Source organism: Pipistrellus kuhlii, unplaced genomic scaffold (assembly GCF_014108245.1).
Source record: "Pipistrellus kuhlii isolate mPipKuh1 unplaced genomic scaffold, mPipKuh1.p scaffold_m20_p_15, whole genome shotgun sequence".
NCBI lineage: Eukaryota > Metazoa > Chordata > Mammalia > Chiroptera > Vespertilionidae > Pipistrellus > Pipistrellus kuhlii.
The window spans coordinates 23,747,995-24,015,185 of NW_023425460.1; the positions used below are offsets into that span (position 1 = coordinate 23,747,995).

At 38.4% G+C, this 267,191-nt stretch overlaps 3 protein-coding genes across 10 annotated transcripts; 2 read left to right on the forward strand and 1 right to left on the reverse strand.

The window, feature by feature from the left end:
• Positions 1–28,462: 28,462 nt before the first annotated feature.
• PAPSS2 (3'-phosphoadenosine 5'-phosphosulfate synthase 2) lies at positions 28,463–90,932 on the forward strand. The gene is made up of 12 exons (XM_036438468.2): positions 28,463–28,868; positions 63,892–64,009; positions 70,126–70,361; positions 71,072–71,210; positions 72,039–72,157; positions 72,294–72,407; positions 74,255–74,366; positions 82,453–82,658; positions 85,787–85,922; positions 87,179–87,447; positions 88,698–88,927; positions 89,313–90,932. The coding sequence occupies exons 1-12, from the start codon at positions 28,842–28,844 to the stop codon at positions 89,452–89,454; spliced, it is 1,848 nt and encodes a 615-aa protein (XP_036294361.1). The 5' UTR covers positions 28,463–28,841; the 3' UTR covers positions 89,455–90,932.
• Positions 90,933–90,950: 18 nt separating this feature from the next.
• ATAD1 (ATPase family AAA domain containing 1) lies at positions 90,951–126,294 on the reverse strand. 6 transcript variants are annotated; one of them, XM_036438476.2, is made up of 11 exons: positions 126,129–126,293; positions 122,502–122,677; positions 117,503–117,601; positions 116,231–116,351; positions 112,493–112,693; positions 109,109–109,215; positions 105,637–105,726; positions 101,486–101,536; positions 97,656–97,789; positions 95,431–95,572; positions 90,951–92,097 (listed from the first exon to the last, which is right to left on the reverse strand). In XM_036438476.2, exons 2-10 carry the CDS (start codon positions 122,661–122,663, stop codon positions 95,452–95,454), a joined length of 1,086 nt encoding a protein of 361 aa, XP_036294369.1. In that variant the 5' UTR covers positions 122,664–122,677; positions 126,129–126,293; the 3' UTR covers positions 90,951–92,097; positions 95,431–95,451. The 6 variants fall into 6 exon arrangements, with proteins under 6 accessions (XP_036294369.1, XP_036294365.1, XP_036294367.1 ...); XM_036438472.2 differs by lacking the exon at positions 90,951–92,097 and having other exon boundaries at positions 93,889–95,572; positions 126,129–126,292; XM_036438474.2 differs by lacking the exons at positions 90,951–92,097; positions 126,129–126,293 and adding an exon at positions 122,793–122,861 and having other exon boundaries at positions 93,889–95,572.
• Positions 126,295–151,364: 25,070 nt separating this feature from the next.
• PTEN (phosphatase and tensin homolog) lies at positions 151,365–233,292 on the forward strand. Of its 3 annotated transcripts, XM_045581880.1 has the most exons (10): positions 151,365–151,383; positions 151,829–152,408; positions 176,868–176,952; positions 199,957–200,001; positions 207,290–207,333; positions 208,050–208,288; positions 218,536–218,677; positions 223,191–223,354; positions 225,918–226,142; positions 229,807–233,292. In XM_045581880.1, exons 2-10 carry the CDS (start codon positions 152,330–152,332, stop codon positions 229,990–229,992), a joined length of 1,209 nt encoding a protein of 402 aa, XP_045437836.1. In that variant the 5' UTR covers positions 151,365–151,383; positions 151,829–152,329; the 3' UTR covers positions 229,993–233,292. The 3 variants fall into 3 exon arrangements, with proteins under 3 accessions (XP_045437836.1, XP_036294364.1, XP_036294362.1); XM_036438471.2 differs by lacking the exons at positions 151,365–151,383; positions 225,918–226,142 and having other exon boundaries at positions 151,541–152,408; XM_036438469.2 differs by lacking the exons at positions 151,365–151,383; positions 199,957–200,001 and having other exon boundaries at positions 151,541–152,408.
• The last annotated feature ends 33,899 nt before the right edge of the window (positions 233,293–267,191 follow it).

Genomic DNA, 267,191 nt, shown 5'->3' on the forward strand with positions numbered 1-267,191 from the left:
GTCACCGGGCTGAGAGGAAGGATGTTTGATTCGTAGGCTAGCTGGCTGGCACTGGCGGATGCAGCCTTTGGGTTTTGTGACAACTTGTAAAGTATTAAGCACTTCCTGAACAACAGCTGGGGTGCAGGGATGCCAGCCCAGGGGCTGGGGGTTGACTTTCCTCCCAGGTTTTGGTTCTTCTATAAAAGTGTTCATGGTAGGGTTTCAGGAACAGAGGGCCGTGGCCAGCGCATTTTTGTTAAACCCAATAGCAACCTGGCATGTGTATAGTCCAAGCCTGGCCAGACATATTATTCAGTTTTACTTTGTCACTTCCAAGGGAGTATCCTGCTCCTTCACAGACTCACTGCTGTGCAGGAGTATTTATAGAGTGTTCTGGATAAGGAGGTCAGGCAAACATTTGAAGAGACAGATCACAGACTACAGGGACACCACTGTCTTTTTCCAGGGCAAGCTGGGAAAAGAAATTGGATGCCGAACCAGACAACGTCTGCGGTACCAGCTAAATTGGTACAGCATGCCTGTGTCAGGCTAGCAGTCAGGGGCAAGACTGAAGAAAGAACTGTAAAGTTATTATTCTCAAAGAATGTATTTTTAGTACACTGTGTATAAGGTGTGACCCTCTTCTGGGGAGCAACACAGAATGGAAATTTGCCAGTTGCCACCACACAATGAAGAATTTAGGTAGTTAAAATCAACAAATCCTGTATATAACTTCAGAGAATTTTCCTACAGAGACCCTCAGATGTGTTTTTATTTTATTTATAGAGACAAATTACCTCAGTATTCCTAATATAAACTAAAAGTTCATATGTCAGTACCTCTTGCTGATTTTCTTATATAAATTTCTCTGAGTTTTTTCCCCCTTGTTATCTAACAAGACATCAAAGCAGTGGTCTCTAACCTTTGGTAATTGTGTCCCATCAATAAAAATCCTTGATCCCTAGCTGGTTTGCCTCAGTGGATAGATCATTGACCCATAGACTGAAGGGTCTGGGTTTGATTCCGGCCCAGGGCATGTTCCATTGTTGCAGGCTCCATCCCTCGTCCTGGTTGAGCCACATGCAGGAAGTGACCAATTGATGTGTCTCTCTCACATTGATGTTTCTGTGCCTCTCCTCCTCCCTTCCACTCTCTTTAAAAATCAATGGAAAAATATCCTCGGGTGAGAATAAATAAATAAATATCAATAAAACAAAACCATTACAATAAAAAAAACAATGGTTTAAAAAATTAAACAAAAGCTGAAACCGGTTTGGCTCAATGGATAGAGCGTCGGCTTGGGGACTGAAGGGTCCCAGGTTCAATTCCGGTCAAGAGCATGTACCTTGGTTGTGGGCATATTCCCAGTAGGGGGTGTGCAAGAGTCAGCTGATCGATGACTATCTCTCATTGATATTTCTAACTATCTCTCTCCCTTCCTCTCTGTACAAAATCAATAAAATATATTTTTTTAAATGAAACAAAAATCTTTCTGTATTAATCCAATATAATAAAGAGGTAATATGCAAATTGACCATCATGCCCTCACAAGATGGTTGCCTATGACCAGAAGGGCAAGGGGGTTAGTGAGAGATGACCAAATGACTGCATGGGGTGACCAGGCTGGCAGAGGGGGCAGTTGGGGCAACCAGGCTGATGGGAGGGGCGGGAAGTTAGGGGCAACAATCACTCAGATAGTTATAAGGAAAAAAAAAGAAGGAAAATAACAAGTGTTGGTGAGATTTTAAAATGGCATAGTCACTTTAGAAAACAACCTGGCATAAGTAAAATTGAGGTTTCTTACAAACCATAAAATTCTGTCACCTGCAGACAGGCAGGTGAGCAATTAGGAGCCAGTAGTCCAGGATTGTGAGAGGGATGTCTGACTGCTGGTTTAGGCTCAACATCCTCCAAGGGGTCCCAGATTGGAGAGGGTGTAGGTTGGGCTTAGGGGATCCCTACCCATGCATGAATCTCGTGCATTGGGCCTCTAGTCTCCAATATATGTATGTTTATGCATTTATAAATCATATCCCTGTATTGCTGCATTAGTAGTTATGTATGATAAAAATAGGCCAGGATTAAATTTTAAAGGAGAAAATAAAGATTAAGTTGTTTGCAAAGTACTTTTAAATTATGTTTGATTTAGTTACTGTGCAACAACCACTGCTTTCACTAATTAAAACAATATGATTAAACATACTTCTTTAAAAAAAAAACACAAAAAAACATGATTTATGACCTAGTGACACTGCAATACAAAACTTAGGGCTAGTTCAGGTTATTACAATATTTATCTTGTTTTAATCTTTTTAAAATTGAGATTTCTTACAAACCATAGAATTCACCCCTTTGAAGTATACAATTCAGGATTTTTTTTAGTAGATACAGAAAGTTATGCAACCATTACCACTATTCTAACTTAGTATTTTCATTACCTTCCTCCCTAGCTCTTGGCAACCACTAATCTATTTTCTGTCTTTACGGATTTGCCTCTTCTGGACATTTCACATAAATAGAATTTGAGCCTGGTTTCTCTCACTTAGCAAAATGTTTTCAAGATTCATCCATGTTGTAGCATGTATCTGTACATCTATCAGTTGACCGACATTTGGGTTATTTCTACTTTTTGCATATCATGAGTAATGCTGCTATGAATGGACATTTGTGTACAAGCTTTCACAGGGATATGTTTTCATTTCTCTTGGGTATATACCTGACTGGAATTGCCAGGTCTAACTTTACATTTAACTACTTGAGGAAATGCCAGGTTGTTTTCTAAAGTGACTATGCCATTTTAAAATCCCACCAACACTTGTTATTTTCCTCCTTTTTTTCATATAACTATCTGAGTGAGTGTGGGTGGTATCTCATTACAGTTTTGATTTACAGTTCCCTGTTCACTAATGTTGCTGAGCATATTTTCATGAGCTTATTGGTGATTTACATGCATATCTTTTTATTAGAGAAATATCTATGTAAGTGCTTTGCCCATTTTTAAATTGAGTTATTTATCTTTTATTGTAAAGTAATGACAATAAATATATTTATTATATATTTTTAAATATATATTTTGGACATTGGACCCTTATTAGATGTATGTGATTTACATTTTTTTTTTTCAATTTGTGGAGTATCGTTCCATTTTCTGTTTGTGGCCATTACAAGATAAGTGATTTTATTTTGTAAAAGTCTATTTATCTATTATTATTTTTTGGTTGCTTATGCTTTTGGAGTCCTATCCAAAGAACTATTGCCTACTCCAAGGTCATGAGGCTTTACAACTATTTTCTTTTAAGAGTTTCATTGTTTTAGCTCTTTCATTTAGGTCTTTGATTAATTTTTAGTTCATTTTTTATATGATATGTGGTAAAGGTCGACTTTATTCTTTGAATGTGAATAGCCATTTGTCCCACCATATTTGTTAAAAATACTTTTCTTACCCCTGTTGAATTAGCATGGCATTCTTTGTCAAAAATTAACTGACCAGCTGAAACCTGTTTGGCTCAGTGGATAGAGCGTCGGCCTGTGGACTGAAAGGTCCGAGGGTTCAATTCCGGTCAAGGGCACGTACCTTGGTTGCAGGCACAGCCCTGGTAGGGGTTGTGCAGGAGGCAGTTGGTCAATGTTTCTTTTTCATCAATGTTTCTAATTCTCTATCCCTTTATCTTCCTCACTGTAAAAAAAAAATCAATAAACTATTTAAAAAATAAAATAAAATAAACTGACCATAAAGGTATGAATTGAATTTATTTTTGGACTCTCAGTTCTATTCTAGTTACCTACATGTCTCAATACTGAAAAGATAACTCACTAAGATTCTTGGATCAAATGGGAAAAAAATACATCTTTGGCTCCTTTTACTAATCATCTTTTTGTCATATCTACTAGGTGTGCAAATGTTTGGCTGAAGATCTAGCTAGTGAGTTTCATCTTTTTTGATGTCTGACTTGATCTAGCAAACCAATAAATGGTAAGGCCTTGCATTTCCCCCCCTTTTTAACACGCAGATACAAAACTCACTGAAATTCTTCATTTAGAAGATTTTAAAAACAAGCAAATTCTTTTTCCATGATTTCAAAAAATGCAACCATAAGAATTTTTAGAAGGTGTCATTATGCTTTTTTAATTTTAGCAACAAAAACTGTGGGAGGATGAAAACATTTTCAGGGATTGGTTTACAATATAATCTTCTCATAGCTCAAGTTTGTTAGCTGTTGTCTAAAGAGGACTAAATCTAGTTGGAAGTGTGAGAAGTATCAGCTCTTCAATTTTATTATTATTTGCTTGTGTTTACATTAGTATCTTCTTTAATCCATAGCCTTTTTGCAGAAAATAATTTTATATGTCCATTTAGAAAGATTATTTTAGTTAAGCACAGCTAATGTGGCTCAATGGGTTATTGTGACCCAAGAACCAGAGAACATGGTTAGAGTCCTAGTCAGGGCACATGCCAGGGTTACAGGCTGGATCCCCAGTAGGGAGCGTGCAGGAGGCAGCCATTCCATGATTCTCTCTCATCATTGATGTTTATATCCCTCTCTCCCTCTTCCTTCCTCTCTCTGAAACCAATTAATATATATATATATATATATATATATATATATATATATATATATGTATATATTAAATGTTTTTATATAAAAAAGTATATATTAATAGTTAAAATTACATAATATAATCTGTTGGGGGTTTTTATTTCATTGTCTTTTGCTTGCTTTTATTATTTCCTTATTTCTATATTCTGAGGGATAATTCTGTTCTTTTTAAACTTCCTAAGTCAGGTGTTACTAATTTTTAGCCTCACCCCATGTGTTTAAATTTTCCTCTAGGAGCTGCTTTAGTTTCATCTACAAGATGAGAGAGTATTTTTATTATCATTGACTTTTCTGAATTTTCTAAGTTCCATAGCATTTCTATGTTGATACATAAGTATAAGTATTTCTCTCTCTTGGACCTCGACCAGTATGGTTAGAGAGCAGACATGAGTTCTGAGTAGGGGCAACAGGGGGTTGAGAAAAATGAAAGAGACAGATACAGAGATAGTAGGGAAAGCTGGGACCCAGTGGGACAGCTGGCCCTTTGATGGAGAGTCAGTGACCCAGAGCTGATATAGCACGTTAATTATATGTAGCATGATTCCAGAAAGTTTTACTAGAGTTTTAAACAAAGGAAATTATGTGAAATCTCAGTTAAAGATCAAGCTGTAAATCTTCATTCTTTTGACTTCTTTGTAATTGTCACTCCTGGCTGAGCCTGGATAATTGCATCCGTTCCTTGCACCTGGCTGAACTTAGATAATGAAACCCACCCCCTGGTACCTGAGCTAAAGGTCAAGCTGACAATATATCTGCCTCTGGCACGATATGTTTCCAGGGTGTGGTTCTGATAATGCCACTGGACTCAGCTGACAATAATCAAAGAAATGCTCATGTGCCTTCCCAGGCGCTCTCTACACATAAGCTATATGTGATTCAAAAATCCCCAGTATATGGGGGTCTCTATTTTTTGTTGTTGTTGATGTTTAGGTCATGCATTGTTACCAGAAAAAGTAATGTGCATAATACTGATTCTTAAACTTTGTTGACATGTTCTATAGCTAATACCTGGTGCGTTTTGGAAATGTTTGCCAGAGTTAATCAAACTACAGAATTTGAGGACAGAATCCACACTTCAAAACAAGCTATATAGTCAAGATGCATTATTGTCCTGGCATCAGCGTGTGACAATGCCCATGGATTGTCATCAACCAGAGATGTTCATCTCAGCCTCAGAGTTCAGAGATTTTTTAAATTAATCTTTTATGTTTCAGGTGTACTACATGTTAATGTAGTACGTGTGCACAGTTTTTATTGTGGCTCCATTGTGTAGACATCACCGAGTGAGTGATGGACCACAGGTTTGAACACGCCTCCAGCTTGATCTATATACTGTGTGACCCAAAGCCCTCATTCTACAGGTTCTGTGTTAACAATTGAAGTGAAGCTTAGGAGTTAAGTCTCGGAATTTTCTCATTTCTGGAAGCCTCTCTTGAGCCAACTGGATCCAGCCCAAGTTTTCCTGGCTCAGGTTTCATTCTCCCCAGAGGGTAAAAAGTCTCTTGAATTCTTAACTACCTCTGGGTTTGAAGGCAGAGCTCTCTTTTGTGGGCCTGATCAATAAGAAAACCAGATTTTTTTCAGGAAAGCCAGTCCCTGCCAAAGTCTTCTTAGCTTCTTAGGAAAGCTTAACAGTCGCTTTCTCCTGGACCCCTTTCCCTGACTCTCCATTTGAGTCATTCCCTCCTCCCTTTATGCTTCATAATATTTCATTGCTGGATTAGAACATTTATCAAAAGCTTGTCTTCCTTCCGGTTATTTGCTCTTCACTAAACTGGGACTCCTACTTTAGTCATCTTTGTATCTCCACTACGGCCTGATCCAGAGCAATAACTACTATAGAGATTGAACTGGGACTTTGAAATTCAGACAACTGGCAGGAATAAGAAAAAGATACAGTTGGTATGAATTTCATTTCATATAGGCCCAGACATTGGTGTTTCCATAAAACTTTGGACTAAAATAACACAGTGGGAAAAGATCGTTAAATGTGTGGCACGATTTAAAGAAATATTTGGAAGAGGTGGAAGATTGTCCAAATTCTTGAAGCTCAACTCATAAATTCTGCACTCTACATCTTTAAAAAAAAAAAAAGTGTGTGTGTGTGTGTGTGTGTGTGTGTGTGTGTGTGTTGCACAGCTAGAAAAAACTATAGACTCATTTAAACTATATAAGGGGACCATATGTTCTATTATGTTTGTTAAAAGCATACTTGCCATATATTGTGATCACTTCTTATATATTAAAGGGTAATTATTTTTCAGTTCTTTAGACATTTAGAAGATACTGATCAAACTGTCAATGCCTGACTACGTGTTCAGTTTGAAATGTTATTGCTAACACATTTGATTTTTAAATTTGCACAGAAAAACAATGACGTGGGATTTCACCCTCATGCAGTGCTCTTTAAAGGAAGTTAGGTGCATCTGCAATAGTGGATAGAAAAACTCCACAAGATCACTTCTGTAATGTGCCTGACATTAAGCTGTTCATTGCCAAGGCATTCATTTCAAAGTCATCCATCTTGAATGTAAGTACTGCCAGCATTATAACAAGGTTACCAGTAAAACTAGTTAAGAAGATAAACAATCCAATCAACAAATAGGCAAAGGACCTAAGTAGACACTTTTTGAAAGAGGACACACAGAAGGCAAAGAGACATATGAAAGCACACTCAGTCACTAATCATCCAAGAGATGCAAATCGAAACAGCAATGAAGTACCATCTCAAACCTGTCATAGCGGTTCTCAACCGCTGCTGTAGAGCCTAAGACCATCGGAAAACACAGATATTTATATTACGATTCATTAACAGTAGCAAAATTACAGTAATGAAGTAGCAACAAAAAATAATTTTATGGTTGGGGGTCACCACAACATGAGGAACTGTATTAAAGGGTCGAGGCATTAAAAAGGTTGAGAACCACTGATTTAGAAGCCGATAATTAGAATTCTATATAGAATTATAACTATTCTAATTTAATTTAATAGTTTGTTCAGTTTTTTCATAGAAAGTAGACACCCAAAGTTCCCCTGGGAGGATCCCATAGATGCTAGTCCCAGTGCTCCTAGGGGCATCTGGTTGGCCCCAAAGGCATGAGGCAGGAGGTGAGAGAACATTCTACAGAGGAGAAAATAGATACAGGGCCAAGTGGGTCCCATTCCAGTTTCTAGACCAAAAGAGACAGACATTTTCAAAGAAGATAATTTAAAATGTGGGAGACTTGGGGGGCAGGGCCGAAGTAGAGGCTTCTTTTGTCCCAGCATAAGATCAAGTACCACTACCAAGAAAATCTTTCTTTCAAAAACACTCACCTTTGGTGCTGTTCGAGCACCTTGGCATTTCAGTGCTACAAAATCCCCATGTTCTCTCAGCCTTTGGGTTGTTAACCTGCACACATCTCTCAGACTCTCAGTTGCATGCAAAATCTCTTTCTAGATTCTTCTACACGTTAAACAGGTCAAATTTCCCTGGAAGGTATTCTTTATTGCCTGTATTATTTCCATTTCCAGGACGTATGTTCACATCTGTGTTGTAAAACAGCATCACGCCTCCTTTTATATCAGCCCAGGGTAAATGCTACTTTCTTGACAAGGAGTTTGGTTGCCTTCCAACCCCCAAGGCTCTGCGCATCAGTCTCCGTGGAAATATTTTTGTGCTTCCAGACAAGCTTGTCTTCTTCAGCACAAAGATGGATTTTGCACTCATTTGTGCTAACTTGAGCCGCCTTCCCCCTCCACTCCCTAGAGGTCCGGTTCTTCTAGCAAGGAGGTTGGGTAAATTCCTTTCTGACCTGCCACTCTCCTCTTCTCCAACACCCGTGCTGGATTAATATTTCCCCCGTCTTCCAGCTTCCATGCCTTTGATCATGTTCTTGCCTGTACCTGGAATTTCCTCTTTATCACACCCCTTCTCCTCATGTCACCTCAAAGAGAGAGGGGCATCAGCTTAATCACAAGGCGGAGTCAAAATACCACCTTTTTGAAAGTGTGATGGTAGTCATTTGCCTTTCAGAAGGGGCTCAGAAAAGAATTGCATGTTACTCCCCAAGTCACCAAAGATTTCCAGCTTTAATCAGTACCTGAGCCTCAGGCTGGCAGGCAGGCAGAAGGTGAATGGGACACAGCTTTTGTAACCAGCCACCAGCCGAACGTGGGGGCAAACTACTTTTATTTTTATTTTTATTTTTTAAAATCAATCTTTATTGTTCATATTATTACAAAAGTTCCTCATTCCCCCCCCCCATCAGGTTCCCACCCCACCTTCTGCCCTTTCCCCACCCTCCATTGTCCTCATCCAGAGGTGCACAGTTTATGTTCAGTCTCTTCCCGCATCCACCACTCCCCTTTTCCCCGAGAATTGTCAGTCCACTCCCCTCCCGTATATTAATTAAAAAACAAACAAACAAACAAACAAACAAACAAAACCCAAGGAAATTAAAAAACCTGATGAACAATATTAACTGTTGATTATAATAGAATCAGAGATACGGGAAGGGCAAACTACTTTTAAAAAGGCAGATATTATACATGGAAAAATGTGGGAAAAGGGAAGGGAAAAGGAAAATACAACCTTTTTCAAAAACTGTGTTTTAAAAATTCCTGTAGGTCGAACTGATAGGGCCACATTTGGCTGCCTCCCACCAAAATGGATTTTTCATTAGCCCTAAATTTGTCTTTTTTTTGGAAAAAAGAGAAATATTTCTTAAATCCTGCATTCATTTTTTATTCTGCTGATTTTAAAGGAAATTAAAAGTTGGGTGGACCTCTAGTAGTACCTGGGGTCCTAGGAATTGTGCCTAATGGGCAGTCAGCTCTGAGACTGAATCTTGTAATGTAGCATACAGAGGAAGTTGGCATAGAGTAAGAGAAGCATCCTGGAGCCAGGCTGTCTGGCTTTGGCTCCTGGCTTTGTCTTTCTCTAGCTGTGTGATCTGAGAGCAGTTACTTAATGTCTTTGTGACTCAGTTTCCTCATCTGAAAAATAGGGATAATACCTTCATACAGTTACAGAGTTGTGACTAAGGTTAAATGAGCTAATACCAATGTGCTAAGACCAATGATTGACACCATAGCTCTATATGCGTTAGTTATTATCATGATTAATTATTGTCAATTACAGTGCATGACTAATACATTGACTGAAACTATGGAAATTCTTCTTATGCCAACATGTTATTTTTAGCACCACCGAACCCCTTAAAAAAGGATGTTAAATGTGGACATAATTATTTCTATTTTCGAGAAAGAGGAAACAAAAGCTAAACCTTCTGGGAGATGAGGCAAACTCTTGATAACATATGGATGCATCTTTGTCTACATGTTATCAAAATCTCGGATCCTTTTCAGCTGGAGGCATGTCACAGGCCATCTAGCCCAACCTTCCACACAGCGAAAAGGATCCTTTCTATGTCACAGCTCCCTGAGCACCTTCAGGAACACGGAGTTGAATCTCTCACCAAGCCTCTAATTCCACCACTAATTAGATCAGAGTCTGAGAACGTTCTTCCATCTATACTGGCTAAAATATTGCCTCACTTCTGCTTCCATCCATTGGTGCTGCTTCTGCCTCTTTGAAGCTACTTAGAATAACGGCATTTCTCTTTCAGACAACAAGCTTTCAAGTATTTTTATTTTCAATTTTTAAATATATTTTTATTTATTTCAGAGAGGAAGAGAGAGGGAGAGAGAAATAGAAAAACCAATGCTGAGAGAGAATCATTGATCAGCTGCCTCCTGCACGTCCTCACTGGAGAGCCCACAACTGGGGCATGTGCCATGACTGGGAAATTGAACTAGGACCTCCTGGTTCATAGGTCAACACTCAAGCACTGAGCCAAGAGGAGGTCAAATATTCTTTTTGTCTTCTGCAATTCAAAGCAGTGTCCATTTTTTCATCTAGTTCTAGGAGCTGTTACTTACAAACTCTTTGCCAACCTGATCTTTCTTCACAATCTAATGCCACTCTTACTATTTGACTCACCCAGCTGAACATGGCACACCCAGCTCTGCTCTGTCCAGGCAGAGAACCATGAGGCTATCACTTTTCTTGTTATGGATACCTTTCTATATCAATAGAAATATGGCTTTAAGCTGAAGCCAGTTTGGCTCAGTGGAAGAGCGTCGGCCTGGGGACTGAAGAGTCCCAGGTTCGATTCCGGTCAAGGCCATGTACATTGGTTTCAGGCACATCCCCAGTGGGGGGGGGTGCAGGAGGCAGCTGGTCAATGTTTCTCTCTCATCAACGTTTCTAACTCTCTATCCCTCTCAATTCCTCTCTATGTAAAATCAATAAAATATATTTTTAAAAATAAATAAATAAATAAAAGAAATATGGCTTTAAATGGCTTGAAGTGTTTTGGTTGTTGGTTTATATTAAATTAGTGATTAACTAAACTCTCTAGGTTATTTTTTTTTAAATATATTTTATTGATTTTTTTACAGAGAGGAGGAGAGAGGGATAGAGAGCTAGAAACGTCGATGAGAGAGAAACATCGACCAGCTGCCTCTTGCACACCCCCTACCAGGGATGTGCCCGCAACGAAGGTACATGCCCTCGACCGGAATCGAACCTGGGACCTTTCAGTCCGCAGACTGACGCTCTACCACTGAGCCAAACCGATTTCGGCATCTCTCGGTTATTTTTATTAAAAAAAAAAAAAATCAACCCAGGTTTTCTCTAACCTTTACTTCTACAATCCATTTTATAAATCTGATTGTAGGACTTAACCTTATGTTCTTAGTTCAGTATCTTAGCCTATGAAATCTTGATTTGCTTTTAGCAGCCACATTAGTTTTCCCACCCAGACTTTTACCATCTAAAAACTGATGGGTATACCTTTCTGATTTTAGGTAGGTCACTTACATATATCTCACCTAGGGGGAAGGTCAGATTGTCTCTGGGTTGATATATATTTTGGATATAGTTACTCAACCATTTTTCAATGTCCTAATTACCATCTTTTAACTCAGATGTCTGATCTTAGCTACAGGGTGATCAGGAATTGTAACAGGGCAATTCAGATAAACATTTCGTTTGTCTAGACCAGTAATTTGCAAATCAGGGTGCCCTTCAGTAAGATACAGATTCCAAGGCCCCACTCTAGAGACTCTGAGTTGATAGGTTCTAAGTGAATACTGAGAATTAGTAGCTTTAAAAAGCACCACAGCTCATTCTGCCATGGCTCTTGCTAATCAATGCATGGACTGCCGATCATCATATCATCATCAGCAGAAGCACCTGGGGGCTTCTGGGAAGGGCAGCCTCTCCTATCTCACTCAGTGGATCCAGAATCTACCCTTGACCAAGATCAGCCATGGATTCATATCTGTCTTCTTTAAGAACTGTTTAAGTTTGTGCTCTTCAAGTTGTGATATATTTATTCTTCATTTAATTAATACTTATTGAGTATCTACTTTGATGTAGCAGGCACATAAATCACTGGATGATTCACACCCTGTAGGGCTTACCATCCACTGATGATTTGTATCTAATTGGCTCATGCATACTGTTTTCTTTGTGGGGTTTTTTTGTGTGGTTTGTTTGTTTTTAAGATTATGATCATGAAGATGACACAAATCACTGTCAGAATGCTGACAGCAAAGAAATACAATAATGAAGTGGTGTCACTGAGAAGAGTCTAATGAAGGGACTAATTACGAAGTTCTGGGCAGATTAAGAGCAGTCAAGGGCTGGCAATGGCAGGATACTGTTAGATCTCAATAGGAAAAAGAGATTGAGGTCTCCTGAGGAGGAAGGAATTCTGCCTCCAGACTGACGGCCTTTGGACTCAAGATTGCAACAACTGTTTCTGGTCTCCAGACCACTGGGCTTGTCAGTCTACAATTGAATGAGGCTATTCCTTAAAATCTCATATAATTATGTACCTACATACATATACTAGTATGTGTAAATATAATTACATACACTCATACATATATGTGTATATAACTACATGAACATACTACCTTATTGGTTCTGTCTCTCTGATGAACCCTGAATAATACAGTACCTAACTGCTCCTCCTACCCTTTGGTTTCCTACCAGTGCCTGCCACATGCGAGCAAGCTGGGGGAATGAGGGCCCATGGATGCTGTCTGCATAGGTCAGCCTTCTGGGCACAGAGTAGGGAACAGAGGGGGGATGTGGAAGGTCAATTCAAAACTATCCAACAGCAACAATTACTTTCCCATAGAGAGGCACGTTAAAGCACAGATCTGGCCGTGCTGCTAATGGCTGAAGACCTTCCACTGCCTCCCCATCATTGCTGGAGCAATGCTGAAGCTTCTGGCCCACTTGGCTGGCCGCATCCTTTCTAAGCTCAGCCCTCCCTCTCTTAACCAGCTTCACCTCTTGCGTCTCCCCTGCCATCCACTTTAGGTTTCCGTGGTAATTCCCTGCAGCACCTGTAATTCCCTGCACCACGCAGGTGTTTTCATGCTGCTGTGCCTCTCTGTACACACCTCTCCATCTGCCTGGGCTGCCCTTTGTCCCTCGCTCACATTCAAGGTCTTGCTTATCCTGCCAAATCCATGAAGTGTGTGAAGTCTCTTCTATTTGCTCAGCCCCAGAGCCCCCCCAGAATTCACTGGTTACACAGAATTAAGGTGTTTGCTATAGAGGCTTGTCTTGTCAGCGCCATGTGGACAGCGATGGGTGTGATTCTTCTCCACATCCCGCATCCATTCGGCTGGAGGCCTGTGGCCTCAGTGCTGGGCCCAGTGACCATTAAGGAGGCTCCTGGGCTTCTCATTGAGATGCAGACGGGCTCTCTCCTTTGGACAGTTTCAAATGTCAGCCCCCCGATTTCCCAAAACACATTCCGAATGTTCCTGCATTTGTGTACATTGGACATCCTGGGCCAGGCTTGGAAAAGCCGTGCAGACTTATTTATGGGCCAGCCTCTGAGGTCAGTCTCCTACCAGCGCTCCGAGCTGTGGGATGCAACACACAGAGCGACATTCTTCGCCCGCGCCTGGCAGACTGAAGTGCGTGAAAAGCAATTGAACCGCTGGACAAGGCCCTCTTGGTTCATCTCGTCTTGAGGTCCCAGCACCACGTCAAGCTGCTCTAAAGCCCTTTTCAAGATGGTTTTGTCAGCCACACACTAGAGATTCATTTCACGGAGGTCTGTGTGGGGCAGGACTGCGCCTGTGCGCTGGGGCGGCGTGAGGGGAAACCATAAACACGTTTGTGCGGTCCAGTTTCTTTAGTGCAGTCCTTATTCGTGTTTCCTTGAAATAAACTATCATGTTTAGTTTCAAATCAGTATCCAGAATTTCCCTGGGCACAGCATGGAATTGTTTACTGTCAGTCAATGCGGAAAGGCCGTGTTTCACACCCAAGTTCACTGCAGGCGCCATCCCACCCACCAAGAGCCCCTTTCTGATGGCTTGGGAAGGCTGGGAACAAGAAGTGAATGGCTAAGGCAGTATCCCCCCTTTCCATGGGGGCTGCATTCCGAGACCCCCAGGGGGTCTGAAATCTGGGATAGTACCAGGCCCTATCTCTGCTATGTTTTTCCCTATACCTATATACCTATGAGAAAGGCACAGTAAGAGGTTAACAACAACTAATACTAAAAAAGGACTATTATAACCGTCTGCTGTAATAATAGTTATGGGAAGGGGTCTCTCAAAATAATTTACCGTGCAGCACTCACTCTTCTTCGTGCGGTGAGGTGAAGATGATACACTGTGTGTGTGAAGAGATGAAGTGGGGTGAATGAGACATTATTAAGTAAAATGAAAGTTACTTGAACACAAGCACTGCAGCACCATGATAGTCAGTCTGATAACAGGGGCAGCAAGTAGAGAACTAACAGGCAGGAATCGGCTGCAGCGTGGATACACTGACAAAGGGATGATTCCCATTCCCGGTAAGTCGGAGCAGGATGGCTCAAGATTTCAAATCTTTGCAACAGTATGCAATTCAACACGTAGGCATTGTTTATTTCTGGAGTTCCCATTTAATATTGTTTCTCTGTAGTTGACAATGGGTAACTGAAACTTCAGAACGTGAAATCTCAGAAAGGGGAGGAGAGGGTTACTATATAATAACATAATTAATGAATTAAACATGGTCCTGCTAGATTAAACATGGTCCTGCTAGATTAGTAAACTTCGTGCCATTTCACATAAATGTAATGTACGAAAAACACTATTCCACAAAGATTGACTTGGTGATATACATATGCAAGGGGCAGGGCTGGCTGATGAGAGGAAGCTCGGTGAGACATGTTCCTGCTTCAGGAATTTGCATGTCATCCCTGCACAGGGCCATGCTAATCTCTGTGTCATCCAATGTTGGTATTTGTGCTGCCCATGCAAGCACTAGATGTGTTTCTGTCCTCGGGAAGCTCACAGGGGCATCTGGCACCTCACTGTCAACTGTATCATAGAGAGCTTTGCTGGGGTAAGCTTGGAAAGCTTTGCAGAGGGAGTGGCATTTGAGCCTTGAGAAATGGTAGGGTTTCAACAAGGAGAATGTCATTCTTGAAAATGGAACAGTGTGGGTGAAGGCATAGAATGTACCATGTGCAAGGTTCCCTCAGGGAATGGTGGCCACGTCTACAGCATTAGACGCTTTGAGACCAGTGACTGGTGGGGGATAAGGTTTGATATATGGCTTGAGAACCATATCTTAAAGGAGTTGGATACCTCGTAAAGAATTGTAGTCAGGCCCAACCAGTGTGGCTAAGTGGTTGAGGGTCAACCTTATGAATCAGAAGGTTACAGTATGATTCCCAGTCAGGGCACATGTCCGGGTTGCATGCTCCATCCCCACTGGAGGGGGGGGGGGGTAATGCAGGAAGCACCCGATCAATGATTCTCCCTCATCATTGATTTTTCTATCTTTCTGTCACTCTCTCCTTTTCTTTCTGAAATTAATAAAAAAATATATATTTTTAAAAACTTATAATCAGTCAGGAGCTATGAGAAGGTTTGGGCAAGGATTTGGCATGATCTGATTTGATGCACATAGTGTAATGGGTGGGTTTAAAGAAGGAAAGGTTGAAGAACTCACTTCATGTTTATAGCTTTTTTTTCTTCTTAATACCATAGAGCTTAGGTTTATGGCATGAGGCATATTAACATGCCTGTCTCCTCTCAGAAGGCAGACTTCCTGTCTCAGTGCAATTATTCCCTTCCCCTCTCATTACAAAGAGAATCCCTACAATTATATACATATATCGCTTATTGCATTCAAGTGACTTGAGATTTTTGCCCCTTCTAGTAAAGGTTAAGAGTGTCCTGTAAAATATTTACCTATTTTGGTTAAAATTTAAATGTGGGCTTTTTAAAAACTGGAGGCCCAGTGCACAAAATCGTGCACAGGTAGGGTCCCTAGGCTTGGTCAATGATCAGAGCTGATCTGTGGGGCCCAGTGCATGAAATTCTTGCATTGGGGGAGGGGGGAGGGAGGTTGTCCCTCAGCCTGGCCTGCTCCCTCTTCAATCTGGGACCCCTCCAGTTTTAAAATAAAAGCCCACATTTCAATTTTAACCCACAGGGATCCGGCCTAAACCAGCAGTCAGGCATCCCTGAGATAACCGGTATAGCTGACTCCTAACCGCTTACCTGCCTGCCTGCCTGATCACCTCTAACCACTCTGCCTGCCGGCCTGCTTGCCCCCAACTGCCCTCCCCCCTCCCGCCCCTCCCCCCTCTCCTCCCTCCCCCCGCCAGCTTGATCATTTCCAACTGCCCTCTCCTCCTGGTCTGATCCCCCCTAACTGCCTCTGCCTCAGCCCCACCACTAACACTTTGTCTGGAAGGTCTCCCAGACTAATTAACATATTACCCTTTTATTAATATAGATACCCAAGAGAAATGGATACATATGTCTACACAAAAACTCGCACATAAATGTTCATAGCAACACTATTTGCAACAGCTAAAATGTAAAAGCAGCCCAAATGTCCACCAAAATGGATAGAGAAAGTGGTATTTCCATACAATAGAATATCATTGGCCATAAATAGAAATGAAGTACTGATGTGTGCTATAACATGGATGAACCTTGAAATATGCTAACTGAAAGAAGCCAGACACAAAAGGCCACACATATTGTGTGATTCCATTCATATGAAATATCCAAACAGGCAAATCTATAGAGACAGAAAGTAGATTAGTGCTTGCCAGGGGCTGAAGGATAGGGGAATTGTGGGGTGGTGGCCAAAAAGAGGTAATAAAAATATTCTAAATTTAATTTGGGGGAAAGATGTACAGCACAACTCAGTGAATATACTAAAACCCACCAAACAGTACATTTGAATTGGGGAATTTTATGGTGTGTAAATTATATTTCAATAAAGCCTCTTCTTAAAAAAGAAAGAAAGAAAGAAAGAAAGAAAGAAAGAAAGAAAGAAAGAAAGAAAGAAAGAAAGAAAAGAGAAAGAGGAAATTGTTCTAAGCCTTACTGCTGTCTCATGGAACAGACAAAACCACATTGCAAACCTCCTGACTCCAGGAAGTTGCATGAGACTCAAGCTTAGCAAATCCCCATCTCGTCGGCCCCTCCCTCCATGTCAGCTAGGGAGGGCACAGGATTTGACACTCGCTTTTCTGTGGAGTAAAAGTAAGTGACAGAATCCCCCATTCTCCTATCAGAGGCAATGGCAAGGCTAAAAAGGACTTGTGTTGCTGAGCATTTACCATTTTTCAAACATTAGATTGGAACTTTCGGAATTTATCTAAAGAACTCTATCCCATTCAATAATAAGAAGAGTTTATTTATAATTTTTAAATAATGTTTAGTCTATTCTTTTGCCTTAGAAACTAGCAAGGAAAGAAGTCTGGTCAATAAAACACTCTGATGTCTGCTTTTTTTAAAATATAGGATTCAAGCTCCTTTCTTTGGACTCAAGTGATATGAAATTTCTGATTATTCAACCTGGGCAGGGCTCAAGATATAACTGCAAAAACATTATCTCAATAAAGGGTTTGCTAAGCAACTTGACATGGTGAATACATTTTCATGGACTCATTAACCCTACTTAAGAGAACAATCTGTATTAAAGTTCACCAGATGAACATGCATGAACAAAACTAGTCAATACAACTACTCCTTCCCTAGCAAGGTCTTGACTGGAAACATAGTTCAGGAGTTGGGAGTTAGTTCTTGGAAGAAGTTTTTTTAAAAAATTATAAAACAATTTACTTTAAAGCATTATAATAAAAGTTGATATTGTCTCTAAAACCATTTAAGCTCCTCTTTTCACTTATGCAGAATGACTTTTCTACTAAAAACTGCAGGTTAATGAACATTTTTCTGTTCAGACCGTCTGTTGTTGTTGTTGTTGTGTGTGAGTTTTTAATATATTACATTCACAGGCACAGGATGGGTTACATGCATAGTTGTTATAAGCATGGGCTGTGGAACCAGCCTCCCAGCTTTGCCATTTACTTAGGTACTTAGCCTATTTGTGCCTCATTTCCTCTTCTATGTAGTGAGCATGCAATATCAGCTGCTTTGTAGGTGGCTGTGAAGGTTATGTAAGTTGCTATAAGTAAGGCACTTAGAATAATATCAAGTGCTATGTGCATTATCTTTATTGTCATGACTTAGCCAACTAGGCATTGGGCCTAAAACAACCAATTAATCTTAACTCACCATCACTTCGTTGCGCTCCCTTGGGAATTTGTATTTGTAAAAGAACCCGATCATTAGGCCACCGATGGGTTAAGCTAATGCTTTCTCAGCCAAATTCTAATATGAAGAAAGGTGTCCATGGCCAAATGGATTAAGGAATGGAATGGATAATCAGGACTAAACTTGAGAACAGTTTTACAGAATTTCCAGAGATGATTTTTTTCCTCCCAAACTTACTTAAAAAAGAGCACTGTGCATTAGTTTGAGGAACCCTCATACCGCCATCATTTTTGAGAAAGTTTGTATCTTGTGTGAATCTACTACTTACGTCAACGTTGGCAAGCTATGCTTCCTGTTAGAATAGCTTCTTAAGGTTTTACATACTGTATTCTTCCATAGCTCCTATTAGACACAAGTGCTTTTGTATGGTGCAAGTTCATACATGTTCAACATATTAGCATTTTATTTTAAATCTGCTGAGAAAACATTCCCAACGTGGCTGACTCATTTTAATGGAAGTAGGTATTTCACATACCAACGTGAAAGAGGAGTGAGTAATGGGTATGGACAGAAAGCACTTGATAATTGATTTAGGTAGGAATCCCAGGATCTCATTTTGTTAAAAGCCCTCTTTGCACTTCACAATGCAGTCATATTTCAGGATGGAAGGAAAATTGTCAATATCACAACTCCCACCATGCTCTTACTTCCCTGTTTATTCTGTAAGGTTTGCTCTGACTGAATATGGGGTGAGCCAGTTGTTTATGCTGCCAGTTTGACATGTTACCATTTAAAAATACGGAAATATCTTTGGTTCATAATTTAGAATAGATGATACATTTCTCTTTAAAAAAATTCAATGTTTTAATCCTCACCTTTGAAAAAATGGTTATTCTTCTGAAAGGACCATGCCCATAACATTGGAAAGCATGCAGGTGTGTAGATAAAACTGAATTAACAGCTAATCCAAGAGACAAAGAGGAGTGACTTGTGTCTGAGTTCATGGATCTGACACCTGAGAACTGATACATTGCTAGTCATTTCTAAAATGGTCTAAGGGGAGGAGAAGGGGGCCAATTGGAACTGTCATATGTTACAGGAATGTGTTAGAACTGTAATGTGTTACCGTTTCAGGCCACTCTGGAATGATAGGTGGAATGAAAATGGAAGCACAAACCCAAACTGGAATCCCAGCTGAAACTGGTGGGTGTATTTTCACTATAGAAACAGGCAAATACTACAAAGCAAGGCTTGCTTTATTTTTCTGCTGATTGTCCAGAGCAGAAGTCAGGAGCCTTTTTCTGTAATATTTCAGTCGTTGTAGGACATGCAGTCAGTCTCTTTTCCAACTATGCCAGACCCTGCTATGGCACACAAGTGGCCCTGCATGCGTGAAGCCATGACCCGGCAGGGCCCATCACGACTTTATGCGTACCAAAAGTTGACTCTCATATAATTCCCACATGTCATCAAATATTCTTCTTTTGAATATTTTCAGCCATTTAAAATGTTAAAACCATTTCTATCTTAGCCATATTTTTTTTTACTGATCTCTGGTCTAGATTTAAAATAGTAAACATTAATAATGAAGATTAAACTTAAAATGAGTCATGTTTGTAGGTGTTATATTGTGAATAGTACAAAAATAGAAAGAAAGGATGTATTTTTCTTCAAAAGCTGTGATACAGCACAGAAGCTGCTCTGTCATTTGGTGAACAAGTGAAGTCCGGCATGGTAGTGCTGACTTATATGTCCAATTTGAATAATTTCACAGTAGATCACATATCAGATCTAAGGACAATAAATTTATTAGGATGCAATCCCATTGACAAATCACCCTTGAATTATACCCATAGATTGGCTACAAATTTAAGAATTTGGCGAAAATTAAGAACACATTCTGCAAAAATCTATCAGCTCTATGGAACTTACTGTAGAGAGTATGGATATTTGTCATTACTTGTGAATTGTGACCTCCTGCTTGAAGGCATAGGTCTCAGTTGACCCCCACTCATTTCCAAGTCTGCACAGGACACGGTAAGAAGCTAAAGGTAACAGTAATCGGTGAAAACTCTGGAACACTACACTAGAGAGGGAAGTTCTGAAGTTTTAATGGTGCTGAAAGATGTGAGCAGAGAGGTCCCAGGACGTTCAGTCCTTCAGCAAGCACCAGCCCCCAGAGAGATGAACTACTGCAAAAACTCCCCCACGTGTCTCCAAATGAAATTTGGTGAGGTCCGAAGCCAAAGGCTTGTTTCCGAAGCAGCCCTAGCCCAGAGCCTCAGGCAGAGCCTGAACCCAGCCAAGTCTCCTGGTGCAGGGCCACAGAAATGGCAGAGACTCAGGGGCAGGCAGCTTCCCAAGGCGCTGTTGTGTTTGGTGGGACTGAAGAGAAAGGACATCTACAGTCAACCCAGCGTTTCTGACCTGAGGAGCCTTCCCTGTGATGGAAGGTCTGCTTGGGTTACTGTGAGAGGCACATGGGCAGGACGTAGGACCCCTGCAGCTCTCCTGGCCCAGCACCAGGCGTCCTTTGCTCCCACTGCAGGGAGTCCTCCCTTCTCTGACACGGCCTTTCCAGGCCTCTGCTTCTGTGGTGTCTGTGCTTCTTCTCTGTACCTCAAAGCTCTGCTTGCTCACGGATTTCATTGCCTCCTGACATCTGACAAATGGCTTTTCTGGATTCGTCATGTTTTAGCTTCTGCTGCCAATATAGAGTTCCTCTCTGTCTCACATTTAAATGCCTGCCTTCTCCAAATTTGGAGTCGTTGCCTGGTCCTCTTCATAGCAATCTGTCCTGGGCTGGTGAAAGCATTAGTTCTGAACGTACAGACACATCACATTTAAAACTTCCATGTTGTCCTTTCCAATGCACTCAGGGTGAGCATGGACAAAGCTAAGGGCAGCCCTTAACATCTCACCACTCACAGCACAGCTAATTCCAACTCATATCTTCTTCATAAGAAAAAAAAATGAACATACTTTTTAATCATTTCTTTTTCCTCTTATTTTGTCTCTCTCTGCCTCTTCTTTTCCTTTAAATAAAATAAAATATGAACCTTACTAAGATTGTGATAGCACAGAATATTGCTGGTGATGCATTTTATTAACTTTTCTATTTTGAAATAAATTTAGAGTTACTGAAAAAATTGCAGAAGTAGTACAGATAGTTCTGTATACTCCTCACCCAGCTTCTCATAATGTTACTATCTAACTATCAAAACAAAATTAATCAAATATTGTCCTTAGTATTCTTCCAAAACAGCAATGATATAAAGGGGGGTGAGGTAGGAATTTCATTTATAATTCCATAGGAATTACTTTACTGCATGTATGAGACTCAGGAAATCTAAATAAAGATACCATTTGCAAGAGAATAAACTTAACTATTTTATCAATTCTCAAATTAGTATGTAATTTCTTTATTAATAATTTAATACAGGCCCTATACAATTTTAGGGAGCTTACTAAAATAATTCAGTAATTAGTCTAGAAAAGAAAATGGGCAAAAAAGTTCCAAGTTATCTGTAATTGAGTCGCTTTTCATAGGGGCTCATAGTCATAAGGATTTATTATATTAACAATTGCTGGGGGATTTATTATATTAACAAACCGCTGCCAGCTAAGGTTATGCATCTTGGAGGAAGCACCACAAACCGATAGAAAAGTGGATAAATTATTCGCTAAGTAATATTCGGAAAAAAATAGTACTGTGGGACAATATTTTCAAAGTATTAGCTGATTTTTATGCTTCGTATTTCCCCATCCTGGTCCTCTACCATTCAAGCAAGACCATTCTGGGCTCAGGCTACAAAGTAGAAAATGTAACTAGAGACTTCTGGATCCAAAGCCTACAGCCCTATAGGAAAAGAAAGAACTCTGCCTAAGCAAAGCATCTGGGAGCCAAAATACCAGGGCCTCATTAGAAACTCTCCGCCAGAATTAGAGCGAAGTGATCTCAGCAAGGAATTTCGAGTGGGATTCAGGAATGTGTGTTTTTACAAGCGCCCCCGAGGGTTTGTGCCCGGTGAAGTGGGAGAACCGGTGGGCGAGAGCGGGTTCCCCGCGGGCTGCAAAGTGGAATCACACCCAGAGGCGTTTAGATGGAGACGTTGGGAGGGAAGCCCAGGCAGATGCATTTTTTTCCCCCCCAAACTGCCAGAGTGATTTTAATGGTTAGTCCGAGTTGGGAACTCCTGATAACGTCTTACTTCCTTCTCCACTAACCCTGTAAGACATCATTTTCATCACGCGGGTGATTCTTAAAGACTATCCAGGGTTGGTTGTCTCTGCAAACATCTAGTTTCCTTATTTTCTAAATTTCCTATAAAAAATCGAAAGGTGTGGGTGAGTTGGAAGACCTGTATCTAAGGCAGAGATCCACAGAACATGGGCCCTGGAACAGCAGCAGCAGCACCTGGGAACTTGTTAGAAATGCAAATTGTGTCCTATCCTAGACCTCCTCCAAAGGAGCTCTGCGTGTGGAGGAGGGATAGCGATCTGTCATTTAACAGGTCCTCTTGATGATTCTTCACTTTTGAGAAGCAAAACTACTGATACAAGACTACTGATACCCGGGGCCCACCCCCAGATTTAGATCTAATGAGCCAGGTGATTCTTCACATGGTTATAATAAGCAGCGAAATTTGAGACCTTTTGAAGCTTTAGTAGAACTGCCCCCTGCCCAGAGCAGAACTGTCTTTCTAAACAAAAAGTGAGGAAAAGAGCCCTGGCCAGTGTGCTTGGTTGATTGGGCATTGTCCCATGCACCAAGAGTCGAGGATTTGACCCCGGGTCAGGGCGCATGCCCAGGTTGTGGGCTCAATCTGGGTAAGGGGCATGCCGGATATTTACATTGATGTTTTCTCTATCCCTTCCCCTCTCTCTAAAAATCAATTTAAAAAATTTTTTAATTGAAGGAAAGTAAAACAAGTGTGTGTGTTTGGGGATGGAGTAAATAGAAAATGGATAATGTTTTAAAAATAGGTGGATTTCAAGGTTTAAATATGTTTGTTTTGGATTACCATGTAATTTTGGCCAAAATTATTATTTTTATTGCCCCATTTATCTTTAGGAGACCAAGAAAACCCCTATGATTATAGTTGTATTTCTAGTTTTTAATGATTGAAAATATTATATGAAGAATTAGAAAATGAATTTGACTAATATTTTAAATGAGTATGCATTTGATTCATTACTGCTTCCACTGAATACATTTGGAAAATAGTAATATGGATCTAGAGCTATTACTTTTTAGAAAATGCTTAGTACCCATGAAAACACTCCAACAATACTTTCAAGTTGCATGAGGATTTTTTTACTTTTATATAAAAGAGTGGGGAGAGAGAGAAGAGGAGGGAGAATAATTATATTGATTTTTTTTACTGCTTATCATTCCATGAAGTGACTGTCCAAATTTATACAATCCTTCCAGAAGGTTTGGGTCCCACTAATAAATTAAATTATGTCCAACATATTTTAATATATATGTATTACATAAAATATATATGTATTTTTTGCAAATTTACCATCCTTTTATAGTTCTATGATATTCTCTAATAATTCTAATAGTAATATATATCACCACATATCTCAGATATGTTGGGAAAGAGAGTACTTACCATGTAAGTCATTCCTAGATGGAATATTTCTGTCCTACCATTAGAGATAAATTTCTCTAATTATAACTCTAATTTCTCTGAAAATATTGTGTTTAGTGATATTTTAGGCTAGATATCACAATGACCATTTCTTTCTTTCCTTTTTTTTCTTCCTTTTGTCCTTTCTTCTTTTCTTCCTATAAAATGTTTAAAATCTAAGTAAGTTTATAGTTTGGTCTTTTCCTAATAATTTAAAACCTCAAAGAGATATGGATTAAGTTATCTTCCACTTCGCTAAACATCTGTTAAAAGAACCTGTCGAAGGCTGAAAACTCAGGCAATTAATTGACTGAAGTATACAATTTGCCTGACTTGTTTTCACTGAGGTTTGTTGAGTTTTGGAGTGAATTTCCCTAAATGTCCTGTTTCTACTTTGAGTAACGTGTGGTTATACTAATGCTTGCACTTCTTTTTGGACTGGATTCCACCCAAGAAGTGGGAAAAGAGCAGCACTCCTCTGGCCTGGGTGTGTGGGCTGTGCCTCTGGCTGCCTAAGCTCGGTGGCAGCCTTTTGGTGAGAGGGCCAGCGATGCTGTGCAGTGTGTGTGTGTGTGGGGGGGGTGGGGGGAGGTAAGCAGCTTCTCTGTGCTCCACCTGGGTCATTAGTGACAGGCTGGGGCAACTCCAGGGTGGCACAGGGAATGGCAGGGGAGGAAGTGAATGATTCAAACAGCCAAGAACAACAGCCCGGACAGCCTGGGCCGTTAGTACGCTGACAGATCACCCTCCTATCCATTGCTCACCGGGATCCATTGCATTTGTTCCCAACACCATTAGTGCCAGTTGTGCTTGTGACTGTAAATAAGCCATTTAGTAGATGTGACTTAACTAAATAGTATACGAGTGGAAAAAAAAAAGAGAGAGAGAGAGAACTGTGTTTTCTATGAATGGGTCCTTTGGAAAGATAAGCTGCTAAAAAATAGTACTGGTGAATTGGGTGTAGGCGAGAGAACAGACAAAGACGAGGAAGGGGTATAGAAAAATCTTCGCATCTCCTCTCAGATTATTTAAGTGCTCTTGACTTTTAACTCCACCTTATAAAATCCCAAACTGGAAATTGTTGAAGACACCTTATGAGCGATTTTTGGAACTCCCACAGCATACCCATACCACAATAGAAGCCCTTAGCCCTACATTAAAGATCAGTGACGTGTGTGTGTTTTGTGTCAAAATAAAATGTCATTTTTTCCTGTGCAAGTCATGTACTGAGTTGAAATGATTGGGGTCAGGGTGGAAGAACACAGTCTGTCTCCTTCACTCGATAGTGAGTTCCTTGAAGACAGAGACCCTATCTTGCTGGTCTCGGTAGCTCCTGTGCTTGGGAAGAGTGGATCCTCGCCCACGTCTCTAAGGGCTACTTGACCCAAGGGAACAGATGAACTTACAATACTTTTGCACAGCGGGTTTCAATCATTAGGTCTCCGAGGATCACAGCCACTAGGGGGCAATGTAGTTGCATTTCTTTGGAATGATTATGGAGGGGCAGTACCTCAAAGCCTGTCCCCCTAAAATGAGATGAGTCCCCCCCATTCTCACCCCCAAATGTGTTGGATAACCTATGGCATAAACATCTCATCAACACTGGCATTCTTTGTATACGGTATGTGTTTCCCTTGCTTATTTGGGTGAGATGACTTATACCATCTTTTCTACACAAAAAGGACAAAGTCACCACCTCATTAAGTTAATTATTAAAGCCCATGTAGTTCCTGGAAGAAGAAGAAAAAAAAAAAACAAAACACACCCACAACCTCATGCAAATGTTGTGACTAAGTCTCAAGGATCTAGTTAAATGTTGTGAGTAGTCTCAAGGATTATGAGTTGGCACAATCAGGATAGGCTGCAGAGTTTCACAGTGGAATCTGGAGGGAACATCCCTGAGAAAGATAAGCAGAGTGTGTCCATAGGAAAGGATGAGCCCAAGCCTTCCTCCTCTTCCCTGAATGAGGCTTCTCCCACTTCTAAAGTTCTGAAACCATAGACTCCAAAAATGAAGCTGCTCGCTGCTCATATGGTTTCAGAAGGAATGACCTCTCCTAAGGTAGTGAGATGAAAAAGATTTCAAGACGATCCCTTTAAGAGAAAAACCTTGGAAGAGTAAAAAAAAGAGAGAGAGAGAGAGAGAGAGAGAGAGAGAGAGAGAGAGAGAGAGAGAGAGAGAGAGAGAGAATATTTTGCTTCTCACTGAGTTGCCATGTTGCATTGCAGCTACACTGATGATGTTAAACAGCGTGCAGCTCGGGCCCAAGGGAGCTCAGGCCTGCTATTTCACACGTCTTTGGAAGCAGTAAAATAATATCTGTTCTGAAAGCACTACTTGAGAATTAATCAAATCTAAAGCAAGGTAATTTACAATGATCATGGGTCTTGAAGTAGTTGACCCAGGGGCTGTGAGTGCCATGCACAGAGCATTTGGGGTTTGAGTCTCAACTCTGTCCAACTAGACGCTAAGTTCAGATTCCCCCTTATCTCAGCACCCAGGTTATTGCCCTCCTATAAATTACAGGGGAGCAGTCCTAGGAATTTGCCTTTAACTTCCTTCTTTTCAAGAACCTGGGGTTTTTTAAAGACAAAGTTAAAAAAAAAACCAAAAACCAATTATGCAAATTACAATACTATTTCTCCATTGGTACTTAATTTACCTTTTCTCCTAGGGCAGGATCTGGCACAGTCCAAGATGTGGTTGGAACTGATACAAATGTTTTTGTTTTTTTTTCTCCAAAGAAATTATTATAGAATGGGGTATTACTGTTTAAATCGAATGAATTCAAAACGTGCTCCTTTGCATCCAGTACAGAAACTCAAACCTGGTTTTTCCCCTCTAGCAGTTGAAGGGAGTGGTGGCAGCTTATTCCAAATGAGTAAGAAAATAAATATACAGACTGACATTTGGACACTGTGAAAACATGTAGGCTGCCTTCTAAGTTTTTGACTCCCGATTTATTTTCCTTCCCCATCTTTCCATGGAGAAGAAGGACAGTCAATGAACACTCAGATCTTCAGGTGTTTGGCCTTCCAGCCAGACGATTAGGTATGAAAGAAAAGTTCCATCCCCACCCCTATAGAGTAAGCTTCTCCAGTCCTCTCAATGTTGGAGCGAGCAGTGTGGCTCTTGTATATCTTCACTGTTCTTTCCCGGAACGTCCTATTCTGTTTGTGGCGTTATGCAATGCCAGGAGCCCGGATACAAAGGGGTAGTATGAGGCCCAGTTATTGTCCTCAAGGTGCCTGTCACTAATCCCAGTTCCTCTCCTCCTACCTCAGCTTGTCCCAGACAAGCTCTTGAATAGAGTGGCCTCTAGCTGTCCTCTGATAAGACCTTGGAGCCCTGGGGTCTAGCCTTAAGCCTTCTCACCTTGGACATGCTTCTGCTCTTTCCAAACACATAGAAACACTATAGGAATATTTGGGGAAGTCCCTGCTCTACCACTGGCCATCTTCTGGGGCCACTGGCCTCGCTTGCTTGACTTTGTGAGAAGGAGCAGAGCCTCAACCGGCCAGTCTGTAACACAGGAAAGTGTGAGCTCCAAAGGAGGGCATGCATATAACCCCCTTCGCACCACACCTGGCTCTTAACACATGGGCCAGCATCCCGACTGAGTGAGTTATCCTCATTGTGTATGATGACACGGGCATAGAAAACCCGGGCTGCCCAGGCTGGCAGCTCGGCTTGGAATCCCCTCACCGGGAATGTCATCTCAAGAACGTCCAAAAGCCTCAGCTGCTTCCCTTGTAAAATGAGGAGGATGTAGGGCGCAATGCGTGGTGCGGGGGGCGCGTGAGACTGCAGGCAGAGCTCAGCAGAGTGAGGATGGGTCAAAGCTGGCCGCCGCTGTTAGAACTATGGGTGATCGAACTACGGGTGATCTCTCGAGCTGGGCGTCCGTGCCCCACACCTCCAATCCCCTAATCCCCCCAGGACCATGCCAAGGAGTCTGGAGATTTCAAGCATCCTTGTCCTTAACCAAATAAGCTCTGGGTCCCAGAGGCAGGAAGAGGCTAGGGGATGGGATGGGGGTGGGGATAGGGGTGGGGGTGGGAATGGGAATGGGGATGGGGATGGGGGTGGGGATGGGGGGATGGGGGTAGGGATTGGGGGGAGATGGGGATAGGGATGAGGGTGGGAATGGGGATGGGGGTGGGGATGGGGGGATGGGGATAGGGATTCGGGGGAGATGGGGATAGGGATGGGGGTGGGGATGGGGGATAGGGGATCCGGGCTCGGGATAGGCTGGGATGGGATGGGGTGGGATGGGATGGGTAGGATTGGGGGGAGATGGGGATAGGGATGAGGGTGGGAATGGGGATGGGGGTGGGGATGGGGAGATGGGGATAGGGATTGGGGGGAGATGGGGATAGGGATGGGGGTGGGGATGGGGGGATAGGGATAGGGATAGGGATAGGGATAAGGGAGGATGGGGATAGGGATCAGGGTGGGAATGGGGATGGGGATGGGAGGATGGGGATGGGGGAATGGGGATTGGGGTGAGGATGGGGTGGGGATGGGATGGGAATGGGAGAATGGGGATGGGGATGGGGGAATGGGGATTGGGGTAGAGATGGGGTGGGGATGGGGATGGGATGGGATGGGGATGGGGACAGGGACAGGGGTGGGGATGAGGATGGGGGTGGCGATGCTCTGGGACCAGCTGGGAGTGGGAAAGGAGAGGCTGAACTTGACCCCGGGCTCCGCGCACGGCCTGGGGGTCTGCCCCTCGGGCTGCCAGGTCCTGCTTCGGACCCGAGCCGGCCCAGCCGCTCCCGCGGGTGGGGAGCGCGGTCGGACCCCGCCCAGGCGGCGGCCGGTCCCCTGGGCTGGGCGCTGCCGGCGGAGGGAGCCGACGGGGCGGAGAGGCGCGCGGCGGGAGGAGGAGTAGGAGGAGGGGGCTGGTCAAGGGAAGTGCGACGTGTCTGCGGAGCCTTTTTATTCCTCCTTCCCGGGAGGCCGGCAGCAGTGCGCCCTCCGTCTCCGCACCCACTCCGGCTCCGAGGCCAGCGCGCCGCCGGCATGTCGGGGGTCAAGAAGCCGAGGACGGTAGGCTTCGAGTCGCCCGCCTCCCTCTCCCCTCCAGCTGGGCGGCCCCGGGATCCCACCCTCCCCGGGAGGAGCAGCCCGGCGCGGAGGCTGGGGGCCGGGGGAGGAGGACGAGGGAGCGGAGGAGGGAGCGGAGGGCCGGGAGGAGGGCGGCTGGGAGCCGGGATCCCCGGGCAGCCGCGCCGCCGGCGCCCCAGCCTCCGGGAGCCCCGCGCCGCGCAGCCGTCCCGCCCCGGCTCAGCCCCGGAGCCTGCAGAGCGGGTCCCGGTCCAGAGGCAGGACCGCGGGGGGACGTGTCCTTCCTTCCCCAGGAGCCTCTCCGGACGCCTTTCCTCCCGGGCGATAGGGAGCGGGCGGAGGGCTTCTGCCGAGGCTGGCCTCGGGGCGCACCCGGGCCACGGTCATTGAAACTTTGTCCATTGACCCTTCTCGTTGGGGGCTCTGAGGACGGACTTGCCCGGAGGAAACTGCAATGATCTAGGCTTACTGGAGGAAATGGCTTGTCTGCACTGGCAGGATTGAACCCTTCGCTTAATGCAGCTCCCCGTGAGCTCTGGTGGCACCTCAGGTCCAGGCAGGGGAGACGCCTCCTTCGCCTTGGAGTCAGCTCCGTTTTATCAGGAATCACCGGGGCATCCCTTGGATGGGAAGCAGGGGGCTTGCCAAAGACAGAAGTTCCTTTTCCGCTTAGCAATAGGGGCTTCTGTCAATGTCACATCCTTACATGTGGCAACAGTAATCACAGTCTTAAGGAGCCTTGTAGATAGCGTTTGGACCACACCAGAGGGGGTCCGCGAGCCTTCTTAAGACCCCAGCTGGCAGTCTGACTGCTGGGCACTCATCTTTACCACACTGCAAACCTCAGGTGAAGGTGGGGGTAGCTCTGAAATAGTTAAACTTGTGCTTGGCACATAGTAGGTGCTCAATAAATATTCATTACTATAAGTAGTAATGTATCATTAATGTAATGTATCAGTAATGTATAATCATGCCATAACTATAAGTATTATATAATGCTTGTTACTGAGATATCCTTAAGGAGTATTCGTGGTGGGTTTGAGGAGAGATGGAAAATCCAGACTGGGGGAAGGAGAGTGTAGGGGGCATGCAGGGGCTAGGAGCATGGGCTTGAGCAGCGAGGGAAAGGGGGCTCTGTGGTTTCAGGGGGCCACACTGGGCCAGCAAAGGAGGGTCCAGGAGGGAGCTGGCATCCATGTGAAAAGGGAGAATGGTCACAATCTTTCTGCCTTTATAGGAATGATTTTTATTTTAAAGTGGGAAGACTCTCAGTATTGTAATATACATTTTTTTAAAAAATAGTGTCAAATGAAAATCACTTGCGTTTTAGGCCTATTTAATTTGATTGATTTCTATAACATTCTAAATGGCACCTCCTAAGTGACAAGTGACTGTGGCATTTAGTAGCCTTTTATGTCGTTTTAAAGCTTCCTCCCTGCTTGCGTCAAGAATTCCTTCCCAGTTCTGCTTGGGGGGGGGGGGGCTTTTTCAGGCATCAGGAGAGAAGGGGCCCTGGTCCTTCCTCTTCATGCCTCTGGTTAGCAAGAACCCGAGAAGTGGAGGGTTTGAGAACGGGGCTTTACAAGCTGATAGCGGGAACTGCAGAGTCAAGTTTTCAGAGAGAATTGGAGGGCTGGAGGGTTTGGGTTGTGTATTTACACATTTTGAACCTTCTACAATAGCTTTAGTTTGGTGGTGGTGGTGTGTGTGTGTGGGGGGAGTCTTTCTAAGGATCAAATTAACACCCGCTATAGCTCACAGGACTTGTGAACTTTGATTTTGAGAACACATTTATAATCCAGGCACCGGCACAAGGACCAGGTAGATACTCTTGGGTAGAGCAAGCCAGCTGTAAATGTATATGAATGTATATGGAAGCTACTCTGGGGATGAAATGTAATACATGGTATTTCAAAATGTATTTTGAAACCTTGCAGGCCCAATGCATATCTGTCCACCTGTGTGACCTCTCAACTAATTAATCATTTGACAGGTGAATCTTGCTGATAGAGAAGGCTATCTAAAAGTGAGGAACCATTGCATTGTTTTCTGCATTACCAGCAGAGGACACACTACAGTAACTGTAGTAACTTCACATATTTGTTGAGTCCCTACTGTGTGCCGGGTGGTATACTGGGTGAATACATCTTTCCCAGGATTTTCTGTCACACTGATGAATATAGCCTTTTAATCCAGACGGCTGTGAGAAGAGTGTAAGTATGTCGTTTTGTTTAAATAAGGGAAAGTAGGAGGATTTTCTCACAAGCTCGAGAAAAAGAAAAAGAGACATGTTCTTTCATAAGGGAAGGTGACACATTTCTTTTTTGGAAACCTAGGACACCTACGTATTACATAACCTCCTTACCCCCCCCCCCCCACTTGACTTACCTCCAACACTGGCCACCCCCACACCCCTGACACACATAAAGCTAGGAGAAGGAAGGAGGCAGACTGCCTTCAGAGGACTGGAAAGGAAGGCCGAGTCCTGGTCCTTTCTTCTTGCATCATTTCCTGGATTAGCATTTTTCAAGGCTGACAGTTACTATGTCCTGAAGTAACTGGACAATCTCAAAAAGTCAATATTAAGGTATTAAAAGATTTTCCAGAGGATCAAACAAGCCAGTGGCTGGGAAGAGGTGGAGGGGTATTGACAGCGTAACTCTTTGCAGAAATGCAAGAGGTTGTCTAGCTAGTAGCTGAAGCAGCTGCCTAAGGCAAGACATGAATTTCACAATGGAGAGTCCCCATGTCAGCTTGTAGAGGCCAGGTCCTCAGCCTCACTGTATTTCATTGCATCCCCAGAGTAGCCTTCATCCAGGAAACTGAGCCTCATCTCTCAGGGGAGGAGAAGTGACAAAAGCAGGACAGGATTTGAATTCAGGTCTGTCCAACTTTGAGCACAGAAAGGTAGTAGCAATGACTTAGCCCTTACAATTGTTCTGGGTAAATAACTCCTACGCAGTGTCTTGTACAGTTCCAGGCCAAGAGTAAGTAGCTGTTGTTGTTGTTATTGCTATTATTATTATTATTATTATGACACTGCTGTGGTCTGGCAAACAAGGAGAAGAAAGCACAAGTCATACCATTCTGAAGGCTCAGTAAGTGACAACCACCAGAATATTTATATAATATATAATAAGAACAAGCAAATGTTGAAGGGTGGAGGCTATTTAAATCCTTATTGTGAAAAGCTAGTCAGGAGACAAAGGTTGATAATTAGTGTAAAAATGCATCAGAGTAACCCCAATATTAGCAAGAGTTTGCCAACCACCTTGGCCAAGAACAGTGGTCGGCAAACTCATTAGTCAACAGAGCCAAATATCAACAGTACAATGACTGAAATTTCCTTTGAGAGCCAAATTTTTTCAACTTAAACTTCTAATGCCACTTCTTCAAAATAGACTCGCCCACTCAAGGGGCCAAAGAGCCACATGTGGCTCTTGAGCCGCAGTTTGCGGACCACGGACCAAGAAAGGCAATCTATGTACAATATAAGTAAATTATGGACTAAATCCTTTCCACCCTCCTGTGCCGTCAGCTGTTTCCAGATCTACCTTAAAGTTAATGTCTAATTCCCACCTTTTTCTTAAGATTATCTGTTTGGACTTTTACAGGTAAAGATAGATGTACTTAACTCTGATAGATATACTTAGTCTCTGAGGAAGTTTTCCTTGTCTTTCATCACTTTTCTGCTTCTGCACGTGGCCCTGTGGCCCTGCTTAGGGGATAATTAGGCTTAACTCGAACATGGAACCTTTAGGGACTGAGAGCCTAGGAAAGGAATCAACAGTGTCAATCTCAGTCCTAGGAGATTATTGTGTGTTTCAAAACCTATCACTAAATAATGGGCACTCACGGGCCCTCGCGTTTGGAAGTCTTAGGAAAACACAGAAATGAACAGTAAGTAAATATAAATATAACGGCAGTTCCTTTCATCCCTGGGTGATTGGTTAATCACAGCTGAAATGGCATGCATGCCTGGCATCCTGGCATAGAGCCTGGCACAGAGTAGGTGCTTAATACATATTGGTTGCATAAACAGCTACAGAATTCATTAGAGAATTCTTTTTTATCTTGCTTTAGGATCTAGATTTTCCTTTGATCCCCAACATCCTTCCCTCGCTCCCCCCCCACCCCCACCCCCTTATCTGTCTGTTCTTGTGGGCTTGCTTATTTTTGCCTGGGTATTTGTCATCACCACTGAAAAATTACTCAGGGATTCTTCGAGGCTTAGGATGAATGGCCTCCCGCGACCCCCTCCCCCTTACATTTGCTTTTGGGTGTGTTTTTTTGTGTGTTGTTTTAAAAATATATTTTATTGATTTTTTTACAGAGAAGAAGGGAGAGGGATAGAAAATTAGAAACATGGATGAGAGAGAAACATCGATAAGCTGCCTCTTGCACCCTCCCCCTCCCTCCTTATCCCCCCCCCCATTCCCCCCTCCCCGACTTCCCCCCTCCCCACTGGGGATGTGCCTGCAACCAAGGTACCTGCCCTTGACCGGAATCAAACCCAGGACCCTCAGTCCACAGGCTGACACTCTATCCACTAAGCCAAACCGGATTCGGCTATATTTGCTTTTGTTTCCCTGTCCGCAAGTCCTTTCTGCTTCCGCACCTCTCCTCGCTTCTTCCACGCTCTGCTCTTTGGAGATCCCGAGGTCACTGTGCTGTTCCTGTACAGTGAGGGGGGGCGTGAGGCTTGGGGGGGGGCCCTGCTGGGACTGTGCTGGGACTCTCAGGGCTCTGCGGGCTGTGGGAGTCTAACGCCTCCTCTCCCCTGGGGTCTGTTTGAACTCAGAAGCACACCCAGTGCCCTCCACTTTCAGAGCCCCTAATGCTCGCTGGTCCCTCTCTACCCAAGCCCAGCTCCAGGTCCAGGGGCAATCCCTTCCTCGGGCTCACACCGGGGTCTAAGCTCCCTTTGCTTCTCTTCTCAAGCTTTTCATGAAGGTTCATGGGTTGATCATAAATACGGGGTTTATTAAGAATTTGGTTTTTATTTTCTTCTGCCTTTTTGATGACCAAATATTTTGCTTTGATTTAGAACAAGTTGGTGCACAAGATGGAAATACTTTTTTCTCTCTGCAAAAGAGCCACTGTGTTAACACTTGAAATATAACTTACCTTTGATAACACATGGTGTGTAAAATGACTTCCATCAGTTGGTTGGTGTGACTTCCTTTAACATCTTATCAGCAACTCTTTCTGCATTTCAGACTTACTACTGAAGTTGATTTTGGTGCTGTGGAAACACGACTGTAACATAAACATGACAAGCCCAGTTGAACACCACATATTAAATTTTGACAGTAAAAGTAAGCTTTTATAAAACACATAAATATATCAAAAGCTGCATCATTAAATTTGATCATTTCTAGGGCAGGTTTATATTTGCTTTAAATATCTAGTTAACGTCCGCTTTATATGTTTTATTATTTAAAACATTCTTTTTTATCCATTAAGTTTTTTTTTTAAATTAAAGGTCTAATTGGCTTTATTGAGTGATTCATAAATCAGGCAGCATCCCATCTATTAACTAGAAAGGTATTCTCCCCCTAAGCTTCTACATCCACTCTAATTTTACTACAATTACTTTTTTTCTTTTTAATTTATGCCCCATATGTGCTTTAAAAAAATCATTTGCAGACTTTACTTAGCAAGTCCAACTGCCTATAATAAAGTCTGAGGTTTCTCCCCATTACCTCATTCATCTCCACCTTTCCCCAATCATTACTTATGGATAATTCATGCCTTCCCAACTTCTAGCAGAATCAGCAATTCAAAACGTTGGTGATGATTTTTATTTGCTTTTTTTTTTTTTTTTTTTTTTTACTGCTAAAATCCTGAATTAACTTTTTGGTCCTTTGGTGGTGGTCCCATTGTGTATTACTTTGTTTTCCTAAAGTCTCTAAAATTCTTTCCCTTTTTAGTTTCTGTAAGGTCTCATGTATGTGTTTGTTCACTTCATCTACTGGATATATATTTATTGAATAGTCCAACCAGGAACTGTGCTTGCCATAATTAACTATAGCTACTAAAGCCTTTATATTCTTTAATTATAGTTTTTTAGTTCTTTCAAACTCTGTCTTTAAATCTCTTCTAAACACAGCATTTACTTTTTCTAATTGCACCACCCTACCCAGAACCTTGATATTCTTTCAACTTTCTGCCCAGTCAGTCTTACAGTGGCCTCGGGCCCAAAGCAATAAAATTCCCAACTGATGTTGTATACATTTTTAAGCTACTAAGTTAAAATGTTAAATTATTTGCTTTTTATTTAGGCTGCTTCCTCTTTAAAATGTATTTTTATCATTGAATTTCTGGAAGGAAAACTAAGAGCTCATCCTCATGCTCTTTACACTACAGTTAATACACAGCATTTAAGAGCTTTGCTAAGCTCCTGGCCATCCTTCTGGCTAGTTAGTTGATGATGCTGCCACTAAGCCAGAGGTCCATCACCTAACTGCTCTCCCTGCACTTTTCTTTCTACCACGTGCCCCTTTTCTATACAGTTTTGTTTCCTTTTCTTTAAAAACAAACAAACAAACAAACAAACAAAACCAACTGGGAAATATTTCCCCTCCACTAAAAGCAAAAACCAAAAACTAAACAAACCCCACTTCCAGGTTGGTTATCAGTGATTTAACTTTAGCATTTTGATTTGACATTCTGGAGATGGAATATACAGACCAGAGAACAGTGCATGGAAAACGCCAACTTCACTATTTTGAAATACTTTGTGATTGGCTAGCCTATTTCTCTTTCGAAAATTAAACTCCTATCCCCAATCTTGCTTATTCTTCTTTACGCCTTCTCAAATGATTTAATCCTATTAAATAAATTAAAAAAAATTTTTTAAATCCCAGCTGGTGTGGCTTAGTCGCTGAGCATCAACCTATGAACCAGGAGTTCATGATTGGATTCCTGGTCAAGGCACATACCAGGGTTGTGGGCTCAATCCTCAGTAGGAGGTGTGCAGGAAGCAACTGATCACTGATCCTTTCTCATCATTGATGTTTCTACCTTTCTCTCCCCTACTTTCTGAAATCAATAAAAATATATTTTTTAAAAAGATGCCAGTGATTGTAGAGTGTGCAATACAGATAAAACCACTAGGCGAAAGTTAACCAAGTTTAGTTATATACTAAAGCCTCTCAGTCCCTGCTGTAGGTCTGAGAATTCCCAGCTTACCTCCAAATCCATCCATTTCCATCGTTTCCAAAGTGCATGATGTGCGATCACATCAATGACAATAACTATGTGGTCCGCCAGGTGAGTCTACACTACATTGCTGAGTCCCAATAGAGTCTTTTCCTAAATTATATGAGTAATTACTATTCTTGACTGACCGAGTCACTAATAAACGGTTTAAGTAGCTACTGAAAAATAAAAATAAAGATCTATATTCTTCCATTGTTAACTAGAATAAGAAGACATCTAGTAAACTCATACACTAAAATCCCACCTATGGAATTTGGGTATTTATCAGGAGCTTCCTTTTTAAGGTATGTTTTGTGAGAATATTCCTACTCTGTTGTGACTTGTTCATGGCCAGCACTGAGCACTTCTTATGTGGCAGGCTCTGTTCCCGGGTTTCCTGTGCTGTCACTCAGGCAGTCCTCCCCCATCTCATGAAGCAAATTTGTGACCTCAGAAGGGAACTCATTTAACAGAAATGAAGCTAAAATCTTATCAGTTCCTCTGTGGTTATAAGCGGTTGATTTCATAGAGGGAATGAGACTAAATGCCAAGTAGCAAACACAGCTGGCTTAGGTAAAAACTATAGTTAATACTGCTTCATTTGTAAAACATTTTGGCAGCTGCCTACTGCTAATATATCTCAAGATGATAATAATGAATTGTATTTAGAGACATTCCCCAGTGCTTTTTAAAAAAGAGTAAATGGTATGTACACTAGCAAATGCATGTTACCCTCACCATCACACACATTTCATTCCTTATGGTGACATAAAGTATGTAATTGGAAAATAAATTTTCTTTGTTCTCAGACGCAACAAGTACGGGTAATAGTCTTTATTGCTTAGCCTTAAAACCATGTCAGGATTCCGCAGCATAATTGGAATGATTTGTTTCCACTAAATCTGCTAATACTTGAGCCAAGTTTTAACTGTGATTTGTAGATGATAAAAGGAAACCAGGCCACCAATGTATTTTTCCCACAATAAAAACTCGACCCCAACTGGAGATCAAGGCTGAAGGATATCGGCAACCAGATAATGCCTCCCTTTCCCTGGGCATCGGTGAGGAGTGCCTATAAATTGTGAGGTTGTAGAAGGCATCTTCCATGGAGTTTGGAAAAAGCATCTAGGGAGTTGATAGAATGAGTTCTACCAATGTAGGTCCATGTTTAAAGCTGTCCTGGGCCATAGCCTCAACATTAGGCACCTCGAAGGCCTGGGTTCTGATTCTGAGGAGACCACTGTGTAAGAGACTAGAGCCCAAGCTCACTTGGAGGAGCCTTGTATTGGGTGGGTGTAATTGTCGGACATGAGGTTGAAGTCCTTTGCTGAGGAGGGGTTACATTATTTGAATGAAGAGAGGAGTGTAACCGTATATAAATTAAATCACAGAATCTTGCCCAACCTACGTGGCTAATGGCTGAGTGTTGGCCTGTGAACCAGGAGGTCATGGTTCCCATTCAGGGCATATGCCCAGGTTGTGGGCTCCATCCTCAGTATGAGGCATGCAGGAGGCGGCCCATCAATGATTCTCTCTCATCATTGATGTTTCTGTCTCTGTCTCCCTATCTCTTCCTCTCTGAAATCAATTTAAAAAGAAATTAAATCACAGAATCCATTTCCTCATAGTGCAAGACACCTTGGAAACAAAATAATGTCAAAATAATGTCAAATGTCTCAGCACAGACAACAAGAATATGTTGTCTAGCCACATTTATTGAATGGAAAAATCTGGCTCATCATAAATACCTGGTTTCTTCCATTTTCTTCTCAGTGTTGAGGCTTTTATGTACTAAGCCTTTTCTTAAAAAGATTTTTTAAATCGGTTTTGAGAGAGAAGAGAGAAACATGGATATGAAATCAAAACATCCATCAGCTGCCTCCTACCAGGGATGTGCCCGGACTGGGAATCAAACCAGCAACCTTTTGGTGCATGGGACAATGCCCAACCAACTGAGCCCCACTGGCCAGAGCTAATAAGCCTTTTAAATATCACACAGTATTAGTTCTTGGTGACATTATAAGTCTGCCGTGGCTTTCAGAAAGGTACCTTGTTGATCCTACTGGGCTCCCCAAGGGAAAGGGGCAAGCATGTATCCTAGGACTTTCCCTACAGGATCTAACCCCATCCTATGAAGTAGGATTTTCTTATCCCCGTGTTATAGTTGAGAACTGGAAGGCTTATTGAGGTTAAAGAGCACCTCAGGATGCCACTGTTAGTGGCAGAGTTGGAAATGACTGCCTCCTAAGTCTAATTCTTTTTTTCCCTTCCATGCGTGTAACAGATATCATTGTTATAAAGATGGTCAGAGTAAAGAGTATTCACTTCAATATACATATTCATTTCATTTTAGTGGTTTCAGATTAACACAGCGAAGAATCAAAAAAGTTGATGTTACTTTGAGAGGAATTTTCCTCAGCGGCTTTTCAGAATATCGTGTAATCTTTATAAGATGTGGATTTTAGCAAATGCCGTGAAAAGGCAATAAATGTTAGTTTGGATGAGGCTCTGTGGCCAGCTTAAGGAACAGTGGTGCTTGGAATCGAACCCAACGTTTCACCTTAATGATACAAAGCTTCAGTGTTCTCCTGGGTGAATGCATACACTCAAGAATAAGTGTCCTTAGAAATAATTGCAGTGACTTACATGTAACTCTAGACCTTGCCTTGTTCATTATGTGAGCGCTGCACAGTCGGGCATTCATGAGTTACAAGTTCCCAAAGCCCCACAAGCTACAGGCCTGTTCTCTGGATGGTTTCATTGGCATTTCCACAGGTCAGCACGGAATCTTAATCTTTCATGGTTCAAGAAGCCTGTGTCACAGACAGCCTCGTTTGTAGAACGAGTTGCAAATGTGTAAGAAAATACACAGGGGTAACAAAATACAGCCTTCAGTGGGCCACTTAAAGGGCCACATTGAGAAGGGTGGCTGAGACCTAAGTTGAACACTGGAATAGTGTGGTTTAGAGCATCTTCTACATGTAGTTAACACACTTCTAGGAGAATTGATTTGATACGGGTGGTGTGTCCTTGAAGGTAATGAATTATAGTGGGGTTCCTCTAGGCATGCACATTCCCTTTATCTCATCATGCTCATCAAAGCTTATTGAGAAATTCTTATCTACCCTAGCGGCTCCCCACTATGGGTAGTTATAAATGTTGCAACTCATAAACAAAGACACTAACGTAGAGAGATGAGGTAAAATTTCTAGGGCCTTCTTGTGAGCTAATATAATTGTAGAGGCAACCCCAAGTTGGCCCATTGCAGTGGCCTACTACTTCGTGTTGTCTCAGGCAGGAACTCAAGGACACCTGAAGGATGTTTGGAATGAAGGGTTTCTTTCTGGGGTTATGCCAAGTTAACTGTGTGCTGCAAAACACACGATGGCTTCCTTTTCACTGGGAGTTCTAGAACTATAAGTGCCATAACCTATGACTTAAGTGATTCCGCTAATTATACCTATTTTTCTACACTTCTAAAACTGAACACTTGAGCTTTGATATGGAAGAGGTGTATACTTTCAAATTTTTCTCTTTGTGGATATACATTTATTTTAACGAGGAGACTAGGAACTAAATTAATTCCTTTCTGCTAATTCATCCTGATTACCTTTTTATGTCCATGGAACAAAAGATTCTGAAGCCGTGTCAGTCTTCATGATCTCATCCTGATTGGCTTTGTGAATCGTTGCATAAAAAAATGTAAAAGTAGGCCCTGGCTGATGTGGCTCAGTTGGTTGAAGCCTGATCCCGTACACTGAAAGGTTGTGGGTTCTATTCCAGGTCGGGGAGAGTGTGGGAGGAAACCTATCTAAGTTTCACTCTTGCATACATCCATATTTCTCTCTCTCTCCCTCCCTTCTTTCCTCTCCCCAAAATCAATAAAAGCTGTCTTTGGGAATTTTTTTAAAGTTTCTCTCTCTTTTAAAAAAAAAAATATTTTATTGATTTTTTACAGAGAGGCAGGGAGATACAGACTAGAGAGTCATCAATCAGCTGCCTCTTGCACGCCCCTTACTGGGAATGTGCCTGTAACCAAGGCACATGCCTCCGACCAGAATCGAACCTGGGACCTTTCAGTCCGCAAGTCGACTCTCTATCCACTGAGCCAAACCAGTTTTGGCGAAAAAGTTTCTCATTTTTTAAAAATGTAGAAATAGTCATTACCTTAAAAAGTTGATATAGACAGAGCTTGATATCAACAATATCTATGCTCTTTATTACAACAAAATTAAGATACCGTAGTCATTATAACTGTCTACCTAAGTAGCTAGATCTTATTATTCAATATATGGATAAAGAAGCATATTTATTATTATGCTATAATTTTTAAAATATTTGTATTGATTTCAGAGAGGAAGGGAAAGGGAGAGAGAGATAGAAACATCAATGATGAGAGAGAGTCATTGATCTGCTGCCTCCTGCATGTCCCACACTGGGGATCGAGTCTGAAACCCCAGGCATGCGCCCTGACCGGGTATGGAGCCTCGACCTCCTTGTTCATAGGTCGGTGCTCAACCACTCAGCCATGCCATCCAGGCTGCTGTTGTTTTTATTAATCAAGAGTATTTATTGTTCATATGTAGGGACCCAAGGCTCATTTGAGAATATCATTCTCAAAGAGTTCCTTCTTAGGATTCTCTTCACACCTGTGTGGGAATTATGCTTTCTTGTTTTCCATACATCACACGTGTCCTGAATGCTTCCCTTCATTACTGAGATCTCAGTGGGACCTTAGACATTATTGAGCCTAGTTTTTGTCCCTTGCTAAGTTTCACGCGGTATTGATGCCTAGATCCCATTCCCAGATAATGCGGCTGCGTTGGTCTGTGTTGGGCTCTTTAAAAGCTGGCTCTGAGGTGCTTCACTTCCGTGTGGCTTGAGAACCATGGCCTACCCTGATTCCCTCACCACACAAAATGGAGCCCTGTGCCATGCCCCCGGGCTGCCAGGTGGTTAGTAACAGGCGGTTTTCTCTACTTCAGGATACTGTTCGCCCTTTTTCAGATTTATTTTTCTTCTCAAAAAGGTTAGGCTGTTTACCAGTTAATACAGACTTCTCTGATGGTTGCATTCCTCATGGAATATTTAAAATGAAATATTCCAGCTGGAATACTTTAAAGCTTGCCATTCTTGTGCTGTTTTACCATTACCTAATGAGCAGACAGCTTTCTGGAAAAATCTGGAGATCGTTCCTTCTTAGTCAGCTGTTCTTGGCTGTGGGGATTATTTATTCCTGGAAAATTTGTCCTGCTTCCAATCACAATCAAGAGGGTAGTATGATTTTTTTTTTTTTTTAAGTAGCTTGTGACTCTTGATAATGTAATTCTCCGGACCTCCCTACTAAACCTGGCATGTTCCAATGGGAATAAATCTAAAAGGATTCCTTTGTCACATTGGCGGCCATGGGTATGAAGAAACCCCATTGGAAGAGCCTTCCAAAAATGGGCCTTTCTTTTCCTGGTACATTGCTAGTGTAATTCTAGCATTTCTGAGGAAAGTATATTTGTACTTCCTGGGCAGAAATGCTGTCCATATATATGTATTTCATAACTATCATCTAAAATTACTTAGAATAAATCAAATTAAATAATCATGCCTCTTCTACCCAAGCTAATAGATTTCTTGCCGTGGTTTATCTGATTGTGCGTTCTGATTAACTTTGATCTCATTGGATTTTTAAAATAATATGTTGTCTTATTTTCACAGATTATTCATTATTAATGTAGTAAGTAAAAGAAAAGATAGGCATGTAGTGTAGGTATTTAAGACTACAAGGATTAGCTGACTCAAGCTAATTGCAGGTCTTAAATTAGCAGCAGGTTTTCTGATTTAACATTGATTTCTTTGGACAGCAGCTTTCTTTTATTTATTTATTTTTTTTCCGTCTGCCTTTTTTGAAGTGAATTTGGTCACAGCTATTTTGATTGTATATAATCTAAAATAAATTTTTTTTTCTTTTTCTATAATTCTATCTGGCTATTAGGGTGGAAAATAAATTTCACCTGCAGCAGGTCAGGATATTTTGGGGCCAAAAACATCAGAGAGAAAACAGCTTGGCCTCTCGTAACCAGGTGGATAAGAAAAGGGAATTCTTGGCAAGCTCTCTCACCAGCCCAGTGCAGAACCAGCAGAGAGACCTGTCAAGTAAATTGCCTTCCCAAGGAAGTGCTGTGTGCCTCTTCTGGGCTGTCTTCATTTTCTTAGGCAATATAATTGCAAAATTTTGAAGAATAAAATCCTTTTACTGGGTTACTACTGAAGAGCTCTATCCACTATCTCTTTATAGGGTAACAACATTAATTATATAAGGTTCATTATTACATATACTCAGTGGGTTGTACTTTGAACCACTCTATATCTATATCTAGGTCCACACCTGTCACAGGATGGGGATTTTTTTAAAAAGTGATTATGGAGTTTAGAAAACCATCTTTAAAAACAAACAAACAAAAACCTATGCTTAGCCTTATGAATAATGATAAGCATTTTAATGTATGTCTTAATAATTGATTTTGAAAAGAAGAGGTTGATGGAGCAAAGAGTTAAGCTGTAAAAAATACATCGTAGAACTACAAGAAGAAAACATGGATCTTTTATAATCTCAGAATCAATCAGGAAGACCACCTTTCTAAATGTCACACAAACTCAGATACCACACACAAAGAAAATACAGTTGAGTACAAAATCACTTTTTAAATTACATGCCAAATATCATACGTGTGTGTGTGTGTGTGTGTGTGTGTGTGTGTGTGTATTTATTTATTTATTTAGAGAGAGGAAGGGAGAGAGAGAGAGAGAGAGAGAGAGAGAGAGAGAGAGAGAGAGAGAGAGAGAGAGAAACATCAATATGAGAGAAACATCAATTGGCTGCCTCCTGCGCACCCCTATTGGGGATGGAGCCCACAATACAGACATATACTCTAACCAGGAATTGAACCGGCAACCTATCTGTGCCCAGGATGACACCCAGCCAATCTACCAAAGCAGCCAGGGAAAAATATCTCCTTTTAATTAAAACAAAAGATAAACAACAACCTGGGGGAAATTCTGTAACTTATAGAAGACATAGGGCTGCTTTCCCAAATATATAGAGTTTCTTGGTTGAATAGTGGTGACCATAGCTGCCTTCTAAATACATAGAGTTTCTATACAAATCAATGTAAAAAATCAGCACTCTAATAGCAAAAACATGTGGGGAAGGAATATGAAGTTCACAGAAAAGGAAATACAAATGGCCCTTAAACATATGAATAATGCTCAGTCTAAAGTAGGGGTGTTGAACTCAATCAGAGAAGGGGCCAAAATCTAAAATCCAGCCTAAATCGCGGGCCGAATGGTTTACTGAACAGTCATAAACTGTCATTGTGATGGAAACGCAGCGGAGTGCAGTGATGACAGCGCGGTGCGGGCCACATTGCAAGGCCTGGCGGGACGGATTTGGCCCGCGGGCCTTGTGTTTGACACAGGTGGTCTAAAGCATTGTAAGATATGCAAATTAAAAGTATGAGTTCAGTGTTCAATTTTTCACCTATTGATTGGCATAAGTAAAAACTTAAGCCAATATGTTGTGCTCAACATGAGAGAACAAGCACTCACACATTGCTAGTGGAGATGTATATTACTACCATCGCCACAGAGATGTTTGGAAATGTCAAAATTAAAGTGAACATATTCTTTGAGCTAATAATTCAAATTCTAGAGGTTTTTTTTTCTACGCCAATCTTGCAAATGGTAAGATGATGAATGTGCAAAGTTATTCTTGGCAGCATTTTGAAACAAAGACTTGGAAACAACCTGAATATCAATAGGAGAATTGCTTAAGTACATTATCTGTACTATTTTGTTGTTATAATATATCCATAGTAAGGGCTAACTTGCAACTGTTAAAATATACCAAGATGAAAAGAACTCCAGCATTTGTTAAGTAAAAAAAAAGACAAAGTGCAAAACAGTGTCTATAGCCTGGTAATATTTGGGAGAAAAGGAAAAAAAGATACATATATTTATTAATGCATAGACTATCTCTGGAAGTATACCTGGTAAACTAAGAGAACTGTGTGGCTGGGTAGGAGATTTACTTTTCAAAAACAGAAAACTCTTATCTATCAATCAGTCAATCAATTATATAGTCAAGAACTGTGAAGGGTCTGTGATTTTCTTCCATTTGTAATCTAATAAATTAGCTTGCCATAGTTTCATGGGTGCTGGCATGAAAGCATGAGACTCCTGAGTCAGGACAAAGGACTTTATTACCTATAGCACAACAAGCAGCAAGAGCATTAGCATGTGTGTGTTTCTCTTAATGATTAGGCCTAAGTCCCATCTTCCATGATCAATACACACACAAGCACTGAGTTACATTGCAGGACAGGAACTCTAAGCTTAGGGAACCTAAATCTTTTTAAATGGGCAGTAGGAAGGCTAGCCCTTAATCTGGAGGGAAACTATCTCTTTTGTCCAATGCTGTTCAAAAATCCTTGAAAGTGAATATGGAATAATAAATGGCAGTTAGTACCTGACTCAGGAAGGACTCATGGAAAATTGTCTCTCTCTTATTTATTTATCTGTAAACACACACACACACACACACACACACACACACACACACACGGTTTGAAGGTTAATAGTAACTCCTGATACTTGGAGGCATTCAGCTAAGTTGTTTGGAACATGAGCTCATTGGTCATTAGATGATTAGGCCTAGGTCCGAAGTCACCTAACTCTGCCTAGATCAAAGGTCTTTATGGCCACAGTCTCCACTCTGGCACCCAGTCCACTCTCTGCCAGGGCGAGTGATTAGTCAGGAGGGGCCCCAAGAGAGGGAGAACATGAACGAACCAGCACAATTCATTCTCCACTTCTGCGATGAACACTAGGAGTTGCCGCCTTGGGCACTCGTAGTGCTCTCAGATTAGGGAACTAGACCCATATTTTCTTTAGCCTTGGCATGGGCTTTACTTTTATTTGGCTTCATTTAGTTCAGTTTCACACCAAAATCAATTTTAGGCCTGGGCTTGGCAAGGGTGAGTTGAAAATGGGCTGGGGCGAGGGGTTTCTTGGCTTTGGCATCTGGATAACAAAGTTCCTCAGGAACAAGCTTCCATTCATCATAGGAACACACTGGATTCTGTCTTACGATGCAGGGTGGGCCCGGGGAGCCCCGGTGTGACTGTGGGGGGATGAATGAGCATCCTGTTAGAAAGGTGCTGAGCCGCTCCCCAATTACCTTGAATACCCTCTTTCTGCAGCAGCAGCAACCGAGCATGTTTATTAGAGTTTAATATATACATATAAAAATATATAAATCTTCAGTGGGCTGCCAATGAATTTTCGTAAAGTGAATACACTTGTGTAACTGGCACCCCATTAAGAAACAGAATCCTACCTGGACCCTAGAAGCTACTTCTAGTCATTGACATGCTCTCCCAAGGAAGATTAGTTCTGCCTGGTTCTGAATGTTATATGAAAGCCATGAATACACTCTTCTATCCGGTTTCTTTTGCCAAAGTTATATTTGTGAGAGTCATCAATATTGTCCGTAGTGTTGTGTTTGGCTACAATCTGTTCATTGTCATTACTGCGTAGCAGTGGTTGCCAGCCAAGGGTCATTTTGCTCCTCAGGGGACATTTGTTAATGTCTAGAGACTTTGCTGGTTGCCACAAGAAGGTGGTGGGGTGGGGGGGAGGTGCTGCTAACCATCCTACAATTCACAGGCTCGTCCTCCCCACCCCCCATGTAGAGGTTGAGAAATACTGCTGTATAGTAGTAGTCCATTGTGTGAATGTCCCACCATTTATTTACTCACGTCTTCCTTAGAGCCTCAACTTAAGTTGGCATTTGTTAGCATTACGCAGCTCAGCCACAGCTTTGAGATTCTTGAATCCATGCCTACCACAGTCTCATGAAAATAACAAAACTAGCGAACAAGGGGTGTTTTTACATTTAAGATAAGTGTTAGAGGTAAAATGAATTATTGTGTATAGCTGTGGTCAAAGACAAAAATTATATATTTTAGAACCACTACAAGAATTTGAAGAGATTCTGAATAAGAGAATGAAATGGGCTAACTCAAGATTTTCATTAATGAATAAATTCATGAAGGACTGTTCTTAAAAACAGCTTGATGAAAGCATAATTTGCATATTATAAAATTGGCCCAATTTGACTGTACAATTCAAAGATTCCTAGTAAAATTAGAGTTGTGCAACTATCACCAAAATCTAATTTCCACCACACCAAAAAGACTCCTTGTGCAGTCAGTCCTGTTTCTACCCCACGTCCCAAGAAACGAGCAATTTACTTCCTATCTCTAAATATTTTCTTTTCCTGGATGTTTCCTACAAATAGAATCACAAAATATGTGATCTTTTGTGACTGGCTTCTTTCAGTAACATGATGTTTTCAAGGTTCACCCATGTTGTAGTCAGTATCATTACTTCTTTTTTCTTTATAGCTGAGTACTATTCCATTGTATGGATAGCTCACATTTTTTTTCATCCATTCACAAGTTGATGGATATTTACATGGTTTGCTGTTTGGGGCTGTTATGGGGGGTGGGGGGAGAGAATGAACATGGAGAATTTGAAGCACAGCTAGGTAAATGGCAAACACAAATAGGCTTTTGAAGAAGGGCTGTGATTCTGGGGTCAGATGACCTATCTCATTTTCAAGGATAATTTGAGTCATTTAAAAAAAATAGGAAAGGGAAAAGACTAGAGAGTGATATAAGGCATATTAGACTTCCAGGGAAAGGACACGTCTGATATTTACCCATCCGGGTCCTCACACTTCTGAAGGCATTTTGTAACCAAGAAGGCTAAGCTCCAGGGTAGAAAAGCTCTGCCTTGAAAGGGAAGATAGTAGATTATTGTTTGGTTGCACTAAGAGAAGTCGCTAAACGTGCTGCACGTTAGTAATCTTATGATAAAATAATTAGTAACTCAAAAAGGACAGACCGTGCAAGAACAGACACATGTGGGACCAATACATCCATTTAGTAGAGGAAGATGTAGAGAGAGGGCATGCAGGTAGAAGTCAGGGCTCCCCCCTCATAAGATGGGGAAGATCGGATGCAGGAGTAGCAGGAAATACACCCTCTTTAAAGCATAAGGCATTCTAGGCGGATGTAAGGGCCACTGTTGTGCAAAGAAAGGTCCCGAGGCCTCTCCTATGGAAATTGGACACTGAGAGCCAAAGGAGTTAGGTACCTAGAGGCAGAATTGCCTCTGCAGGAAGTGAACCTGTGCCAAGTACTGGTGGAAGGGGATGCCCCAGAAGCAGTGAACCCCAGACTCAACCTTTTTCCCCTTTTAGTGAGGGTGTTCAGAGAGTGGAAGCCTATTCGTTAGCCACGTGGGACCATGGGGCTTCAGGGAATGAAAGTTTTCCATTTTATTAGATCAGAATCATTGTATTGTAGGTGTGGGTGAGAGGAGCTGGGGGAGAATGGAGAGGGTCAGCACACTTATACTGACTGTCCTTTCCTTCCCTTCTCACTTCCTTATTCTAAGGATAACCTTTTTATATAATTTTTAAAAAAATATTTTTTTGCAATAGAATCAGCAAGATAAAGGAATTTTCACATTACAAAAAGATATCCTTTTCAAGAGTTTCTTTGTATAGTATTACATGTATAACATATCCTCAGTAGGCAAAACGAAGTTGAACTGTTTTAAAAACTAACAAAAAATTCTTCTATTCTGATGTTTTTGGTTTTTTTGTGTGTTTTGTTTTGTTTTTTCATTTTACTGAAAAGGAAACTAAACCATACCAGAAGGTCAAGTCCACATTGTTGGCAACCCTTTTAGTGTTTCCCAAGCTTATCTAGCTGATGCCTTCCCCATTTCCCTTCTCCAGAGAAAATCATATTAAATCAAGGGATAGTCTGAAAAACAGAGCTATAAAATGTTGATACAAATTTCTTCATTTATTATTACCTCTTTATTCCCATTATGGACGGACCTCTCATAAGAGTCAGATGGATTATTCTAGATGAGTGCCACCTCATTCCTGTTCAACAAACCATCAGATTTGTGTGGTGCCTCGGTGAGGCGGGCTGTCTCTATCACTGGTCATAACTAACATGGCATCTGGCACAACTCACCAGCCCATATTGCTGCACCAGAATGAATTATTCTTCATAAAATCTTATCTTCAACATTTGAATTGCCTAATTTTAGTTGAATAGTTTTTTATGTTAGTGTTTGTGTCTTCAGACTTCATCTGGCACTCTGGCTGCCATAAAACATGAAATTCTATGTAAATAACAGCAAATATTAAAGTATAATATTGGAAAATGTCAATGACAGCCATGTTTTTAAAACCATATTTTTGTCATGTCAATTCAGAGAAATTCAAATTTATTGTACATTTCTATCCAAGTTTGACAAATGTCCTATATAAAAAAGGGAGGGAGGGCGAGAGGGAGGAAGGAAGAAAAAAAAGGGAGAGAGAGAGAGAGAGAGAGAGAGAGAGAGAGAGAGAGGAGAGAGAGAAGAGAGAGAAGAGAAAAGAGAGAAAGGAGAGAGCTGGGTGAGAGGGGAAAGGAGAGGAAACCGGATCCAGGTTTCCATTTTGATAGTCATGTCCATAAATGATCTGTTTGCTTTCCATTTACTAGGTTAGCTCTTCCTGCGGGTCTACATAGAAAAGCAAAGCATAGCCTTCCTCCTACCCCCACCCCCCAGTCTTGCTGGCACAAGTCAACAAAGCGACAGCTTGTTAGGTGGCTCCACAGGATCCAGTTGGCATGGCCTTGAGGCTTACTTTTCCAGTTGAGCCAAGAAGACTTTTCTTTCCTTGGACAGATTAAATAAATAACATTCAAACAATACGTTTTTATAATGTATACTCTGAGAGGACTTCCTAGGCCGTAAAACCACCTGAGTCAATGGGAGTTGTTCTCCGTTATTGAGTTAGAGTTTTAAGATTAAGTCCTTAAGATGGGAAGCACATGTATAATAGTCACACACAGAGTCTTTGTGGTTGAGAAAAGTTATGAAGCACAGCATTTACAAGATGTTTGAAAGAGAAAGAAAATACTAAAAACAGGCATGAAATGATAAAGAATAGTCCCACCATCAACGTCAAGCCATCTGCATCAGATGAAGCTGCTTCCAACAGTGTAGAATCAGAAGATATTACACAGAACACTAAAGTGGGGAGGCTGCAATGCCCCCCTTTAGCCTCCTCTACAGAGGTAAGGGGAAGTGGGTACTGTCAGAAAAAGGAGCACAGGGGGACTCATTGTCAGATTGAGAGGTTTGGAGGTAGAGCTGAGCCCGGTGGCAGTGCCGAGAGTCAAGGTGAGGCTTATGGTTTTGAGCCCTGAGGTACAGTTTGTACTTTCCCCATAGATCCTGGGCCCAGAACCACGTGACTTCCACAATGTGAGCCTTGTGAGTGGCTGAGGGTATGTACCTGTGTTCATCCTGTTTCCATCACCTGACAATCACCAAACAGAGCTCGGTGGTGTGCCAGGTTGCATTAGTGTGCCAGATTGCTCCAGGACCATCCTGCATACTGTGGTCAAAAATAGTTTGTCTTCATATAGAGTCGTGAAGGTTTAAACTCATGGTTCAAGAATCAGGCTCACTAATAGCTGTTCTGAGCTTCTTCCACTTAAATCAGAGGAAACGTCTTGCATATACCACATGGTATACGAAAAAGGTAGAGAATTGATATGCCACCTGCATAGCCACTTTTTAATCTATTTATAGTTGCTTTGTGTCAATACATGTTGACTACAAAATGCAGCAAGATAAAGTTGCACGGTGATTGCAGTGCATGATCAATGAAGATTGAAACCAGACTGACAGGTTAATTCTGTGTGTGTTTTTTTGTTTTTTTTTTGTTTTTTTTAAAGTCCTGCCCTGTTGGTTTGGCTCAGTGGATAGAGTGTTGGCCTGTGGACTGAAGGGTCCCAGGTTCGATTCCAGCCAAGGACACATGCCCAGGTTGATGGCTTCATCCTACCCTCACCCCCCTTGTAGGAGGCATGTGGGAGGCAGCCAATCAATGTTTCTCTCATTGATGTTTCTATCTCTCTATCCCTCTTCCTTCCTCTTTAAAATCAATAAAAAAATTTTAATAAAATTAAAGAAGACTTAAAATTTTTTAAAAATCCTAGTCTTGCCCAGCAGAACCTAGAGTTTTTCTTGACTAGATGGATAATTGTGTGAAAGCAGCCAAGGAGTATGTGACTAAATGTAGAGCTTGTCATCATTCCAGCTGTAGTTCAAAGGTAAGCCATGTGTCCCAGCTCTCCTCCCAGCCTTCTGATGCCTTGTGAAGTCCTCAGGAAAAAGGTCCTGTTCATGGTGTCATGTCAAATGCACAGTCAGCTAACTCAGGATGTTTGCCCTGTCTTTGAACACTCTTAGTTTGCTTTGCCTGATTTTGAGTTTTAATGGAATCAGACAGTATGTGCACCTTTCATATCTGGCCTCTTTCTCCATTGTGTGTGTAAGACCTATTCTTGTTGTGTCTTGCAGTAATTTGTTTATTCTCATTGCTGAGTCATATTCCTTTGTGTAGAGACATTATGATTACCAGACTACTGTTGAATGACAGTTGGGTGTCTTTAAATAATTATAACAATCCCATGAGGTAGGTGGCATTATTTTTGTCCATTTTGTGGGTGAGCAGACTGAGGCTTTGTGCAGCTTTAGAATTCCTTTACCTCAAGTCACACAGGTCATTGTGGTCTAGCCAGGCTTTGAGCCCAAGCAGCCTGACTCGAGGACTCCTGCTCTCCACCCTCACTCTATTATCACTCAGCGCCTGACTGAGCTCTTTGATCTGTTTCTGCCTTTCTTCTATCCCTTTAAAGGATTCCAGGCTGTGGGAGCTGGACCATGAGACAAGCATTTCTGTCACCAGCTGTATATGGACCCGTCCCTCCCTGTAGCTTTGTTCCTAGGTCAGGTTTATTGTGCTTGGTCCCCTTAGTTCACCTGACATGTCTGAATCCCTGGTAAATCCTGTGTAGGCTTAAGTGGGGAGGGGAGGGGGGGCCCAATTTCAAAAGCATGTTTAAAAGCTAACTTGACTCTTGAGAGTTTAACACGTGATTTTGTTAGTACAGCTTTGGCATTAACTGGGTAGGTGCTACTCTTGTCATGTGGAACATGAAAACACCTGAGGATTATTTGGAGTTTTTTACTTTTTAATTTTTCCTGTTCGGAGGAATTCTTTTCCCTATATTGGAGCCTTCCTGGGCTGTCTGTAAGAAAAGAAATACTCACATGCTGTTTTTTAGAAAATGTTCACAAATGCAGTTTTTTCTGTCTGTTGCTTCCTGAAAGCTGCTCAAGTAGAGGCTACAGATTTAACACGAAAAAGAAATCAATTTCCTAGCCATGTGTCAGCAACCCAATGCCAGCAAGTCGAGGGAGGTCAGTTCTGGCCTCTCCCGATGGAAGTGGAGGGGCATGAGGCTGTGGAAGGAGGGCCACCATCCCCAATCCCTTATCTGGGGGATGAGGTTCCGCCCCTGAATGTTTCCCTGAGCATCTTAGAACAGCCCAGAAGTCTGGGGGTCTCTGTTGTGAGGACAAGAGAGAGTATGGAGGAGGCCACGTCTCCTCTCAGAAGCAGAGACTCCCTCAGCCGCAAGGCAAGTCACACACCGTTTCCTGCTCTGGAGAAGTCTTCACATCTGAATGGAAGGCTTTTTCTTTAATTTAATGACAAAGTTGGTTGTGTACATATGGGCAGAGAGGTTAAAACTGTTTCTTCTAAAGGCATTTTAGAAAAGTTGAATGTGCAGGCCGCCCTCTGTCGAACTTCATCCCTTTTTTCCAGACACTCTTTCCACTGTGGAATCTGTGAGACTTGCCCGCCAGGAGAGTGGCAGTTTTCCAACAAAAAGGCTATTTTACTCATTGGTCGATAGAGGGGGGAGGGTGAGGCTAGCCATGTCGGAATGTCTGTGTTCAGTCTTCTTTGACTCTGAAATTGCCTTCTCCCCTCCCCCCCCCCCGACCCCCAACATCTTCATGCTTCATGTGGTCCTCCTGCCCCACCCGAACCCCTGGCCCCCCACACACCCCGATTCTGTACTCTATCTCAGCCTCTATCTCAGCCACCCCGTCGCCAGTGAACCTGCTCACCACTGGTTTCAAGGGGACGTGTGAAAGCTGCATGTTCTTAATTTAGGGTATTAGGGCTTGCTGGGAAAATTACCTAAACTTTGAAGAGTTCTTGTGTCGGAAATTTTAGAACTGGTTGTAAAACTTTTGTCTCTTGAGATGACACCTAAAGGCATTTCTTTGAAAGGAATTTCTAAAGGGAGAATTTTTGAAATGGGGTAAAAAAAAAAATGAGTTGTGGAGCTCAACATTTTCAGTGTTCCAATGGCTGATGTGTGTAATAAATGTGAGGCGAGGCCTTATATTTCTGAGTTTGGGGTCAGGAAAAAAAACAGGATCCTGTGGGGGCAGAGGAGGAAGCTAAGTCTGTCTGTGGTTGTGAAAATTAGCCAAAGCGCCACAACAATATGTAAACCACTCCTTCGTGAGTAAGGAGATAAGTAGAGAGGAGAGTCCAACCAAAGGGACTGTGGGTGAAACGGTTTGCTCTGGATGCTTCGTGGGATTTGTGTGATGGGTGCATGGAATTTAAGGCCAAAAGGGGCAGAAGGTAAAGCTGAAAAGGGACGTCATGGCCCCAAACATGATGTCTGTGGACTTTCCAAAAGCCACACAGAGTTTAAGCAGGTGGCCCTCTGGGAGGGAGACAAGGGGAGTCCAGCCTGAAGGCTGTCACAGTCATGCTCATGAGCGATTAGCTAACAAGCAATAGTGGGATGGTTTGAGAGGTATTTCTTAGCTAAAATTGACAGGACTTGGTGATAGATTGACTTTTCTTTTTAAGTGAGGAAGGGGCAGTAGGAGGACTCCTATTCTAGATAATGGAGAGAAGTATGAGCCATTGCAAGTGGCGAGGAATATTGGAAGAGGAGCAAGGGCTGATGGCAAGGTGAATTCTGTCCTGGTCATGCTGATTTTCAGGGGCTCTGGGGGACGTACATGCTAGACATTTGAATAGCTGAAGATAAAGATTTGGCAACCCATAGCATATCGATAATAGACAAAGTCTTGGGAGCAGATGAGAGTCACTAGGAACTGTGCAGGGGGAAAGCAAATGACATCCTCAAGATGTCATTTCCTGACGTTTCCTAATTGAATCACCAAAATATTGCACATAGAAGGAGGCCTTTGAACTGGGCAGGAATGCTGTGAATCTGTTTATTCCGGAGTATGATGGGTTTAGTGCCCTTTCTTGCTTTAGGAATACGCCCCAGTGTGCACGGGGTATAGGCAGCGTAGCAGATACATTTTAATTTGGTTGTGCCTGAACAGAAAATAAGCAATGTTCGCATGCGCCAGCTTTTTGATGTAAACATTTCAGACTCTTCCAAACTGAAGGACTCCTTTCGTTCACAATGCTATACAGGTTAGTTGGCTCTCTTTGGATCGTTTATGTCATATTTGTGAGAGGAAAAGCAATGGAATAATTCGTGTGAGGATGTGCTCAGAGAGTACTAGTGTGGGGCTCATTGGCTCATTCAAGCAGTGTATTTTATAAGTGTCGAGTTTAAAATAAAACCGATGACTTGAATTTCAGCACTAATGGAAATGCATTGGGTCACATCAGCTTAACTGAATCTCCAAAGAATATGGGGAACTCATGAAAAACGATAATCACAAATTGTTATGTGTAGTTCCTTGATGTGTGAGCTATTTCAGAGAATAGCTCACACATGCACTTGTGAATGGCAGCTCTGTTGATTTTAATGATAGGACTGCTTCGGCCTTGCTCTGCAGTGGCATCTGTGAGAAGACTTGGGATGCAGCAGGTCTCACTTTAAGAAGACTTCAGCATGTAACACAAAGGTGCCTATAGACGAAGTTGGGAATATGCTGTGTTACTGAGAACTGATACTCAGTAAGCATATGTGCTGATAAGGACCGGAGGTTGCTTAAGGATATCCTAAGAATCAGGACTTTATTCTGTAGTTAATAGGAAGCCACTGAAAGTTGTGAATATAAAAGTAATCTGATTGTCCATGGGAGGAAGTGATAAAACTGGAGATCATTGATGGAGTTCTGAGCCAAGGGAGAGAGAACATTTGACAGATGCTTTACAGTGTAGCGCAGATGCAGAAGGAGCAGAGTTCAGGAACTGTGCTCAGTAATCAGGCCGGGGGAAATGTAACGAGAGCCAGAAGGAGACTCCAAACCATGGGCCAGGAGACAAGCAAAGGCCAGAGCTTAGAAGCTGCTCACTAGCATCAGGAGGGTCCGAGGAGCAAAATGTAGCTGTAAGTGCTTTTGTGGTTTCAGTTACCACAGTCTGAAAATTCCCTAACTGGGCACTGAACCGTGACCTCCTGTTTCATGGGTTGACGCTCAACCACTGAGTCACACCAGCTGAGCAATTCATACTTTTTTTAATGGAACACAGTTCTGAGTGAGGGGTGTGTTGAAATCTCCCACCATCCTGCTCCACAGCACAGAACCTAGAGGACCCAATCCCGGGAAGAGAGGGGCCTCTTTCGTTTCCTTGGCAAACGTTGGAACGATGCGTGCAAACTCTCTGAATTTGCCATCCAAGGTTTTTCAGCTATTTGCATGTGTTTCAGATGCTTTGAAAAACAAGTAAACACTGTAAAAGATTTTAATAAGCAGAGCCATATGAAAATGTTAAAGATGTCTTAACTATGTCCCTCCCTTGTATTTTTTTATTGTCATTTTTTCACAGCATTCAAATTCTTGTTTATGTGACATCTGTCTGTGGTTCATTTTGTAGTGGTGACTTCCAAAAGTCAAACCAACTTAAATTATTTTCTTATTTACAGTTTTAGCCTATGTAATAAATCTTTCTGTGGTAGGAATGGGTGGGAAAATGCTCATTTTTAGTCTTAAAGAAATTTTGCATCCATCCTAAAACTTTTTTCATGCAATCACATTTAATTTATAAACTCCAGATTTGGGTTATTTCTGTATTGTCCAATAGCTGTTTTTGACAAACTATTTCATTTGCTCTTTGAAGAAATCTGCCAGCTCATTTGTCTCAATTCTCACAACTGGTATTTTGTTACAGGCTACTTGATATGGTTCTTTCCCTTATAACTCAAGAGTAGTTTAGCCAAAGTATATCCTTGAAGCTGGCCATTTTTAGGGAGGTGTGGTTAGCATAACGTTTAACCGAAGTGACACTTCTTCAGCTTTGGGAGACGGGGAAAGGAATAGCCACAGGATTGAAGCTGAACCTTAAATGTCCAGTGGGTAGTGATTGAATTAAAGTGGAGTCAGGTGCCCTTCCAGCTGTTTGGCTGTTTACAGATTTTACTAAGAACGTTAGGATACTTTCTCTAAGAGGTTCCTATGCGGTGACTCCAGCTGATTCCGACTAGCTTTCTAAATAGAATATAGGGAAGAGGGAACAGAGGTTCCCAAGTGTGATATCCACTTCCAAAAGCCACAATAGCTTCTCCACGGGCAATTTTTCTCTGCATGAAATAACTCAATGCCAAAACAACAACCACTGTGATCAAGTGACAGGGGCTGTACTTGAAAGGTTGTTCGCTAGAATTTCCTGTACTCCGTGATGTAAACAGAGTGACTAGTAGTCTCAAAGATTTATTCTCAAGATATCCGAGTTAATAGTTTTTTAATTTGTTGATATTGTCCGGTTATTGTTCTGCTGGTTATAATGTCTCTCATGACTTGCTTATGTTCACACTTCTGTTACCCTTTGAGCATCAAACCTTTTGGCCTCACTTTTCTGGCTGAGAAATTCTTTTTTTTTTTAAATATATTTTATTGATCTTTTACAAATAGGAAGAAAGAGATATAGAAAGTCAGAAACATCGATGAGAGAGAATCATCGATCAGCTGCCTCCTGCACACCCCCCACGGGGGATGTGCCTGCAACCAAGGTATATGCCCCTGACTAGAATCAAACCTGGGACCTTTCAGTCCGCAAGCCGACTCTCTATCCACTGAGCCAAACCGGTTTCAGAGAGAAATTCTTCATATTTAAAAAATATCTTTATTTCCCAGTTTATATAGAAAAATCAGAATATAGAGACAAGAAGAAAAATAATTGTTTTATACATATCTTTGTAGCCTTATAAGCACATATCTTTGTACATATAAACACATATTTAAAAAATGGAATCAACATTACTTTGTTACCTGTTTTCTCATTGGGGTCTATATCATGATATATTTTTAGGTCAATAAATCTAGATGTGCATATTTATCCTATGGGTGTGCCATAGTCTATTTATTTATAATAAATAGACACCCCCACTGGGGACCGAGCCCACAACTCAGGCATGTGCCCTTGGCTGGAATTGAACCTGGGACCTTTCAGTTTTCAGGCCAATGCTTTATTCATTGAGCCAAATCAGCTAGGGTGGCCATAGTCTTTTTAATTGATAGGCATTTTGATTGGTATAGCTTAGTAACTTGGAAAATGAACTAGAGATACATGATGAGCTCTTTTAAATAGTTTATAACTTTTAATGCTCAATTATTTCACCTAGGGCTATACACCCAAAGAAATACTCTGAAAGAAATATAAAGAAAGATTGATCATTGTAAGCTACTCGTGTTAATGAAAATGGATAATGATTTTTTTGGTTTACGTTTTTATACATTTTTTACATTTTTATTTTAGTTTGCATTTCATATACATGATTTCATTCAGTCCACAATGAGGAAGCTGTGACGAAGGTCGCCGGCCGGGGGTGGAGACCGGGAGTTGAGCCCAGGCAGGAGTAAGACCAGCACTTAAGCCAGGCAGCCTGGCTCCATGTCCTGCACCTTTCAAGGGTGGGGCTTCAGCCAGTAGCGTTCGGATCTGTAAATGGCTCACAATGCCCGGCTTCCTTAGCTCCTAGGTTTTGAGCAACAGGCAAGAGAATGCCTGTGAAAGTGGAGCTTCTACTGAGAGGCTGAGAGAGCAGTTACTGAAGTTGGCTGCTTTTAAAAAATGAATCTTTCAATGAATCTTCAGACTGCACACAGAGGCCATGGAGGTTTAGAACACTTTTAATCAGCAAGAGAGCAATAAAATAACAGTCCAACAGCAATAAGGGCCGAGTTCAAAGGGAACAGAATAGAGTTGTTAAGTAAGGAGGAGGATTTGTTTGCACTGCGTAGGAGCCAGGAGACTGTAATTTCAAATCTATTTGTTCATTTTTTTTATTGAAGGCATTATGCACATGTAAAAAAAAAAAAAAACACAATAAAAAACCTTGGAGCATTGAGAGTCTCATAGCCTGACACATGGTTTCCAGCTTCCAGTTTCCTCATTTTCATAACACTGCTCACTGTGACATATGCTCACATTTGGCATTTGGCTCTGGGGGTGCCCCGCCCCTCTGTGAAATCATATGAAGTTTTTTCTCCATGTCGATTCTTTTCTCCTAGTCATGCAAAAATCAAGTCCAGGGTGTCTACCCTGACTAGGCCTTCCCCATCCTGAGTTCCAGAAGCTCCGCCAGCTCTCCCCCTGTCTGCATCGTTCATGGGGAAGGTATGGCTGAGAGACAGGTCCTGGGCTGTGTGCTGAGGTCCCAATTCTAATAGCTCTTGAGGCTCACCTGGGAAAAAGGCCATCTGAGAACTGGTAACTAAGGGTTATTTATGATTGAGGCAGTAGGAGGGCAGTAAGTTTGGGTTAGAATGAGGAGGCTTCAAACTAGTGCATCTGAGTGCATGTACATACTGGCTGGGCTTTGGGCCACAGATGATGATAATTGGGCCGGTCCAGCAAGGCTTAGTGGTTGAGTGCCAACCTATGAACCAGGAGGTTTGATTCCCGGTCAGGGCATATGTAGGGGTCAATCGATCAACAATTCTGTCTCATCATTGATGTTTCTATCTCTCTCTCCCTCTTCCTTCCTCACTGAAATCAATAAATATATTTTGAAAGAAGATAATAATTGTAGTAGCAGCAACAATGTATGTGTGAGTGTGTGAGTGTGTGTGTGTGTGTGTGTGTGTGTATGTGTGTGTAAATTGCCACTCATACCAAATGCTATTCTATACATTGTCTGATTGATCATGAGCCCCACCTCTCCAAATTTTCCATTCGAGTGGACCAAATTTCTAGGACACTTCTAAATTTGGGCAACTTAGACTCAAACTACCATGATTCTCTTGAGTAGATCGAATGCTGCCTGAGCCTCATCAGATTCAACATCTTATTGTGTGTCTTATATTTTCTTTGATACTTTATATAGAAAATCATTTCACTTCATCCTAACAGCAACCCTGTGAGGAAACTACTCTTAAACCTATCGATGAAAGAAACATCCAAACCTGTAAAAAAAAATTTTTTATGCATTTACTTAAGCTAAATTGACAATAATTGTTCTATTGATTTCTGAGAGGAAAGGAGAGGGAGAGAGAGATAGAAACATCAATGATGAGGGAGAGCTATTGATCAGCTACCTCCTGCACACCCCACACTGGGGATGGAGCCTGCAACCTGGGTATGTGCCCTTGGCTGGAATCGAACCTGGGACCCTTCAATCCGCAGGCTGACACTCTATCAGTTGAGCCAAAGTGGCTAGGGCTAATTAATTCCCTTTTAATGTGCACAAATTTAATGCAAAAGGCCACTAGTTTATAATAATAAAAGCATAATATGCTAATTAGACTGGACAACTGAACTTCCTTCTGGAAGAAGCCGTGGAGGCGGGGGCTGAGGCAGAGGTGCTTAGGGGTGATCAGGCAGCCAGGCACAGTGGTTAGGGGTGATCAGGCAGCCAGGCACAGTGGTTAGGGGTGATCAGGCAGGCAGGTGAGTGGTTAAGAGCCAGTGGTCCCAGGTTGTGAGAGAGTGCAGGCCAGGCTGAGGAACTTTCCTGCATGAATGCCATGCACCAGGCCTCTGGTGTTAAATATTTGCCCAGGGCCACAGAGCAAGTAGGCTACAAAGCAGATTTTCAACTCAGGTTTGCTTGACTACAAAGCTCGTACTCATCCTGCTGCTGTGCATGTGAAGGGCATTTTCCTGGGCCAGTGAGCTGGAAGAAGGTAGGGATTTTTGCACAATTGTTCTTAGGGATGCGGAATGGAAGTATACCACCTACTTTTTGGTTTCTGGGCCACTTCCCACTAAGTGGCACTGTTAGACGAGGTGCCAGGGATGTCTGTGTGCTGTTTCTACACTCAGGGAGGCAAGGATTTTCTTCACCATGTGTTTTGTTTTTCGTGGAGAAATCCTTTTTCCGACAGCCACTTTCCTCCCAAAGCTTCGAACACCATATGCTCTTTAGAAGGAAGTAAAGTTGTCAGGAAAGAGAAGTTTTCAGCTGTCCGGTCCCTTTGCAGTTTAAATATCATTCAGAACATCTGCTTCTATTTTGTTTGCCTATTGAAGAAAATCAGGGGTAAATTTGAGATAAAATATCTTCCTAAACCAAAAAAGCCCCATACTTGGACATCTGAAAAAAACTTTGTTTAAACATTGTAAGAGTGACAGAAAAGGTGCACAAATACCCACGATTAAGAGTCTCCTAATGGCCCTGGCCAGTGTGGCTCGGTTGTTGGACATCATCCGGCGTACCAAAAGGTTGTGGGTTTGATTCCCGGTCAAGCACATGCCTGGGTTTGTGAGTGAAGGTTGGGGCATGTACAGGAGGCAACCAATTGATGTTTCTCTTCCTCTCTTCCCCTTCATCTGTCTCACTCTAAAAATCGATAAAAACATCTTCTCAGGTGAGGATAAAATAAAATAAAATAAAAAAGATTCAGCTAATAAAACCCAAAAGTTCAGAGATTAACTATTAAACACTTTTAGAGTAGTTCTTTCTGATGATTTCTGAACTGTTTTTTGAAAACCAAGGAGTTGGTTGGGAGGCAATTTAACAAGATCATAGCAAAGTTTCCACAGAAAACCAAGAAAGCCTGGAGTTTATTCTGGACCTCCCTCTATAGGGCGAAGAAACATCCACAGGGAGAAGAAACAGATGAGAGAGAGACAGAGAGAGAGAGGGGGGGGGGGGGGGGGAGAGAAATGTCTGTGGGAAATTAAGCTCTGATGGGCATTCATGTGCACAGGTGGGCAGTAGCCCCTTAAGTTCAATATGCTGTGACTGGGATCAGAGCCCTTTTCCATAAAGGCAGCCGTGCTGAACAATACAATTCCGCCATCTGAATCTTATTATCTGTTTTCTGGCTTGCCTCCTTTTTTAAATGGCTCTCTGTGGTTTTGTTTTTGCATGTGGCGGAATTTTCATATAATGAAAAATCCATCTTGTGTGTTCATTTCAGTGAGTTCCAGCAAGAGTGCAAACACCTGTGTACAAACCCTTGTCAAGACATACAACATTGTCACCCCCAAGCAACGGCTGTTCTGAGTTAGCACACTAGTTTTCCTTATTTGGGGACTTCGTATAGATGGAATCTCATGCAGTTCTTTTTTGTGGAAGACTTCTTCGACTCCGCATAACGTTTTCATTTATCATTCGCGTCGCATGTGTCAGTAGTCCATTCCTTTTTATTGACAAGTAGGGTTCTGTTTAAAAGTATTCTTCAGTTTGGGCTTTTTAAAGGTTTTTTTGCTTGTTTGTTTGTTTGTTTTGTTTTTGTTGTGTTTTTGTGTGTGTGTGTGTGTGTGTGTTTGGGTTTTTTTTTAGCTGTGGATTTTGTTTTTGTTACCTGTTTTTCCTATTGATGGATACTTGGTTATTTCCCATTTTTTATCCAAATAAAGTTGCTGAGTCTTTTTGTACAAGTCTTTTTCAGGATGCAGGTTTTCATTTCTCGAGCAAATATCTATGACATCGCTGTCATAGGGCTGGCAGATATTTCATTTAATAAGAAACGAAATGGTGGGCCATTTTACACCTCCACTGTCAACATCTGAGATCACTTGCTGACATTAGATGGAAGTAGTCACATTTCATTTGGGTTTGAATTTGCATTTAATTTGCATGACTAATAACACTGAGTGCTTCTTCCTATGCTATTGACCATTTGTGCATCTTCCCTTGAGAAGTGATTGTTGAGATCTTTTGCCCATTTTTAAAGATGGGCTTGTCTTTATATTATTGAGCTGTAGGTGATTCTATATCTCCATATAGTACACAGATATATGTATGAGACCCTCCCCCTCCTCCAGGGAGTGGGGTCCCAGATACTTATCTTCTTAGTTGTATTTGCCCCCAAAATGATGCCAGGGACTCTGCTTTGTTTAGTACAGTACCATATTCCCAGGGCCTGTAGTTGTAGCTTTGAGGCAGAAAGCTTTGCAGAAAGAAAGGGTTTATTGAGCCATATGCTGGTCAGAAAAAGGACCAGGTCCCGGGACATACTGTCTAACCAGCAGTCGCCAACCCGTGGTCCGAGAGGTGGAAACCAGCAGCAGCAGGGCCAGAGGAAGAAGATGCGCATGCCCTCTATCCTGGAGCTGACGGGGGCTTTCATACACTGGGCTTGGGGACGAAAGATGTAAATTGTTTTGAAAGAATTTACATTGGCCTCAGGAGGGTAGGAAAAGGTGAAGTGGGGGCAGTTCTGGGGTAGATGCTAGTCTCTAAGGAAGAAATCCTATTTCAGGATTGGTTGTGGGAAAGTTCATACATGAACAGGATATGGTGGCACCTGGCAATTGGCCTTTTTTTTTAAAAAAATTGTTTTTGTTTTTTGTTAATCTTCACCTAAGGCTATTTTTCCATTGATTTTTAGAGAGAGTAGAAGGGAGAGGCACATCGATTGGTTGCCTTCCACATGTGCCCTGACCAGGCCCGGAATCGAACTGCAGCTGAGGTACTTGAATGGATTCAAACCCGGGACTCTTCAGTCCCCCGGCTAGCACTCTATCTACTGAGCCAAACTGACTAGGGTAGTTGGCCTTTTTTTTTTTTTTTAGATAGCATCCTGGAAGTTGATTCAAAATTTCAACATATAATCAGGAATGTGAGCAGTGTTTTGCTGATTTTGGCCTGAGGCTCTTAACTGATTCATCTCTTACTTCTTCCTCCCACCCTCGGACCTGCTATAATTTAACTTGGGACATCTCGGGATTTTTTCTTGTTAGAGCTCATTTACATACAAATCTACAGAAAGGATCAGTAAATGAACAGGTGAACTGACTTTTGGGCCTGCTATCCAGACTCAATGTTCTTGAGTTTAATGGCGGTGATTAACAAGGAAACAGAGAAAAAGACATTAATGTTGTCCTTAAGCTATAAAGTTCACTTGGCACAGAAGACTCAGACACCTTCAGGGGATGTGCTCACCAGGGGAAATGCTGCTAGAATATCTCATGGACTAGACTAATTTGTCCCCATTTATACATAAAGCCACTGCTATCTGGCCTGCTGCATTCTGGACCATATCCCGCCTCTTCCACATCCTGGGTTCTCTCTCATTAGGCTTGCTTGACAGGTGATCCGAGCATCTAGCTGGGGAGGGTTTCAGACAACCCAGCTGATCCCATTTTTAAAAAAATATATTTTATTGATTTTTTACAGAGAGGAGAGGGATAGAGAGCTAGAAACATGGATGAGAGAGAAACATCGATCAGTTGCCTCCTGCACACCCTCTACTGGGGATGTGGCCGCAACCAAGGTACATGCCCTTGACCGGAATTGAACCTTGACCTTTCAGTCCACAAGCCAGCCCTCTATCCACTGAGCCAAACCGGTTTTGGCTGATCCCGGCTTTCAGCATCTTCCTCCTGGCTTCCTATGACTGTTCATTCCCTGCCTGGCTGGCCCCTTCGCTGGGGGCTCTGCCTCACCAGCAGGCCTGCCCCCCACTGGTTGCACCGCCCAAGGCCAACAGGGGGCTCCTTCCCTGTGGTCTTGAAGCTATTTTCCTGGTCCTTGTCCAGCTGGCTCCCGCCTGCCTTTCCTGTTAGGGGTCCTCCCTGAGTCGTCAGCAGCAGTATCCACCTTTATAGAGGACGCTGCCAGCAAGGGCACGTTCACATCCTTCATCTTACGTGACCTCCAAATCGTCCTACTCCTATCGCCCTTTGTTTTTCCCAAGGGAGTGGCATAAAGCGGTGATTTCATTTGCTCCAGAATTTAATAGCTGCGCTTATGTGTCCCAGAGTTTTCTAAGCTTCTCTGGGTCTTGCTCAAAGAATATTGGTGCTTTTTTTTTTTTTAAAAGCTCTGATGGGTGGTGTTTAAAAGTCTCTATAGATTTTTATAGTTAAGGAACTTGGATTACATGTCATAAGAAATTCATTTCCACACCAAAAATACATGTGGGTAGTTCCCAACCTTTTTAACTTAACCACCCCACCATCTTTGGATCCCATCATTTAAATTTTTCTTCCACCAAAAATCTGCGCATTTTATGTATTTTTTTCATCCTCACCCGAGGATATGTTTTTCATTGATTCTAGAGAAAGAGGAAGGAAAAGGAGGAGAGGGATGAGGGGTAGGGGGGACACCGATGTGAGAGAGAAACATTGATCACCCACATGCCCTGACCAGGGGTTGAACCGAAACCCTGTGGTGAACAGGATGACACTCCAACCACTGAGCAACACCGGCCACACTTTAAAATCTCATAGAACCAGAATTCTTACATTGTGTCAATATTTATCTCATTCAACTTGTACTTTCAAAGAGTCATGATGGGAATTCTAAAGGCTGTGTCTGTAGCAGATTTAATTAATGTGCTCTGTATGCCAATGATAAAGGAGGAGTTTCCTTTGGAGGACTATTAATGTAATCTGTTACTTTATTATGTTTATACATCTTATGTTTATTAGCTTATTAACTATTGTACTTGATCTTGTCTTTCTTTGTAGGAGAACCAGCACAAATCCACCAATGTCATCTATCAGGCCCACCACGTGAGCAGGAATAAGAGAGGGCAGGTAGTTGGAACAAGGGGCGGATTCCGAGGATGTACCGTGTGGCTGACAGGTATGCTGTGTTGATATACATATACATATACATATACATATACATATACATATACATATACATATACACATACACATACACATACACATGTACATATACATATACACACTTTTTAAATATATCTTTATTGATTTCAGAGAGGGAGGGAGAGGGAGAGAGAGAGACAGAAACATCAATGATGAGAGAGAATCATTGATCGGCTGCCTCCTGCACGCTGCCTACTGGAGATTGAGCCTGCAATCCAGGCATGAGCCCTTGACCAGAATTGAACCTGAGACCCTTCAGTCCGCAGGCCCAGGCTCTAACCACTGAACAAACTGCCTCGGGCCATGTTGATATATTTTAATCAAAAACTGATGTGTGACACGCAATGTTAAGGAAATCATTGTAACACAATTACGTGTTTATTTTAACATTAGAAGGAGGCTGAGACCTGCCTCCTAGCTCCACCTCAGTAAGAATGAGGACTTGGATCACATGGTATAATGTCTCCAGTTCTCAGTTTTCTCCTCTTTGTCAGGAAAAGATGGGACAAGTTGATGATCACATTCCCATTCAGCCTAAGGAATTCCATAATTCTCAATTTCCTGCCTAAGCACATTTACTGGCAGTCATGAATGTGGCTTTTCTAACATGACATCAAGCATTTGGCATCAAGCAGAAAGTTCTGGATGTTTAGAGATATTCTCTATGTTTTCTGATATTTTAGCTTTCAATGAGACTGTTTTTCATTGTGTAAAAAAATTAAACTGTGTGCAAGAAGGAAACCTTGTGATTTCTCTTTAGCTGTGGATTGTTGCCCTTACATATAGAAATAACTTACTCCCACTGAGGTAACCAGATGAATCTCCCTTCTTGTGTGTGTTTTTATAGCCACAGAATGTCAAAGCTAAGGGTTAGTAACAGAACTAGAACTTATACTCTGAGTACAATGTAGAGAAAGTTGATTCCTGGGAAAAGTCTGACAGTCTGGTCTTAAAAGGACAAACCAAGATTATTTTATTTAATAATATTTCATAGACATAATATTTCAAAAAGAAATGATCTCTTACAAACAGATATGTTAATACAGATTAGGAAATCATTTAGGTATTACTATCCATTCACAAATGCTGATGGAGTCTTACCTGGGAATGATTCTAATGAGTGTGGCAGGTAGGGACCTGCCTTGCCTCTTTTCTTGACATCCTGAGTCTTTCCCATTTTTGTCTACATCATCCTCCTTCTTATTTTTCAAGTTTTTTTTTTTTCCAGTGATTTGTGGCACTTGCTTTTGGTTTCCTGGTTTTATTCATCCCTGGTTCAACAACTTTTCCCAGCTTCCAGGGAGATGAGAGACAGTGGGCAAGGAGCCTGTTATATTCCAAAAGGCAGGATTCACCTGGCTTGGTTCCTGAAATGTTTTCTCCGACTCCCTCTGAGCTACACGAGGGCAGCAGTTGATAAAGCACAACTGGGTCCCAGTTGTTTCTTCCTTGTGTGCTTGTCTTTATGTTGTGTGTTTGCCTTTGTGGATTTGCCCAACTTTTAAATTAGGACTTCCACACAGTCCATTTTTTTCTGTTATGGAATACCCTTGAAAAATGAAAAAGAACAGTAGAAGAGGGGACAAAATTTATTTTTTATTCTGAAAAATGGCAGAGGTAGGATACTGACCATACAACCCAAAAAACCTAAATACCTCTAATCTTTGAGCCTATGTTAAACCATGTGACTTCGAACAAGTCAATTAACCTCCCTAAGGAAGAAACATAGCACCTGCCTCATAGAGTTGTAGGTAGAACTAAGTGAAATAGAGTAAATACACACTTAGCAGTGCCTGGTCCATGGTAAAGCTCTCGATAGATGTAATGAGTGTTACTCCAATGTTTTAAAACAAATATGGCAGCCATCTAGTTTAATATAGTTACCATGGTCCAACAAAACCCTTGGTGGACACGAGGAAAATCAAAGGAGAAAAATTAATTCTGCCATAAGCATAATTCATTATGCATGATAATGTTCAGAATTTAAAAGCCACGTAAAGGCAATCCTCTGGAAAAGCAGTGGCTGCGTTACAGGATTTCAGCTTCCCGTAGTTTGTAAAAACGTTTAGGAAGCACAGGAGTGTAAAAACAGAACAACTTTTCTCTACTTTCAATCTCTGAAGAAAACAAATACTTTCACATAATGTCTCATTAGCCACTCCTTGGGAAACGTCACGGTAGTATAATAGTAATAAAAATAATAATGATGGCCCTGGCTGGTGTGGCTCAGTTGGTTGGGCGTAGGCCTGTGCACTGAAAGGCTGTTGGTTAGATTTCCAGTCAGGCCAAATGCCCAGGTTGATGGCTCCATCCCCATGGGAGGGGATCATATTTGCTTTCACATTGATGTTTTTCTCCTTCCCTCCCTCTCTCTTTCTCTTTAAAAAACAGTTTTTTAAAAATGTCTTAAAAAATCATAATGATAGCTAAAAAAAAAAAAATTAATACTATTGACTTAAAACATTACTTTTTCTTGGGGACAAATAGTTATCTCAAGGTTTGAAAGAAATGCAAGTCAAATTCATGATTCAAATTGCTCAGTTCTTTTTCTGACCATCCATTTTTGAGCCCTGATTTGAAATGATGGAATGGTTCTTGAGCAGCTGATTCAGAAAGTCAAATAAAAAGTTAATCTCACTTTAGAGTAGAAATTTGGAGTAAGTCCAGTCAATTCAATAAACCTGGTGATGATATAAAAAAAATTCACTTAGTATGACCCATGGTAGTTCCACAGGAAAAAATATTGTTCTTTGAAATAGGCTACATGAGGAATCTACTCTCTGATATAAATTGTGATATGGCTCTACAATAAAAGTGGCAAAGACAAGATACTTTACTGGAATGAGTGACCTAATCTTATAAAAAATGAGAGTAATACTGCTTACTTGATGTATTAATATACAGATTATATAATAAATTCAGTTGTTAAAAAAATACTATTACTGTGATTTTAGCTCTTTGTTTCCTGAGAGCTGAAACAAAATCAAAGGGAAGTTCTATTATTTCTGTCATTTTCTGCCAGGAGAGAGCATGCCAGAGATTCAGGAGTTCAATTTCTCCTACCCTACAACCAGATAAATTCTAATAGGCAATGAATTACATAATAGACAAAGTTACATAACAGATGATGTTGTCAGCAGTGATCTGTAGAAATTGCCAACACATTCTTCAGATAGCCACTTGTCCTAATGATCCTATCTCAAGGCCAGGTGCATGATAAAAGATAACTAAAATATGGAAATTATTTGTTTACCTTTCATGTAATATCCTTTTTAAAAAAATATATTTTATTAATTTCAGGGAGGAAGGGAGAGGGAGAGAGAGATAGAAATACCAATGATGAGAATCATTGACTGCCTCCTGCATGCCCCCTACTGGGGATCAAGCCTGCAACCTGGGCATATGCCCTTGATGGGAATCAAACCCGGGACCCTTCAGTCCCGGGACCCTTCAGCCTGCAGGCCGACGCTCTATCCACTGAGCCACACTAGCTAGGGCCATGTAATATTTTTCTTATCAAGTCTCCTTTGCTTTCTGTCTTTTGTCCCTACTTTTCTTGTACTTTTTGCCTTTTCCTTCTTTCCACCCTCTGTCTTTGTAGTGACCTCTTGACCTTCTTTTCTTTGCCCTTAACTTTTCCTCTTCCACACCTGGGTGCTGACTGACAGTGGCTTTGCACAATGGAATATTCTTCAGGTTCCAAAACCTTTAGGATTATTGAATGTGTTGAGTGCTACTTTTCCAGGATTTTAAGTAATTTTCGAATCACTTATGTAATTCCCTTTCTGCTAATGTTTTCCTTCATACTGAAATTATAAAGTGTGTTCCTAGCCATTGTGCTCTGAAACCGTGGTCAGAGGTACATGGTAACTGTTCTCATGTAAAGACTCCAAACGGCCAATAGCGTATGGCAGTTCCCCACACACGCACAGCCTCACTCAGGACGCTTCCCACCCTCGATGTTTCAAGAGTCATCGTCAAAAATGTTTTGAAAATAAAGGACAGACTATGGGCTCTGTGGTCAGATGCTTGTGCAGGGGCATCGACAAGGGGGGTGAACTCCCAGCCTCAGCGGGCTGGCTGTCCCCTCTCCTCTAGCTGATTGCTGTCCCAAGAGGCTGTGAGAGCACTCTCATCAGATCTTGTTTTTGTTTTTTTGTTTGTTTGTCTGTTTTTATCAAAAGAAGCCAAAATCTGGATTTTATGTGCAACTTTCTAATCTTTAAAACACTCTGCAGGCCCTAACTGGTTTGGCTCAGTGGATGGAGCGTCGGCCTGTGGACTGAAAGGTCCCAGGTTCAATTCCGGTCAAGGGCATGTACCTTGGTTGCGGGCACATCCCCAGTAGGAGGTGTGCAGGAGGCAGCTGATGGATGTTTCTCTTTCATGGATGTTTCTAGCTCTCTATCCCTCTCCCTCCTCTCTGCAAAAAATCAATAAAACATATTTCAAAAAACAACAACAACACTCCACAGGCCACACAGAACATATTAGGTCTAGTAATAATTAATGTCGTTTTCTAATACTTTTTTAAATCGAATTTATTTAAACAATACAACAAAATTTAATCAACAATATAGTTGCCGTTGTTTTCTACTACTTGTGCCCAATGCTCAGGAAGCATTTTAATCCCTCTGTTGTAAAATTCTTGTGATTTTGATGCAAAAAATTTGGTCAATGCATTTTTGAGGCATTCTTCATTATTAAATTTTTTTCCAAGAAGAAAGTTTTGCAAAGAACGAAACAAATGGTAATTGGAAGGGGCAATATCAGGAGAATATGCAGGTTGAGGGAGAACTTCCCATTCCAACTGGTGCAGTTTTTCAGCAGTGATTCTTGCAGTATGCGGTCGTGCGTTATCGTGGTGAAGAATTACGCCCTTCCGATTAATCAGCGCGGGTTCTTTTTCTCTTAAAGCTTGGGCTAACCTTTCCAATTGGGCACTATACACTGCACTTGTAATGGTTTGGTTAGATGGTAAAAGTTCATAATGAAGAATTCCTTTAAAATTCCACCAAACACACATCACTTTTTTCGCATGCAAGTCAGGTTTTGGCGTGGGCTGCGGAGCCTCATTTTTGTCCAACCATTGAAGTCACCTTTTCAAATTAACATACAGCACCCATTCTTCATCTCCGGTAACAATTTGCTCTAAAAACGGCAAACGGTTTTGACGAGAGAGGAGCGAACTGCAAATTGTGACTCTTTGATTACGGTTGTTGTCGGTCAACTCATGAGGAACCCATTTTCCAAACTTTTGGACTTTGCCAAGTGCACGCAATTGATTGGAAATTGTTTTTTGTGAACAATTTAAAGTTGTCGCAAGCTCTTGTTGGGTAATTTGAGGATTTTGCACCAAAAGAGCTTGAAGAGCTTCTTGATCAAAATTGGACACACGGCCTCTACCACTCTTGTCATCTAACGAAAAATTCCCCTCGCGAAATTTCTCAAACCAACGCTGGCATTTTCTAGCGCTAACTGCATCTTGACCAAGAGCACTACAGATGTTTTTTGCAGCCTCACTTGCTTTTCTTCCTAATTGGAACTCGTAAAGCATGCAGTGCCGAATATGCTCTTCATCCGCCATCTTCTTAGCCCTAGTTTTGCAACAAAAACCAAACCAAACACAAACTTTTTCAAGCAAAACTTGTTAATTGCACTTCACACGTTCTGTAGATACCACGTGTTTGAAGGTTATGTCAATACAAGTCAACGCCAAGCAAGATTTTAAACGAATGTTTTAAAACGACATTAATTATTACTAGACCCGATAGCAGGAACCAAATGCAGCCCCCACGTGGTCTCCCCTGTGTGAACCTCCCTGGCTTAGAGAGGCTATTGTTCTAATAAGGAACAAATCCTTCTCCCAAGATTTGAAAGAAATGCAAATGTTGGACTTATATAGCACACTAGACTTTTTCTAGATTTTAAGGGTTTTGATTTGAGGTCAATCAAGAGATTGCAATAAGGGCATAAGTTACACTTAGAGTGGGTAAGAATTAGGATCAGGTCACGATTAGGATCAGCTTCCAATTTGTCATCTTCAACAACCAGGGACAGTGCCTGTCTGGTCTTGCCTGCTCTGAACAGGTCTCTCCGGTGCTGGGAAGACGACGATCAGCTTTGCTCTGGAGGAGTACCTGGTCTCCCACGGCATCCCCTGCTACTCCCTGGACGGGGACAACGTCCGTCACGGCCTTAACAAGAACCTGGGCTTCTCCGCGGGGGACAGGGAGGAAAACATCCGCCGGATTGCCGAGGTGGCCAAGCTGTTCGCCGACGCTGGCCTGGTCTGCATCACCAGCTTCATTTCTCCTTTCACCAAGGTAAACTGATTTGGCTCCCACACACTGCCAGACCGGGGCTCTCCCTACCAGGAGCTGGGAGTGGGGAGGGCCCGGAGGAGTGTTAGACTTCCAATTTCCCCTCCTGTCCCTTGCTCCCCTCCCTTGCTTCCTCATTTTCTCTATTTAATATGGTGAAAAGAGAGGTCCTTCATTTCCAGTTGCCAGGGCACCAGACCACAGAAACCCTTCCACACACACACACACACACACACACACACACACACACACACAGTTATAAGGCACCCTTGGCCAGAGCCGAAAGGAAGAAAACATTCACCAAGAAAAACTCCAAGGCTCTATAATTTCATTTCTCCCCAAACTCCGAGGGCTTAGCTCACTTCAAGGAAACAGCTGCTTCTCCCCAAGCCTCAAGTTCTGTGTATTTCACTCAATTCGTGGAGGGGGAGTGGCCCTCTCTCAGTTTGTCTGGGAGCTTCCAATAAGAAGCTTTGTACTTGCAATGTCCTTTGAATGAAATGCTCCCACGTTGCCAGCCCTGAACTTTAGCAGAGATTCCTTCCCGGGGTTTGCTTGGGGTTTTCTCGGAAAGTCCTCCAGAGGACTGTTTGCGGGAGTGACCTCTGAGCTTCCTCTGAAGGAGGAGGCTTCCTCCACCTTTGCTGAGCCCAGACCCCACTGCTGTCTTCACACACCTCTTCTTATGTTCCTAAGTGAAATTTTCTTTCCAGGATCGCGAGAATGCCCGCAAAATCCATGAACTAGCCGGACTGCCCTTCTTTGAAATATTTATAGATGCGCCTCTAAACATTTGTGAAAGCCGAGATGTCAAAGGCCTCTACAAGAAAGCCCGAGCCGGGGAGATCAAAGGTAGGAGAACCAGCTCAGCCACACCTTGGCCTCTTGCGTGTGTCACCCATCCTTCCTGGTCTGTCCCCGGAAACCTGTCGGAAGTGTCCGAAGCTGTTTTCTAAAACTGCATATAGTATACACAACCTCTATCCCACCCTGATGTCCGTGGGCTTATTAAAACATGGGTTCATATTTTTTTAATAGTTTATTTTATATATTTTTTATATTTTAGATTCCACATCGCAACTAATCTTTTTGTTCGGTTAGTTGGTTTTTTGTTAATTCTCACTTGAAGATGTTTTTCCATTGATTTTTTTTTTTCTTTTTCTTTTAGAGAAATTGGAAGGATGGGGGAGAGACAGAGAGAGAGAAAAACATTGATGTGAGAGACACATCTATTGGTTTCCTCCCACACCTGCCCTGACTAGGGCTGGAGGATTGACCTAGAATCAAATCCAGGACCCTTCAGTCTGTGGGCAGGCACTCTAACCACACTCTAAGGGCTGTGGGTTCATGTTTTTTAAGAACTGTCACCTCAGTGATGAGCAGGGAACTAAAAAGGATGAGTCAGTATGAGCGTGTGCTTAGGAGTGTGCCTGGGTTTTCCATCTTCCTTTTTTATTCTGATCAGCTGCAAGCGGCTTGGGCTGATTTTGTGGCTCATTTGGGACTTTCTCTATTGAAAATGCAGCTGTGTATTTTCTCTCGTATGGCTAGCGGCCCAGGATGGCTGGGTGACCTTTTCTGTTATAGTCTGAATTCTCAGCTGAATACATATATTATGTCTTATTGATTAAAAAGATGGTTCTGTTGGGGGAGATGTGATTTCCACCTTCTGCTTCGCAGGATTCACGGGCATCGATTCTGATTATGAGAAACCTGAGACGCCCGAGCTGGTGCTTAAAACTGACTCGGCCTCCGTGAGCGACTGTGTCCAGCAGGTGGTGGAGCTTCTGCAAGAGCAGGTGGGTGGCCTGCTTGTCTTTTCCTTTCTTTTTTTTTTTTTTTTAATTGAATAAGATCATGAAAGATCATCTACTTACTGAAGCATTCTCTTTATAGCTTTCATTTCAAACTGCCCCCCATTCTGCTTCATTTCAGAGCATCGTACCCCACACCGTCATCAATGGCATCCATGAGCTCTTCGTGCCGGAAAACAAACTAGACCAAGTCCGAGCTGAGGCGGAAGCTCTCCCGTCCCTGCCAATTACCAAGGTAAGAGGGTGCGGGCTGGCCAAGGGGAATAACGCTTATGTCAGTCATGATAATCCATGTACCGTTACTCTTCATAATGAGGGAAACACGGTGTTCATAAAGAAAAAACGTTTCATCTTGTCAAATGTTTTTTAACCTCTTCTCCAATCAAATCTGTTGCCAAGAATTGCCACAGGGCAGCTGAGCCCAGAGGCAGACGAGGCAGGTAACTGAATTTCCACAGGACAATGTTGCTTGGTTGCCTTCATCTCTTCAGTGATGCCAAAGTGTATGCAGTAGGCAATAATCGTTGGCAGCTGCTGGAAGATTGCTTGTCAGGGACACAAGTGCTTCTTGGGTAGTCAAGAAAGAGTTTGGGGGGGGAAACAAACAAACAAAAAACAAACCCTGAACTAAAGTGGTATGAATGCCCCCATCTTTTTCTTCTCTGCAAATTCTCCCCTTTCCTCATCAGGGAGCATCTGGTCCGAGGAGAGAGGGAGGCAGCTGTAGTTGCATTTATTCTGCTGCCTGGGAGACACAGATGCAACCCCCGCAGACTGCTCTGCACAGACTTGGCCCTTGTATGGGTCAGTGTTAGTTGGTCCATCCAAGACGACCATGTTTTCATTGGTATCTTTTTGTTGTCTATTAAAACCTTGTATATTTTTTATAAGAGACAGAATACATTTACCTTTTTGATTCCACTTTGCAACTAATCTGGCACAAGCTGGGGGCTTTTAGAGTCCTGATCCGGCCAAGGTCAGAAGCAAGTGTAATTCATTGGGAACCTGTTTCAGCTCATGAAGCCTCTGTACTATGATGACTCACGACAGATTTATACACAGAACCCCTTATTCTACAGCAGTGTTTCCCAAACTTTTGGCATATGTGTACCCCTTCTATCATTTTCGTAACGCTGAGTACCCCTCGTACTCATGAGAACATAGAATTAGGTGCAGCTAAGCACGGTGCAGTGCATATTCCCACCAAACTCCGGTGCAATGCGTATCCCCACCCAACTCTTCCTGTACCCCTGGGGGTACGCGTACCACACTTTGGGAAACATTGCTCTCCAGAATAAATTCTGAACATTCCAATGTTCCAGGCAGATCAGAAACATAAGTACAGTGTGAAACCATAGTTCCAATAACAAAATGGGCTTCAAAGTAAAAAACAAACAAACAAGCAAACAAAAAAAAACAAAAACTTCAATCTAATGATTTTTTTTTTTTTTTTTTTTTTTTTGTCCTAAGTGACAGGAAATTTTTCAGAGAAATGATCCAAGATCTGGGTTTTAAAGGATGAACAGGAATTTTCATGCGGAAAGGAGGTTAAGCCCGAAACCACATATGTGTTTAGACTATGTGTTGTTAGTGAACTGGCTCCCAAGCAGGCAATGGGAAGAAGTGAGCCCCTGGGGCTGGAGCTTAAAGGGCTTTCAGTATCATGCTAAGAATTTTGGAATTTTATTTCAGAGTCAGTGGTTTGCCCAATTCAGTCAACCTGATAGTGCATTTGGTGAAAAAAATGTAGCCAAGCCAGAATTTTTGTGGAGGGGGGGTGGGTGAGCAAAGAGAATGAATTGTGAATGTTCAATACAGTCGCACACCATAAGGATAGATACAGCCTGAAGTGTTCAAATAAATCATCTCAATTTGAAATCTTTTCACCACTCCCCTGTAGGAGAGTTCTAGATTCAAATGTATGTGGCCCCAAGATTACGGGTCAGCATAACACATGGGAACACTAAAAGCATAAAAGGTTTTGCCTTCCTCCTGTCAACCGAATATGAAAGGGCTGCCCTGGGGCCAGACAGCTGAACAGCAGAGCTGATGGAAATGTTCACCTGCTTTCGTGTTTTGCAGCTGGATCTTCAGTGGGTCCAAGTTCTGAGTGAAGGCTGGGCCACTCCCCTCAAAGGTTTTATGCGGGAGAAGGAATACTTGCAGGTTATACACTTCGGCACCCTGCTAAATGGTATGGTTTTTTTGCTTCACTATTATTATTATTATTAGTTGTTGTTGTTGTTGTTATTTGATCAATACAATGAAATTTCCCAAACCGGAACAAATTTTCTTGATCAGTGTATACTACCACAGCTGATGGACAGACATTAGGAAAGGGGACTTGCCCTGGACTCAGAAACCCTACCGTTCATGACCTACCTCTGCCACGTATTCTCGGCTTTGGAAAAGTCACTAAACTTGTGGAAACTTTAGTTTTGCATCAGCATTACCCTCCCTTATATAAATACAGATTGATTCTCTAAGTAGATTTCTAGATTCTGTACAGTTCTGAACACTGGTTTTGCTCATTTCCTCCCATTCCTGTCAACTTTCCATCTCCACGTGGTCCCCAGAGCTTTTTCAGAACACAATACCAAGCCTCTGCACTCCCTTTCTTGCCACTCTTTATTATCAAAGAGAAAATCTTTCTCTCAGGATCTTCATAGGAGCAAGAAGTGCTAATGGTTGGCTTGTAAATCTTACTGTGGACATAGATCACATATGGTGCTTCAGTTCTATCATGTAAAAGCTTCCGTTTGAAGGAGTTTTCTGTTTATCCTCAAAGGGTAATTGGTTGTTTAAAACCATGGAACTGAAGGTTTTCCTTGCACACAAAGCCAAGCGGGGGGTGGTTAAGCCTATTTCTCCTCCACCGCCCTTTGTTGGCCGGATGGTCAGAGGGCAGCAGACAGGCAGAAGCACTGTGGCTGGATGCTAGGACCCTCTGGGCAACCAGCATGAACTCAGCACCACTCATCCTCCAGGTGCTCTGTCAAGCCACCTTCCAATAGCTGCTTTTGTTGGTGTGTGCTAAAGAGTCAGTATGTATGTCTATGCATGAAATGCACCAGGATGGCTTCACCCACTAAATGTTAACAAGGGCGCTTGGAAGCTGCTTTCTGGGCACAATCTGGTGGCTTTTAGAGTACTGATCTGGCCAAGGTCAGAAGCAAGTGTAATTCAGAAAACTTCTGGACCTTTCTATGGTCATTTCCTTTTTCAAACTGCCAGAGCTTATCAAATGGAATTTATCTGTCTCAAGACTCTGGAGAATGGCTGATTAAAGTGGGACGGGTGGTGGTAGAGTCATCCTGAATTTGTAATACTGAGCAGGGCTCAGACCTTTTAGGAAGAAAACTCAAATCAGATGTTATTTCTTGGGAAAGATGTTCATGTTCCAGGCTTGTGCCTCTGCCTGTGGAATGGAGCATAAAAGCCAGAATCAGAGCCAAAAAAGACTCTGGTCAACATGGATCCTCGCCTCTCACTCCTCTTATCAGCTCTTCCATTATAAGCGGTGGCCGATAATGCCCCCAAACTTGAGACCTTCATTTGTCAGATTCAACAACATTCCAAAAGCACTTGATTTACGTGTAGCTTGCCTTAATAATAATAAAGCATATCTGTACATTTCACTACTTGCAAAGCATTTTCTCAGGCATCATTTCATGTGATCCTCTTGAAAGCCCTGGGAGACAGGCAACTATTTTCATTCTACTTTACAGATAAGGAGATGGACCTCGGGCTAAGTACTTATTGAAGTTCATATATTGGTAATGAGGGGCCCAAGACCAGAAGCCAGAATGTCCTGACTCCTGGCCCGCTGTTCTTTCTGTACCTTCTGCTCTCCAGGGGTCCTTTCCAACAGAAGCTAGGAGCTCAGAAAGTTTGTACAGCAAACATTTACAGGCTGACATTTGCCTCGATGTCTTAATTTTAACACGTGCTAAACACAGGCTTCATTGAGTAAATGCCACTGGACTCAGCCATCAGCCACGAACGAGAGGCTGACCGTGAGTGTATGAACCAGAGCTGTGGACAGAAGGAAAGTGAGGCGCCTTGGAAGTGAGGACCTTACTGCAGGCATAGTCTGTAACCTTTGACTAAGATTTGTTCTTTAAAGGAAAATACCAGGGCGATGGATGTGGTTGCAAGGCCAGTGTTAATAATGGAAATCAGGGTAACTTGGGGTCTAGGCCTTCAGGGTGTGGGGACAAAAAGAATCCTAGAGTAGGCAAAGTCGTTTGTTTTGAGAAGGAGAAGAGGGAGGAGGCATTTTTCTTGGGCTTCCTAGATTTTGATGGATTCTTAAAGGAGTCTGTAATCCAGGAAGATGAAGAACAGCTAATGCAGAAAACCCGTCTGGATAATTTCAACCAAATCTCTCTCCCTCCCTCTCACAACATTTCAGTTGCCTTTCACGATGATGCTTTTCAATCTGCAAAACAATGTTGCTTTTCTTTTTCTCATTTGGTTCTTACTGCCACAAGGTGGGTGAAGCATTGTTGCTCTGACCTCCCATGTAATACATGTGCCTATCTCTCTCCTCCCCCAAGTCCATAATCTGGGGATATAGATGAGGTCACTTTCCCATTAATACTTGACTCCCACTAGTTTTTTACTCCTGCCTGCTTCTGGAGAAGTCCATGTTCTTTCCCAGTGTCTCCCCCAGTGTTTATGGGGCTTCTCAAAGGGTGTTGCTGTGCTCCAGAGTCAGGCCCCCAGCCATACGCCAGTTGCCATGTGGGTCTGTGTCTCTCTGCACCCACAAAGGTGCAGATCTTTCCGCTTACTCCAGCCACTGCTGTCCTTGTACCAAGTGGGAAGGAGAATGTTCCCTTCCTCTGTGTTGACCTCACTTAAGGACGCTCTAGAAGGTTGCTTGAGACCCACTGTGTTAGAGAACTGAGTGAAACAACTCTTGTGATCTTGCATATCCCTTTATTCTCCTGTGGCTTCCAGCAAGGCTATATTGGGTAAGGGGATAAGATCAGGTATCATGCTGTTTCCATAATCCTTACCCAAGTCCAGCCTGTAGAGCCTATTTCTGGGACTTTCTGCAATACTCCTTTGTGCCCCATGGGAATTCTCTGCTGGCTCCACCATCTACCCCTGCAACTCGAAACCACTGGACATAACCTGGGTATAGTCAGGGTCCTAAATGCCTCATGCCCTTCAGGAGCCTGCTCAACGCCTATGGATATCAGTTAATAAAACAGATAGCAGGGATATAATATGCTGCCCACTTCTACCAGAGTAAAGATGGAATATCATAGTGGATAAGAGTGGAAACTGTGGAGCCAAACTGGGTTCATATGCCCTTGATTCACTATGAACCTGGGCAAGTCACTTCAACTCTCTGGGTCTCAGTATCTTCATCTGTAAAAGAGATATTATCGATAATATCAGTAGCGACCTCATTGGGGTGTTGAAAGTTTATTTTTATTTATTTATTTTTTTAAATATATTTTATTGATTTTTGTACAGAGAGGAAGGGAGAGAGATAGAGAGTTAGAAACATCGATGAGAGAGTCATCGATCAGCTGCCTCTTGCACACCCCCTACTGGGGATATGCCCGCAACCAAGGCACATGCCCTTGACCGGAATCGAACCCGGGACCCTTCAGTCCCCAAGCCGACGCTCTATCCATTGAGCCAAACCGATCTTGGCGGGGTGTTGAAAGTTTAAAGGAATGCCTGGTCTAATAGTAAATGTTTTTATATATTAACAAGCCTCCATGGCATGCAAGTAAAGGAACTTGAACTCTTGAAGAGACCAAGGCTTATCTCTAGGCAAATCAGTTTGAAGTAGCACACAAATAAGTTCATCAGCTCTCCAACAAATATTAAGTGTTCTCATATGCCAGGGTTTGTTCTGGCTGCTGGAGATAGAGTGTTAGTGAAGACAGGTATGAGCTAGGTGGGACAGTCAGTACAGCTCATTGTCTGAACCTGGTCCAGTAGGTTCTTTAATGTTTGACAATCACCACATGAGTGATTGTCAAACATTAAAAAGCACACACACACACACACACACACACACACACACACACACACACAAAAAAAAAAACCAACTGTTAACCAGCCCAGCTAGCATGGCTGTGGTTGAGCGTCCACCTATGAACCAGGAGGTCACGGTTTGATTCCGGGTTGTAGGCTTGATCCCTAGTGTTGGGTATGCAGGAGACAGCCGATCAATGCTTCTATCTCATCAATGATGTTTCTTTCCCTCCCCCTCTCTGAAATCAATAAAAAAAATATATTTTTAAAAACCCAAAGAACTGTATTTCAGTAAAATCTGAGGTAATCTCTACAGCAGATTCAAATAGAGCTGCTCCTGTGGGAGAGGCAGACTCAGCCATCCTTCTACCTGGACAGCCGCCCTGGAGGCATCTGAGGAAGCCAGTTGCAACCCTGCCCTGTACCACTTCATGATAGCCTCCTGGCAGAGCCTGGCGTGATGGCCTCTGGACTAAGTAGACAGAATCCAAATCCAAAAGGTGGTTAACATTTATGTGTTAGAAGGTTGGGCAAGATACCATTCATATGGATATCATTTCATTTTAACCAGTTCATGAAAATTTGAGTCACCACCATCGAAAGTAATTTCTATAGACAAAGAATTACAAATTTCTTAATTGCCTACAGTCTGTAGGCAATCATCTTTTTATTCTGACCATATCTTCTAAAAACATTTGGTCAGTTTTATTTTTCTCAAGGATTCACATGCCCCCCCACATTAAAAAGTAACTAGCTCAGTTTAATTTTTTTAGTGTTTCTAATAATTGTAGAATGAGGTACTCCCTATTGTCCTCAAAGATCTATTTTCATGTCAATGTACTATATCAATTTATTTCTCACTGGATATATAAAGTTTGTGGGTTAAGTCTAAATTTAACAATGGCATTATAAGTTTGTGTTCTTCACTGGTGACACCAGGTTGGGTCAAGTCATGGCAGCTTTGTGAGACTCTATCATTTTTAAAAGTAAGTCTTCTGAGACTCTGAGTTCCCAAGGTAGGGCTTAAGGGCTTTCCTTCTGTCAGCATTTATTCAGCACTTCATGTGGTCTGACCATGGCTTTTGACATAAGACATCATATTTAATCCAAATAACACCACTGTGAAGATGTGCATATGAGGAAATAAGTATTGGAAAGGTTAACTCACTTGTGGCTTATCCATAGAAAGCATGATTTCAGAAACCTTGAAAGTGTTATTGTTAACCTCACTCTGTTTTCTCAATTAGACTATGCAGTGGGTTTAATTATCTTTCCCCATAAACTTCTGCTGATCCAATGCTTTACAATGTGCCTCCTCCCAGCAACCCAGGGGAAAACGAATTATTTATTATCCCTATTTCCAAGTAGGAAATTGAGCACAGAAGGTGAATGGCACAGGAGTCAAGAGGAGAACTCATAACTGAGTTTAGTGTTCTCCGCACAGGGCTTGGCTGGCTCTTATTGCTATCTGAACTTTGAAACAGGGGAGTTACTTGAGTGACAAAACCCATTATTTTCTCTGCACAGTGTCTTCCTTTTGGTTTACAAGGGTTCGCAGAGCAGGTTACAGGGTTTTATGACGGGATTTCTTTATTGCTGGCAGTTGCTGTCTATATTCTCTGACATCCTTTATTCTGGAGAGAACTTAATAGGAGTAAAGTGAGATGCCTGGGGACTATGGTTTCATTGCTGCTAGGGAGAGTGTTTTGCTCCTCAAAACAGAACTCAGATCTCAGATCTTTAATTCTGTCGGAGGCATTCTAAATGTTGGCTTTTGAAGTTAGGTTTAAAAGACTTCATTCATCTATGGTACATTTCCTCAAATCCTTAAGTAACTGCATTTGTTTTCTCTGGAGTTCAAGGTTTTATTTACCTTCCTTTCCTTTCCTTCCGAGCCTTGAACTTTGGAACTCCCCACAAATCTCCCTCATGTTCTTCCCTGGCTCCGTTTTCTTACCTGTGAGTACAACAGGGAGATGGACACATGCATTGGGATGCTTAAGCACCATGACAAATGGAGAAAAACAGTTATGCAATTGCTCTTGCATTAATTGGCCGGCTCCATTAAAACAGATGTTTTCCGGGCGCCTAAGGGAATCCTTTTAAAAAGCCCCAAACTGAGAAACATCGTTGTTTTTCTCTCTCTCCCTCTAAAAAAATTAATAAAAAGTAAAAATAACAGAATGTGTTAAACATAAGGAAACTTTTAAAAATGACTCCATTGTCACTAGCTGTGCCGGCTATTGTGCTGAGTTCTAATGTGATGGTGCCCTGAGGACTGGGAGACAATTAGGACTGTTGGCCTCCCATTAAAGGAACCCCCCCTTCCCCATAACTGTATTTTTTGTTTCTGTATGTATTTGGTTTTTCAGAGGGAGGGAGGAAGGGAGGGGAGAGGAAGAGACAGAGAGAGATTTATATTTTAAGGAATCAATTATGGCAGTTGTGGAGGTCTGGCTATTCCAAAATCTGCAGGGCAGACTGGCCAGCGGTAGACCCAGGCAAGAGTTACAGTTCAAGTCCAAAGGCAGTCTGCCTGCATTATAGAACTGTATACCTGGAACCTATATAATTTTATGAACCAATGTCACTCCAGTAAATTCAATTTTTAAAAAAGGCAGTCTGTTGGCAGAATTTCCTCTTCTTCTTAGGAGGTCTAACTTTTCCTATGAAAGCCTTCAACTGATTGGATGAGGCCCATCACATTATGGAGGGTAATCTGCTTTCCTCAAAAATCTGCTGACTTAAGCCAAAACCAGTTTGGTTCAGTGGTCGAGCGTCCGTCTGCGTACTGAAGGGTCCCAAGTTCGATTCCGATCAAAGGGCATGTACATTAGTTGTAGGCACATCCCCAGTAGGGAGTGTGCAAGAGGCAGCCAGTCGGTGTTTCTCTCTCATCGACGTTTCTAGCTCTCTATCTCTCTCCCTTCCTCTCTGTAAAAAAATCAATAAAAATATATATTTTTTAAAAAATCTGTTGACTTAAAATGTCAATCTCATCTAAAAATTCCTTTAGAGAAATGGTTTTGAAATCTAGAATAATGTTTGACCAAATATCTGGATACTGTGACCTCACCAAGTGAACACATAAAATTAACGATCCTCATTTCTGTCTGTTTTTCCTAGTTTTCCTGTCTCTTCTTTAATAGTCAAGCTATCATATGACATTTCTTGCAGCTGAAAATGTAAATTTTCTGAACACCGCATTCCTCACCTTCCACCTTGCCGCGCTGTATGCTAAGAAGCCAGTACACCCAGGTTACCTGACTACCTCTTAATGTGAGAGACTCAGCATCAAGATGAGGGGTGCTCACTCTCCAAAGAAAGGACATGAGCTTTAGTAAATAAACGTGGTGTTGTTTTCCACCCCTCCCGGGTTTTTGACAGATGGTTCTCAATTGTGGTTAAGCTAGCAAGACCTGTGGTTCTCTGGCGAGTTTTTTCAAAAATATTGAAGGATGCCAAAACCGGTTTGGCTCAGTGGATAAAGCGTTGGCCTATGGACTGAAAGGTCCCGGGTTCGATTCCGGTCGAGGGCATGTACCTTGGTTTTGGGCACATCCTCAGTAGGGGGTGTGCAAGAGGCAGCTGATCGATGATGAACTCTCATCGATGTTTCTAACTCTCTATCCCTCTCTCTTCCTCTCTGCAAAAAATCAATAAAATATATTTTTAAAGAAGTATTGAAGGGTGATGCTGCCCCTGAACCTCAGTAAACAAACACCACCAAGAGGGCTGCTTATTTGGGGGTTCTGTTCATTAATATTAAATGTCTAGGGGTTGTTTTTTTTTCTTTTCCTTTTTATTTTCCAATTCAATGTGTTAGCAGTGCAATTAGAGCCTAAATACATAGCGAAACTTGCCAGGTGTCATGACAAGGTTCATTTCCAAGGAAGACCGGAGGGGTCTTTTGTGTGTGTTTTTGTTTGTTTGGTTGGGCTTTTAAGCTTTCTAGTGCATTGAGGTCAGGCCTGAGCATTCAAACGGGGACTCAGAAGGGAGACGCCCCTCCCTGGTCCCCTCAATTACTGAGACAACCTCCAGGATTTGAAACTCAGCCCACTTTTCACAAGTGCCCACCTCCTGACTTAAGAAGCCCCTCGAGGATGTCTCATCTATGGAGGAGCGGGTACAGCTAGCACAAACCACGTGGGATTTAGGTCTTAAGGCTGATTGCAGGCAACGTGTCTGGCAGGGAACTGGTGCACGTCTGAGTTATCCTTACAGGACAGCACGCTTCCATCCCATATTCACGCCCCCCATGGCTCTCCTTGCAGATGGCGTGATCAACCTGAGCATTCCCATCGTGCTGCCCGTGTCTGCGGACGACAAGACGCGGCTGGAAGGCTGCAGCAAGATTGCCCTCACACACGGCGGGCGGAGGGTGGCCGTCTTACAAGACCCCGAATTCTACGAACATAGAAAAGAGGAGCGCTGCGCCCGTGTGTGGGGGACCACATGTGCCAAACATCCCCATATCAAAGTAAGTTGCCAAACCTTAGAAGGACTGAGAAAAACTGGAGTTAGATGGGAGAATGCATTTCCAAAGGGTTTTTCAGGCTTTGCTCTAATAATCTCTTGTGCCCTTGGCTCCTGTGATGTCTGGGTCCCTCAGCTAAATGGGAAACAACTGGGCCGGGTAGATAATTTAGTCTTGCTAGCGTCACAAGCAACTGTAGCTGTGCACAAAACCAAAGTTCACAGGGGAAGTACATTTCTTCCTATAGAATGGGTCCGGCCAATCCCTGGGAAGAGACGCAGAGTTCACGCTCTGTGGCCAGGGTGGAGGTCAGAGACATCCTCTCAGTAAACAAAAATCAGTGCGGATATTGGCAGAGTTTCCAGAGGAAGATACCACATTTTCATCACCAGATATTTCTTAGATTGAAAAATGTATTCATCCGACGAGGATCATTTCAAGTTTCTCCTGCCTACAGGCAAAAACAGACGAAACCTCTTCTGATTACCCCTCACAACCTCCATTGGATGGGTGGGAGTGGAGGGTATTCTGGAATGGCTGGAGGTGGTTCATTTCCCATGAAGGAAAAATATGTGAAATTGAATACAAAAAAAGCATTCCTCATCCAATAATAAAATATTAGGGTTGACTTTTTAGAAGATTGGACCAATTCCGTAGCCGGGGTAACTGCTTCTCAGAGTTTTCACAGAATAGAGAGCAGTTTGAGGCCCAGGAGACTTCAAAAAGCACATCTTCTCTCTGGACCTCAGTTTCCTCATTTATAAAAGGAGGGACCCAGACTCAGAATAACTCCAAGATCCTTTTCAGCACCAAGACCCTGCAAAATGTTTAAATAAATCTGTTCGAATCTGTCGTGCAAACTTATGTTTTTATTTTTATTTTTTTACCTGAAATGTTGCAAGGTAGGAAGGGCTTTTTCAAGGCCGCTGGTGGCAGCCTCTGATGGACAAGGTCAGTTGGCCACAAAGCAGCTTTTCGTTTGTTGGACTCAATTCTCCACACTGAAGATAAGCATCTTTAATCATTTTTAAAAAGTTTTATTGACATTTCATCTTTTGAAAAATATGTTTTTATTGATTTGAGAGAGAAAGGGAGAGGGAGGAAAGGAGAGAAAGAGAAACATCAATGTAAGAGGGAAACATTGATGTGAGAGAAAAACATTGATTGGTTGCCTCCCACACAAACTCTGGCCAGGGATTGAACCCAAAATCTGGGCATATACCCTGACGGGGAATCGAACTGGCAACCTCGGTGCATGGGATGACACTGAGCCATGTCAGCCAGGGCAATCCTCTTCAAACTTAATGCACATCCATCTCAAAGCCACCCAAACAGCTTTTCTCCCAGAGGCTGGCAGACTGTCCTGTAAATTGCTAGACAGCTGTTTGAGGAATTCTGTCCTGGGCCTTCATTATGCCTGATAGTAACCATATAGATTTGTGATCTCATCTTCACTCAGTGACCTAAGGAATAGTTGCCTGTCGTCAGGCCAGTTCAGATAATTCAGCGCTTTGGGCCTGACATCCACATACACGTGATTAGCTTTAAAAGGAAAAACAACAACACCCAACCAGCCAACCAAACAAAACCTAAGGAATTATCTCTCTTCATCTTATCTTGCAACATGTGTTGGCAGTTGGAGCTCAGAATCTCTTAGAAGCCGGGGAGAGTGGTGATGAAACTGTGACCTTGACATTATAGTCAGTGACTCTACCATTACGTTATTAGAGGAACTCTGCAAACATTCCCAGTGAGCTAGCTAATGGTGAGAAATGGGCCATGGGTAACCAGACAGAGAGAGACACTCACCTTGTATACACTATACTTGGAGTGCTGAAGGCGTGTTTGCCAGACACACAACACATGGGTTTTATTGGGAAAGAAACTCTTCGCATTGTATTTTTTAGCACCTTGACATTCACAGCAATACTTAAACATGTGTTTTTTTAAAAAAAACAACACACCAAATGTTCCAAAAGTAATTTCATCTAAAAAAGTAATCATAGGTCTTCTTGCATGTGATTGATATTTACATGGAAAATGGTCAGAGTCACTAAGGAAATGGTCTGCCTCTATTGCATTGCTCCTCATTGAAGTCACCTTGACCTTCCATTCAAGTCATCCCCACCCTCTCTCTCAAGTCATTAACATGGAACCATGTGACATAGTCTCAAATGAAATCATGAGGAACAGGTAAAACTTATAAAAATAGTGCTGGGAGGAGCCCTGTTGCCTTTCATTCATGGCTCTCAAAGCTTCTCTAGACAGCAATTATTTCCCACAATGCTCGTGTGAAGTATTCCCCTTTTATAGATATGGGAACCAGGAGAACAGAGTATGACTTCCCTTTAGCTTTGCAGTGAAGACCAAATGGTCAATTCGGCCAACAGAATCACCTGGGGAGCTTTACAAATTACCCATGACTGGATCCCCCCTCACAGATTTTAGTTGCCTTGGGGTCAGTTCTGGGTATTGGGGGTAAAAGTTGCCTGCGATTCTACTGTACCATGAAGGGTGACAACACTGCATTAGCTAATCACCCAGAGCTCTGTCCTGTATGGCTCCTTTCATCCAACACTATCATGGCTTCCTTTTCATTACTTTCACTTCTCTCACACCTCACAGCTGTGGGTCCCACAGTAGAAATACAAAAGAAACTCACATACCACCTTTAAAAGTTACATATTCAATAAATTTATATCTTTTGTCTTTCTACCTTGACAACTATGCTTTGATAACAATCTGGAAGGCCAGATTCAATTTCAGGCACCTTGGTTCTGCTGGCCTGTGGTCGTGTGGAGAGCTGGCTCTTGGCCTAGAGCTGACCGGTCCGTCTCTTCTGTGCTTGGCCTAGTCCCATGTCATCGTGGCCCTCTGGTCTGTCTGTTTTGTTTCTATGTGAATTTCTAACATCGAAAATAATGCTGGATAAAACTCGAATAAATAGACGCCCTTTGGGGGTTCTCAGAGTAGAAAGAGATTGAGAGACCCACAAGTTCGATAAATGCCATGCTAGAATTGCTGACGCGTTCAAGGAGTCAATGGTAACCCAAGATTGGTCCACGAAGAGAAAAATTTTCAGGTAAACAGAAGTCCATATTAATGACTAATTCTAATAACCACCTTTCTAGATGGTGATGGAAAGCGGGGATTGGCTGGTTGGTGGAGACCTTCAGGTGCTGGAGAGAATAAAGTGGAACGATGGGCTGGACCAGTACCGCCTGACACCTCTGGAGCTCAAGCAGAAATGTAGAGAGATGAATGCTGGTACGTAGGCCAGCTCGGATGCATTTCTACTCCTTACCACCCTCTGATTGCCGAATTAAGGGTGTCAGCAACAGCACGTGTATAGTTTTAAAAAGCTGGAAACATCTACTGATATGTCTATTGATACAGAAACAGTTTATAAAGTTGAACTACATCCATACACTGGAACACTAACCAGCTGTTAAAAATATGCACCGACACGGAAAGATGCCCAAAGTATATTTGTTAAGCGAAAAAGCAACTTGCAAAACCACATAACAATTCTGAAAAACAGTAAGATATGATGATTGTTCTTAAAACCCGAAGCGCTTTCTGTGTCTGGAAGCAGCAGTCCCACAGGGAGCACCAGGCTGCCTGCTGACAACAGCAGCCACCTCCGGGATGGAAATGGACCAGGGGAGGGAAGGTTTTCACATCACATAGTTTGAAAAAAAGAGGGATTAAAAAACAATAAGGTTATATTTTTGACTTTTCTGTATTTCCCAACTTTTCCATAATGGTTACGTATTTTTTCATAACCAGAAAGAATAATTAAGGCTCTCAGGTATCCATCAATAAGTGGAGTAGTTTTGAAGATTCCCATAAAGAAAAGATTTGAAATTATATTGCTAGATTGTTGAGACCTTGCAGGGGCCCCAGGAAATGTCCCTTATTATTCGCCCTCTGCCCTCCCCCCCGGGGGGAGGGGGAGGGAGTGAGACTGGAGTGGGACTGATGACTGCAGGGGGCACTGCCTGAGCCTGGTTTGCTGCAAAGGTCCTGCCAACAAACGCTTTCATTTCTGCATCAGGCTCTCCCTCTCGGGCTTCCTGCCTCTGCGCCCTGTCCCTGTGTAAACAGTCTGACCTTGGTACCTTTGGAGTAGCACCCCTAGAGGTCCAGATAGATTCTCCAGCTGATTATCAAAAACAAGTAGCTCCGAAACTGGTTTGGCTCAGTGGATAGAGCGTCAGTCTGTGGACTGAAAGGTCCCAGGTTCAATTCCGGTCAAGGGCATGTACATTGGTTGCGGGCACATCCTCGGTAGGGGGTGTGCAGGAGGCAGCTGGTCGATGTTTCTCTCTCATCAACGTTTCTAGCTCTCTATCCCTCTCCCTTGCTGTGGAAAATCAATAAAATATATTTAAAAAACAAAACAAAACAAAAACAAGTAGCTATAATGAATGCACTGAACACTACATACGGCTGCATCTTTCTGTTCCTGCAAACAAGCCACACTGCATTTCTCTGACCTTGGCCTCTGTTTTCTTGCCCAGATGCGGTGTTTGCCTTCCAGTTGCGCAATCCTGTGCACAATGGTCACGCTCTGTTGATGCAGGACACCCGCCGCCGCCTCCTCCAGAGGGACTACAAGCACCCGGTCCTCCTGCTCCACCCTCTGGGCGGCTGGACCAAAGATGACGACGTGCCCCTGGACTGGCGGATGAAGCAGCACGCCGCTGTGCTCGAGGAAGGGGTCCTGGATCCCAAGTCAACCATCGTCGCCATCTTCCCATCTCCCATGCTGTATGCTGGCCCCACAGAGGTGAGCGGGACCCTGAGCTGAGCCATGGGACTCAGAAGTACAGGCTCACACTTGACTTAAAGAGCAAATGAGTCCCTGTGATATTCCTTCATCATGAGCAAATTCTAAAATCTTCTGATCTCTCTTCTTTATGCAACTGACCTGTTTCCATGCAATGCTTATAAAAATGCTAGAAACAGCCCTAGCTGGTTTGGCTCAATAAATAGAGCGTTGGCCTGTGGACTGAAGGGTCCCAGGTTCAGTTCTGGCAAAGGGCACATGCCTGGGTTTCGGGCTTGGTCCCCAGTAGGGGGTGTGCAGGAGGCAACCAATCAATGATTCTCTCTCATCATTGATGTTTCTCTCTCTCTCTCTCCCTCTCCCTTCCTCTCTAAAATCAATAAAATATATTTTCAAAATGCTAGAAACATCAAATCAAACCTGTCATACACCACCTTTGAGAATATGGAAGTTGGCGTGTAAATAAGGTAGATCGTGAACCTAACTGGGTTATAGGGCAAGTTGTGTCTAACCCAATCTTCAGTTTCTGAAGTTTTAGTGACTCTGAGTCTCCATGCGCTATGAGCTACATTAGAAGTGCCCCTCCCATCACATAGCCAGCCTATCAGAGACCTCTGTCCCACGGCACCACCGGTGTAGTGGATTTGAACAAGTTTGCAGGCAATATGATGAATTGAAAGGATCTCAACCCTTTGGAAAGTCCCAGAGTTTAACAAATTAATTCTCTTTAACCTTCAAAGTTCCAGGCCCCCTAGTTCTCCTCTCCACTCTCTATGTTTCTATCTGAGCTTTAAAGAGGACAGTTCATTTTGAAATCCCATTGCTGTGTTGAACTGGAGTCAGTGCATGTGAAAGGTAATTGGCTCATTCTTGACAGTCAGCAAAGAGACACTGGAGCTTTGGAGTAATTTCCTTTAAACTGTGGTTTATTCTGAATAGAGGACTGGAGGGTAAAATCTTCACAGTTCGGTAAAGCAGTGAGATCTGAGTGTTCCTGGTTTGCTAGCCTTGGAGAGATGAGGAAATGTTACTCAGTTTCTAAGAGGGGAATTCTTATTTTTAAAGCTCCTGTCCCACCCAACATAACCAAGCAGGTATAGAGTAGAATCGTGGACATCTCACTCACTCTCTTGCAATTATTAGTTGGCCAGCATTACTGAATTACTTTTAAAGCAGAATAAGGGTGTGTAACAGGGACCCACAGAATTAGCCAAGGATAACCAGCATCTCCCTTACGTGATGTTTCCCAGGTCCAGTGGCACTGCAGGGCCCGGATGATTGCGGGGGCCAACTTCTACATTGTGGGCCGGGACCCTGCAGGAATGCCCCACCCTGAGACCAAGAAAGACCTGTATGAACCCACTCACGGGGGCAAGGTCCTGAGCATGGCCCCTGGCCTCACCTCTGTGGAAATCATTCCGTTCCGAGTGGCTGCCTACAACAAAGCCAAAAAAGCCATGGACTTCTATGATCCCGAAAGGTAGGTCTTCAAAGGAAAATTAATTGTTTGTTTTTAATCCTTATTGTTGAGAGTATTTCAAATGTCCCCTTTTTTACTCTCCCCCCTTTTAATGAGCATTATGATGCACTAATCATACTCAGAGCACATAGAAGTAGGTAGAGCAACACTAGACACTTCCATGAACAGAGTAGACACAGTACATATTGAATGGATAGCTGCATTGTGTCCCCTTCTTCTGCAAGTTCCTTTACTGAACTGAAGAATTAAAGAATTGCCATTTTAGGAGGTGCAGCATTTTACAGAAGAAAAAAAAAATGGTCTCGGAACCCATAAGCTACTCCAGGAGTCTTTAAGGAAGATGTTATTTACCTACATGGAGTTCTTTGTTCCTACCCTGTGACAGGCACAACGAGTTCGACTTCATCTCAGGAACCCGCATGAGGAAGCTGGCCCGGGAAGGAGAGAATCCCCCAGACGGCTTCATGGCCCCCAAAGCTTGGAAAGTCCTGACAGATTATTACCGGTCCCTGGAGAAGAGCAGCTAAATGCCTTCGGCTCCAGTTTCCTTCCCAAGTGCTTTTTGATTCCCTTTTCTATTTTTGTGATTAGATGCTTTGAATCCAATTGTTTCTCAATGACTGATTTTAGGGTTTTATAATGAGGTAATAATAATTGTGTCTAAAATTTAGAGTCAACTTCAATTATATAAGAAATATGTCAAACGGAAGACCAAATCTTAGCAGGTTAACAGCAATAGTATCATCATTTTAGAATGAAATTAATTGTATTGTCTACTGCATCTGAACAGGTAGGTCCTAGATTTCTTAAAGCTCTGACCATGTGTCTAGTTTACTTGCCAAAAAGGAAGGCCTATTTTCCAGCTTAAGTTTTACCAACCTACCCTCTACCAATGTTCCACACAAGAATACATCAAATGGGCAGCCTCTTCTAGACAACTAACAAAATAATTTCTCACCCTGAGTGAGGTGTGGCTCACAGCAAGATTCTTCCTAACATTTTTCCTCATGTCGTATACAGCCTTACTGTCCAATCTCTTAGGTGCTGAAGCATAATCTGACTGGAGAATGTGTGAAAATGTGAATTTACTCTCAGAGATCTATGCAACCTACTTCTGCCATGAAAGTTCTATTAACTAATGAGAAGTCTTTACGCACTTCCGTGAATAATATAACTCCAGTGAAACAGTGTCTTGTCATTAAGAGTGCTTTGATGAGATTTCCACCCAGGAAACATTGTGGGAAGTTACTTTTTCTCCTCTATGAAGAGGCTATGCCTTCACAGCAGCAGCTGCTGTCACTGAAAACCATTGGTGCCATGAGTGAGCTACTAAAACTGGAAAAGACCACAGAGACCATCGAATGCAGCCTTGTCCCGACAGGTGACCAAACTAAGACAAAGCAGGAGCACATGCTGCTGAGCATGGCAGCAAACAGAAATTTGGCATAATTAGGAAGTACCGGTGGTTCTCAATGAGCACCAAGGCCACGTGATCCCCTATCTGAACTCAGTCTATACTGTACAACAGAGGTCTGATTCCCCTCAACTGCTTAGGAAAGCTCCGTAATTAGAGGGCACTTACAAAGCAGCCTTCTTGGATGCTGAAAGGTTGAGTTTTTAAAACTCAACTGATTTTACTGCAGTTAAAAAAAAACAAACAACTTTTTCCAAAGACTTACTGCTGGTTCTGAGACATCCAGCCTCTCTGATGGCTTTACTTCCTGGGAGGCAATCTTTTTATACTTTATGTGTAATTCCTTGTGATAAGGGATATATGAAGAAACAGTACCTTTTGTACATGGGTCTCTCTGGAAGAGACTTAAACTGGAAAGAGAAAACTGTGATTTTTAAAAAATACTATGTGTTATTTTCTTAAATGCTAATCTTAGCTAATGAAAGTTCTTTTGAGAATAATATACAATAGTCACAGCAAAGTGCAACCAATTGTCTTTAATAATAGAGTGCCTGTATTCATTTAATTAGAGGTACTCATAATTGCCTTTTTTTTAAAAAAAACAAAAACAAACACAGTGTATTTATTGAAAACATGAGACCGGATATAGTAGTGCCTTACCCAAATAGTTTGTGATTTTTAAATATATTTATAACGATTCTTCTGCTCTAATACCACACAGTGCAAATGGCTATTTGTATGTACAACTGATGCTTGTCCTCATGTTAATAAATTTCTCAAAATGAACGCCTGGGTGTCTCTGCCTGTTTAACACTCAGTGTGGGTTGACCATATGACTGTTGAGGTCTTGGTGACTTCAAGTAACTGGAAACTGCAGCAACTCTTTCAGACCGTAATTACAAGGCTGTTAGCTCTTACCCACGTCATTTCAAGAACCGATCTAGATGGGAGTGACATAAGCACTAGTGATGTTTTCAGAGGTGCCTGGGTTCCTTAGGGACCTCTCCCCAGGATTTCATTACCTGAAGATCCGAACTGAGATTTTTTTTTTAACTTGCTCCCTTTTTCTCAAAGTTATCGCAAGAAGTTTTACCAGTGGGCCTGGAAGCAGTTGTGTGTTGTCTGCAGTAACTCCCATACCTCCACTAACCTCAATAATTGCTACTTCTGTATACAAAAAGGATGCTTGCTTCCACCCGTAAGTTCAGGGGCCTCCAGGAAGGCTTGCATTTTGGTTTCCTTCCTCCTTGAGCCCCTAGCCTCCTTTCCGTCCTGAAAGCTTAAAGAAAATTACTGCTGCTGAGCTTCACTCCAATAAAACTGGTGCGATAGCCAACTCAAAGCTATCACTTGTCACCCCTTCCTTTTCCTTTCGAGATCCTTACTTGTTGGCTCCTAGTGACAATTAGTAGGAAAAAGTAGGGCAGGAAATGTGTACGTTCATGAAGATGTAAGTGGTGCCAAGGGAGTATACTGAACTGTAAAGGGCAGTGTGAAAATCCTGGAAAGGCATGGATCAATCATTCAGTCAGCAGTCAGATATTGGTGGACTTAAAAATGTTATCAACACTTGAATCAGGCCACAAGATTTCTTTCCAACCATATTCCTTGTAAGAAGAAACAACTCTTGGCTACTTGAGAACAGCAGAGTTCATTTTTCCTCATCTTCCTCCTTTTTGTCACCTGAATTTTAGGTCAAGCACAGTAGGTAATCAGGAAATGAGATGGTCACCAGATCAATCAATTGTTCTTATATCTGAAGGTTTGAAGGAACAATAATGCAGCATTAGCTAGTGAGGTGCACACACCATTGTGTTCATTTCAGTTCCAAGTTTTGCATGACAGTTATTATTTCAATATGTTTGGCTTGAGTTTTAAAACTGAGCTGCCATGATTCACAACCTGTGTCCTTGGTGCCCACACCAGAATTCACATTCATTGCAACTGTATTTCAAAGCACAAAAGCTTACAAGGAAAGTGTGCTCAAGTAAATTGATAACTAAATATTTGACAATCACAAAAACATTCCCAGTTCAGTGTTTCAGTAATGAGACCTTTATGAACTATAATAATAAAAGCATAATATGCTAATTAGACCTGACGGCTGAACAAAACAACAGTGCAGATGAAGCCTGGCACTGCAGCTGCGAGGGCCGAGCCTTTTGCACTGATTTCGTGCACTAAGCCTCTAGTTGAGTCATAATAGCACAAATTTTACAGCGGTTACTGAGGACCTTTTGTTTTACTTTCATTGTTAAATGGTTTCTAGTAGCTTAGATCTCATTTGCATCTACTTGCTCTACATCTTAATACAATTTCATGAACATGTCTTAGAATTTTCTCCCACACATGTGAGAGCTTTAACTTTTGAGGCGGGGGGAGGGAAAAAGTGAAGGGGAATAAGATGTATAAACTCCCAGTTATAAATAAGTTATGGGGATATAATGTACAGCACAAGGGAATGCAGACTATTGCAATAACTGTACAGTGACAGATGGTTACTAGATTTGTCATGGTGATGGTGATCAATTCGTAATGTGTATAAATGTTAAACAACTGCATTATACCCCTAAAATTCATAGTATTGCATCTCAACTATACTTTAATAAAAAAGAGGTCTTTCTCAATGTTTACCACTTAGGGAAAAAGCATTTTCTCAAGCCAGAAACTCTAAGCATAATCCTATCTAATAAAAGAGTAATATGCAAATTGACCATCACTACAACACACAAGATGACTGCCCCCATGTGGACATAAGATGGCCAGCAGGGGAGGGCAGTTGGGAGGGACCAGGCCTGCAAAGGAGAGTAGTTAGGAGTGGCCAGGCCTGCAGAGGAGGGCAGTTAGGGGCAAACAGGCTGGCAGGGGAGCAGTTAGACATCAATCAGGCTGGCAGGCAGAAGGGGTTAGGGGCAATCAGGAAGGCAGGCAAGCAGTTGGGAGCCAGCAGTCCTGGATTGTGAGAGGGATGTCTGACTGCCTGTTTAGGCCCGATACCACTGGGCAGTCAAACATCCCTTAAGGGGTCCTAGATTGGAGAGGGTGCAGGCTGGGCTGAGGGACTCCCACCCCCACCGTGCACAAATTTCATGCACTGGGCCTGTTGTTGTAGTAGTAGTAGTAGTAGTAGTAGTAGTAGTAGTAGTAGTAATGATAATGATAATGATAATAATAAAGTTCCCTCAATTACTTTAAGGCATTAAGATGCCTCAATGAGTCATAATTGCTGGGATTAGTGTATTTTTCTAATTCACTTGATGATTAAAACTATGATAAATTTAATAACTACTACTGGATAGTCTGAATTGAAGAGAAGATAAAAAGAAAGGACCTGAGAAGGAATATATCACACCTTATTTTTTTATCAATAAGTTATAGTATTAAAATAAATAATTACTGAAATTCTTACTAATTACTAGTATGAGTTAGTGTGTAAGCTACAGAAGTGTGAATGCTACACAGCAAGAGAAAGCCAGTCTGAGGGCATGTTTTATAAACCAAAACCACCCTAGAAAATTTTATGTAACTGAAAAAGACCAGCCATCAGTAGAGCAAAATCAATTAAGAGGGACCTCTTTATTACACATTTATAAAATAATAGTATAATTATTAAAAATGGAGACTATATATTTTTTGGTATCTGTTTTGCATTCAATTTTTTAATCATCTTCACAATTTTTCAAAACTTGATTTTTATTATCCTAGAACTTCAACCCCACCCACCAAAGCACAACTGAAGAACCAACTATTCAGCAGGTTCTAATGAGAGACTTATCAAAAAGTTACTCAAATAACGCAACAAATAAAGATTGAGTTTTCAAAGAAATACAATAAAAACAAAAACATAAACAGCATAATTTAATTTTTCTGATGATTCAGAAGGTTCCTCTGTCACAGTGTGCCACGCTCCTCATGCTGCGTGTTTAAGTGCCATAAAGAATTCTAATTAATGAAATTGTGGACAAAAAAAAATGTTCACTGACGTGTTAGCACACACAGCCTCAGTGACTGCAGGTACAATATGGGAATTTTGATGTGTATATCTGTACTAACTGGGGCACAATTTATAATATGCTAAGAAAACTTTTTAAATTTCAGTTATAAAATGAATATTTTTAGCATATTTAGCAACAGCTACTAGTTTTAAATCATTTTATTTTTGATGACCAAATTAGATTTGACCATAAATAAAGAACACATAACTTTAAAATAACATTAAAAAAACTATGGTTACAACAGAACTAGGCAACATTAGATGAAGAAAGGGAAAGTCACATACATGTATTGTATGGCACTGAGCTTTTTCTAAGCTATTCTTTTGAATGACTTTCAACCACCTTTATGTATATCAATTTATAAATGTCTCTACTCGGTGTGCTTGTGGAAAGGTGAAATTGATGTTGGTTACGCAACCGCCTGAAAACCATTCAATGCTGATCTCTGAACAAGTATTATTATACGATTATCCTGACAACTATAATAATTGAGCCACATCTAAGTATTCAGATGTGGCTGACTCCAACTGTTCAACTTCAGAGAATGCTCAACTTTAAAAAAAGCTGAAACAAGTGACAACTGAAAATGGCTGAATCGCTGTACCTTATAGACACAACCCTCAATCTTAGTTTCGCTATAAAGCATTTAGCACTTTTTGATTCAGTAGTTGGGGGTAAAAAAAAGTTTCTGTATTCAAACATATCTACAGAATGTCAATATAAAATGTGTGACTATATACATTCAATACACACACGCTCACATATCTAGAAAGCAGCACTTAACCACATCTCCATTTCTCACTAATGACTCAATGACTCACCTGTCACTTTAAAACAAGCTTAGATGTTATAAGGCTGCAATATATGGCTAATGAGGCCAAACACAAGCACCCACACGCAGGCTGGATTAAATTGTCCCTCCTCATGATTTTTGACAAGTGGTAATACCATTTATATAACAACCATGTTTCAATAACTTAGAAGTCAGAGTATAAAACCAATGTCATTCAACTCCCTCACTGTGTAAGAACACCACTCCTCCCATTCTGTTTCCACTAATGATAACAGGGCACACCAAACCAGGCTGCACTGACCTGCACAAATGACGTTTACTCTTAATCTAAACAAACATGTGTTAAAACATTCTGAAACGCTGCATCCTTTGACTTCTTCATCTTTTCAATTGCCCGATGCAGGTCCTGTTGTTGCACAGGCCGAATTTCATCTTCATCATGGCTAAAATGCAAATACAAGCCCACCAGATATTTAAAAACTTTAGAATAAACCTTTCTAAAAGATTTTACGATGATTAAAAAATAATCTCTTTCCCAACCAAGACCCCAAAGACAAACACAATTAAAAATTCGTGTGAACTTTTTCAGGAGCTATCTATGCATTACAAATCTCTTTTTTTAAAAAGCACTGACTGCTAAAAGGTAAAAGCTAAAATGGCTGGCTATAAATATTATAGCTGTGGTAACTAAAATCAAATACTTCACACTAAGAATATCAGTAGAGAATATTAGCATACAGTGAAAAAGTTCTATAAAGGTGTGCCAATTTACCTAAGTGGAAACATTCATTCCAATCAAGGAGTCAAACATACTCCATCAAAACTAAAATTAAAAAGTAGCTTTCTTACAGATATAATTCATGTATATGTTTGGCTTTTGACAAACTAAAATGCTTGCTATTGATAAAAACCAACTAATTTAAGTCCTCCTAACTTTAATAATAAGAAAAACACAGTATATAATGTCTCCTTTGTAATTTATGGACACTTAAGAAAAATCATTTGGGAAAAATCTTTAAGATAATCCAAATCTATTGGTCAGATTTTTCACATTGAAATATTAAAATTTTTCACGGCTTTGAGGACAACAGAAAAACTTTCATTATTGATGTAATGTTATTTAAGCAAAATTTACTAATGTTATTTTTCTTCTCTTAATCTTATTTACAAGAATAAAAATCTTTGGCATGTAGATTGGCTACAGGGGTCAAAAGTATTCCCAACTTTAGCACTGGAGCATCTGGAACAATAAATAAGTAAATGGGAGCTGCTCTCTGCATGACAGGGGTCGAGGGAACACTGAAGAAAAGTCCAGGACTAGTGCATACCTAGCTAGGGTTAACAGGGTAGCTTTCATGCAAATCTTTCTATACCAAGAGCAGCTCCTGCCCCCCCCTCCTCCCCCCCGCCCACATGGCAATGCACTATAATTAAACACAAGAATACAAGAGGTAAATCCAGGTCACTCAGAGAGAAGCCTCTGGAGCACGAGGAAAAAAGACAAAAACAAAGGGTAAGAGATTCAATACAAGCCCCAAAGTACACTAGCTTGCCAGAGTCGTAGAAATTCTTCGTTAAGAAGAGGTTGATACTTGGCCCTGGCCAGTTAGTCTCAGCCTGTGGACTGAAGGGTCCCAAGTTCCATTCCAGTCAAGGACATGTATCTTAATTGCAGGCTCAATCCCCAGCCCTGGTCAGAGCATCTATGGGAGGCAGTCAATTGACGTGTCTCTCTTTCACATTGATGTTTCTCTCTCTCTGTCTTTCCCTCTCCCTTCCACACTCTCTAAAAGTTAATGGAAAGATATTCTCGGCTGAGAACTGAAAAAAAACAAAAAAGTTTTGATACTTTGAACAGGGGTTTAGAATGCAGAGTTACACTGGCTCAGGGCAAGTAGCCTTTTGAAAAACTTCCCAAGGGACATAGTTCATCAGAGCTGAGCTATTCCAGTTCAGCAGTATCTTTGCTTGAATAAGGTTGGTACAAAACTAGTTTCTCAAGCTCATACTTTGAAACTGGTTTCAAGTGAAATTTGCTGCAATGTCAAATGGTTTATTTGTTTAGTAAATATATTATTATTTGGAAATCTAGTCCACAGAAAGGCCCACCCATTTACATGTAAAATTTCTGTAACACAAGGTACTCATTATCATATAAAATGAAATTTAGGAATTTAAGATGCAAAGCACTCCAGGAATACTAGAGGACCCTACTTTCCTAGTGGAGATGGGCAAACCTAAGTTTCTGTCAGCTTTCTGTGACCAGTCCATGGATTTTCAGCATAAATTTGGCTTTTTATCTCTACCTCTTCATTTTAGACTCTCCTCAAAACACCCCTTCCTCACAACCATTTTCAGAACTCACCTTTAAAAAAAAGACAAATAAAATTGGGGATATCGTTAATGCCAATTTACCTTTTATTCCATACACAAAGTTTATATTATAAAGAAAAATTAAAAAAAACTTAACCTAAAAACTCTAAAAGGATTTGATAAATATTAGAGATCAACTCTATACACACATACCTTTCCTCTGATGTAGAATTAACATATTCCCTGACACAGAGGAGGGCAGCATCTCTACACATCTCTTTTAGGTCACTTCCTGAAAACCCATCAGTTTCCTGGGCAACTTCTAGCAGGTTCACATGTCTGTCCACCTTAAACAAATATGTATAAAACGCATTTAGAAAACAAACACAAAATATACTGCAAAGGAGTAGCCAAATACTCTTCTTAGAAATAAATAATGGCAAGCATATTAGAACAGCATGGAAAGAGAATCACTAACGAGTTTTAACTATAAAAGCTTAAAATTTGAAATCTAATTTTAATTAAGTGTCATTATGACCAGTAAGTCTCAGTAGATATATCATGATGTTATAGTGAAAAAAAACATTCAAACAATGTTGGAATCACTTCAGTAGCTCTTAAAAGGTCCTAAGTTAATACTTTTCTATAATATAGTCAACATACTTAACAAACAGCCTGCATTATTTAAATCTCATGTCCATTACAAAAAAACATATTCCATTGAAATACTCTCACATCCTTTGGTATTCTATTACCTCACCATTAATTCAACACAGTCTTTGCTCTTCAACAGAAGTTTATATAGTCAAACCAATTAAGGGGCTGTATTGGCACATAATAGACTTGGATTAATATAATCATACAAACTGTTTATATAGATGAAGAGGGGGGAAAGCAAGGAAAGTTATAATTACCATCTATTAAATGATTATGTGTCATTCACTTTAAATGTATTATACTCATTTAATCCTATCAGGCTAAGTATTCTCATATTCATTTTCAGAGGTGAGACCTGGAAAGGTTAAATAAATTGCCCAAGGTCACACCATTGCCAAAGCCAGATTTGAACACAATGTAGCAGAGATCCAGCTATATTTCCCCCCACAGAGCTAACCATTTGTCTTAACATTTACTTTTCCCCATTGATTGCAGTGCTACATTGGCTAGTTACTAAATTCCCATTTGTTTTTGTGGAAGACCCAATGTTAACACATTGTGCACCAGTGGTTTGATTGCTAGCTTTACCCAGTGGCCAGATAAGTTTCTATTGAATGAGTACAAAAATTTTTTTTTACAAAGTATCATACTTTAAAAAGATATTAGCTTGTAAGAACATTTAATAAATAACTTCAAAATGCAATGGGTATTTAAAGTGTGCCTTTAACGTTTATGTAAAACCCCGTGTAATATGAAAACATGAGAATGCTTGTGATCCGCCGGCAATGTGTTAAGTAAGAAGAGCAAATTTACACAAGGCCAAGAGACTTGGAGTTGAGAGGACATGGGGTCTATTGTCTGCCCTGTAACTGTGACCTCACATGACACTGTTCTAATTCCTAAAGGTGGGGGTTAAATAAAGAGAAATCACATATTTTTTCTTTTAAAAAAAAGTGAACTCAGAAGGTAGGTGGGAGGCAAACAGTAATAATAAGCAAAATAAAAAATAGTAAGCATATAGATAAATCTATATATACTGTTTACTATATAAACAGTAATAATAATAATAACTTGTGGTAAAGAAACCATGTAAAACTAATATGCTAGACAATAAGAAAATGTATTACACAAGTGACATCTACATTAAGGCATTCTAAAATCTTAAAATTATAATATTGAAAAGAGGACACACCTATTGAAGGGTGCCACTAAAAGAGAATGTGTCACTTCTAAACCAGCAGAGAAAAGGGGAAAAGAGGAATAAAAAATATAAAGACAACACTAAAGAGCACAGGGTGGGGGTGTGTTACGTGGAAAAAAAAAAAAAAAAAAAAGCATGAATCTAAATTTTTGAGTAATACAGACTAAACCAGATTGGCAAAAGACAAGATTAGACTATACCAAAAAAAAAAAAGTGTAGCCCAGTGTGGCTCAATGGTTGAGCACTGACCCATGAACCAGGAGGTCATGGTTTAATTCCAGGGCAGGGCAAGTGCCCAGGATGCAGGTTCGATCCCCACTGGGGGGCGTGTAAGAAGCAGCTGGTCAATAATTCTCTCTCATCATTGATGTTTCTATTCCCTCTCTCCCCCTCCTCTCTCTGAAATAAAAAATAATATTTTTTAAAAATATATTACAATTCAAAAAACAAAAACCCCACATTTCTGTACAAAGATAAACATATCTTGTATACTTGAAAAACAGTGAAAAATATGAGGATTTAGCCGGGACCAGTTTGGCTCAATGTATAGAGCGTCGGCTTGGGTCTGAAGGGTCCTGGGTTCGATTCCGGTCAAGGGCATGTATCTTGGTTGCGGGCAGATCCCCAATAGGGGGTGTGCAAGAGGCAGCTGATCGATGACTCTCTCTCATCGATGTTTCTAACTATCTCTCTCCCTTCCTCTCTGTACAAAATCAAAAAAATATATTTAAAAAAAAAAGAAAAGAAAAATATGAGGATTTTAATCCGTAATTCAAGTATACCATAATATTGAGTTACATGATCAGCCAAGAGTTTATTTAATAATTTATATCAAGTTCAAAGCTACATTATTTTCAGCTTTCTTTTTCATTTCTCTCTAAAATGACTTAAGGATATACTAGGTGTACCAGTTAATAATGATAGATTCTGTAATCAAAGAAAACAAGATAATTCTAAGAGAAACATCAAAAGTGCTTTATTCAAAGTAAGGTCCATCGCTAGCTACACATTTCCCCATCTTTCAGGTAATTTGTGGATATCGTCCCAATAGACATTTTCTTGTTTTGAACCATTCACAGACCCAATTTTCCATTTCTTTGTATGTTTTAAAGTGCTGCTCAGAAAATGCGTATGCCATTGATTGGAACAAGTGGTCATCTGAAGGAGCAAGGTCTGGTGAATACAGTGGGCGGGTTAATACTTTTCTTTTTAACGTGTCTTTAACTGGTTTTGAAGTGTGTGATGGTGCGTCATCATGAAACAAAATTACTTTGCCATGTCTTCTGGCATATTCTGGTCGTTTCATGATCAAAACATGGTTCAAATTGATTATTTGTTGTCGGAAGCGATCAGTATTAATGGTTTCACCTAGTTTTAGAAGTTCATACTACACCACACCTTCCTGATCCCACCAAAGGAAAGTATTGTCTTCTTTCCGAAGCAATTTAGCCTTGCAGTCGATGGATCAACCTCTGATTCTGTGGGTTGGGATTCTCAAAATAAGTCCACTTTTCATCGCCAGTCACAATTTGATGTAAAAAAGACTTTAGTGCCATTGAAGCAACATTTTACTGATGACTTTTCGGTTTTCCATTTGTCTTTGGTTCAGTTGATGTGGCACTCATTTTCCTTCCTTTAAAATCTTTCCCATTGCTTGTAAATGATCGGAAATTGTTTGCTGAGCAATGTTTCATTTTCCTGCAAGTTGTTTTTGAGTTTGACACGATCTTCATCCAATAATACTTATAATTGTTGGTCTTCAAACTTTTTTGGTTGACCTGGACGTTCTTTGTCTTTTACATCAAAATCATCACTTTCAAACTGTTTAAACCAGCGTTCACAAGTATCTCGAGATGGAGGATGTTCACCATAAGCTCCCCGAAGTATTCAGCAGCACTTTTCTTCAAAATAATGAATTATAACTTCCTGAAAATGCTGTTTTTATTGGCATGAAAATCGACATTTTTAAGTGTAAAAATATCTATGATGTTAACACCTTTAGCAAATTTGACATATGAAGTTTTGAAGCTTGTTGTCAATACAACAAAATAGCATATGTATCAAATCGCATATATATCAACATATGTGTAACTCCATCTTTTGAAAAAAAATCCACATTATTAACCAGTACACCTAGTAAACATGCTATTTATAGGATAGGGAAAAATTGTAATTTTTTACTTACATTTTCATTTTTCAAAATGAGTTTCAGGATTGCTTCTCTTTGTTTTAGAGCCTAAAACAGGATAATTTCCAGTTAGTTTTAAAAAAAAAAGGGGGGGGGGGGATGAAGGGGAAATCAACTAGTTTTCCTAATATCTCTTCCCTATAAATTACCTGACAATCCCTATAGGAAATGACAGAAACTCTGACAGAGGTCATGGGAACTACTGATTAAAACAAGATCTAGGTTGTCCTACCCAACTATATCTTCTTATTCTGAATCCCTACTGCCTAGCACATGTCTGGCAGGAAACATGCCCTTAAATATTACTCTGTAAATCTCATTTTCATTTAGAAAACTTCTGAAAACACCACTGCCATAAATTTTTACCAGTAATTGAAGAGATGGCAAGGAAAAACCCTTCAGTTCCTCCATTTCAACATATCACTTCCATTTTTATTAATTTACATGAGTGAATTTTTATTACTGATGATAGCACATTCGTTCATATGCCTGCATGCTCTCCCCAACGATGCATCTTATTATTATATCAGAGAATAAAAGGTGGTATAAAATACCTTATATATAGAAAGTATAAATGCTTTTTTTTTTTTTAATATATTTTATTGATTTTGTACAGAGAGGAAGGAAGAGAGATAGAGAGCTAGAAACATCGATGAGAGAGAGTCATCGATCAGCTGCCTCTTGCACACCCCCTACTGGGGATATGCCCGCAACCAAGGTACATGCCCTTGACCGGAATCGAACCCGGGTCCCTTCAGTCCCCAAGCCGACCCTCTATCTATTGAGCCAAACCGGTCTCGGCAGAAAGTATAAATGCTTTTAAGAATCATTATAGCTGAACTCATCCCTATTCCCATAACCACTGAAAAAAAAAAAAACAGAACTGAGGACAATAAATATAAAAACAAATTACCTGAAAAGCAAAAACAAACCCTGCTGTTTGTGTAATTCAAGGATGTTAAGTATGAGGGTTAACTTGGTGTGTCAGGTGATGTCCAAAAACTATTTTTTTTATTTTAAAGTAAACATTTAACTTGGAGAGGAGTTTTAAGGTAAGGTTAATCATACACTTTGATGTCATAGTTATGCAATAAAAAAAAACTACCCTACCTATACTAATAGAAGGGTAATATGCTAATTAGACTGGATAGTCCAGACGTCTTCTGGACGTCCTTCCTGACAAAGCCACAGTGACTGCCAGGGCTGAGGAGGGCCAGCAGCCATGGCAGCCAGCAGTGGGGTGATGGGGGTGGCGCCTTCCCCTGATCTGCCAGGTCACCTCCTGCAGAGTGAGGCCAGACTGCAGCTTAGGCAGGGAGCAGGCCTAAGCCATCAGTAGGACATCCCCTGAGGACTCCTTTAGTGTAAGAGGGGACAGGCCAGGCTGAGGAAACCACCTCCCACAACAGTGCACGAATTCTTGTGCACCAGGCCTCCAGTTCTCTATAAACAGAATGAAAGAGGGTTATAAAATACCAGTTTCTACAATATCAGTCTTCGAATTTATAACAAATTTGTAAATCTATTACGACTCATTTTGATAACTCACAAAATCAATATATTAGACTTATAACGTTAGTCCTGGTCGGTATGGCTCAGTTGGTTGGAACAACGTCCTGTGTATCTGAAGGTCTCAGATTTGATCCCCAGTCAGGGTGCCTACAGAAGCAACCGAATGATGTTTCTTTCTCTATCTTCCTCCCCCCGCCCCCCACAACTAAGATCATATATATATATATTATATATATATATATATGTATATATATATATATATATATATATATATATATAAAAATCGTGGGGGGGGGATTTAACTTTAGTAGAGTCTACTTTCCATGTTATGTATCCTATGTTCTATTCTACTGTATTCTTTATTTTCTACTGGACTACAAGTAGATATTCTATCAATATACTCTCTGTCTTCAAACCACTGAGGTAAACTAATTTTCAAAAAAAAAAAAAAAATGTTTGGATATCTAGCTAACAAAATAAAACAGAAATTATGTGTGACATCCCAAGTTCATTAAACCTGGCAGCAGTCTCATGATCTATTTTCCTTGATGCTCTAATAGAAGTACCCCAGAAGTCACAGCTAAACATGAGCTTCCACACAGAAATTTCTTGCCTTTATTCATTTGGGCAGGAAAGCCTTCTCTTACTTCATAATTTCCTACCACCCTTCAATGCCCAGGTGGATTCTGTAAATTTTAATTCTTATTTATTTATTATTTATTTATTTTTTAGAGAGAGAGGGGAAAACATTGCTTTGTTATTCCACTTATTTTTTTTAAATATATTTTATTGATTTTTTACAGAGAGGAAGGGAGAGAGAGAGAGAGCTAGAAACATCAATGAGAGAGAAACATCGACCAGGTGCCTCTTGCACATCCCCTACCGGGGATGTGCCCGCAACCAATGTACATGCCCTTGACCGGAATCAAACCTAGGACCTTTCAGTCCACAGACCAACGCTCTATCACTGAGCCAAACCGGCTTCGGCTGTTATTCCACTTATTAATGCATGCATTGGTTACCTCTCATATGTGCCTTGATGGAGGATCAAAATCACAACCATGGAGTACCTGGACGATGAGCTAACCCAGTGGTCGCCAACCTTTCAGACCTCATGAACCACTGGTTGGCGACTGTTGCCTAACTAAATGAGTTACTGGTCAGGGCTAAGTCTGCACATTTCATCAACTCCCCAGACAGAATTATTAGTATTCTTCATCATCTCAGGTCCTCACAGTTCTTTAAACATACCTGTGTATATAGTACACTTCGCATTATTTATTTACGTGTCTAACTACACTGCAACACAGAGTTCTTTGAGGACAGCAGCTATGTTCCATTCACCAGAGTCTTGCAGGGGTCTGACACATCTTAATGCTTAATGAATACTGGTCATACAAAGTAAGTGGTAAAGTCCCCTACATCAGGTTAAAAAAATTCTCTTCACTGATTTATCAGGTAAATTTCCTAAAAGAGTGGATAAAATTATGCATACGCTCAGAGGTACCAGAGGTTGTAGCCATAGCAAAGCAGAGTAAATTTATAGAGGCTACAACCATCAATCTTTAGGAGACAGGTTTATTGCCACATACAGATCTGCTAAGTTGCAGAATGTAAAGTGGGACAAAGATTATAAGTGAATTATTATTTACTTCAAAATTTAAAAGGAATAAAAATTCCTCTGAATAGCTATACATGTAACATGCCGACTGCATAGTACATATCTTCTGTTATTAACAGTTGTTTTTTTCTTTGATCTAAATTCAGAGAAAATTCAGGTTCTGAGTATTCTGTGCAAAAATCAGAGTACCAATAAATTATTATCTACTTGAGGGTACTTCTTAACAAAAGAATGCTAGAAAGAATATAGTACTGCTCTAACTGGTTTGGCTCAGTAAATAGAGCATCGACCTGCAGATTGAAAAGTCCCAGGTTCAATTCTGGTCAAGGGCATGTACCTTGGTTGCAAACAAATCCCCAGTGGGGAGTGTGCAGGAGGCAGCTGATAGATATTTCTCTCTCATCAATATTTCTAACTATCTCTCTCCCTCTGTAAAAAAGTTAATAATATATATATATATATATATATATATATATATATATATATATATATATATATAAAAGTATATAATACTGTTTCAACATATTCCCATTAAGTTAAAGTCTAATATCTTAACTACTGGTTAGCCATTAATCTTATCAAAGGAAAGCGCTTATTACAGCTGCTAATAATTGGTCAAATAAATCCTGGTTGTTATCCTGTCAGGACTTCTGAACAGAACAGTTCTTTAACCCCAACCCCTAAACCAAAACTACAATTTAGACTTTCATATGTATCTTCCATAGATAACTTGCAATAGTCTAAAGAAAACCACTAAAGTATCTAGGCAAACTTAAGATAATTACACACATTGAGCAGAAGCAAGTCATATGGATGATAGGAAAGACAGAAAGAAAAGGAAAGCAAGACTAGAAAGAACAAAGAAACAATTATGTGGATTGTTGCCCTACTCTTCCCCTGCCTGTCAGAAATAAGTGTTATTTTTTAAAAAATCATTCCTTTCTTGAAATCACAGGTAAAGACCTTTAGAAAGTGAATATTTAACTGTTCATATCATCAATCAAAAAGCACCTACTGGCTGGTTGATATGAAATCTTGTAGGCATTCTTCTCATTATAGCTGAGTCAAGATCCTGAGGACGGTTAGTCGCTCCCATCACTATGACCTAAATATATATATAAAAAAAAAGCAAAGGTATTAAACCCACCAATAATAATGCTTTTAAGCCGGGACCGGTTTGGCTCAATGGATAGAGTGTCGGCTTGGGGACTGAAGGGCCCCGGGTTCGATTCCGGTCAAGGGCATGTACCTTGGTTGCGGGCATATCCCCAGTAGGGGGTGTGCAAGAGGCAGCTGATCGATGACTCTCTCTCATTGATGTTTCTAACTCTATCTCTCTCCCTTCCTCTCTGTACAAAAATCAATAAAATATATATTTTTTAAAATAATAATGCTTTTAAGTTGTTATTAAAGAGGCTTAGAAAATATAGGAAATTAGTGGCATTTAAATTAAATATTCTGCAAGAAACCTGACATTAATCCAGTATGTATTACTCAAATATTTATACATACAAATTGAAGTTATTCCTAAACAGATCAGGAGATAACAAAGATGATAAGATTTTTTTTAATTACTGTATTTATGAAATATGGTTACTCAATTGCTACATGTTGAATAACTAAAAGCCATTTATGTTAAAGCCATTAATATTATAGGAGTTTATAGGGGATATTAATAATAATATTAAGGAAAGAATCGTTTCCCCTAAGTCTAAGTATACTGGTAAAAGTAACATTTTCCTCTATATTTCACATCATTATCTCATGGCATATGTAAGCACTACAGGTGACAGCTTTTCAATACTAGTAATACCTCAAACAATTCAACCTCAAACAAGGGCAACAGAATAAAAGTAAATATCAAAATTCTAGGTAGGATTTTTAAAAAAGATTTTTATTGATTTCAGAGAGGGAGAGGGATATAGAGATAGAAACTTCAATAATGAGAGAGTATCATTGATTGGCCGACTTCTGCCCGCCCTCTACTGGGCGTGGGGGTGATGGAACCGGAAACCCAAGTATGTGTCCTTGGCTAGAATCAAACCTGGGACCCTTTAGTCCACAGGCCAATGCTCTATCCACTGAGCCAAACCAGCTAGGGCCTGGGTAGAATTTTTTTAAAAAATGCTGGGTGGCTCTGCCAACTTCTGGGTCATTAATTTATAAAGGATGTCGAGATGAAAAATCAACATGAATAAAGACAAAGATATATAAATGTTCGTTTCTGAAGGGCTTCAATATTACCAATACTGTTGATATTCTGTATAATCTAATAACAGCACACATTAGCTATCCAAAATGAAATTTACTGGTATTTTAATGGCAAGTTTTATTTAATATTATTTTATTTCAGCCTAAGAGGTTTTAGATTTCTGAAATAATTACAAGTCTAACTCCAGAACATGTTGAAAAATCCATTAAATCTTATATTTTACATTTAATTATATTTAAGAGCCAAATTACTTTCAATTAACTGTGAGAGGTTGCCACCTAGAGGGGAAAAATATAAGTACAAATACAAATTTGAGAAATGTTAGTTCTACAATGCAATATTGCATTTGGGTTAAGAGGTCTTAAAAAAACAAAATATTAATGCTCTTATTTTGTGATTTGTTTTTACTGCCTATCTACAATTCTATAAATTAATAAGAAAGGTAAATTTCTTACTACATTTTTAACAAAAAAAGTCTTGGAGTGATCAAAAAACCTAATTGCACAAGATAGAGGATGAATATAAGAAAGTACATTTTGGGATACAGTATTAAGTATCTCAAATACTTAAAAGAGAGATATGAAACAAAAAACCCCATAGAAGATGGAATGCTAAGAATTAGGATCAAGGAATCCAAATAAATCTAATATAACATTACTAATAAATACCTATAAAATAATAACAAATATTCATGATGAAAAAGCAAGAGTGAATGAAACCACTTTTAGTTTCACTTTAAGCAGCAAATTTTAAGGAGCAATTTTAAGCGTCAAAAACTGGTAGGGAACCTTTACACTTACCTTTATATATTGTAAATGAACTAAAATAAAAAATGGCAAACAACAGTAATTTTTTAGCATTTAAGCAACAAAATTAATGCACCTTTAGGTATTTAGTTAAGACTTTTAAAAATCTTTAAGGCAAAATAGCAAGATAAATTTTTTATTATTTCACATTTAAAATAATCAGATCTAAATTTATGCCTCAAAACTTTAGGTCAATGACTATCCTCAAAACACTGTGGTCTTTTATGTCTCATGTCTCTCAAGATGAAGAACATCATTAGTTAACTCGGATTTCTGGTAGTGGTGACAGGTTTAATAGTGTCATTCTACTATTTTTGTTTCATTTGTGGCCATATCAAAAACAGCTAGGTGAGGTGTTGAATTCCATCCATAGTCATAGAACAGACAATTTTAGAGAAAAGCTAACTGTTTCAGATAAGAGTATGTTTAAAATTGTTATTCAAATTAATATCAATTTTAATGCTCTCAACACTAAAAAGGTTAAATAAAATGTTGCTGGGGTTAAATAAAAAAGTAACATCCTTATTTGCTCCCTCAAATAAAAATCTGGCAAAAGGAAAACAGTAAGCACTATTAGAGTGATAAGAAATCCTGGTTCTGAAAACTGTTTCAGTTGTGCTATATCAGAACCAGGCTGTGGAGCTCTGAAGTGCATCTGGAGTATAAAATTCATCCAATTATCGCTCTTTCCACGGCTTTTGAAACTATAATATGATAGGATAGAATATGATAGTAAGCTACTTCCTCTTACATGGCCGAACCTACTCAATTGTCTAAGTACTTTAAATTCTGTTGCTTAGGAGAATACTAGTTTGGGAACATGTGAACTACTTCCATTGAAGAGCTTTATCAGAACCAATTACAATATTAATAAAAATGGTGCCAAAACCGGTTTGGCTCAGTGGATAGAGCGTCGGTCTATGGACTGAAAGGTCCCAGGTTCGATTCCGGTCAGGGGCATGTACCTTGGTTGTGGGCACATCCCCGGTGGGGGTGGGCAGGAGGCAGCTAGCTAATCAATGTTTCTCTCTCATTGATGTTTCTCTCTATCCTTCTTTCTTCCTCTCTGTAAAAAAAAAATCAATAAAATACGTATATATTTTTTTTTAAATGGTTTCTGTTACTGTCACCTAAATTCACCTGTTGTGTTTTCTCCTCTTTCTTTTGATTTATGGTAACATGGTGGATAAAGGAGATCCTTTACCCCTCTGTTTACAAAACATACATAAATAATAAAGTATTTACAAAACTCAGATAAATTAATCGACAAACTGCAAAAAAGCTAAAGAAATTAGGCTGAGGCCAGTAATGAAGACAGTGCAGTAGGGAGTTAAGCAAGGGTAAAAACAGACCCAGAGCCACTAGTAACTTCCTTTCTTGGCATCATGATCCTAAAAATTCCAAGGAGAGACTTCACCCGGGATTTTTCTCTTCAACACTGCAACTTTAAGGCACATTTCTTCAAATACCTGGCAACTGTGATCAGTATCCAATCCATCCCAGAGACTCATAAACTGAGCTTTCATCATGGCTGTAGCTTCGTGATCAGAACTTGAACGGTTTCGTAGAAAGGAGTCTGAAAAGAAAAGGTCCTGAGTGTTAGAAATTAACTATTATTTACTCTTTATATAATCTCAAATCATTTAACCAAAAGCTAATAACTTCCTGAAAGATTACAAGAAAAAGGGTTACTATGCTTTTTCACACATTATTCTGATATAACAATTTTGGCAAATTATTGGACAAACTAAAAAACACACAATCAACTCACAACCTTCATTTATTTCCTTAAAATACATTTATGCTAACATATATAAAAGAAGTAAAGGATCTGGTACTGAGAGGCTAGAAAAAGATCAAGGCTAGAAAAAGATTAAGAGGAAAATCTGTGTAGTTTGGCCATAAATTTCCAGATTATCTGTAACCTTTGTGCTCTTAATTATGGGGTCACAGCCTTTTCCTGGTAATAAATAAAATGACATTAGAAAATGTCAATACTATTAAGTGGTAAAATGGACAGAAAATGGTTTAAACCACACAAGCTAGCACACATGTATATGTTATACATGGTAAAAAATTAAACAAAATGCAAGTATCTTTGGTTATTGCTCAGTGAAATACTTAAGGACAACTTTAATTTCTTGTTTTGAATTATTTTGTCTTCCAAATTATCTACAATGAATATGAAATGTTCATTTTTTAAAGAAGCGGAGAAGCATTTTCCTCCTAGAATGAAAAAAAAAACACAAACATACATCCTAAGAATAAACAAGACATTAAAAGTAAATCCTGGATTTTCTTATACAGTTCCAATTTTGTATAATCTATCCATTGTTGGATGATGTATCAAACTAGCTCACAAAAAAAAAAAAAAAAAAAAAGACAATGATAAAATCTAATCATTTAAAGTTATTTTTTAAAGTAAAATTTGTTTTTTAAAGTTAAATTGTTTAAGTTCAGCTGCCTACTTCACCACCACTGTGTGGTGCTTACAAGAGACATACTTAAATATAAGGGCTCAGAATGGTGAAAAGGATGGCAAAAGACATATGTAAATACTATTTAAAAAGTTGGATAAAGTATTTTTGTAAAAACTTAATGCATATCTGATAAATGTTGCTACAATATTTTTTACATGCTTAAAAAAAGATCTAGAAACAAACCTTATACCTTTCATAAAAATTAACTCAAAATGCATCACAGATCTAAGTGTAAAACACAATACTATAAAGCCAGAATACAGGAGAAATCTATACAAGGCATGATGATGAGTTTTCACATACAACACCAAAAACAATCCATCAAAGAAAAAATAGTGAAGTTGGAATCTATTAAAATTAAAAATCTTTCCTTGTGGGAGAGACACTGTTAAGAGAAAAGCCAAAGTACAAACTGGGGGAAAGTATTTACGAAACATATATTTGACAAAATATACAATAAACTCTTAAAATTCAAAAATAGAAAAACCCAAAAATATCTCATCAGATACCCACCTCACCTCACCAGAGAGGAGATACAGATGGCAAATAAGCATATGAAAAGATGCTCAATAACATGTCATTAAGGAATTGCAAATTAACAGAACAATAAGACACCACTTACAAACTTATTAGAATAGCTAAAATAAATAAAACTTATAATAAAATCCAATAAACTGCTGAAGAAGATGCAGAACAACAGATTATTTTTATTTATTGCTGAAGAAACTGCAAAATGGTATATGCATAGCATAATAAGATGGTTATCGCTTTTGCTTTTAATAATTTGGCCTAAATTGATCCTGTGTTGGGTGTGCAGGAGGCAACTTTGGAAGATAGTTTGGTAGTTTCCTACAAAGCTAAATACAGTTTTACCATAAAATCCAGCAATGATAATGAACATCAACTGTAGAGGGCTGCCTGGGTAGACACATGGGCATTTTCTTTAATTATTGTCAGCTGAACTCAGGGTGTAGGCAGAGACACGCCCTGGGAACATGCTTCCCCAGTAAGGCTGGACATGTTAATCATTTCTGACTTCATAGCAGCCCAGGTGTCGACAGGGGCGGGAGTAGATATGTAAATCTAGGCCTATAAAAAATAAATGAACTGTGTGGCTTGGGTCTTTGCTGCAGCCTCTCAATCAGAGGGGAAGGAAGGCGTCCCACCCAGCTCCAAGCTTTAAATCTATTTCTGCATCTTCTTTCCTTCTTTCTATTATTTCTCAATCCCTGGCCTCCTCCACTTAGAACCGGTTCGTTCATCTCTCTTTCTGCGCTGGACACGGAAAAGGGAGATCCCTGCCATGTTTGGCCCCTGTCGCATCAGGCCCCTACAATCAACAAGAAACCAAAAAACCCTAGCTGGTTTGGCTCAGTGGATAGAGCGTCAGCCTGTGGACTGAAGGGTCCCAGGTTCAATTCCGGTCAAGGGCACATGCTTACGTTGCAGGCTTGATCCTGTGTTGGGTGTGCAGGAGGCAACCGGTCAATGATTCTCTCTCATCACTGATATGTCTATCTCTCTCTCCGTCTCCCATCCTTTCTGAGATCAATAAAAATATAATTTTAAAAAAATCACCCCATAAACCCAATAATTTACAAGGGAAGAAATCCAAATGACTTATCAACATGTTAAAAGATGCCCAAATTTAACAGTAAGCTGGAAAATTCAAATTAAAATAATTTATGTTATTTAAGTTGGCAAAAAGTAATGATAATATCTGACAAAAAATTTTTAGGGAGTTATCTAGGGATACAAACTACAGAAAAATGAAAACAGGTATAACCACTTTGAAGAACTGGTCATCCTCATGAGGTTGAAGATAAACACAGCACACAGCCTAATGGTTCAACTACTAGTTGCTATCTACCCTGGACAAACATATGTGCTTAAGGCAACATGTACATAGATGTCTACTGCATTCTTTTTGTGAGAGAGAAAACACAGAAAAAGCTATCCAGTAACATAATGAACAGACTCATTCTGCAACACAGAAAAATATGCATAGCATAATAAGATGGTTATCGCTTTTGCTTTTAATAATTTGGCCTAAAAATTGTCAAAAACTCAATTTGGCCCAGTTGGCATGGCTCAGTGGTTGAGCATCAACCTTTGAATCAGGAGATCATGGTTCGATACCAGTCAGGGTGCATGCTTGGGTTTGATACCCAGTGGGGGAAGGGGGGTGTGTAGAAGGCAGCTGATCACTGATTCTCTCTCATCACTTAAGTTTCTATCTTCCTCTCCCTTCATCTCTGAAATCAATAAAAATATATTGAAAAAAAACCCACAAAAACAAAACTCAATTTGGTCATCTAAATACCAACCTTAAATATGGCATTTTAAAATGCTCCCATAGAAAACATAGCATACCTATTTCATCTATAAAGATGATGGAAGGCTGTAGCTTTATGGCAAGAGAAAAAACTGCAGCAGCTAATTTCTGAGATTCTCCATACCACTTATCTGTCAGTGTTGAAGGCTGAAGGTTAATAAATCGACAGCCTGCTTCTTTGGCTGTAGCCTTGGCAATCAACGTTTTACCACAGCCTGGAGGCCCATAGAGAAGAACACCTGGAAATAAACATGTACTTTTATTATTTCCTTTAAGAGAACAAGATATTTGCTTTAGTTTGTGATAATCAACATAATATTAATTCTAGCCAAAGTAAAATTTTTCCCAACATTCACTTGTTTTTATTCATATTTTTTTTAATAGTAGAAAAGGAAGAAGCCATGTTCTATATTCAATATCAGTGATGACAAGTATTTTGGATTATAGCATCTTGTGCCTCCTCTCTTCAATAAAAATGTCCAGCCAGGTAATGTTCACTTTTTGACCTGGGTGATAATTACATAAGTGTTAGCGTTATAATTACTCATTCAACTATTTTATCCCCATTTCCTTATATATGTTACATTCCACTAATCATATTTTCTCATCTGGCATGTTATCAGTGATTCTAGCAGTATTATTTAAAAGGGGCATTTTTTTCTGCCTGCTGGTATGGCTCAGTAGATGAGCGTCGACCTATGAACCAGGAGGTCACGGCTCAATTCCAGGTCAGGGCACATGCCCGGGTTGCAGGCCCAATTCCCAATAGGCATAACATTTAAGGATGCAGTTATAAGTCCCCTACTAGGGATGGAGCCCATAATGCAGGCATGTAAACTGACTAGGAATTGAATGATGACCTCCTGGTTCATAGGTTAATGCTCAACCACTGAGCCACAACACAGCTGGGCATCTCACTCAATTCTTAAGTTCAAAAACTTTCAAAGTAATTACTAACAGAGGACAAGAAAACATTTCCCTTAAAAATAAGATGTACTTAAGTGGAAATAATTAAAAGGGAAAAAGTCGCTAGAATTCTGAAATAACAAAAAGAAATCTTATTGTACACTTGAAGCCTATATATTGTAATTTTATTAACCAATGTTGCTCCAATAAATTTTTTTAAAAATATATTTTATTGATTTTTCACAGAGAGGAAGAGAGAGGGATAGAGAGTTAGAAACATTGATGAGAGAGAATCATCAATCAGCTGCCTCTTGCACACCCCCCACTGGGGATGTGCCCGCAACCAAGGTACATGCCCCGGACCGGAACTGAACCTGGGACCTTTCAGTCCGCAGGCCGACGCTCTATCCACTGAGCCAAACCGGTTTCGGCTGCTCCAATAAATTTAATTTAAAAAAAAAGTCTTATCTTAAAAGCAAAACAAAACAAAAAAACACCACATTGTGACTTTGGATTTTTTTTTTTTAACCTTGATTTTCCCAATTTCCATTTATTTGGAAATAATGAGTTTGAAATAAAAGGCCCTGACTGGTTTAGCTCAGTGGATAGAGTGCTGGCCTGCACACTGAGGGTTCCCAGATTCGATTCCAGGCAGAGGCATGTGCCTGGTTCGTGGGCTCATCCCCAGTGGGAGATGTGCAGGAGGCAGCTGATCAATGTTTTCTTTCTCTTCGATGTTTCTAACTCTCTCTCCCTTCCTCTCTGTAAAAAATCAATAATATATATATATTTTTTAAAGAAATAAAAGGATTATTTTGCAATGTTAACATCATCTAAATTTGGGAAACTAAAGAATGAGCAATTAATATCTAAAACCTATTCACACTGTTGTTAGCCATCCAATCCCAATTCATCACTCTGAACCCAACAATGGAGCAGTTAGAGAAGCTGCATCAGACCTACATGGAGGAGTTAAGGAAATTACCTGAGAGCACAAAGGGAAGTATGTTATCCCAGAGCTCTAATCTTTAAATACCTGTACTCTAGGAGAATGAGAGAACATCCCACTAAGAGAATAAATGTGTTAAATACATTAAGAAAAACACACACAAAAAGAATGAGCAATTAGTCGAAACCAGTTTGGCTCAGTGGTAGAGCGTCGGTCTGTGGACTGAAAGGTCCTGGGTTCGATTCCAGTCAAGGGCATGTACATTGGTTGCGGGCAAATCCTCGGTAGGGGGTGTGCAAGAGGCAGCTGCTGGTCAATGTTTCTCTCTCATTGACGTTTCTAGCTCTCTATCTCTCTCCTTTCCTCTATGTAAAATATCAATTAAATATACATTTAAAAAAAAGAAAAAAAAGAATGAGCAATTAAGAGAGAAACCAAGATGGTGGCATACATAGGTAAACACCTAAACTGCTGCCTTGCACAACAATTTCAAAACTACAACTAAAAGACAAAACGTCTATCATCCAGAACCACAGGAAAGCTGGCTGAGTGGAAGTTCTACAACTATTATAGAAGGAAAGAGAAAAAGATCATTGAGATGTGCCCAAGCACTGAAAAGCTGAGGTACCAAGGCGCACGAATTGGGCTGGGGGCAGGCACCTAGGTGGGTGCACTGCTTTTTTAAAGCCGAAGGGAGACAAGCTCCTGATTACTCTGAACTTGATTCTAAGGAGACGCTGGGGACCCAAACTCCTACACGAAGAAGCTGGACTGTCTGCCATCGGGTCGAAAAGTGAAGGTGGCTTTCTTGCAGAGGTGTGCACAGGAATAATTGTTTTCTGCACTGGGGCATGGGATGCAGGGACTTGGAAACATGGAAATGCAGAGATAGCTGACTAGCAGCCATCGCTGTTTGCCACGCTCTAGCCTAGTGACAATCTACAAACCCACCCAAGCTCCACACAGTGGCTTTTGCATATAAATGACCTGCCCTATCACAGCTTAACCTAACTAACTGCAGCTCTGGCCAGATAGCTACAAAACCTCCAGACCCAAGCAAAGAGGAGAAAACTGTACTTCTCGCTGTAGCTCCTGCTGGGTGGCCTCAGAAAGTAGCTGACATGCACCCATTGGAGATCCAGAAGCTAGAGTATCTAGTGGTCAGTGTGAGATGACACCAGATTTCAACTGTTCACATCCTTAAGTGACACATTCAAGAGGCAGACTCAGTGAGCACCAAAGTCCCACTGAAACAAGTCCTGCCCCATAAGCATGTCTCCAGCACAGCAGTTCTTCCATTATAGACACAGTGGGTCCTCACAGCCAATTGGCCTGGAGGTCAATTCCTCCCAGTAACACCAACAACAATCAAGATTTAACTACAACAAGGCTGAACACGCAGACCACAAAGGGGTACACCAAGAGTGCCCACCTCAGATAACTGGGAGGCTGACCCACTGGGCCATATAGGACACCTAGCATACAAAGCCACCCTACCAAGCAGGGAAGCAGCGAAAATGCAGAAACAAAGAAACAGAACACAAACAGAAGAAATGGAGGAAAACAAATGACTGGATATAGAGTTCAAAACCACGGTTATAAGGTTTTTCAAAACCGGGATGAGTGTCCTATGGATGAGGACAATGTGGGGGAGGTAAGGGCAGGGGTGGGGTGGGAACTGGGTGAAGGGGAGCAATGGGGGGGGGGAAAGAGGAACAATTATAATAATTTGAACAGATTTATTAAATTAAAACACACACACACACACGCACGCACACACACAGAATGAGCAATTATATGAAAACTTAGTTTACTGGATTTCAGCATTCTCTCAAAATATCTAACTTCAAATCCACCAATTCTATAATGACAAAGTTTCAATGGTTCTAAGATTTTTAATGCTGTAGCAAATATACTTTACCTTTCGGAGGCTGCAGAAGCCTAGAATTTTCAAACAAATGCTTCTTTTTGATAGGTAAGATTACAGTGTCTTTCAGATCCGTAATGACATCATCTAAACCTGCTATATCACTCCAAGTAACCTGGTAAAAAGTAAGGTCAACATGAATTTTACAACTGATGTTTACTCACCTAAGTAAAAAAAAAATTCCACCAGCCCTAGCTGATTTGGCTCAGTGGATAGTGTTGTTGGCCTGCGGACCAAAAGGTCCCTGGTTCAATTCCAGTAAAGCACACATGCCCAGGTTGTGGGTTTGATCCCCAAAAGGGGGCATGCAGGAGGCAGCCAATCAATGATTGATTTTTTTTTTCTCTCATCATTGATTTTTCTCTCTCCCTCTCCCTTCCTCTCTATGAAATCAATAAAAATATATATATTTTTAAATTTCCTCCAAATTGCCAAAACTGGCTCAGTGGTAGAGCGTCGGTCTGCGGACTGAAAGGTCCCAGGTTCAATTCTGGTCAAGTGCATGTACACTGGTTGCGGGCACATCCCAGTGGGGGGGGTGCAAGAAGCAGCTGGTCGATGTTTCTCTCTCATCGATGTTTCTAGCTCTTGATCTCTCTCCCTTCCTCTCTGTAAAAAATCAATAAAATATATTATAATAATAAAAAAATTTCCCCCAAATGGCAACATTTATTCTGATAATTACACATAAATAATAAAAGATTAAAATTACATATTAATGAGAGTAAAGACATTTCGTAGTAATAATGAAATTAAAGTACTGTGACACTGCAAAAAGGAATTTAATACCCAACTACCTACTATTAAAAAAAACAACAACACTAGCTCTGGCACTCAAAACTTTGCAGGGACTTTAAAAGCTGAATTCACCCTGCCTAGAAGACTGACAGCCAGCTCGTTAATTCAGCACCGTTCGTCCGGAAGGGCTCACCAGAAGTGTACCTAATTCATATACTAGTATGATGCTGTAAAGCATAATAGGAGTGAATTTTAGAAAAAAGACTTATACCACCCAAATGGACTTCTGAATTTTATTAACTGAAAGTAAAATAGTATTAAAACTTATCTTTATAACAAGTAAATAGAGGACAAATACTTTCAAAATAGACACAGTTTGCCCAGACAGCATGGATCAGTCTGTGAGTACCACTATGCTGAATGCTGAGATTCCTCCTACAGAATCATCAGACCTGGTATGGCCTTTGGGACCACTGACACAAATTCTAGGCCCTCCAAAAAATATTAAGTAAAATTAAAGGTACATACATGCATGTTAAGAGGATCTACAAGATGAGCAGCAATACTCATTTCATATTCTGAAAGCTTCACATTTTTCACACCAATTTGCTTCATTAACTTCTCCGCCTGGGGGGAAAAGAGGGACAAGCAACCTTCTTTAGTTTGATATTTAGACACTGGAACTTCAAAAGAGGCATCTGTGAAATATAAAAGGCAATAAACAGATACACAAGAATTTTCCAGGAATATTCTAGGCCCCTTGACCTAATCCTGGCCTGTTGTAAATCCTTAGGTAAAGAAAAATTTGAGGGTCTACTCCACAGAAACAAAAACAATTTAAACCAGTTTGTGAAAAATGAGGGGAAATGAGAAAATAGAATACATAATTAAAGATATATATACAGGGCCTCACACTGCTTCAATGAGACTCTAAGGTCCAACTTGACATCTCTTTCCTAGTAGGATGATCATAATAAGTACAGATGAAACCTCAAGATGAAAGACTGAGGAATTAAGAATATCAAAAAAACTGGAATTTATTTAAATTAACAGAATATCTAAAAACAGGTACCTAACTTCCTTCAAATTACTCAAGTATCGACAATAGGTGTTCAAATCTATCTAATTTCAAACTGTTCTGAGATGCTCTCCTATAATGTCAATTCCTGATGGTAGGTAACCAGTTAAACATTTACTGAGTGTGCCAAATATTATGTCAAAATACCGTAAGTAGATTAACTCATTGAATCCTCAGAGTGAGCCTATGGGATAGACACAATTTTTCCCCATAATGGAAAAAGAAACTGAAATTTAGCTCAGACTAAGTAATTGTCTTAGATTAAAAGTGAGCCAATGAAAGAGGCAATATACCAATCCTGGCATTCCAACACTAGAACCCATATCTAACCACCAAACATATTACCTTGGTTTCCCCAATTATATGATAAAAGTTTATGATCACTAAGGAGTCTTAAATAATCTATAAATAATATTCAAATTTTAAGTAAGTTAACATTTTTAGAAATGAAGGTGCTCTGCTAAGTCATGAATTTACCTAAATTTTTGTTACATTTTCCTAAAATACTTGTGATTATATAAAATCTTGATGTTTGTCAAGGGTATTGCTGTTCTACAAGGAAATCCAAATCACACAGCATTCTAGTTATAGAGTGGTTAAAGGATTAGTATAAATGTGCGTTGATCATGTAGTAGTAATAACAGCACTCTTTAAAAGTGCTATGAATCAGCCGAAACCGGTTTGGCTCAATGGATAGAGCGTCGACTTGGGGACTGAAAGGTCCCGGGTTCGATTCCGGTCAAGGGCATGTATTATACCTTGGTTGCGGGCATATCCCCAGTAGGGGGTGTGTAAGAGGCAGCTGATCGATTACTCTCTCTCACCGATATTTCTAACTCTCTCTCTCTCCCTTCCTCTCTGTACAAAAATCAATAAAATATATATTAAAAGTGCTATGAATCAATGTGCTTCAGAGAAACCAAAATGGAGGCATAGGTAAACACCTGAACTACTGCCTCGCACAACAACTTCAAAACTACAACTAAAAGACAAAATGGCCGAGACCAGTTTGGCTCAGTGGATAGAGCGTCGCTTGGGTCCTGGGTTCGATTCCGGTCAAGAGCATGTACCTTGGTTGCGGGCACATCCCCAGTAGGGGGTGTGCAAGAGGCAACTGATCGATGACTCTCTCTCATCGATGTTTCTAACTTGCTATCTCTCTCCCTTTCTCTCTGTACAAAGTCAATAAAATATATTTTTAAAAGACAAAATGGACATCATCCAGAACCACAGGAAGGCTGGCAGAGTGGAAATTCTACAACTAGAAGGAAAGAGAAAAGCACACTGAGACTCAGAGATATGGAGGGTGGAAAAGGACCAGTGAACATTCCTGGTCTAACACAGAGGAGAGTGAACCGATTGACTTTTTATCCTTGTTTTTGGATGACATTTTCTGGCAAAATTTGACAGAGAAAAACCAACCTCCAGGCCCACCAATTGCATTTAGCAAAGCCCAACTCCTACATACAATGCTAAAAATTTCAAGGATGCCACAATGGAAGAAATGAAGGCTTTTCTTGGACTGAGGATTTATATGGAATACTTATGTATAAAGCTGAGCTATCAGGATTATTGGACAAATGAAAGCTCTGACTTTGTTGGGTTTACTCCCGGATTTCAAAATGTTATAACTCGAGACAGATTTTGGCCCTTTGGAGTTTTTTACACATAACTGATATCGATAAGACAGATAGAATATACAATATAAAGTTAGGCCTTTCTTAGAAGTCTGCTCCCCAAGTTTCTCCACTTCTATCTGCCAAAGCAACATTTGAGCCTAGATGAGGGGATGATCCCGACAAAAAACTGCTTGGCCATAAAGCAGTATACCAAGGATAAGCCCACCAAATGGGACATCAAGTCTTTCCTTCTCTGTGAAGGTGAGACTGGCTACAGTTTTAATGCAGAAATCTACACTGGTGCTGCATCAATGCCTATAAAAGACTTGGGCGCAGTAGGAAATATAGTCATTCGTCTCCAGACCTCATGTGCAATGGAAAATAAATCTCATGTGCTTGTCATGGACCAGTTCTACAACTCTGTAACCCTTGCTAAATATGCATTGTCAGAATTACACATAGGAATTGTGGGAACCCTGCAGCAAAACAGGAAGCAGTTTCCTAAGTCGCTGAAATGTTTAAAAAAAAAGTTACTAGGGGTGACAGTTGCTATCTATGTCAAGAAAGTGTAACATGTTTAGTTTGGCAGGATAGAAAACCCATCACATTTATTTTGAATTATCACAATCCAGCCCAAAATGTAGTAATAAACAGAAGAAATAAAGATGAATGTGCAAGAAATACAGATGCCACAGCTGATGAAGGACTACAATAAATATATAGATGGCTGTGACAAAAATGACCAGATGACCCGCCTTCACTGGTCTCGTCATCATTACCACTGGCCTGGCGGCTTTTCATAAAACTTTTTATGTAGGCCAGTTATAATTCTTATATCTTGTATGCTTCAAAGCAGCAAGCTGCTTCAAAAAAGCTAGTTTATTTCACCATATATATTCAGAAACTGTGCCTGAAACTTATTTGTGAATACAGGACATCAGCCCACCACCACCCACAAAAGGAACCCTGTCCTCAACGGATGACCCCAGGCAATCATTTTCCTGAGATTTCCCCCCCTGGGACATCGTCTAATCATTTCTGTGTTGTGTGCATGGAAAAGCACTCCAGGTACAACAAGCAAAATCCTGGAGTGTCTTACAAAGACAATCCATACAAAAAGGTGAAGAGCAACATCTGGTGCTCACTTTGTAAGAAGTACCTCTGTGAGACAAGGCTCATCCTGCTGGTGGAATATTGGTGCTGGATGAAAGGCAGACCTATTTTCTACAATGTCTCCAAGTTCCATCTTATTCTAAACACTTGTTTCCATGTAACTAACATTTTTCTATATCATGTTGATTTTTTCTCTTTAATGCTCAGGAGCCCAGGTATAGGGGACAGTTAGGTTCAGGGCCTCAGGTCTGGTAGGGTTAATGTTTAGATTCTACTTTTATTATAGTAGCTTAAAAAACAAAAAAGGGTGAGATGTATAGGGCCCCTGGGAAGGCAAATGCACATTTCTTTAAATTGTCAGCTGAGTCCAAGGCATTGGCAGAATCATGTCCCCGGTTACACCCAAGAAGGTGGGGGTATTATTCAGTTCTGATTTACCTTTGTCCAGGTGTCGACAGGAGTGGGTCTAGATATGTAAATCCAGTAATGCTAGGACTTACTTAAGAATGCAAATAAGCTGCTTTGATCCTATAAAATAAACCTGCTGCATGGCTCAGGTGCTTGCTGCCTCTCCATCATAGAGAATGGCGGCCCACCTAGCTCCCAGCTTTATAAATCTATTTCTACATCTTGCTCTCTTTCTTTCTTTAATTTCTTAATCCCCAGCTCCTCCACTCAGCAACTGGACTGTTTCCTTTTCTGTGATGGACGAGGAAAAGAGAGAAAACCTCTGCAGCAGGCAGAAGCGGTTAGGGGCAATCAGGAAGGCAGGCAGGCAAGTAGTTGGGAGCCAGTAGTCCTGGATTGTGAAAGATGTCCCAGATTGGAGAGGGTGCAGACTGGGCTGAGGGACACCCTCCTCCGTGTACAAATATTGGGCACCGGGCCTCTAGCATACAATAAACAGTAATTATAAAAATATAGTTTTCACTGATTTAAGAGCTATGCATAGCATTGTGAAACAGTAATTTCTTTGCATCCCATTTTCTCATACCAGCCTATAGCATTCGAAAGAACAAGATTTATTCATCTTTTATCCTTGGCACCAAGCATTTGCTAGAAGCTCAATAAAGATTTATTGAATGCAATGGGGTCAAAATTCATGGAAGAAATCTAAAAATTCATAAATAAAACATCTTGTCCGCAAGCAACAAGAAAAATTTGAAAGACTCCTTGAAAGTTTTGTTTTTTAAAGAAAAACAGGAACCAAAACAAATATATCATCATAATGAGAAAAGGACCACAAGAGGCAATAGGTGAAAAATAAAATTATAACTTATATTAACATTTTTAAAGCAATTCTTTAATTAGAAATTAGTGTAGTTTATAAATTTATGACTGAAAACTTGTCAGTATTCTCCACATTTCAAATGTCAAGCAAAGCAAAATATACACCTTATTAAAGATAAATTTTGTTTAACCTGTTATGTTTACATAGATTCCTTCGGAAATAAATAACTGATATAAAATAATATAATGAGAATGTTCAAAACAAAATGCTATATTTTTATTCTTCATAATTTTCTGTTCAAAAGTTGCTTATATATCAAAAAGTATTGGAGAAAATTATTTTTAGGAACAACGAAATATGACAAAAACATTTTAATGTAAATCTTACAGAATTTCTCTTTAACTTATAATTCTACTACATCCTTAGCCCCATGGAAAAATATTTGTTAACTACCAGAAAAATGATCCTCAAATATTTTACTCATACCTGTTTCTGAGCTTCTACTTTTTGCTTTCTGGTTGGATCAATTGCATCTACCATCCATTTGATTGTAAAGTATGTTACTGCACCAAATATTGTCAAACGGAAAATTAATCCAACAACTTCATTCCGACTCAAGGGACGAGAAAAGGCTTCAGCATGTACCATCTTGACAGTTAACCCTTAAAAAAACAAATAGAAATTTCAATAAATAATAACTAGTCATAAAAACCGGGAGGCTGGTAAGAACCTTATATTGAGCAACAAGAACTGCTAGTCAAATTCAACATTACCTATCTTTAAAAAGTGTTTTGTTTTGAGGAGAAATAGATTTTTAAATATTAGGTAAACACACACACTTTAAGCTCCCCTTGGAAACTAAAGGGACGAATTAGAAACTGAGGTTAATTTACTAGAATTTTTAATGAACTTCCCTAAAAGCTTATATAATTTAAGTAGAGAATAATTATACTTGAAAAATACAATAAATATCTTAAGGTACTTATTTATTCTTCAAACAGCTTTAAAATAACTATAATTTCAGAGTCTAGAAAAATAATGACTATAACACTAATCTAACTATAGAAAGGCAGCACAAAAATGAAATACTTTAATGTGAGAATTTCTTCCATTAAGTATAATGTAAACCAGGTAATTTTTTAGTAAAATTCAAATTGTGAGCTCACTACTTCCTAATATTTACTTTTAAAGATCCTCAGGGCCTGCTTAAATTTAAACATGCCATTTCCTTAATAAGTGTCAATTTTTAAGCTATATATACTATTGTTTCCTACAACCCAGCTAAATCTGAAGCAACAAAATCTTCAAATATTTTTGAACCACAAAAAATACAGCCCAAACCCAGGAGGGTGGGGTCAATGGACCTATTTTTACTTGTATCTCTGAACAGCTACCTCAGTCATAGCCAGGCTTACTAGTACAGAAGGCATGCACACCCGTCAAAGGCAATGCCTACCCAGAAGAATATCCTTGTTGGGGACAATGTGACTATCACATTTTGGGACATAGGATATCAGCTTCAAATAACGCTTTATACCCTTATAGCACAGAAATGTGCTGAATGCTATATGGCCAAGGGGGAAAATACAAAGAGAATATATATTTTGCACTCATGTGAAAGGGAACAAATCAGAATTTGTACAAATGGCTCAGCTGCAGGTAAAAATTAGGTAATGCAGGTCGTTCCAGCTCTAAAAATTATTTCTCTTCTCATCATCACTACTCAATTAAAGATCCACTTCATGTCGCTCCCTCTAAAATAGTGCCCACAATTTTGAAATTCCTTTTAGAAACCTTCCCTCCATTCGAGAATATATACTCCTCCCTAATAAAAAGACCTAAAATCTTTCCCTTGATTTACAGGAATACCAACTACTAAAAACTATTCTAACCCAGCCCCAAAAGACTATCTTAAGCATTTTACTTCTTACTGCTTCTTAATTCTCAATAGTTGGTATCACCAGGATCTGAAAATGCCCCAAGTATTATCCCTCCAGCCTATCTGCCCTGGATAGGCCATTTCTCCCCATTCAACTAGGATTAGTCAAATTCTATCCAAATTTTAAAAACTTCACATGTTCCATGAAGGCTTTCAGATCACACTAACCCTCTATGTTAATCATTTGGTTGTATTATTTAACTTATGTGATATTGCGTCTGCTCAACTAGAGTTTAAATCCTTATAAACAAGATTTATATTTTACCCATTTTAATAACTGTCACATACAAAAACAAGAGGCTATTCAATAATTATTTAACCAATAAATTGCAACTGCATAAAACTTCCCATTCAATCATTCCAACAAAATTGCTGCCCAATTTCTTAATGACTTTCAAAGAGAAGGCAAGGGTTCCATTGACTTACCTTCTCCATTCACTTTACAATATGACATTTCATTTAAACTTAACTAAATAATTGAAAGCCTTCATTGTGGGGGAAGAAACTAGGGCCTAGAAATGCTAAATGATTTAATTCATACAATAAAGCAATTATTAAACACATATAATGCCTACTACATTCTGGACATATAATAACAGATAAGATACAACTACTTTACTCAAGGAATGCGCAGTTTTATTATATTCATTGTTTTTTTTTTAATGGAGCTAGGAAGAAGCCATCTAGTTAAAATGTCTCCTCTTATAATAAAGTGTGCTTTCTTCCATCAGGATAAATTTCTATAAATAGGCTAAGAATATTCCCCTTCTTATAGGATGTGAAAATTTGACTTCTTTAGCCTTTATTCCAACAGTAAATTTGAAAATGCAGTTGGATAGGATATGTGGTATCATAATGCAGGACACTATTCATTGATGAAAATAAACCACTAGGCAAAAGAAGGGTTTTAACTTAACAATCTGTGAAAACTAAAGATGTTTGAGTAAGAGGTTTTCATTTACTATTTCAAGTTTAATTTAGTACTGAAAAAAACTGCCATCTACTGGATGTTCACTGAACTACATGAATAACTACAGTTATCAGTACAATCCCAATCACCAAGATAGTAACAATTTTAATCCTATAAAAAACATTAAGATGCAAGACCTCTGTTAACTACATATTTCCTATAATTAAATCATTAGCTGTCATACAGTAGTCCAGACCTATGGTCATTTCTAAAATAGTAATCCATCTTTTAAAATGACCTCAGAATCCTGAAATGAAAGTGAAACTTCTACTTGTAGGTTGTAACTGTATACACTTTATTGCACACTGATCTATCATTCATATGACATTGATATGCCTGCAAGGTAAGACCGCTACAGTATAACAATACCATTACAGTAACAATACCATTACAGCAGAGTTGACAATAAAAGCTGCATAAGCATACAGCCGTAGGGAATGTATTTCAACCTTGTATAAACGCTAGGATCAACGACAATGACACACATTCATGTATCTAAACCTAGATGGTGCTCTGTACAACTAAGAACTAAGGCAAAACACTGTAATTCTGTTATTTGCTAGGGAAACATGGCACCGGATAGTTGTTCATGTTAAAGATTTCTCCATTTCAGGGTAGAAACCTTTTGAAATCGCACTACCTTGACCAATGACCAGTTTACTGACAAGGTTAAGGACTGGGTATAAGTGTTCACACTATAGTATTTCTCTCCCGATTCAGGGCGCTGTTTTACAAAGTTTTTCTCAACCCCAAAGTCCCAGTTTCGCAGACATCAAGGTCCAATGAGCACATGGCTATGTCACTGAAAGACTGCCAACCTTCACCTAAAGGACAGTTATAATTAACATCATCCTCAGCGAAAGTGTGCCCAGGCCCTAAGAATCAATCACCTCCGCTTTTGCACTATAGCTAGGTGGAATCAGTGCCATTGCAACAAGAAGACCCCGTTCACTCCGGCCGCCTTTGCCTTTAAGGACCTCGGATCTGAGGTCGCCCGGGACGACCCCAAGCCCAGGCAGTGACCCCGATGCCTTACAGAATTCCCCGCAGGAAAAGGCATAACTCTTGGGAGCAGCTCCCGCAGAGACCCGAGGGCCTAGGCCGGGCGGGAAGCCAAGGCGAGGCCGGGGACGCCCTTGGAGGTTAATCCGCTGGAGACCCGGGGGGCGACACGGAGGTGGGACATGGGAAAGGGAGAGCTGACCTTTCTTGCTGGGCTTCCCAGCTCCGAGCCGGTCCTCGAAAGGAACTCAGTGGGATCCCGCGTCCGCACCACGAGGCCCCGCCGGAACCCGCTACTAACCCCAGTGCAAGAACACCGGCAGCCCGGGCCCTCCGCTAGTGTCACACGGGAAGGAAACGCCGCCGGGGAGAGAACACTTCCGGCAGGACGCGGCCCGCCCCCTCGCGCCGAGCATGCGCAGTCCGGGCCGTCCGCCGGGAGGGGCGCGCTTCCGGTGTTTGGGAACGGGCGGCGGCGAGGTCGCGCAGGTGCCGCTTAACCCGCGAGCTGCCGGACGGAGGCTTTCCGCGAAGCCGGTGTGTCTGCCAAGGCGCTGCGTTTTTAGCCATTGAGTCTCGGTTATGGAACTGGGGAAGGTGCTGGTCCCATAAAGACCTTCCCCTGCTCGCTCGCGGGCTCCGGGCGCAACACAGACCAAGAGGGGAGCCTTCATGAAGCGTGCAAAGAAATGCTCTCGGTGTCATCCTCAAAGAAGTTCTTCCCCGAGTCCTGCTTTAACGCTTCCCCCCGCCCCTCTTTTCCCCCCACCTTCACCCCCGTGCAAACCCGCACGCCCCTGGGCTGTGCTGGAGCCAAAGCGCCGACGCGCTCGGCCAACCCTCGCCATCTGCCTTTCGGTTTCTGGGATGAGCTCACCCTCCTGCACCTGCGGGTGGCGCCTGTAAACCTCTCAGCGGAACGGCCGTGCAGCCCACCCAGGCAGGCCAAGGCAGTCAGGGCAGAACCGGGCATCTGGTGACCGGTTTTGCATTTCGGTGACTTCCCTTTTTCTTCACCCCTTCCCCTTTCCAGAATGAGAGACGTGACACCAGAGGTCCCCAGGGAGCAGACCCGAAAGCCAGAGCGTCCTAAACATACTGCCAGCGGGGGGCGGAATGACATTAGGCACTGTCCTCAGGTACAAGAAGCATCACTTGTTCCGATAGAGGCCATGAGGCTGAAGTGTTGAGACCGACCTTTCCTCTCCTCCCTACCCTCCCTTAAGAAAAGCAGTTTGTGCCTGTTGTAGGTATCACCTTTGATGGCTACAATACTGCAGCCTGATAGTTGAAGTTGGTGAATGCTGTCATTGTTACAAGCTTGTGATACTGTAGTGAGGACGATAGCTACAGTTTATTGAATGATAGTACTAGGTGTCATGCAGTAGTCACATCCCTAATCTAAATTTCTCCAAAACAATCCTTTAAAAATAGCCATCAGTTTCTTCCTTTTATAGATGAGCAAATTTTAAAACTTAGATAAACTTCCCTAATTTTGTGTGTATCTAAAAAGGGGCAAACTTTCATTGGAACTTAGATTTGTCTAATTCAAACCCTACACATATATTGTCTTTGAGACAGTAATTTAATACTTGTTAAAATTTAAAATCTAGATGAGTTAAAATAAACTGACGAAATTATGAGGCTTTAAAGGGAAAGGATGGAATGATAGGGATGTGTGAATGTTTATATTTTTTAAGATATTTGTATTGATCTCCGATAGGAAGGGAGAGGGAGAGGAAAAGGGAGAGGGAGATAGAAACATCAATGATGAAAGACAATCACTGGTAGGCTGCCTCCTGCACATCCTCTACTGGGGATGGGCCAGGAACTCAAAACATGTGCCCTGACCTGGAAACTGAAGTGTGACCTCCTGGTCCATAGGTCAACCACAGAGGCACACTGGCCCGCCACGTGGATAAGTGAAAGTTTAAAAACTGATTGGAGTAACTGACAATCAGAATGGAATTTATTGCAAGTGGTTCATGTTTTATATCCAATTCATCTGTCTAATACTAGGGTATGATTATATAGGAAAGGAAATTGTTGGATAAAGTAATCAAAAACTGACCATAAATAGTCTACATGTCCCCAATATAAATGCTGCTTCTCATTGCTTTTTCAGTGGCTTGAAAAGCTATATACCCTGTTTCCCTGAAAATAAGACAGTGTCTTATATTAATCTTTTCTCCCAAAGTTGCGCTAGGTCTTATTTTCAGGGGATGTCTTATCTTTCCATGTGCTAGGTCTTATTTTTGGAGGATGTCTTATTTTCGGGGAAACATGGTAGTATACCTTTTGGACCTAATTTTCATTTAGCAAATCCTTAGGAAGCCCCCTCTGTCTAGGTCCAAGGACATCAAATTACTGCCTTTCCACATACCATATATGTTTATTTTCAGCAATCATTAAGTCAAGTAGGTTCTTTTAGAATAGAACAGAGTGAACATATGCTTTTCATCCCAGGATAGCTTTATATAATCACTGGCAGCACAAAACAACATATTTGGCCCACAGTAGGGGCTCAATAAATAATTCATTAGGTGTAATATTAATCAGGAAATTATAACAACAGACTTTTTTTTTTTTTGGTAGGCTTTCTGGGCCTTCCCTCTGTGATGGTTAGAATCAAGATATTAAAAATAATTATTATATTTATTGAAAAAAAATTTTTTTTTTTTTTTTAATGAATGCCTCTTAAAACAGTTTATGGAAGTTTCTCTCCCCAGTCCTCAACCCCCTACTTCCCCATAGAACTAAATTCTTCTTTGCTTTTGTTAGTTGGTTAAGAGTGTGGTTAGTTTACTCTGTAGCCAAGGTCATTCAATGCACTGGACTCTGAATGGGAAAGGATTCCTTAGATTTAGGGGTTCTCAAATTTCACCATGGATCTGTACAGACTTGGACAACTTAGAAAAAGGCCGATCTCCAGGTTCGTGCCTTAGAGATTCCCATTTAACTGCTCTAGGTTTGGGCCTAGGTATTTGCATTTTGAATAAGCCCCTGAGATGATTTGGATAAAGATAGTTTTGGACCACACTTCGAATAATCTTACCCTAGTCAGTGAATTTCAGATGTTATTTTCATAAAAATCTCTATTGCCCCAGGCTCCAAAGCCTACCCGGTCAGCTAAGCCATCAAGTCAGCTGGGATACATCTAGAACTCAAAAGCATGGAAGACTCATGATGGGAATAAAATCTCTGGAAGGAAAAACAAATCTGAAATTTTTGGACTCTATTTTTACTCCTTAGAACTGATTCGCTTGACAGTGATTTAGAAAGAGTAGAACTTCAACAAATAGGTAAAATTATATAGCAGTAATTATGTTAGTATAATAGTCACTTGGTAACCTTGGTTCTTTTTAAAATATTTCATCAGAAAAGAATAACCTTAATTAGTATTTTGACAAGTCATTAAATTGAATGGGAGGAGGAACAAAGTAAAGCAAGAATATGAAGCTGTACCTGAAGTCCTGAAAGCAGTAAGAAAGACCAAGATTAAATGCTTGAAGCTCCCATTGAAATAAGATCATACAAGGCAAAAATAATGGAAAATTAAAATTTCAACAGATTGAAAGAAGTGAAAGAATTATAGCTCCATTCTATAAAAAGCACAGAGAGCCAAAAGATGCAACAGCAAAGGCCAAAGAACATACTATTGTAAGTCTGCTTTTCATGCTTTTATGTTTTTAAACTTTACACATAATTTAAAATGCTTATGTAAAAATGAGCATGTATGTAATTTAATGTTATCAGGACAGCACTAATTCACACTCTTACAATGCTACATAATTCTTTTCTCAGGCACTGCTGCCAATTGTGTTTGTGTGTGTGTGTGTGTGTGTGTGTGTATATATATATATATATATTTTATTTTTTTTTTACAATTAATGCTACCAATAAACATTTTTTAACTTATTTATTTTAAATCTGCACTATTTTGTTGTTTAGCTTTAATACAGTACTGAAAATACACTGTTCAAATGATAACATTTGTGGAAAATCAGGATTGGTCAAAACAAGGAATTGCTAACCTTACTATAGTGTAGCTTATCATCAGAAGTTTTAAGGAGTAAAGAGTAACCTCCCTAGGATTTGTTTGGGACCCTCACAAATAGTTGTGTGTTTTTTTTAACTACATTTTTATTGATTTTAGAGAGGAAGGGAAAGGAAGAGAGAGATAGAAACATTAATGATGAGAATCATTGATTGGCAGCCTCCTGCAAGCCCCCTACTGGGGACAGACCCTGCAACCCAGGCATGTGCCCTTGACTGGAATCGAACCCAGGAAGGACCCTTTGTCCACAGGCCGATGCTCTATCCACTGAGCCAAACCAGGCAGGGCACAAATGGTTTGTTGTTGTTGTTATTATTTTTTTAATGGGAGAGAAGATGGGAGGGATTGGGTAAGAATAACAAAGGTATAAATTCATCAACTGACATAAAAGAAACAGTACTGTAGTTGAAACATTAATTCTCAATTCCTGTAACAGCAGATTGATAGATGAAGCATAAAACAAGACCAGATGCTGTGGTTTCCAGGATGCACTTGGCTTCCCAACCTTTATTACCTGGAGCATTTTTACTGTAAGTAGGTCACTTGCTTGCTCTCATTTACCTGATTCTAGAAAAATGCCCTTGAAAGTATTTGGAAAATGATGTGTGCTGGTGCTTAACATTTTAAAAATTAAGGTTGCAGAAAGCCTGTCTCTCTAGTAACCAGAATAACTTGTAACCCTGAAGCATAAGTAAAACTAAAATGTACAATAAAAAGTAGAGATCTTTTATTCTCTAACCACACTAAAGTACACTAAACTCGGTGTCCATTCTGTTAGTTTCCATAACTCACGATACTTAGTAGCATTGGCAAAGTACTCATCTCACAGCATTATAATTGGGGTCTAAGTTTCTCTGCTCTCTATCAGATGTGAACTTCTTGAGAAAAGATGATGCCTCAGACATAGGAGGGGCTTAACAAATATTTTAATTAATTGACACTTCCCCCCAATCTGACATATCTAATGGGGTCTTTCAGGAACCATTCCTAAAGATTCCATGTGATGACAGGAGCAACACATGATTCTCATAACATCAGAGCTACAATTCCTCCTATAAGATTTAATTCATTTGAGCACAACACATTTTTAAAAATATTGACTATGTGCCACTCACGGAAATGCTCCTAACATTGAAGGAATTTTACTGAGCCAAAGAAATGATATATCCCATTGAGAGACTGAGCACAGGCTTCCAAAGGCAAAGGCAAGAGCAAAACTTGCTGTTTTTAGGTCGTTAAGGATGAAATATCTACTAGATCTTCTTTCGCCTTAGAGAGAGGCCGGGAAGTAGTGCACTAGCAAGCTAACATTAAAATCACTTTCCCTACTGTTTTTTTTTTTTTTTTTTTTTTTGAAACAGAAAAGCAAAACAAAGGTGGGAGGGGGGGAGGAGGAGAGAAAAAGAAAAAGAAATGGAAGGAAGAAAGAAAAGAACAAGAAAAGCCAGTAACTTGAGTTACAGAGGTGCAGGAAACAAATCAAGTATACTAAGTTGGCAGTGCTCAAAGTTCCATTCAACTTCACAATAGCATGTGTGATAGAGTTTCACAAACCTTTCCACTTTCTAGTCTGCTGCTTATTAACTTTAAATAGCAGACCCATTCTGAGCTTTCAATGCCATATAAGGCCCAGTGCCAGAGGCATGCGCCACACCCATTTCTTTATGTCTTCTGAGTTCTCAGGTAAAGGAGGGTTCAGAAAAAGGGGGTGGTAAAGAAAAGGAGACAAAAAGTTTGAGGTGTTTTCATTCCCTAGGCTGTTTTGCAAAAAGCTGGAGATGCTAATGATTCTTAACCAGATAAAAGCAGCATTAGAATTCTAACATCCTTCCTTTCTACTTAATGCTAGATAAACTGGCTTTCCATACTTTATTATCATGATGTCCTCACACTTTAGTATTCAAAGTGCCCTCCCCTACCCTTTCCTTGGGAATTTTGGAAGTAAAAGGGAATAGTTTAAGTGAATGGTGTCTGAAGTCATGAAATATAGTGACTGTTTTGTTTTTTGTGGATGTTGTTATTTAGAGGGATGTGGGAGAAGAGGGTGAATAAGTGTATTTCTTCAGTTGAGTGAATCATAAGAATTTCAAACACATGAACTCACTCACACTCATAGGCCAACAACAGAGGACAACTAAAAGTCTCTGCAGGGGGATAACATTTCCTCCTCACAACATAGAAAGGTGGGGTCCATGACACTCCATTTTATGGATCATCCCCTAACTCTGTTTCTGTAACCAACAGTGTTGCCAAGTACAGCGTGACAAGTAGGTAAAGACCAAATAGCCTCTGTCAAGTAGTTGAGGACAGTATGTGAGAAACTCACTTAAGACAGTATTAATTGAGCAGGTCAGCTCTGTGACTGTCACATGTTAGGCAGCCTTTCTGGGTTTCCTCCTCTGAAATTGGGAAAGTTCTATCCACTTCATAATTTCATGGTTCTATGATTTGTTCTTTCTGACTTGAGCACAGGAGGACTTTGGATTTCCCCCCACCTTTTAGAATCCAACTAATGAATGCTGAATTTGAAATCTAGGTTTTGGAGTATACATTACAATATTAAAAAGGTATAAAGCGCCCTGGTTGGTTTGGCTCAATGGATAGATAGAGCATGGGCCTGCGAACTGAAGGGTCCCAGGTTTGATTTTGGCCAAGGGCTCATGCCCAGGTTGTGAACTAGATCCCCAGTAGGGGGAGTGCAGGAGGCAGCCGATCAATGATTCTCTCTTATCATTGATGTTTCTATCTCTTTCTTCCTCTCCTTTCCTCTCTAAAATCAATAAAATATATTTAAAAAATAAAAAGGTATAACATTTTCTAAGAACTTATATGTAACTAGAGGCCTGACGCATGAAATTCATGCAAGAGTAGGCCTGCCTTCCCCAGGCTGCCGGCACCGGCTTCCCTCTGGCACCCAGGACCCAGGCTTCCTTCGCAGCCTCGGCTTTGTCAGGAAGCTCGTCTGGAAGGATGTCCAGAAGGATGTCTGGTCTAATTAGCATTTTATTATTGTATATAATCTCTTGTCAACTACCATTTTGCCAATCATAGTTTTGTTACTATGTGGCTTCATAGTTATATGTCTAAATTTAAAAAATCGTGATCTCAAAGGACTTAAGTACAATTATCCCTTCCCTCATCTTCACCCCTGTGCAAATCTTATGGTCAGATGGTAGAGGAGGTCTGCTATTCTAAATAAAGAGTACCAGTCAGCCGAAACCGGTTTGGCTCAGTGGATAGAGAGTCGGCCTGTGGACTGACCGGTCCCAGGTTTGATTCCGGTCAAGGGCATGTACATTGGTTGCAGGCACATCCCCAGTGTGGGGGAGAAGGGTAAGAGGCAGCTGGTCGATGTTTCTCTCTCATCGACATTTCTAACTCTCTATCCTTCTCAATTCCTCTCTGTGTAAAATCAATAAAATATATATTTTTTAAAAAAGAGTACCAGTCAGAGATCAGGCATAGAAAAACCATGACCTTCTCTTCTGGAAAGATCAACTGGCTACTAAGAATATATCAAGGTTTGCAAAAATGTTACCAATGAGATGCCCTAACCAGTTTGGCTCAATGGATAAGCTTCGGCCTGAGGACTGAAAGTTCCCAGGTTTGATTCTAGTCAAGGGCATGTACCTTGACTGTGGGCACATCCCCAGTAGGGGGTGTGCAGGAGCCAGCTGATTGATGTTTCTGTCTCAACAATGTTTCTCACTCTCTATCCTTCTCCCTTCCTCTCTGTAAAAAAATCAATAAAAAAAATTTTTTTTTAATGATACCAATGAGAAAGCAATGCAAGAAAGCCTTATTTGCCAATACAGAAAGGGCTGCATCAAGAACTTGACAAAAAGAAGTGTGGTTAATATAACATAAGCCCCATCTTCCAAAGCAGATGATAGTGTTCAGAACATGAGCTCTTGAACAACTGAGGGAAATTATTCTTTTCTGTTTACTTGGCAATTTTATTTTCTTGTAAATTCCCTATTTTCTGTGAAACCTTGAACTTGCCAATGAAGGTTTTAGCTAACACAGCACTTTTCAGGAATGTAACCAACACTACTCACAGTTGTTGAGAGATTACTGTAACAAATTCTGAAAACACTCACATAGATTCCCAGGATTCATGTTTTAATTGTGAGCTATCCAAAGAGGAAGAATGGGGAGGTACTAATGTGATTATTTGCTATTTTTATTAAGAGAAAAAACATTGTACCTTTTTTTTTTTTTTTTTTTTTTTTTTATGTCACTCTCTGGGAAGTAAATTCAGGAGTAAGAAACTCTATATGTATTCTGCCTAGTCCGATTTATTGTTAATTTCATTGTCTGTTGCTATCCTAGTTAGTTAGTTTGGAATTAATCTCTCTCAGAGAAGTAACAAATCAACACTGAGTAAGGAGAGACACATGCATCTTTTCTCTTGAAAAGAACAGAAACTATCAGATTTCCATGATACCCTCTCTGAGCATTTGGAGCTGCTTTCCCTATTCCTTGAGCCAGAACTGGAAGGCTTCTCTTGGAGCTTTCTCTGTCTGTGGCCTGATGTTCATTCTGAGTTTCAGGGTACGTTAAGCCTAGACCAGGGGTTGCTGGTGGGAAAGAAACACATACACACACACAATCGTTGCTGATTCAGTGGTGTTTTGGTCTTCATCTTCCCCAGTCCACCTACTTCCAGCATCCTCACATGGCTGTTCCATGTGTTTCATTCAAGTTTTATAGTTACATTCAATGGGAAAGACAGGGTAGAGTGTGCTTTTATCATCTTACCTAGAACTAGAATAATATGTCATGTTTTAATTGCTATTATGGACAAAATTCAAACATTGAAGCCCTATCTTCTGATATGATGGTATTTGGAAATGAAGCCTTTCGGAGGTAACTAGAGTTAATGAGGTCATAAAGATGGGCCCTTGTGGTAGTATTAATGCCTTTATAAAAAGAGACATAGTGCCCAGTTGGTGTGGTTCAGTGGTTGAGCATCAACGTATAAACCAGGAGGTTATGGTTTGATTCCTGGTCAGGACACATACCAGGATTGCAGACTCTATCCCTAGTAGGGGACCTGTAAGAGGCAGCTGACCAATTATTCTCTCTAATCTTTGATGTTTTTATCCCTCCCTGTCTCTCCCTTCCTCTTTCTGAAATCAATGAAAACACACTTTTTTTTTAAAAAAAAAAAAGAGAGACACAAGTGCTCTCACTCACTCACTCACTCACTCTCCCTCCCAACTTCCCTTCTTGCCACATGAGGACACAATGAGAAGGTAGCCATCTGACTCCAGAAAGAGAGCTCTTACCAAGAACTGAATAGGCTAGCACCTTCATCTTGGACTTCACACTTTACAGAACTGTGAGATAATAAATTTCTGATGGTTAAGCCACCAAGTCTATGGTATATTATATGGCATAGACAAAGACAATTGCCAAAATAGTCATGGAAAGAATTCATGACTACATATTTCCAATTCAATCACCACTTTCCCCTATAGTTCTACCTGAATATATTTTCCACAAGATTTATTAACAATTATACTAGCTGAAATACCCAGACCAAAACAACAACAAAAACAATCCCCCAAAACTAGACTGGTAGCCTTAGTAATCCAAATAATGTTTAGTTATGACACCTCCAATATATCTTTTGATATATCTATGTTTTGAATTAATTTACTAATTGATTGTTTGGTCCTTGGTCCCGCTGACTAAATTTTCTTAATGTTTCACTGCATAAATCTCAAGGCTAAGTGACCAAACTTCTATTTGGGCTATTTAAAAAAAATTTTTTTTTGCCTTTGAGGGACTTACTTCATAAAACACATGGTTAGAAGCCCACAGCTATTTCTTTCACTTACAGCATGCTAAATATATTAAATGAGTCCAGCCAGCATTGGCCCAGAGGTTGAACATCAACCTAAGAACCAGGAGGTCACGGTTTGATTTCCGGTTAGGACATATGCCCAGGTTGCAGGCTCAATCCCCAGTGTGGGCGTGCAGGAGGCAGGTGATCAGTGATTCTCATCATTGATGTTTCTATTTCTCTCTCCCTCTCCCTTCTTCTCTGAAATCAATAAAAATATATTAAAGGCAAAAAATCCTAAAACAAATAAACAAAAATATATATATGAAAGGAGAGTAGTACTGAGTAAATAGGATTTCCCAAAAGGAAAATAAAGGAATTTGCTTATCTTTTGCAGATAATGGTTTTAAATAAATTCATATGCAAAAGTAAACAAAACCACTATTAATACTTGACCACCAAAAATGAAGGACAAGTGGTCATCCTGCCTTCAGGATGTGGGGAGCTGGTTGGGCCGGGTGCTGGTGATGGGCCTGGGCGGCATATGCTTTCAGCACCTCAAGATCCTCTTGCTCAGTGGGTTCTCCCACATCCACCTGATTGATCTGGATACTATTGGTGTCAGCAAACACAAGGAGCCCTTTTTGTTTCAAAAGAAACATGTTGAAAGATCAAAAGCCCAGCTTGCCAAGGAAAGGGTATAGCAGTTTTACCTAAAGCTAACTTCATAGCCTACCATGATAGCATCATGAAGTATGCTTTAATTATTCTGCTGCAAAATATGAATTTTTAAAGAATAAGGTATTTTTATTAGCCAAATATATGAGCTTGAAGTCATTCTGCTTTTTTAAAATAGCTTTTCTAAAATAATTAGAATGTGATAGCTTATGCCCACGTAAGTTGAGTGGCATTACATATCTATATATATATTGTGTGTGTGTGTGTATGTATGTATATATATGTGTGTATATATATATATATATATATATATATATATATATATATATGATTTGAATGATTTAGATAAGAGCTGAGTACTTTCTGTAAATAAGTACTTGGAAATTTTAAGAAAAGAACAAGTTCTCATAATTGGAGTGGAATGAGGCTAGAACTAGGCTATTGTCTTAAGTGGGCTGAAGACTCTAGAATAGATCAGTGAGCTTTGTTACCTAAGGCAATTTTGTGTTATGCTCTATTGCTCTCTACCAAATGGATTTCTTTTTCCTCTTCCCCTCCCCCCACTAATCTTTTCCATCTCATCCATTCCTTTTTCTTTTTCCCTTCTTCACATTTTTTTTTTTTTTTTAACATCTATGAGTTTGGATTAATCAATAGAGCAAGATTTCAAGAAGCTGCTGATCCCTTTATGGACCACAGTCTCTCATCTTTTCCTAGTGTGCTTGCTTCATTCCCTTTTCTATTACACTTCTCCATATTATCCTCCTCAGAGCTGTGCTTTATTTAGTTCCGCTACTGTTGACCGGAAGACATGGCTCAATGCTGCTTGACTCACTTAGGAATAAAAAGGATATTACTTATTCTAGAATAAGTAATTTCCCCTCCCACACTAGAGTTTCATTAAAGCATCATTTTGTCCCAGAGTTAATAAGAATAATTTGTGAAATTAAACCTCAGTGGTGATTTGGCTATTTTCATCTTAGAGAAAATTAAAGGAGAAGTACTAGAAAATGATAATCCCGTCAAAAATTGTTTAAAAAAGACAGGTTCACTTCATCTAAAATTAGGAATCCACATTTTGGGGGGTTTTGGTTATTTGTGCTACTCCTGAGAAAAAAGTACATCTTGTTTGCTTTGTGATTAAAAAGGCCTTAGATATTCCACCACCCCCACTTTACTCTTCCAGCCCCACCCCCTAACCTCTCCAACCCCCACTTCAGAGCCCAGAATATGAACTAAGTTTGACATTTCCTCTGTTGATGTTTTCTTTGGGAAACAAAAGATGGAAATTGTGATTAAAGTCTTTCCAGATAATATCCCATAACAAAGTATAGAAAGAAAAGGATTATATAACATGACATGTTAATGTAATGTAATATATGTATGATATTATCTAAGGATCGAATTACTATTTCCAGCTGGTAAGTTATCTTTGTATATTTAAGAATGTGTTTGAAAGCTTGTGTAGTCTTTTAGTCATTGAGTTTATGAATACTTAACTGAATGTTTATCTGATATGTAAAAAACAGCTAGGCATTGTGAAAAGGACAAAGGGGAGTGTTTTTTTTTAACTGCTAAGAAATTTCAGGGGAAAGTGTATGTAGCTTCACTAAGCAAAGACCGAGATATAGTTAGGAGTTGTTCAGAGAGTCTAGATGAAGTTTTGATCCCAAGTGTCACCATACCTTCTGACAATGGTGAATGAAGCTGGTTCTTGAGAAGCCAGCACTGATTTGCTCTTTGTAGAGTTCAGTTGGGACTAGCATCCTTCTAATTTGCAGGGGACATTATCCAGGAAGCTATCTAGTCCATGGGGGTGGTGACATCTCCTGAGCCTGGCCCCCTCAGAGAACTTTGACTAGGTGGAAAAGGAAGGTTGTGTGCATTCTTGCCCATGTCACAATGTTGGACATGTGACTTAAGAGAAACATGTCAATGTGATTGGACCATTTCATTACCAAGTCTTGACTCTAGTCTAGGCTATTGCAGCTTTTTAAAACTCTTAACTGAAACACTGGTATGACATAAGATTATATCCATAAAAGACATAAAATTATTCAAAAACTACTGTTTATTGGGGACATCTTGAAGGACTGGGAGATCCTTATTATCCTACCATCTTCTACTTTGCAGTTGTTGATAGTGCTTCAGCATTCATTCAACATTTACTTAAAAGCTTACCATATGTCGAACAATATGCAAGGTATCAGAGATGGTAACAAGGAAAGAAAAATTGAATAAGATTTAGTATCTGCATTCAAAAACAGCTAACGGCTGGTACTTATATAGTGCTTACTATGTGCCAGGCTTGTTCTAAGTAATATAATCCTCAATCCCCAAATTCCATGAGATAGGCACTATTATTATCCTCATTTTACAGACGGAGACATTCTGAGACAAAAAGATGAAATAACTTGCTAAAGACCTCACAATTGGTAAGTGGCAGAGCAAAATTTGAAAGCAGACAATCTGGTTCCAGAGATGGTGCTTTTAGCCTTCATGCTAAATAACCTCTCTAGGAATTTATGATTTGAAAATAATCCATATGTGAACTACCTTTCTTTCAGGGTAAGGCAGTGGGGGAGTAGCATATAGAGAAGTTAAAGTGACTCAGATTAAGTGTTTCTTATAAATTAACTCAAGAAATGCTTTAATGTGTGCTCAAAAGAAAAGAATGGAGTAATAGGAAAGTATTAAATGAAGCAAAAAGTTGGAAATATTTATCAATTAATAGTAGTCGAATATAACTTTATGTCCAGGGCTACCACCCTGCATCCTCCTTTGACATATACATTATGAGAGTCGATGAATGCAACCCATCCAACAACATTTCCTCTCTCCCTTTGGTGGAAGCGCTTGTATGAAGGCTGCATCACCAGGGAGGTGTGGGCCTGTAAGGACATGTCTGGTGAACAGATGGGATGAGTCTTCTGGGAAAGTACCTGCAGAATACTGGGAACTTAGGGAGAAAATTCCTGGAGGTGGAAAATTGCAGAAATGATAACATCATTGCTCTTATTACCTCTCCATTTTTTTTTATCACTAATTTTTATATTGGGGTCATTAAGAAAATAGGATTTAACCATCAAAGTATTCAAATATTTAAGTAGATGTCTCTAAACAGAAAGAGAAGAATGAAATTTATATGTATGGGCAACAAACTTAATTGTCATTACTGGGCATTATGGATTTTGCTGTCCTGTAGAAATAAATTCCTAAATTCTGATTTTACTTATCATAGACTTAATTTTTTTCTAAGAGTCACTTCTGCTTATCTCAGCATTGGATATTTGCTAGATCATTATTTCCTCTATCCATCCTTCCTAGAAAAGTAAATAAATGCCTAATTCCTCTTTCTACATAAGTAAAGATTTCAAAAAGATAATGAGGAAATCTTTTTCCTCTCGTTGGTCTCTTATCTTTTTTAATATCCCCTTCACTCCCAGCTTGGGTAGTCATTAAAATGCCTCAGATGACTGTGGAGTGTTCATGATCATAACTGTGATTTGATCATATTACACACCCATTCAAAGTTCTCTGCTTCAGGGCCAAGGTATGGATGATGTCACACAGCCTGTGGACTTCCTGTTTCCTGGACTGGTTTCTTTGTTGTGAGAGGATAGATATGAGAGAAAGATGAACTCACTATAATTCTGAGGATGAGATTTCTAACTAGGCTCTGGTAAATCTTCAGATATTTCCATATGGATAAATTGATCTAAATTTATTCCTTTCAACATAGTATATAATATTCCACTACATGAAAATGTTACATTTTCTTTATACATCATATTGATAGACATTTAAGTTCTAACTTTTTGCTATTGAAAATATTGTTGCCATGAACATTCATATATTTGTTTTCTTATGCACACGTATGGAAGTTCCACTAGCACAGGGGACTTTAAACTTTTTTGTTAGCAACAATTTGGAAGGACCTTTCCTCCTTACACATTTTAGAATTAGAATAAAACTTTTGAATCATAAACTTAAGTAGTTATTAAGGAAGTAATTTCCTTATAATGTAAACATTAACATTTAAAAGTAGAATTCTTAAAGGCATCCTACGGAATATAAATGTCATAGTGATTTGCGACTCACCATTATCCATCAAAATATTAATAACATAAACAAGCTCTTCGCTTACAGTGAGAAATTTTTGTCCCTCCCTTTTTTCTTTGGACTTGAATTTTCTTCACACTTCTGCCACAAATTTTTATCAAAATGTAACATACATTATGTGTGAATGTCTGGTCAACCATTCTATCATATTTTTCTGCAACAAATTTGATATAGAAATTAAAATTAAATTAAATTATGTAAAATCCATTGACCATACTACTCCTGCTAACAATTCTTCTGAATAGAGTTATCATCAATTATTCCTAGTTCATAATTTATCAGTTAAATAATTTTAAATATTGACAAATATTTAACATATTATAAAAACATCAATGGAGCTTTGAAGAAATTGGTTTGCATATCATAAATTAATTTTACTTATTTCTAGCATCCGTTTATCTCTAGTTTTTGCTTTATATTGTAAACACTGAGGAATATTGTTTACAGAAGTAAGTAGATGACAATTGAATTGTTTTAGTGATGTCATTTATTTAGTTGAAAGCTTTCCAAGTTATATACTATACAATTCTTAGTGATCTCATTTTCAGTGGTTATTAGTGGACCATTTGAATAGGTTTTCCCTCAATTTACTAGAAAACTAGTAATGTTAAGCAATCTAACTTTTAAAAGGGATTATTACTCAGTAGTGTCATATCATTGTTTCAGATTTTCTCTTTAGCTCCTTGCAGGTTTTTACAATTTAGGCCAATAAATTGTTTTAGCATTCAGAAGGAGAGACCTATACCTTTCTCTTTTAAAGTCAGTGGAAGAGAAGGTGGGGATTAGCCCCACGGTGAAAGCCACTAAACTACACTGGTTCTCAGGTAAATGAGATTTAGGAGGGAGTGTAGATGGAAGTTAAAGGCCTGGAATTGATCTCCTTAACACTTTGAGTTCCTCAGTTCTCCAGTTTGATGACCACTACTCAGGTTCATAGTCAAGTAAAAGAATTGCTAGTGTTGAGTCTCCTAAGCTGTGCCTCTTTCATGGAACCAGCATCACTGATGACATTGCTTTATCTCTCAAGGACTCAGGAGAAGTCCCTCTGAATGTCCGTCTAAGTGAATCATGGGAGGTTTTTAACTTTGGGAAAAGACCATGGTCACTTTCTTTAAATAATTGGTGACCAATGAGTGGTAACCCACATGTCAAACACAAGGCCCGCGGGCCAAATCCTTGATAGCATGTGAGTTGGTTAACAGCACTGTTAAGGAAAAGATTGTTCCACTCATTTTAAATTCACATTTCTGGTTAACATTGTCAGTTTATGACTATTCAGTAAACCATTCGGCCCGCGATTTAGGCTCGATTTTAGATTTTGGCCCCTTCTCTGATTGAGTTCGACACCCCTAGTCTAGGTGAATCATGGGAGGTTTTTAACTTTGGGAAAAGACCATGGTCACTTTCTTTAAATAATTGGTGACCAATGAGTGGTAACCCACCAGAGTTTTAAGATATACTTAAGTTAGTTCTATAATGTGCTTTGTGACAATCTCTGGAAGTATTTTCATCCATGACTTTCTCTCTCTAAAGGGCATCCTTAGTGTACATCAACCAAGATGGCATAAAGACAGCACTGTACTTGATTTGCATTCTGTGACCTGAAGCAAAAATGCTCCGTAAGGCCTCTTAAAACTTCTGTTAATTGTAAAACAAACAGATGTCTAGTGGAGAAGATTTATTACTAGTAGTTTGTTCAGTTTGAGAAAACTACGAGTCAGGATTGCTTGACCTAGATTTTGATAGCAAGCCCAAGCCAAGTAAGCTACCAAGGTAATTAAAATACTTAGGTAGCTTACTCTTAGGGCAAAAATTTTCTGGTTTGGAAATTTCTGGATATAGTTGAAAAGGACAATACATTTCAAAAATAGAATAATGGCCATTCTCAGGCAGGAGAATTCTCCTTTAAAGACAGAAAAGATTTAATATGCTAAATTTAAATAAGGAAAAGTTAACTGGTGAATAGAACAAATTGCCTGAACATTATGAAATAAACAAGATTTGAAACATAGACAATCCTATTTTACAGTTACAAGTTATTTTAAAAATCATTATAAAGACTTAATAATAAAATATAATATCTGACAGTAAGTCCATAAGAACACATTAATAATAAGGTACATCTTAATAACAGTCTTCCTCCTATAGTTATAATTAGCTAGTTAATATTAATATAGGAAGAGAGCAAAGAGGAGGCCGGACATTACAAGCGTGGTCATCTGGGCAGCTTCTCCAGGAAGCTATGGCTTCATGCTCCCCAGGAAACTCAGGTCCATTCTCTGCAGATCACTGGGGGAAGGGACTGAACAAAGGAGGAGATGGGCTCACATACAGGGAAGTCAGGGTGACTAGGGAAGGTGCTGGTCTGTCAGCCTAGCCTGGAGAATAGTGGATGGTCTAGGGCACATGTGTCAAACACAAGGCCCACGGGCCAAATCCATCCCGCCAGGCCTTGCAATGTGGCCCGCACCGCGCTGTCATCACTGCACTCCGCTGCGTTTCCATCACAATGACAGTTTATGACTGTTCAGTAAACCATTCGGCCCGAGATTTAGGGTGGATTTTAGATTTTGGCCCCTTCTCTGATTGAGTTCGACACCCCTAGTCTAGGGACTAGACCCCATCAGAAATTCATGAAATCTTGGGAATGCCCAGATGAAGAGTTTACTCTCTCTTGTTCTCTTGCTCCTCCCTTGCTTTGTGACGAGCACACACCCATGCATTTGCTTTTTTACTCTACGTAGCCATGTGGCCTTAAGCAGAATCTTTAAACATAGAGGTGAAGAGGAGGAACATGGGAATGATGTAGCCATGTGGCCTTAATCAGATCTTTAAACATAGAGGTGAAGAGGAAGAACATGGGAATGGGAAGAAAGAAAATGGCAAGAAAGAGGACAGGAGAAAGGTAAATAGAAGGATGGTAAAACAGAAATGTTTTTGTTTATTCTGGTCACTATCACAGAATACCATGGGTGGCATTAAACAATTGGGATTTTATTTCTCACAGGTTTGGAGGCTGGAGACCTGAGATCAAGGTGCTTGCATCATCAGTTTCTGTGTCTAGCGAGGGCCTCCTATGGAGTGGAGGAAGGGGTGCTAATCCCATTCCTGAGAGCTCTGCCCCATGACTTAATCACCTCCTAAAGGCCCCATCTCCAAATATCTTCACCTTGGGGGTTAAGTTTCAACACAAGAATTGGGGGAAGCAGGGGGGCACAAAACCTTCAAACCAAAGACTGAGGTTTTAAACAAAGGACTAGCAACTTTCTCCTAGCCCTCTCTTGCAATAATTGTCCTTTGTTTGTATGTATATTTGTAAATGAATAGAAGAAGAAGAAATAGAAAGAGGGGGAAAAAAAAAAAAGACGTTTATCTGGGGACAGGTGGTGGTGAGCCCCTGTGAATTTTAAAGCACATGCATGTATTACAAGAATAAACTTCTCTGTATTGCTGCTTCTTCTCATATCACTTTTATTTAGTGTCAACCAATTATATTTTATTATTTTGAGATTTAGGTTTGGGGGAAAAAATTCAGAGTCAATAGGCACAACTACTCGTGTAAGAAAGGGAAGCAGGGATGCGGGCCTATATCCACTCCCGCTTCTCTCCCCTGCCCCCATACCAGAAGCATACTTACCTTTCTGCAGCATAAATTAGCCCGAAGGAGTCTAGAATTAAATTTTTGGCACTGACCTGCTCAGACTGCAAATAGATAAATTGATTTTGAACTCTGCTGAAGATGCTTTGTGCATGGCACCATTTTTATTGACTTCAACTCTTCAGTAGGTGGCAGTGTTCCCCTCTATTCCCAGTGGCTTTGGTGTTCCCTTCTTTTCAAAAGAATATGGTCCCTTCTCCTTTTTTTTTTTCAGTCCAGAAGCACATCACCCATACCAGGCCTTTCTCTTCAGCAAACTTCTTTACATGGTTCTATCTCTACATATAGTGGCTAACTCCTTTACACCCTGGTTTGGAAGATATTCTCCAAATGATCATAGGAACTGAGGAGGAGAAATTTGCAACATGCAGCAATTTATGCTTTCATTTTTTATCTTTGAGGCTAATTTCAGGACAGTTAAAGGCAGAGTGTAAACATCAGTAAATGTATTGTTTACTTGTCCCTGGCTTTCCCTATTCCCTACTTACTGTTTCTACTTAATCAGTCTTCTTGTTCCCTTCAATCACCCTTGTCCAAGTCTTGAAAATGCCATTAAAAGCCTTCTCTAGTCATTTTTTTTTCTCTAAATTACTTAGGTTTCTATAAAAGTAATGTTTTCTTCCCAACCTTATTCACTGAAGAGATACCAGGAAAATTCCCAGGCTCCAATCCATAATTCCTTACTAAATAACTATGTAATCTAAACATCTAAACCCTTTGGGCTTCAGTTTCTCCATTTGTAAAAAGGGATGAAAGAACTAAAGGATCTTTGCGGTTTCTTGGATCATAAAGTAGTCTGCCATTGTCCTGAATGGTGGTGGTGATGAGTGACCCTATGTGATTATTTCTGGAGGAAACTTTCTTTAAATAGTATAATACAAAGAGTGAAGAGTAGATCTAGTGGAGACCGTTGATTTAGGGAGAGAGGGTACTCAGGGTAAGATACATCTGGTCTACTACTCACCGTCTCTACTAACTGGAATTTAGGGCAGATATTCTTATCCTATATAATAAAAGGCTAATATGCAAATAGACTGAACAGCTGAAGAACCCATCGCGGTGACATGTGCGGGGTGTGCACAGAATACGGTGGATATCAGCCACAGTGGGATGGGAGGGAGGGGAGCCAGGCCCAGACAAGGCAGGGCACCAGTCGCTGTTATTGGGGTGAGCCGCTGGTGGTGGTTACTGAAAATTCTTTGCTCACCTGCACTCACTGCCTGTGCTAGCCCCACTTGCACCTGAAGCTCGTGCTGGAGCTGCTGCTTGCTCGCACCTGCTGCCGGTGGGAGGGACCGGGCGGGGTGTGGAGGATGGGCCCAGACCCGCCCCTGTGCCCACCCTCGCCTCACAGCCCACAGTTCCTTTTAAGGTGCACGAATTCCTGCACTGGGCCCCTAGTGTAATTCTTGTTGCAGGAGACATCAAGCAGATCTTTATTCTTAAATGCTGGAAATTCCTTAGTATGCTCACTTATTTAAAAATTGTATAGGAGTTGCCGGGACTGGTTTGGCTCAATGGATAGAGCGTCGGCTTGGGGACTGAAGGGCCCCGGGTTCGATTCCGGTCAAGGGCACGTACCTTGGTTGCGGGCACATCCCCAGTAGGGGGTGTGCAAGAGGCAGCTGATCAATGATTCTCTCTCATTGATGTTTCGAACTCTCTCTCTCTCTCCCTTCCACTCTGTACAAAAATAAATAAAATATATTTTAAAAAAAATTGTATAGGAGTTGAGCTCTCACCCTGGTTTACTTGATATTCTTTTGATAATTGTCATTTATTTATATTTAGCATTGATTCTACTGGATGAAATAAGTTTTTTATCTTAAGAAAATAATAAGTGATCATGGTAGAGAACTTTCAAACCATACAGAAAGCAATATATGAGAAGAGAAATTTTTCTTTCTGAAGCCCCCCCTTCCCATCCTGAGGTAACCCATGCTATCTTCTCTCTCGTTTATTCTTCCAGATATTTTCCATGTATTTATGCAAACACATATACACATGTATGTATTATCACTTTTGTTTTATTGCACTATTTTAATGAATCCTTTTGTGACATATATTAATCCTAGGGTAGAATTATACATATAAAACAGATGAGTGAGCAAATGAAAAAATTATAGGATTAAGAAACAATAAGTAGCCGAAACCGATTTGCTCAGTGGATAGAGCATCCGCCTGCGGACTGAAGGGTCCTGGATTCAATTCCGGTCAAGGGCATGCACCTTGGTTGTGGGCACATCCCCAGTTGGGGGGGGGAGGGGTGTGCAAGAGGAAGCTGATCAATGATTCTCTCATCATTGTTTCTAACTCTCTATCCCTCTCTCTTCCTCTCTGTAAAAAATCAATAAAATATTTTAAAAATACTTTAAAAGAAGAATAAGTAATAAACTAAAAGCATTCTACTGCCAATCAAATTGTCAACTGATAGTGATGATTTTTTAAAATATATTTTATTGATTTTTTACAGAGAGGAAGAGAGAGTGATAGAGTGTTAAAAATATCTATGAGAGAGAATCATCAATCAGCTGCCTCCTGCATATCCCCCACAGGGGACGTGCCTGCAACCAAGGTACATGCCCTTGACTGGAACCGAACCCAGGATCCCTCAGTCCACAGGCCGACCCTCCATCCACTGAACCAAACCAGTTTTGTCCAATAGTGATGATTCTTTTTTTTTTATTTATTTAATTTTATTGATTTTTTACAGAGAGAAAGGGAGAGAGCTAGAGAGCTAGAAACGTCGATGAGAGAGAAACATCGATCAGCTGCCTCTTGCACACCCAGGATGTGCCCGCAACCAATGTACATGCCCTTGACTGGAATCGAACCTGGGACCTTTCAGTCCACAGACCGACGCTCTACCGCTGAGCCAAACTGGTTTCGGCAATAGTGATGATTCTTAAATGCTAAAGAGACTGGGCTGAATTGACCATGGGAAATTATGTTTGAATAGTCATTGATAGGGGAAAGGGCTACAGTCATTGTGGTAGATGACCAGCAATAATTCCTCCATCTTGCTGTATGCTACTACCAAGAGATGTAGCCTGTTTCTCCTCCCTGGAATCTTGACAGACTCTGTTGTTTGGATTGGCCAATAGAATGAGGCAAAAATGATGCTGTTACAGTTCTGGGCCTAGACCTGGAGACTAGTTTATGAACTCTTGTTGAAATTGAATAATCACGTAAAGAAGTTTGGCTGCCTTGCTGAAAAGAAAGGCCTGGTAGGGGCGAAGTGCTTGTGGAGGAAAAGAGACTAAAGAAGGAGCTAGGTTTAGTGAGCCTCTAAGTATCCCCATCATTCCAGCTGCGACACTAGACATGCGACTGAAGTCATGTTGAATCCTCCAGCTCAAGTTAAGCCATCCCCAACCAACACCACATGAAGCAGAGACAAGCTGTCACTATGGTGTCCTGTCTATAGTATAGAATGGTGAGCAAGGAAATGGCTGTTGCTCTTCTAAGCTGCTACATTTTAGGTTAGTGTGTTACACACACTAGGTAACAGAAACTGATGTGTGAAAGTTGGTAGTAGCATACAGTAAGATGGTGGCATAACAAAAATCTAAAATGTGGTACAGGCTATGGGACTGGGGCATTGGTTGGAAAGGTGATGAGGGAACTCTAACTTAAAAAAAACACACACACACCGTTAAAATAGCTTTTAAAATTTTTATTTTGAAACAATTTTAGACTTACAAAAAACTTGCAAAAATGAGCCAGAGTTGATGTATATTCTTCTAATATTTCGGATACCCAGCTGGCCTAATCTTAATAGATTACAGAGCCATACACTAATTATCAAAACCAGGAAGTTAACATAAGGTACAGACAAGCAGGTATTGAATTTTTAAAATCATTAAAAAAAAACTTTTGGTACATGATAGATAGGGTCAGCTACAATATATAGAGGTTTCAACCCTCCCACTTGGGTTAGGAGATTTATTGGGTAGAAGAAAAAAGAAGAAAAACAAAATTTGAGAAGGGACATAACAACATTTTCCTTCAGGAACCTGCTTAACTGTGGGAAGGGGAGGAGATTTTTATTCAGCAACTTCTAGTAACTACCTGATATTGCTGTCTGGTTGACCAAATATCTGCCAACATTGGTGATCCTTTCATTCATGCCTCAAGAAAAACAGAGACCCAGTGCTTAGAGTAGCAGCAAAAATATTTCCCATTTTCTCCCTTTAGCTGATGAAAATGCTTGAAGGCCACTCATATTCCCACACTTCAGTGCTGGTGATGCACAACCTCTCTGCACCAGAATCACTGGTGGGGATTGAAAAGAATCCTCTCTCCTCAAGCCTAACTCCAACAGGGCACAAACAAACCCATTTTCTTCCCACCTGTGGATTTCAGAACTTCTCAGATTCGGGAAAAGCCATCCGCACAATGAGTAGGCGCCAGGGACTCTGGGGTCAAGCACAGCATTCTGAGAAACTAAAGTGGAACATTTTACTCCTCCCCAATCCACTTCCCTTCATTTAACTTCATTTTCACTTGGTCTTTCCCCACCAAGCAGTGGTGGATATTCAGCTGAGCACAGCTCCGGTTCTTACAATGAAATCTAGTGGGACATCTAGAAATCAGGGCCTCTTTGTCCTTGGTTATTTGTAAAATAAAGAAGTCTCTAGCTCACACTAGGCTGCATGGACAGGATTTTCATCTTTGGAAACCAAAGCAGGAGTAGTCTTTTCTCCCACTCTTTCCAGGTTGTTCTCCATTTTCTTTTAACTTAGATCCTTGACTCCCCCAGGCCCACCAGAACCATGCACCAAATCAGCTTCCAGTAAATATCAACACCGAAGGCTCAGCAGGATGCTAATTCTTGTAGACCCATCTTAAAAGGATGTTGTATTCAAATTACCAGATTTATGGAGCCTCAGAGATCGCTAAGAACATTGTAAGGTTTAATTAGTAGCCTTGGAGTTAGGTAATGGCCCGTGGCTTCTAAGCTAGGTCTCTTGAGATTTCTAGTCTTCAGGGGCTGCCTGCAACTATGATGTGCTCATACACAATCTTCTTTCTCATACACTGAAGAAATCCTCCTTAGGCCTTCCTAGGCACCTATTCCCAATTACTGCAACACACATACAAATGGATCTCCATTCTCCCAGTGCCCCTCAGCCTAAATCACCCAATCTTTGGACTGCAATTGTCTCCTCGAGTTCTACTTCCCAGGGGAAAGGAAAGGAGGACATTTCTTAGATTGGTGTTGATGGATGCCTCTTTTCTCCAGATAGAAGGTGGACAACTCGTTTTGCAGCTGATCCATGTCCCGGTAAAAGTGCTCCAGTTCTCAAGCTTCCAGAACCAGCTCTCTCACAGGGATAGGTCTGCTAATGGGGCTGCAAGCAGACTTGACAGGTTTGTTCTGGGCTGACGGCCATTGACTAGGTCCTCCGACCAGATAAGTCACTTGCCACTTGCCGAGTTTACAGTAGGTGGGGCGCGCTCACCAGCTCAGGGTTAGTGCCTGGAAGTTTGTTGCAACATCGGTGTATCCCAGCAGCAGCAGGCCGCTGCAAAAGTTACCCTGTTGCCCCGAGAGCACGGCACCAGCGAGGAAGAGACAGAGACAGACACAGACCTCCGGGGGCACAGCCCCTTCCCCTGCGCTAGGTAGTGCGCAGGGTTAGCCGATTCAGAGCTAGGAGGGTGGGAGCAGCTTGGGAACTCGTTCCTAGGTCTGCAAGAAGCAGCGGCCTCAGCCAGCGGTGCAGGAAGGCGGGGGCACGTGCTTGGATGTGGGTGCTTGTGTAACCAGCTTCCCAGCCGTCAGCCCCCCCAGAGCTCCGGCGGGAGGCCCTTCCGAGCCAGTTTGCCCCCCGCGGGAACCAGGGGGCCCTGGGGTCCCGCAGCCTGCACCAGCGCGCGCACCCCGGGCGGAGGAAGCGAACCGCCCGCCTCCCCAGCTATTCTAAGGGGAGTGGGAATTTGGAAAGTTCCCCAACTAGGAGCACACGTGACCTGAAAATAGTCCCGGCCGCAGCCCGGGGATCCCTCCACCTCCTTTTGAACCCTCCGCGGCCTCCCCGGCCCCGCCCACTCTCCGGCCGGGCTGCAGCCTCCGCCGCCGCGGCGCACTTCTCATTCCGGCCCCGGCGCCCTCCGCCCGCCCGGCCCCGGCGCGGAGCCCGGCCCCGGGGCGGTCCGCCAGCTCGCGTTTCCACCGCGGCCCTAAGGGGAGGGAGCGGGGCGCGGAAGCGGGGGACCGAGCTTGAGTTGGACGCGGTGAACCGAACCCGAGCTCCATCGGGGCCAAGGGCTCGGCGGCCCTCCAGGAGGCAATGCATGGGCGGCGGGGTGCAGCTATCCTAGGGATCCGCTTTCAGTCCCCCCTGACAGCTGTCCTTTGGGAACCTAGACATCCAGGGAGGATGTGCTGACAGTCAGCGCGCTCCCCTGGGAACTTTCGTTTTTGGGGGGCAGAAGGGCCGAGCGGCCGGGGAAGCGGGAGGTGGAGTGGGGAAAGGGGGTGCACACTGGAGACACAATAGGGGGTTGTGCTTTGTGCCAAGACTGACACCTTGAGGACACGGGGCGGGGGGAGGAGGAGGAGAAGAAGGGGGATTTTCCGGCAAAGGCCGCTGGATTCAAACCTCCGCGAAGGGCTGGGAGCCCACAGCGGCGTGAGACTGAGCCCGTGGGCCGTGCCGGGGAGATCTCAGGGCGGAGGCAGGGGGAGGGGTGTCCCCGCTGCAGGGACCGGGCCTGGCGCCTCCCTGTGCAATGACCAGCGCCGTCACCCGGGCCTTTGCACCTGTGCCCAGGTACCTTCCCACCCGAGTCAGTGACATCGCGCCAAGCACCCGCCTCCGCGTTCCCCTTCGCCACCCCGCAACCCTACCCCGCCTCCGGCTGGGCTTCTGGGCGCCGGCCGGGGCTGAGCGCGTCCCCCCCCACCCCCCCAGCCCCGCGCCGCTGCAGAAGCGGCCGCGGCAAGTGCACCTACTGCGGGCGGGCACCGCCGATCCAGCCCGAGCGGCCCCGGGCGCTCCCGCCGGGCAAGCTCAGTGGCGCCCGCAGGGTGGGCGTTCGCACCCGGAGCCGCCCCCTCCTCCCAACCCTAGCTGCCCGGGTCCCCTCCCTCCCCTCTCCCCGCCTCGGCTCCCTCGGCTCCCGGCGCGGCGGCGGCGGCGGCGGCGGAGGCGGAGGGGGCGGGCCCGCGGCGGTGGTGATGTGGCTGGACTCTTTGAGCGCCGCGGCAGGATACGCGCGCTGCGCGGTTGCGCGGCTGCGCTCAGCTCCCTCCTCTCGGAAGCTGCAGCCATGATGGAAGTTTGAGAGTTGAGCCGCTGAGAGGCGAGGCCGGGCGCAGGCGAAGGAGATGAGAGACGGCGGCGGCCGCGGCCCAGAGCCCCTCTCAGCGCCCGTGAGCAGCCGCGGGGGCAGCGCCCTGGGCGAGCCGGCCGGCCGGCGGCGGCGGCAGCGGCGGCGTCCCTCGCCGCCTCCTCCTCCTCCTCCTCCTCTCCGTCTTCTCTTCTAACCGGGCGGCAGCCGCTTCCTGGGGCTTCGGCGAGGGAACGGTGGAAGCCGGAGCCGGCACCGGCGCGGCGGCACCTCCCGCTCCTGGAGCGGGGGGCAGAGGCGGCGGCGGCGGCCGCGGCGGCTCCGGGGAGCGGTGCGGAGCCGCCCGTCACCATTTCCAGGGCTGGGGACGCCGGAGAGTTGGTCTCTCCCCTTCTCCTGCCTCCAACACGGCGGCGGCGGCGGCGGCACAGCCAGGGGCCCGGGCCGGCGCTGAGCCTCCCCTCCTCCGCCGCCGCCGCTCTCCCCCCGGCCCGGGCTCCCGAGGCCGCCGCCGGCGGAGGCAGCCGCCCCGAGGACTGCTGCTGGTCTTCTTCCCCCCGGCCCGCCGCCGCCGCCGCGGCCCGGGCCCCGGCCGCTGAGGCCCCGCAGGCCCCGCCGCCGCCGCCCGGCAGCCGCCGCAGCAGCCACCCGCCGGCGGCGCCGAGCCCCGCGGCCGCCGAGCGCGGGGCCTCCGCGGCCGCCAAGTCCAAAGCCATTTCCATCCTGCAGAAGAAGCCTCGCCACCAGCCGCTCCTGCCGTCTCTCTCCTCCTTCTTCTTCAGCCACCGGCTCCCAGACATGACAGCCATCATCAAGGAGATCGTCAGCAGAAACAAAAGGAGATACCAAGAGGATGGATTCGACTTAGACTTGACCTGTATCCATTTCTGCGGCTTTGCTCCCCCTTTGCCTTTCTGTCACTCTCTCTCTCTCTCTCTCTCTAGAACGTGGGAGCAGACGGAGGCGGAAAATGTCCATAGTTTGGGTGACGATTGCACTGAACCCTGGTCGAATTTCTAGGAGGATATATATATATATATATATATATATATATATATATATATATACATATATATACATATATGTGTATGTACATATATATATGTATGTGCATGTGTATATATGCACATATATATGAAATTTGTGTCTCTTGAGTGCATGCAACCTAGGATGTGTTCGGCTAGATGGGACTCTCATGCCTGGTTGCAAGTGTCAAGGCAGCGATCGGTTTCCCAGTCGGTGTCTTGGGGTCCCTTCCCTGAGGGCTATTGTCCGTTAATACGGAATACGGTTCGCTGTTGGGGAATGGTGAGCTTGGGAAGCCGGTCTGCTAAAGGAACAGGAGAGTAAGACGCGTTGAGGGTGAGCCTATTTCGATTAAATCTTGGCTGTAGGCCCTAGATGAAGGGTATAGAGATCAGATTAAAAAATGAAAATTGGTGTTGCACGTACTACACCTATTGCATCAGAATCTTGCAGTGATTGTTCTTAGTTTCCTGGGCCGCCTTGATAGATTCTTTTTTAAAAAATGTGAGCGGTGAGCTGATTTGCATAATTTTAGAAGCAGAATCCTTTGCAGCCTGTATGGTGCCCGTGGGAGGGCCAAAGTAGGGTTTGTGTGTTTCAGCTAAGTTAATGACAACTTTGACCTGCATGGAGAAGTTTTGTCCTTTGAGATAAGTGCCATCATATACCTCATAAGGTGCCCTGACTAGGTCTTTGTTACATTTGCCTTTCTCTCCTGATGGGGTGATGCAGGATAGAGCATGAAATTTGCAGTTCAAGTAGCATTTTATACTCTGCTCTTGTTACACCTAATAGAATGGAGATTGAGTGGTTTTTGATCCCAGATAATAATGTTGTGTAAGTTCAAGGGATTGTGTGTAGCAAATGGCGATCGCAAAGATTAAACTTAAGTTCTCACTTGAAATTTAAGTATTGTGATGCCAGAATTGCTACTCAACCTTATTTAGGTTTCAGGCCATCTGACATCTTTCTGTATCCCTTAAATTTACCCTGACTCGTGTAGGATGTCAAGTGTAATTTACCAGCTAATAACCAGAAATGCTGGTGAGTGGGTTACTCCAGCTTCAGTTGGTAGGTATGTTAAGCTTTTTTTTTTTTTTTTTTTTTTTGTGTGTGTGTGTGTGTGTGTGTGTGTTAAATTGACTGAGTCAGCTTGTTGGATAAGACAGAAACCCAAGAAATTTTTACTGTGTAGTGTATAGTTTTGATTGTCTACAAGTTAAGCCTTTGTACTTAGAACAGATAGTCGTTATCAAAAGGCAGTAACCTTTGCAGTTTCAGGTATAATAAGCTGGTTTTGATCAAGGATGGGGATAGAGCCCCTCCTTTTTGTAAAATGGAAAGTATCACAGGAATTGAGAGTTACTGATAGGCCAGTGTATAAGGCATGAAAAACAGAATTAAGTTACTGGTTTGAGGTGACTGAAAGATTCTATTAAGGCCAAAAATTTGGTGGTGTGAATTGTAGCAGTGGACAATAGTTAAAATTATTGCTTAAGTGCTTATAGAGTATTCTTAGTAAAAATGATTTTAGCAAATATCATTAAACATTTTGCTTTAAGGTAGAATGGCACTAACGTGTATATGTCTTGCTAAATATTGTGGGGAAGGGTTTTTTGGTTTTTTTTATAAAGTAAACATTTTATATTTGAAGAAGTTATATTCCTTTGGATATGTAGTTTCACATAAATGTGCACAGTTAATTTTGCCCGAGTTTTGTTTTGAAATGATAAAAGTTCTTGAACAAAATAGCTTGACAACACTCAAAATGTTAACAGTTTTCTAAGTTAAAAATAATATTGAAAAAATAATTGGAAATTTTGGAGGTTGCATTAATTGAAGAACTTCATTAAGGTTGAATTTGACCCACTTGCCTAGAAATAATTAATTGTAGGAAAATTTCTGATTTGTAACATTTCAAACATTATGTGTCATTGACAGTCATCTACGGTAGATATATAAGAACAAATTAATTGTTTTAAAAAAAACATTAAAAAAACCTTCTAGAATGCCTTTTGGTACACAAATCAAAGTTCGTTTATGCTATTTATATTTTACCTATTTGATTTAAAATTATTAGGGTTATAAAACTAAAATTATTCTACCCATTTTTTATATGTGAGTGGTGATTGAGGTGGCTGGCTATTTCTCCTTTCATTTCATGTGTGCCTATATGTGTGAAATTATCTCTAAAACTGTATATTTAGTTACCGTATGCATAGAAAGCAGTATCAAATATATTGCATCAAATAACTAATAACATTTAATTTCTAGAGTTGTGATTTTATTGAGCCAAAGGTTGATATGAAAAAAAAAATTGCTTAAGAAAAAGTCAGTGAAGGACTTTTTTTTTTTTTTTAATAGTTACATTTCCAATAATTTTGATATACAAAAACTTTGGTTTGCTTGGTTTCACTTTAGTGTTTTGTGTTTATTGTAGGGGGAAAATTTAAATGGCCATTGAAGCTTTTCTCTGGCAGGTTAGGTTGTAGGATCTGTTTCAACAGCTAGCCTGTTGAAAGTTAAATTCTTTTATGCAAGTAGCAACTGGAGTATTTTAGTTGATAGAGAAAGATTAATAATGAAGTGATTTCTCAAAGAAAAATTGAAGACCATAATGGTAAAAGATTTTTGCAAAATTGAATTATTCTAAAAATAATTTGTTGGCAGGGTTTTATTCTTAATGTTAGTCTGGAAAATAGTGCTGAACATGAGTCTATAAACTATGTAATGTCTTTAGATTTCATGAAAACTTTAGGCTTCTGGTGTTTTTATTGTCTGATAAGTTTGTGTCTTTTCAAATAGTAACCTTCATAGGAAATATTTTTAAGTTGTAGAGAGAGTAGAGTGCCTATTGAAATTAGCTGTATTAGCTCTTAAGATTAGTGATTACTAAAATGACCATATTGTGAGGTGTTTTGTTTTTTTTTTAACTTTTATTTTACACTGTTATGTATCAAGTTGTATTTCTTTCTTAAACAACGTAAGTGGGCCACTTAATTGCTATGTGATTATTTACAAAACTTTATTTCATATAGCTTATTTAAGAATAAAGTGCATCTGAAAGGAGAATAACTTACAGTTTATATGATTCAATATAAGGAAAAAGGAATTTTATTGCTGTCTACTGTAAATGTTTGCACAGTAGTTATCATCAATGCAGCTTTACATTGTTTATGATATCCTAAAATACTAAAGGAATAGTATGAGCTATAACCACCTTAATTTTAAATTTAGTTTTCCAAAGATAATAAAGACGCATTTGTGTGTATTACCTTTTAGAATTTTAACAACATTTAACAACAATGGTAGCTGCCAATATATTTTAATTTTTGTGTGGAGCAATTTATCTGCTTTTTCCTAATAACCACACATAATGTACAAACCTCTTAATGTTAGGAAATTCCTTGCTTTTTGGAAGTAAAATCTTCAGTTCTTACTTTCAAGGGTTCTTATTTTGAGATTTGCCCCATTTGCTGTTTTTCATTTGGTGATAGCTTAATATTTTAAATAATTTTTAAGGCTCTTAAGAAGTAATCACTTCAGTGACTTTTGATGGAGGAGCATTTATTATAGGAAAATCAATTCACAAAGTTTCAACGATAATTGACACTCAGTAAACATTATATTTTTAAATTTTTACCCCAGCCTTTTTAGTAAGATAAAAGTATGGGAAATGTTTTTATATTAATATTATATGTGAAATCAGAGTTTGTAAAGAGAGATTTAGAAGTGTTCATGCATATAACAGTTTTTTACTTATTTGAAATATTAAGCCTTGGCTGTACTATCAGGATTTAGCTTCCAGAATATATGTTATTAATGTAGTATAAGAAATTTATTTGGTATCATTTTTTTTTAAAAGACTCCATTAGTTCTGAATTTTTCTATTTTGTAGAACCCTCATTCTTATTCTTTTTCTTCCCTCACCCTCCTTCTTAGATAAACTTGATTTTAAGTATAGTCATAGAATTCTTTTGTGGACTGAATTCATTAAGGAAGGTGTTAGGATTTGTGCTAAGGATAGTGATTTAAGACATTTGTATCAACTTGTGAGATTGGGGTCAGTAATGATTTCAGTAAATACCCAGTTCTGTTTTACAGTTGCTTTTTATCTGTTAGTTTTGAAATTAGTGCAGTTGCTATCAGGGATATCAATAATGTTGAGGTTAGACTTAAATTGGTAAAGATTTTTTGAGTAAGTTGAAATCATAATTCTTTCATAATAGCCATATGCAGCCACATTCCTTCTTTGCTGGATGGCCAAAAGTATTTTGGTCTGTGAATAATAAGTCTCTTTGGAAGTATTGAATATATGCACTTGCTAATTTAAAATGCTTTCATTTGTCAGGAAAGATGAAATTAGTGTATTAGATTTGACTATTTACCTATCCCCTAATTTTTTGAAAAACTTTCATTGGTTACAGATATTAGCAATTTGGTCCTTTTATTATAACTTGCACAATAATAAAAAAAAATGGTTGTTGGAAAAATATTAATATAAAAAGAATAATTCAGGGCGTGAAATAATTTTGGGTGGGGAGTTTTAATTTAATTCCAGTATAGTTAAGGCAGATACTCTTCATTTGCAGCAGTTGGCAGTTAAGAGACGGTGGATATCTTCAGATTACTAGGATTACACTTGGTGTTGAGAATATTAACAGATGGATACTGTGGCTGAACTTGTCAGCAAAAGAAGATTCTTGTACATAGTGTGGAAAAGAAGACTGTATACAGAGAATTTTCAAACACTTATAAGTTAGATTCATGTCCATAAATATGAAGAGTGAATCTATATGGACAATGGATCTAATTTATAAGTGTGTGACTATTCTAGATATACAGGTAAATAAATATAGTTAGCAAATTACCATAATATTTCTTAAAAATGAACTTATTTTCTCTTTAAAGAAGAGATTACCTTGGTAGATACTGTTTTAGAATTTTTAAATAAAGCTAAATCTATTTTAAATTACATTAAAACATTGAGTAGTGGTTTTATTTACACATTGTGTGTACATTGTTTCATTTTAGATTTTATGGTAGCACTATACACTCTGCCAGCCTGCCTTGTATTGGAGTCCTGCTGTGTCTCTTAGTGTCTGGATGACTTTGAATAGGTTACTTAAGCCTCTTAATCTGTAAAATTAAGAGATGATGGTAGCTAGTTACATAAAGTTTTCCCCCAGTAATAAGTGAGATAATGCAAGTAATTTACTTAGCATAGTACCGGCCACATTGTAAGTACTTAAATATCGAATAGTAGCTGCTTCTCTTAAAAGTTATAATTTCAGATAATCCATGCATTAGAAATTATTTGTATGTTCACTAATGAGAGGAGCAGTAATCATAACTGAATTTCCTCTGTTTTGGATATGTTAGAATATTAATTGATTCAAGCTCTGAGTATTTTTTAAAATAGAGAATATTCCTTTAAGAGCTCTGAATATAAGTATATATATGTAACATGTCTGTAATTTTGCTTTTTCATCATAAATAGAATATAAATCTCTGCTTATTCTACTATTGACCAAACAAGTTAATTATGCTAATCAAAAAGTATTTGCTGGCACACTAAAGTGGAAGTTTTAGGATAAAAATGTTAGGATATTAAATTTTCTTTAGTGTAAAATAAAAGTACTATATTTTTATTCACAAAGAGTAATCAGTGCCTCGATAAAAGAAAACTTAATATATGGTACAAGAGTTATCTAAACTGTTTATCAGAAAAGTCAGAAAAGGTATATTTCTTAGCATTTCTTTTTAAGCTCAGATTTTGGGGGGAGTCCTGCAACTTTGAATGCCAGTTAAATTTATTACAATATAGTTTACACTTAATCTGGCAGTCAATGCAGCATAGGAATTTAAATTTAGTTGTCAACTATTGTATTATTGTGTCCCATTTTCACATTTAGTCAAGATTCTCAATATAGCCCTAATCTGTTTGGCTCAGTGGATAGAGCTTCAGCCTGCAGACTGAAGGGTCTCAGGTTCGATTCCAGTCAAGGGCATGTACCTTGGTTGTGGACACATCCCCAGTGAAGGGGTGCAGGAGGTAGCTGATTGATGTTTCTCTCTTATCAGTGTTTCTAACTCTCTGTCCCTCTCCCTTCCCCTCTTTAAAAAATCATTAAAATATATTTTTTAAAAGATTCTCAATATAATTTTAGGCTTAGAAATTGCAAGAAATAGCTAAAGGATTTTTCTTCTTCACTTATTCTTACCTGGTATGGAGAAGATTGAATAAGCTTGAGATCTGCCTAGTAAAGACTATTATGTACCCATAAAAATAATCCCCCTCCCTCCCCTGCCTATTTTGGTCTCCCAGCTGTGTCACAGTACCTCAATATGAAGCACTTGATTATCAGAGGGTTTTTTTGCTTATTCGTTTGGCATTGCAGAATGATTGGTGCCCTGAATAATTATATATTTGACTATCTGATTACGTATGTGATTTTTAACATTTTATGTGTTGTAAAAACTGGCTATATTTTGGTCCAAATCTAGGTTGTAGAATTGAACTGTGCATTTTGACATCTAGGAAAATTCAGTTGTCTAAAACACTTTCTCACTTTGTGTCTCTCTATAATGCTACATGGACCTATGTTTTGCTTTAAATCACTACCTAAAATTTAAAGTTGAGCCGAGACTGGTTTGGCTCAATGGATAGAGTGTCGGCTTGGGGTCGTCCCGGGTTCAGTTCCAATCAAGGGCATGTACCTTGGTTGCGGGCATATCCCCAGTAGGGGGTGTGCAAGAGGCAGCTGATCGATGACTCTCTCTCATCGATGTTTCTAACTATCTCTCTCCCTCCCTCTCTGTACAAAATCAATAAAATATATTTTTAAAAAAGTTTAAAGTTGATTTAGTATTTTTAAAGCCCTTCAGAATAGTTTTGAACTTTTATTGATTTTTGTAAATTTTCAGGCTAAAATAAAAAGGTTCTCTCATTCTGCTATTTTTACATGTTTAATATTTCTGATCTTTTAAAGAGGATGCAGTTATTTAAGATTTTAGGAAATGCATTGTGATTTGAATTAAGTATTCAAATCATGTATTCTTAAAATTATAAATATAGCATGCATATTCAAAGTTGCAAGCAACTGCTTTAAAATGTATGCAATTTTTTCCCATTGAAAATGATTTTGTCCTCATGAATAAGTGAGTGTTCTAATTACTCTGAACTGATTGGAGATTAAATAGGACTGAAAACTTTTTCTACTTTTAAAATGAAATTTGGGGGGTATACTGAGTTGGATTTCTAGGTATTTACTTTTCAAATACATATTTATAAATTACTCTGGGGCTTTTCTGTGTGTGTGTGTGTGTGTGTGTGTGTGTGTGTGTGTGTGTTTGTGTGTGTGTGTTTTCTTGGTGGTGGTTTGTGTTAGTAAAGTGAAAACAATGCTTTGCCAGGCTTAATTTATCCATGTTATGAAATTTAACATTTTAATTTAATTGTTTAGAAACATGAAGATTTAAGTCAGAAGGATCTTTTCCTTCCTTCCTTCCTTTTTTTTTTTTTTTTAACATATTTTTATTGATTTTTAGATAGGGATGGATGACAGAGACACATCCACTGGCTGCCTCTTGCATGCTCTTTTCTAGGGATCAAGACCACAACCTGGGCATGTGCCCTGACCTGGAATTGAACCTGGGACCTCTTGGTCCATGGGACAACAATCCACTTAACCACACCAGCTGGGCAGATCTTTATCTTTTTAATTGATGTAACAGAATTAACTAGCATGTACCTTGTTTTATATTTGTTTAGTTTTTATTTTTAATCAACAAAGCCTATTTATTTATTTGGGTACAGAGAGAGAGAAATCAATTTGTTCCACTCATTCATGCAACCACTGGTTGACTCTTGTATGTCCCCTGACTGGGGATCAAACCTGCAATCTTGGCACATCTAGACGATGCTCTTAACCAGTTTTCGGCAAACTCATTAGCCACCAGAGCCAAATATCAACAGTACAACGATTGAAATTTCTTTTGAGAGCCGAAAACTGACTTCTGCGCGTGGGCCACAAAGTTTCAATAGCACTGTATGTGTGCGCCTGCACGTGGTATTTTGTGGAAGAGCCACACTCAAAGGGCCAAAGAGCCGCATGTGGCTCGAGAGCCGTAGTTTGCCGACCTCTGCTCTAAACAACTGAGCCACCTGGCCAGGACAACAGTGCCTTTTCTTAAAAGCTGATTATCAGTTTGTTTGATTTGGCAAAGGAAAAAAGAGGCAATCTAAGAAATAGGACAAGCATTACTTTCCTCTTTTCTTTTATAGTATAGTAAATGTAACTGTAGAATTGGTAATTTGTTAAAAGCTGGTAGAAGATTTATCGCAAAGAAGGATGCAGGGTTTTGGGGCACCTGGTGCTGTACTTTTCTGATTCTGTTACATCAGTAGTTCTCAAAACTTTAAAGAGTATCAGAATAACCTGGAGGGCTTGTTAAACCATAGGTTCCTTGTGGCACCTCCAGAGTTTGTGACTCATTAGGTCTGGGTTGAGTGAGGCCTGAGAATTTATTTCTAACAAGTTCACAGCTGATGCTGATGCTGGTGGCTGGGGTTCACACTTTGTGAACCACTGTATTTTACGATGATCTGTTAACCAAATTCTTGATGTGTTACCTCCTTCAGGTTAATGGAATTTACACATATATTATCTCTTTACATCTCTAACCCCTAGTTGAGCATGATAAGAATGACCCTGATTTTGTAGATGAGGCAGTGCATTTAGAAAGGCAGTATAGTGTGGGGGGGAAGCAGAGATTTGGGAAACAGCCGGACCTAAAATCTAGCTTAAATCTAGCTTAACCACTTTATCAGTTGTGTATTATAATAAAAGATACACTAAGCCTTACTGACCCCTAGTTTCCAGGTCTCTAAGGATTGTGTAAAAATCCTTAATATGTGGATGGATTTCTAGGCTTACTGGAAGTGTAGAGCAGATGTCTTGAGAAGTTGGAAACGAGGAGTGGATCACCCCCTTCCACCTTGTCTGGGCATTTGTCAGTGTCCAGACATTTTTGGGGCCATACCTGGGAGGTGGGCGCAGAGGGGGTCAAGGGGCTGGAATGCTATTGGCTGCAGTGGGTGGAGGCCAGGGATGTTGCTCAACATCTTACAGTACACAGAACAGTCCCTCCCACAACGAAGAATTTTATCTGGCCCCAAATGGCAATACTGCTGTGGCTGAGAAACCCTGGTTTAAAGGTATAAAGTGTCTGGTATATAAGAAGTATAATATTCAATAAAAGTTTAGTATCTTTGCCCTTAGGTTGTGGTATTTAGGTCAAATTGCTAATAAATGATGGAGTTAGGCTTTTACCATCTAGGTTTTCTGACTGCTGCTAGACCTGTATTCTTTATAATAAGAACTTGGTCCACAAAAGATATCTCTGCTAGTAAATAAAAAGATTTATTTGAAGAAGGCTCATGTGTTATTAGGCTGATTGTGAAATTGTTGCTTATAAATTCTTAGAAAAGGCTGAAGATATTTTCAATAGATGTGTATAAGTGTAATGCACTATAAGGATGCATCATAGAACTGCTCTAACAAGATGCGAATGCTTCATTTAAAAAGGCATTAACTTTTTTTTAAAGTAATCCTTGTTTCCTTTAATTATGTAGATTTTGGGAGATACTGTGCTCCCAGTATACTTGTTTTTTGTTATTGTTTAATGCATTTTTTAAACTTAAACTTTTATTCTAAAGCTGCTTTTGTTACAGTCAGATATAGTGAAATTAAATGCACTGATGTAAAATGCCAAAATTTGACAAGTTATAAAAACTTCTATCTTTCCAGGAAAGAAAGGAAGGTTGACTCTAAGAATCGCTAATTTCTAGACCCTAAATTTTCTCTCAGCCTGTTGAATTAAAGTGATTTATCGAAATTAAAAACTTGCATTAATGTGAGGTTTTTGGAGAAGTTCGGGACAGAGTCTTAGATTAGTTCAGATATAATAAGGTGAAGGAGTAACTTAGTGGATTCTCAAAATTTTTTTGCTTTGTTTTGTTTTTAGGGCAGACAAACCTAATTACGAAAGTGTTCTAGGAATAGATGGTTTGCCACGGGTTTTTTGTTTGCTTGATTTTATAATTTATTTTTCCTGTCATTTTGTACAAGCAGAGCAAAATGTCAAGGCCTATTATAAAAATTCTTATGAAATTTAAATTTTGACTGAGTGTTAGGATTCTTTTTGAAATTACAAGAGCTATTCAGAGATACTGATAAATATAAGTTTTTTTCATTTCAAGACACACAATTAGCTTATGGTATTTATTTCAGCATATGAATAAAAAACTCCATTTGCTTACTGTACTTAAAATTTCTTTTATGAAACATAAAGAGAATTTAAAACAAATTTACCCATTGTACTAGTTCTCTGCAACTTCATGCTTCCATATTAGCTTCTTGTTTTGTTCAAATGTATCTATTTTAAAATGTAATTTATTCTAGTGAATTTAAAGGATGTGTGTTTGAACAACTTCCAAAACATCTCATAATTGCCTGAAGTAATGATTTTTAAATAGTAAAGTCAGAAAAAATATTTATTTCCCTGTAGTTATTTCCTTGTTTCCAGTATTGAACTAATTATATATACATTTGCTATTTTCTTTTTTTTTTTCCAGAGTGGATTTAAGAGAGCCAATATATTTCTAAATATTAAGAAAGATTTTCATGATTTTGATCCATAAAATCATAATCTGGGAGGGATGGGAAGAGATACACCAAAGAACATACGTATATGCAAAATAAATAAATAACTAAATAAATAAATAATCTGTTACACACAAAACTAGCTGAAGTGTTAGAGCCTTGAAGCTTTATTTACTTATAGGGAAATTACTGCATATTTAAAATTTAAGTATATTTTATTTAAGTGAGATGAAGTAAAATTTGGAATTAAAGTGTATGTAGAAGTTATTTGGATAAACTATTATCACATCATTTTATACTAAAGTAGTTATAATCTGTTGCTTTTCTGCCTTTAAAAGAAAAGGGTATGACTCATGATGTTACTGTTCCCTGGAGCATATTTTGAGTGATATAATTTATATTTGCATAGTTACCTCACTAAGGGTGATATTTACTGATGAAGGTTTGCTCTATATTTGCATTTATTATCAATATTAATTTTTGTGGCCAAGATTGCATGTTATGTCTGTCTGGTACTATTTGTGTCACATATTAAAAATTTTAAAAAGGTAATAATTTTAACTATATTAGTTAATAGATAATTCTTTTAAAAAATAGGTTTTTATTGATTGAAGGGAGAGGGAGATGAGATAGAAACATCAATGATGAGAATCATTGATCTGCTGTCTCTTGCATGTCCCCTACTGGGGATCAAGCCTGCAACCCAGGCATATACCCTGGCTCAAATCAAACAGTGACCTGATGGTTCATAGGCAGATGCTCAACCACTGAGCTACACTGGCCAGGCAAATGATACTTCTTTCTCAGTGAATTTATTAATTCATGTAGTTAGAATGAAAAATATTGAGGAAGAAACAAATTCTTTTTAAAACAAAATTACTTATTAGAGTAACATTTTCCAAATGAAGAAAAATTGTTTCAATTTTTAAACAAGGAAATTTTGATCTAGATATGGTATATACCTTCTTGATGTTAAAGAAAATATTGTGAAGGCAAAAATATTGTTTTAGAGCATGCAAATATTTTATTTTTATTTTTTTTAATTTAAGGAGAATCTATTTTATTTATTTATTTACTTTATTGACTTTTTACAGAAAGGAAGGAAGAGGGATAGAGAGCTAGAAACATCGATGAGAGAGAAACATTGATCAGCTGCCTCCTACACTGTCCTACTGCAGATGTGCTCGCAACCAAGGTACATGCCCTTGACTGGAATGGAACTTGGGACCCTTCAGTCGGCAGGCTGACCGGTTAGGGCACAAATAGGTTTTTAAACACTCTAGAAGCAATATCTGAATAGTTTTCATAGATTATTTAATCACTGAAAGTGTACAATCTTGCATATCTAGGTGTTGTCCAAGGTAATCAAGATTATTTATAATACTGTAAAATAGCTAAGGTGCTCAGTATTAAGGTTGTTTTGGATTCTTTTTAATACTGAAAAGGTCACACAGATTGTGATTATTGTGTGGTGTCCAAGAACTAAGGCTTGCCATCTGTTACGTAGATATAGGGAAAAGTTAGGAAAATCTAGTGATATAAGTGGTTTTGACACTCCTATTTTTGGAATTATCTAGTATGAATCTTAAAGACTAATGTCAAAATTGTAAGCTTTTACAGAAATGAAACAATGGTTATCCTGCTGTTTACATTTTTCTACTAAAATACAAAGATACTTGTTGGGAACTAACGATCATACAATGTAAGTTTGTCTTGTATTAATTTACTTTATGAGATTGTTTTGATACTTAAATAGAAACATCATGTTTTAATTTGATATAAAAATTTACAAGGCTATGATAGTTTTAAACTAGTTTTCTTAACAGTGTTATATATAGGAATTCATCATTATGAAACTTAATCAAGCAACTTAAGTATTCCTTAAAGATTTGCTTTAAATATGTTTCAGGCTCTTTTTCTTTTCCTACAACTCAGTTTTTGTTTGTATGCTAGTAAATGAGTTTCCCCACTTAAAATTTTACTGTTGCATTTTGAGCCACTACAAAATTTGTTTCTATAACTTAATTTCTTTTTACTCCCAGGCACTTGGTATTGCCAAGTCTTTAAACTTGCATACCATGCTTAATAAGATCTGATTAATTAATCTACTTTATTTTATTGTTATCTTTTTTTTTATTGAGAAGTTTGTTTTCATGCCACATGATTGATAGGATCAGATATAATATTTCAGTTTAGATGTGATTTTGAATTTATGTTCTCAAATGCAACTTTGTTCTTGTGGCCTGTATTTTTTGTATAAGAAACATCTTGCCACTTTCAAATTAATGTCTGGTGAAAGTGGATTGTTTTACTAACATCAGTTTTTAGCATTTGTTTAGGCCCGAATTGTAGGCCATGAAAAGAATGATACCTTTTTGGTTAGACAGATAATATATACATAAATTATATATCTTACATTTAGAGAAGCACACATGTAGCTGAGATTTTTACTCAAATATTAAAAGTTTTACCTGTTAGTAGTATATAAAGGGTATGGTGTTAAAGAGCTCCTTTTCCTTGTTTTCATTTCTATTTGTTCCATCTATTGGTATTTTTGTCTTTCTGTATGTTGTTTTTTAAGTTTGTTTACTGGTTGAAAAAGTTAACTTCTTAATTTTTTTTTCTTTTGCATTTCAGCATTATTTTCTAAGATTTTTAGTATATTCTCCTTTGAATATGAAGATTCCACAACTAACCATGATTAGTAATTGTGCTCCCCCCAACAATTACAAGAATTGGATTCATACTAAAATGTTGTCTCTTCAGAAATAAGCAGTTATAGGTGGCTGATTAAAATTGAGTTTTATCTGTTTAAACCAAGAAATATAGACTAACTCATATCTGTTATTTTAAAATTGCATATTAGTAAATTAAAAAAAATATTTTTATTGATTTTGGAGAGGAAGAAAGAGATAGAAATATCAATGATGAGAGAGAATAATTGATCAGCTGCCTCCTGCACACTCCCTTCTGGGGACTGAGCTTGCAATCCAGGCATGTGCCCTTGACCAGAATCGAATCTGGGACCCTTGAGTCCGCAAGCCAATGCTCTATACACTGAGCCAAACTGGCTAGGGCTATTAAATTTTAAAACAGGAATTTTAACTAGTGTTTAGTGTATGTAATTTCATGTATTTTGATAACCACTTATTCAAGTGATTATGAAGTTGATACAGTGATTAAAATACCTTCAGTGAGAATATGAATCATATTTTCAATGTTAGAACAAGGCAGTTACAAAATCAGTAATTTGACTGCACCAATATAGTAATGAATGTCATTATGTATGCCTTAATATTTTAAAATCCACAGGTATTTCTATATTGTTCTTACCAGATTAAAATACACCGTGCACTTACGCAAAATTATTTTTGCCAATTGGGGGGAAAAGAAGAAAAAGAAAGCAAGTCCTTTTCAAATTATTTTTTTTGCTTAAGGTACAGAATAGAGAGACTTGATTTTATATTAAAGCTAATATAAAAGGAGGCTGTGTAACACACACATATTTGGAGCTTTTTCCCATAAAGTAGTTCAAATTTACAGGGCTTTCTTTGAAACATTAGATTTGATTGTTAGTAGTAAATTTTTAAAAATTTTCAGTTTTGGCTTAATGGGAAAAAGAAAGCCAATTTGGCAGAGACACATTTATATTAGAACCTTGCTTTCTTAGTACCTTGGGTATAGTAGTTTTTGAGTATTAGAAAATTAGTTCATGGTTGTATCTAAAAGATTGATACAGTTGGAAATCTTGTAATCTTTTATTTTTCAGAATGCAATTTGCTAATATTGAATGAATTTTCCATTGAATATTACTAGGCCTTTGTTCTCAGATTAGTGACAGATCCCTTAGCTTCTTCTGTTCCTTAACTGTTTGAATGTCTTTTTTTTTTTTTTTTTTCTGTGAAAGTTAATGTTTTTTCACTTTGTTCATCTATGGACTAGCTATATTTTAGTGTTTTAGGCAGTCACTTCTGGTAAAGTAAATAAAAACATGGCTTTTATAATAGAATGATATTACAGTAGTAACATAAATCTAACATTAATATAAAGATTAGAGTTAAAAGATACCCGCTTATGTTTTTTATAGTAATGCTGGACCAATATTACAATTTTAACTTTTATAATCTTTCGTATGCTTATTCTGATTTTTGCTGTAGAAAATTAGAGTTAGCATTTGGCTTAGTTCACGTATATAATGCCGACAAGTATGTCTAATGCATGTTGTTGAGCTGATAATCTTTTTGGTGGTAGTTATATAAGTTATAGCCGTATTTTTAATTTGTTAGTGGTAGTCAATCTTAGATGTTTTTTAGTGGGAGCAAAACGGTAGAGAGGGGTGTGTGTGTGTATTTTAACAGCAGCAGAGTTCTGAAACAGGAAATCAGTCTTATCATATTCTTCCAGAGACCTAGGAAGAAGGTAATTGTTTGGTATACTCGTTAAAACCAGTTAGTTGGGCAACCTAAATATTTAGAAGTTCTCAGATGTAGCTTTGCAGAGTTGTGGATATAATATTTCAGTATTAAGAACTCAAGAAAAATTGATTAAATTAACTGAATGGACTAATAGTGCCTCAGCTAATACACTAAAAAATTGTATGTTGGATTATAGAGTATTGCTAGCATTATAAGATATTTTTCACTGATTAATTTGCTTTAATTTACATAAAGTTCAGAGTGCCATTATTGTTCTTTAAAAAAGAATTTTTTAACTCTGTAATTTTACTATATCTGGTTTGAAATGCTTTCAAAATGATTCTGAAATTTAAACAATTCAGTAGAAAAAAGTTAATTCTATTTCAAATGTTTATTAGAAATTATCTTTCCCTGTTTGTTAATGTACATATGCACATAATTGCATACTTTTAATCAGTATTTTTCTAATGTTCTGTGAGCTTTTTTCCCACAAACTTTCATCTGTCAGTGGGTATTTGTTATTTTTAAAGCTATATGGGTAATATTTCATCAGGCTAACTATTATGCTTTGTTTAGGGCACTGTGTTAGGAGTCTCTTCATTTTTTTCTTTTATAAACAGCACTGTTGTGAATATCTTTGTATAGTTTACTTTTGTCTTTGTTTTTTTAGAGGATAATATTAGAGTGGGAATGTTGGATTAAAAGGTACAATATTTCATAGCTCTTTATCACAGGATGTAGATTTCTTTTTTTAAAAAGTATATTTTTATTGACTTCAGAGAGGAAGGGAGAGGGAGAGAAAGAGAGATAGAAGTATCAATGATGAAAGAGAATAGCTGATCGGCTGCCTCCTGCTCGCCCCCTATGGGGGAAGGAGCCACAACTGGGGCATGTGCCCTTGACCAGAATCCAACCCGGGACCCTTCAGTCCACAGGCCGATGCTCTATCCACTGGGCCAAACCGGCTAGGGCATAGGTTGTAGATTTCTTGCTAAACAAATTTATAGAGTTACTTAATAGGATTACTAGAAATTCTTGCTGTTTCCCTTTAGAAAGTGAGGTCTAAACTTTTTTTTCAAAGCAATAATATATGTAAACATTTTAGTCAAGAGGGATTGTTACAGACATGTAAAAGAAAGTTGTGAGGTTTGAATTGTTTGGAGAAGTAGAAAACTTCAGTAAGTTTTCCTTTCTGTGTTGGCACAGCGAGCAGGTAATTTAAAAGGTGTTAAAAAGAGCCTGGCTGATGTGGCTCCATGGTTGAGCATCAACCAATCAACAAGGAAATCGCAGTTGGATGCCCGGTTGCAGGCTTGATCAGGTGGTGGCTAATGAATGGTTCTCTCTCATCACTGATGCTTCTATCTCCCTTCTTTTCCCAAACCAATAAAAATAATGTTAAATTAAAAAACGTATAAAACGGGTTATTTACCTTAAAAAGTATTAAAAAAAACAAACATTTCTGCTAAAGTGAATTTAACTTAATATATTGGAATTCTAATTTATAAAAACACTGTTTTGAGTTGTTTTGTAATGAGACATTTCAACTAAAAAAGGACATTTCTAACTCATGCAATCTCAGATAATAACCCCTTATTTGCAGTTATAAAGCCTTTTTATTTTTATGGATTTAAAGATTGTTCTAGACATCCCATTTGATCCCTAAAACAGCCAGTGAAGAAGTTACAGCTAATGTTATCATTATTTTATAGAAATCTAAAACAAAAGTATGTGAGGCCCAGAGATAGTGAATAACTTAACCTGAAGTTAGGTTTTTAAGCTACAAAGTTGAGAATAATATTATGTTAGTGATGATATGCATTAACTGTTTAGTACAGGGTCTGACATTTAATAAATATTTTATTTTTTTGACATTTAGTAAATATTTTAAATGTTTCTGTTATATCTGGCCATTCTTTATTTTTAAAATCCCTATTTTTTGGAGCATTCTTTTTTTTTTTCTTTAAAAAATGTATTTTATTGATTTTTTACAGAAAGGGAGAAGGATAGAGAGTTAGAAACATCTATGAGAGAGAAACATCGATCAACTGCCTCCTGCATACCCCCTACTGGGGATGTGCCCGCAACCAAGGTACATGCCCTTGACCGGAATTGAACCCTGGACCCCTCAGTCAGCAGGCTGACGCTCTATCCACTGGGCCATACTGGTTAGGATGGAGCATTCTTCTTAATATTTCTGTAGTTTAAGCTTTTTGTACCCTTTCAATTTAGAAAATAAGATTTTAGGCTGTGTTATTTGGTATGTACAGGAATAACTATATGCCTTATATATTAGGACAAATTATTATTAAATAATGAACAATTAGCACTTTATCAACTGGAAAATTAGAGGAACTCCTATTTTTGCTTTTCTTCCAGTGTGAATCTTCAATTTAGAAACCAGATCCAAACATTTACCACATTTAATAGGGAAAAATAAAATCTAGTAAGAAATAAAGTCTTTCATTTAAATGAGAAAGTCGTTCAAGTCCAGAGAGTGGCTAATATTTAAACCATAATTTGATTAGAAGAGATAATGTGAATATAACTGTGACATCCTTGGAAAGTATTTGTTAAATTTAAACTTGTTAAAATTTTTTGAGAGAAATATAAACATAGTTTTAATTTCCTTATACCTGGCATTAAGTGTCTGCTGGTTGAGAGCACTGATGGAAAGCAGGGAAAATCTCCAGAAATTCTTGGAAAATTTGAAGTATTGGTATTTGCTAACTTGCTTTGATTCTTGTTTTCTCTTCTTAGTCTGACTTTCTTCTTTCACTCTTTTTTTTTTTTAAATATTATTTTATTGATTTTTGAACAGAGAGGAAGGGAGAGAGATAGAGAGCTAGAAACATCGATGAGAGAGAGTCATCGATCAGCTGCCTCTTGCACACCCCCAACTGGGGATATGCCCGCAGCCAAGGTACATGCCCTTGACCGGAATCGAACCCGGGTCCCTTCAGTCCCCAAGCCGACACTCTATCCATTGAGCCAAATCGGTCTCGGCTCTTCTTTCACTCTTTAAAAAAAAATATTTTTATTTATTTCAGAGAGGAAAAAGAGAGTGAGAGAGAGAGATCAATGATGAGAGAGAATGATTGGTTGGCTGCCTTCTGCACGATCATTGAGTGTGCATTCTGGGCATGTGCTCTGACTGGAATCGAACAGTCACCTCCTAGTTTATAGTTCGATGCTCAACACTGAGCCACACCTGCTGGGCTCTTTCTTCACTCTTGCTGCTGTTTTTAGTTCAATGTTCCTCTGGTGAACCAGGCAATTTCAGATTTGCTTTTAGTGCATTTTAATCACTACCTCTCTAAATCTGTTTATTACTTTCTATTTGGCCAGTCATGTTCTGTGTATGTTATGGCTTCATGTTGTTACTATAACTTGCAGTTAACTAAAATTAAAAAAAAAATTTGTTATGTGATCTATGGAAATAATTTTTCTTAAAATAATTATGAGGGGGGAAAATGCAGTTTTTGTTTTGTGTACTAGCATTGCATTTTAGTTTATAACTTGTTTAGGGATAAGCATATCTATGTATTATACAGAGTACAACAAAGGAACTGTTCACAACTGCTTTACTATCAGTAATCATAATTAAAATACGATTTAGTCATTAGATGAAAATTTCATATTAAACACAACTTATTCAAATGTATATTCAGTAAGTGCTGGTTAAGGCTGTTCATTTTGCTCTCAGTCTTACTTGGTTTAAAATGTCTAAAAACTTGTCATAAAAATTTTAATGAATGGGGAAGCAAAACAGTTATATTAGAAATTTTGTTTATTGGTATAATACTTGGCATAAGAAATATTTGCCTCAAAATTCAACACTCATTGGTTGCTGACATCAGATATGGAAATGATTTTTGTCTTGACTTAAATAAGATTTTAAATTTTAACATTTGATTGGTAAATCATTTTCATTTTTGCTTGCTTTCTTGAAAATTTTAATTTTCATTAATGATTTAGAAATATAAAATAATTATAATCTTATGAGAGGCACCATAGTATGAAAAGTTTGGGCTTTGTAATTATGTACATAACAGGTTTGAATCATAACATTACTTATTGGCTTTGGGATCTTGGGCAGTTAGTTACCCAAACTTTTTGACCCTCAGAATTTTGTCATCTATGAAATGGCAATATTGCTTCATAAGATTGTTAGGATTACATGAGAAGTTATTTGGCATTCTGCCTGGTATTATACATGTTCTTTCTAGTTTATGATGGATGCCAAAATCTTGGGTAAAATCTTAAACTGTATAAATAAGGAAGGTGAGAATCTGAAGCAATTGAAACCTTAAAAAGACTGAATTCCTAGATTTCTCTTTAAAGAAAGGATTTGATAGTTAACCCTGCAGGAGATTGCAGGGCAGTGGATTGTTCCTCTGCAAGAGACTGCTAGGGTGATGCAGGCCTTTGATTCCTTATTTCCTGATTAAATTGAATTCCTTGCCGTGGCATCCTTATACTAGACCTAATCTTCTGCCAGTCCTGCTCCTAACCGTCTGCCAGTCCTGCTGCCTTCTCCATAGAGCTTTGTGTGTGAGCTGTAATGGACCACTTTTTTTTTTTTTTTTAATATTTTACTTATTTCCATATCTCTGCTCTATACTCTGCTTGGAGTATTGTAATTGTTCTCCTTTCTTCTTCTACTGTTTGACTTCTTAAGGATTATTTAACATGTTACTTACTTTGTGAAACTTTATCTCTGCCCCTACAGAATGAATCCTGTTTTCTCTAGCTCTTAAAACATCTTGATACATACATAATAGGGCCTTTGGCACAGTTATAGGTCTCTATGTCTGCTCGGATAAAATAACTAACTCCTTGAATGCAATAGTCTTAACTTTAAATTATCAGTACCCCTTCCAATGTTCCATATGTGTTAGAGTGGTTAAGTGAATGAAGGAGGAAGCCAATTGAATTTACTTTAATCACTACTTAATATTCCCATTTATGTATAGTTATAGACAAATAGTTTTCTTAAGTTAACTGAGTTTTTTTTTTTAATCTTTATTGTTCAGATTATTACAAATGGGTTCCTCTTCCTCCCTCCCTCCTCAATTGCTCCCCTCCACCAGATTCCCACCCCACCTCTGTCCTTTCCCCACCCCCCATTGTCCTCATCCATAGGTGCACAGTTTTTGTTCAGTCTCTTCCCACACCTCCATTCCCCTTTTCCCCCCGAGAATCGTCAGTCCACTCCCCTTCCATACCTCTGATTCTATTATATTCACCAGTTAATATTGTTCATCAGATTTTTTAATTCCCTTGGCTTTTAGTTTCACTTGTTGATAGTTACGTATTTGTTGTTCATAATTTTTATCTTTATCTTCTTCCTCTTCCTAAAGAATCCCCTTCAGCAATTCATATAATTCTGGTTTGGCGGTGATGAACTCCTTAAGCTTTTTTTTATTTGTGAAGCTGTTTATCTGACCTTCGGTTCTGAGTGATAGCTTTGCTATCAGTAGATTAACTGAGTTTTTTGCAAACTTATTTATTAGTATTCGTAGTGCAAGAATAAATTTGAATTTAGTCCTGCTTAAAATTACTGCATTTATTTTTTTATATTTTTATTTTATTTTTTGTCAAAATGACTGCATTTAAAGGGGTTTTAGTCCTAACTGGTTTGGCTCAGTGGATAGAGCATTGGCCTGTGGACTGAAAGGTCCCAGGTTTGATGTACCTTGGTTGCGGGCACATCCCCAGTAGGAGGTGTGCAGGAGGCGGCTGATGGATATTTCTCTCTCATCATTGTTTCTGACTCTGTCCCTCTTCCTTTCTCTCTGTAAAAAATCAGTAAGATATATTTTTTTTAAAAGGATTTTTTTTATAATTCTGTGCTTTTTAATATAAAGTTAAAATCAGCATTCTCACTGAAATTAATGGTTAGGCTAGGTAAGTTTGTTAGAAGTAATTATTATTTAATAAGAAATAAGATAGTTCTCTTATATTAGGAAAACTTGCATGATTTGAATGGGTATTTTTGACTAAAACGCATTTAAAATTTTATCGTGGGAATTCCAGATTGGTGGTAGCTTTTTCTGCCTCACTTTCTTCTTTTACCATCACATTTTCTTGTCCTGGCCAGGTAGCTCAGTTAGTTAGTGTGTTATCCTCATATACTGAGGTTATGGGTTTGATCCCCTGGCAGGGCACATAGAAGAATCAACCAATGAATGCATAAATAAGTGGAACAGCAAGTCGATGTTTCTCTACCCCCCTTCTTCTCTCTCAAATCTATAATAATAAAAATGTATTTTAACAAAACCCCACATTTTTTGTGCCCCAAGATACAGTTAAAAAGAAGAGATTATTCATTTTTAGGAATTGTACTGCAATAGGCTTGATTTGAGCCTCTATTTTCTGCTGCTCTCCCCTCCCCCCATGAATGGATATAATGCCCTAAAATATTGTCAGTAATTGACCAAGAGGTACATTTTAGGTGGACCTGCTTTATTACATGAGAACTAGAGGCCCAGTGCATGGATTTGTGCACCTATGTGGGGGGGGGGGGTGTCCCTCGGCCTAGCCTGCAGGGATCGTGCTGAAACTGGCTCTCCAACATCCCCCGGGTGGTCCCGGATTCTGAGAGGGCAGATCTTGGGTGATGCACCCTGGAATTGGGCTCCCTCCTCTCTGATTTCGGGTGTGTCACCTGAGAACTGCAGCTGCCAAGTCACCACAGCTTGGCAGTACCTGTGCTGAGCATCTGCCCCTTGGTGGTCAGTGTGTACTAGTGTGTGTGTGTGTGTGTGTGTGTGTGTGTGTGTGTGTATATATATATATATATAAAGCCTAAACAAACATTACAACTGGTCACTATGATGCACACTGGCCACCGGGGGGGCAGACAATGCAGGAGCTTCCCCCTGGTGGTCAGTGCTCTCCCACAGCCAACCTCCCGTGGTCCCTCCCCCCTGCTGGCCTATCCCGATCGGCCCTGATCACCGGCCAGGCTGAGGAACCCTACTTGTGCAAGAATTCGTGCACCAGGCTTCTAGTATATGGATTATAGATGATAGCTAATATTTGTGATGTTAAAAATTATCATCCTAATAGTTTTAGGAATTTTTACAGAAGAACCCTTTGAGATTTGGGGTGGTTTTATGTATCTTAAAGTGGCAAGAATTGTTCCTGCACATAGAAAATGTTATTTAAATCATAAATACTATTATTATAGTAATTTTGAGGGGTAGAAATTCAACACTTAAAAAAATGAGATATAGAAATGATTCCTAGTCATACAGGCCAAGACAGTATTTTCTTATGATACTTAGTAAATAGACTTGGAGATCATTATAAAAGAAACACAATTTTAAATATCTATTATAGTAACAGTGTAGGTGCATTGTTCCCAAAATAGAAAATACAAAAATTAGGAAAAAATGCATATTCTCACCACCTAGAGATTATTATTTAAAAAAAAATTATTTTATTGATTTCTCATAGGAAGGGAGAGGGATAGAGAGCCAGAAACATTGATGAGAGAGAAACATTGACCGGCTGCCTCCTGCACACCCCCCACCAGGGATGAGCCCGCAACAAGGCACATAGCCCTGACTGGAATCGAACCTGGGACCCCTGAATCCACAGGCCAACATTCTATCCACTGAGCCAAACCGCTTAGGGCAACCTAGAGATTATTACTTTTAGTACCTTAGTCTGTAATCTTTTTGTGTACATATAACTATTTGGAGATAAATATATATATATATTTTACATTTTTTCCCTTTTATCTTTTACCAGGATGTATCTGTACATTCTCTTTTAAAACCTTCCCCCACCCATTAATGTCTAATTATTCATTTCTGTTATTTTCATTCCATCCAATACCCAGATTATATTCAAATTTCTCTAGTTGGCTCAAAAATGTCCTTTATGGCTGGTTTGCTAAAACAGTACCCATAACAGCATTGTACTTGTGAACTTGGCTGTTAGACCCTTTAAATTTTTTAAAATATATGTGTAAATATTTCTTTACTCAAAAAGAAAATATTATTTCTTTTATAAAATATTTTTACCCAAAACATAATATATACACTGTTGTGCACATTTTTTTCTTAGATTGTAAATCTATCCAACCAATACATAGTAATCAATATGAATGGAATATAGATTACACATAACAAACAACCTTTTCTTAATTATCAAAACAAAAGCTTTCAGTAATTTGATAATTATCTTTGGTTTGAAAATAATAGTGAAACCAGCTTAATAATGTGAGTATACAAGCAGAAAGTGGGAAAAAAAAATCCAGAAAAGGGCACTGAATATGGTGAATTTTGAATTGCATTTGGAAGATGAATGGGTCCAGAAGTAGGTGGGTGGAGAACTTTAGAGATGGTCTTGAAGGGAGGCTTTAGGCGGATTAATTTGGCTCATCTGAAAGATTCCAGTCAGGAAATCCTGGGATTAGAGAGGATTCATAGAGCTCAAGAAGAAATGAGAGCTGGTATGATGGACACAATGCATAGAAATGTAGATTGTTGATAGTTTTTTATAGTTTGATATGTTATTTTTAAGTGTAGATGTTTGTTGTTATGCCAACTGTAGTGTGTAACAAGGGACTAGAATAGGCATGCCAAATATTGATTACCTTGATAGGAAATGAGAATAAGATTTTATCCCAGTTCAGTATTGTCCAGTGATAACACTAAGGGTGAGGAGATCTTAATGGTTGTCTCAATGTAATCATGTGGAATAGGAAATTGAAGTCTAAAAGGGTTAAGTGATTTGTCCAAATTATACGTCTTCAATCTGATATCCTAATTCTTAATTGTATCTCCTTTTCTCTATACATGGTGTCTTATAATCAGGAACATTGGAGGTTGTGTAAATTTTTGTTGTCTTGTTTTTAATTGTCTTTTTGGTTTTTGTACCAAGACATTCAGTAGTATTTGTGATTTATAAAGTCTGAAGTTTTTGTTCTCTATGTATATCTAAATACTATAGAATGGGAGCTACCTTTTACCTTAGGTACATTTTTAATATACTAAGTAGAGGGATTTTAAAATTATTTTACCAAATAATTTAAGGATTTTTAAAAAGAATGCATTTAACTATATTAATCATACATGATAATTTATAGATAAATTTGACAATTTTCATTAGCAAAGCTGTAGTGGGGAAAGCTTTCCAGATAATATTTTAAAATGTGTACATGTACTTTTCATTGTTCCATATTTCAGATATTTTCTTAACCTAAGTACTCAGATATTTATCCAAACATTATTGCTATGGGGTTTCCTGCAGAAAGACTTGAAGGTGTATACAGGAACAATATTGATGATGTAGTAAGGTAAGAACTCTTTTTAATTTTGAATATTGCTATATTAATGTTGTATTTTCATTTAGAAAATATTTCTAAACCACTGAAAAAGATGTGCTTTGGCATGTAAACTTGATTTGGATATTATGTTGGTGTCCTATAACTATTTTTTAAAATATGTCTAATGGGCCTCAGTAGGATACAACTTATTTGAATTTGATAAAAATGAACGTTTTACTTAATCAGGTGTATGTGCTATGCTTTCGTGGACTCTATACAAAGTGCCCTTTAGTAGGTGAATGCCTGGATTCATTACACTAATTTTTATTTATTTATTTTTTATATTGCAATTGGGGGTAAGGCTTAAAATTCTTGAGTGCATTTATTTACTTAAATATATTTATTCTATATAATATATTTATAAAACCAATACCATGTAGTTTTAAATATAGCAGTTTATAATGGGTCCTAAGTATGCCAAGCACCTGAAGAAGTATTTGGTGCAAAGGATCTAGAAAAAAATTGCTGGGCATACCAAGACTAAATGTCCATTTTATAATTTTGCATAATTTTCTTAGTGTAATTATTCAGCTCAAAACAAGGCTGAACGGAAAGGCCATTTAATTAATTTTAAAGTGTTTATGACCTAACAGTACATGGTATATTTTATGAGAGAAGGAATTTGTATCTGCTGTGTAGTCTTAATATATTTTCTAATGTCAATGCGAAAATCTGTTATGAATAAATTAAATGTAAAATATTACTAGAAACAACAATGGCTTTTAAAAATTAAAACTTGGATTATTCTTGAAGATTTTCAATTTAAATATTTGATGGTTATGAAAATTAAATGTTTCAATTAGTTGTAATGCACTTTTAAAGCATTATGCAATGTAGAATTCTTTTATAATAGTTGTCTAAGTACATAAGACTACCTATACCCTTGTATTATTTTTAGCAACTTATGAACCAAAGTATATTAATATTTTTGCAGTACTGAATTGTGTCCAGTTGGGTTTTTGTAGTGTTCACATTGTGTTCAGAATTAAATTTCAGTTTCTACAAAAACTACAAAAGAACCCAAAACTATTTTCTTTGTGGTTTCTGTTAGAATATAGGTATCATACACGAGGCTGTCAGAAGTACTATTTACGAAACTAAAAAGGAAATGAACTTGCCCTTTTCATAGGCAAGACAGGGGAAGGATGCTTAACATTGAAGCAGTTTGATCTGGCTTAGTCAGTGATAACACATCAAGAGAAAATGCAATGGGTGGTAGAAAAAAGAATGAGCAAAGTAAATTTTTTGATTGAGAGATGGAGAATCTGGGAAACGGGCAGTGCGGTCACCAGTCATATATTCTCTGTTGTGCAGGAGTATTTATTAGACCTCTTTAGAGCTAAGATGAACTATCTCATAAAATGATTACACATTACTATAATTCTATATTCAACCAAATAATGATTCAACCAAGTCAAATTAGTACTCATACTGAGAAAAAGTAAAGATGAGTCCTGAGGTCATTGTGAGGATATTTTTGTGGTAATCTGGTATGCTAGTTTTTTCATTGTTCTCTTTTGAATGTGAATTAATCTTTTTTGACTAAGTTAGTCACTGAGGATAAATGATCCTTTTAGGTTACTGATAAAGTCAGACATTTGATTATCAGACCTTAAATTGTAATAAGTTCACCAAGAAAATACTATGCTGGGAAGTATTTTGATCTTTGATCTTTTGACTTCATAACCACTGCTTTTATGCTTCGGAATTTAGATTCACATTTTTAATTTGTGTAACCAAAATTGAAGTTTATTCTATCTGCTTTAATGTGTCTAGTTTATTTTATATAGCTTTTAACTTTTTCAACCTATTATTCTTAAAAATGTTTTATGTATATGGTTGGTTATATAGCCAATGGTTGCTTTAGCTGACTGATCTTGTCACCTAATGGTAATGGTAATAGCATATGAAAAATGAATTATTAACTGAGTGGAATAGTTGCGCTGTGCATATTTTTGTTTAGTTTTTATTTTAATTTGAGGGATAAATGACTAGTAAGACTTTGTTGGCTTCAGTTGCTTAACCCCTCCTACCCCCAAACTCCTTTTTTTTTTTTTTTTTTTTTTTTTTTAAGGAGGAAAGGTTGGAAATTGTAGTTATAATTGGTATGTTGCTTTTGGTCCAAAGATGATAACATAGCAGTGAAAAAAAGTCTATTTTCTTATACCTTTTCTGTTAATGAAACTATTTCTAATTTGATGGTTCCTTACCCTGTTATTTGAGATGTCTGAAGAATAGTATCTTTTCCCCCCCTAATTCCATATTTTTCCTATTATTTTCTCCCATGAGTAAATATTATGTAGAGTTCAGATTTTATTGTTGTACATCAGTGCCTTGAGTAAAAGAAATCCCAATTTCTAATACCTTTATGCTTAAATTGTTCAGCATTATTTAACTGTTTTGGGATATGAATTATTAAACCAATGTGAATTTTATACATGAGGTACTCAAAGTATGTTTGTGACAAATATTTAACTTTTCTTAATTAGGTGACTTCCTAGGATCAGGAATTGATGTAAAAAACAAAAAGGGAGAGAAGGGGGAAGGTAAAATTTTTTATTACCCTAATTGCAAATTTATTTATTTATTTTTTAATTGATTTTTTATAGAGAGGAAAAGAGAGGGACAGAGAGTTAGAAACATTGATGAGAGAGAATCATAGATCAACTGTCTCTTGCACACCCCCTACTGGGGATGTGCCCGCAACCAAGGTACATGCCCTTGACTGCAATCGAACCCAGGACCTTTCAGTCCGCAGGCTGACGCTCTATCCACTGAGCCAAACCGGTTTCGGCTAATTGCAAATTAAAAAAAAAATATTTATTTTCCTAAAAATATCTTTGCTCGAGGTTGTGTTGTTATTGATTAATCAGAGAGAGAAAACATAGATGTGAGAGAAACATTGATCGGTTGCCCCTCAACCTTTTGGTGTACGGGACAATGCTCCAACCAACTGAGCCACCAAGCCAGGGTGCAGATGCTTTGCTTAATAAACCATTAGGATTGACATGGCAGGACAAGGACAGTTCATAGAAGGGAAGTTGAAGCACTAACTCTCCTCAGACTGTTTTTCCTTTTTTACCACTAAACTGTTGATCCGACTAGCTGGTAATATGAAACAATGTTTTATTCAGATAATTGATTATTCTTTGATATGTATGTCAGTCTTATCTAAATTATATGTTATCTGCTATAGATCTAAGCAGTCTTTAACCAATTAATGTTTCATGTGTTTAGCAGACATAGCCCGAGAACTGTTCTGTACCTAATAATATCCGGGAAATACAGGTTTAAAGAGGTGAACTGGCTTTCTTACTGTAGATCTCTCGAATGAAATTATAATATGCTTAGAATTCTCTCCCCCTTCTTTTCCTCCTTTCTTTCCTTGTCTCTTTTCTTTTGTGTATTAAATATCATATTTCTAAGTTGTGTTTTATGGAGCATAATTTAGAAATGCTAAAAATGAAAAAAAAATGCATTTAACAATATTTTCCCATAGTTTGAATTAGTAGGAATTTACTTCCTCTTTTATTGGAAAGATTTTAGGTGTGAAAAGATTCCCGTTTATTGTAAGGGAATGCTTAGAATCAGTTTTCTGATATATGGTGATTAAAAACAACATTTACAGTATCTTGTATGTTATCAGTTTTTATTCATATATAAACAACTCTATTACAGATTAAGAGTTCAGCTTTTTTCCTGTTTTATGCAATTTTCTTACTAAAGACATTTTTCAAATATTCTTAATTATATGTTAATCTTCCTATCAACCTTAATTGTGTGCTAATTTTTCAATAAAAAGGAAATGTTTTTGTTACCCCTACATTATCATCCTTTGGATATTGAGAGGAGAGGACATTATTTAGAGGATTTAATGTTTAGAGATTATATAGAGAAATTCAAAATAAATTAGAAGAAAGTATCAATTTCATTTTTCCTTTTTAACAACTTTTGACCTCTTCTCTCATGTAGGAAATCATCAAGGAAAGTCTTTTCTGGTGTTATTATACCAGGAAATGTCTGTAGGACTTGAATTTCCAGATTGGAAATACCTATATAATGCCAATCATAATAAATGAAAATAGGGCAATACCAGGTAAATTATTACAAAATTTCTTGAACACCAAAAATAATGAGAATGTTTCAAAAGTTTTTAGGCTTAATTAGGAAGCATTAAGGAATATGAATGGCATTAACTTCTTGGCAGTATAATTAAAAAATAGAAGATGGAGAAAACAGTACTTCAAAAGTTATACATGTTCAGTCTTGAATTCTGTATCTATATAAACTACCTATCAAGTGCAAAAGTAGAAAAACAAAATATTCAAGGCCAAAAAAGAATATATTCATGAAACATTTCTCAGGAGATTACTATTGTAAAAGATGTGCTCCAGATAAACAAGGGAATAAACCATGAAATATCGATAAAAGGGCTTCAGTAAGGAGAGGATCCAACTCAAACGAAAAACAAAAGTCCGAGGATGACAACTATGCTATAAGCAGAAGAGCAACAAGTTCTAATTGGAGTAGCAGGATAGAGGGATTTAGGGGAAAAAAGAAAAAGAACTGATAGGTTGATATTGAAATATTTGGGGAAAAGATGCAAGGGAGTCTTAGAAAAATAGGTGACTTAGAAACAGAAAGCATTTGTTGGTTGATTTAACCCAATATCGTGGTACTACCTGTTAAGGGGGGTTAAGAGGAGTGAAATATATGTGTGTGAGTTCTACTGGTTTTGTAAGTCTCTTTACCATGGCAGAAAATATGTAGGTAATTAGTAAATCTACAAGATTCAATATCATCCTATATATTACATAGAAATGCTGAATTAAATGCCAGGGAAAGGATCTGAGTAGTTGAGTGTGATTGCTTTTAGGAGAGAAGCAAAAATTTGGGTTTGAAGATGGATGAATAGAGTTGGAGATGAGAAACTTTTTTGTGTATGATAAAATATATATAAGATAAAATTTTGCCATTTTAACCTTTTAAAAAATAAATATTTTTATTGATTTCAGAGTGAAAGGGAGAGGGAGAGTTAAAAACATCAATGATGAGCTGAAACCGGTTTGGCTCAGTGGATAGAGCGTCAGCCTGGGGACTGAAGGGTCCCAGGTTCGATTCTGGTCAAGGGCATGTACGTTGGTTGCGGGCACATCCTCAGTAGGGGGTGTGCAAGAGGCAGCAGATCGATGATTCTCTCTCATCGATGTTTCTAACTCTCTATTCCTCTCTCTTCCTCTCTATAAAAAAATCAATAAAATGTATTTTAAAAAAATCAATGATGAGAGAGAATAATTGATTTGCTATCTCCTACACACCCCCTTCTGGGGATTAAGCCCACATCCTCTGCATGTGCCCTGACCAGGAATCAAACCTTGGTTCATAGGTTGACACTCAACCACTGAGCAACACCTGCTGGGCTACATTTTAACCATTTTTAATTGACACTTAGTGCATTAAGCACATTCATATTGTTGTGGGGTCATCATTGTCCATCTGTAAAACTTTTTTTATCATCTCATACTGAAACTTTGTACCCTTTAAACAGTAACTCTTCCCTTTAGTCCCAGCCTCTGGTAACCATTGTTCCATCACTATATATTTGACTATTTTAGATACTATATATAAGTGGAATCGTACGATATTTGTCTTTTTGTGACTGATTGATTTCACTTACCATATGATGTCTTAAAGGTTCGTTCATGCTGTGGTATGTGTCAGAATTTCCTTCCATTTTATGTATGTACCATATTCTGTTTATCCATTTATCTGTCAATGGACACTTGGGCTGCTTCCACCCTTAGGCAATCCTATATAATGAAACCCCAGAATGACTGGTTGCTATGATGTGCACAGACCACCATAAGGCATATGTTCAATGCAGGAGCTACCCCCTGGTGGTCAGTGCACTCCCACAGGGGGAGTGTTGCTCAGCCAGAAGCCAGGCTCACAGCTGGCGAGCACAGCAACAGTGCTGCAGGCAGGTGGTAAGGAGCAGAGGGTCCCGGACTGCGAAAGGGATGTCTGACTGCCAGCTTAGGTCCGATCCTTCCGGGACATCCCCCGAGGGTCCCGGACTGTGCCAGGGCACAGGGTGGGCTGAAGGGACAACCACCGCCTCCCAGTGCACAAGTTTCATGCACTAGGCCTCTAGTTTGTAAATAATGCTGATGTTCACATGGGTGTAATGCTATCTGTTCGAGTCCCTTCTTTCAGTTTGGTTCAGTTTACCTCTAGCAGTGGAATCGCTGAATCAAATGGTAACTATGTTTAATTTTTTGAGATCTACCATATTGTTTTCTATAGTGGCTATACCATTTCATTCCCATCAGCAATACAGAAGTGTTAACAGTTTCTCCATATCAACACTTATTATTTTATGTTTTATTTTAATAGTTTTTAAAATGAGTGTGAAATAGTATTTCATTGTGGTTTTGATTTCATTTTCCTAATGATAAATGGTTTCAAGCATATTTTTATACGCTTATTGACCATTTGTATATCTTTGTAGAAATGTCTATTGAAGTCCCTTGCCTGCTTGGATGACTTGGTTTTTGTTGTTGAGTTTTAGGAGTTTTAAAAAATATATTCTAGATATTAATCCCTTATCAGATATGTGATTTGCAGATATTCCTCTCATTCTATGGGTTGCCTTTTTATTTTATTGGTAGTGTCCTTTGATGCATAAAAGTTTTAAACTTTGCTGCCGTTCAATTTATCTGTTTTTTTATTGCCTGTGTCTTTGCTGTCATGTCCAAGAAATCATTGCTAAATCCAGCATTGTGAAGCTTTTCCTCTAAGTTTCCTTTTAAAAGTTTTATAATTTTGAAGCTTTTATTTAGGTCTTTGATTCATTTTTAGTTCATTTACTATATAGTGTAAGATAAGGATCAAACTTAATGTGTGTTTTTTTTGTGTGTGTGTGTGTGGATATCAACTTTTCCTAGTTTCATTAAAGACTGTCCTTTTCCTATTGAATGATTTTGACACATCTGTCAAAAATCATTTGATCATATAAAAAGGGTTGATACCTGGGTTCTCTTATCTGTCCATATGCCAATACCATACTTTGTAGCAAATTTTGAATTCAGGAATTGTGAGTCCTACAACTTTGTCTTTCTGTTTCAAGATTGTTTTGATCAGAGTCCTTTGTGAGTCCATATGAATTTTAAGATGGAATTTTTATTTCTACAAAAAAAAGTCTTTGTAATTTTTATAGGAATTGCATTAATCTATAGATTGTGTTGAATGCTGTGGTAATCTTAACAATAGCAATTCTTCCAAACCATGAACCTGGGATCTATTTATTTATTTAGGTCTTTTTAATTTTTTTTAAAACAGTGTTTTGTAGTTTTCTTTGTACAAGTATTTTACCTCCTTGGTTAAGTAAATTTTCAGATATTTTATTTTTTAAAAAATACATACTTTATTGATTTTTTACAGAGAGGAAGGGAAAGAGATAGAGAATTAGAAACATCAATGGGAGAGAAACATCGATCAGCTGCCTTCTGCACACCCCCTACTGAGGATGTACCCGAAACCAAGGTACATGCCCTTGATTGGAATTGAACCTGGGACCCCTCAGTCCATAGGCTGACGCTCTATCCACTGAGCCAAACCAGTCAGGGCTATTTTATTTTTTCGATGGTATTCTAAATATAATTGTTTCCCTAATTTTTCTTAAAATTTTTCTTCATTAGTGTATAGAGAAGCAACTGATTTTTTTATGTTAATATTATATTCTACTACTCTGCTGAGTGTATTCTAACACATTTTTTTTGGTGTGTATAATCTTTAGGGTTTTCTACAAGTAAGATTGTGTCATCTGCAAACTGATAATTTTACTTCTTTCCAATTTGGATGTCTTTTCTCTGGTTTAATTGTTTAGTTCTGTGTTGATTAGAAGTGGCAAAAATAGGTCTCCTGTCTTCTTGTTGACAGTAGAGGAAAAACTGCCTAGTTATGTAGACTTTTTTTAAAAGCCATTTTGCGTTCACAGTATATTAGCTGTGGAGTGCTATTTATTTATTTATTATTTATTTATTTAAATAGACTATTTTTAAACCCATTTTGTGTTCACAATATATTGACAGAAGAGACAGACATTTCCCACTCCCTGCTTCAACACATGCATAGTGTCCCTGATTATCTTTGTTCTCCACTAGAATGGTATATTTGTTGTAATTGATGTTCCTAGATTGACATCTCCATTATTACAGAGTTCATAGTTTACATTAGGTTTCGCTCTTGTTATTGCTCATTTTTTGGTTTTGAGTAAATTTATATTGATGTTTATTCATCATTGGAGTATCATACAGAGTAGTTTGACTGCCCTAAAAGTAGTCTGTGCTTCTACTCAAAAGTTGCTGTCTCTAGGACTATTGAGATACTTTTCCAGTCTCCATAGTTTTGACTTTTCTAAGAATATGATCTAGGTGGAATTATTCAGTGTGTAACATACAAAAGGACTGCTTCCTATACAATATGGCAGTATTTAAAAAACCTACAGCATGTAAATGATACAGCCTCTTTGGAAGATGGTGGTTTCTTACAAAACTAAACAGATTCCATATACTCAAGAAATTGCATCCCTTTGGGTATTTACCTGAAGGAGTTGAAAAGTTATGTTCAAACAATCACCTGTAAATGAACATCTTACTTCTTAAATGTCAGTCTCCAAAAGAGGAAGAGGGAATAATTTTAAGAAAAAACTAGGCAGTGGATCTAAAATCCCCTGGAAGCTTCTTCCGTCAGTGAGGATTGCTGTAGTGATAGTCTTCTTCTCTGTCTGCACATCTGTAGTCAGAAGCAGAAGTCAAGGATAGGAAGGAACACAGATGCCTGATATTTGGAGGACAAGGTCCCACATGCTGGTGCAGGATGCTCTAGGAACACTGCATGGCTGCCTGCCAGGTATGAGGGAGGGTAGAAGAGAGTGTTCAGGTCAGGAGCTGTTACCATACTAAGAGTTGAAATTGACTGAAATTAACTGTGACTTTACTGTTCAAGCCTACCCCTGGAAGCTACCATAGACTTGTAGCTTGAAATAGACTCCAGAATTCTAAAATAATTAGTTATGCCAGTACAATTTTTGTCTAGGTGGGAAGATGGATTCCTGGTGCTTCCTGCTCTGCCATCTTCCATAGACTAATTTTTTAAATCAAACTTTTTATATCTGTTGAAATATATATATATGCTTATATATTATTTTGACAATAGGCAACTTATTTAGAACTATTTTATAGAAATTCTTTGAGGGAAGTAAAGATTAAAAATATGAAGGCAGTGTTTATTCTCACAACTGTTTGTAATGAATTAAGATTTTAATACAGTGAAAAATTTTAAAGTAAGATATAATTATGTTGGAAAGATTTGTATTCTTGATTTTCCAAGTTTCATATTACCTCTCTGCTGTTGTTTAAGTTTTTGTCTCTACTTTCCAAATATCTGCAGCTAAATTTTCTCATTTCCTTTTGGAAATGCTGTTTTCTTGCTTTTTTCCGCCTTTCTATTGTATCAAACTTATAAGGCAGTGAGCCAGTTGTGGGCATGAAATCCTTGGGAGGAGGGAGGAGGAAGTGGGAGGGGCAGCCCATAGTGAATGTTTCCCTAAGTAATGTTCAAGTTCTTTAAGAGAAATTACCTTCCTTCCTTTTTAAAAATGATATTTTCTTTTAAATAGATTGTTTATTCTCTTGCTAGTCTCGCTGGTGCCCAAAAGTGCTAGATAAGAAACCGTAAAATTCAAATGTTAAAGGGAGCACACAAAAAAGTATGATTTCACAAACCCTCTCTAAAAAATACACAAAAACAAAGCAAAAAGAAAAAGAGAAAAAAACACACACACAAAGCCTATAGGAAAATACTGTAAAGGAAAGAAGTCACGGTTCTTAGTTACACATGACTGAATTCTAACTTAATCAGAAAATACTTTTTTGAAAAATATTAGGTAGTTCATAGCTCATAACTAAAGAATTAAATTTTGAAGATTGAGATGCTAAGGGAAGCAAGACATGGCCAGGAGGTTACAGTAAGAGAGTCTGCTTAGGACATTGCTGCTTGGACGCATGCTGTCCCAGGTACTGCTGCCGTGACTGGGTCTTGGTGACTGCTTATATACTTGGGGCTTCTCTGGAGATCTTGAAATAATCTCTGACTTCTCTGTACCTTATTCTCACTACCTAGGACTCAGTGTCCAGAGCAGTAAGACCTGCATGGTCTGGCCTGCATACTCGAGAGAAAGATTGGGAAGGGAGTATTTGCTTCTCACTTTTGAAATTTTCTTCAATAGGAATTTTAAATGCTTAGCAGCCTAGAGGTGACAATATCCTTTACACATTTCTCCTGTACTTACTATTCTCAAACCTCCTTCCCAAAGATATTTATTATTAAAAGTTTTATATATTCTTAAAAAAATTATTTTCATCTTATACCTACATTTTAAGGAAAAGAAATGGGAAGGAACATACAACATACTCTTCTGCATCTTGCTTGTTTTCATTTAACATACTTAGGAATTTTCCATGTTGGCAAGGAGATATAATTGGTTCTTTTATTGCTGTTTTTTATTCCATTTTATCATACAATAATAAATGGTAGCCTCTGATACATATTTGGGTTGTTTCCACTTTGCAGCTACTTAAAACAGTCCTCTAAAAACCTTTTCACATGCATATCTTGGTATCCTTTTGCAAGTATATCTTCAAGGTAAATGCTTAGCAGTGGAGTTGCTGGGACCAGTGGGTCTGTGTTTTAAACTTTTACCCTCAAGAATGGTATCATTTTATATTCTCACCAACATGCAGCCGAGTATTGTTGTCCTCTCACAACTTTGGCAAACTGAATATTATCGGACTTAAACTTTGCAATTTGTTATAATTTGACTTTTTAGTACATTTCTTCAATTGAGAGGTAAACAACTTTGTGATGTTTATTGGCCTTACATATTTGTTTCCTTTGCTTGTAGGTGTGTACTGACCCTATCTTCAACTGTTTTATTTATTTTTTAAGGTTTCCCCCGCCCTGACTGATATTTATGATCTCTTTGAAAAATAAGAAAATTAGTGGTACTTTTTCTTTAGACAATTTTATAATGCCTTGCCTCTCTTGCCATTTTAATTTTATAAGATTCAGATGAAGCAGTGATAAAGAGCTTGGCGGACTATCTCTGTTTTGAATTATTGATTGCTTATTATCTGCTTTACAAATATATATAATCATGGAATATCAAAGATTTTTCTGTTGATAGATGTTTGTTAAGAAATATCCTTAAGAAATAGTCTTACTTAAGTAGCAATTTAGAAAATGCTTTTAGAGAACTATTACGCACTCACCACTCTTGAAATCACCCTCCTTACAAATATGAATCAGAGCAACATTCTCTTGGACAGTGAAGATGGAAGTGTAAAGTGAATTTCCTGCTCTTTTTCTGCTTCTAGCATTATACAGCTGTCGGCCCTGTTTATTGTTCTTTCTGGTCTAAACATTTTCCCAAGTCCAAGCCCTTTCTCTTGTATTTACAGTTTTTTTTAATGTTCTTTTTTGTACACTATTTTATATTCATCTGTGATTATTTCCTTTCCCCCATGCCTCGTTATTATATGTACCTTTTAAATCTGAACTTTGTGGGTAAATTCTTTGCAGCTATGTTGATTGGTCTTCTTAGATAACTTTTGTTTTTTTCCTCTTTTGTGGGTTATTTGTAATTGTTTATACAGAATTTTAGTTATAGTCTTTCCTTTTTGATTTTTGAGTTATGAATTCATAGCCTGTTATTTAAATGAAGCTTTTGAAATCCGTTTTACTGATCTGTATCATATCTAACTACGCCAGTATTTCCTCCCTTCTCTGACGTGAACTCTAAAATTATATGAGCACTTTCTCCGTTTCCTGGCATTTGCACTCAAACTTGTTCTTCATTCTTAGTTAGAAATATATCCAGTGTTGTAGTTCCCTTCTTTATTAATCTACTGAAAAAAGAAAATTAAGCATATCAAGAATTTAAAAAACTACATGTAGTTAAAACTATTTTGACAATTATGAAGACCTCAGTTACTATTTTATCTTTTCCTGTTTCAGTTTTATGCTCTTCCAGGAATATACCAATTTCTATTACCTTACTAATAGGCATATGTATTGTCTTCCAGTGGATTTTTTCATACCTATATAACTTTTAGACTTGTGCTTTCCAATATAGTAGCTTTTAGTCACATGCAGCTATTTATGTTTAATTTAAATTAATTATAATATAACAGATTTCTTCATTTTCATTTGTACTAGGTCACATTTCTGTGTGTTTTTAAAAAATATATATTTTTATTGATTTCAGAAAGGAAGGGAGAGAGAGATATAGAAACATTACTAATGAAAGAGAATGATTGATCAGCTGCCTCCTGCACACCCCAGTGGGGATCGAGCCCACAACCCGGGCATATGCCCTGACTGGGAATCAAACTATGACCTCCTGATTCATAGGTTGACACTCAACCATTGAGACGCCGGCCACTCCATATCTAATGCTCAGTATCTACATGTGGCTAGTGGCATTTTCATCATTATGAAAAGGTCTTTTGGGCAATGGTATTCTAGACAGTTCTGTTTTGCTTTTCATTCTAAAAAGTTTTATAATTCCCAAAGATGATGTGCTCTTTCTGTTAGCTCTGATATTAATCAAAAGAAATTTGAGATTTTTTAAAAGTGAGTTGCATTTTAAAAATTGATAGTTATCAAATTGTTTTTCAATAAACTATATTGAGTTATAATTTATATGTACCCATTTAAAATGTGCGATTTAGTGAGTTTTTGACATATATGTGCACCCCATGTAAGCATCACCACAGTCAAGATTTAGAACATTTCTGTTACGATAAAAAGTTTCCTCTTGCCTCTTTGTAATCAGGCCCCAAATACTGTTTCTAGGAAATATACAAATCTGCTTTCTCTCACTGTAGATAACTTTTGCCTGTCCTAGAATTTCATGTAAATGCAGTCATAGTATGTACTCTTTTGTGTCTGGCTTCTTTCTCTTAGCATAATAATGTTGAAATTTATCCCTGTTGTTACTTGTACCAGTAATTTTTCATTGATGAATAGTATTCCATTTTATGGATATGATATGATTTATTCACTCACTTCTGATGGACAGTTGGGCTGTTTTCACTTTGGATCTACTATGAGCAAAGCTCTTAGGAGCATGCATGTACAAGACTTTTGTGGATATATGTTTTCATTTCTGTTGGTTAAATACCTATGAATAGAATTGCTGGATCATATGACATAGATTAGTGGAACAGAACAAATTCTAGAAACTCACACATACATTTTTTTTTTAATGAAGTTGCCATCATAATTTACTAGGGAAGGGATGCTCTTATTAACATATGATGCTGAAACAAATGGATGTCGGTATGCAAATTAAATAAACCTTATGTCTCATAATAGACAAAAATATCCTTAAAATGGATTATACATAGAAATATAAAAGTAAAATAAAACTATAAAAATTTTAGATAAAAACACAGAAGCTCTTTATGACCTTTGATTTAGTCAAAGATTTCTTAGTACATACAAAATTACACACATAAGGAGAAATAGACAAATTAAAATTTTCTTAACATTTTAAATGTATTTTCTTTGTAAGATACCATTAATAACATAGCAACCACTGTCTGGAAGAATTATTCACAATGCATATCTGACAAAAGACTTGAATTCCAAAGAGTATACGGATGCTCGTACAAATTCATGGGGACAACTCCAAGAAGAAAAAGGCAAATATGTGAACAGAAGCATTTCCGAAAGAAGATATATAAACGATCAATAAGCATATGAAAATATATTCAAAGTAAATCAGCAAAAAAGTAAAATTAAAACAGTAAAATGCTGTTTCATATTTATTGGGATGGCTAAAAAAACTTAAAGGTCTAATGGGTTGGCAAGGGTGTAGATCAATTTGAAATTCACACACACGTTGTAAAAAAATGCAAAATGATACTTCTTTGGAGAAATGTTTGGCAGTTTCTTATTCATATTTTTAATAGCCTTCTGCATTTTTCAGTGGGTTATAGGTCACTTGTTTCTTTTCCCTCTAGTACAGAGAATCACTATCTTCAAGTAGAATTTAATTTACAGCTCTTATTTTTGCTTTTTTAATTTAACTCAAGGTAACATAGAAAGCAGGCAATAAGTATCTTGAAAAGTACAATTTTCTTAGGCTATTTTCTTAACTAGATACTTTAAAAAAAGGGTTTGCTGTTGGGTCTGTCTTAAGCTGCTAGAACCATTTGTGGTTAGGATTGTGGTTGTCAGACTTGGGGTTTTGTTAGCCCTCTGTCTATAGCAGTGTTTGTCACATAGCAGGTGCTCAATAAATATTAGATGAATTTTTATCAATTTCCTAAGCAATTGAAAATGATATAATGCTTTGATTACTAATATACAAACTTTAGTATTAGTATGTCCCAATGCCAAGCAAAGATACACCAATTGACCTTTAAGAAACAGAATGACACTTGGACTTTACAGTAACATACTTGGATTTAACCCAGTGAAATGTATAGTTTGTCTACATAAAACCTTTCAGAGGGATGAAGGATTAATTAGTTATTATTAAAACATGGAAAAAGCATGGCCAAGGGGAAAAAAAATGAATGTAGCCAATCAACTTCAGATGTTCTTGACAAGACCATTCCTGTTGTGGAGATAGAAACTTCAGAATGTTATTCTGTTAAAAATAGCTTCATTTAACTTAACTTTTTTCTTTTGATTCCACATTTAATCAGCATTCTGATTTCACTTTTCAAAGGTCTGCTTGTGGTGAAATATTGAACTGGTGATAAAGATATTAATAATTTAGTTTGTGTGGCAATTGGGTTTTTCAAGTAAATTAATATATTTTGGTTATGGTCATTATGATATTTATAAATCAGTTATATAACATGAGTTTTGTCCCTGAAAAAAAGTACCAGTTAATATGCTGACAAGATGAGGTCTAAAGAGGTAGGGGATCAGCCCTGATCTACTCTAGTAACTTCACCAAAGTAATAACTGAATTTCTTAGGCCTTTTCAGAGTCACTTACCTTGCAACTCAGACTCTTTTCCTTCCAGTGGAGTAGTGAGTTCAGTGGTGTGGCATTAATGTATAGAGAGTTAGCATTTGATTAATGTAATCTTCTTTAGATATGAACATTGCATAGTATATTATTTTGCCTGTAGAGTGTTCCTGTACAGCCAGAATATGTGAACATACGTGCTATATTTCATAGATAATGAAAGTCAATTTTGAAGTTGCTGTATAATCACTAACAATGTTACTTGGAGTGTTTAGTCCACTTATATTTAATATAATTATTGATAATGTTTTGTTTAAGTCTACCATTTTTCTGTATATGTTTAGTTGTGAGATATTCATTCACTCGCATTCCTCTTTTTCTTTCCTCTTTGGAGTTAATAGAATATTTTTAGCTATTCCATTTTAATTCTTCTATAGAATTTTTAGCAGTACATACGTGTGAGATAAGTTGTGTGTGTGTGTGTGTGTGTGTGTTTTAGAGGATACATAAACGTTTATATTCAGTTAGTGAGACAGGAATTCAGAGGAGGTGTGGTGAAGATGGCTTATCTCTGCTCCACTATGTCTGGGGCTTTAGAGTTGGGAAGACAGTGACTAGAGATGAGTTAGCAAGTTGGGGGCTGAGTCATCTAAAGGCGTTTTCACTCACATGTCTGGTAAATGCTGGCTGTTGTCTGTGTCCTCATTTGCCTGTTGGCCAGAAACCCCTATACTTGGCCTTTCCAAGATGTCTTTTCACATAGTCTAGTTTAAGTTTCCTCATAGTACGGCAACTTGGTGCCAAGATCCAGAGTCCAAGGTGGATGGTGCCTGACATTTTTATGATCTAGCCTTAGCAATCGCTTAATTTCGCTTCTGCTATATCTCTTTGTTGAGGCAATTACAAGGGTGTACCCAGGTTCAAGAGGGAGGAACCATAGGCTCTATCACTTGATGGGAGAATGTTAAAGTTATGCTGTTTGAAGAGCATGTGGGATGGGAGATGGAATTATTTTTGGAAAATAAATCTGCTGCATCTTTCTTCTATAGTCTCCTATCCTCTGTTAAGACCATGTAGTAGTTGGCTGTTTGTTTCAGATATTGTACATTTGAGGCCTAGAATTTGTCTTTTATAGTTTCTACATCCCTGCTAAGACTTGTCAGCTTTTTACTTTACTATAATCATTTTCCTTTACATCCTTGTATGTATTTATAGTAGCTGCTTTAAAGTCCATGGCTGCTAATTCTAGCATCTGGTTTGTCTTGGAGTCAATTTCTATTGACTGCTTTTGTTTTTTTTCTTGGTTATTGGTCATGTTTTTCTGCTTTGCATGTCTAGTAAACTTTAACTATATGTTGAATGCTGTGGATGATATGTTGTAGGAAGTCTGGGTTGATACTTTAAGGGTTCTGGATTACTGCTTTCTTTCATACCTGAGTTTTATTTTAGCAGGCATTTAAATTAATGGTTAATCTTCTGATATTGTGAGGCTTGGTTTTCTTTGTTGAGGCAGGCCTATTTTTTATTATTATTATTTTTTTTGTCTTAGGGTGTGGTCCTTACTCCTAAGGTGTGGCTTTTCTGGGGTCCCAGCTGAATACCTGAAGTTCTCAGTGAAATCTTTACTCTGGCTGGGCCAGAACTCCTCCCAGTACTGTGCTGTCTCTAGTGTCATCTCTGTTATACTTTTGGATTCTGCACATATGCAGCCCAACCCTTAGCCAAGGTCCTGTGGTGAATTTCCATACAGACTTCTGATAACTCCTTTCTATTTGTCCCCTTTTTTCTGCTATCCTGATCTACAAGTTCTGGGTTTTAAAATTTAGCGCCCCAGAACTCTGTTTACCTCAGTGAAACCTTTGTTTCATTTCCTTCTGCTGTGTCAGAAAAGAGCCTTTGAACAGAGAGTAAGGCAATCATGGGTGTTACCTCTTGTTTCTCTCCTTATTTTTTTAAAAAAATTATCTTTATTGTTGAAAGTATTACAGATGTCAGGTTTTTCCCCATTGACCCCCCCCATAAGCCTTCACTACACTATTTTCTGTGTATATGGGTTTTGCACATCTATATCTATATCTATATCTATATATCTATCTATATCTATATCTATATCTATCTATATCTATATCTATCTATCTATCTATCTATCTATCTATCTATCTATCTATCTATAAAAGGCTAATATGCAGTGTCCCCACAGGAGTTTGTTCGAGTATTGCTGACGTGCTGACCACCAGGGGGCAGCGCAGAACATGGCGGGTGACCACTGGTGTGGCGGGGCACTGAGGGAGTGAGGGAAAGAGAAGGCGGGTAGGTGGGGAACTGCACAGTGGCGGCACACAGGTGGGGAGGCTGGGAACCTGATTGGCCCTGATCACTGGCAGGGCCTAGGGACCCTCCCTGTGCACTAATTTTATGCACCTAGTGTGTGTGTGTGTATATATATATATATAAGTTCTTTGGTTAATTCCTCCCCCCCATCCCCCCATGCCCGAGATTCATCAGTTTGTTCCATGTTTCTATTTTGTTCATCAGTTTATTTTGTTCCTTAGATTCCACATAAGAGTGAGATCATGTGATACTTGTCTTTCTCTGGCTTATTTTGTTCAGCATAATACTCTCTAGGGCTCTCCATGTTGTCTCAAAAGGCTAAGAGGTCCTTCTTTTTTTACAGCTGCATAATATTCCATGATGTAAATGTACCAAATCTTTTTTCTCCACTCATCTACTGATGGGCACTTGGGCTGTTTTCAGATCTTAACTATTGTAAATAGCACTGCTATGAACATAGGAGTGCATATATTCTTTCTGATTGCATTTCAGGGTTTTTAGTATATATTCTGAGAAGTAGGATCACTGGGTCAAATGGCAGTTCTATATTTAATTTCTTAAGGAAACTCCATTCTGTTTTCCATAGTGGCTGCACCAATCTACATTCCCATCAGCAGTGTACTAAGGTTCCCTTTTCTCCACATTCTTGTCTGCACTTGGCATTTGTTGTGCTGATGGTAGCCATTCAGACAGATAAGAGGTGATATCTCATTGTGGTTTTAATTTGCATCTCTCTGATGGTTAGTGACTGAGCATTTTTTTGGTATGTCTCTTGATCATCTGTATGTCCCCTTTGGAGATATGTGTATTTAGGTCCTTTGCCTATTTTTTAATTGAATTGTTTGTCTCTTTTTTTATTTTCCTTCAAATATGTTTTCAATTGACTTTTTAGGGAGAGAGGAAGGGAAAAGGAAAGAGAGATAGAAACATTGATGAGAGCAGATTGGCTGCCTCCTACATGGCCTATTCTGGGGGTGGAGCCCACAACCCGGGCATATGCCATGACCAGGAATCGAACCAGATATCTATGCCCTGACCAGGAATCGAACCAGATACCTCTGGGTTTCTGGGCCGATGCTCAACCGCTAAGCCACAACAGCCAGGTTGTCTCTTTTCGTAAGGATCATAAGCTTGTGCTGCCTTTTGTTCAGTGCCTAAAAATGTTTGCCTCATACATTTTGCCTAGTTTTCTTGTATCAAGAGGAAAATACTTTTATAAAGTCAAAAGTGTATAGTAACTGTTATTCTCAAAATTTTTAAGAGATGAGTTTTTTTAGATTGAATACCAATATAAAGACCTTTTTTTTTATATAAAGTTATCTGTTTAAATAACTGTGCTACCACATAATTTATAATGTTCAAGTTTAGTTTTTATTGAATTTTACCCATAAATTTGTATTGATTTTCTCTATAAATGGCAAACAGAGTGAAAATTTTCATATTATTCTCTCTCATTAATGACAGATACTGCTAATCAATCATGATATTCTTTCTCAGTCTCCAACATTGATGTTTTTTTAATAGCCTGACTGTTGCATCTCAATAAGCCACCATCAATTTGATGCCTGTTTGTCGTCTCTATTGTATTTCCTTGTATTGTTTTCAATCACTGTTACTTTGTAGGATATTTAATTTTATCAAAGGTTATCTCAATACTTTTCTTTTCTAGAACTGAAGTGATTTTAAAAAAAAATGCATATTATAAGGAATCCAATGACTATTTAGTAAGTCCTTAATACTTCTTAAATGGAGCATAGAAAAATAAAAAATTGGGGAGCAGAAATTCTCAGCTGTTGTGCATATAATAAATAATATTTAAAATTTTAAAGAGAATAAAAAGTTTGCTTTGAGTATACATTATAGTCATCTAGCTAAAGTGACATAAAGAAATTAGAGAATGGACTTGCTATGGCTAAAGTCTCTAGGAGGGATGTATTATAAAAAAGATAGTTTTCCCAGCGTTTTAACGAATTATTCTGTTTTGTTGGTTATCATTTCTTACCCAAATTTGTGATTTTGTGATAGTGTGTGCCAATAATTTTTTTTTAAAGTACTCAAGATAGGTTTAGTATGGATGAAGATGTAATTAAGAAAAGCCTCAGGAACTGTATAAATAGGAATCTCATTAAAATTAATTATTTCTCAAGGAGGACTGTTGCCACATAAAAGGAACTCTGCTTCTTTTTCTTTAAGTTCTTTGTTGTTAAAGTATTACATAAGTCTCTCCCCTCCCCCCCCAATTGAATTCTCCCTGGCTAACCCACACACACCCCCCCCCCCCCCCAGCACAAGTAGCTACCTGGGAGGTTGGTGTAGTTTTGAGGGCAAGAGGTTAAGAAGGAGTTTTTCAGGGGTGGGGGAAGTGTACTTTATCTTGATTGGCGTGGTTGTTAACATAACTCATAGAGTTGTATCCTTAAGATAATGTGTACTTACTGTATGTGAATTTTACCTCAGTTTAAAGAAAAGTTCAAAACTACAAATTGAAAATGTACAAGAATATAGAAGATAAAGAGGGTAAAAGAGACAGTGAAAGGGTATGCAACATTCTCCTACGAGGTCCCAGAACTAACACACATAGCCAGGTTCAGACCACAGCAGAGTACCACCCAAACACCTATACATATGACACATCCATCTGACATACAGATGGCAGACTCTGCAGGCACTAGAGCCTCACTAAAGCAAATACTATTTTGTGGGGTCAACCCCTTCTCAATAACTTCTGTCATGTAACTGTGGTCATTCCTCACAGCCAATCAGCCTGAGGGTCAGTCCCTCCCACTGAAGTGCAAACAGCAAGCGAGGCTCAACTACAACAGGAGGACACACAATCCACACAAAGAGATATGCCTGTAGTACTCCGCTCAGGTGACCAAGGAGACTTTGTGCCCAGGCCCACACATGACTCCGATTGCAAAATGCTACTCTATCAAGACTGGGAGATGAAGTAGCTCAACCTAATACAGAGAAGCAAACCCAGGGAGGCGGCCAAAATGAGGAGACAAACATTCCCAAAAGAAAGAGCAGCAAAACTCCAGAAATAGAAATAAACAAAATGGAGATAAGAAATCTATTAGATGCAGACTTCAGAATACAGTGTTGTTGTTGTTTTTAAAGTTTTTATTGATTTTTATATAGAAAGGAAGGGTGAGGGATAGAGAGAAACATCAATGAGAGAGGGACATTGATTGGCTGTCTTTTGCATACCCACTACTTGGGATCAAACACACAACTGGGCATGTGTCCTGACCTGGAATTGAACCGGGACCTCTTGGTTCATGGGTCGATGCTCAACTATGCCACTACGACTGGCCAGGCCAAAACACTGGTTTTAAGGATGCTTAATTAACTTATGGTAAGAGTAGATGAAGTCAGTGAGAACTTTAACAAAAAGATAGGAAACATAAAAATGAAGATAGAAAACATAAAGGGCCAGTCAAATAAAGAATACAGTAACTGAAATAAAGAATACATTAGAGGGAATCAGTAGTAGATTAGCTGAAGCAGAGAATTGAATTTGCAATTTAGAAAAAAAGGTAGCAGAAAATACCCAATCAGAACAGCATAATGAAATGAATTGGGGGAAAAAAAAATTGAGAATAGTTCAAGGGGCCTCTAGGATAACATCAAATATACCAACATTCATATCATATGGAAACCAGAAGGAAGAGGGCAAGGAATTGAAAACCTATTTGAAGAAATAGCATAAAACTTTCCTAACCTGGTGAAGGAAATAGACATGCAAGTGCAGGAAGTGCAGAGAGTCCCAAACAAGATGAATCCAAAGAGGCCCACACCATAATTCCAATGGCAAACATTAAAGACAAAGAATCTTAAAAGCAGCAAGAGAGACAATTAACTACAAGAAAGCTCCCATGAGACTGTCAGCTGACTTCTCAACAGAAACATTTCATATCAGAAGAGATTGGCATGAAATATGCAAAATGAAAAGCCAGGACCTATACTACATTACCCAACAAAGCTATTATTTGCATATTTTGTTTTTCCTGGAGTTATAAATCATTTTCTTACCTTTTCACTCCCTCTTTTTAACTTTAGTTTCTATATTCTTTAATTCATTCTAAACTTGCCCCCAGCTATATAAATCTCTCAGTATGTTTTAGCACATTTGATATTGCATCGACTTATTTTCTCTAGAAGTGTTCTGGTCTGCCCTAATCTGGATTACTTATTTTCTAGGCTTGATGTAATGCTGTCTGCTTGAGATGTTCCTTCGCCATCATTCTTTTCCCTTCTCATGAGTTTGACTCTTCAGTTCCTGGAACTTGTCGTCATCTTTCGTGGTTTCGTTATTTATATACAGGAAGCCAAATTATTTGAGACTTTGCTTATTTAAAAATGCCTTTATTATATATTCACACTTGATTTCTAGTCTCTCTTGGTATGGAATAATTTTCCCTCAGAGTAAGAAAGTTTTGCCCAATTTTTTTCTTTCTTTAGCTGCTAATGTTGCCGTTAAAAAGGGCATTGTCATTAGGATTACAGATTCTTATTATGAAATCTATTTCCTCTAAGGTCTTATGTTTATCTCTTCAAAATTCAGAAACTTCACTATGATATGTATGCCTTTATTTGGGTCTATTTTCATAATTTTTGTGGATATTCTTTGTGTCCTTCAGTTTGGAAACTTGTGTCTTTGCAGTTTTGGGCTATTTTTCTTGAATTTTCTGTGCTTTCTATTATTTTCTCTGGAACTCCTGTTCATATATTGAACCTCCTGGACTTTAAATCTTTTAAAATCATACCTTCTGTTTTCCATTTGTCTTTTTATTCTATTTATCCTGACATTTCCCCAGACTTACACTTTTCTAATTCCTCATAGGATTAAACAAATGTATGTACATAATGTACTTAATTAACATAGTGCCCGGCATATAATAAGTTTGTGTTGCCTGTAGATGTTGCTGTAGTTAGTTTCTTAACTATTTTGAGGGAGAGGTCTTTAGTCTTGATTCTTTGACTTACTAACTGTATATGACCTTGGTCAAGTCCTGTAATTTCTTTGATACCTACTTCCCTCATCTGTAAAATATGGATAAACTCTATCTCAAATGTTTGTGAGCATCAAATGAGAATATATATGTGAAAATTCTTAATAAACTTTGTAATAGTTTAAACTATTACAGAGTTAATAGTTTCTACTTACATCTTTCAAATATCAAAAGTTTTTAGTTTGAAAAAAATGATGGCTTTCAGGATTATTTTTAAGATTACTTGCTTGCATGTGACTACTTCTTGCAAATCTGTATGAAGTAGGTAACTTTAGCTCAATGCTAATACTACCCTTTAAGAAAGTTATTTCTTAATATGGTAGGCTGATTATGAAAAGCTATGGCTTTACTTCAGATTGTATAAATCTGTGTAATGTAATAATTATTTAAGAATGACTTGATTACTAGTTTTAACCCAAGGAAGGAATATTTATTGGAGTTTATTTCTCTTAAATGCTACTTGAGATTAGGAAAAATAGAGTCTGTCTTTTGGTTTTTCTCAATATTATTAATGTAATTTCAAATGTTAGTTTATTTTTGTTAATGGTGGCTTTTTGTTTGTTTGTTTTATTTTAAGGTTTTTGGATTCAAAGCATAAAAACCATTACAAGATATACAATCTGTAAGTATATTTTCTTTTTTGTATGCTTCCAAATACTTCTGAAATAACTATTAACTGAAAGTTGTTTTCTTGTTAGAATGAGGTAGAGTTAAAGGTATATTTGAACTGAATGTATTCCTAAAAGCTTTAGTTCAAGAAATCTGATAGAGAGCATTGGTAGGTCATTTAGAAAGTGTAGTGATGAGGTAAAACAGTATTGGCACAGATTTATGTTACTTAATGTGCTTTAAATGACTTGGCAGTTAGCCCATCTTTGAACCCATAACCATGTAGTAACTTGAAGTGTAGAACACAGTAGAGCTTCTGTTAAAGCATTAATGACATCTTTTAAGGAGGTATGCTCCAAAGTGAATATAATTTTGTTAATTTTGTGTCTCTAAGTCAATTGATTGAAACAGCTTTTAGGGTATTCTCTAACTGTATATAACATAAATTAAAATTGTTGAATTGGGTTGTTTTTTTTGTTTGAGGGAGGAATGTAAGGATTGCCCATTTGATACACCTAGCTGACCTTATCTTTAACCTTTTGTTTTTTTCTTTTGACTTTGTGATTAGAGATGTGAAAAGGAAAAAGGGAACTAAAGAAAAATGGGAAGAAAATATATAACCATTTCTGCCCTTGAAGACTATTTTTCTTTCCCCAAAATATGATCATTTTCTATTTTTTAAACAATGGCATATAATATGTGTTAGTTTTCTCCCTGGATTTTATTTTTCCTATGTGATCTGTGTAAACTATACAACAGGAAAATTTTAAATCTGAATTTACTTATACCAATTCACTGTTATAGGTTCATAGAATTTATTTATCAAATGTAAGGACAAGATTCTTTTCTACCTTTAATGAGCATTTAAATCTTTACCAAAAAGTATGAAAGATTCTCTGTCTGTTAGCTTGTGAGATATTGCTTATTTATTTATTTATTAAAATATATTTTATTGATATTTTACAGACAGGAAGGGAGAGAGATAGAGAGCTAGAAACGTCGATGAGAGAGAAACATCGACCAGCTGCCTCTTGCACACCCCCTACTGGGGATGTGCCCTCAACCAAGGTACATGCCCTTGACCGGAATCGAACCTGGGACCTTTAAGTCCTCAGACCGACGCTCTACCACTGAGCCAAACCGGTTTCGGCTATTTATTTTTTAGCTTTAATTGAGTGATCTTTCTGTTCTGATAAGACATGAGAGTGAAGTAGACACCAATATTGTTTCTCCTAGTGAGTTTTCACTAATTTCTTTAGATTTACAAAGAAGCATTTATCATGTACTTGACACATTCAACATGATAAAATATGTTGTGGGTCAAGGTAAATAAGATGTAGTTCTAGTTCTCATGTAAGTTGTAGTAATGTGCAAGATAAAATATTATAGAAGAGATAACTCTTGGATAGAAGAGACTGTCTAGAGAACAGTCAAAATAGTAATTGTACTCCAAAGGGATGATTTCACAAAAAAAGGATGTTTGAGCTGTGATAAAAAGAATCAAGAGAGGTTGTCCTACAGGCCTAGTAGGAGGGGAAATGGCATGTAAGAAACTTGTTGCATAATATGGCAGATAATTTATTATGGTCAGATTATGGGGTGTGTGTGTGTGTGTGTGTGTGTGTGTGTATAGGCTGTGGTAGAAGTAGATGACAAGATGGAAGAAAGTAAAAGGTGCTGTAGAAACAAATTTAGGTGGGCTTTAGTTTAAAAATGATCTGAATATGTATCATCCATCCTCTTTTCCTGATTAACTTTTCCTACAGTAGTCCTTGTTTCAGATGCCAGAGAGTTTCTGTGCAGGAAATAAAAAATCACAAAGCTTTGTACTTTTTTAACAACTGGATTTAGAAGTTAAATAAAAAAATAAAAAAAAATAGACAAGAAGTGGTCAAAAGCTGGAATCCATTAAATGGGTAAATTCAGACTAAGACTCTATAAGGATTGGGCATTTAAGAGGTCCCTGAAAGAAGGTAGAAAGAGATACTAAATATAAATTCTTCCCTTTTTAAAATTTTATTCAAGTTTGATATTATATTCAGATATAGGAAAGGAAATTCTTTTCATTCATGTATGCCATGGCTTCCTGCTTCCAGAATTTAGGATTTAGCCTTATACTGTCAGTATTGTGGTTCACTTAACATTATTATGGTTAAAGTCGGCATTGGGAACTTGACTGCCTGTTTGTTTTTGTATTTTTGAACATTGGATTCTCAAGTTGATGAACTGTCTTGCTATTAGTTGAGAGTAGCTTTTGGTGCATATATTTAACTCTCTTTCTCCACTCCATTTAATGGAATCATAGACTGTCAGAACTAGAAAGTATCTGCAAGAGATCATTTAGTCCAACCTCATTTTACAGATAGGGAATCTGAGACCTAGAGAAGTTAGTGAGTTGAATAAGTTCACACAGGTATACACAGTAGCAGACCATCCACAGTTTATGCCAGAATCCCCTTTCTGGGTTATTTTGTTTGTTTGTTTTTGTGTTGTTGTTGTTTTTAACCTCCCCAAAGTTTACTTACTTTCAGAAATTTGTAGAACTACCCAGTTGTAGGATGTTTTGATTTCTAATGTCACTTTTCAGTCTTCTTCACCTGCTTTCTACCCCTGTATATATTTCTGGCTCAGGATAAGTGAGTCTGGCAAGCAGTGAATGCTTCTATTTTCTTAATTTTTAGCATATTAATTGTGTGATATATGTCTTTACAAACATATATAAAGGGGAGATATTAAAATATTTGTACTAGACGTACCTAAATTTAATAGAGTACTAAACTTTTTATGGCACTTTCTGACATATATGGATGAAGAGGAGTTCTCAATGTAATATTGAGTTCTTTTTATTTTTTTAAACGTATTTTTTAAATTTATTTCAGAAAGGAAGGGATAGGGAGAGATAGAAACATCAATGATGAGAGAGAGTCATTGATTGGCTGTCTCTTGCACTTCCCACATGGGATAGCCTTGAGTATCAACCTATGAACCTCCTGGAAGAAAGTAAAAGGTGCTGGGGATTAGCCTTGAGGTTCATAGGTTGATAGTCAACCACTGAGTCATGCTGGCCAGGCAATAGTAAGAGTTTTTATTGTATATACAGACTGAATCTGTTCGTACTTCTTGTAAGCATTCAGTAAGTTATTTTAAGAAAGGACAAATTTAATCTGTCATACCAAATTCGGGTATACTGATACTTAGTAAATTAGTTATTTTGTGCAAGTGTGTGTATTTTATTTTTGTGTGTTCCCCTGTATAATCTGTATTTTGGTGGGAGTAAGGGGAGGAGTGGGGAGATAGGGAGTGAAGACATAATATATTTCTTGCCTTTGAGGAACTTAAATGTTTACTGGATACTGAATATTCTATTTGACAAACAACTCCCCATTATTTTGTGGTAAAAAAAAACAAAACAAGAAAAAAACCCTCTCCATTATTTTGTAGTAAACATTTAGCTGTTGTTAATTTTTATCAATTTAGTTTTCTTTTGTAAGATGAGGATAGCTCCATTGAAGAGACTACAGAAGACACCTACATGCCTAGCTGATTCCATGTTAAATCTTACTTCAAAGGAAGCTTTTCCTGTTAATCTTATCCCTTTCTTCACTTTTTGTTTGCTATTTCATAAAAATCCCCTTCACTGCCTCTTCCTTTTTCTTGTCTCAAAAAAGCCAATATAAGGTGATGATAAAATATCTTTTAAGTTGAGTTTTAATTATAAAGAAGTATAAATCATTAATCTAACAGTTGTCTTAGTCAAATCCCATTTGCTTTATTTGTTTATTTTTAAAATTATTTTACCAATTTTTTACAGAGAGTAAGGGAGAGGGGGAGTTAGAAACTGATGAGAGAGAAACATCAATCAGCTGCTTCCTGCACATCCCCTATTGGGGATGTGCCAGCAACCAAAATATACGCCCCTGACTGGAATTGAACCCAGGACTCTTGAGTCCACAGGCCAACACTCTATCCACTGGGCCGAACTGGTTAGGGCCATTTGCTTTATTTTTATGTATCTTCAATTTTGGTTTGTTGAGAGACTTAATAACATACAGCAAAAAATTTACAAGAAACTGTGTGTGTTTTTGAGGGTGTGTATGCACTATCAGAGAAAGTTTTAATTAAGAAAATCCTTATTCTTACTCTACCAGCTCTCCCCAGATCACTTTCATCACTACCAGCCCCAGTATTTATTATCACATACTCTCTATCCATACCTGTAGAGATTTTCATAGCCTTTTCATGTTTTCATCATCACTATTTGTTGGTTGTTTTGTGCCAAATATTGGTCTTGTAGGAAGACAGGCTTTGACTAAATTTTGTTATTGCTTTGTTTTTAAAACTATTTTCAATTTTTATTATAAATGAGAGTATGGAGCAGTCCTAGAAAAAGTTTGACTTTTGTAATTATATAATTATAGCTTGAGTTCTGGTTCTTCCATTTACTTATTTTGATTTGGGTCAAGTTTTTTGTTATTTTTTAGTGTGTTTCTAAATCTTAGCTTTTATATATATAAAATGGAGGTAATATTAACTATTACCACATGGTTGTGAGGATGAGTAAAAAAAACACATAAACATGGGAACTCCTTTGTAAAGTGTGTGCATCTAGTAGACATTTAGTAGCTCATTGTTTCCACTTTCCCTCCATTTCTTCCTCTTAACAGTAATATTTGAAAATCCGTTTATGAAGGTAGTCTTAGGCACTATTGGTCAAAGCAAACATTTTGAGCTTCAGAGAGAGCATGGGGATTTTAGAGAATTGAATCTGTATGAAACCTAAGACGTTTATTTTTTGTTGTGCTATCATGAGACCAGCTGCTTAGAATTTTACCTAACCTATACCTCCCCCATTACCTCCTAAGCCCTGTCTTGTTTACGTGATTCCTTATGAAAATATTTCATGTGCTCGCTTCGGCAGCACATATACTAAAATTGAAAATATTTCATTATGGGTTCTTCACTATTAACCATGTTGTTTCTTTAATCTGTACCAAAGAAAAGTGTGCAATGTGACTATTTTCATAACCAGTCCTTTTCTTTCCACCTTTCATGTCTTTTAATGTGTGTTTGTGAAATTATTTTGCAAGAATGAGTATATGTCATTCCTGAATAAATTTTCTAGCAAAACTCAATATACTAAATTCTAATAAGCTAAAATGGAAAAGTTTTGTTTTGAGCAGTAATATAAAAGTTTATTTATTTCAGGTCTGACCAGAAACTAGTGAAATGTAGTTTGTTTATAATTAATTCAATGGGTATAAATCTGTTTAAAGTAGAGAAACTATACAGATATTTTCAGGATTCCCAAGTGCAAAATATAGGTCCACTATCCCTTATTTGAAACTCTTGGGGGGCAGTTGTGTTTTTTGTTTTTTTTTAATACTTCATTTATTTTGTGTTTTTTTGTTTTGTTTGAAGCATTATAAATATTAGTACATATGTCTCCTTCCCCCCCCATGACCTCTCCCCAGCCTCCCCTATTCCCCCCTCCCCTGCATGTGCCTTCACCTGCGCGGCCCCCACCCCTCCTCCTGTCTTGTATCCATTGGTTATGTTTATATGCATGCATACAAGTCCTTCGGTTGATCTCTTACAGCCCCCCCCTCCCCCAACATCACTTGCCTTCCCGCTATAGTTTGACAGTCTGTTCAATGCTTCTTTATAACTATTTTTCCACCATTTATTTTCTTTGAAAAATCTTGCAACTGCAGACTAGAAATAAACATATAATAACAAAAAACATTTGAGTCCCAATTTTAATGTCCAACAGTTCTGAGACCCAGTTTCAATGTGTTTTGGCATTCAGAATTTCTTCAGTTTTCAGAAATGTAACAGGGAAGCATCTACTTTATTATAACACGCTCAGTAGGATTTGGAACAGTACCTAGAATGAAATGTTTGAATCTTTACTGTAAGTGTATTAATTAAAAACTACATACAATATCATAAATCCAGTTGGCCATAAATTTAAGAAAAAAATGGTAGATATTTTAGGCTTTGGGGATTTTGAGATTGTCGATTAAGGGTCTATGGATCTGTATTTATTTTAAAAAATAATTTTTAAAATTTACATTTTATTGATTTTTTACATAGAGGAAGGGAGAGGGATAGAAATTTAGAAACATCGATGAGCTGCCTCCTGCACACCCCCTACTGGGGATGTGCACGCAACCAAGGTACATGCCCTTGACTGGAATCGAACCTGGGACCCCAGTCTGCAGGCTGACACTATCCACTGAGCCAAACCGGTTAGGGCACATGTGTCAAACACAAGGCCCGCGGGCCAAATCCGTCCCGCCAGGCCTTGCAATGTGGCCCGCACCGCGCTGTCATCACTGCACTCCGCTGCGTTTCCATCACAATGACAGTTTATGACTGTTCAGTAAACCATTCGGCCCGCGATTTAGGCTGGATTTTAGATTTTGGCCCCTTCTCTGATTGAGTTCGACACCCCTAGGTTAGGGCATAAAATTTTTTTAAGAAATATAGTTTGGTTAGTAATTGGAATTACCAGGATGCTGTTGACCACAAACTAATACATGGTATCCCTTTCTGAGCCTATTGATGCTTATAAACATGTCCTATTAATCATGAGTAAGCCAGTGAATGATAACAAACATGTCACTACTATTCAAAAGACAAGTTTGAGCATGACCAATGATAATGCTAACTTAACATTTACTATTCTGTATTGATTTTATTTATTATGGTTTCTTTACTCTGAAACTTTAATTAAAATTTGTAACTTGAGAGGGTATTAAAAAAGACGACCTTTAGCTTATCTAAAAAGAGAAAGGTCTGGTTTTTAAAAAAGTTTAATAAATATTGTGTCTGAGTAGATTAGCATCATTTAGTTTTTTCCTTTTCACTTATAATTTTACTATTTTTATCATGTCTTTTTAAATAATAGTTTGAGAAAATTGTGTATGCTCAGCTGTGAAGTAAAGATGATCTTAAAAACAGTTATTAAACTTCATTAGCATGTAAAGTTTCCATAAAGGAAATTTGAAGGTATAGATGCAGCTGAATTTACACTGTTGTATATTAGTGACATCACAAGTTTTGTTAAGCAAATGCATAAGCTTTAATTGCATACACTTATCATTTTAAGCCTCAGTCTTTTTAATTGTAAATGGGGATAATAACAGAACCTACTTCACAGGCATAAACAAAATAGTTAATATAAAATACTTAACATAATGCCTGGCACATTATGAAGGTTCAGAAAATGTTTGTTACTATTATACTTTTTTCTCAATTGTAAAAGATAACTTTATATCAAATTTAAACTTCTCTTTTAGATGTGCTGAAAGACATTATGATACCGCCAAATTTAACTGCAGAGGTAAGTATAAATATACTGTATTATGTTAAATAATATAAAACTAATAGACTAAATCTTACTGTCATAGCAATAATGATCATCTCAATTGTTAAGTGAGATAAATATTTGCCAAATTAAAAATATTAAAAAATATAATATTTGGCTGTTGTGTTTTAGGAAACAACTGCCATATAAACCTGCCAAAAATATTAAGACAACTAAACTGCAGAATGAACTAATAATTAGGAGAAATTTTTAGATTAACAATAGAATAAGGTGGGGTTTATATCTACTTTTTTGAGGTATTTGATATAGTAGTAAGAGATTATACAGAGAAAACAGAACAATTTAACTCTATTAAGGAACATGATATAAAAGATGGAAAGGGCATAAAAATATGGGAAAGGGGAACCTGAAAGGTGAGAACAGGGAACTACTTTAAATGAAATATTCTTCAGGTGTAGTGACTTCTATCTCAGAGCCCACAAAAACTTCTTGAAAATAATACTTGATCTCCTTGTCCAATGGATAAGTTTAAGAGTTAATGAGACTCCACTAATATTAAAAAATTAGAAAGTTTATTAGGCAATAAATAATTTTTCTCTGAAGTTAAGTTTTTCTTTTAAACATTGGGAGAGCTTATATATATATATAGCATTTCTAAAATTAACTTACTTTTATTAAACAATTCTGAAGTGACTTTTCTCTTATTCTGAGGGTTTTCTTTTTAACCACAGTTGCACAGTATCCTTTTGAAGACCATAATCCACCACAGCTAGAACTTATCAAACCCTTTTGTGAAGATCTTGACCAATGGCTAAGTGAAGACGACAATCATGTTGCAGCAATTCACTGTAAAGCTGGAAAGGGACGAACTGGTGTAATGATTTGTGCATATTTGTTACATCGGGGCAAATTTTTAAAGGCACAAGAGGCTCTAGATTTCTATGGGGAAGTAAGGACCAGAGACAAAAAGGTAGGTTGTATTTGCTTTCCTTTCCGCTTCCTAGATCTAAGAATTTATTGGAAAACCAATTTTTATAAAGAAAGCTGGTAACCTTTTATCTCTTTCCTAAACATTTAAATCAGTTACTACCTTAACTTTTATGTGAGCAAATAACTGATTGAAATGTTCTGATTGAATTTTTTTGCTAGTATTTTCATGTCGTGCTAGCAATCTTATCTATGAACTGTATTAGCATATTTAGTCTCACATACAGAACATTTAAAAGTACTGCACATTGATCAAAAATAAGCTTGATATTTCTGAAGCTTGATTGAGAATAAAATGTGTTTAGGTAATAACTTGGATGCCATTACCTAGTAAAGTATGATCTTTTATAATAAATAAAGATTTTTAAAATAAATAAAAAAAATTAAAAAAAAATAAAGATTTTTTAAAATATGGATATTAATATAAGTGGTTAAGATTAGTCAGAGGTTCTTCTGTTATTCAGAAAACTAAAGACTCTTAGAAAAATCAGTGACAAATTTAATTGTGGTAAATTTGAAAGCAAAAGTGGACTCTTGGAACTTTTTACAGTGATTTCTTTCTTTTTTTTTTTAAATATATTTTTATTGATTTTGTATAGAGAGGAAGGGAGAGAGATAGAGAGCTAGAAACATCGATGAGAGAGAGTCATCGATCAGCTGCCTCTTGCACACCCCCTACCGGGGATATGCCGGCAACCAAGGTACATGCCCTTGACTGGAATCGAACCCGGGACCTCTCAGTCCCCAAGCCGATGCTCTATCCATTGAGCCAAACCGGTTTCGGCTACAGTGATTTCTTAAAGAGATTTATTTCTTTGTACAGTAAATATGGCAGAATGTTTACATTTCTTGTAAAGAAATTTTGTACATTCCTCTGTCTCCAAAACCATTCCAAGATAGATGGAGAAACTCATTTTAAAGAGCACCTATTAAGAGAGATATAACTTAATGTGAAAAATTTATTTTAGTTTTAGTAATTTTAAAATCAGGGAAATTCTTTTTTTAATTCAACTTCAAAACAAGTGATCATATCCATTATTTTCAACTACATAGTTACATTAATTCTTGATCTTTTTGCCCCTTCCTTTTTCTTGTTGTATATGTCTTTGTGACTTTTTTTGAGTTATATCTAATGATGCCAAAGTGCTGTTTATTGGTTCAAGTTTAAAAACGTGAATTTTATATTAGTGCATGATTTTAGTGAATGTTGATTACGATAGATTGACTTACATTTCCGTATTAGAGGCCTGATGCATGAAATTCTTGTAAGAGTAGGCCTTATTTCCCCAACTGCTGCCACTGGCTTCCCTCCAACCACTGGCAGGCACCTTCCAGGACCTGGCCTTCCCTTGCAACCTTGCTTCATCTGGAAGGATGTCTGGTCTAATTAGCATATTATACTTTTATTATTATAGATATTGTGTGTATCCTGGGTTAATAGCACTGGAATGAATTCCAGAGCGGAAGACCTGAGATGTTTACTTTGTTTCATCCTTTCATCGTGTAGGGAAAATTTGCTTCTGCTGATTAAAATCATAGAAGGTAAATTGTTTTACACTGGTGTGAATAAATGCAGAACAGCACAGGAAAAGAGATCGAATTAGAAGAAAACCACATAGAAGTGGATAAAATAAAATAACAATTGCAGAAGCAGTGGTAGAAATTTAAAACAGGGTTGATGAGCAGCAACCATTTTGATAGTGGAAAAGAAATCAGGTAAGAGGAATTTAAATAAGAAATTAGAGAATCTGTGTAATATGGCACCATAACACTAGATTTAAGCTAGAAGCTCTCAAACCATGTAATACACTTTTTAAAAATATAGTGGAAACTAAATATTCTCTCCAAAAATGTGCAAGGTGTACATGAACATAAAATTTTTAAAAAATATGTATTTTTATTGATTTCAGAAAGATAGAGGGAGCGAGAGAGAGAAACATCAGTGATGAGAGAAGATCGTTGATCAGCTGCCTCTTGCATGCCCCACACTGGGGATCGAACCTGCAACCCAGGCATGTTCCCTGACCAGGAATCGAACTGTGACTTCCCGGTTCATAGGTCAACGCTCAACTACTGAGCCACGCTAGCTGGGCCATAAAATTTTTTTTTAACAGATTTTAATTGCACTGAAAACTATTTTTTAAACATAGAATATGAAAGAAATTTTCATAAGAATTATTTCTCCTTTTTTTTCCCCATGCAAAAATCTGACTATTCCCTGGCTGAGAGGATCAGTTGATTGGAGCAATGTCCCCTATACAGAAAGGTTGCAGGCTGGATCCCTGGTTTGGTGTGAACGGAGGCAACCGATCAATGATTCTCTCTTATTACATCAGTGTTTCTCTCTTTTTCCCTTCCTCTCTAAAATCAATAAATTGTCAGGTGAGGATTAAAAAATAAATAAATAAATAAGTGACCACTTTTTGAGAAAGATAACTAAATCGAAGTGTTACAAATTAACCAGAATTAAGCATCAGTTCCATTCAATAGTAAATTTTAATGAAAGGGCTGCTGTTTAGCTTTTAAATAACACATTCAAGTATTCCATTTTCTTTGACTTGGCAGCCTTTGTGTCATCTTTGATAGCCAATCAGTTTTGACTTTTTTTTTTTGGTCAAAACAAGTGCTGAAAATCTTATCTCAAACAAGAATGAAAGAACAAATAAAATCTGTAGATTCTTTTGACAGTGTTGTGTCAAGAAATAAGAATTTTTTAAGACTCTGCAGGTAAATTCGTATTGATTTTACTTTCTAGTTAATAAGATCATTTTTGGCAAGATCCTGACCTAATAGTATGTTGGGAAGGAAAAGATTATTACTACACATTTTAGTTTTAAGAATGAAGAGTTAAACTTAAATGAGTTCAGTTGACGGCAGCAAAATTCTGGCTATAGGTTTGTCTTCTGAAAGCCATTGAACTTGTGTGGAACAAAGAAGTTGCTTCTACTTCTTGACAAAACCTCTTAAGACCCTCTTGATTGAAAGTCTTGACTTTTATGACTTTGGCAGTTTTCACAATAGATTTTTTTTTATGACGAATCCTCTTGCATAGGCTATGATTTAAGGCCTGGCACTCATGAGGCAGAATACTTTCACAGCGATAGATAGATTTCTCTCAGGATTGATGGTAGAGTCTTGAACCTCAGTGCATACTGATGAACAAAGTAAAGTCACATTGACATGCACAACTCCTGTCTTTTTACCAAAGCAACAAAAACAGATATTTTGCCAGGTATTAAGGTATATTATCTGTGTCTACAGAGTAAAGAAATTTCTTCAGGAGAGTATTTGAGTTTGTTTCAGTTTTGTTTGTTTGTATTTTGCAAAGAGGCTTCACCATTCTAAAAATGTTGTATCCTTTGAAGTTTCCAAAAAGAACTCTAAAATAGGATTTTTCTTTGATTATGTTACCATGGATCTATTTGATGAAAATTAGTAGCTGGCAAAGCTGAGAAGTCATATGCTGAAGGAAAGTGGTATTTCTAAGCCTTTCAAGACTTGCTTCATAGTTTCAGGAAATAGAAAATTTATTTTTTTAAATGAATAAAAATTATTTGACAGAGATACTGCAACAGTCTTTTCTATTATAAGTTACAAATACGTTTGATCATTTCTGAGGTATTTGTCTTCACCACATTCAAATGTGTGACTTTTTTTTGCTTGGTTAGCATTACAGCCAACAGCCTGATAGCATGCTTTAATCAAGAATTTTAAGTTGAGGGTAAATAAAAATTTTGTAATGGTTTAAAATTTTCTAACTCAACTGTGCTCTCACGTGTTCAATCTTTTTCCCCTCCTTCCTCCCCTCTTACATCTTCACCCTCACCCCTAAACAGAAACACATATGCTCCCTTTCTGATGCAGGTGCTTCTGCAGGATAGTTGACTGAATGCTTCTGACAGAGAACTAGCAATAGAAGAAGCACTTGGGATATTACATCTCATCATGTTCAGAGTTAAAAGTAAAACCCAAGTATTCTTAAGCTTTATTACACTTTATTTTCTCTAAGATCCAAGAGAAGTCTCCATAATAAAAAAAAAAAGTGAGGGCATACTTTAATTTGTCAGTTGGAAAAGACATTTAGTCATCATAACATGGTAATATTGTCAATTCTGTTTTTCCATAGAGTGAGGAGAAATTGGATGAAATGTCAAGCCCCAAAGGGACAATGTTATTAAATAGGGGCCACAGTAAAAATATAGCAGAGAAGTATTTATGAAAAGAAAATGTAAAGTTTGTCATGTCATGTAATAGTAAAGTTTGTCATGTTGAGTGTAATAGTACCCACATCATCGGCAGAACTGCTCTAAGCACAGCATATTCTCCATCCTCCTATGGATTGGATTATCCCCCAAGTAAAAGGTATTGGGCTTAAAAAATGGAGTTTGTGCATACTGTTAAGGATGTATGCAGTAACATTATGTTTAACTGTTACATGATAATAAGATTCAGAGTTGAGTAATTTAGCCAGAATTGATCACTTTTAGCATCTTGAAATGAAATAATTCAGATCTGTGCTTAGTTCATGATTAATTAATACACCTGGATCATTTGGGGGGATTAATTATTCATAGGTTCTAAAAGAGTATCCTAATGTGCTCCTCCTACCTTTATCCCTGTGTATATTTTGAAAAGAAAAGAGGAATTATGAGTAGTTGTTGGCAAAGCTGTATCTTACTAAATGGTGTCATTTGTATTTTAGGTTGAAGTAGCGTTAGAAAGCTAAATAAAGTGAATAAAAGGCATAGGATTCCCCCCCCCCAGAATGTTTCTTATTTTATAGATGATAAAACTGAGGCCCAGAAGATGAAATGCTTTAAGATTATGCAGTTAATGACAGCAGTCAGTGAAACTTTAGTTCCCTGGCACACTGTTGATCTTCCTTCTATACTGTTAAGTTCATAAATCCTGAATTGCAAAAGAATTTTGAGGCTGTTCAAAATTAATCTCTGTACAGGGTCAAACTCTTCTTAAAGGTCATGTAATGCTGATGAAATTGGCCTATCTTAAAAGGTTCCTCAGTATATTCCCTTCTTTACAGATGCTAGGGCATTTAATGACCCCTGATTTAAGTAGTTAAAAATGTTCAAATATATTTCATATTTATCTAATAGTTAGAGTATGTACTAATGAAATAATATATATTTTAAAAAAAAACTTTTTTATTGATGAAGGAGAAAAAGGAAGTGAGAGGGGAGTGGGGGGAAATCAATTTTTATCGTTCCACTTATTTATGCATTTATTGGTTGATTCTTGTATGTGCCTTGACTGGGAATCAAATCCACAACCTTGGTGTATCAGGACGACACTCTAATCAACTGAGCTACCTGGTCAGGATTGAAATAATATATTTTTAAACTTTAAAGACTATAACTAATTTCATCATAAGAGAACTTAGTTGAGCATAAGCTGTTGTTATACAACTATGGAATTATTCCAGAGAAGTATATTATAATGAATATAATTGATTATCGAAAGTATCGGGTCTAGTGATAATTAATGTCGTTTTTTAACATTCGTTTAAAATCTTGCTTGGCGTTGACTTGTATTGACAGAACCTTCAAACACGTGGTATCTACAGAACGTGTGAAGTGCAATTAACAAGTTTTGCTTGAAAAAGTTTGTGTTTGGTTTGGTTTTTGTTGCAAAACTAGGGCTAAGAAGATGGCGGATGAAGAGCATATTCGGCACTGCATGCTTTACGAGTTCCAATTAGGAAGAAAAGCAAGTGAGGCTGCAAAAAACATCTGTAGTGCTCTTGGTCAAGATGCAGTTAGCGCCAGAAAATGCCAGCGTTGGTTTGAGAAATTTCGCGAGGGAAATTTTTCGTTAGATGACAAGAGTGGTAGAGGCCGTGTGTCCAATTTTGATCAAGAAGCTCTTCAAGCTCTTTTGGTGCAAAATCCTCAAATTACCCAACAAGAGCTTGTGACAACTTTAAATTGTTCACAAAAAACAATTTCCAATCAATTGCGTGCACTTGGCAAAGTCCAAAAGTTTGGAAAATGGGTTCCTCATGAGTTGACGGACAACAACCGTAATCAAAGAGTCACAATTTGCAGTTCGCTCCTCTCTCATCAAAACCGTTTGCCGTTTTTAGAGCAAATTGTTACCGGAGATGAAGAATGGGTGCTGTATGTTAATTTGAAAAGGCGGCCTCAATGGTTGGACAAAAATGAGGCTCCGCAGCCCACGCCAAAACCTGACTTGCATGCGAAAAAAGTGATGTTGTGTGTTTGGTGGAATTTTAAAGGAATTCTTCATTATGAACTTTTACCATCTAACCAAACCATTACAAGTGCAGTGTATAGTGCCCAGTTGGAAAGGTTAGCCCAAGCTTTAAGAGAAAAAGAACCCGCGCTGAATAATCGGAAGGGCGTCATTCTTCACCACGATAACGCACGACCGCATACTGCAAGAATCACTGCTGAAAAACTGCGCCAGTTGGAATGGGAAGTTCTCCCTCAACCTGCATATTCTCCTGATATTGCCCCTTCCGATTACCATTTGTTTCGTTCTTTGCAAAACTTTCTTCTTGGAAAAAAATTTAATAATGAAGAATGCCTCAAAAATGCATTGACCGAATTTTTTGCATCAAAATCACAAGAATTTTACAACAGAGGGATTAAAATGCTTCCTGAGCGTTGGGCACAAGTAGTAGAAAACAACGGCAACTATATTGTTGATTAAATTTTGTTGTATTGTTTAAATAAATTCGATTTTAAAAAGTATTAGAAAACAACATTAATTGTTACTAGACCTAATACTTTTATTTATGAAGCATCAGCTATTGAATATATTCCCTTGCTAATATTTTCTTTTAGGTTGAGTCTGTAGGTTTGCATTTTTATAATTGTGAACCACTGTTACAGGAGATACATATATTTTACCAATTTTTAGTTCGTATTTGATTAATTTTATTAGAACTGACTTATAAGTTGTTTTGCTTATATCCTTAATTTTAATTACAGAGAAATATTAAAAGGCTGAATGAAATTGTGTTCTGGAGACATTTATATAGTAACAGAACTCTGCTTCTCTTTTCCTCCTCCTTTCTCTCCTTCTCTACTTTCTCTCCCCCGCCTCACCCTTGTTTCCAAGAAAGAGGAGCCATATGTCATGTTTTGGTAAAGAATAATCTGGTGCAGAGTTTTTCATTTCCTCAGCTGACTAATGCAAATTAGCTGACAGAGTGGTGGGCGCCAGATTACCATGAAATGTGCCATTGTGTTAGTAATGTCCAAATAATACTTTCAGGTTCTGAATTTTTGGTGGAAGTCAAGGTACAACTCATAGCTCCTATAAAGAAAAAAATTTTCTGATAGTGGGATAACTTCTTGAGGAAAGGAAGACTATGTTTCATTCAATAATTTATAAGAAGGCAACTGCGTTACATCTCCATAGGTCAACTCCTAGGGTGGTTTTCCATTTGGTCCTATTCCTCACAATGTGTGTGTTTGCATTTACATTTCAGAAATGTAATCAGTAATTCACAATATTTATTGTAAACTATGAGTAAAGAGTTAAAACATCCTATGAGTACTGGTAACTATGCATTTAGAAAAGATTTCCAAATGTTCTGAATTTAAAGAGGCATACTTTTATTATATGGCAAACTCACCCAGAATCGCTGCTAGTCCCCTCTTTCCCTTGCTTTCCCCTTTTCAGTTGGTAGAGGTAAAGAACACATTAACATTTATTTTCTTTGATTAAACTTTCAGAAAAAACATTTGAACTTTAATTTTTTCCCAAAGCAATAATTAGAGAGACAGTTCCTATATGTTTATGGTCTCTGTAAGTGAGCTTATAAGCTTTATCTTTAATGAATACTTAAACCTTTTAAATAATTAATACTAACTTTATTCTAAGTACCCAAGAAGTTGGAATTTTCTCATTTTTCTGAAGAATGAATTTTTATGCCCTATCATAATCAGGTTATTTTTTTTCCCTAATCTATATACTAAATCTCCCCAGATAGTAACCAAATGAAATTTTTTATCATTTTCTCTTTATTTAAAACAAAAATAAGCTATCATTATGCTCTTTCTCAACTTTTAAAAAACTCTTCTGCTCTGGCCTCGTAGCCCAGTTAGTTAGAGCATCATCCTGCTGCACCAAGATTGCCAGTTCGATCCCCTTTTAAGGCAGATACAAGAATCAACCAATTATGTATCTCTCTCAAATCAATAACTTAAAAAGTTAAGAAAACATTAAAAAAAAAAAACTCTTATAACATTTTTATTTTTTCTAACATATTCTCCTGGACTAAACTCTGTTCTTCTAATACACAGTATGTAAGCCTTGTTATCCAATTTATATATTAATAAAGTAAGATTTTTATACCTTGAAGGACTTAATATTTAATTCGGTCCCATTCTAATATAAATAATAAAACAGATCTGCAAGTATCAATCTGTCTTGGGTCATTTAATATCTGTATATCTCAAAATCATACTGCTAAACTCAAATCCATTCTTTCTACTGTACTGTGTTCTCTTGTATGAATTATTTTTCTTTTATTATTTTGATCTCCAAAGAAGTAGAAATAGAAACTGAAAAGGGTGAGGGGAAGCATTTGTATTATATATAATGTCTTAGAACTTGTTTAATTTCAAATAAACTCAAAATAACTTAAACAAAAGGAGACTTGTTTATTGGCTATCTTACGCTAAAAATGCTCTGGCCTGGATCTAGATGCTTAACAGATGTCAGGAATCTCTCTCAACTCTTTCCTTTCTCTGTATATACTTTATTTTCAGGCAGGCTCTCTAATATAACGGCAAGTTATGACTCCAGTAGCTCTAGCTTTACATTCTGCCTGCTTTAGCAAATGTGGTAGGAAGAGAACTACAATTTGAGCTAAAATTCCTAGATTAGGTTCTAGCTCAACTAGATTAGGGTATGTACCTATTTCTTAACTAAACACTCTGGCCAGAGGCTTGGGCATTTATCTGAAGCTGAAGAATAAGGCCCACCTTCCACACCCACAAACCACTGGAAGAACGATAGCTTCTCCAAGGAGAAAGGATGCTGTGTGGAGAGAAAAATGGCAGTGGTCTGCTGCATGCTAGTCTTCAGGATTCTGTGGTTCATGCACCACAATTTAATACATTATTCTTTAGTTAGTTGCGTAGAATTAAAGCACTATAATACGCTAAACTTTGGAGATTCTTTTTAAATAGGAAAAATAAGAGCTCAAAGAGGTCTTACTATTTTTTTATTTTCTGTGTGTGGTTTTTTTTGGGTTTTTTTGTTTTGTTTTGTTTTTTACCACATAATAGGTATACTATTAGTAAAACCCAGGATGGGGGAGTAAAAAGTTTTAGAATCAGCTCTGGAGGCAACCAATGGATATCTAGATCTTTCTCTCTGTCTCTCTCTCATCAACCTATCCTCAGGTCAGGATTAAAAAAATGTTTTAGAATCAGATTCACATTTAGATTCAGATGCAGGTTTTGAGCAAAATATTTTATGTTCAGATTTTTTATCCTTAAAATAAGAGGTGATAGAATGTTTTTGGTAGAGTTGTAGTGTTAGGAATATATGTAAAATGTTTGGCATGTTGTTTAATATACAATAACTACTGTTATATGTTGTCGTTGTAATAATAGCCATTCCTAAGAGCCACATTTCTTCCTTTGGTGAGTTACTTTCCTGTGATAATCTTGTGATCATTCTGAAATGTAGTTTTCCAAGTTACAAGCAAACATTGCATATTAAAATAATCTACATTATTTCTGAATTTAGAACTGAAGTAGAAAATTACTTTTTTAACTGAGAAATCTAGATTGTGAATTCATAGTAGAGAAGATGATCTGAGAGTATTGATGCATAGAATATGAACAAAACATTACATATCTTGTGGTATCTAGGTAGTATTCTGGTTTGGTAGTTAGTTGTATAGAATTATAGCACTAAAAGATGTGTATAACCTATACTTTTAAGTCTCTTTCTAAAGAAGTTAATCATATACAAAGATTTACATAAACAACTAAGGATTAAAAATAATTTATTAAAAATATATCAGACAAATGTAAATTACAATGGCAGATGATGTTGCTCTGATTTACTGTTAATGAGCTGCATTTTAATATTAATCATTTAAGGTCAAATTTCTAATGTAAATATGTTCTTCAGTGGGTACAACCCAGTTACCACAATAATTTAAGTGAAACAATTATAATGGAACTTTTCTTTTGAATTTGGCTTTTCTCTTTTTCTGTCCACCAGGGAGTAACTATTCCCAGTCAGAGGCGCTATGTGTATTATTATAGCTACCTGTTAAAGAATCATCTGGATTATAGACCAGTGGCACTGTTGTTTCACAAGATGATGTTTGAAACTATTCCAATGTTCAGTGGCGGAACCTGCAGTAAGTGCTCCAAATCCTCATTCTCCCATGTACTGGAACACTTTTCTTAACATATGTAGAAGTTTATATAAAAATCGGCTGGTGTCGCTCAGTGGTTGAGTGTCAGACCTAGGAATTAAGAGGTCACATTTCCATTCCCGGTCAGGGCACAAGCCTGGGCTGTGGCTCTAACCTTAGTGGGGCCATGCAGGAGGCAGCCGATCAATGGTTCTCATTATTGATGTTTCTATCTCTTTCTCCCTCTCCCTTCCTTTCTGAACGCAATAAAAAAATATTTATTTCTGAAACATCCCATATTGATTAATTAGCTCAGTTGTTTAGTGCACTGGTCTAAAGAAGCCAAGAGCAATGTTTTAATGTCTTTAAAACAAAATTGTATTTATGAAGGAAAAATTCTGTGCTGCAATTATAAATTGCAGCCTAAGTTTTGATTAGATGGCTAAAAAAAAAGCCTGTCCTGTTACATCTAGCATCAGAATGGCAGTGGGGTTCATCAGTTTACTGGGATTGAAGCACGGACCAATTTCTTCATATCTTAAGGAAGACTAGATATTGATAGAAATGGTGACAGAGGCAATAAAAGAAAAAGTGATATGACATGATGATAGGCTAAAGTATATTGACTGAATAGGGTTGAGTCAAAGCATGTGTAGTATTAGAGAAAATCTGGATTTAGTTTTGAGTATTTATAATGCAATTTTGTGGTTTCTAGATAAGATACCACCACATTATTTCTTTAATAGTTCTAATTTCTGCAATATTTTGCAATTCATTAGTGGTTTTAGTTTTTAGCTTTAAGTTTTGCTTAAACTTAAAATATTTATGTAATTTAAAACAATTTTTGTCTCTAAATTAATTTATATGTAGGAAATTAATTTCTTGATTTTGTTTATCTTTGTCAGATAGGTATGATCACCTTCATCAGATATTTTCTGTATTCTTAGAGAAAGGCAATTTTATCAGAGACCACAAAGTCTTGTAAGGGCCTCTTTGATCCTTTTGCCATCTCAGTACAATTTTGAAAACTGCTGGGTGCAAGGCACTAAGATATCAGAGGTGATTGACATAAGCTAGGAGCTTAACAGATTCATAGAAGAGAAGGAAACAGGAAGAAAAAAAACCCATGCTTTTGCTATAGTACAGGTATCAGTATAAGAGCCAAAAGAAAAGCATAACAAATTAGAGAAATAATAATAAGGGAAAGGAGAGAACATTCAGTTTAGTAATCTTGTATAGTTTTTTTCACATTGCTTCTCTTAAAAAATTTCACCAATTCTCTTTTTCTACAGTTAAATAATTTGTGTTGTTTTGTTTTATATATTTTTTTGTGTTGTTTTGGTCTCAGTATTCATACTGACAACTGAAATCTTTTAAATCTTTACTAATTTTCTATGTATTCTGATTTAATACTATGTAGTAAAGCTGTATATAATTATGTGGGAGGTTGTATATATAAGTTACAAATGCTAAGAAAAAGTTTTGGGGAATTGTCAGTGTCATGAAGGAAGTCCAGCTCTGTATTGAACACTGGGGAAAGCATACAGTTTAGATTGACATTGAAACTGAGGGAAGTATTATAGGCAATAGGAAATAGCTGGACTTGAAGCACACCAGAAGGAAATGAGCTGGACAAGAAATGTAGGGACAGAGAATAGAGTAGGAATAGAATGTGTGGCTCACTGTTAGAGGGCCTTGAATGGGGATTTCAGACTTAATATGACAAATACTACAGTGTCGGTGATAATGCTGGAGGTGTAAACTGTGTTGTAAGTACAGTTGTGTAGAAAGTGATGATAGCAAGAGTAGAAAATGATTAACAAAGGAAGCCAATTATATGACTTGCTCTAAGCCAGATGTGCTTTGCTGGAGCAATAAAATGGAATTAGCTTATTTTTTCTTCTACCATTTTTATTTGAAAAATTTGTCAAGAGTTTCTATTCTGGTCAGGTGAATAATTCACTGAAAAAGAATCTGAGACTTGGGGACATGAATGTTGACATTTTAGTTTTAAATATGTTTTAATTCAAGTGAAGGTAAGCTGTTTACATGAAGTTAGATATTCAATGAGCACTTGAAAGTATGGGTTTGAATCTTTAGATGAGAAGATATATCAGATATAATATTTTGGGAAGCATCAGGAAAGGGACATAGTTAAGCCTTCCAATTAAATGGTGTGAGGCTATAGGATGAGAAGGCTCAGAGGGAAATGGTGAGGACTGAGACAAGGGGAGTTGGAACAGTCTGCGTTCTGGAGGAATAAGAGGAATCAGTGAAGAAAACAACTTGTGAAAAGAAAGTGTCTTCTGCAAAGTTGGCAAGGATTTACAACTTTTTTTCTTATTTGATTATTGTCTTAATATTTCTAAATCTATGTATCTTAAAGGGTTAAAAATGTTAATAGATGATCACTAATTTTCCCCCCCTCAATACTACCAATATGCATATATCTGAAAAAACTTAATTCTGATTTTTTTTAAACTAGATATTCATCTTTAGAAAACAGTCATATGAAAGGATATATATCAAAAGTGTGTCTTAGAAGTTCACAGAACCATAATAATGTTGGACTTGTCTTATCTGTCTAAAATATTAAATTCATATTGTATAGAAAATTATTTGGGGATTTGAGAAAATCTTTTCCACTGATTTTTATTACAAATTTTTAGCTTAGTTTTTGAGAGAAATTCTGAGTAACACTGAATTGTAATTGGTTATAATTGTAAAATTATTGTAGATACATGTATTAGATGAAATCTTACATAGTTAATTTGCTTTTTAAAGTTCTAAAATCAGGAGTACCAAATTCTGAATTAGTGGAATTGAAATTAATAAAGTTACAAAGCATTTTCATTCTGGTTGATTTTTATTCAACACTTTGAAATGAAATCATTCCTTGTTTATTTATTTCTTCAAGCTAGACTTCCCAGTAAAGTTTATCTTTTAAAATGGTTCATTGTACTTTTAATCCTTAGTCAAGGAAGTAGAAATTGTTGAAAGATTGTTAGTATAATATTTCCTCTTTTTTAGAGAGCTTTTTCTTAAGATAAATGTCTTACAAATCCAAATAGAATAACCGCATGTGCTTTGATCAGTTCTACTATTTATTATGTGATTTTTCAAATTGCTTTAGATATTGGATGCATGAGCTAGTAGATGTTTATTAAACTGGGGAATTCATTTAGCTTGGATAGCATTTTTGCCTTGTTCTTAATTGTTGGTCTTATTGATAAAGAATGGGATACTTTTTTTTTTTCATCTTTAAAGATAATGCCTTGTGGTGGGAGAATTTTATTTCTTTGTATGTACGTGTATGTGTATATATACACGTATTTATTTCTCATGCACTTTATGCAAGCTTGCTTTTATTTCTTATTTTGACATGTTTCCTTCAAAAACCCACTTCTAACCCTCCTAAGGCTAGTCACTCTTTTATGAAATTGTTTGAACTCATTGTACCATAAATTAGTTATACTTTGTCATTATTACCTTTAAGTTGCATTGCTAATACATATGCATGATACATCATATTTTATCAGTTATTTTCAGTTCTTTCATCCATTCATTCATTTTGAATTTTTATTGACTTTAGAGAGGGAGGGAGAGGGAGAGAGACAGAAATGTCAATGTTGAGAGAGAATCATTAATTGGCTGCCTTCTGCATGCGCCCCCACCGGGGACTTAGCCTACAACCCAGGTATGTGCCCTGACCACTAATCAAATCCGAGACCTCCTGGTTCATAGGTTGATGATAGACCACTGAGTCACTCCAGTTGGGCACCAGTTATTTTAAAGCAGACATAAGCCAAAATCAAAATAGTTGTAAATGAATTGGGAGGAAGGGAGCGGGGCTGTGCACTTCAATATGTACTTTATATCTTTTGCCTTTCTTAGCAGACATTTCAAATCCTCTCCTTCCTGTTTCTCATCATGGTGGCTTTATATACCTTTAAAAATAAAGTGTGAGCTATAGGTAAAATGAATGACAGTTAATATTTTTGTAAATATTGAGACTTACGTTTATGGAATTTAGTATAACTTTGTATAGACTATATTTTCTTACCTCTTGTGAACATGTAATGATTTTTTGGATTTTGTTACATGATAGAGACTTTAAAATATTGCACCAAAGTAACTTTTAAAGCTTACCTTTAAGCAGTTCATAGATGTGCCAGAAAGTTATTTTAAGCATTTCTAACATCATTTTAGTGTTAAAGTTTTTATGTTACTATAGTGCTAGAAGTCTAATTTTAGGACTTATTATTTTTGAAACAGAATTGACTTTCATGTCAGCAATAGAACCTTATGTTGAAGGTTCAGATTGGGGAAAATTTTGTATTGATTACATTTTTACCTAATTTATATTATTAATTTGTTTTAGATCAGGATTAGAATATCAGAATTACTATTTTGTGTATATTGCTAATATTAACAATTAAAATAGTTTTTGACAGTTTGCTATTGTAGTTAAAGCCATTTCCTGTGAAATGATACTTATATGTATTTAACCATGCAGATCCTCATTTTGTGGTCTGCCAGCTCAAGGTGAAGATATATTCCTCCAGTTCAGGACCCACACGTCGGGAAGACAAGTTCATGTACTTTGAGTTCCCTCAGCCATTGCCTGTGTGTGGTGACATCAAAGTAGAGTTCTTCCACAAACAGAACAAGCTAAAGAAGGTTTGCGCTTTACTTTTATTGGGAAAAATATAAAAATAACTGCACCTTGAATAGTAACCTTAGATCTTTTGTGTAAAGTATTTGGTTAGGCAGAAATCAACCTGTAAGGATATATTAAAAGGTTTATTTCATTTTATGACTGATATCTAATGAATTAGAATTGGTTTTCTGTTAGATTTGCACATGCATTGCTTACTATAGGCATTGATGAGTCATTATAATGGTAAATAATCCTATTAGAAGGAAAAGGACAAAAGACCTTTTAAAGTTAAATGTAATTTGAGATGAATTTTCTTTAACTTGAGTTATACAAAGAAATTTTGTAAAAATAGTAAAGATTGTATACATACTACGTGAAATCAATTTTAATCTTCTTAGAGGGGGTGATTAATTACCTGAGAAAAAGTTACCAAGGGATCACGAGTTTCAAATAAACTTGGTCTGTATGTATAAATAAGATCTGTTTCATGGTCTTATATAATGACACAAACCACTTTAACCCATTTTGGTTTCTGTTTCTTACAATTATGTCATTTTATATTTTGCTTCTTCAAATTTACTAAGTATTTCGAGTTTTAGCTAGAAGAGAAATAGATATGAAGAGGAAGTAATGAAGAATGGAAAAAATGTATTATTTAAATATATAGGCTTAAAAAAGTGAGGTTTGTATCTTATTCTATATTTAGAAAATATAAGCTCATTTTAAAACTATGTTGTTTTAAAATATTATAAGTGAACATTTTAGATGAAGCTAAAAAAAAATTTAATTGGTGATGAACAAAAATACTAGCTTTTGCATATTGTTACTTGCCTCTTTAAGCATCTGTATAGCACATTACCAATTTTTAGAAATTTTTAGTAATAGGATTGATTTAATTTTCCTGATGTTTAGCTTTTTTTTTTTTTTTTAAGAAAATAAGAGGAAGTTTCATTTACTACAAAAATTTTTAACTCTACTTTGACTTATTAGAAGAAATATAATTTTCTTTATTTAGAATCCAAGTAGTTAGGAAATAACAAAATGTTAAACTAATTTTTTCACCAGAAACCTATTTTTTTTTTACTTGTCCTATATAAATATATTTCAATAACTTTGAAAATTATTTTTTAATAATCCAAGAAGTGCCCAGCCGGTATGGTCACCAGTTCGATTTCCAGTCAGGGGACATGCCAGGATTGTGGGCTTGGTCCCTAGTGGCGGGGGCATGCGGAGGCAACCGATCAGTAATATTTCTCTCTCGTGATGTTTCTATCTCCCTATCCTTCTAAAAATCAGTAAAAATCTATAAAAAGAAGATGATACTATCTAAATAAATAAATAAACAAACAAACCAAGAAGCGTTAGCAAATGTTTTAAAATTAAGGTAGTTGTTTTTCTTCTATTCATTGTAAAACAAGTACACTTAAAATCTTGTATTTTGTCTTTAAAAACAAACAGGCACCTTAATCTATTTCTCTGTACCTTTGCGAGTGTGCTAATTCGTATTTCAGTTATCTCCTGTGCATTATATTAACACATGTAAAATGAAAGATTCGATTAAATATTTATAATATATCTGTATTTTGGATTACTTACATACATTTCTATTATATGTGATTTTTTTCTTCCTGTTATAAATGTTTGCAGTGATTTAAACAAAAACAGATTTAGTATAATCACTGTATTTATATGGAATACACATTTTTGGAAATTTGAATGTTACTAGCTTATTTTCTTCTGATTCTAAGTAAAATATGTGTGTAGTTACTAATTTAGTGACTTTGCTTAAAATAATTAAAACAAATGTTTTTTAAAAGGCAGTGCTAAGTACTATTAAAAGCTGCAAAAAACATTTAAGATATGATACTTCCATGGGTGGGATAACTTAAGGATAAATTAAATAAAATATTTAAATGACCAGATAAGGTATCACAAGGTTGTACAATACATCTTTAATTGTCAAATGATCCATGCAGACCAAATTCTAGTAAGAGAGGGAACATTTTTTTGTTGTTGGTTAAGAAAGGTTTGAAGTAATGAACGTCTGATGCCATTTTTGATTAATAAGACCTCATATTACTACTAAGAAGTGATTCCTTAAAAATAAGCATTTTATAACAAAAAAAAAGTCAGAAGTACTTACCGTCTCCCCTCCCACTTCATATTTTATTATGAATTTTTTCAAACATTCATTGTTACTTAAGAAACTAGAGCTGTTTAATGTTTGAATTGCCATAGCAATAAAAATGTATCTGCCTTGCTTCGTTGGGAAGTTGTACCTGATATTTCAACAACTTCTGTTAGAGAAAATTAAATCCATTTCTGAATTTTTAAATACATACATATATACAAACTCAAAACATTTTTGAAGGCTAATATTAGACTAGAAAGGAGACATTTTACTTAAGGTTTTAAAGCAAAAGTAAGCTATCTTATAACTTGTGGAATTACATTTTTGGTTTAAAATTTAAAGAAAAGAAAAATCATGTGAATTAGATACAACGAATTGCTAAGTATTAGTCTTTGTGTTTACCTTTATTCAAAATATTAAATAACATGGCTTATTTTGACTTTATTTTTTAGGACAAAATGTTTCATTTTTGGGTAAATACATTCTTCATACCAGGACCAGAGGAGACGTCAGAAAAAGTAGAAAATGGAAGTCTATGTGATCAAGAAATTGATAGTATTTGCAGTATAGAGCGATCAGATAATGACAAGGAATATCTAGTACTCACTTTAACAAAAAATGATCTCGACAAAGCAAATAAAGACAAGGCCAATCGATACTTTTCTCCAAATTTTAAGGTCAGTTAAAAACATTTCGAGGAGTTGGTGGGTGGCTTTGTGTGTGTGCTTCTTTTATTTTAGGTGTATAGCCTTGTGAAGGCCTTCCTTGACTAATTTTTAAATTAAATATTATTTAGAAGTAATATTTATGCAGCAGCAGTCTGATAGTTTCTAATAAAATTCAAGGTGTGTAAAAAGTCATGAAAGCTGTACTTTCCTTATTTCTTTGTTGTTTGGTTAAATTTGAGGCAGTTGTTTGGGAGGAATTAATTAAGTGGGATATGAAGGAGAAATAGGGGAAGTAAAGGGTAGAAGAAACTCTTAATTATTTGAGAAGAATTCATATGGGATGTTCTCACTGATTTTACTCTTGTACTCCTCCAATTTATTCTCAGTCCCTCACAGTGATCTTAAGTAGAGATTGATTGTGTCATTCCTGTTGACAATTTTTAAGATGTTACAGTCTTTGTTTTGCCCAACAAGAACTTGTATTATTTAGCACAGGTATTTCTTAGCGCAGGCCTACCTCCTATATCAACCGGAGATATATTCTTTCCCTTTTCCCTGGGATTCACTCATATTGGTCTTTCTTTATCTCCAAGATGGTTCTGCCTCTGGTCTTTTCAGTTCTTCCCTCTTCCTATACCTCTCCACCCTCAGCCTTTTCCCTACCCTTCACATAGATACCCTTCTCATATTCTAGTCTTTTTTTTTTTTTAATATATTTTATTGATATTTTACAGAGAAGAAGAGAGAGGGATAGAGAGCTAGAAAGGTCGATGAGAGAGTGACATCGACCAGCTGCCTCTTGCACACCCCCTACCGGGGATGTGCCCGCAACCAAGGTACATGCCCTTGACTGGAATCGAACCCGGGACCCTTCAGTCCACAGACCGACGCTCTACCACTGAACCAAACCAGTTGTGGCCCATATTCTAGTCTTATCTTCAGTTTTATGTGGACTAAAAGGCGTTCTCTCGTCATCCTCCCCTTTTACCACCTTTCTACAATTGTTTCCTCTCATTATGGAATTATTTTATTTTAATTTCATATATTTGTGATTGATTGATTGATTGTATGTGTGTGTGTTCCCGTGCGTAAGTAATAATTCTCCAGGTTCCAAAATGGAGGTTTGATATTTTTTTCTTTTCCTTTCTTATTTCATACTCTGTTTGACTTCCTCCCTTTGCTTTCACCATCCTTCCTACTTTCTCTCTTTAAAAATTCTTACTTTTTTTCTTCATTCCATTTGTATATATAACAATCTTAATCATAGCTTAAAAGTGTAAGAATATTGCTAGTAATAATAAAATAAAGGGATTGGTTACACATTTTAACTGAAAATAGATCCATTATTAAGTACCTTTAGATCGTGTATTTTCTTAAAGTATTTGTAAAGTATCTTTTAGAATCCACAGGTTTCCATTTACTTTCTTTTCTTTAGTCTACATTTTTCTCAATCACTAGCTTTTAAAGTATAACTTGCTTTAGTTTTATTGTTTTCTGTTTTAATATATTGTATACTTGTGATTACAAAAAAACTTTTAAATATCAGTAAACAAAAACAATATTTTAATTATTGGTAAGTGCTATGAAAAATAAAGCAGAGGCTCAGTGATAGAGCGTTGACCTATGAACCAGGAGGTTCAATTCCCTATCAGCACATGCTCAGGTTCTAGGGGGCATGCAGGAGGCAGCGAATCAAAGATTTCTTTCTCATCATTGATATTTCTCTTTCTCTCCTTTCCTCTTTGAAATCAATAAAAAATATATATTTTTTAAATAAATAAAGATGTGATAGAGAATGATCTTGTGTATTTTTTAACTGAATGGTTAGAGAAGGTCTCCCCAAGCAGGTGGCATTTTAATTAGAGGCCGAAATGAAATAAGTGAACTATACAAATATCTGAGAAAAGAGCAGGTACAAAAGTCCTGGGATATTAAGGAGCTTGGTGTTATTTGAGGATCAATAAATAAGTCATTTAATGTCTTTACATTCGGACTAAAGCACACTAGTCCAAATGTAAAAACATTAGTGTGTATTTAGCATAGGAAAGATGTAATCTGAATGCTCACTCTCTCCACTTCTTGAATATATATAGGTTGGAGAGGAGTTAAGATTGGGAATTGTTGCAGTGGTTTGGTTCAGATGAGAAGTGGTGGTGGTTTGGACTAGTAGAGTAGAATAGAGTAGTAGCAGTGAGGGGTAATGAGAAGCTATCTGGTATACTGTTGGCTCTTGCATGACATGGGTTTGAACTGCACAGATCCACTTATATGAGGATTTTTTTTTTCTCTTCAATAAATACAGAGTCGGCTCTCTGTAACCCCAAGTTTTGCATCCACAGATTCAACCAACAGGGCCAACTATATGCATTGTTTTATGCCCTTTTATATAAGGGACTTGAGCATCCACAGATTTTGGTAACCACAGAAGGATAATGGAACCAATCCCTGATGGGTACCAGGGGAATAGCTGTAAAGTTTTTGCGGAGTTGAAAGTTATACACCAATTTCCAGCTGCATAAGAGTTGGTGCTCCTGACCTCTTTGTTGTTCCAGGAGCAACTGTTTATGGATTACTGATATAAAAGAAGGAGAAGAATTGATGACTCTTAGATAATGTGAGGAGAGGCTATAGATATAATAGAGTAAGCAAGGGATTCTAATTTAAATCTTACTAGATAGGTGGTCTTCAGCAAGTTACCTAATCTCTCTGGGCCTTAGCTTCCTCTGCTTTAAAATGGAATTCTTGTAGAGCTGTTTTGACAATAATTTTATTAAGCCTGTAAGGCCCTTGATTGTCTATTTAAACCACTGTATGATGATAACTTTCTTTTCCTTCCTTCAGGAGAAGTTTTTAGGACTAATGAGATCTTAAACATTGTTGTTGATCAATATTTTATATAGTACTGGAGACCTGGTGCACAGATTCGTGCATTGGTGGTGTCCCTTGGCCTGGCCTGTGGGGATCGGCCAAAACTGGCATTCCGACATCCCCTGAGTGGTCCTGGATTGTGAGAGGGCACAGGCTAGATAGAGGGACCCCACGGGTGCATGATCAGGAGTGGAGAGGGACTGCGGGAGGGCTCCAAGGCATGTCCAGCCCGTCTCACCCAGTCCTGATTGGACCAAACCCCAGCAGCAAGCTAACCTACCAGTCGGAGCATCTGCTCCCTAGTGGTAGTGCATGTCATAGCGACTGGTTGAACCAATGATCAGACACTTGGCATATTAGGCTTTTATTATATAGGATAATATTTGTATTTGTTTAGTATTTTTATATCAGAAAATACATAGATTTTCAAGTAGGTAGTAAGTGAAACATTCTTTTGGAACTCAACTGTCAGTGAATAGAATTTTGTGATGAAAATATATTTTGTCAACTATTGATGAACTTCAGTCTCAGTGTATATTTGTTTTGTATATTTAGATAATGCTTGAAGTTAATGCTTATTAAAAATATATATTAACATGCCAGTTTATCTTTTTACCATATAAGAAAAGACAGTGTAAGAAATTTTAAGAAGGGGGAGAGGGTCATTTAAAAGGCAGCTGCCTTTTAAAGATCATGTTTGTCATAGTACTTAAAAATGAATCTGCTAAAAGTATGTCTATACTAAGTAATTTAAGATTAGTCTGATTTATGGATTTTTCATTTAAACTTTCTCTTTTTTCTCTAGGTGAAGCTATATTTCACAAAAACAGTAGAGGAGCCATCAAATCCAGAGGCTAGCAGTTCAACTTCTGTAACACCAGATGTTAGTGACAATGAACCTGATCATTATAGGTATTCTGACACCACTGACTCTGATCCAGAGAATGAACCTTTTGATGAAGATCAGCATACACAAATTACGAAAGTCTGAATTTTTTTTAATGAAGAGGGATAAAATACCATGAAAACAAACTTGAATAAACTGAAAATGGACCTTTTTTTTTTTTTTTTTTTTTTTTTTAATGGCAATAGGACATTGTGTCAGATTACCAGTTATAGGAACAATTCTCTTTTCCTGACCAATCTTGTTTTACCCTATACATCCACAGGGTTTTGACACTTGTCCAGTTGAAAAAAGATTGTGTAACTGTGTCATGTATATACCTTTTTGTGTCAAAAGAACATTTAAAATTCAATTAGGATAAATAAAAATGGCACTTTCCCATTTTATTCCAGTTTTATAAAACGTGGAGACAGACTGATGTGTATATGTAGGAATTTCTCATTGTGTGTTCTGTCACCAACCGAAGTGGCTAAAGAGCTTTGTGATGATATACAGGTTCACATCCTACCCCTTTGCACTTGTGGCAACAGATAAGTTTGCAGTTGGCTGGAGGAGTTTCTAAAGGGTTTTGCTACATTCTAATGCATGTATTCGAGTTAGGGGAAGGGAGGGAATGCTCAGAAAGGAATATATTTTATGCTGGACTCTGGACCATATAACATCTCCAGCTATTTACACACACCTTTCTTTAGCATGCTACAGTTATTAATCTGGATATTTGAGGAATTGGCCGCTGTCACTGCTTGTTGTTTGTGCATTTTATTATTTTTTTAAAGCATATTGGTGCTAGAAAAGGCAGCTAGAGGGAGTGAATCTGTATTGGGGTACAGGAATGAACCTTGCACAACATCTTAAGAATCCACAAATGAAGGGATATAAAAATAATGTGGTCACAGATAAGAAACACAGCAACAATGACTTAACCATATAAATGTGGAGGCTATCAACAAAGAATGGGCTTGAAACATTATAAAAATTGACAATGATTTATAAATACGTTTTCTCAATTGTAATGAATGCTCCATCTCCTGTGTAATCAAGGCCAGTGCTAAAAGTCAGATACTCTTATTACCTACATCAGTCAACAACTTACACATATTTTATTAGTTTTCAATCATATACCTGCTGTGGATGCTTCATGTGCTGCCTGCAAGCTTCTTTTTTCTCATTAAATATAAACTGTTTTGTAATGCTGCACAGGAAATTTCAATTTGAGATTCTACAGTAAGCAGTTTTTTTTCTTTAAAGATTTATGATGCACTTATTCAGTCCAATAGCTGTCAGCCGTTCCACCCTTTGACCTTACACATTCTATTACAATGAGTTTTGCAGTTTTGCACATTTTTAAAATGTCATTAACTGTTAGGGAATTTTACTTGAATACTGAATACATATAATGTTTATATTTGAAAGGACATTATTTGTGTTAAAAAGGAAATTAGAGTTGCAGTAAATTTCAACGCTGCACAAACAATAAAGCATTTACTTTTTCAGTAGAAGTTGTCCCACATAATGCTTTTAACAATTTGCTATTGAAAGAATAGATTTTCTTTTAGATGTGCAGTGTTGAATTATTTCTTGATAGTGCTAGAGTTAGAACTAGGGCTTCTTTTTCACTTAAGTATCATATATTTGATATGCCCAGACTGCATATTATTTTAAGCAGAGTACAACTACTAATGTAAAGCTAATGTGAAGATATTATTAAAAAAAAGAATTTCCCCCCAGAAATTTGGTGTCTTTCAAGTAATAGCTTGCCCTTGAAACATTTGAATATCCAATTTATTTCTTAATGGTGTAAAATCTCATTTTCAATAACTTATTGGTGCTGAAATTGTTCACTAGCTGTGGTCTGACCTAGCTAATTTACAAATACAGATTGCATAGGACCTATTAAAGCAGCATTTATAGAGTTTGATGGTAAATAGATTAGGCAGAACTTCATCTAAAATATTCTTAGTAAATAATGTTAACATGTTTTCCATACCTCATCAGTTTTCATTCAGCAAATAAAATTTTTAAATTTTTAACAAAGCTCTTAGGATTTACACATTTATATTTAAACATTGTTATATAAAGAATTGATTGACTGCTCATAAATTAAATTGGTAAGGTTAGAGACAACTATTCCTAAGATCTCACATTGGAATTTATATGCCACCTTTCATAAAAGCTAAAAATTGTTGACTAAGTTGAAAATCATTGATGTTTTGAAGATAGTTACTATTACTGTTATTTGTTACAGTTTTGGGCACAGTATATTAAAATATAACTTGTATTGTTCCGATATGTAACATGGAGGGCCAGGTCATAAATAATGACATTATAATGGGCTTTTGCACTGTTACTATTTTTCCTTTGGAATGTGAAGGTCTGAATGAGGGTTTTGATTTTGAATGTTTCAATGTTTTTGAGAAGCCTTGCTTACATTTTATGGTGTAGTCATTGGAAATGGAAAAATGGCATTTTATATATATTATATATATATATAAATATATATTATACATACTACTCTCCTTTATTTCAGTTACCATCCCCATAGAAGTTGACAAGAATTGCTATGACTGAAAGTTTTTGAGTCCTAATTAAAACTTTATTTATGACAGTATTCATAATTAGCCTGAAATGCATTCTATAGGTAATCTCTTGAGTTTCTGGAATGTTTTCATAGACTTTTTGGATGTGCAGCCGCTTACATGTCTGAAGTTACTTGAAGGCATCACTTTTAAGAAAGCTTACAATTGGGCCCTGTACCATCCCAAGTCCTCTGTAGCTCCTCTTGAATATTTTTTGCCATAATTATTAAAGGGTAGTTGAATAAATAGCATCACCATTCTTTGCTGTGGCACAGGTTATAAACTTACGTGGAGTTTACTGGCAGCATCAAATGTTTCAGCTTTAAAAAAATAAAAGTAGGGTACAAGTTAAATGTTTAGTTCTAGAAAATTTGTGCAATATGTTTATAACGATGGCTGTGGTTGCCACAAAGTGCCTCGTTTACCTTTAAATACTGTTAATGTGTCATGCATGCAGATGGAAGGGGTGGAACTGTGCACTAAAGTGGGGGCTTTAACTGCAGTGTGTGGCAGAGTTGCCTTCTACCCTGCCAGTTCAAAAGTTCAATCTGTTTTCATATAGAATATATATACTAAAAAATTTCAGTCTGTTAAAACAGCCTTACTCTGATTCAGCCTCTTCAGATACTCTTGTGCTGTGCAGCAGTGGCTCTGTGTGTAAATGCTATGCACTGAGGATACACAAAAAATATGTGTACAGAATAATGCCTCATACCAATCAGATGTCCATTTGTTATTGTGTTTGTTAACAACCCTTTATCTTTAGTGTTATAAACTCCACTTAAAACTGATTAAAGTCTCATTCTTGTCATTGTGTGGGTGTTTTATTAAATCAGAGTATAATTTAAATTGCTTAAATTTGTTGAAATTTTAAATAATGGGCAGCCAAATGTGCTTACTACATTTTCTATTAAGTTTCCCCCCGATCTCCCCCCCCCCCCCCCCCTGCAGTCCTTCATAGTCTACAATTATTAAAACATGGACTTTGTCAGCCTGGGAGTAGAGTATCAGTCTACTCACGTTTGAGAAAGGCACTTTTTAGGGCCTTTAGTCAACACTTAATAAATTGTTTTAAGCACATTACGTAACATCCTAATCTTGAAAAACTTCAAGATTCTTGAAAAATTTGTGCATTTTTTTTAAAACTAAGCCAGATGTCTGCAGATAATTCCCCAGAACGGATTTGATACTTCAGATTTCAGTTTGTGGCTTTTTCATTCTTTATGATTCTGTAGTCTGCCATTAACATATGGGAGGGAAGCTTCATCTACTCATTGTGATTAGTGCCATTTACAAATTTCTATTCCAGAAGAGTGTAAAGAACTTGAATTCAACCTTGTTATTTCTAATCTTAAAAGCTTAAAGACTGAGGCATATCCTTTCAGCAAAGCATAGTAAGGTAATAAGCGTGGCTGTACAAATGATTTTAAAAATAAAGCAGAGCATTTGTGTAACTGGAATTTAATGATATTTCAAGTTTAAATTTTCTCCATGTGACTTTTTTTTTAAAGTGAATGTGAATAATGTATAATATAAAAAAGTATGAGAAGTGTGTATACACACAATTTTTTCCTTTTGAAGTATGTTTATAAACTATACTGGAATCTAAAATTGGTGATTTCTGAAAAATAAGATTTGCTGGCAATTTTATATTTGTTCATGCTCTTACTATAGTATAATTTGAGCTATTAGTTAAGTGAATGCCATCACCATTTCCATTGAGAATTTAAAAATCACCAGTGTTTAACATGCAGGCTTCCAAAGGCTTACAAAAAAAATCAAGACCCTTAAATCTAGTTGATTTGCTGCTAACGTGAAACTTTGTTCTTTTAGTCTTGCCAGACAGTTAACCTCACATCTAAGACAGTCTTAAATAGCTTAAGTATAAGTTTTGATTAGCAGTGCTGTTACTAGTACAGAGAGAAATGTTTATGAAACAATAATAAATACTCATTCTGAACTGGTATAAGGACAGTACCTAAAAATTATTAGACTGATTTTCCTATGGAATTATATAGCTATACAAAGCCCAATGGTTAAGTCACTTGTCAGTTGTTTTCCATTCTTAGAGCAAATTTATTCTTTTTTGGCCTGATGCTGCTATTTTTTCATCTTTTAAGAAATCGTACAAGTATATCAGAATGTATGTAGCCACTCTGACAAATTCATAGTGGTTGGTAGCTTTTAAGTTTAATGTGAAAACAGAAAAGGACAAAATAGTTGTGTCGGTGGTAAAACATTTGGTTCTTAAATTATTTTGAGAATACTTTCCCATAACTACAACAAAATAATTACTCATAATCCCACCACCTGGAGACAAAGCCATTATTAATACTTTAGTGACTATACAATCATTTTTCTATATATTCATGTTTATTTTCTTTAAAAATGAAATCTGTGCTGTGCATACTCTCTACGCCTTTAAACTTAGTGTTTCTGTCATGGGTTTGTAGAATGTGCAGTTACATCAGGAAATGGACAGTGGCTTGATTCTAATGCTACAGATGCAAATTGTGTACAGCTATTGAGAGCCTTTCTAATTGCGTGAGTTAACCGGGAGTGTTTAAATATTGTTGCCATCGGGATGGTATCAATGTTTAAGTAAATGAACAGCCACATTTACTTAGCAAGGACAAGCTTAACACTAGATACGTCTCTTTAAACACCATTTTAAATATTTGCATTTTGGATTTATATGTAACATAGATAAAAATATGTGAAATACTATTAGTAATCTTCATCACCTTTCTATTTCCCTTATAGGTGGGAAAAGAAGGATGAGATTTTCAGTTTTTATAATTCCCAAGCAGTTGCTTGGAGTGTGTTATTTTAACACCTTAAAAAAGCGAAGGCTACTGATGTTTTATCACTTTGTCTTTCAATCTGTGTGCTCATGTGACTTCCATTACATCAAAAACTATCTCATGAATGTTTCACTATTAGCTCTGGAACTTACCATGCTTAGTATAATGGTGGACTTTATACCAGAACATACAACTCTTGACAGTTATTTGAGAATTTTGGTGAAAAACAGTTTAGTTGGAAGGTATTGGTATTATAAGCCAATGTATTGATATTTTAAAAAAAATTTTGCATACATAAGTGAAGTCAACTGCCATCTTTGAGCATTACCACCTTTTAAAATCTGCATATTTTTTAATGAACTTTTAAGGATTTATATTTTTTTAATTAAAAATAATTTATTTCTCTTTTGTTGCATGTGGATTTTCATTTGTCCTTAAAATGGTCAGAAAGTTTGTTTCTAGAGCAAGACTTGAAGTCATGGCTCCAGTGTTTCAGTTTGTGAAATTTGTGTACTATAGTGAAATTCTTAAAATGTTTAGGTGTGGCTTTCTGTATCATTTACTGACTTTTACTTATGTGCACCTTTAGGATTTTCTGCCTACTCTGTACAGTTGTCCAAATGATATCCCTGATTTACAAATTCCCTTTCAGTTTCTGTTTTCTTTTGTTGTTGTTTTTCTTTGTTAGTTTCTATTTTCTTTTACTATTTAAATTGCCCTAATTGGCAGATTATAAGTGCGTGCGTGTGTGAGAGTGTGTGTGTGTGTGTGTGTGTGTGTGTGTGTGTGTGTGTGTGCGCGCGCGCGCGCGCGAGAGAGAGAGAGAGAGAGAGAGAGAGAGAGAGAGAGAGAGAGAGAGAGAGAGAGAGAGAGAGGGAGGGAGGGAGGGAGGGAGGGAGGGAGGGAGGGAGGGAGGGAACGCACTAGACTCCACAACTTTAGAAATTAAAATAGTTTGATTCAGGCAAACAGTTCTCACTGGAAGTTCACAGTTCATTGTAATGAAAATGTTATTCTGGATGACCTTTGACATACAGTAATGAGTCTTGGATATTAATGGGTATGTTAGTGGCATTTTGATAGATGCATTAATGAATTATTTTCAAAGCTGTTCATTTAACCAAAGTTGGTGTATTGGGAATGTTTACATCAAGTTCCATTTGGCTACTGATGGACATAAAAAATAGGAATTCTTTCTTATAGAGAGTATTTTTTCTTTTAACAAATTAAAAGGATAATTATTTTGAATAATTGGTTTTAAACTTTTTATTCAGCAAGTATGTGTCAAGTCCCTGCTGTATATAAAAGAGGCTTGGAATATATTACTGATCAAAACAGACACCTTTTCTTGCCCTTGAGGAGTCTCCATTCTAGTAGAGGAAATAGATTTTATTAAAATTATTATGAATTGTGATACATGCTGTGAAATAAGAGATGCATATGTCACAGTAATAATCACCAAACATTCCATATGCTTTTAAAATTTCCATCTCCTGTTTTAATGGGGCCATTATAACTATTATAGTTTATTCCAGTGAAATAGAACTGAAAGTTATGTGACATTTCTGAGGAAAGGCATTAAAAATGAAGTTTCTTGTACAATCCTCTAGCTTCTGTCTTTCTGTAATGTGACCAGAGACAGCATGTTCTGTTCAGTGTAGGTCTTGAGTGACTTTTTAGAACTCCTTCAAATATTTTTGCTACATTGAATATGTTAGACAGTAGCATGAGCAAGAAATAATTATCTTAATTTACACTGCTATTCTGGAAAATTTGTTAGCATGGCATAATTATGTTCCAACCAATGCTTTGGAAGGATCAGGGATGGATTTCTTGAGCCACCAACAGGGAGGTAAGAATGAAGCAAAATCAAAAGTGACATCTGTAAACAACATGATGTAATACTAGTCATTCAGTAGTGGCTGATATGCTTGGGATACGAATGGGTGAACAGCAGATCCCTGCCATAATGGAGCTTACATTCTAGTAAGAGATAATGGATGATAATTAACATTGTATATAAGGTAATAAGTGCTATGGGGGAGAAAATGTGGAAGAGGGTTCCCAGAGGTGGAGAGATGGCATTGTTGGATAGGGAAGCTGGGAATAGACCTCACTGGAAAGGTGAGAATTGAACAGTCTCACCTTTAGTGAATAGTGGTGGAATTTTTTCAACCTTTCAATCAGCAGGAAGCACTCATTATCCTCTATAAAATTTTATTCTTGTTTTTTACAACTCTATATTAATTCCTGAATTAATGTTATTATTGGTATACCTAGGGAGAATTTTTAAGGATATCACCCCAAATAGTCACAATGTTCTAAAATCATTTCTTCTCTAAACTGGTTTGGCAAAACCTATAAACATCTGTTTTTGCTCATATTAAGAGCAATTTAAAATTTTTCTTACAATCTACTAATTGTGGTTATATTTTGAAAATAATTGATATCACTTTCAGTAGAAGTTCAAAAGTTCTGTTATGGCTTCAAACATTTCTGGAAACCTGGAAGGAAATGTCATTTATGATTTATTGATGGGAAACAAGTTGTAAATTTTGAGTTACTTGAAAAACAAGAGGGGTGAGATTTATTGCCTAGGCTTATATGTTTAATTATTAGCTCATAAGCAGAAACCTTTGGAAAAATATCAATATCTATATAGTAAAAGAAATGCTTTCTTTCACAAAGAGAGAATCCCTCTTTTGTCTATTTTATGGTCCAAGAATAACTGTGGTCAAGGGAAATAGTATAATTGAATTGATTTAATACCATAGAAATTTACAACTATTTATTAGGGCAGGTACATATAATTGGGCATGATATTTTGAAAGAAAGGAGTAACTATTAACTTAAAAAAAATTTAATACATCTTTATTGCTCAGATTATTACAATTGTTTCTCCTTTTCCCCCCATAGCTCCCTTCCACCCAGTTCCCATCCCACCCTCTTCCCCCCCCCCCCCCCCCCCCCCCCCCCCGCCCGGCATTGTCCTCATCCATCCGTGTATAACTATTAACTTTTAAGTCTTTAGGATTCTACGTGATTTCAAAGACATTTTTCTTGGCAATTCTGCATCTTGTTTTTACTCAAGTCCAATGAATTTTTTTTTTCTTGCATTTTACTTTGCTTGAGAAAGAATTTAAGGTATAGCTAAATGGGATTTCCCAATGTGAGAAAAACTGTCATGCAAGTTTAGAAAAAAATTTCACATATATCTTTTGGTCCTGACCTAAAGATAAACTTCACTTATTGGAAATGTCTCTTGAACCTACCTCATTGAAAGTATTTTCCAATAGTGTTGTGATTGCTCCTTTAGACTGATAAATAGCCTCAACCTTAATCTATAAGGAAATATGTCATGTTTTTACAGTAGCATTTACTCTTCTTGAAGTTTATAACTTGTTTCCTGAGACTTGGAAAAATTTAGTTTTGTTTTTCTGTTTAATATAGTTAAATGTGACTTGCAGATATTCTGGAACTTATCTAAAATATAATCTGTAAAATACTGTCTAACTATGACAATGCTATCTAGGTAGTAAAACTTTTAGAGAGCTAAAGTAGTTCAATTAATTGACATTAGAATACTCCATGACATCCAAATTAGGAGGAAGTATTAGCAAATTAGAGTCATGTTTATGTTTCTCTTTTCAATTCTAATCATGTTTTTGAAATGAAAGATCTAATTTTCCATCCCTTGTTCTCTATAAGGAAGAGAAATGCATTTAAATTTCATAAGTAGATGTGAAAATTACCAAACTACTTAATTTTCTTTTCTTTTTTTCAAACTACTTAATTTTCAATGTTATGTGAAGATGTTATTGTCAAGAAAGCCCACCATTTTACATAGTTAATTCTCAGCAAGGGAACTCTGTGTTCTTTAGGTAATTAATTAGCTAATACTTTGTGTACTGTGTGTGGTCATCATAATTCATATGGATAATGCATAAGGTTCTTAAACTTATTAAGTATTGCTGTATATTCAGTAATGAAAGGGAAAATAATAACTTCTCGTCTTTAGTAAAAGAGTAGGCATAAGGTACAATTTTCCTTTGCAAGACTCAGCAGATACCACTAAATGTGTTTAGCTGTTCTTGGAGAAGATGGAGCATGCTGTTTCTAAAAAAATAAAATAAAATAAAAAATCCAATAATATTAAAGTAGATATATCACTCTGAACATGATTTACTGAGGTAACGATGGCTTGAAGGTATTAAAAACCTCAAGCAACTTGAATCTTTCTCAAGAAAATTAAACACATTTCTACCCTATAAAACCGGAAGGCCCATCTTTAACAATCATAGGAATTCTGTAATAAGTCAGCTGCCTAGAGACCAAAATAAAGGAGCTCAGAGAAGAAGGAAGCTGAAATAAGAAAAGAAGTATAGGGAGAGCTCAGACTAACTCTTGAGTACCAGAGGGATGGTACAGGGATAGGAAAATAATATTGTTTTTTGAGCTTGTAGTTCATGCTAGATACCGTGATAGACATTTCACATATTTTACCACCTCCTTCAAGGTAAGCCTCAAATTAAGTACAAAACAAATCAGAGTACTTAAGTTACCCAGGTGCCACTACTAGTAACTAGGAAACTGGATTTGAACCCAGGGCAGTCTGCTACCTCTTAAACAGAATCGAATTTACAAAGCAAACAAACTAAAAACAAAAGCCTACACAATGAGTTATAAAATCATTCTAATATTCTTTATTACTAACAAAAGTAAAGCAAACTTTTAGTACAAGTTTTAATTCCTGCAAAATTAAAAGCAAAGAGAAGTATTTAACAATTGTTTGAGTTAGAAAAGAGAAAACAACTTTATCTTGCAACATACTTGACAATTAAGATGCTAAGACGCTGACATATTTTTATGTCAAGACTCAGCATGAGAGCTCTTTTAATTGCTAGTTTAGTGTTAAATCCATTGAATAAACTTGTACTTGAGTTTTGCTTGAAGAAGAATACCCAGTTTTAAGTCATTGGCTCTCAGTAAAGCAGGCCAGTCAGCCACCCAACAAGTATGTTGCTTGTCTACTGTGTCCAATTGGAATCAGATAAGGCCCATAGCACTTACATTTTAGAGTTGGGAAGCAGATTTTACACAGAGGGGAGAACAAGTGCAATGGCATGGTGAAGGAACAAATGTGGTCATTTAGGAAACAAGAAAAGAAAGGCTAGGGCAGAATAGTGATGGGGCAGAGTGGTAGAAGATAAAAGTTTCGAAGTAGGCAGCGGAACTCTGGTTAGCCAATGTGGAATAAAACTACTCAAGTCCACCTCTTTTTATTTGTTAATCCTCACCTGAGGATATTTTTCCATTGATCTTTTTCAGAGAGAGGGAAAGAAACATCAATGTGAGAGAAACATCGTTCGCTTGCCTCCTGCAGGCCCCAACCCAGGCCAGGGAGGAGCCTGCAACCAAGGTACATGCCCTTGACCGGAATCTAACCCGGGACCTTTTGGTCGGCAAGCCCGTGCTCTATCCTCTGAGCCAAACGGGCTCGGGCAAGCCCACCTCTTTTGCCAATGCAATTAAAAAACCTCTGGACCAAATACAAAAGCAACTACTTAAGAACTTGGAAAAGTAAACAGAAGCAGGCAGATTGTAAAGGAGTGTCTGGACGTAGAAAAGCAACATATATGAAGATATCCCTCTTTTTTTTTTTTCCTCTTGCATAACTTTTCCCCAAGGTGGCCCCACCCCTGGAGCTGCACAACGGTGGAGAACATGAGTAGCTGAAACTCAGAGAAATCCAGTTTTCTGGCCAAAAGACCCAGGACGACTTTTTTTTGTGGGCCAGAGAACGGTGAGGGGCAGAGTGAAAATCCTGAAGAGAAGAGAGCTGGAAAGGGGATCCTCTAATTCTGTGTGGGAACTTCCCACACCCCCTGGCTCACTCCTGAGCAGGCATAACCAGGACAGATCCAAGGAGCCCAGAGCTCAGAGTTCTGAGCTTAAACCCAAAATATTTCCCAGAAAATTTCAATAAGATCCAGAATCAATACAATGCAATATCCAGAATTACTTAACTAGGGAAGAACCAGGAAAATGTGATCAAAGGAAAAAGGCTAGAGGTACAGGTCTCAAGATAACCCAGATGTGGAATTCCCAAGTGTAAAAGCAGCAATTATGACATGCTCCATGAGTTCAAGATAAACACACTGGAGCTGAATGAAAAGATAGACTTTTCAGCAGAAAAACAGAAATTATAAAAAAGAACCACAAGGAAATTTCATAGCAAAAAAGTACATCTGAAGTTAAAAAAAATAATCACTGCATGGGCAATAAAAAAAATAGAAATGACAGCCAACAGAATTAAAGGTAAATTAATAAATGTTCAATTCTAATGATGACTTTGAAGTCTTAAAGGCGGATGAGGCTTTAAAAAGCAAAATGTATTTGATTTGGAGTTAGCTGTGGGGAGCCTTAATAAGATATTAATTCAAGTACTTTTATGGGGCTCCCTCAGTTATGTGTGAAGAAGTTCCTGTTTGTCAACTACATTTAGCAAAGAATTAGCATTCTCATAGGTCCACTCATGATGATTATGAGAATTTCCTAGTAGTATTTTATACAGGCTCAGTATGTAAAAACGTTTCAAATGCTCTGTGATTTGCAGTGTCCAAGGTGAAGTACGCAACGACAAAGAAAAGCTCTCAGATTGGGCCCATTAAGTTGTGGACCTGTAATAAAAGCACTTTTTGAAACACAACAGACTTACCACCAGATAATTACCAAGCTCATCCTCAGAGTCGGTGCCTGGTAATTGCTTTGCTCGTCTGCTCATGCAAACTCTTTGATTCGGCCTTTGCAGTCAGCCCCAAATACAAATGTTATTACAGAGAACGAAAATCAGCCCATCATGTAAGCACAATACATGCTTTTCAGTTTTGTAACAACAACAGAGCAATGTTTAATGCTGCTAGTACCTAGAAATCTGTTATGAGAAATCATTAAGGTGAGTTTGCAGCAAAACTGAACTGGTTATGATTGGAGAAATGTCTTTCTGATGAAAGAAGATAAATTCAAGACTTCAGTCGAAACTGGTTTGGTTCAGTGGATAGAGCGTCGGCCTACAAACTGAAGGGTCCCAGGTTCGATTCTGGTCAGAGGCATGTACATTGGTTGCGGGCACATCCCCTATGGGGGGGGGGGGTGCAAGAGGCAGCTGGTAAATGTTTCTCTCTCATTGATGTTTCTAACTCTCTATCCCTCTCCCTTCCTCTCTGTAAAAAATCAATAAAATATATATTTTTTTTAAATTCAAGACTTTAGAATACCTCCCCCATTGTTATATTTATTTATTTTTTCTTTTTCCCATTGTTACATTTAGCACCATATTATTCTTTCAAGGTGATACAAGCCCTTGGATGACAATGATAATTGTGGATTTAAAAGTTTAACAAGTGTTGCCATTTAATTCTCATAAGGTAGGAAGTACAATTATATCCATGTTATACTTGAGGAATTGGGGTACAGAGGGGTTAGTAACCTATTGAACAAAGCAAAGCTAGTAAATTGTAGAGCCAGAGCTTATATCCAAGTCAACCAGATTTCCTAGCCTAGGCTATTGCCTTCTGTGTTATATGTTTATGTCACCTCCTAAAACAACTTCCTGAGATCTTTGATTTTCTTTATAAAGACCATAGTATTCAAACTGGAAAGGCTAAAGCAGTGGTGCAAGAAGCAATTTTCAAGCTTTTTGGCCTCAGGATTCCTTTTCATCCTCAATATTTACTGAGGACCTCAAAGAGCTTTTGTTTGTGTGGGTTCTATCATATTAGAAATTAAAACAGACATTCCTTATTACCTGAAAATATCTACTAATTAAAAATAACAGTACTAAATATTACACATTAACATAAATAACACAAATAAAAATATGCTTTCCAAAACAAAACATTTAGTGAGAAGGATGGCTTTTAAGAATACATCTTTTCTTACCTATCACTTGGCTTAATAGAAAACAGTGGATTCTCATATATGCTTCTGCATTTAATCTATTGTGACATGTTGTTTGGGTTGTAGTATATAAAGAAAATATGGCCTTGCACAGATAAGTAGTTAGAAAAGGGAGAAGTATTTTAATAGCCCTTTCAGATAATTGTAGATAATTTTATTTGATACTACCAAACTCATCAAGTTTTAATTTCTTCACAGTTGCAATATGGAATTGGAAATCCTCAATGAACTTTTGTACTCTGTTTAATTCAAATGCATTGGTTTATCTTGTTCTCTGAATGGATTTTATTTTTTTACTCATTCATGATTTTGTAGCATCACCATGCATGGGTTATTTGGAAAATATCGGTTCACTAACTTGTGTAGATTTCCAAATGTTGACATGCTTATTATACAATGCCAAAAAAAAGTCACATTTGTTAATATCATCCTGAGCTCAGTATAAAAGTCTTTAAATACTAGGAAGCTGTCAAGTTCACAATGGCAGATGCAAGATTTTTAAAATACTGATTTTTTAATTAAAATTTAGAATTTTATTACTAACAACAAATACTGTTAGTTGTTTTCCTGAAAGGGTCTCGATGTTTGGGGCTGCAGGCCACACTTTGGGGATTACTGGTATAGAAACTTTGTGGGGAAGAAGCAATATTTACCTAAAATGCTCAGACAAATTAATTTTTTGGGTGCTGAGGGAATTTGAGAAGAAGATCTCAGAATCACTAGGAGTAATCTATGATGGGTTAGGCAGGGAAATGGGAGAGAGTTCAGATACACAGAAAAGATTGCCTTAATTCTCCAGAGGGATGTATTCTGGGTAACAAAGGCCAGTAAGTTTAACACGGATTCCCAGAAAAAGACTATGCTATGTTCTGTAGCAGATAGTTTAAGAACAATAGAAAATAATTTGGCAGGAGGGCTGGGTGGGTCATCTCAAAGTTCATTTTTCCTGTATGATCATGTTACATATGGTGTCCATTCTGACATGTTTAACTACAGAAAGACAATTTAATATTTTGTATAGGTACCATTTATGCAAACCGCTCGAATCTTATTTGATTAAAAACCACTTACACATTACCTGTCATATGCGAATGCTGTGTTAGGCGAAGGGCAGGTCTAAGGGGCACATAGGAGGAAAATTGAAAGGATTTGCCTTCAAAACAGAAGCCCAAGACTATTTTCAAATGTGAGAAATATGCCTTGTGGGAGCAAGTAGCATGGTATTATGGGAAGAGCATAGATAGCAGAGGAGTTAAACACCTGGGTCCTCATCCTGCCTTTACTGCAACTCAATGGCTCCCCATGGGCATTTACTTCAATGGCAGGCCTGTGCCCATCCCTGAATTGCTGAATGAGGCCAAGGCCCCTGGCAGGGTGCAGTGGTACTTTCTCACTCCATGGAACGTAACCGGAGTTAGAAATGGAATTTTGGGGAGGCCAACTTTGTCTCATAATTAGCAAGTAACTTTCTAGCTCTGTGCTGGCCAATACTATAGCCACTAGCTCCAGGTGGCAGGTGAGCACTTGAAATGTGACCAGTCCAAACTGGGATCCGCTGAAAGTATAAATTGCACACCAGATTTTGAAAACTTAATAGGGGGGAAAAATGTAAAATTTCTCAATAGATTTTTAATATTGATTACATGTTAAAGTGAGACTTTGGGAATATATTGGGTTAAATTATTATTAAATTAACTTCACCTGTATCTTTCTACTTTTTAAAACATGGCTACTGGAGAATTTAAAATTATACATATGGCTTACATTATGTTTCTACTGCACAGTGTTCTAGATAAGTTTCCAACAAAGAGTAATAACTTGAATAAAAATCTAATTGTACCTTTTGATGTACATAAGCAAAAGTGCCTAAGTCACAGCTCTGATGAGAGCTTCACAGAAGACTCCATTTGCTGTGCTTGTGGTTTGTATTGCATTCTCAATCTGTGCTCAGATGATGGTTGGGACTCCAGCAGTTTTGCTCCCAGGATTTGTCAGTGGAGGGTGGAGGAAAGGGCTTAGCGGGCTGCCTGATATAGGCACTGGGGGCTTTCTCTCTCCACCCCCCTTTTAAAAATATATATGTTTTTTAATTAATTTCAGAGAGGAAGGGAGAGAAGGAGAGAGAGAGAGACAAAGATCAATGATGAGAGATCGGTTGCCTCCTGCACACTCCACACTGGGGATTGGGCCCACAACCTGGGCATGTGCCCTGGCCAGGAACTGAACCGAGACCTCGTGGTTCATAGGTTGATGCTCAACCACGGAGCTAAGACATCTGAGCTCCCTTCTCCCCCACCTCTTTTTTTTTTTTTTTTTTTTTTTTTTTTTTTTTTTTTTTATGGGAGCAGAGAATCATTGAATAGGTATTAAATGAACAAATGAGTGTACCAAGTACATGTGTGGATTTCAGGTAATACAACTGGTAGGGTTCAGGTTTTGGACCAGGTCTGGCAACTGGTTTTATTCTCAATGCTACTGTTTACTAGCTCTGTGACCTTACTTATCCACTCCGTGTCTCGGTTTCTCCGAATGTAAAACACTGGGTTTGCATGTGCAGTTTGAATAGAGTATAGTAGATTTCCCTGGAAGCATGGCATGCTACTGAACATCCGTGGCAATACAGTGGCCTAAATCACATCTTGCAAGAGAACGCGACACACAACAACACCCTTTAAAAACTACCCTGCCCGTGAACAAGTTGTTAAATGTGTCCTTACTTCCTCGCCTCCGTCACCACCCGTGCAACACATTTTGAAGCAATGTCACATGGCTTGTGATTAAAGACAGTTTGTACACTATCTGGGCACCCTTTGGAATTGATCTTCTGGTCAGAGGGCACTTGTGGGGAAGTGGAAACTTCATATTCGGAAAAGACCTGCTAGGTGCAAAGGGATCCAAGTTGCTGGCTCTCTCTATTTCTGCATTTCCCATTCAAACCTGATTCTGGCAGCATGAAAGGGCAAGTAAGTGTTTATCTCATATGCCTTCTATCTGACTCTTAGGATTCTAAAACTTAGGGCTGGATTGTCTTTGTAACCCACACTTCTTGGCAATACCATTATACTCCTCTGTCCAGCTCTCTCTTATTCCCCAGAACTTGACTGCTCTGCTGGGTCCATCCCTCCCACCTCCTCTATTCTCTTTCTCTCAGAATCTGTCCTTGCCTTCTGCTGAGCAGAGACAAAGAAAACAAAGATTGTCACACTGCATGGACTGCCTCAACTTTCTGCCCCTCTTACCATCAACCAGCCCTCTATCTCCTTCAATCTACCTCTCTCTAGTTTTGATTAAAAAAAAAAAATTAACCTCTTGTGTAAGGCTAACTTTTCTACTATACTCTTATTCCTCTCTTTTCTGGGACCATGATCATGTTTAATTGGTTTATCTCTTTTGTATCATTTCTTGACATTTATAAATATTCTAAATTCCTCCTTTTTTATTTTTATTTTTAGTAAAGAGAGAGGAAAAAAAGAAAGCCTTCTTTATCTTGCATTCTATTTAGTTATCAGTCTCCCTTCTCTTTTCAAAAAGAAAATCTACAATTGTCTCTACTTCCTCACATATCATTCACTCACTTTTCTATTGATATTTACTACATTAAATTACTAAAGTACATAAAAAAATAACAAACATAAAATAACATATCAACTTAGAAATATTCTAAACTTCATCAAATTATCAATCGAGTATAAAGGTAGGATATATAAACTTTCAAATATTTAGGGATGTAGAAATGTTATCCCCTATGCAACCTTTCTTGGGAAGATATGGGAGAATATGTTCTACCAAAATACAGAAGTAACCTAAGAAAGAGGAAGATCTGGGAGCTGGGAAAAGGGAGGGAGAGCAGCAAAGGGAAGTCCTAAAAATAAAAGCTGTGTAGCAGGCCTAGAGAAAACCCAGTCTAGAGTGACACAGACACATGGAGTCATCAGGGAGAAAGGTCTCTTAAGGGGAAATGGGACCAATATGTTTGAGTGTATGCAAATAGTTACCAATAGATAGGTGACAGAGATGTTCGAGCATTTTGGACAAAAAAATGTTAGAGTGTTAGAGGCACATTAAACAAATCAAACATGAAAAGATGCGTAATTGTCAATTCTGGGAAAAATGAAGGGCTAAGACGGGCTGTATGGTTAACAAAGAACTATTTGGTTCCTCAGAAGAATTACTAGAGATTATTATAATGTAAACACTAATTAATGCTTTTACCAAAAATTGTTGAGCTGTTGGTTGTGGTGGATGGTGGGCCAAGGAGATGGGTGAAGTGGAAGAGCTAAGTCCTCACTCACCGTCATAGGAAGTCAATAGCTAACACCTAAAACCTAAAATTGATAAAGAAAAAAATCTATACTAATAAAAGGAAAATATACTAATTAGACTGGGAGACCTTCTGGACGTTCTTCTGGACAAAGCCATGGTAGTAGGGCCAAGGCAGAGGCGGTTAGGGGTGATCAGGACAGGAGGGGAGGGAAGTTGAGGGTGAGCAGGCTGGCAGTGGAGGGAAGTTGAGGGTGAGCAGGCTGGCAGTGGAGGGCAGTTGGGGTCAATCAGGCCAGCAAGGAGAGCCAGTGGGAGCAAGAAGACCAGCAGGTGGGGGCAGTTGGGGGCAAGCAGACTGGCCAACAGAGTGGTTAGAGGCGATCAGGCAGGCAGGCAGGTGAGCAGTTAGGAGCCAGCGGTCCCTGATTGCCATCAGTCCCCACAGGGATGGGGCCTAAACCGGCAGTTGGACTTCCCCTGAGGGGTCCAAGATTGGAGAGGGTGCAGGTGGGGGTGAGGGACTCTGCCCTTGTGCATGAATTTTGTGCACTGGGCCACTAATAGAAGTATAATGTTCAGTTAAATATATAAAGGCAAGCAGAAACTGGTTTGGCTCAGTGGATAGAGCATCGGTCTGTGGACTGAAAGGTCCCAGGTTCGATTCTAGTCAGGGGCATGTACCTTGATTGCAGGCACATCCCCGGTGGGGGGTGTGCAGGAGGCAGCTGGTCGATGTTTCTCTCTCATCGACGTTTCTAGCTCTCTATCCCTCTCTTTTCCTCTCTGTAAAAACTCAATAATATATATATATATATATATATATATATATATATATATATAATATATTTTATTGATAAATATATTTATCCCTCTCTTTTCCTCTCTGTAAAAACTCAATAATATATATATATATATATATATATATATATATATATATATATATATATAATATATTTTATTGATTTTTTACAGAGAGGAAGGGAGAGAGATAGAGAGCTAGAAAGGTCGATGAGAGAAAAACATCGACCAGCTGCCTCCTGCACACCCCCCACCGGGGATGTGCCTGCAACCAAGGTACATGTCTTTGACCAGAATAGAACCTGGGACCTTTCAGTCCACAGACCGATGCTCTACCACTGAGCCAAACCGGATTCGGCTAAAATATATATTTATATATATATTTTAAAAAAACATATAAAGGCAAATATTACCAAGGAAAACAAGAATAGTAGAGAATGGGTTTGGGACATTGCCTTTGGAGTGAAGGGCCAGAGGATAGAGGGGAGTAGAGGTATAAATCTGTTCTTTGTCATTATAAACCTTTTTGTATTATTTGAAGTTTAAAATTAGGTACATATGTTCTTTAAATATAAAATAATTGTTAATTAGGCATCTGATTTGGATGTCAATGTTCCCCAGGATTCTAATCTTCTCTTCCCTTCTTTTATACCAATGACCTGCTGGAGTAATTTCTTCTATTTTATGATATTCAATTATTAGTACTCTATAACTAATATCTGGCTGCCCTCAATATGCACTGCTTCCCCTGTAGCCCTCTGTAGTGGAAGCTGATTATACCTTACTGTTTCAGATAACTTAAGATTTGGTAGGGACAGAATGATAGGATAGGTATAAATCTTGTTCCTCATTGTTACCTCTCTTGTCAGAGGCAACAAAAAGGACACACACACACACACAAACACACACATTTTCATCTCTTCTGAAGCTTATGGCATAAGATTGGCAATCCAATTGTCCTTCTGTCACAGTTGCCCGGTGATCTGGACTTCACTGATAACTTTAGTGTCTGGCTTACTGTTTTTCTGCCCATCTCATAATTCTGCTGGGATTCTTGAATCATTATAGGACCAGGTGATGTGATCTAGTATACATGAAAACAGAAGTCCTTTTTAGGTTGTGAATTTTAAAAGGTCTATTTTTAATACACTTCACAAGAATATTTAGGTATGAATTAAGCACATTTAGGAGAACCAGAAAACCTTGCCAGTTGCCACACTCTTCTGGGAAAGATGGTAGCTTATGTATAAATTTCTGAAGTTTTTCTCAGAATTGGAACTAGCCAAGAGACATTAAAAAAACAAAAACAAAATACCCCTAACTCATTTGTTTGGAAACCAGGGAATAGTGCCAACCACATTCCACAACATCCAAGGAATGTCCATTAGGTCTGGTGCAATAGGGTCAGACTGAAGTGACAGAAAGGAAAGAAATCCTGGAAACCCTGTTGGCACCCCTTAAGTTAAAATGATCAAGATCAAGAGTGAGGTGAAAGATGTAGCTATAATAAGACCGTGGTCCCCAGCTAATAGCAATGAAAAGCAAGCTGGGAACTTCTTTGATCCATCTTCTCAGTCACTTAGGGCTTCGCGTCAAGGCAGACAAGGGCTTTCTGAGCAGGAGCGGTCCTGCTCAATGCCTACTTTCTCTGCAAGAGGCTGGGAGAAGGTTCCAAATGGTATACCAAGGGTGCCAATAAGCCAAAGAGTAAATGAGACGTGAAAGATGCCTTCCTGTGACAGAGAATGAAACATGGAGGCCAAACAACAAAGACGAATTCCCACGCTCCCATCTGACCCCTGAGCAGGCTCTGGCCTCAGTTCTCTCCAGCCTTCTTGCACGTCCTTTGGAATGGTTATGAGGACAGGTACCATCAGCTTTCCAGCTGGACTGAAGGGGGATTTTGAGGGATGCCCAGGGTCAGTGAGGAAACTAAAAGAGAACTCAAAGACACTGTTTGGGACAAACATCTGGTCTGGTATTGACCTCCATGTTTCTGAATAATTATGCCAAATACTCAATCTCTTCCTTTTTTAATTTTAGAAATTATATTGACTTCCCATTTTGGTAGATGCCATTTAGTGCCCATGTCCTCCAATGCCCAATTCTTATCTTTTTCTAATCCTCTTGGTACAGTTATATCACAGTTTGTAGTTACCTTATTATTATTATTATGATTTTGCATCCCTGGATTAAACAGACATTGCTCTCTGTGTTGCCCAACTGTGTACTAATTGTTTCTTATAGAACGTTTGGGTTTTCCTGCAGTTAGTAATTGCCTTATTTATCTTCATTTGTGCATTTCTTTGTACATCGTATCCTTTGCTAATTTTTCTCCTTTCTTTCAAGGTAATGTTGCCCATAGCAAAATCTGGCTGTCAACTATCCTTTCCACTTATTTTCCTGGAGACCTTACTTTGATTTCACTGCTTACCCTCTAGGCCTGCTGCTCTGCGGTGATCCCGAGACTTTTCTCTTACGTTAGATTCCCTATTTCCTGGCTACTCTCTCTTCCTCTTTCTGGGTTTAATTCCTGTTTTAGTGATTCTCATATTTTGGAGCTTCCCAAGAAAAAGATGCAGAGGAAATAATTTTTTTTGAGATTTTATATGTTTGAAAATATTTTTTTTTCTATTCTCATAGTTGTTTAAAAGTTTTAGTTAGGAATTGACTTCTAGATTTCAACTAATTTCCCTTAAAAATTTGAATTCTTGTTTAATTTGGCTTCTTTAAATTGGGCTTAGAAAATACGTAGCAAATATTAGGTAATTATTATATTTGTAAGATATAATAATTATAATATTTATATATAATATATATAAATATAATAATTATAATATAATAATTATAATTTTTATTATAATAAAATATAAAATATATTTGTAAAAGTGCTCATCAGTCTGAGCACTTTTACAAATATAAAGTCATCCAATCCTCATCACATCACAACCAAATGATGTAGATACAATGATTAAAGCAATTTTTCAGATAAGGAACTGAGGCAAAGAGAGATTAACTGTGCAAGGTCATGTTGCTAGTAGAGAACAGAGTCAAGGGCACATGCCTGGGTTGCAGGCTCGATCCCCAGTAGGGGGCATGCAGGAGGTAGCCGATCAATGATTCTCTCCCATTACTGATGTTTTTATCTCTCTCCCTCTCCCTTTTGATCTGAAATCAAAAATAAATTTTTTAAAAGTGAAGGGAACAGTTAGCCAACTTATACTAAAATGAAATATTTAAAAAAAAATCACCATCATAAGAGAGAGGTGATCATAGGAAGGAAGTGTGCACAGAGATTAACACACACACACACACACACACACACACACACACACAAAATCTCAGAGTATTTTGGGAGTCTTTATTAAACTGCAAAAATTGAGAAAAATCCAAGAAAAACACATTATTCATTCATATATAGAAAAGGAAGCCATGGCAGTGCAAAACTAGAATGAAAGTTCTCAGGATGCTTTTCCAAGCACAGCAGCATACCATGGAGTAAAGAACAGCAAGAGAAGCAGATCTCAAAGGAATAGAGATGTTAACATTAATGCTAACCCTGGAAGGATTATATTACTATGCTGTTGATTTTGGAAAGTGAAGAAAAATTTGAGCCTCTTGAATTGATCAGAAACACTGTGTTGGAGTCGAAAGGACCCCGTGGCATTAGCATATTTGAATTGGAATTCAAGGTCTGACACTCAACCAGTTTGTAATCTGATGACTTAAAGGTCTCTGACCCTAAGTATTCTCATCTATTGATAGGGGAGAATGCTTTCTTTGGATGATTGCTATAGTGAGTTGCTCAAAGGAAGAATCTAAAATAATAAAAGCTTAATATGCTAATTAGACCGGATAGCTGAATGACCTTCCAGATGTCCTTCCGAGAGACCTTCCAGAAGACCTGGATAAAGCTGGGGCTGCAAGAGTTGAGCCCTCTGCACAAATTTCACACATTGGGCCTCTAGTATATACACAAATGTATATATATGGGGTGGGGCAAAAGTAGCGTTATAGTTGTTTGTATGGAAAATAATACAATAAGTAGTAAATAATAATATAAGAATAAACTCTGTGTTTCACATACTTATAATTGTAAATCTATGTTTGCTCCACCCTGCATACACACACACACACACACACACACACACACACACACATTATATATATATATATATATATATATATATATATATATATATAGCATCAGGCATGCATGAATCTGGGGTTGGCTAGAAAAAGCTTTTGAAAGAAATGGAGCTAGATCTTGAAGGATAAAATACTTATTAAATATCAGACATAAGAGCATAGAGGGGAACAGACCTTGTCTCTGCCCCCAGGAAGCTCACACTCTGGTAATGAGCAAGCGTTTTCTGGGCAGAGAAGGTGACTCTCTGAGCAAATGAATAGTGGAACTTGGAATACATTATAGTGCAAGCCTCAAATACTGTTCAAATAATTATAAAAACCTCGTCCCAAATCTCTCTTAATTATTCACTAAAATCTTTAAGGAAACAATTTACCTATGATAGCAATTTATATTCAAGAAAAATGTATTCATTCAACAAACACACAATGAGAATCATCTATAAATCCTATACTCTGGTATGTCCTGTAAGGATAATATAAGAATATTTCTTTTTCTTTTTCTTAAAGACCTTGTAGTACCATAGGAAAGTTAAGTCATAACAGTCATGTCCACAAATGCAGTATAAGATAATAGAGAAGGGACCACTTTGAGGAGAGATAGATTATGTTGAGCAGGATAATACCATAAAAGTTTCATAGTGGAGATACTGGCATTTGAACTGAACCGTACAGGAAAGTTAGACTCTGGACATACTAATCCATGGGCAGGAGGAAGTGTGATAAACTCCACTCCTGGGATGTAAAAAAGAATGACAAAAGGCCAGAGAAGAAAACTAACAAGTTCTCAGCACAGAGTAATTTGATTTGATTAGATCAACAATAATCACGGCATCATTTCTTCTGTATAATTTAAAAGACTATTGCTTGGGATGATGTTGCAAGCCTATATAATTGTGCAGGTTGATTATGAGATGTTGGTAAAAATCAGGTTCTCAAGTATTAACTTCTGCCTGCCTATGACTAGTATCTCTCAAAATGAATGCGAAATGTGTACCCACATGCTGAGTAAGATGTTCATGAGAATATCAGAGAGCTTGTTTGTCAACCTTAATTAACAACTGATGTTCAAAAGACAGTAGCATAATTCTTATAGTTTAATGGGAACATGTTGCTATTTAATGCCAGAGGAAGAAGAACTAATATATGCAAAAGCCTGAGAAATGAGCAATGTGGACAAAATAATCCCCTGTTTGTTTCATAAAAATGTAAAATAGCGCCCCAGGCATTGTTGGCAAATATTATCCTCTTTGAAAGCTACTACTTAACACAGATTCTGGGAAACCAGAGGCTTCTGGGTAATGTGAGTCACAAGGAAAGAATGCCCTGCTTTATGGCTGAAACTTTTTAATGGAATACTGGTTGATCTTAGTGGAGAAGGTCAGAGGTCAGGGCCAGTTTGGAAGAATTTTCTGCTCTTGCCTGTAGAGGCCCTCTCTGGGGTCCTTCTTCCTTGGCCTGTCTAACTGAAGTGTTTCATATGATCATGTGTCTATGGGAACCACTCATACAGTTGAGGACATGGCTCTTTCTTTTTTCTATTATGTAGGGTTATATGTGTATGGTGGTTGCTTAACTTAAGACAGAGCTTTATAGGGCTCTATTTATATTTAAATGAACATTTATTAAGTACTGGTTGAATACATAATCCCACCTTTGAGGATCTTTTTAAAAATATATATATTTTATTGATTTTTTTACAGAGAGGAAGGTAGAGGGATAGAGAGTTAGAAACATCGATGAGAGAGAGACATCGATCAGCTGCCTCCTGCACCCCCCCCACTGGGGATGTACCCGCAACCAAGGTACATCCTCTTGGCTGGAATCAAACCCAGGACCTTCCAGTCTACAGGCTGATGCTCTATCCACTGAGCCAAACCAGTTTCGGCAATGTAGAGAGGGTATATATGAGTGAAGATTCACTCAGTGAAACACTCTACATGTTAAACCAAATGGAATATAGGAAATTGGTTACATGATGAGGGAAAAACCAAGATGCCATAAGGGGATGGTGAGGCAACCCAGGGAATAGTAAGGGCAAGATATTGCTGTTGCCCTAGAACAGAACTCAGGAGTTAGAGCTGTGTGGTAGGGGATGGAACCCCGGTGGGGTTGGGCTTCCAGAGGAGTGGGGCCAAGGGGGCATTGCCAGGAACATCATAGGAAGCTGAAGTGGAGGGGAGAGAGAGATAACTTGACCTCTACCAGTTTCCAGCTTTCGCCTTTCACCGGTGGATAAAGGACTTCTATGAAGCACCAATATTTTGTTTTTAAATATTGGCCTTAAGGTATTTTTATTATTACATCTCGAACAGGTATAACATTGAGAGGATGGTATAACGAACTTCTTGGGCACCCAGCACCATATCTTAATAATTTCATTTTTACTAGTTATCTATTGCATATAACAAAATACCCCAAAATGTAGCAACTTAATACAATACACATTTATTATTGTGTATTGTTTTGGTGGGTCATAAACCCAGGAGTGTCTTAGCTATGTGGATCTGGCTCAGACTGAAACTGCACTTACCTGAAGGTTTAACTGAAAATCTGATTCCAAGGTGATTTACTCAAGTGCCTGGCAAGTTAGTGCTGGTTGCTGGCAGGAGGTCTTAGCTTCTCTCTACCTGGATCTCTCCATAGCATTGCTCAAGTGTCCTCATGACAAGTAATTAGTTGGCTTCTCCCAAAGTGAGTGATCTTAGAGACAGCAAGATACAGGCTATATTTGTGACCTACTTTTTGAAGTGAGACAGTTTCATTTCCACAGTTATTTTGAAGTGGCAAAAGATTGACCCTGTTGCATGAGGTAGGATATTACTCAAGAGCATGAATGAATAAATACCAAGAGGTGGGTACCATCTTAGAGGCTGGCTACCGTAACACTCAGAGCCAATCTTGTTTTATTTATACTCCCACCAGCCCCCTGCTCAGATGGTTTTGAAACAAATCTCCAACATTGGGTCATTATATTAATAAATGTCTCAGAGGATATCTCTAAAAAAGTAAGTACTTATATCATTTTCACACCTAAAAAATTGATAGTACTTTCTTTAAAAAAAATTTATTTATTGATTTGAGAGAGAGAAAAAAAACATCAATTTTTCTTGTTCTACTTATTTATGCATTCATTGGTTGATTCTTGTATAAGCCCTGACCAGGAATTGAACCTGCAGCCTTGGTGTATCAGGATGATGCTATAGCCAACTGAGCTACCTGGCCAGGGCCAAAAGTACTTTCTTAGTAGAATCAACTACCCAGTCAGCATTCAAATTTTCTTGACTATTATATATATATATATATATATATATATATATATATATATATATATATACATACACACACACACACACACATAAATATACATATAAATATATTTATTTACTGTACAATTTGTTTATTTGAGTAATAATCCCCCTAAGGTCTATATATTGCAATTAGTTGATATAACTATCTGTGGGTTCACTTTACTAAAGAAAATAAGTTGTTTGTTTTGTGCCACATTCTGCTTTTTGATGATTGCAGTGTTACTTAACATTTCTCTTTCTTGCCTGTATTTTTTATAGTGATATCAATATTTAATGAGTCATCAGAGAAAGAGGGCTTATAAATAGATAATTTTGTGGAAGAGTCTAGTGTTCTAATTAGTATTTGACCAAAACTAATAATACACTGCCACTGAATGAAATTCTGACATATAAGAATATATTTGAATTTTTATTTTTAAATGTGATTATTTTTACTATTTGGTTATTTAAAAGTTGAGTAGTCAGTCTTTTGTGTGAAGTGTATCCTTGGGCATGTGGAGGTATTATTGATTTGAGAAAATGCTAAGTAACTGATTTACTATCTGAAAAATTTAAAGTTCTGAAAGTTTAAGGTCTCTTGCCAAAAAGAGGTTTTAAAGTTAACACCTTAATTTTAATGGAGAAAGGTGAGGACAAGCCCTTCCCACCCAGAACAGGTAATCCAATTCCAACCAGCAGCTATCTTTAAACAATGTGTTCATTTACATTTGAATGGCTACACCTTTTGATAGCCTAAGGGCAAGTTTGCATGTAAACAAGTTTGCTTCTCAATTCCCAGGGCAGAAAAAATAAGGTTTAAAATTATTAGATTTTAACATTTATTCTTAGAAGTGTAAAAGTTTATTAATTAAAACAACAACAACAACAAAAAGGAGATTGAAAAACCTGATGAACAATATTAGCTGTTGATTGTAGTAGAGTCGGAGATACGGGAGGGGAGTGGACTGATAGTTCTCAGGGAAAGGGGGAGTGGTGGATGTGGGAAAAGACTGAACATAAACAGTGCACCTATGGATGAGGACAATGGGGGGTGGGGAGGGGGTGGGGGGGGGGGGGGGGGGGGGGGGGGGGGGTGGGAACCTGGTGGAGGGGGGAAGAAATGAGGAACCTTTGTAATAATATGAACAAGAAAGATTGATTAAAAAAAAAAAGTTGAGTAGTCAAATTTAAAAGCTATAATATCACAGCATAGAAACCACCTTTCCTCAGTGCTGTCTCTTCCCAGGATTTTCCTGTAGTCAAACCTTTGTCCAGCTATGTTGAACTGCTATTCGCTTTCAGTTGAGGTCAGCGGAGAAGCAAGATATTTTGGGGTACACCAGGTTCTCTAATACTTTCTTCTTTTCTTCATATACTTTATCGTGTTTGCAACAAAGATTATTCATTGTTGTTGATTTTGGAGAACAGATTTTGGAGAAACTCCTACTTATGAAATTGGAGGTGGCAAAGGTGACATTTTCCTTTTAATTTATCCTCAGTAGGCATAGAAGGATTCCCAAACAGGATTGCAAACTGAAAGACTCACAGCCTAATTCAGTTAAGTAGCTGAACATTAAATATAATTATTCAAAATGATTTCATTTATTTTCGTGAGTGCTAGTATACCAGGAAATGCCACAAGGACTAAAATCCTACTGTCTTATCTTTACTATTTTGACCTGTATTATCATTATTTCAAATTTTATGAACTTTTTTTTTAAATTTTATTCAAAGGATGTCATAGTCTTGCTAAAGATACTTAGCAAACATATTGTGTGCTAAGTATGTTTATATCATAGATTACTTATCTAACTATTTGAAAGCCTTAATTATTTTGTTTATGAAAAGGACAACTTCACAATTATGGCTAACTTTTGCAGTATTTTATTCTTGTAGTGATATATATATATATATATATATATATATATATATATATATATATAGTAACTGGTAGAGTTTTTGCATATACAGCACTCAAAATTTTCACTCCAAATTATATCTAGAATGTTTATTGATTGACTGGTTGATTGATTGATTGATTTCAGAAAGGAAGGGAGAAGGAAAGATAGAAACATCAATGATGAGAGAGAATCATTGATCGGATGTCCCCTGCACACCCTACACTTGGGATTGAGCCTGCAACTCAGGTATGTGCCTTGACCAGAATTGAACTATGACCTCCTGGTTTATAGGTCAAAGCTCAACTACTGAGCCACGCTGACAGGGCTAGAATGTTTATGTATATTTGAAAACGAATACTTTGATATTAACAATAAATCTAAACAACTGCATCTTTTGTATTAGAATGGCATATGATCAGATGCAATGGATACTTGTCCTATCATATGGTAATTGGCATGCATGATTTATTCAGGGGTGCCAGAAATAACAATGACATTGGCATTTGGCTATTTGGCCTTCCAAAGCTGAAGCTGCATATCAGCTGAATACTGAGGTGGAAGGACACTGAGAATGTCCAGATAAGCAGGAGAACGAGGAAAGAACGATTCTTTCAATAAGTATTTATTTGGAGCTTATTTATTTCGATAAATTTATTTATTATTTATTCTTTGAACAAGTATTTATTTAGAGCCAATCCCTGAGATACATTAGGGAAAAACAGACCCCTGTCTTTATGTGATAGAGTCAAGAAAACAGGAGGCTTGAGGATCAACAGTTTGCCAATAAAAATAAGAGCTAAAAAATGTCCCTTGGGATTGGCAGTTAAAGAGTTACACAGGCATCCATGGTGAGAACAGTTCTAGAGGAACTGTTGGGTTGGAGGCCAGATTATGCTAGTCAGAGGTGAATGGGCTGTTGAGGAAGTGGAGACTATTGTGTGGGATGTCTTTAGAAGCTTAGCTGTCAAGGGAAGGAGAAAAGGCCGAAGTTAGAGGAGGGGCTGGGTGGAAGGATGGATTTTTCTTTTAAGCTAGGAGAGGCTTTGAGCGTGTTCTGCTGATGATACAAATGAGTGCCAACATTTGGAAGAATAAGGAGAGTTAGTGAAAGGTCAGTGGTCAGGGCAAGCGAGGAGCCACAGCTGCAGGAGGCTCCTTAGACTCAATGGAAATGACCAGAGAGTGCGCTCTCCCTTCTTGCTAAGGGACACAGTGACACACTTTCAAGAGCCGTGGCAGGAGATGCCCTCCAGCTCCTGGATCCCTCTTAGTCTCTCAGGGCTTCCTGCCTAAGCCCTGGGCCTCCTTTCCAACCACTGAAAAGACAACAAGAAGTGGTGGGGCCACCCTCAAGCCTGACGCCCCATGTGAGAAACCTAGGCCATAGAAATGGGGAGACGGCGGGATCCCTCTCCCTTCGTTCTGGTTTTCAGAAAACCAGGTGTTCTGTACAGGAACTGGGAGTGACAAACTCAGGGTGGGAGGATAAGGTCAGGCAGATTTACTGTTTCCTGAGCTAGTGAGAAAGCGGAGACCAAAATTCCCTGTGCAAGCCCCAGGCCCAGATAAGAGAGGGCAACCCTAAGAAGAGACATCTTTGTTCTCTCTCTCTCTTCTGACTCACACAGATTCCATCTGGGCTAGCCACAGCCTTGAGAACACTCAAAAAGATACTTTTCCAGAAGCTCTACCAATGGCTCAGGTGAGAGACTGCTTATCCTGCAGATGCTTAATTCCACATTCTCATCCACTTGGAACAGAGCCAGGACGCAGTTCTGTTTATGGAATCTAGTAGGAACTTCTTGGCTATTTTCTAACGTGGTGTCTCTGAGAACCAAGAAATCATCCACAGAGGAGACACACAAGAGGCAATGTGGATCTTAAAGAAACACATGGGAAAAATGTACGACCTCATTAGAAAACAAAGGAAGTAGAATAGAGCAGCCGAGGGGCAGCATTTTAAACACATAAAAATGGAATGATTATGCCCTGTGCAGGGATGTTGGTGATGAAACTTACGGACAGCTGGCATCATTTGGGGACAAACCCATCTGTCAAGCAGTATGGCAACATGCATCAAGATGTTCTTCATTTTCATTCCCCATCCAGCTAGCCCATGCTTGGAAATGTGTCCCATGGAATTAATTCAGGGGAAAAAAACCACCACCCAGATATATGCACAAACTTGTTCATTGCAACATTACAGTGTCAGAAAAATAATGGGAGCTTGGGTATTAATCAAGCATTGATCTGGCAGTAAAGGAATATGTTTTTGCTACAGGAACATTCTATATAGGAAGCTCTGCGATGATGAGGTGTTTCTAGAGGTCATATGTGCAAAATGTGTCCTGCCACTTTATAATCATATAGTATATGCAAATAAGATAGTGGCTTCTTTTGTATTTATAAGTGATCTTAAGGAAATTTAAGGAAAATAAAAATTTTCATTTTTACAAGGAAAATAAGGTAGGCATTGCTTAATGCTTAGCATAGAGTAGTGAGTGATAATTTTCAAACTTAAGTACTCATCAGAATCACATGCAAAACCCTACTCCCAGAGATCCTGACTCAGTAGGCTAGGAGTGTGGCCTGAGAATGTGCATTTTGGATCAGTTTCTAAGAGGTGCTGCTGCTGCTCTCAAAGAAATTTTCTCTTATTCCTTTTCTGTTTTTTTTTTCTTTTTAAATTGGAATGTGTTTTGATATTTATTAAATGCTTTTGCAAGTATACCAAAACTCCTATTTTCCCTTTGATCTGTTATTGTAGTGAATTTATAAATATATTCTAATAGAATATAGAATCCATTCTACTTGGTCATGAAATTATCCTCCTAAATTCTACTGGATTCAATTTTCAAATACTCTTTGTATTAGTTGATAAGTGAAATTTTTTATGAACTATTAATCACATATTGATTGACCCAAGGCTCCATTTGCAGTTTGTGTTTATTCAATCTGAGTATTGTATTTTTTCCTTGTAGTTTTTCTCTTTTGTATGTTTCTATTTTCAAAGCATTACAGACAATTTCTAGTCATTAATGAGATTTCCCTCTATTTTCCAATGCTCATTGGATCTATCTTTCTTAAGTTTTTAAAAATCTGGGAGGAGGGCTCCATTGTCATCTGTGTTCAGGCTATCATCTTGATCAAATTCCAATACAGTTGCTGCTGTGTGGAGGGGAAAAAATAGAATGCCTAATTTTGTAACTTTCTGCTGTATTACGTTCTCTTTTCCAGACTAACAGTTTTTTTTAATGAATTGTTTCAAGCTTTTCAGATAAATAGTAAAATTATATCCAAAGAAGAATTTTATCTTCTTATAAAAAATTACAGTATACCTTACTTTTCTTTTCATTGTCTTATTTCATTGACTAAAAATTATAGGCCACTCCAGATGCTTATAATGAGAGAGGGCATCTTTATCTTATTTCTAATGTTAATAGGACTTCATTTTTCACCATGCGTATAATATTTGCTGTTGGTTTCTTATAGACCTTCTTTATCTTCCTTGGGTTTTATATCATTATTTCCTTTATTTCTAGGTTACTATGCTATTTTTAAAAAATTAAGTATCTCTATTGAATTTTAATCAAATTCCTTTGGCTTTATTCAGAAGGTCCATGTTTTCCCTTTGACTTAATGAAATAGGTCCATTTCCTGGTTGAGAGGGATTACCGGCATTCTTTCCTCCTCTGTTTTCAGTCATTGTAGAGCAGGGCGATCTTCAGGACCCAGGACCCGGACAAGTGTTAGGATGTCTCCTTTCAGTGAAGATGGCAGCATGGATGGACTGAAGAGTGTTTTTCTAGGTGTTCCCCCCACCCCCCAGTGATGGTAATACATTTTCATCACTCTTCCAAAACCTAACCCATCCCCAAAGAGAACAAGAGAACAAGGGCCCGCAGAGTCAGCTTCCTGGCCAGGGTGTGCCAGGTACATGCTGTAGCCTTTGAACAAGATGAAGCCAACAGGATAGGATTTATGAACCTGGCTTTTTACCAACAAAATAACCAAGAGCAGACATCACAGCTTTTCTCCTTGCCAGTTCAACATGCCAAAAGGGCATGCAGGGGCTGAGTTCATTAAGATTCTCTCCAATGTAGCTTTTGTTTCCCCCTCCCCATTTTGCTTGTATTTTTTTGTTGTTGTTTTTTTCTTGTTGTTGTTGTTGTTTGAGGAGCGGATTGAATTCTGAGATGATTTAATTCACATTTGGCAATTTTCCTCAATGCCAAACTCTTAGAACTAAATCTCTGGATTTCTAATAGCTATGGACAAATGTTTTTCTTGTGAACCCTGTTCAGCAAATGTGCCCAATTATCTCCTATGCTTACACATATTTCCACAAGGTACATCCTGGACCTTCCTAACTAATACAAAGCTAATGAATTGTGTGTGGGGGAAATTTTTTTTAAAAGTGTTCCACAGAGTCATGGGAAGTAAGCCATCTTTCCAGGTGAGTGTGATTGCAAAGACCTTTCTTTGTGCTGCACTGCAGGGTAAGAGGACAGGCTAAACATTGTAAGGCCCTAGTGATGAGCCTGTGGGCTAGACTCCCAAACTGTGGAAGAGTATTCAAAGTGTCCTCACTCCCCAAAAACATATTCAATGATGGGTGGTCTAGGAGATTCTAAAATGCACCCTAGGCTGCAGCCCCTTTACCTACTGAGCCAGTGAAGGGTCTTATCTCTTGCTCTAACCTCAGCTACCTCCAAAGAGAAGCTTTGCACAGGAAGTGGTCACAACTATTATGATATTTGTCTACATCAACATTGCCCCATCACACATCTACTTCACAGGCTGGGTGGGTACCTGACTAAGGCTGATCAGTGACCTTGCTCAAAGTGTCCTTGGATGAGTCACATTGCCCTTTCAGTAAGGCAGAATTGGGGCCCTGAGAGACTGAGCCAGTTAGGGAATGGACACGAAGATCACAGGTTAAGTTGGAAAAAAAAAAAAAAAAAAAAAAAAAGAGGTCTTAAGAAGCCAAGTACAAGTTAAAATGATAGAGAAAAGATTTTGAAGAAACAGAGGCAATGAATGGCAAAAAAGAGGAGAAGCGAACGGGTGTCTAAGGAAAGCAGATAAACCCTAAGAAACAAGGTGACCTTGGTTCCTGAGAGCTCCCTAGCTCTAGTTCTCACAAGGCACTGGGATGTTGTGTAGGTTCCTGTTCTCGTTTTTTTTGGTGAGATCCTGATGTATTCTCACTATGCCCACCCACCCATATATGTATTAGCATGAGTGTTCTTGCAATCAAAGGAACCGACCCAAAATACTGACAATATGGCAAGCCTACTTTTAGGTTGACAATGGAATCGAGTATGCCTGCCGCATAGAAAATCTGTAGCGTGGGAGAATGAATTTTTTGGTGCAGGCCGGGAATGTCCAGAGCTTGAGGATGTAAGGTTTACGGGCAGGTCTGAGATCTCATCACACTCCAACCCACAATGCCTGGTGATCTTCTGTTCCCTCAAGGAGGGCTCCTCTAAGGCTTTCAAGTCATGAGGGAGTAATGATGCGAATGATGCTGGATGGACTGCTTACTATCTTCACCATTAACACCTCCAGAACTATTCCTGGTGACAGTGCCACTCTAGTCTCTGGGAAATAAAAAATCAAAAGAGCAAAAGGCGAAAAATTATTGTAGGGTGTGAGCATATTAGCAAATATTTCTAGTTTCAGCTTAGTGGAGAAAGAGAAGACTTGAAAGTGATAGAAGTCCAAGCCAGGAATTTTCGAAACACTCTCAGATTCCTATGGGGCCTGCGGTCACCCTTCCAGGCCCACTGCCCAGAGCAACATTGCTTGAAATGGGGACGGGAGGGTGGATAGGATTTGGCTATGCAGACCTGAGAGGAATGGCATTCTTTGTGGAGAAAATGGCATGACCGAAGGTGTGGGCAGGGTCAAGTACGCTAAGTATACAGAAACCTAAGGACAACTCAACTCGGCTAAGGTATTAAGGATACAGGAAAGTAAACTGAGACTGAATCCTGCAATGCCCTCTAAGCAGGCAAAGTGAGCATCGAAGTTTCATGAACAAGAGAGTGATTCATCCATCAGCTGCACTTAGGAATGGCAACTCAGAAGCAATGTGTTGTGAAAATTGGAGTAAGGAGAGAGCGACGGTCAGGAGACGTGGTGAAAGCTAATAAGAGAATAGTGTCATAAAGAAAAAAAGATGAACAATCGCTGGCGTGGCTCAGTGGTTGAGCTTTGACCTATGAACCAGGAGGTCACGGTTCTATTCCCAGTCAGGGCATATGCCTGGGTTGCAGGGCTTGCTCCCCAATGTGTGGCATACAAGAAGCAGCCAAGCAATGATTCTCTCTAATCATTGGTGTTTCTATCTCTCTCTCTCCCTCTCTCTTCCTCTCTGAAATCAATAAAAATATATTAAAAACAAAACAAAAAATAAAAAGATGAAAAAGAAGGGAGCAAATGAGAAATTACAGATGAATGGCTCAGATGGGCATGAAAAGAAGCAGTCTGGGTTACTCTTGGATGCTGCTTGCTTGTGTTTTTGTAAGGATGGTGAGCCTTTTAGGAAAGTGGGGAATGCTAGAGGAGGGGGCAGGGATGGAGAAGAGTAGGAAATAATGGGGGAGGGGAGGCAGTCTTGAATCACTCTAAGTAGCTTCAAAGACTCAACTGATGCATTAACACACCCTGTCTCAGTTAGGGTAAGACTCAGAAAGACACACTTATGTCATGGCTAAATTAGACTGAACGTTTCATGTCTGCACTGCGGGAAGTATATGGGTCTATGTCTGCAACATGTATGTCACTAAATTCTTCAATGTGTTTGTAATTTGTTGAAAAAAGTAAAAAAAAAAAAAAATCATACAACACAAAACACCAAAACTCTAGCCTTCCTTCCCACACCCACCGCAAGAGAATTAAGCTATAGTGTGGTCTATAGCCTTGGGTTTTATTTTATTGTGATAATTTTCAAATCACCTAAAAGTTTCCTGCATATTACCAATTTATGACTCCAAATTAGAAAAATCTAAGGCCTTGTGTCTTAGCACATTACACTTCTGAATAGTACCTTCTTTCCACAATGACATTTGAAGGATCTCTGGAGGTGACCGAAGGGACAGTAATATTGAGTGAATTTAGAGTCTTAATTACAGTTTTATTTCATTGTAAGTGGGTACCGTGAAAAAAAAAAAAAAGCCATCAACAAAGGAAATGATTGTTTTAAAGAATCACATCTGCACTGCATTCTCTTTTGAAAATTTCTCATTAAAAATGTGTTTCTTTAAAAGTAACTCAAAGCAGCTGATGAAATACAAGAGCATGGAAAGTTTCAAATCCCAGTGCACATTTAGATTCATCAAGGGTCATTTGCCAGAGACTTTACTCAATGGCAAGAGAGCTTTTCACCATTTCTCACATCCCTTAACTAGGTTTCAGACTTAAGTCCTGATGCCTGCAGTTTTATTTCCAAAGCTGGGTATTTTCCACTTAAACACTTCCTTTTCATAATACTTCTATTGTCTCTGGAGTATTATTAGTGTTTGATTTTCCCGTTTAATAGTGGCTCTGACTGTTGTGTTCCTTTATTTTAAGAGGGTGGACAAGGAAAGATGAAGCTAGAGACAGCATTCCTAAGAAGGAGACGGTCCTGAAAACCATTTCGGGATGTGTGAGCCATTATCAGAGTGTGCGAGAAATGGCAGTTATTGAGACTATTCCAAACACTCCCTAGCTTTCCTGAAACTACAGGCCTGCCTGAGGGACCACCGGGACAAGCCTTACAAAAGAATGAGACCAGCGAAAAATGGGGTCATCTCCTTAAAGCTGATGCTGCTGATGAAAGGGAAGGAAATACAAGGGCAGAAGAAGAGAGGTCAAAACTCAGATTCAGGCTGATGCTCACTAGAAGAGGGTAAGGCTCATCATTCAATTGAATGAGCACCTATGATGCATGGGGATATTGCCAAATGCTGAGGAAATTCCCTCCCCGCGTGTTTCCTCCCTTCCCCTCCTCTCCCCCGCTGCCGCTCCCCCTGCATCCCCATCTCAAGGCTTTCCTAGTCTATTGAGGAGACAAAGCAAATAGCCCCATCTCCTGGGGCAGGTTTTCTTGGAGGATCTCTCTAAATGGAGTCTCTCTTGTTCTTCCTCATTAGAGAACATCATGTTTTCTTTTTTCCCTCTTCTTGCTTTCAGAACATTTTCTACATATGTAATTGTACATTTTTTTTGTTTACCAATTTTTTTCTACCCCCTCCCTTCCACACTCAGCTATAAGAACAATACGCACAGGGGCCACCTTTGTTTTGTTATTGCTGGACATCCAGTAGCTAACATGGTACCCGGCACAGAGAAGGGGCTAAACAAGTTCCTTGAGTGAGTGAATGAATGAATGAATGAATGAAAAATTGACAAGATGGCCTGGGGAAAGTCTCTAAGGTTAGCAAAATACATTGCAATGCTTGACAAGGAGGAGCCATTTTATTGACCCAGAATTGACTCCAAACTGCAGATGGGCATGTGTCCTGTCCCTGTGGCAGTCTCCTGAGAGGTCTCCTGAGGGCCTCGGGGGAACAATGAAGGAATCAATGAGGATGACTGACACACTATTAAAAAAAGAGCTACATGTGTTTTATTCTGCATTCACTTTAGCATTATATATTCAGCCGGTGGAATATTGATGATGGTGACCACTTCCTTCTCCCTGAGGAAGTGCTGAGAAACATGTCCAGGGCGGCTCATGCAGATTCCTCTTCCTTGGCTTCTGCTGACTTCCTTCTGAGGCCGATCCTGGTCCTTAACACACGCTGCCTGCTTGGGAACAGGTCACTTCCCTGTTTCAGGGACTTTATTACTATTTGCATGTTGTTCTCAGTCTTTGAAAATGTGATTGCTCAAATTTCACTTAAAAAAATATGGCCTGTATCAGTTGACATTTATAGAAATCTTACTTCCCCCTATTATCCGTTGCAAAAACCCTCCTGTCTGTTAGAATTCTGTATCTGCGTTCTTGGCCTCAGCGATAATAAGGACAATACATACAATAATAACACAGCCACTGTTTATTTAGTACTTACAGTGTGGCAGACATTGTGCTGACTCGTTTAAGTCACTCATTTAACCTTTGCCATGAGTGAGGAAGCTCAGGCATACAGAAGGTATTAAATAAAGTGGGATAATGACTATAATATGCAAAGCCTTATTTTTTGCTGATGTCACAGTCCAGGTGTTTGGCGGTTTAGGATGCTTGCTGCATAGTTGCTCAGGGATTCAGGCTCCTTCATATGGAGGTGCTACCATCCTCTAGTGCAGGGGTGGGGAATGTCCGGCCTGTGGGCTGCATAAGGCCCTCAAAATCATTTGGTCTGGCCTTGCCAAGGCCTTAGGGGTGAGTTAATTAAATGTTTGACCAAATACAGCAGGCTAATTTAAAAAAATATATATTTTATTGACTTTTTACAGAGAGGAAGGGAGAGAGATAGAGAGTTAGAAACATCAATGAGTCATTGATCAGCTGCCTCTTGCACACTCCCCACTGGGAATGTGCCCGCAACCAAGATACAT

Coding starts and splice junctions, on each gene's coding strand:
- PAPSS2 (XM_036438468.2), top strand. CDS start 28,842: ATGTCGGGGGTCAAGAAGCCGAGGACG. Junction 71,211..72,038: donor CCGAGCCGGGGAGATCAAAG/GTAGGAGAACCA, acceptor TCTGCTTCGCAG/GATTCACGGGCATCGATTCT. Junction 74,367..82,452: donor CTTCGGCACCCTGCTAAATG/GTATGGTTTTTT, acceptor CTCTCCTTGCAG/ATGGCGTGATCAACCTGAGC.
- ATAD1 (XM_036438476.2), bottom strand. CDS start 122,663: ATGGTACATGCTGAAGCCTTTTCTCGTCCCTTGAGTCGGAATGAAGTT. Junction 109,216..112,492: donor CATCTTTATAGATGAAATAG/GTATGCTATGTT, acceptor TTTTCTTTTCAG/ACTCCTTTCTACGAAACCGT. Junction 105,727..109,108: donor ATACTGATCACAGTTGCCAG/GTATTTGAAGAA, acceptor ATATATATTTAG/GTCATAGTGATGGGAGCGAC.
- PTEN (XM_045581880.1), top strand. CDS start 152,330: ATGACAGCCATCATCAAGGAGATCGTCAGCAGAAACAAAAGGAGATAC. Junction 200,002..207,289: donor CATTACAAGATATACAATCT/GTAAGTATATTT, acceptor CTTCTCTTTTAG/ATGTGCTGAAAGACATTATG. Junction 207,334..208,049: donor CGCCAAATTTAACTGCAGAG/GTAAGTATAAAT, acceptor TTTTAACCACAG/TTGCACAGTATCCTTTTGAA.